The 274,696-nt window shown below is 46.8% G+C and overlaps 2 protein-coding genes across 8 annotated transcripts; one reads left to right on the top strand and one right to left on the bottom strand.

Moving 5' to 3' along the window:
* The first annotated feature begins 23,608 nt into the window (after nucleotides 1–23,608).
* TBXA2R (thromboxane A2 receptor) lies at nucleotides 23,609–191,527 on the top strand. Of its 7 annotated transcripts, none has more exons than XM_085637838.1 (4): nucleotides 49,382–49,466; nucleotides 118,045–118,136; nucleotides 169,896–170,945; nucleotides 190,094–191,527. In XM_085637838.1, exons 3-4 carry the CDS (start codon nucleotides 170,094–170,096, stop codon nucleotides 190,361–190,363), a joined length of 1,122 nt encoding a protein of 373 aa, XP_085493964.1. In that variant the 5' UTR covers nucleotides 49,382–49,466; nucleotides 118,045–118,136; nucleotides 169,896–170,093; the 3' UTR covers nucleotides 190,364–191,527. The 7 variants fall into 7 exon arrangements, with proteins under 7 accessions (XP_085493966.1, XP_085493965.1, XP_085493969.1 ...); XM_085637841.1 differs by lacking the exon at nucleotides 49,382–49,466 and adding an exon at nucleotides 113,098–113,116; XM_085637840.1 differs by lacking the exons at nucleotides 49,382–49,466; nucleotides 118,045–118,136 and adding an exon at nucleotides 23,609–23,835.
* A 14,373-nt stretch (nucleotides 191,528–205,900) lies between these two features.
* Nucleotides 205,901–263,702, bottom strand: GIPC3 (GIPC PDZ domain containing family member 3). The gene is made up of 6 exons (XM_085637511.1): nucleotides 263,278–263,702; nucleotides 231,684–231,869; nucleotides 228,220–228,400; nucleotides 210,085–210,197; nucleotides 208,292–208,373; nucleotides 205,901–207,230 (listed from the first exon to the last, which is right to left on the bottom strand). The coding sequence occupies exons 1-6, from the start codon at nucleotides 263,569–263,571 to the stop codon at nucleotides 207,082–207,084; spliced, it is 1,005 nt and encodes a 334-aa protein (XP_085493637.1). The 5' UTR covers nucleotides 263,572–263,702; the 3' UTR covers nucleotides 205,901–207,081.
* Between the last annotated feature and the right edge of the window lie 10,994 nt (nucleotides 263,703–274,696).

The following is a 274,696-nucleotide window of genomic DNA, read 5'->3' on the forward strand; positions in this document are numbered from 1 at the left end:
TGCTACTAAAAATGAAAACATGGCATTACGGGGAAAAAAACATAGGGAATCCTTTTGGGTCTGGCTAAGGGGGTGACCCAGCATAAACCTATGGTTCTCTGTTTTTCTGCCTGGGATTGTCATGTTCACCCTTTCTGACACCCCTGCTGTCTCCGGAAGGCAATGCTAACTTGGCAGACCTTTTCACTGTTTTGTTTTCTCGGAAGACAGATCACCACATCGGAAAAAACAAAACGAATATTCCCATATACACAGGGGGTGGGGATCAGTGACGGACTTTTCCTGTTTGGGACTGTGTCCGCCACCAGGGCTTCCCTGATAGCAGCATTTCCCGCATTCCCAATGAGGTGGGTGATGAAAGCGGTAAGCCGGCAGAACAGGCTCCAATATAGCTTTAGAGCCCACATACCAGACTCTACTGACCATTAAAAGCCAGCGTCAAAGGCTCTAATAAGACTATTGGAACATTGCGTCCCTAGAGGGCAAAATGTTCTAATTTGTAAAACAAAGGACTTACGGAGCCCGAGGGGGTTGTAATCCCCTTGGGCTCCGTGAGGCCTTTGTTCGCTGCAACAGCTGTGAACAAACATTGGAATGTTGATGCTCCGGGCTTCTACCACCAATCAGAAGCCCTGAACACTCAATTGTCTTCAATGGAACGCTCAACATTCCAGTGTTCTAATATTCGGAAGATGTCTTGTTACTGCCAATCGCTAAATCAGTTTCAAAGTCATGGTTGAAATCATACGAGCCAGTGAGGGAACATGATAATAGATGGTAGATGGGTGAGCCAGATTGGGTCGTGAAACAATAAAAAAATGAGGCAACAATGTTCGGAAAGCATTGTGTTTTAAACAAGATGCTACTAGGAACCGGGTAGCCCAGGATATATGCTTTACTAGCCTGAAAGCTAGCCAGTTAACAGTGTTTCGGGTCAGGTGCAGTAACATGTATTTGTAAAGCACACGTTCACCCAGAAGGATATCTTGGAGCTGAACAGATGTTTATTGCCACCCAACAGAATTTATTTTATCGACCTCAGAAGGATGAAAGGCTCAGTGGACCCACCGGGATGTGAAACGTGACCAAGAGGTCAAACACAGGCCTCGACAGTGAACGCATTAGTCCACTAAGACACCAGAACTGGCCAATTAGGAGCAAAGGTATGAGCCAACAGCTAGCCACAGGACTTGCTCCAAAAAAAGAGTATTATTTTTTGCAGAGTTTTATATAGCACAAACTTGACCCGAATCGGGTATCAGAGCGCTTTACATAGTACCAGTTACATTACATGAGGACACACATTTTTTGGTTAGTCACGGGGAGATTAAGTGATTTGCCCAGAATCACAGGATGTTCAGGGTCATTGCCGAGACTCGAACCCAGTTCCCCAGACTCGAGGTCGACCGCCCTAGCCGTTAGGCCAACTCCTCTCCCGAATGTAGAGCTCAGGACTAAGGCCTAGCGCTTACCTACTAAGAAAGACCGAACCAACAAAATCTATAAAACTAAAACAAGGGGCGCTTGACACTGTCCCCAATGTGAGGTTCTAGGGATGCCAGTTTCGAGGGTGCATCCAGGGTTTTTAATTTAGTATGATGTTGTTAGAGCTTTAGTAAGTAGGGGTGCAGTAGAAGGAGCAGACTCCAGAGATGAGCAGCCAGGAAAAAACTCCAAGTGTTTAATAACACACGTCTCCTAGCTGTCTCTCAGGTTCAGCTGTCATCCTTCCAGTGCCTCCCACCAGCATTCTAAATGAGCTCACAGTGGAACATTCTAAATGGACAATGAAGAGAGGGGGGAAAGGGAAGGAGGAAAATAAAGTGGACGAGTCTAAGTTACAACAAGTGGAAGGGAGCAGTTTGAGTATTTGCGATCAAGGGCAAAAACAATCAGCTTCTTTTTATTTTCACTGAGCTGCAGAGAAATAGATGCCATCTTGACCTGAAATGAGAATACGCAGTGCTGCTGGCCCTCAAAAAACCTAGGGGTCAGCACTAACTTTAAGTAATTCCATCAGTCATGAAAGCAGCCCTATTTTGCAGCCCCCAGGGAATACCCGTTTGCCAATTTGTATTGTCATGCCCTGGTTTCTCTCTAAAAAAACATAAATTACCAAGCAGGAGCACCAGTTCACCAAAATCATTGGAACAAGACCTACGTCAAGAGTTTCAAACCAGAGCCAAACGCCTGCCTTCTGTGTGACTTTACTTCCTGCGTATTAATTAGAATGTAAAATTAAAGCGCTTTCTCCCAACTTTGATACCTGCCGCGCCTAGATCTGGATAAGACTAACTAGCTGACTCCATGTCACAACTTTTCCAATTCTGGGTTTTGATTTAACATATCAGAGCATTCTGGGAGTTGTAGTCTTGCTTCATTTTAATTGAGCCAGTTGGAGTAACACACCTGATAACAGTGATATGTAAAAGTAAAGTCCAGGAATGGAGAAGAGATATGTAGCCACATGGTCACCCTAGCCAGCATCCTTTTTTAACTTTATTTGTTAGCAGCAGTATCATTTTGAACACAAACAGTGTACGTAGCACCTCTATTGGCTCGTAGACCAGTAACAGTGATATGGCTATCTAAGTTTTGACAAGTGGATGTTGTTGTACCGATGAGTTGCACCATGACCTTGCATCTTTGCACCAGGTCCTTTCAAGGTCACTGAGCCACTGCTTGAAACTGGCCCTCCATCTCATGTCATCTAAAGAAAGCTCAACAAAATGTTGCTACAAAATGCTCAGTGTAAGAGGCATAAACTTGTAGATGACAGACCGCATGAACAAACCTTCTAAAACTTCACCTACCCAGAACTGTTAAGGAATTTGCTTTCGCCAAAGCCATGGTGCACAGTCACTGCACAGTTCCTACTCTAGGTCTTAACAACAAACTTTTGAAATTTCTCTTAGTGTATTGCCTCTAGGAATTCTCAAGTGCTCCAAAGCTGTTTTGTGATATTTTGCTACACATTAAATGTAATAAATACTTGTCCTGTACCAGATTAGAATATGACATCCGACCCTAGCTTAGGTCTGTAATCCAAGACCTGTTTTTTAAAATAAAATTATATATGCTATACATAGATTGGGTTCTTTGTCTTTATTCGGCCATAATGTGACCATAAAAGACACAAACATACATAAATACATAATAAAAATCTAAAATTAAACTTTACGTTATAAAATTCCTTGAAGACAATAAATAACAGATAATAAAATACAGACATGAAAGTAACAAAATGTTCATCGAGTTACGCCAACGCACGGCACATTAAAACAAATCCTTCCACTGCTTAGCAACCTGCCGGCTCAGACATGATGCGGAAAAAAATATAAGCCGGTCTGTATTGTCGTATGCCCATAGACTTTAAGAATAGGTAATAAGTAACTGCGCCTAAAAGGCTCATAATAGCAGCAAAGAAGATATAGTGCGCCCGTGTCTGCAGAGAAGAGTTGTCACATGGGCATACTAATACACTTTTTAGATCACACTGGCTTGGCGGAAAAGAAGATAGCTTCGAATTGAGCCTGCCCGAAACTTGGTTAACAAGGAGCGTTCCCAGAAATTTCTTAGCAAGGAGAAGTGAGGCTCAGGGCCGTCACTAGGTATTGTGGATCGTTCCAAAACTCTTTGCTCCCTCGTAACCAAAGCACATCTTATAAATAGCTCCTTAATCTTACTCCTCTCATCCTAACCCAGGTTTTTGGGAGCAGAAAACAGATCAGGCCTGCCTAAATCCTCGGCGGTACACTTTCTATAACCCAACCATGGGATCTTAAGCCCATTATCAGGGTTTAAATAATCTAAGATCACCTCTCGATGAAGGGACGTGTGTTGATTGTTCCAGACCGCAGCTTTGATATGGTCTTCTACGTATGATAAACCCAGTTCTTCATAAATTAAAAATTGTGAGCTGCTTATGCTAAGACCCGATAATGTTCTACAAAAACGATGCTCCTCCTGTTGGAGTTTTGAGCAGTCCCGATATCCCCATGTGGCTGCACAATAGGTCAACCCTAGCAAACACTTAAATAGGTAGACCTCCAACAGGGACAGTATTGGCTTACTTCCTGTGGGAAGCTGGCTCTGTATATACTATACCAAAGTGAGGTATAGTGTGCAGAGTCCAGTGGATCCCCAGAGGTATAGCAGAGGCTAAATTAAATAATCACCAACAGCTCTCTTTGTGGTAGCGTGGTCGAGGAGTTAGGCTTTGCGGGAGGTGTGTTAAGCATTTATTGTATTCACTCAATCAAGGACTGATTACACACACTCAGAGACTGATTCCAGACCAATTAGGTAAGTATAAAACAGGTATACTTATGTTTTATTTCAAGAACTAAGCAGAACTTGGCACAGGTAGGTAAAATATACTTTCAAAGGCCAGGCTTTACACAGATATGCAATTGTAGTTGAACATGGAATCATTACAGGTTTGTATTTGCTTTTAAAACAGTTCAGAATACATAGCAATTATTTTGGATTACTTTTTAGTTATTTTTCAGTTACTTTGTCTACTTGGGGTGATATGTTATGTTATGTTATGTTATGTTAAAATAAACTTATATAGCGCACAGCTACTCTAAAAGAGTGTCCCGGCGCTTTCCACAGGCGGCTCCGTGTGTAATAACATAACAAGAAAAGAAAACTAATACTGAAAAGAAGAAAAAGAAAGAACCCCGCAAAGAAAACAGTTAAACATTAAAAAGCCAAGTCTTCAGGCTCTTCCTGAATTGAAGCAGATTCGAGGTGCTGCGTAGCGCCAATGGCAGAGAGTTCCACAACTGGGGTGCCTTAAAGCTGAAGGAACGGCCCCCAGTCCGCGCCTTCCGCACACGTGGCACCACGGCAGTAAAAAGAGATTCGGACCGCAGTGAGCGGGCAGGACGATAGAAGTTCAGTCTACGCCGTAGGTACCCAGCCCCTGAGCCAAACAAGGCTTTATGCATCAACGTAAGGGATTTGAACATAATCCGCTTACGGATAGGCAGCCAATGAAGCCTTTGCAACAGCCCAGAGGCTCGTGACCGCCTATGCAGGCCAAAGATGGCACGGGCAGCAGAGTTTTGTGCCACCTGCAGGCGTTGGACCAGGTAGTCCGGGAGGCCAAGAAAGAGGGCATTGGCATAGTCGAGCCGGGACCCGATGAGCGCCTGCACTGTAATCCGCCTATGCTCCGCAGAAAGCAGTGGAAGAAACTTGCGGAGCATCTTCAGAATACCAAAGCAGGTTCCGGCCAGACCCAAGATGTGCGCTCTCAATGATAACTTATTATCAAGTTTGACGCCAAGATTTTTAGCGACCGCAGATGATTGTATCGGAGGGCTCATTTCAGATGGCCACCATTGCCGCCACTCAGGGTCGGTGACACAGCCGAAAAATAGGACCTCCGACTTACTGGAGTTGGCCTTCAGGTTGTTATGATGGAACCAATCGAATACCCTGCCCAAACAACCCCGAATACTCTCTCCATCAAATGGTTGGTCTTTACCACAAGTGAAGAGGAGTTGCGTGTCGTCGGCGTAGGACACGATCTGGGCCCCGAAAGCCTCCACCGCCGCCGCCAAGGGGGACATAAAGATGTTAAACAGTGATGGGCTCAACACAGAGCCCTGTGGAACCCCAACCCCCAGAGGCGGCATCTCGGCGGAGCTCTGGGAGACCCAGATCGTCTGGCGGCGGCCTTCCAGGAAAGACGTAAACCATTTGAGCACCGTCCCCCTAATGCCGATGTCGTGGAGCCTAGCGAGGAGCGCCGCATGGGGGACGGTATCAAAGGCCGCCGACAGGTCCAACATGACTAACATGGCCTTGCCACCAACATCCAAGGTCTCTCTGATAATCTCGGAGACCTCCAACAATGCCGTTTCCGTACTGAAGTTGGGACGGAAGCCGGATTGGGAAGGATGGAGCAGATGGTTAGACTCAAGAAAGCTCGACAAGACGCCATGAACATGTTTCTCGGTAATCTTGGCCAGAGCCGGGAGAAGTGAAATTGGCCTATAATTGGCCAAAACCTCGGCATCAAGGCCCGGCTTTTTCAAGAGGGGGATCACCATCGCCCTCTTCCAGGTGGAAGGCACCCTTCCCTCCCTCAGGGAGGCATTGAGGATGGGGTTAACCAGGGGATTCACCACCGCCGCCATCCCGGCCAGAAATTTGGCAGGGCATGGGTCAAGTGGCGAGCCAGATTTAAGGCTGGAAAGCAGCGCCCGTGATGCCTCGCAGGTGACTGCTGGAAAATCTGTCAACACTGCGGTAGGCAAGGGCGGTAGCTCACGTTCCGCTCCGGGGCCACATCCACCATCCTCAGCGCTTTCCGAGAAGGAGGCCTGAATTGCCTTGATCTTATTAGTGAAAAAGCTGGCGAGATTACACGCCCACGCCTCCGATGGCACTGGTGGAGCTGGGTAGGAACTGGGGGTCGTGAACTCCTTCACCACCGTGAAGATCTCCTTGCAGGAGTTCGCCGCCACCTCAATCCTCTTAGCAAGGTATTCTTTTTTGGCATGTAAGATGTCCCGATGATAGGCCTTAATAGCCGCCCTGTAGGCGAGTTTGTCCACCTCGTTGTACTGAAGGCGCCAGGCCCGCTCAGCAACCTTGCATTGGCTGCGGGCCAGCCGCAGCGCCTCAGTGAACCACGGCGCAGATTGCCGTACAGCCGTGGGCCGAGGGGCTGACAGTGGGGCAAGATCGTCAAGCCTTTCAGTCAGCCATGACTGCAAAGCCTCCGTGTCTCTTTCCAGATCACCTGAGAGCTCACAGGGATGTTCCGCGAGCGCCTGCTCCAGCAAATCAGGTGTCACTCTATGGAGCACTCTCGAGGCCGATCTAGGTAGCATGGGGGCGATGTTATCCGGCCGCCCATTCTCACACACAGAGAACCTGATCAGCCTATGATCCGTCCAGAGCACAGACAGAGTCTCTACATCGGCAAGCGGAACTGAAGAAAAGACTTGATCGAGGGTATGCCCTCTCTCATGCGTAGGACCTGACACGCACGGTAATAGACCCAGAGGAGATGTAATGTCCAGCAGTTTGATAGTGTCCGGGTCGCTTATGACATCTAGATGGAAGTTGAAATCGCCCGCCACTACACAGTGCTGTGTCGTGAGCGCCAGTTCGGAAATTGCTATCTGCAAATCCTCCAAGAAGGAGCCCATCGGGCCTGGTGACCTATAGACCAACAGCCCCTTAAATGCTTGGATCGAGGACAGTCTGAGTGTAAAAGCAATGGACTCCGACCCCCCAATAGGATTAAGAGGGAGAACAGAGCAGGAAACATTCTTCCTCACCACCACAGCTACACCACCCCCCCTGCCTTTCTCTCTATCCTGCCGAAAGATGTTATAGGCTGGGGGAATAGCGGAAAAGATATCCGGATTCGACGCTTCACCCAGCCAGGTTTCGGTTAGGAGAAGACACAGGGGGTTTTCCCTCACGAGGAGATCATAAAGATGCAAGGCATGACATCCCAGCGACCTCGTATTCAGGAGCAGACATAGGTGCCTAACCCGAGCCTCTACGGGCCTGCCGACATTAACCACAGTCCACGTGGGCGTCCAGCCACAGGCTGGACAGCGGTGCTTACCCTTAATGCGACCCGGAAAAACCGAGCGACAGGAGCAAGAATGAGTCTGCATGGCGCGCAGCACCGGAGAAGTATAGGTGATCATCCTCCCCCTCAACTGCCCGAGCCGCAGTCCACCGTCGCCCCGGCGCCTCCGGGACGCTGACGGGCGCAGACGGGCAGGACTCCGGCACGACTCAGGCTAAGCGAGGGCGTCCACCTGCGCGTCACGCTGCGCGTGGAGGAGCGACTTTAAGTAGACTCTCCAGTGAGTCCTTGGCGCGCGAGTCCGCTTAAAGATGGCGGCCGCCGCCGAATCCCGATCCCCAAACCAAGATGGCGTGCCTAGCTGTCACACTGTGGATCTTACATAATACAGGTAAGTACGACAAAACAAAGTTACTTTGATTTTCATACAAAAGTCAGTTCAACACTTAGAACATTTTTTGAGAAAAAATCCTAACATGAGTTCCTATGGAAGGAATGAGTGTTATCGGTATGCAGGTAAGTAAGCGACCTGCAAGAATAGCTTCTTGGGGTTTGCGGGTAAGTAAACTACCTGCAAGAATAGCCTCTTGGGGTTAGAGCCAAGGTCCCCCAAGGGTCAAGAAGGCACTCAAATCACACCACTAGCTGCACCAGGGCGGCCGGGTGCAAAGTGCAGGGGCCCAATGTTAGCCATGGCTAGGGTGCCGTCGGTTAGGGTCTGCTTACGAGCAGGCCACTCGTTTGTGGAAGCAAAGCTCTGGGGGTTACAATAAGCATTGCAGAGGCCAACTACGGAGTCACATATCAGGGGTTGCTTTTATTCATTGCAGGTTGGCTTGGTTGGTATTATACCAATTCAAAGCTGTAATATTGTGCCTGGAGTGGTAAAAAACTTTGGTTATTTTACAGCTGGGCTTGGACAGCACTGTGCTAGTCCTTGGCTTAAAACCTTTGCTGTATAAATGGCAGAAGTCTTTGTCCCTTTCTATCTTGGCGTGGATGGCACTGTGCTAATCCTATGCTTAAAGACTTTGATAGAAAAGCAGACATTTGAGGTGAGCAGATCTAGAGTGTCGCTGGTGTTGAGAGTGCTCTGCACAGGAGATGCTTTCCACCTAAACTCAAGAACTACCCAGAGTTCTCTGCTTCTTTTTTGCATAATTTATGTGTCACTCTATGCCTGAAAGGGTATTGTGTGTGTGTGTGTGTGTGTGTGTGTATATATAGATATATATATATATATATATATATATATATATACATACATACATTACCTACTGGCGGTCGCCAGTAGGTAGTTATAGTTAGGACCAAGTTTCCATAGGAAGAGCATTTTTTGTTTTGCTTATAACTTTGGCGTTGTTTGATGAATCTTCATGAAATTTTCCAAATTAATTTTTTGTTCATATCAGCTCCTATGTGGGAAGTTTGGGGATGATTCGTCAAGGGGGGGGGGTCGAGAAAAAAGGGGGGTACCAAAACGTGTTTTCTCCACATTAATTTCCAAAGGAAACTTTAGACAAGGCTACAGGTCGAACGGGTGAACGGAATTACCCCAAATTTGGCAGGGAGAAGGGTCTTGGTCTAGAAAGCACGCTTTTGTTTATTTGGTGTAAATCCATTCAGTAGTTTTGGAGACATATCGAAATTTACAGATATCGATATTTGGGAATTCTGCCATCTGATTGGCTGAGGCGTTAAGAGCAAGAGCTTGCTGCTTCTTGGTTGTGAACGCTGCGAGCGGTTGCAACTAGGAAGTGTTGGCAGCCATTTTGTGATTCCATTGAAGCAAGTAAGGGGGAAAAAGGTCGAAAAGAGTAGGAAACAGGAGGATAGGAGCACTGTAACCTCTGTGGGGGAGTGCGAAGCGAAGTAGTCACACCTACCGGTCTCAAAGTGCGGTGTTGCTCAGAGTGACATGGTGCTGAGATGAGATGGTGCTACAGTCGGGTATGAAACCTAGAGCCTAAACCGGGAGGTCATTGCTGTAAAGTGATGTGCTCTGGTGTTTGTAGGATACCTGTGGAAGTAGTGTTACTAGGCGTTTATACCATACAGGGAGTGGGAAGCGAACTACTGAGCTCTACCGTGCGTTTATACTATACCGGAAGTGGGAAGCGAAGTACTACGCCTACCGGTGTGAAGACTCCGGGATCAAACCGAGCTGATTGTTGTAAAGTGATGGGTTGTGGGCGTTGTAGCATACTGGCCGCTGTAGTATAACTGTAAGTAGTGTAAGTATGCATTTATACTATACAGGGAGTGGAAAGCGAACTACTCACCCCTACTGGTCTGAAGACTCGGGGATTAAACCGTGAGCTCATTGCTGTAAAGTGATGTGCTATGTGCGCTGTAGCATACCTGTGAAAGTAGCGTTAGTTTGCGTTTATACAATACAGAGAGTGGGAAGCGAACTACTCACCCCTACCGGTCTCAAGACTCGTAGATGAAACCATGGGCTCATTGCTGTAAAGTAATGTGCTCTGTGTACTATTTCAATGTAAGTCGTAGTACAATGTTAGTATGTAATGATACTATAATGTAAGTATGTAATGTTAGAATGTAGGGCTGTCATGAGCGGAATCTTGGGGAGTTTGTACACGGTGCTGGAGAAGACGAATGCCTTGGTGTCTGGTCCTGTTGGGGGCTGTTTAAGCTGTCTTCATTTCCTGCAATAAATCTACTTATCGGATCCACTGCTGTCTTCCGGTTCGCTACATAAATTTGCCGATGAGCTGGAGAAGGTGAAAAGAAGGCAGCACTCACCGCTTTCTTGCGTTGTGCTGACGACCCGTTTTCTTGGTGAATCTGTTTCTACTCATCCCAGGGTCGTCGGCTGATCGAACTATGTGATCCTACCTCTGGTAGGATTTATATTTTTTGATTTTGAGCTTCCTCTGCCTATTCACTACACTCTGGTTGCTGTACCACACGTGTGCAAGTAGTGTTAGTATGCGTTTATACTAATTCTGTAGTTATGCATTAAACAAAGCATCATGGTCCCATGGAGCGCCACTTCCCAGGCGCAGGTCATACAATGTCCCAGGGTGTGCAAGCGCGGGACATTTATGTTTGCTATTACAGGACGGGAGCATTGCTTGCACCCTGTGATAGTAAATTCTTGTTTGCCTCGTTTAAGCGAGAGGAGGAAAACATCGTATCGTTTCAATAAAGCGGAACCGGATGGTAAGAATGGAGAAAAAAAAATGAAGCGGGGTCTCACCCGTTCATTTAAATGAGCACACTGGTGGGTAATGTTCCGGGGCCAATCCTATTATTATATTGCGGGGTCTCTGCAGCACTGGGGAACTTAATCACACATGTAAATTAGGCGCTGGAGGGCACAGAGACGTTTTGCAGACTAGGGGATCGACACCTCCCCGGGTATTGTTTATGAATTGTTCGGGGGGGGGGCTTCGAGGCCAACTCAAGACCAGGGATCGGCAACCACCGGGGCTTTATTTAAATATGCATGGTGGGCCTCGCCAGTCCTTGGAGCCTCGGTGGCCCTAGGCAGTGCCTTATTGGTTCTGTAATCACACGGGCAGTACTCATGGTGTTATAAAGTGATACACTCGTAGAACTCTTGCCGTTGTAGAATTACCCAGGCTTCATTTATGTAGTAGTCTGTTGGTTTATATTTGGTAGGTGCACCGGAAAATTAAACAAAATTTCCCTTATAACACAAATAAATGGAAATGGAACTTTATTAGAACAACAGGAAAACATGAACGAAGTGGGTGGGACTCCTCCGGAAGCAGCGTACAAAACCTGCAAGACAAAAAGAAACACAAGTATGTGCGCCATGTCTAAGAGAAAAAGAAAGGTAGTGAGAATGAACGGAGGAAAGTGAGAATGGAACAGAGAGGGAGTGGGTGGAAGAAAGAAGGGGAGGGAGAGTGAAAAGAACAGAGGGAGGAGGAGACACAGCGCCGGCCTACTGCACCCAGCCCTCACTGTTCACCTCCCGTCACCCGTGTGTCTGGGACGCTGGAGTCCTCGAGAAAGAGTGCGGTCCAGCAAGCCCTTAAAATGAAACCGAGATATGAATGAGGCCAGAGATTACATTATTATCTATGGCAACATCGCTTGCTTGCACCTGTGCACCCAGGCTGCTGCACCCCAGCCCCTGCACTGTGCTCAATTGCAGCTCCTGCGTGCCGAGGCTTGACTGCTCACCTGCCACAACCGGTGTGTCCAAGGACGTGCCGGTGCGAGCTCCAACTCCGGGGTGCCGCTATCAGGGTGGCCCAGCAGGTCTCCGGTCGGGGATGGTGTCTTGATACCACGGTGGAAGGCGTCAGAATGCCCAGGGCATCATCACGGGGTGAGCACCCGCTCCGCCGATTTTGGCTCCACTAACTCAGTGTCTGAAAAGGGAAAAAAAATATAATGTTGGAAACGTCTTGAGGTAAAAGAAGGTTTCTTTCAACGTTAATAGAGAACACCAGTTGAGTGCATCCTTCCTTCTTGAAGTACGATCTACCAACTGTTAGTGGTAATCGTGGTTCAAAGAGGAGTTGGAGTGCACGAGAATACACAAGGGTAAATAATAATGTTATGCCAACGTTCACATACAAAGGAACAGAGCGCATGCTAGAAGTATAATGTGCATGTGTAATGCAGTGGCGCAAGCCTGTGTGCATGTACACTTAGTAATCAGCTCACTACAGTGCCCCAAAAGCTAACGCCATGTGGCTGTAGGGCAGCGCTGCCCGCTGGCTCAGGCCTACAGAACGGTCCAGCAGGTCCTTAAAATGAGACAGAGATATAACTGAATGAGGTCAGAGATCACATCGGTACGCACGGTAACATTGGTTGTTCGCACATTTGCACACAGGCTGATGCACCCCACCCCTCCCGCAGCACTGCGCTCAACACGTGTCTGTAGGGCAGCGCTGCCCGCTGGCTCAGGCCTACAGTACGGTCCAGCAGGTCCTTAAAATGAGACAGACATGTGACTGAATGAGGTCAGAGAACACATTATTAAGCAGGGCAATATCGCTTGTTTGTACCTGCGCACCCAGGCTGATGCACCCCACCCCTCCCGCAGAATCGTGTTCAATTGCACCCCCGTGCCCCCAGGCCCCACTGCTCACCTGCTGTCATTGTTGTGTGTCCAAACACGACGGGCAGCAGTGTTCACAATTCAGGTGCAGTGTTAATTGCGATGAGGTGTATGACTCATGGATCCCTTTTTTTTATTGTGCATTGTGATATGCGAAGGTGGATGTGGCCATATCACCTGAGGCAGTGTAGAAGAACTGGGACATGTGGCGTCGTCGTTATCCTATTTATACGTACGCAAAGTGGGCTGGACTTGCGTACGCCAGGCGAGCGTAGGGGTGTGAATAATAGTTCCGGGGACGTGGCCGTTGTTCAGTTCCTGCCTGGCCAGGAAGTGTACTTATGTGTGTTTCTGTTGCAGTTTTGACGTCGCAGAATGCGCAATTTACATTAATGTAGCATGTACCGGGAGGGCGGCAACTATCGCTAATGAGATGCTGTTCGAAAACATGGAATGGCCAACATCACATGTCGTTGTCAAGGTTGTGGATATGCGCAGACACTCATGTGAATGGTGTGCGGTTTTATTGATAGAGTTGCTATCGTGAAGTGCACACATGTGAATGTGCTCGAATGGAGGGAGGATCAGCAGTGAGTCTACATCATAAATAGTGATAACGTTCATTATAGTTAAGCAATGCATGCCAAACGTGAATCTGAAAGTCTCTCATATGACACACTACCATACTGGTAAAGCCTGACAACAGAGAATACAGCAATACAAATGTACACATTACTGTTTACTGTTTGTCACATGTGATCTAGAATGTGCACTCTGCCCGTGGCTGATGATACCCCTTCAGGACAGCAATAGCCAGGCCGAAAGGCAGCACAATAATGTACACACACACACCAGGGGCATCGTGTAACACACATTTGATTTTTGATGTAACGTTTGAGATGCATGGTGATCACACGTGGAAGGCTAATGTACAGACCATGAATATTGATCAAGATGATCGTTGAATGTTGTGTGTAGTAGAAGATATGTGTACACAGCAAAAAAAAGTTTCAAAAAAGCTCTCTAAGCAGAAGGGGTGTGTCTCATCAAACGCTGTAGAGAGAATGACTAAAATGGGTGGGGTCCTCCAACTGTTACAATGGGAAATGTTATGAACTAATCAAATACTTCGCGCATCGAGGGTGCAAGGAGGCCGCACCCGACAAGATTTTGAGAAAATATATTTATCATAAAATAAATTTATTATAGTTAGAAATATATAAATGTTTAAAATATTTTAGATTATCACTTGCTCTCATATACAGTTTAAAGTTATTTAGATATAGTTTTGAGACATAAAAAAACGAGGGAATGGCGTACCCGGCGTGACACCATACGTCTGTGACATAACACAGGGCCTGGCAGCGTGCACTTGCCGCATACGCAATGTGCAGCAGGCGTGACCCCATACGTACATGACGTAACGCGTGGCTTGGTATTGCGTACCCGTCGGATACCTATGTAGCAGCTGGAGCGAACTCATACGTATATGAAGTTACGCGGGCCGCGGAGCCACTAATCCGTCGGATACGAAATGTGCCCCCTTTACGAGTTTAGCAATATGGCAGATAGGATTCGCGTGGTGATGGAGCTTGGTACACTACCGGTACGGGAGTGCAGTTTTCTCCCCCCCGGAAAAAAAAAAGAAAAATATATATATCTATATATATATATATATATATATATATATATTCACTGAAAAAAACATAGGTTTCACACATGTTATAGTTAGCGGAAATTTTACTGATAAAAAACCAATGAAATTCCCCCGTTATAGTTAGTGCAGGCAACTATAACTCACGCGACCGCAATCCTCTGCTGATGCTAATACTGTATTTAGACACTTATTTGCCCATGTCTTCTTCCATACATTTTTAGCTATACATATATTACAAATATTTTTTTTTCATAAAGACACATATGTCATCAGCAGAAGATTGCGGTCGCGTGAGTTATAGTTGCCTGCACTAACTATAACGGGGGAATTTCATTGGTTTTTTATCAGTAAAATTTCCGCTAACTATAACATGTGTGAAACCTATGGTTTTTTCAGTGAATTTGCAAGGTTTTTTAAATGCTAATTCCTAACTATAACGTGTGTGAAACCTATGGTTTTTTCAGTGAATTTGTACGGTTTTTTAAATGCTAAGTTACTTTACGCCATTCGTGGCGTGCGCGCCCACTTAACGCAGTTCGTTCCGTGCGCGCACAGTGCGCTTCGCGCACCGTGCGCGCACAGTGAGCACGCGGTGCGCTTCGCACACCGCGCGCCCACTTTACGCAGTTAGTGCCGTGCACGCACGGTGGGCACGCGGTGCGCTACGCGCACCGCGTGCCCACGTTACACTAGATGGGCCATGTACGCACGATGCGCTTCGCGCACCGTGCGCACATGGAGGACATATGATGCACTTCGTTTTGAAAGGTAATATTTTAATTTTTCGTATATTTTATAAGCCATGCACAAATGGTGCCCTTCGGGCACCATTTGCTCACGGGGTGGAGAGAGTGTGAATAATTTTTTTTTTTTTTTTATATTTTAGTTTATCTCATCTGTAATAAGCCATGCACAATTGGTGGCCTGCGGGCACCAATTGCACACGGGGTGGAGAGAGTGTGGATAATTTTTTATTTTTTTTTATTTTTTACCGTACGCGTACGATAAGCGTAATCGGCGAAATTACCGAAAAAATAAAAAATCCGTTTTTGGCCTTGGGGGATCTTTGGGGACTCCCTCAACATGGCTATGTGCGTGGGAGCTGTCTAAATAGCCCCTTTACATGTTTTTGGGATTTATATTTTAAAAATCACTTTCAGTGCGAGAGAGAAAATGGCGGCCGCCGCTTCCTGGTTTCGGCCGATTCGAATGTTTACTAAGATCTAAGAGCCAATCAGAATCGCGCTCGCGCACGCCACCGTACGCGTACGGTAAGCGTACCGTAAGCGCACCGTAAGCTGGCTCAGATATATATATTGATTTAAAGGCTATTTTCTCAAAATCTACTAAACAGATTTACACCAAACCTACAAAAGGCACTTCCTTGACCTGAGGACTACCTCTCTGCCAAATTTCTAGTAATTCTGTTCAGCCGTTCGGGCTGTAGCCCTGTCTAAAGGTCCTATGGAAAAATGCATGGGAAAAACGCGTTTTGGGACCCCCCTTTTATCTCAGCCCCTGCTTGACGAATCCCCCCGAGACTTTCAGGGTAGGAGCGGAGTGTAGCACCCCACCTATTTTGAAAAATTCGCGAGGATTCGTCGACCGGTGCCAAAGTTATTCAAAATAGAATGTTGCGGATTTCCTATGGAAACGTGGTCCTAACTATAACTACCTACTGGCGACCGCCAGTAGGTAATATATATATATATATATATATTCACTGAAAAAACCATAGGTTTCACACATGTTATAGTTAGCTGGACATTTTACTGATAAAAAACCAATGAAATTCCCCCGTTATAGTTACTGTAGGCAACTATAACTCACGCGACCGCAATCCTCTGCTGATGCTAATACTGTATTTAGACACTTATTTGCCCATATCTTCTTCCATTAAATTTTAGCTATACATATATTACAAATATTTTTTTTTCATAAAGACACATATGTCATCAGCAGAGGATTACGGTCGCGTGAGTTATAGTTGCCTACAGTAACTATAACGGGGGAATTTCATTGGTTTTTTATCAGTAAAATGTCCAGCTAACTATAACATGTGTGAAACCTATGGTTTTTTCAGTGAATTAGCAAGGTTTTTTAAATGCTATTTCCTAACTATAACGTGTGTGAAACCTATGGTTTTTTCAGTGAATTTGTACGGTTTTTTAAATGCTAAGTTACTTTACGCCATTTGTGGCGTGCGCGCCCACTTAACGCAGTTCGTTCCGTGCACGGTTTTTATCAACTTTAATAAGCCCTGTACATTTGGTGGCCTTCGGCCACCAAAAGCACAGGGGGTGAGGTCAATGTGGATAGTGTTTTTTTTATTTCGATTTTATAATTTCATGTTGCCAAAATTACGTTTTTTTTCTCTATTAATAAGCCCTGCACATTTGGTGGCCTGCGGCCACCAAAAGCACAGGGGGTGGGGTAAGTGTGGATAGTGTTTTTTTTATTTTTATTTTTTTACCGTAAGCGTACGGTAAGCTTACGGTAAGCGTACGGTAAGCGTACGGTAAGCGTACCCCGCGAAATTGCCGAAAAAAAAATAAAACCGTTTTTGCTCTTGGGGGATGTTTGGGGACTCCCTCAACATGACTATGTGGGAGGGAGTTGTCAAAACAGCCCCGTAACATGTTTTTGGCCATCATGTTTGATAAACAACACTCAGTGCGAGAGACAAAATGGCGGACGCCGCTTCCTGGTTTCGGCCGATTCGAATGTTTACTAAGATCTAAGAGCCAATCAGAATCGCGCTCGCGCACGCCACCGTAAGCTTACGGTAAGCGTACGGTAAGCGTACGGTAAGCGTACCGTAAGCGGGCTCAGATATATATATTGATTTAAAGGCTATTTTCTCAGAATCTACTGAACAGATTTACACCAAACCTACAAAAGGCACTTCCTTGACCTAGGGACTACCTCTCTGCCAAATTTCTAGTAATTCTGTTCAGCCGTTCGGGCTGTAGCTCGTTCTAAAGGTCCTATGGAAAAATGCATGGGAAAAACGCGTTTTGGGACCCCCCTTTTATCTCAGCCCCCGCTTGACGAATCCCCCTGAGACTTTCAGGGTAGGAGCGGAGCGTAGCGCCCCACCTATTTTGAGAAATTCGCGAGGATTCGTCGACCGGCGCCAAAGTTATTCAAAATAGAATGTTGAGGTTTTCCTATGGAAACGTGGTCCTAACTATAACTACCTACTGGCGACCGCCAGTAGGTAATATATATATATATATATACATACATATATATACATATTTTTGGGGGAAGATATAAAACATTACTTAATTTTTAAAGTGAAAAAAAAAGAAGTATAATAGAGTTCCAAAACATTACAAAAAAAAATTGAAAAAATATAGGTTTTCTAAACATTAAAATATGAAATTAACATTTAAAAAACCTTCGAAATGCACTGAAAAAACCATAGGTTTTACAGACGTTATAGTTAGGAATTAGCATTTAAAAAACCTTTGAAATTCACAAAGAAAAAATAGGTTTCATGGACGTTGTAGTTAGTTGGACATTTGACTCATATAAAACCAGAGAAATTCGCCTGTTATAGTTAGTTGAGCTAACTATAACTCGCGCGTCCGCAATGCACTGCTGATGATGTCACATATTACATCACTCATGACATGGTCAGTGACATCTCTGATGACATCTCTAATGACATCACTGATGACATCACTGATGACATAATCCACGTGATAATCTGATGCACATACTGATGCCCTAATATAAACTTTGATACACCCATTCTAAAATGCAGACTACAATTTTTGAAACTATACACACAATACCATATACTACATACCACTCACTGTTTCCTAGGTCTACACAAACATCCAGTCACTTATACATGTAGTTACTCATCAATACAGTAGTACAATATGCACTCATACATCTATCTGTACATGCAGTCACACTCTTCCGCTCATCCATAGAGTTAGTCACACACCTAGTCAGTAATACAAAGAATCAATCACATATCCATTTACTCATGTATACAGTTATACACACCAAGTCCGTTATTTATAGACGCACCATATCACTTATTTATAGAGATATTGACACATATTTACTGTCTTATACAATTAGTGATACAAGCAGACACTCATTTATACACGAACTCTTCAAATAACTTACTCTCATGTATAGTCATTTATATACTCCAACACTCACATATAGTGCCTTAAAACATATGTAGTTAGTCACACGTATACCACTGAGACATTCATTCACTCACCAACACACCCATACACACAGTAACTCATCCATACAGCCCTTCCCAGATGTGCTTTTGAATCCATACAACCAGTGAATCACCCACTCAGACATCTATGCACAGAGTCATACACCCCCCCCCACCCACCCATACAGACACCCAGGGACACATACTGATACTCAGACAACAAATCAGTGTAGTCACTAATCCACGCATTCAGTAAGATATGTTCAATCACTCACTTATACAGTCAGTCACGCATCTACTAAATAATCCCTTCAGGCACTTGTAAATGCATTCATTCTTCAATACACCTTGGCATAGATATATATGAAAAATGTTTAAACTTTACAGAAACATACATTCACGGGATGATGTCATCAGTGATGTCATCAGTGATGTCATTTGAGATGTCATCAGTGATGTCACTGACCATATCATGAGTGATGTAATGTGTGACATCATCAGCAGTACATTGCGGGCGCGCGAGTTATAGTTAGCTCAACTAACTATAACCAGCAAATTTCTCTGGTTTTATATGAGTCAAATGTCCAACTAACTATAACGTCCCTGAAAGCTATGTTTTTTTTGTGAATTTCAAAGGTTTTTTAAATGCTAATTCCTAACTATAACGTCTGTAAAACCTATGGCTTTTTCAGTGAATATATATATATATATATATATATATATTTTTTTTTATAACATTGACGAAGCCGCGAGGCGAAACGCGTCTGTTGGGGGGGTGAGGGGTCTGCATTAAAGCACTTTGCAAGGGATACCAGTGTGCTCTCCTTATTCAGCGCCGTGGAAATTATGCTGAAAGTGTTAAAAAAATATATATATATATATATTATATATATACGTATTTCACTGAAAAAACACAAAGGTTACAGGGATATTCTAGTTAGGAGATAGAATTTAAAACATCTTAAAAATTCGCTAGTTAGGTTCAGATTTTACACACACAAAACCATAGCAGTTCAGCAGTTACAGTTATACTTATCTCAAGAAACTATAACTCGTGCACTAAGGCAACTATAATTCACACCCCCGCCATGCACAGTTGTCTCTTTAATAATTTTATAGCAAGTGTTGCAGTGATATTATCAATGATGTCATGGAAGATTTCATGGGTGATGTAATATGTAATTAGCAGTGCATGGGGAGGACACGGGTTGTAATTACCTTAGGGCATTGGGCCATGCATGGTGGGGAGTTAACCGCAGTGGCCTGGCCAATGTCCTACCTTGAAAGTTAGCCAACGCAGTAGGGGGCACTCAGCCCCCCTCTCCCCGGGCTGATTTCAGCCCAGGGGACCCCATCACTCGATCCTGCCACATTTGTTTTAGGGGAGTTACGTGGCCCCCCCCTCCCTGGGCCATATTTGACACTGGGGACCCCATTCCACGGGGCCCATCGCTTAAATTATGGGGGAAGGAGTCATGCAACCCACCCTCCCCAGGCCAATTTTGGACCCCGGGACCCCATCTCCTGGGGCCTGGCCATATTATAAATGGGGAGGGGGCACTCAGCCCTGCTCCCCAGGCCGATTTTTGGCCCCTGGCACCCTACCTCCCGGGTCCACGGAGAGCAAACACAAGTTTGCCAATGTGGATAGGAAAAGCGCTAAATCCTGGGGTAGGCACCGTGAGACATAGCTGGAGCTGGCCCTCGGGCATGTGGTCCTCAGGGCCATTAATGGCTCATAGTGGAGGGGCTGAGAGGCCTCCCTCCCATTTGTGTGTACAGCCAGGGGTTGGGTTTCCTGGGGCCGAAAACGCTGAGGTAGGGGGGCTGATTGCTCTCCCCTTTTTTCACAGCCAGGCCTCAGGGGGATGCTGGCCCCAGAGTCAAATTAAGCCCAGGAGGGGGGGTGCATGCTCCCCTCTTTTCATATGACTCAGCCCCGGGAGGGGGTTCCTGGGACCGAAATCGGCCTGGGAAGGAGGGATGCATGCCCCCATTCCCCTTCTATTACACGGATGAGTCCCGGGGGATGGGTCCTCGGGCCCCCCTCCCTTTACAGTACATGGCGAGCCCAAGGGGATTGGGTACCCAGGGCCATAATTGGTCTAGGGAGAGAGGCCCTATGCCCCCCGTCCCTGTTATAAAATATATTATATATTCCCCCACCCAGGGGGCCAACAAAAGGAGGTGTGTTTTTTTTGCCCCGCAAATACCCTGCAAGAAATAAAAACATTTTGGGCCTCCGGCGGGGTCCCTGTGTGACCCCGCCACCAGGCCTAGGAGGTCAGGGTATTTCTACCCTATCCCTTGTCTTATTTTATAAATCTTTTTCTTGGCACTCCATGGAGTTCAACTTTCAAGATGGCTGCCAAAACTTCCTGGTTGAAGTGCTGGCAGCCAATCAGATCTCATTTTGATATCTGTCGGATCTGCAGAAGATTTTTGTCCCTAGATATCAATAAATCTTTTTTCTTTAATAACTCTAAAACTTCTGAACGGATTTACACCAAATTACAAAAAGAGATCTTTCTGGGCCAAGATCTAGCTTTCTGCCAAAGTTGGTGTAATTCCGTTCAGCGGCTGGGGCCATAGTCTTCTTCAAAATCTCTATGGGAAATTGCATGGGGAAAACACGTTTTGGGCCCCCCCCTTTTTCTCGGCTTCCGCTTGACGAATCACCCTGAAACTTTACAGACTGTAGCTGAAGTGATTGGCGTACTACTTTTGAAAATTTCGTGAAGATTCGTCAAACAGCGCCAAAGTTATTAGCAAAACAAAAAACACTTTGTCTATGGAAACTAGGTCCTAACTATAACTATTTACTGGCGGCCGCCAGTAAGTGATATATACATATATATCAGTATATATATCTTAGCTTTTAAACAGTGTTTGTTTTCATACAATGTGTGCCTTCATAAAAACATTCACGAAGAAAATAAGCATGGTGTTCTGGGACTTGTAGTTTTGCTATCCCTAGTATTAGTGCATGCTCACATATCCCAGAATGCACTGACTGACTAGGCAACTGTTTGAAACCCAACACAAAATAACTTGAAGTTTATGAAAGCCTCACTTTTATATTGAAGGTGGGACCTTTTAAACATAATAATAAGGCATGAGTGTCATCTTCTCTAGTAACTGCATGATATTCCGTCGTCAGTCAACCACACTGAGCATTCTGGGATTTGTAGTTTGACTTCCCCATTAGAAATACAGGCCCACACATTGCTCTACGTTTATGGATCTTAGGTGAAACATAAGGGCTCAGGGAGACACCTTCAGGACACACAGTACAATGATAACCTGACTACCGGTCACTACAGACACGGGAGATCTTGATGGATACTAGGGGTGGGCGGAATTTGCGTAGTCGCGCTACGCAAAGCTCTGCGACACGATAAAAACTCTCCGCGAGCACGCAGAAATTCAGCGAACATGCGGAATTGCTTGTTCGCGATGCTTTTTTCCTGTTCGCGAATGCTGTTTGCGTGCTCGGGAGGAAATATCTCATGAACACGCATTTTGAGAACGCGAACAAGCAAAAAATTCCGCGAAGCCGTGGAACGCTGAATTTTGGGCAATTCCGCGTTCGCCGCGGAACGCGAAATTACCCAAATTCCGCAAGCGGAACGGAATTTACCGCCCAGGCCTAATGGATACAAGGATGTTGTTCCAGATCCTGGGTGCATAGGCAGGAAAGGCCTGTCTCGGTCCTACATTTCTTAGTCTGATTGTGTCCTGGCTGCAGGTGTGAGGAAGTCCACCAAAGATGGTTCCCTCCTCTGCAAGATGCAGCCTATGGCATTGCACAAGCTGCATCTGGCTTTTATTTTGTAATTAACCAGAGAACAAGAACGGTGGGAGGTGCACGACGTCAAAACTATAGTTTAGCGTAATGGCAGGACGGTGGACCAACGCAGAGCAGAAAGCCTGGGGGCAAGTTTCTAATCAGAGGTGAAATACCTGCAGACGGAGTTTATATATTTCAACCAGAATTGTATGCGGACCTGCTGAATTCTTAGGAGGCGGTTTCCTCAGAGTCGGGGACTCTCTATACCATATAGAGGTATATCCCCATGGAATAGCACGTCTTTGGAAAAGTAGTGTGTGTTTACATTGTACAGAGCCTGTTGTATTATATTTATGGTCACAGATGGCTCTCAACCACTAAACAAAACTATGAATTCAGCGCCCTGATGAAGGATGGTTTAAAGTACATGGTACCTCCGAAACGTGCGTCAGCGCACTTTCTGTGTTTATGTAATCTGTGTGTAAATTGTAATATTGTATGTATGTTTTTTTTTAAGTTTAATGTTATATTGTTCTGTTTTTTACACTATAAGGTTGTTTTTTTGTGTGTCACTTTTGGAGACATGTACAGATTATGTATGGTTTCTCATTTAGATCATTTGGGGCTCTTTTGTAATGTATGTACTTCGTCAATAATTGTTTAGTGATATATGTATTATGTGAATGTACATTTGTGATACTATTTTTATAAAATGAAAAATATATTTTGATAATAAATGGAGTAAACTGCATTTCTGTGGGACAGCGTTTATTCTGGAAACATTACCGAATTGTAAAATGTAAATAGGGGAAAAATTCTGTTTATTGATGTGTATACCTCTACAGACTGAATGTGCACACACCGTTACAATGTGTGAGCGCCTTGCTGCTCAAAGCACAGCACAAGTGCCCTTTGAAGATGGGTTACTGCATCTTGCTGCAACGAGCTCGTGACACAAAGAATGATGCTTTCACCACTCGCCTGTGTTTCTCCTGCACCAAGAGCATGGCATAAAAGGTGCAGTGAAAGGTTAGACCTCTGGTCTTTGCCAGTGCTTGTTTTAAAATGCCTCTTATCTCCCGGACACAGCAGCTCCCGGGAGGAGGTCGGCGGTTTCTCGCGCACTTCCTAAGGCCGCCCTGGAGCCTGCTCATCCCGGGGGAGGGGGGGGGGGGCACTCCTTACTCTAGGGGGCTCATTCCCGCCCTCTGGCTTAAGTTGTACCCCACTCTGAGGGGGCTCGCACCGAGCCTGACTCAGGCTCCCGGTGCGTTTTTGCAATGCCCGCTTGTCTCGTGGCTGATGGGGAAAGGGGCGCAGTACAGAAGGTCCCGGGGAAGCAGACTTATTCACAGACCGCCCCCTCTCTCTCACGCACAGACACACACACTCGCAGACAAACACAGACTATATATACACACTGCCACCAGGCAGCAAGGCACAGAGCTGCAGTGTTTCACAAGCAGCGAGCGCCGGCCCTCCTCGCAGCCCTGCCCCGCCTGTCCTCACGGAGAGGGACCCCTGGGGATGTGAGCAGTGCACCGACCAGGGAAGGAAGGTACTGGCTCCTCCTTTTAACACACGTGCATCTTTCATACTGCGGTCGTGCATGTCTGACGGGTGGTCTGCTGTCTGCGCCTTCGGAATCCAGAACAGAGAGTGGAGGAATGGGCTGGAGGGAGTGGCTGGGGGTGGGGGAGAGAGACGAGAGAGAGAGAGGAGTGTCATGAATACAGATGCATATCAGGGTAGCAGTTTAGTGGCTGTGTCTCTGAGTTTACGACGGGATCTTCCTCGGTGCTGGTCTCCTTAATTTATCGCCTACACTCTGTGTGATCTTGGACTCATCTCCCACAAAATCGTTGTTTGTTGAATGGAGCTGGCAGCTCAGGTAGGTGCAGCACTCTCTCCCTTCTCCTGGTTTTTGGGCGAGTGTCCTCTCGCTTTTTCATCAGCTAGTAATCAGCACGAACTCTGTCATTTTCGACCTTTTGTGTAAAATATGCTTTTTATACATCATTGTATTTAGCATTGCCTGCACTTTTGAATCCAACTGTATAGTTACACTCTTCGGAGGCTACCTTACACGGTAGCATATGGATGAGTTGACTGATGTCTGAAGATGGTCACGCTTCATAGTTACAGCGCCTAAACTCAGAGGTTTCCAGGTGCTTGCTTGTCACCATCTGGGTCTGTTAAGAGCTCTATGGAAGACCTTTCCGGAATGTGATGGGCTTTTGTTTGGTGTGAGGTTCTACTTGGCCTTAGGGTTATGTGAGGGTCTGCTTAGGGTTATGTGAGGGTCTGCTTAGGGTTATGTGAGGGTCTGCTTAGGGTTATGTGTGGGGGTCTGCTTAGGTTTATGTGAGGGTTTGCTTAGGTTTATGTGAGGGTTTGCTTAGGTTTATGTGAGGGTTTGCTTAGGTTTATGTGAGGGTCTGCTTAGGGTTATGTGAGGGTCTGCTTGGGTTATGTGTGGGGGTCTGCTTAGGTTTATGTGAGGGTTTGCTTAGGTTTATGTGAGGGTTTGCTTAGGTTTATGCAAGGGTCTGCTCATGGTTATGCGAGGGTCTGCTCATTGTTATGTGAGGGTCTGCTCATGGTTATGAGAGGGTCTGCTCATGGTTATGAGAGGGTCTGCTCATGGTTATGAGAGGGTCTGCTCATGGTTATGAGAGGGTCTGCTCATGGTTATGAGAGGGTCTGCTCATGGTTATGAGAGGGTCTGCTCATGGTTATGTGAGGGTCTGCTCATGGTTATGAGAGGGTCTGCTCATGGTTATGAGAGGGTCTACTCATAGTTATGAGAGGGTCTACTCAGTTATGAGAGGGCCTGCTCAGGGCTATGCGAGGGGCTGCTTAGTATTATGTGAGGGTCTGCTTAGGGTTATGTGAGGGTCTGCTTGGGTTATGTGTGGGGGTCTGCTTAGGTTTATGTGAGGGTTTGCTTAGGTTTATGTGAGGGTTTGCTTAGGTTTATGTGAGGGTTTGCTTAGGTTTATGTGAGGGTCTGCTTAGGGTTATGTGAGGGTCTGCTTGGGTTATGTGTGGGGGTCTGCTTAGGTTTATGTGAGGGTTTGCTTAGGTTTATGTGAGGGTTTGCTTAGGTTTATGCGAGGGGCTGCTCATGGTTATGCGAGGGTCTGCTCATGGTTATGCGAGGGTCTGCTCATTGTTATGTGAGGGTCTGCTTATGGTTATGAGAGGGTCTGCTCATGGTTATGCGAGGGTCTGCTCATGGTTATGCGAGGGTCTGCTCATTGTTATGTGAGGGTCTGCTCATTGTTATGTGAGGGTCTGCTCATGGTTATGAGAGGGTCTACTCATAGTTATGAGAGGGTCTACTCAGTTATGAGAGGGCCTGCTCAGGGCTATGCGAGGGGCTGCTTAGTATTATGTGAGGGTCTGCTTAGGGTTATGTGAGGGTCTATTCATGTATGTGTGAGTTGAGCTACGTGGTGGGTCTCTTCTGGGCTCAGTGAGGGTCTGCTAAGGTATGTGGGAGTTTGACGGGCTATGCAAGGGTCTTTTTGGGGCTATATAAGAGGGTCTGGTCTAGGCTCCATAAAGGTCTCTGGAGGTACGTGTGACCGTCTATTGAGTATTTGAGGGTCTGTTGGCAGTTGTATGATGGTCAGTCCTGGGCTTTGTGAGGTTTCTTGAGTTCTGTGGGTTAGTCTTTTGGGGGCCACGCAAGGGTCTACTCTTGTCATCTGTTATGCTTGGGTCTGTTGAGTTGCACCAGAGTTTGTTCTCGACTGTTCTAGTGTCTTGACTTTTTTTTGTTTCACGAGTCAATTGCTTCTTCCAGACCACATAATGTCTTGTAAAACACACTCCGTAGGATCACTCAGTCGATTAAACAAGGCTGCAGCAAGGTGCCGGACACTTGTTTCAACTACTCATGAGCAATCGTACCAGGAATAGCCCATTGATCGCCAAGAACTTGGTATTCCTCAGTACAGCTACGGAGTGTGTTTGACAAGATATCCCGTGGCCCTGAAGAAGCAACGGGCTTCAGAAACATTTATTGGCCAAGTATATTTTTACAGAAGAAATAAATAATACAAACTTTGAGGCTTAAACTTCAAAATAAGAAAAAAAAGGCCTCCTGCTTCTCTTTTCTGACTTTATTGATTTAGGTATATCAGTATGGGCTGATTTATATCAACCGAGGGAGCATATATGCCGGTGTATAATGTGCATACATCCCTTTCCTTGTGTTGAAAACACTAGGACTGAATGTCCAACAAACTCCTGAAATGGCACATAAAATAAAAAACAATCCAACCCACTTTAGAAGACGAGGCGCATTCTTCATGAAAATATAAACAAAATGACGCCTCCTACTCACAGCTATTCACATTTCCAATTTAAAGTTTGAGGTTTGATTTGTATAGCCTCAACACACTTGAGCTGTGAATAACAACGAAAAACAAAATGCAAGACAAAGTTTAGTTTACATATCGACTTCTTGCCAAAAGTCTTAATAAACATTCAGCACCTAAAACATTGAAACTTCTATAAACCTCGGGGCTCGATTCACAAAGGTTTTGCAATGAGTAGGTGCAGTACTTTTGGCTTACTCCTTCATTTCAGTAGTAAAGTAAGGAGTTTTACAAGAGTGAGTCACAAGAAAATCTTTTTTTAAAACGGGTCCACTTTTTACAAAGAGGTAGTTTCTGTTCTTTAAATAAATGAATCGTAAAGTGCCAGAATTATGTCATTGCAAAACTTTTATTTAATCTTTTAATGCCAATCACTAGGGATCCGGTGCTTTATACTAGGAGTTTAGCTATCGCCATCTACTCAACACGTTTTTTAGGACGAATTGGGTGCAACTCCGTTTCCGTACAAATCTGTATTCTGGTGGCGTGTGCAATAGTACATTATTTTACGTATAAGGGTCTGTCTGTCTGTCCATTTTGGGGGAGCAATGGAAACATTAGGGAAAATGTGTGTCTGATTATTGAGATTTGGGGTAAATATCGAGCTTAATTTTCATAAATGAATGAATTAATTCTGTTTAGGAGTCCACAGTTTTTCCTTAGGGGCACAATAACAGCACTTCTGAATGCCAGGGTTGGCGAAAAGCAAGGCTGCCTGGTCTTGATTCCACCTCCTGCCTCCTTCTTTCAACCCTCCACTTCTCGCCTCTTTATCTCACGAACACCAAGGCTGCCTGGTCTCCATTCCACATCACTCCTCTTTCCTCCATCACCCTACACTTCTCGCCTCTTTATCTCACGAACACCGAGGCTGCCTGGTCTCCATTCCACATCACTCCTCTTTCCCCCATCACCCCCACACTTTCTTCCTTTATTACTCTCATGCAGGTTCTTTTTCCTCCCCGATTTCTCAGTTTGTCACTGTTTACCCATTTTTCTCTTCCCTGGTGTGTCCCATTCTGCTTTCTCTGGGTCCAAAGCAGATGATAAAAATTAAATCACAGTGGCCACAAAATATGAGACGGTTCCCTCCACATGCAACCACCGGCCCAAATTAAGGACTGGGTACATATTGAGTAATCTGCTGATCAGTTTTTCACCTCTAGCATCTCACCATCGTTTATCTGGGAATAGGCTATGTCGCCCTTGTATTTAGACATCCATTTTTGATCCATACATTTGATATATTCTCTTAAAGTTAGACTCCTTTTATGTTGGCCTTGACATGTAAGTTTTATGATCTGCCGCCTAGACACAGAAAAAGTTAGGGAGCAAACAATGTTTCTTCTGTCAAGCACAGAGGAAAGGCTCCTTTGATGCTTAAAAGTCGTCAAAATATTCCAGGCGATTGCCGAATACCGAATATTGAAATTATTCACTACTCTCCATTTACTGACTGATATATGAAGGAATGAATTAACTTTTAATCGGGCCAACAAATTCCGAAAGGGTGTCCTTGTGCAGGAAGAGCTAAGCCAGATGAAACAGCGGAGGAGGGCACTAGATGCTGATCAGGCCGGTTTTAACCAATTCCCTTAAGTGTGATTGGCTGTGAGGCAACGGAAGGGCAGGCAGTGCCATAGTTTTGGGGTGATGACAGAGAATGACCCGCCATAACATGAGGATATGAATAAAGCGCCTTAAAAGGGCCCTCCATTGAATGATGTCACAGTACATCTCAAAACCCAAGATTACGTCATCCAACAAAGGAACATTCTAGAATGCCTATTGTTGGCGACTGTTAGAGATGCAGCACTGGGAGAAGAGAACGTTATATTCCCGATGTCCCCGTGAAAGGCGATGTCCATCGTGAGCGGGAGACAATCCAGTTTGGTCAAGTGAGAAGAAATGGGACAAAACCTGGATGGCCACTGGACAGGCCAAGCTACGTGGTGTTAAAAAAATTGAGAGCAAGGGCAGAAGAAGCTGAAGGAGACCCAGGTAAAGGGAGTTGACTTGGTCTAAGGGGGTAGATACTGCAGCTTGAGCCACCTACCCCCTGGTGATCAGTGTGACAGAGGAGAATAATCCCATGGAAGGGTTTGAGATGTCAGAAACAAGTAAAGACTACCTGACTAAACAGAAGAACCACATACAAATCAGGATCTTTCAGAATGCAAAGGCTGGGGACCTTGGAAGCTGCTGGGGGTGGTCGCCCAAAGCTGGTGGCCACCAGGTAGAAGTCCATGGCATGGGGTTCACCAAGTATCAAGACCTGCTTACTGTTAGAGTTCAGGTCCAGAGAGCTGTTCTTCCTCCAGCTGAAGATGGTAGTTCAAGTTTGGGTGGTTATTCACTAAGGGTCGCGCGGGTGCTGGTACAGCACTCTGCAAAGTAGGCTGGTTTTTAAAATGGCTTGCCGATGCTTTGCGCCATGCAAGCACTGGCACAAAACCTAAGTAAGCAGGGACGCATATGTGTCACCTACAGCTCCAAGCTGTCATTCGAATGCCCACGGAAAGGGCTAGTCTTTTAATGTGGCTCCTGATACTTGGGATTAACCTGATTCTAGGCACTCCCAATTTTGGCAGCCGAGGGTCTGAGACAAACGGATTTCAAGCAATGTGTCCAGGATCACACAAACACGATAAGAATTTCCCCTTTGGATCACATCTCCTGCAGTATGTAGAACTGTCAGATCCTGCACACATCACAATCTAAAATAAACAAGCACTGAATGGAGAAGGCAAGCAAAGAAAGTGCAGTTTACAGGTTCTGTTAAAAGCTTTAGTGTCTAGTGGTTAAGAACAAAGGAGGAAGGGGGGAATCTAAACGTTGGTAAATCTGAAATTCGAGTGTGTGCAGGAGGGTTAAACTCAGTAAAAAAAAGACCAATAGTAATGCCAAACAGATGCATATGTGACATTTATATAGCAGCAGGGTAATACTTTGACACACTCCTTTTTTATAAAGGTTTTTTCAAAATATGACGTGTTAGCCAGCATCCGAGTAGGAATAGCTATGTGGCTATTGAAAAGGTGGCAATAGAAAACCTAAGACAGTGTATAAAAAGTCGACTCCCGTCCCCCCCACACATGCCGTCATAGGATAACGTCATGCTTATCACAATTTTGGTGTCTGCTGTTTCCTCCTGTTTTTTCCAGCAATGTGTTCCCAGCTGGACTCCATGGTGTCAGGGGTCTGGGAGCAGAGGCATGCACTATTATTAATTTTTTAGGTATCGCCTGACCCAGCGCATGCGCTGGTCTGGCGAGACTTATTGAGAGGGCTCCAAAAAGTGCTACCAGGCCAGCCTAGAGCTACCGTGCATGTGCGCGGGCGCGCGCGCTGCGCTTTACCGCGATTACTTTCACTTTCGCGGCCGCCATAGCCAATAGGTCTCGCTTTTGGGACCTTATAAGTATTTAGTTATGCAACTGTTGCATGGCTAAACACTTATAAGGCCCCAAAGGCGAGACCTATTGGCTATGCCAATGCTTGTTTTTATCCTAACCTGGCTGGCATTTTAATTTTTATATTACATCTACTTTTCTATTTTAACCTTTGAAATCCTTTTCTGTGTGTTAAAATGGACACTGGTTCATTGGCTTCTCTCGGTTCTGGTGTTTTCAAACTCACCACCGAGGGCCTTTCTTTGGGAGTTTGTCATGTATTCAAGATGTGGCTGTTTTACACATGAATTAAATATAAGTGATGCCTGAGGTAGGGATGGGGGGGGGGGGGGGGGGGGGGGAGTGCTACTGAGTTAAGATGTATAAACCTGGAGAGAAAGAGCTCGAGTCCCAAAGACTTTGCTGTGACTTACTGTTGTAGTGCAGCTGCTTTACTCCTGGAATTTACAAGTAAGCCAGGATTACTACGGAAGTAAGTCACATCTACTAATTGAAAAAACTCTGTTAATCGGGTCACGTATTTCGTAGTGCACAGTAAATTGCAGGTCTGGGTGGGTCTGGTGGTGTTTATTGTTAAGAATGCTGTCTGTATTTGTGTTTCTAAATTATTAATAACGAGCTGGTTTTCTTACCCTGCCTCCTGTTTTGTAGCAAGTGTACCAGGGGCCCTGCTGCAAACATGGAAACTGCACCTTCTGGCCTTGGTTGGGTACTATATTTGGGGTGCAGGAGGCCTCACACCCCTCTGCCCCGGTGCCACTGCACCTGCTGCACCAATGAAAGCCACATCTGCTTGCCTTTCACTCTCCCATTTCCTGACTTCTGGGTCAGTGTATATGGTAGCCTCCCTGCAGGCAGGGGCTTAGCCTACATTGTGCAGCAGGTGCAGTGGCACCAGGGCCCAGAGGGGCCAACTGAACATGGGTTATTTCTGTATTTTACAATCCAAACAGTAGCCAGGGGAGGCTGTTTCCTTCTTTGCACGAGGGCCCAGGAGAAGGGGAGTACCCTACTGTCTGCAGGGGAGTGCAGGGAATGGAAATGCATCAATGCATGGTATCCCTTGTCTCGCGATAGTAAGGCATGTCCTTGTGGCTCTCCTGTTGCCTTACCAGGTGTGCCACTGTATCCCTGCCCCCATCCTTAAATAATGGTATCAACTGAGACATAGGCCTGCTGTGAAAATGCTCAAGTTCTGTTCCTCTTCCGGGTGAGGAAGGTGTCTTTTCTAATAAGGTTAATAAAGTCCATACTGAACCCAACTTTTCATGAAGAAAGTAACATGAACAACAGAAAAAACATACATGTACCACAGAGGAGGGCTAGCCATGTAAAAAGACCCCTTCCATCAGCCTCCCCCTAGAAGTGATATATGGGGGTGCTTTCCTAGTATTGAGGCGGCCCCAGATCGTGCCTTTAAAAGCCTGCACTGGTTAGACTCTTCACAAGAGACTGAGACACGTGGAGGCCATAGCGCCCATCTCTTCGAGGCACTTTACACGCATCCACAGGGCAGCGCAAACGTGCCTTCTCTTCTGGATGGTTTGTTCTTTTAGTCTGGTGTTGTTTCTATGCTTAGCTCAGGTTGAGTCACACGATCTTCTCGAGTCTCTGCCACCACAATGAGTCGGCAGTTTCCCCTGTTTTCCCTAAACTTTGTAGACTACTTTGTATTACTTTTTTAAAATTCGTTTTAAAAACGTCTTTCCACGTCTTAACTCTTATAAACCCTGCTTCCTTTATTTATTGCCGCATCACGTCCTTCCGATTAGACCCTTTCTGTCCTCGTGGTTGAAGCAAGGAAGGGAGAATTTAGTGACACTGTAGGAAATTCAGTGATCAGAGAGGCGAGAGGTAACACTCTCCTACACAAGCTCCAAGCCATCCAGAACACCGCAGACAGACTCGTCCTCGGAACCCCACGGCATGAACACGACCCAACACCTACGAGACCTCCATTGGCTCCCCGTCGAGAAGAGAGTAACCTTCAAACTACTCACCCACGCCTACAAATCCCTCCACAGCATCAGACCCAAATACCTCAACGGGAGAGTCTCCTTCCACTTACCCTAAAGGAACCCCCGCTCCACCGACCTCTCCCTGGCAGAGACCCAACGCATCCGCAGAAACAGAGCAGGTGGAAGAGCCTTCTCCTACGTCGCGACCAAGGCCTGGAACAAGCTCCCAGTCAATATCAGATGCTCGCCTACCCTGCACACCTTCAGGAAGAACCTCAAGACCTGGCTCTACGACTGATCCGGAGCTGCATCCCCCTCGCCCCCCCTCCACCCCCCCAGAGCCTTGACACCCTCATGGGTGAGTAGCGCGCTTTATAAAACCCTGATTGATTGATTCCAACTATTACCTCTTTCTCCCATCACCCCACACCTCCTTTCTCTTTATCTCAAGAATACCGAGGCTGCCTGGTCTTGAGTCCACCTCATGCCTCTTTCTTCCAACCCTTAAACTTCCCGTCTCATTATCTCATGTATACCGAGGCTGCCCGGTCTTGATTACACCTCATGCCTCTTTCTTCCACCTCCTACACTTCCTGTTTCTTTATCTGATGAATACGGAGGCTGCTTGGTCTTGATTCTACCTCAAATTTCTTTCAAAATGTATGTATTTGTATCTTAAAGAAAATAAATGTTCAACAAGAACATCACACAATTTTCAATTGCACGTTCTTACCATCTCGACTCAATTCATTCTTATGCATTAATAGTTCCAAATGGTCTTCCTCGATTAGAAGTAAATACGTCCCGCTGCCACTTGTAAGAGCCACCAGAGGTAACACTAAAAACGATTCAAGAGTTTAAGAAAACAATGAGATACTCAGTGCAGAGAATATGAATCCAAACTTCTAAAATATATATATTTTCACCCTAGATGCTTAATGAAACTTGTTAATAATTAATTGTCTATTTATACAGAAGATTAGATGGATGTATATTATGAGTAATTGTAAAAATGGGTTGGTTAATGTATTTAATAAGGTGAGCCTATGATGAGATATCGTAATAACTTATTGCTCCCCTTTAGTTGGACGAGTGGGCCAAATCACTGTAACACAATACAACACAACATAGAACACAATTCTTCTTAAACAGAATGGTGCATTATGTTACAGTGATTTGTGGTGGTGAGGTGCATTAGGATTTGTCGCAGTGTATTATTGTGATTTCTATTTTGTATATTCCATTGTCTTTTGTATATTGTCTTGTGTTGTTTGATCATACAGTGTGTCATGGACTTATTTCTAAATACTGTCTCCCCCTCTTCCGCTCCCGTTCCCTCCATGACCCGCCTCCCAGCAGCTGGTCTGCCTGCTTTCTGGTCTGTGGTTCTCGCTTCCACATCTGGTCATAGTGTTGCCACATTCTTCCCCTAAAAGTCTTTTCAGATCAATAATATGTTTTGTCGGCAGGTGCAGGGCCGGACTGGCTGTAGCGGGCACCAGGCGTTTCCCTGGTGGGCCGCCAGGGTGGGGGCCGGTTTTAGACCCCTGGGGACCGTATATAAGGCCCCTGCAACAAAAGTGTCACAAAGCTTTCTACCAGCACCCCCTCATGGGCCGCCAAACTCTTTGCTAGGGCCGGTTTCGGTACCCAGTCCTGCCCTGGGCATGTGCCCGGTTGCAGGGTCCAAATACAGAAACTACGTTCAAAAACATTTAGGCGGGAGTGACGAGGATTAGGCGGTACAAAAGGGGGTGGTGATGGACGGAGCATCAGAACCAATCAAACACTCACACCCAGTCAACAGATCTGGGTTTGCTCCATCACCGTTCTTTAGCCCACTCTGCCACCCCAGTTCAGACATGGCCATATGCAAATCAGTCTGACCCTGTGCCTCATGGGAACAGTCCAGCCCGAACTGCCAAGCCATGTCTTCCCTGGACCGGAAACAAGCTTCCTAGGACCGGTTTCTGGCATTTCAGCCGTCTTCAGCCAGGCTTGCTTGAATCCAGTGGCAAAGTGAGCAAGGGACTCACGTCTGAGCATACCCTGCCAACTTATGGCGAACAAAGCGGTACAAAGGATTAGGGCCAGGGTTGCCCACTTTCAGGAACTATTCATGGGACATTTTCACAATTTTGGACATTTTGACGGACAAGTGGAAAGGTTTAACCATTTGAAATGCAAAAAAGACCAACGCAGGGAACAGAGGAGCGTTGAACGTTCTCCTAAAGTGATGACTCGGGCATCATCAGGCCTGGCGGTGACACGGAGAAAACCCTCTTGGTAGAGTGAAGGTGGAGGTGAATGGCAAGGCGGCCATGGTCAACGTGGGGGTGCGAGAGAAGCAGGGTGTTGGGTGCTTTCTTGGAAACGCCCACCGCCACATGCCTCACCCCCCACAACACTCAAAAACCAGGGGGTGGGGCTAACTTTTTTGGGCACTACCATGTAAAGTATCCGAGCAGTAAAAAAGTGAGCAAACCCAGTTTGTGCATTTTTACAGCTAACATTAAAGGGCATGGAAGCAAACCCCATTACACCCGAATTAAAGCTCTGCACCGGGCAAACAACTGCAAACTGATCCCGCAGTGTTTTGCTCCATTGGCCATCATTAAAAGTAGGGAGAAATATTTTCGCTTGATGCAAAAGCACTTTCTTTTCCGTTATCAGCAAAAATAAGGCAAACCACTTTATTCCTTTTTAATTCGTTTTAATCCCAAAATATTCTTTGTGCTGTTTTTTGTTTAAACCCTATGACACTTGTAAGATGGCTCATCCGTATTGTATGCGTCATGTATTGTTACAGTCATTTCACAATTCGTTTCCTCTTTCTTAACCTGTTGCAAAAATCTTGTTCTAATATGGACGCGAGTTAAATATGTTTACTCTTTGCAAGCAGCCAATAGGGTGGGAGCTTGGTGCCACAGCCAGAAGGGGCATTTACCGTTCGATTTGTTTATTGCACTTTTTTTTTTTTTTTTTTAAGTGTGTGATTTTGGTCACCAATGGGGTGATCTTTCTTCCGAGGATTGGCGATGGTTCTCGAGGAGACCGAACCCTTGTGTTACTGATTTATTTTTTTTACACCCAGATTTTATTGGTTTTCAAAAGCATCATCTTCAATCATAAGTCTTACCCACTTTCTATCTAGTACATGTTATTGGCAATCCTGGTGTATTTATTTAACACTTAGTCCCAACAAAACTATCAACCCTTGTGTTCCTGATGGCTCCTAAATATATGTGATGATAAAAGGAAAGGCTTGTTTAGAACAATTAAAACTGTCCTGGGTGAAAATCCCAGTTGACTAATTGCAACTGGTTAACCAAGAAAAATACGATGGGTGAAAATGTTTACTCAGCCTTAACCGCTGAGAGTTTGCCTAAAGACAATCCATTCCATAATTTTTTTTTTAGCTTTTTCTCTGCCATACACAAGTGTCCAAAACAAATGCAGATTAATTTTAACTCTGTCTTAAAAGGAGCGACCTTATCAGAACTGCGAGGCCATGATCCAGCCCAACAGGACCACAAACATCCCTTGATGTCTTTTGACATTTTAGAAATTATTTCTAGAAGAACCAGTGATTGGCACCTGGGGTTTTGTGCTTTCATTGACCTGCAACGAAGATATTCCAGTTACAACTTGAATCTTATTATTGATGTCTGTAGATGGAGATTTGTTACAGTTAGTGATTTATTGGTCTGCTTGACATATAGTTCAGTGCCCAAACAGTAATTTCCAATAACTGTACGGCCACTCTGGACTAGCGGTTCACCGGACTACCCCAGTAGAGGTTGGTGGTGGAGACCTCCTACCGCCCTGAATGGGATGTCTATTCAGCCTTGAGAACACTCATTCTATCCACTGATCCTCTGCTACGGAGCAGTGCCAGACTGACCTACCCACATGTCTCCTAGCCAGCGTAACGGAAACTAGCACCAGTTAAAGTGCCATCAGAATAACAAGCTAAATGCGAAGTAGTGTTGGTGGATTGCATGTGCACAGAAATACAGCAAGACCCTTATATTGTGGGTCTGTGGAGGCCGTCCTGCAAGAAGAAAGATGTGTGTGGTGTAGATGGGATTGGATATCTTGACGTACTGCAGCCAATTTGTAGGACTTATTTTTGATTTGCCGGATGCTGGGGTTCACCAAAAGATTTGCAACACTTACGGTTTCCCCTCTGAATTTAAAGGTGGGGAACAACAGAATTTAAGAAGGTAGATTCTAAGCTGGCTCCGCCTTCAGAAATCCTTGTCTTGACTTCAGGACATAGTGAAGGTCTAACCGCCGTATTTCACTTTCACTACATTTGCCATTCCAGGATCACCATTCAAGTATGGAAATAAATGTATGGCCCCCAACATGAAGGGAGAAAATTCTCTGCACATCACGGCCATTTATTTTTCTTTTTTTTTTAAATAAACAAGATGCTATCGTGGGAAAGTTCTCTGCAGTGGCTAATTTGTAAATAAAAAAATAAATAAATAAATAATATATATATATATTCTCAGGAGCTCCAGCCCATTTCTCCTGTAAAGCTACCTAAAACAGAGACAACTACTAACCAGGAAGTTGGGAGAGGCTGTGGCCTAATGGCCAGAGCTGCCAACTTCAGAGTTCGGCATCCAGGTTTGAGTCTCGGCATCGGCTCAACATCCTGTGATTCAGGGGAAATCATTTGATCTCCCCGTGCCTACCAAAAAGGAGTGTGTCCTTAACTGGTGCTCATGAAACTATAGCGCCGGTGTTGATGGTTAAGTGAGGTGCTGAGCACCGGAGGCGTCTGGCTCCTACTAAGCGCTGGTTCTCTGACTCCATAGAAAGCACTGCTTCATTGACTGCAATGTTGGCGTAATGCACCCTGTCTGTCATGGATCTTCAAGTAAGGCGAGCTGTCCTTCACCAAGGGAGTTGAGGCTACCAGCATCTCAAGGACCACCTGCATCTGTGCTACTTTACCTCCAAGCAGCTGAGCAGAGCCTTGCCCTGCAGCCCACGGGCAGTACCAGCGGCCGCTTCACCAGCAGAGAGTCAGGCCAGTTTGCTGGGAGGAGAATGAGAGAAGTGGTCTAAACTCCACTGTTGAAGATACTTTCAGGTGTTTGGAGAGAGTGTCGAAAGCAGCTCAGCAGTGGTGCTTTACATACATGCAGTGCATGAGTTTAGCCCGTGGTTGCAGGTGAAGCCCACAAGCCCTTTTTTGGGGGGGAACCGTAACCTATTTTTCCCAGTGCTTAATTTGTAAAATATGAAGTGCAGGTCCTCAAAGTATTTTTAGGAGGCCACACCCACTTCCCTAGGCTCCACCCACTTCCACCAGTGGCTCCACACATTTACTGTAGTTGTGCCAACCACATCCTCAACTGACACTGCTGACTACTTGGGAGGTAATTTTCTTCTCTGGATTATGGCCTGGGAGGCCCAGGCTACTCACTTCACCTTTACTCCCCATCTCCTCTTCACCCTTTTTGTTTTGCAGATTATTATAATGGTTTACATGAGCACCAGTTACGTTACACTAGGACACATTCAATTGCTTGATAGTCATGGGCGGATGATGTGATTTGCCCAGAATCACAGGATGTTGAGCCGACCCAGAGACTCGAAGCTGGACCTGGTTCCCACATTCCAAAGTGGGCAGATGTGACCATTATGCCACATCCTCTTCCCTTGACATGAAATCAGCAATGCTCCTTTCTATCCCCCAGCACTACCACAGTGTACATTACAATGCATTCTAAGTTTTGGTCTCACGCTCTTTCCAGTTTCTGACTGGACGTCCCAGAGCCCTTCTCAGGTGCACTCATCTCTCTTGATCATATAAGAAGCGACTGAAATCCCCTGGCACGACTATTCTGCAATTACCACACTGGACAGTGTTGTTAGGCCATAACAACGGCACACAACCTAAACAACAAATACCATACAATGTATCAGAACTGCACAACAAAAACAGAAGCGGATGAAAAATGCCTCTCTGCCACTATTAGACATAGACGGTACACTGGCCCTTTCTAGAGTCCAGTTAATTAGAGATGCACTTGTGCAAATACCATGTCAAAAACAAAATGTTCCTTACCTCTTGACAGGTTTCATTTTGTAATTTTGTGTGTGTTTCCTATCATAACATTAATTGCTGTTTTTGAGTGCAAATTTTAGGGCAGTCACGCATTGCAATCCTAAGGCCAATCGATGGAAAAACGCACAGCCAACTTTTTAGGGTCATTAAAGATATTTTTGCTGCATGAGCTTCTGCAGATGTTAAGCTTTTAAACATTTCTGCTGACATGATTAACCACCAGAAAGATTCTGTACCGCCTGACCTTGTCTGAAAAGTTGAAGTGGTTTCTCAAGGCAGACTCTTAAATTTAGATGGCACATGCAATATTTTAAGAACTCCTGTTTTAAAGTCAGCTAGCAGTGTCAAAGGGCGGCAGTGGAGCAAAGGGCTCCGTTACCTCTTCAGGTCTAATATTTAAACTGTGTTAAACAATTGAGAAAATAAAACATATACACAAGCAGCCTTGTAGGGTGGTGAGGACACAGAGAGGAAAAATCAACTAGGAAGCCAGACATGCTCTGCAATAAGTATCTCCCAGGAGTTATCAGCCCATCCCAACACCACACAGATCTTGCATACATTCTGACATTTTCCTAAGCTACCCAAGATGTTCTGTTTTTGTCTCATACCAAGCCGATCTGTTGTATTTAATCGCCATCTACTCCATGAACTTGTTCAGCATCTGTGCAGCATGTCTGGCTGGCACCATAGTTTAAACACTTAAAGATGAAAAACGCGGTGCTATTGTCCAGTGCCCACAATAATTAGGAAATATCACCTCAAACAAGAGACGTGGAGTGGGAAAGTATCAAGCACGCTGCCATGATAAGGGATAAACCCTCATGGGTCAGCTGAGTCAAGGGGTGTAACGTCGCCTTCTTTAGGAGAAGTGTTTTAAAAGAAGGCTGCCCTGTATTCTCCCAGGCCTATGTACAGTGCCTTTTACAGTATACATAGTGTGAGCAGCTATTGTCACATTCCGGCATTGCCTTTCTTACTCATCTGTGTTCCATCCTTTAAGAGTTCAGACACAGACCATTGGTAACATGCTGACGCTGACTAGGTTTAAATCACCTACAAAATCATCCTTAAATCATACCATTTATAGGAGACTTCACCATTTTGGTATTGTACAGTCTGCTTAAAAATTGGTTAAACAGCTTGGTTTTACGGATAATTTGCTGGGCATATAAAAGCAAAATATTGGTTGCATATTGTTTCAAAGTAGAATTGACAGTTGTAGCACTGCGGGTTGTGTTGGCACCAGGAGCCGAAGTGTTTAGCCAAGGAACTAAAGTCAAGAAGATATATGATTTCTCGTTCCACTTCACTTTAAACATTGTTTACTTAGCCGTTTGATGTTACTAAATGTCTCTGTTTGCTTTATATTTCTGGATAGCTAATGTGCCGCGCGGTGCAGCACCGGTGCCATGCTGGCTCTTAGCAAAACTGAAAAAAATACGTAAAAGTTTTTACTGACTTTCAGCAGCAACTTGTACATATGTATATGCCACGCAGACCCTCGAATCTTAAGCCATTAAGCACATCGCTATGGACGGTGATTGCTTTGCAGTTTTGAGAATCGTTTTAATGTCATGAACCTTGCCAGCACAGAGGTGCCCTCCTCTAAGGCAGTGTTCATTGACTTTACCATGGAATGTATAAAATGTTCTGAAAGGGGAGTGCGAGAGAGTTGGCCTTTGTCACCTTGATAACTTGTATGAAGCCCCGTGTGTTTGTTTTCATTTATATTTTTTCCGTTGCGGACATCTCCCTGCGCGTGCCTGCCCGGAACAAGCACCTTTGCACCCCCTCTGTTTTGGTAAATAATGGCTGGTGTGATTATAAAATCATGCATGGGGTCCGGTCCAAAACCATCGTGCTTTTCTTTTAAACGAACAGGAGCTGGAAAATAGTTTGTAATCTCTTGGCTCCAAAAAACATAGCTTAGCTTTAACATATTGTTCAAGTGATATCTCTGACCACATTTTTGTTATGTAGACGGCCTGACGCCTCTACTTTTTGTTACCTACACCTCTTGAGGTGAAGTGTTTTGCCAAAGATCACACGGCTCAAGCAAGGGCGAATGCTGGAATTGGAATTCGGGTCCCCGGTGACACGATCAATAATTTAGACGCTATCACATAAATGCCACCTCCCTAAGTCTCCCGCATTGCTTATGTATAAACTGGTATAATGCAGTGATGGGAGTGCAACATTTCACTGGACGTGGATGCTTTCCAGATTATTCTGGAAAATATTGCGTTTTGCCTCTCTGAAAATCTATGTAAAATCAGTTTGAATAACCGATTGCTCCTGCTTCATGGTGTAGACATGCGCTGCTTCCTGTCACCTCGCCGTGCCCTCCCTGCCCTGAAACCTCAGCACTCGCCATCAGTAGCAGCTGAATCTCGTACCACAGGCTGCAGCGTAAGAAAGCAGCACCAGGCTTGGGGAGGTTCAGCTCGGAGGCCCGCCAGTGCGGGAGCAATCAGTAACAGAGGATGCCAGCGATGTGGAGTGCTGCATGGCGGGGCCATGCTGCTCTCAGTGACGAGACACACAGAGCCCAGGGGCCCCTCAGCTACCCAGAGAAGCAGCCAACTGCTCTGCCTCAACCCTTTGCTTATTACAGTACAGTGGTTGCTGCAGGGGCTTGTAAAGGCAGTCCTATGGCACCGTGGCTGGAGAGGGCCGGAGCCACTGTATTTTTAATATTTTCATATGTTCCCTCCATAAAACAAAATACACGTGTGCCGCTATTCAAGTGAATGCAAAAAGAACTATTGATGGACAGAATGCAGAACAATGTCATACATTCACCCCAGTACAGAGATCTGGGCCTAAATCCATCATTTTTTTGCTCACCACGCCATTCCAGTTTGGACCCAGCCATATGCAAATCAGTCCTGACCCCGGGCCCAATGGGAACAGTCCAGCCCGAACTGCCAGGCCAGGTCCTCCCTGGACTGGAAACAAGCATCCTAGGACCGGTTTCGGGGTTTCACCCCTCTTCAGCTAGGATAGCTTGATTCCAGTGGCATAGAGAGCACGGGACTCACGTCTGAGCATACCCGTCCCACTCGGGGTGACAAATGCAAAAAGAACTATTGATGGACAGAATGCAGAACAATGTCATACATTCACCCCAGTACAGAGATCTGGGCCTAAATCCATCATTTTTTTGCTCACCATGCCATTCCATTTTGGACCCAGCCATATGCAAATCAGTCCTGACCCTGGGCCCACTGGGAACAGTCCAGCCCGAACTGCCAGGCCAGGTCCTCCCTGGACTGGAAACAAGCATCCTAGGACCGGTTTCGGGGTTTCACCCCTCTTCAGCCAGGATAGCTTGATTCCAGTGGCATAGAGAGCACGGGACTCACGTCTGAGCATACCCGTCCCATTCGGGGTGACAAATGCAAAAAGAACTATTGATGGACAGAATGCAGAACAATGTCATACATTCACCCCAGTACAGAGATCTGGGCCTCAATCCATCGTTTTTTTGCTCACCATGTCATTCCAGTTTGGACCCAGCCATATGGGGTGGCGTAGTGGGCAAAAGAACGATGGATTTAACCCAGATCTCTTGACTGGGGGAGAATGTCTGCATTGTCAGCATTCCGTCCATCATTTGTTTGTTGTAACGCTTTTCGCCCTAAGTGGGATGGATATGCTCAGACGTGGGTCCCGTGCTCACTACGCCACTGGAGTAAAGCTATCCTGGCTGATGACGGCTGATAGCCAGAAACCGGTCCTAGGATGCTTGATTTCGGTCCAGGGAAGACATGGCTTGACAGTTCGGGCTGGACTGTTCCCATGAGGCACAGGGTCAAGACTGATTTGCATATGGCCATGTCTGAACTGGGGTGGCGTAGTGGGCAAAAGAACGATGGATTTAACCCAGATCTCTTCACTGGGGGAGAATGTCTGCATTGTCAGCATTCCGCCCATCATTTGTTTGTTGTAACGCTATTCAAGTGAAGTCAGAACAATGGCAGGGGCAGGAAGCGGAAGCGGAGAGGCGGTTAGAGTGTGGGGGGGAGGTGCCGGTTCGAGAAGGCTGATCTTCCCTGGAGGGAGTGGAGGCTGCGCTGCTTCTTTTAGGCAGGAGGGACAGGACGTGAGTACAGGCGGAGAGAACGATGTATGTTGCATTAGGCAGGAGCATGGACAGGCACTGCTTCCCCGTGTGCTCTCGGGCAGTCCCTCCCCAGAGAGGCGGAATGTGCCTTATAATAAGGCATGCGTCCATGCGGCATCCACTTTGAAATATTTGAAGGCGTTCACCGGGAAGACCTGTGTGAATTTGAATGAGTCAATATTGAGTGTAGACCCGGCCCTGAGAAATATGTGCCGGTGCTAAGCACCGGAAAGCACCGGCACAAATTAAGCACTGATTTTTCCTCATCAGACATTGACCGAGAGCAAGAGAGAGAAAAACATGGAAGGAGAAAGGTGCAGGAAGGGAAAGATTGTCTAACAGTGGCAAATATTGAAAGCAGAGTTGAAAAAAAGAGCCTGAATCGGTGAGATAAATGGTCAGTGAGTGTCTAGGGGTGGAATAATGAGGCATAAGGTGGAATTGCACCTATGCATCCCTGGTATTCGGTACCCCGGATATATGATAGTGCCAGGGGCTGGATTCTCACAACTACAATGTGCCAAAGCACTTACTCTTTTACAAATTAAACACAGTTTATAGGTGAACATTTAGAAAATGTCTTGATAATAGGGCTTTTTTTCTGTGACGATACATACACTTAACTTGGCAATGATGTTTTATGTAATTTGGTAGATAAGGCCAGTGGTGACGTGGCAGGGTTTTTACTCTGGTTGCAACATCTGTAACGCGGACCTATCCTAGCGCTCTGAGCACTGCCCAACCAGAGAGAACAGCCACCTGGCACAATGGGCAGCCCCTGCCAATATGGGCACCATTGATTACCCCTGACCAACAGGCTCGTTATGAATAGTGCTCTGGTATATTTGTGCCACCCCCTGGCAGGCTGGCATATGGAGAATCATGTTATTAGCAGCACCCACGAATACTTGAGAAAGAACGCATCTTTGAAGGACCCTGGTGCACAATGGCTAACCGCTGGCATATAATAGCAGTAATTCTGACGAAGTTCTGTTTGCCTGTGCGGAAAAAAGTTGATGTCTATTAACAGGCACAAGGACAGCGAAGGGCATTAAAACTCACCTTTTTTTCTCCTGCCAGAGCATTCTGAATGTGATTTTTGCCAGTGGGATCATGGTTTCAGGTTGACACAGTCACTACTGGTACTGGACAAGTACATTTCTCACCAGCATATGATTTGATGCTAAAGATATCTATTGCTCCTGGATTCTGAGGAAGATTCTGAAGTATTAAAATATTTCCTAAGTACACTTTCAGAGCTGCATGTATGAATACTAGGCCTGGGCGAAGTTTGTAGAGTTTTACTCGATAGAACACCGCAAAGTGCCAGAAAAACTCTGCCGTGCTCCGCAGAGTTCCGCCAGTGGCACAGTCCGTTAAGTTGCGCTGTTTGCACTGATTTTTAGCGCCGGGAGTTTGTCCCGCACTGTAAAATCCGCGAGAACTGCACTACACGTCATGCCAGAGGATGCTGCTGCTTTCTGCCACTCGGGTAGACATTCTACTCAAACTGCAGCTTCCTCAGCGCGAGCGGCCTGCCGCAACTGCCCGCGTTGAGAAATCTCACCAGGAGGAGGTCTAGCGCGCGGTTTGTTCTCGTGAGAGCTTGTAAACTCAACGTTGGTGAGCTGCTCGAGAAAAAAAACTCCGCTCCGTGTCACTTCGTGGACTTTTTTGGAACTCTGCGCTCCGCACGAAGCGCAGATTGGCCAAGCGTCCACAAACTCACCCGGCAGAGCGCAATTCTTCACCCACCCGTAATGAATACTACTCTAAAATTCACTGTTTGAGTCCATATTTTACTTGCAAAATGAACACATCTGGCCGGCAGCAAAGGGTCAAACTGCTGGCTACTCCTACCTCTTTGAGGCATGAGGGGCTGGTATGATATTTCTCCCTAGGACTACGTCTGGATTTCTTGTGCCCTGCTCAGATGCGTACAGGCAAAGCCATTAAGAGACTGGCCAAGTGGCAGCTGCACCAGGAATTGCAGGGTTCCTTGTCCCACAGAAAAACAGTAGTCCAAAGCCTTGATTATGTCTAGGTTGGACTATGCTAATGCTTTACACCTAGGAATTCCAAACTATTTACTGGGTCGTCTGCAGGTTGTCCAACATGTGGCCGCCAGAGCTACTTTTCTGGTAGGACCCAGGACCCACATGACGACTCTTTTAGAAGCATTGCACTGGCTTCCAGTGAAGAACAGGATTATTTTTAAGTCTCTTGTGTTGGCCTTTAAGGCTTTGCGTAACAGTGGGGCCCAGTATATTAGGAAAATAATTACTCCTTACATCCCGGCCAGGACTCTGAGATCTTCAACTCAACACCTGTTGCTGATACCTAGGTTTTTCTGGACTAGGAAGGGAGGTCGCTCCTTACAGGTGGTGGTGGGACAGCTATGGAATACTCTCCCTCTTGCTCTCAGACAGGAACAGGAGCTTTTCAATTTTAGACGCCAGCTTAAGACCTGGCTGTTTCAGCAGTAACGGGGGCTTGTGAGGTCCAGCATGTACACCGTCTCTTTTCCGAGGGGGTCTTTCAGCACCGGGACACTCCTCCGAGTAGCCGTGCGCTCTATAAATCCCCCATTAACATTAACATGGACTGACCACTTAAGCACACAAAACCTCCTACGAGTGCAAAATTCAGTGGTTTGGGTGTGACATCAAGTCTTTAGTTAAGCGACACGGTGACCAGACCTAAGGAATCTCAGTGTCCCTCCATCATGAAATAGATTAAATTCAAGGATGTGGCACTGTGTAGGGTCTACAGGAGGCGAGACAACCCATTTAATTGGGTGGATACATTGAGTCAAATTCTCAAAACAGCATTAATATTGAGACAAAATGAAAAGAGCAAATTTTGCTTGTAGCGTGTGCAAAATGTGAAAAATAGGTGTTTTTTCCCCCCACTCATGACAGCAAGCCCATGCCGTGAGATGTTTTCATAGTCGCCCTTGGAGAAATATGTTTACAACAAACATGAAGATGTAGGAAAGCAGAGTAGTGTTCGCTTGCGCCTCTTTTAGAAAAGGTGAAAAAAAATGAAACTTTCAAAGATTGCTTCTCAATCATAAATGTCTTATTTCTGGAAAAAACAACCAAACATGTTTCCAATTTATTTGAATCCCTGGCATTCTAAATATATCAATTTCTTCAAATTGAATTAGCGACGGACTAGTAAACTGGATTGTAAATTATAACCCAGAAAAGTCTGTCATTCTTTTGGATTTAAAAAGCATTCTCTGTCATGTTATTGCCCCATTTCCAGGATTGGCGAATTAAGACAGCCCATTAAGATCAATTTAACTTTTATATGCTCTTAAAGTCATTGCTATATGGTGTTACTTACATAGGGTACTTGTGTATTCAATAAACTGCTTTATAAGAGAAAGTTCTGTATGTTCTGTTTTTGCTTTACAGGCACACGAGCTAGAACATTTCAAATTATTTTTCCATAAAGGGATTATTTAAATTCTGGTGGCTAATAGTGTATCCATTTAAAGAGGGATCGGTGTGTTACTCAGCAGACTATGGAATTCACAAACTAAATCTTAGAGTTAACATCATTCTTAAACTGACACGAAATCAAACACACTTGGATGAACTTTAGGTGGAATAAGTTGGAAACGTCACAGTTTGCAACTAGTTCTGTCTGAAGTTCACGCACTAAATTGGAGAAATTCAGACTTAAATGTGTAAACTTCATGCGCCTCATCGGTGTGGAGCAAACTGTGATTGTTTGTTTATGTGCAGCTGTGGAGCAAACTGTGTGCGTGTTTATGACCGGTCTCTGGGCGCGGATAAGTGAGAAAGATGGGGTTAATACTGGAGCCCCAACGAGGGGGCACCTGAGGAGAGGGCCGGCGCAACATAAGCCCATTGGCCAGTGCAAGTACCATGGGTCCTAATGATGCCGGTTCAGGTGGTTTAGTGGACTAATGCGTCCACTGTATGGGGCTGTGTTCGACCTCCTGGTCACAAGATCAAATCCCAGAGGGGCCACTGAGCCTTTCATCCTTCTGAAGTCGATAAAATGACTACCATTGAGCTGGGTAACAATTATCTCTTATTGTGTGCAAAGATATCCTTGGGTGAACGTGCGCTTTACAAATACATGTTATGTTTAATATTTAAATCAAGAAATCTTTCCCGTCACCCAGTTGGGCAGTAAAAGAAGGCTGTAATTGGGGCACAGTGGGTACACCCCACTCCTGCCCCCCGTGCCACTGCGCCTGCTAAACTAATGGCAGCTACGCCCTTGCGTAAACCCGTCCTCTACAAGTTAAGGCCTTTTTCTTCCTCCTCCTCTCGTCCTCTCACGTGTTTTTAGGTCTCACCTAGCGACGCAGCACATGCGAGATCTACTGTCGTCGGTTTTGTGTTCGGAAGGGGGACTGGAGCTGTGCACGCGCCCGGACTGGCGATGTGCACGTGTACGGCTCCATCGGCTCCAGATCATCTTGGACCGGAGATGTGCACGCGCCTGGACGGGAAACAGCTTTCTGGTAGCAGGCTGTAACATCTCATGCCACTTTTACTTTGCCAGAGCGTGGCGCTTTGGTTTGTATTTCTGGCTTCTAAATGCGAGTTACTACTTTACCATGACGCATTTACTATCCATATGGGAGTTCTTGAGTTTTTTGCCTGCTTTTGCATTAGCAAACTGTAGCGTCTCCATGGCGTGTTTAGTTTTACAAGCCTCGGAGTTTCATTTTCTCCCTGTATTTTCCCAAACAGTGACAGCACACGGTCATGGGAAGTACTGACATGCTCAAAGGGAGAGGAGACATGCTCGGTGTCGGTGAAACACCGACGCACTCTGGGACCGAGACTCTGTTCTTTCTGCCACAGGGCATGCCAGTGCCATGGAGATACAGACGCACACTGAGGCAAGTAGCACTGAAATGCACGCGGAGACAGAGGGACAGTGACAGTCAATGGCACAAGGAAGCACCAATACGCTCACTGGAGAAGGGAGACCCTTAAGCATAGTTTCACAGGGAGACACTGGAACAAGACTAACAAGGCAAGGGGACAGGAGAAGAGTGTGCACAGTGGCAGGAAGACACTGACGCACACTAAGACAGGAAACACTGAAACGCACACTGGCAAACGACACTGTGATAGAAGACGCTGGCAATGCAATGGTGCAGACAGTGGCCCTGCAGTGTGATCAGGCAATATTAACATGCACACTGGTACACGAGACTAGGACAGCATACAGGAATAGAGACACTACTGGCAGCACACTGTGGCAGGGATTATGACAGCGCACTGTGTCATGCACACTGAGAAAGGACGCACACAGAGAAAGGACGCGCTGACAGCAATCTGGCAAAGACACGATCATGTGCACTGGGCCAGGAGGATCTCTGTAGCGGTAACACATTTCACTGATGACACGTTTGCAAGACCCAACTCCCATACAGAGTCTTCGGGATATCCAGCATGCAGCGGACTACAACCTGCATCCCAGAAATACTCAGCGGCCTGCTGGGAAATGCAGGGCTATAAATAATTGCTTAAGCAGAAAGGCTCACCATCATCGCCATGCTAAGATACGGAAGAAGCCATTAGCCCCTCCTTGCACACAAACATAAAAATAAAAACAAGATTATATTTACGAAGTAATCTCAAGATCTCCGTGTCCGCACGTGTTTAAACACTTAGACAAAAAAAACTAGATTTGCTCGACCTGCATTTATTTGCCCGATATTTGATCATTTTCGACCTACGTGAAAGGAAGCGCCCCAGGCATCAGAATCGCTTTCCAATACATTTGTCTTTTGGAAATGCTAATATCTTTGGCTTCATGAGTTCTGTACCACGTGTTTAACCTTAATCAGAAAAATATGGTTTCTGCTTAAAAATAACGCAGTTATGTAGCTCTTTCTGGGATCAGAAATGCAAACTTGAGAAGTGGGGGAAAATGTGACAGGCACCAAGATCAAAACAAGCATTTGCAATGCAATAGGTCTCGCATTTGTTAAAGTTAGAGCGGTTGCTGTTGAAAATGTTTTTTACCTTTGTTTTTTTATTTGCAGTGGAATTCTTATATTTGCATAGCACTATTGCCAATGGTACAAAAAAGCTAAAGTAAAAAACATTGTCATTTTCAACACCAACAGCTCTAACTTTAACAAATGCGAGACCTATTGCTTTGCAAATGCTTGTTTTAACTTCAGTTTGTGATTGTCAATTGTCGTAATGGAATTTTTTTCGCAGACGGTTCCTTGAAAGTTGATGCTCATAACGGAAAAAGTACGAGTATTTTTTTTTCTTTCGCATCTGTCATACTCAAAATCAAACACAGTCGCTGTTTTTTGCTCCCACGCGTGGTTCTTGTTTAAGACCGTCTTGGCGCGCTGTGAGTAGAGAAGGAATGCAGATGTAGGCACAGCTGTCTGAGAGGAGTGACGTCAAATGTGGGCATCAAGGCTGAGAGAGAAGGGGAACCGACACAGCTGAAGAGGAAAGTAAAATTGGGAGGGGCCGTGGGAACAGATTATTATTCATGCCCGTCTACATTATTAGGCTTTAGTAGACAACTCAGCAAATATTGAGAAACAAAGCGCCTCAGGGCACTTACCCCAAGGAAGGCACTAGTATGTGAGCACTGAAACGTAAAGTGCCCCACAACGGTGCCATTTACTCAAACTGTCAGCCAGTGCAACATAATAAGCCTTCTCCTCTCTCTGAACTGCCATGCCCATTCATTCCTTGGCCTCTCTGCTGAGACTGCCAAGAGGCCATACACGTGAGCCAATTATTTCACGGCAGAACGGCCAGTCATGGCGAACAGAGCACCTTGACGCCGAGATTCCCGGAACCGTAAAGGGCTCTCTGGAATTAAAGGTTCTACTGGACCATGTGAATGGCATAAGTTCCCTACACAAATGTTGGTTAATATAACACAACGTTACAGTAACTCTGTACAAACTTGCTGTTATTTTTTTCTCTACAAGCATCCATTTTGCAGGGGTTTTCCCTACGCAATAAACACTAACCTGTCTGTGGGCAGTAGGCCCACCGGGTCAACTGGGGTCACGGCCTTCCTCCGCTGGTGGAGGACCGCCCACCGAACGTTGAGATCCGCGCGGGGCACGCTGGGGCCTCTGTGTCGTCAGTGCAGCTCTGGAAGGTACCGACCTCTGCCCTGCGGCACCATGTCTGTTGCACCTTCTCAAGCCGGACAAAGTCCCAAAGTGGAAGTTTGTTATTATTTTTATTATTAACTATTATTATTGCTGTCATTATAATACCGATAATAACGCGGCACATTATTTTTTTACTATTATTGTTGCTGTTATAATAATAACCGATAATAATGATGCAAACAATAATTATTATACAGATAGTATTGTCCTGAATTATTACTATTAATAATAATAACGATTCTTGTTGTTTTTATTAATGCTCATTTTAATGGGGTGAGTTATTCTTTTTAATATCATCATGCACTTTGGGTTTTTCATGCTCCGGACGTCGCCTACAACTGGGCGCCAGCGCACCATTTTTGTAGCTCTGCGCAGCCCTTTAGCAAACTGAAAAGACAATCTCCACAACGCATCCATTTGTTGACTGGAAGACTGGCTTTGGACCCACGGGGTCCCGGCAACGAGGAGTCTCCTCACCTTGCAGGTGACGTGTGCGTGAGGCTTGTGCATTCTGGGACTTGTAGTCGTGCTTTTCCAGTTTGAAGTAGTCACATACCTCATGGGACCGCCTAGTGGCTGTGTGCCCGCCCTCTCTGCTCTCTCTTTCCTTTGGGCTATGCGGGGGGTAGGTGTGGTGGTATCAGGTATGCACCCAGTGAAGGGGGCGAGTACTGGGCTCACCGACCCCGTCGTATACCACTTCCCCCGAGGGATGGGAAACGTACTGGGCTCAAGGCCTGCCCTTACCCTCAGCTGGCAGGACGAGGCCTTTTTAAGGCAGGCGCCATTCCCAGCACTGGGAACTCACAACACTACATTCCTGGCATTCCCGGGGCTGGCATCCCTGCAGCTCTTCAAGGGCCCGGCAGCAGCGATGGAGCTGAGGGCACAGGCAACCGTCTGAAAACTTCAAACTCCCCCGGCAAATGACTGAAACCGCTCTGCCCGGAGCAGGCCGCATGAACGCTGCATATATGTCAAATGGTCATATGGCATGGGGTGCATTTCAGACAGTCTAGGACTTTCAGTGATGAGCGCTGAGCATGATGGGACTGTTAGACTCATGAATCTAATGAGAAAATTCAAACTACGATTCCCAGCATGCTTGGTGCTGTTGGCTGAAAATCACCCTCATGACATGGGGCGGGGGGGCATGTGACAGCTGTGAAACGTGTAAGGTGTCTTTTATTGGCCGGTGGAAACACACATAAAAGAACACACAAAACATAGAGTGACCTGATAGTGCCGTGTCACTTAGACACCACTTATATATTCATACCGTACACAGTGCATCATTTACATTTAAATCCTTACATATCAGTGCATTCTGGGAGTTGGAGTCTTGGTTCATTTTATTTTAGCCCTCTGGACCAACACACCTGATAACAATGATATGTAAACGCAAAGTCGACGACTGGAAAAGGGGATCTGGTGGCATGGGGTCACATGGCCACCCTAACAAAACAACATTTGTGACCTAGTAGTTCTTGTTTCTAGGGGAGGGAGGGCCTCCGACCCCCTCACCGCGATGCAGTAGGTAGCAAGGCTGCCACTGGCCCTGGTGCAAGCAAGAAAATGGCATCTTTGACCGCTGTTGCGGTAGTAAGTACAGCAATTATCAGGTTTCAATGGGCCTTCTGGGCCCCTGTGCCACTGCTCCTGCTGCACTTTCGCCTCTAGCAGCAGAGGGCAGTTTGCCAATGACGCAGATTTCCTGAGGGGTAGGTAGGGCTTGTGGACGGTCGGTCACGTGTCAAAGTCAGGCTCCTCTGGTATGAAAAAGAACTAGCTATAATGACCCTTAGACACCTAAAGCGCCTTGAGGGCAGGTGTTATTTCATTCTCTTGGCAGTCGTCAGATTTGGAAGTACCATGTTAAAAAAAAAAAAAAAGCTGTAGTCGGTGCTTAATTTGTAAAAGAATGAGTACTGGTTCCCTAAACTCTACTCAGCATAGCCCGTTCCGGAGCAGTTCAATGCCAGTGAGGCCGAATACCAAAGCTGGGTAGTTTTCAATTCACCCCAGGCCTCTTTAACCCACTACCAGATACTCCGTCTCCCGCCCCCCTTGATGTCACTCTAGCAGGTTCCTGCTTTCTCCTTTTTGATAATTTTTTCTGTCTTTCTCTTCCTCCATCTTTTCACTTTGAGTGTTTTTCCCTCTCTTGCTACAGGTAAATGTCTGAAGCAGACAAATAAATGCCGGCCTACAGAAATAAGTGCCAGCAACCACCGGCTCAAATTAAGCACTAGCCTTAATGCATAATGTGCCATTAATATTACAAAATACAAACGCTGCTTCTCTGTCACAGCAGAAAGCAGTTTTAGAAACTCACCTTAGTTGATCCAAACATCGACATAGTTCTCTATCGCTCCGTTTGCAGGAACCCAATTTGCCTCCACAAAATCCGATCCTATAGCGTTGAATGAATTTTAAAAAATGTGGTACTTGTCACTGACGAGGTTCATGGTGCCTGGACAATGTGCAGTGAATGCTTCCGTGTATGTGCGTGTGGTAACTAGGCCTGAGCAAAATTTCGATTGTGTCGATGTAATTTGCATACTTTTGGGAATGATCTGACATTTTTAGATTATGACATGTTCTGGAGCTATGCCACCGTTCATGTCAAAATTATATCACAGGAGGACAGGATGTCGCTTGAACATGAAATACCTTGAAAAAATAGGTGACGAGGCGTTTCGCAAAACAGGAACAGTTTGTTTAATTAAACAGTGCAGCTCAAAGATCATCCACCGTCATGGGGTCTGAGGACTGTCTCAATTTACAATCGGTCTAACATGAGTTTTTATACTGTTCATTGAATGCAATAAAATAGTTCATGCGATCCTTTTTTGGTAAGAAATGTGAACCTCTGTCTGTGGAGTCATAGATTAATCTATCAGATGAGGATCCAGGTGGGCCTCGACCTTGCATGGACACAATGCGGCCAGTGGGCAACGTGTCCAGATGTCCGGCATGGGGAGCGCTTGATCACTGCGTGCACTGTGTGTGCTGTATTCTGATTGGCTGTGTGTTCCTAACTTCATGTGACATCTGACTTTATGGTGTTTTGGGAATGCGCACATCCCTCGGGCCATGTGTTCTTTACTGCGGCCTATCTCCCTGGACCATTGTGGTGTCACTGCGCCTATCTGTGGGTTTGATCTGGGATTTCCTGTTGAGGCGTTTGTCTGCTGGCTACCTGCCACCCCACCTGTGACATGTCCATCAGTGACCTCGGGCTTGGGCCTCAGAGACTTCCTGACTACATATTTCTGAGTCAGGGTTGACAGCGAGTTCACAATGAGCAAATTCCTCAATAAAGATGTCATTTTGTTTTTATACACAAATGTATCGTCGTTCATACTGAAATCGACTTTTTCCAATATTAAAAGGGACAATGCAGGCAACCGGAATGTGAACGCCTATTATGTGCAGCAATTGTATTTTTCACGCTACTTTTTTAGCGCAAAATGCATCCTCGCGTCATAAATTGATGCAATGATACATTTTTTGCTAAAATATATAACGATTGATGTTTGTTGGACCTGCATTTCGCATAATTACATGTAATTTTCCTGAAATTTCTTGGTAACTATGCAAAAGCAAATTAAGCAAATTTCGCACACCCCTAGTGTTAACATGCATAGCTGGACCACTTCACGGGCATGGTGAAGGCCTTATTCAGCAGCTCACTTTCAACGGGCTGAGGTGGCAGGGGAACCATCTCCGCCGTCCCGGCTAAGGCAAGGTCTGCCAAATTTACAGTTTCTGGCCAGAGTTCAAAGATTTAGAAAAATCTCTTGTGCGGGGTGTTTTTACAGTTTTTATGTCCAATTCCGAAATGCTATGGCAGAACCGGACATGAAATAGATGATGGATTGGAGTGGTAGGAGCTACCCGAATTAGGGCGGGTCATCCTATGTCACTCCCACCAACGGCTTTACCGTACAGCGGTTCTCTAGGGACGTAGCCAGTGGTTGCTCAGTCAGTGAGTACCATTGCGATACAATAGGTGGGTGGACAGACAGCAGCCAGATTTTGGCCGCTGTCCCGACACAGCCCACATCTATATGAGCCATCAGTTTCCATTTATTGGGAAATAGTTTACAAGGCCTTAAAAAGTGACCAGATGTTCTACATTTGAATTCTCACATGTGTAACAATATGAGCTTTTGCAATTGAGACAAAATCATTATAATGTTTTTTAGTGGGCGGTCCTTTCTTATTGACTGTATTTTGACATGCTGCTTGAATCTTGTCTCTGGGGACACATTACCTCATAGTTCTTGAGGTTAAGACGTCCGCAAAATTAGGCATGCTACTGCCATGAAGATTATCTAAGCGATAGTGCGCCCACAACCCAAAGTACATCTCTGCGGCTTGCCTGACTCGCGAGCTTCAATTTCACTTTACTTACACATGTCTGTTTAACGTGTGGTTACAAGCTGTCTTACTGCCCCAACAGTCAACATCTGGACCAAGAAATGTAATTGAGCCCATGAGAAGAGTGGGGCTAATTACCATCTGCAGGCCAGAAGGTACCCCTGCAAGATTTTATTTCAATGTAGTTTTACATTAGTCTAAATACTCTGTCAAAGCAGCTTGTGACAGTGAGACAAGAAGGGTGCAAAGGGGGTACTTTCATTTTGAAGACATAAGAGAAAGAAGGAAGCAAGTTAATAAAATAGACAACACATTGTTGAAGTATGGAGCAAGTTTGTAAAGTGGGGGGGCAGTTAGTAAAGGAGGGTTTTTAGTTATGGAAGTGGGGGGTTAGTGACTAAGGTGGGGGGCCATTTGATTGAAGAGGGATCCAGTTAGTAAAACAGAGAGAGAAGTGGTGATATTTGGCAGAGTAGGAACCTAGTTATTAGAATACACAGATAGTTTGTGAGTTTGGGGGTCAGTGGGTAATATAGAGGCTCATTTACTAGTTGGGAGATTTGGATATCAGTTCATAAAGTAGAGAGCAAGTTTGCAAAATAGGGGGCTGATTGGTAAAGTAGGGCCCAATTCGTCCAATAGGGAGCCAGTTGCTAAATGATGAAGCTAGTTTGTGAAGCAAGGAGCCCTTATTTGAACATAGTGCCAAGACAATAGTAAGTCGGAGACAGCCATGGCAATAGTAAACTACGGTCATATATAATACTGTATATCGGAGGCACTTTTTTACTCGAGATTTGTAAGGTTGGGGATGCTGGTGTACTCTAGAGTCCGTGGGAGAGTCTTGTTTGTCAGGTGAGTAACTGAGAAGCCGTGGAGGTAAGCTCGAGTTATGTGAGTAAAAGAGAGACCGCAGAGGTATGTTACAAGCATGTATGTACTGAAGGGATTGTGTGAGGATATTAGAGGTACACCAGTGCCCTAGACGCTATGGAAGTGTGATGTGGGCAGATGGATAACCGAGAAGCTGTGCAGGTTTGCTAGACTAATGCGTGTAAATGAGAAACTGTGGAGGTATATTGGGGCCTACACACCCAAGATGCTGAGTAAAGATGTTGGAGGTTTGTGAGTTCTAGAGAGACCGCAGAAGGGTGCTGGATGTGTGTGGGTACTTGTGAGACTGTGGAGGGGGTCTAGAGATGTGTGAGTACTCTAGGTACTCTGGAAGAGTGATGGAGGTGCGCGAGTACTCTAGGGCTGTGGAACGGTGCTTGGGCAGTGTGAGTACTCTAGGGATTGTGGAAGGGTGCTGGAAGTGCATGAGTACTGTTGAGGCTGTCTAATTGTGCTGGAGGTTCGTAAGTACTGTAGAGACAGCGGAAGGGTCCTTGGTTTGGATAGTTTGGATTACTCTTGACCTCCCAGGTCGGAATTATAACCGGTTTTTAGGTTAAGAATACCATAATTTATCATGTGACAGCTCTGAAGAAGTCAGGGGTTAATACCCTAACGACGAAACGCGTGTTGGCTGGACCTTGTGTTGTTATTTTGAATAAAGACAAAGAAAACTCATCGAGAGACATTACTTACCTCCATCTATTCCACTACGTTTGGCGAACTTTTGCATAACTTGAATGCGTGTGCACAGGAATTGACATTTACATTTTGGACTTTCGGGTCCCATCTTTGGGGGTTTAGGGGTTTCCCCTCACCTGTGGCACCGCAATAATTATTTCTATTGATTTACATTACGATTTTTGGTGAGCGCCATCACTTCTTGTGTGAATGAATCGACGAAGAGGAAGGTTTGATATATTTTTTTTTAAATCACTTGCCTGCTCCGCTGCTTCGCTCCAGCTGTCGGCAAACCTCATTGCTCCTGCTCCTCCTCCAGAAGCAGATGGGTCCGGATGCACAGGCTCCCCACCCAATCCAGATGCTACTCTCATATCATGAGAGCAGTGTCTGGTTTGGTCTGAGCGGCCTTGGTTGCCGCGAAGACTGCACCTGGGAGCCTGTGGTCTTTCTCCAACCCAGGTGTGGTACATAGCTGGGTTGGAGAAGCATAAGTGAGCATGTTTGTTTGGTCGGCGTTAGACGGCCAGCCAAACTGACATGCGCACTTACAAGTGCACAGTACTCCTACCTGCGATTGCCCAGCCCGCCCCCTCCTGTCGCATATAAGCAGCCCAGACAGAAATAAATGAATCAATAATTACAATGTGTTATTTTCATTTTATTTATCTTCTGACAGCAGGGCGATGCTCCTCCACCATTACAGAGGAGTCACCCCTGCTCAGTGGCGTAGCTAGGACTTTTGCCGCCAGTGGCGGTCCCAGCCTTTGCCTCCCGTGGTGACCTCAAGAGCGGTGGTGTGGTGCTTGCGTTACAGCAAACAAATGATGGACGGAATGCTGACAATGCAGACCTTCTCCCCCAGTCAAAAGATCTGGGTTAAATCCATCGTTCTTTTGCCCACTACGCCACTTCAGTTTGGACCCAGCCATATGCAAATCAGACTTGACCCTGTGCCCCATGGGAACAGTCCAGACCGAACTGCCAGGCCAGGTCTGGCAACCGAATCCTTCCTTTGCCACCCCGAGCGGCTGCAGGTAAGAGCGGGGGAGAGGCCGCCGCCCCCAAATCTTGTGCCGCCCGGGGCGAACCGCACCCCCCACTATGCCACTGCCCGTGCTAGAGACTGTGGAAGGGTGCTGGAGTACTGTAGAGGCTGTGGAAAAGTGCTGGAGATGTGTGAGTACTCCAGTGACTGTGGAAGTGTGCTGTGAGTACTTGAGTACTCTTTAGACTGTGGAGGAGAGCTGAGGCATGTGAGTACTCTGAGACTTTAGAGGGGTGCTGGAGGTGCGTGAGTACTCTAGAAAGGGCCGGCTCTAGGGTGGTGTGATCGGTGCTGCTGCACCGGGCACTGACTTGGGGTGGGGGTGTCATTTTTGCAAGTATATTATCATTTAAATGCACCTGCTGCCGTGTTCCTGGCCTCCAGCAATTTTCAGACATCAATTAAAATGTCAAGATAACTCTCGTGAAAAGAGACCGGAGGTTTGTCTAGTGGAAGTTTTGACTCGTCCTAAGGTAGCACAGAGGGTTAAAATGCCTCCTGCTAAGAACGTGTACCATGAAGATAACAAACTGCATATATTGTAAATGAGTCAGTGTGTTACTGCTTCTGTCAGAGAGCTCCTTTTGTTACTTGTTTATAAGTCAAAATCCTAATATAGAACATTGAGCTATTAACTGTCATCAAAGAGCTGCGTGCAAACTGCAAGGTGCGTGTTAGAGCTGTATTTTTTTTGTCCAGTCTTTCATCATCCTAATCTAGCCAAAAGGATTCATTTGGGTAGAAAACAATTCTTATTATTAAAGAGAACCCCTAACAATGATGTTATGTTTTAAATTCTGAATTTGGGCTTTTCCAGAATAAGGACTCAAACTATATTGCCTACCAGTACCGAAAACATGTCACTCCTACACTGCACCTTATGGTGTTGTTTAATGTAACATTTCCTATACACAGGGAAGAGTTGTGGCGCCGCGGCCAGGGCGACTGACTCCGGAATCTGGGGATCACGGTTCGATCCCCGGCGCCGGATTAGCCCAGCACCATGTGACTCTGGGCAATAGCTTGCTTAATCTTCCCGACGGCCCCCAGCGCCTAGAGACTCTTCCTGGTGATTGTTCGCGCTTTACAAACGTGGATTATTATTATACACTGATTTACACACATATAATTGGCTCTGTGTTTGTGGTGTAAAGTGCTCTGACACCTTACACTGGTATGAGTGGTGCTATAAAACTAAATGAATCTGAGAGAGTGGTTATGGAGACTTGAGGGGCACTGTTAAAGGGTGCTAGTGAGGGGATCCATGGCAGAGGTGGTCATAGGGGGGGCGCCAACAAACATTGTCACACAGGGCGCCAGCAGTGTGAAAGCCGGCCCTGACTCTAGAGACTGTGGAAGGGTGCTGTGGGCAGATAACTGAGAGGCTGTGGAGGTATGCTTGAGACATGGGAGTAGATGTTGATATATGTACCCAGACGCTGTGTAAAGACGTTGGAGGAATGTAAGTTCTCCAGGGATTGTGGAAAGGAGTTGTAGGTAGGTGAGTAACTAAAGGATAGAAGACGGAGGAAAAGGCAGGAATGTGGGGTAGGGGCGGGAGAGAAAGAGGCAGAAAGCAAGGGAGAGAGAGAGGACAGTGTTGGGTGGCAACGCCTGCCAGAGAAGATGGCAGAGCCCCAGTGCCCGGGGGTATTAACACAACACTTGGTTCCTCCTCAGGCCCACACAGTGTTTTCTAACTGTGCACCCCACAGAGAGCCTTCTCTCAAAGGTGTTAGCCACAGACAGAAGGTGAGTGAAAGACCCTTTCTTGAGCATGGCTCCGTCCAGGCTGGCATAAATCCGTGTCAGGGCACTCAATCAACAGAGGTTAGTTTATAACAGGGAAAACCCCAGCTAAATGCCAATTAATTAATTCGGGTACCGTGTGCGGGCATGTGCAGAGCGCAGACGCCTCTTCCAGGCAGACACAGGTTTGAGGTGGGTTACGAAGGGGGAAAGGTGGTGAAGAGCCCTCCTGGCACGCTGTGCCAGCTCTCAGTGCCGATATGGTGCACAGGAGCGTGCCAACTACTGGGGCAGAGGCCGCATGCCCAAAACTCATGGCAGCACAGCCTCCTGTGCTCAGTGCTGAAAATGGGGGGGAAACATTTTCTCCAAGGCGAGGTGACAAAAGGGGGTGGAATCATCAGCGGCTGGCTAATAAATGTCAGAGAAGGGAAGTCCTGCCTATGCATTAAATTAAAAAAAAAAAAAAATCTCTGCGCCGAATAGATTACCGGTAGAGGTAAATGTGACAATAAAGCTGGCAGTGGGCGCAGCGGGTGTCAGGCTGTGGTGTTTGTCAGGGGCAAACCTGATACTTAAAAAGTGGCCCATATTTGCAAATAGTGGCAGTTTTGAACTTGTAAAGGCATGTTGTGTTGATGTTTTGCCAGGTTTGGAAGACTACATGTATTTGTGCTTGCTGCTGGCAAAGTTTGTGGTAACGTCAGGGAAATTAACAGTAAAACCGACCCACCAGACCCTAAAACAGGCCCACAGACAGACAAAACAAGCATTGACAATGCCAATAGGTCTGGCTTTAAATGCATTGCTGTATGATAATGTGAAGTATTACAAGTAAATAGCATGGAAGTGGATATGTATTTGTGAGGAAGCAAAGAACTGTAAAATATTATTGATGTAGGTCAAAGGGTCAGGTGACAGTTGCATTGTCAAGCCAGACCTAAAAATCCATGTAGATTAATGGCCGCCTTCCTCACGTGTGTGCTGCTGCCAGAGAAAAACAATATAAATGATCTTGTTATCTAAGACAATTTAATAGCATCCCAATGTCTCGTGTGTGCTCCTGATAAATAGACATAATGACCACAGCTGGTGGAGGGCGGGCACTTTTTGGGGGAAGCAGAAAACTTCTGCCCAATCAAAGCAAGTGCTCCTGGTTCCCAACCTGTGGGCGGAGCCAAAGTCCCTCTCTAGTGCTGCGCAAATAACTCTATGGTGACAGCTGTGCTGTCAAGCCAGAAAATAAAAACCACACCTACACCCTGCCCTGTCAGACCAGCCCATCTGGCACTGCCACATTGCCCTACAGGCAGGGCCACTGGAATTATGTGGGAGAGGAGGACCAAGTTATACAGAAGCGTTGACCAAATTATGTAGCATAAGGCTGCATATTTTGTGATAGCATCACTTCATTATTTTGTCATTTTTACACTTCTTAACACTGTCAGTGCATACGTTTCTTATTATTACTAGCGTGTGATGGTGGCTGTAGTGAATATTGTATTGAGGGCTTGGTAGATATCGGTGACCGTGGTGAGCTTGGGTGTGTGGGTGCTGATAGAATAGTGATGGTTGTCACAAGAAGAGAGGTTAAGGGGCAGAGGTGCAATGGATTATGGGATCTCTTCTCCTCCCTGCACCCTGTGCCCAATGTTCAACTCACCCCACTCTTGCTTTCCCAACGTGAAACATTTTGAAGAATGTGTCTTGTCTGTTCTTCATTAGACTCCGAGATTACTCGCACGCTTGGCAGAGGGGCTTCTGGAACATTCTTTCATGAGTGTGTGATGATGAGCCATACGGCTGGCCTGCGATATATTATCAGCGGGCCGCATATGGACCATAGGTCTATAGCAGGGTCACTGGAATGAAGCGGGAATGGAGGAACAAATGATCCTCTAGGAAAAGGCAAATTATGCGGCATAATGTGACACATTTTGTGGCAGCATTACTTCACTATTTTGACATTTGTACAATGTTATCACTGTCTGGGCAGAAATCGCGCGACAGTAGTATCAGTTTAGCACCTAAATGCAGCAATTGGCAAAAGAAAGGCGGCCGCTGCGGCGCGATAAATGGCAAATGACTGAGCAGCAAAATATATTGCAGTGATTATCATAACTTTTGATGAATTTGAGCTTTTTATGAAAATCTGCACATTATACAGAAGATGATGGGTTATGTGGCAAGTGCGGCATATCTATAATTATGCGGAAAACGCGTACAACACCACTGCTGTAGAATAGCAAATTTCCAATAGCCTTGTCAATAGGGACATCTGGGCTTAGCTAGACCTGGACTACATGTCTGTGGCGGGTGGGAGAAATTCTTTATAGAGATTTGCTTAGCTTTTAAATTTAACTTTTGGGTTACTTTGTGTGGTTCGTCGTTATGAAGGGCGAAGCACTAGTTCCACTTTTTCGTGTCCTATGAAAAACCTGGACCAAGGATTCCAAAACTTTACAGGCAACGTTCAATGAAGAATTTTAGTAATAGACCTTTCAAGACGATGGCTGTATTTATTTATGTGCATTTTATGCCTGGTATTTATTTCATGTGCACGTGGTTCTGAAGAAGCAAGCCTCAGAGAACCCAACTGGACGATACACATTTCATCCACTTCAAGAGGATCTACCTGAGACCCTATTGCTGAAATGTGCACTTGTGGTCAGCAGATTTCACACTTCCATATGCAGCTGGCACTCACCCCACTGAGTTGTCTTGCTGGCTTGCAGGTAGCTGAGGAACAGACACATCTTGATTGGAGGAGCTGCAAAGACACCTCTATCTTTTGAGCTGGAGATGGAAACGTGGGTCAGTCCTTACCATGGCATGCTTGGTCCAGGAGGCTCTACATGATTACCATGTTCTTGCTTTGCATGTATGTTTCATTAAGTGGTCACAGATGAATGAAGGAGGTAGAAGTGGCCATACTTACATTAACAACCTCCTGGGGTGCGCACAACATGCTTGATGCGTCCTCTTCCCTACAGTTATTCCCGCAGCCCTAGAAACATTAAAAAAAATATTCAACAACCAAGAACTCCCTATGGTGCAGTGTGCTACCTGTCCACTAATGCACTTAGCTCCTCATTGCAGACATATAGCGCTATATCAATGAAACCACAATACAGTGCATTCATTGAAACCTCAATCATGCAGATACTTTTGCTTTTGAAGATGGACTTCCGGTGAGCCGGCAGCATGTCTTTACGGTGGTCGATCTCAGCTGACAAGTGGCATCCAAGGTGCGTCACACGCATGCTGCCCCAGTGGTGTCTTCATCTCCATTGGGCGCTATCAGAACAGTCACTTACAATTAATCACTGTGGCTGAAAAGACTCTCATAACAGAGATATTGGCTGGAAACCTCCGTAAGTTGCGTTGTATTATCAATCTTTGACGACTGTCTCGATTGTGGTAAGATTCTGAGGGTTTCGGTAGATCAAACTCATTGGCTGGCCTCTTCATTTCTGAGCATGATCGAAGAAATGTCAACAGATTGAATGATTAATTGAACGTTTCACTTATTTTTGGCTTTCCCGCTATTGTACTGCGATGAAGACTGACGCTAAGCAACCTACCTGTCCAATAAAACCAGATAAGGACTTCCTGGATGAGGAATTTCTCCCAAATGGCGCCATCTATGGTCAGGAGTAAGTGGTGCAATCTTCCTCATTGAAGGGAAGTTGTGCTCATGGTGAGGGTCTGCAGTCCACTAATGAGACCTTTTTCAATCGACTGCAGTCTCGCAGACGACCAGTCGTCATGACCGGTAGACATGGATAAGAGATGAACAGATTTTAAGGCAAAGTGTGGGTTCTTCCAATGTATTCACCTACTCTTTATGTTGGCCAACATCCTGGATCTTGCAGAAGCATTTCTTAAAGTCTTTAGAAACTCTTCCAATCTGATGAATACGTAATTTGTCTGATTACTCTACTGCTGGGTGAAACTTAAAAGGTTGTCCTTCGAAGCGCTCTCACACACAACTTAGGGGGGAGAAGCGCTATAGAAACACTAATTATATAGTAACCATCTTCCTTGACCAAAGAGACAGACTGAACCTTGTTGACCCGCTTCCATCGCCTAAAAACATATATGAGCCACTATTCATACCCAAGCAGTCTCTTATAAGGGCTGTTTCCTTTGACTATGTGTCCATAGACACAAGCGCACCCTTGCCCATTAAAAGGCTGTGCCACTCATGAGAAGTTTCCATGGCCCAGGGACAAAGGTGTAACTTTGCCCTTCAAAGGCAGTCTCATGGTTGTGTACCAAAATATAAATGTTATGAATTTTAACCTGCTCTTATTGTCAGGCTCATCAGAACCACACCTGGCTATAAAGCCTCGGACTGGCCAGGTCTCTATGGTCTTGGGCTGCCAGAGGTACGAGCGACCCCTTCCGGTAGCCACGATGCTGTTGACGCTAGAAAGAGCCTAAGCGGATAGTGCCTTCCAGAAAAATCCCCCGTTTGGAGGGAAAAAAACTACTTGGTAAAAAAAAACTCGAGAAGCTGGACCTGCAGGCGAAGGCAGCTGGAATACAGGCAGATGCAGAAGGAAGCGTAGACCCCACGACAGGACTGACAAAGTGTTGTGACACAAGGGCAAGGTAGTTCTGATCTCTTTTTATACGCAAAACCCAGGAAATTGCATCAGGAAAAAGAAAACCATGGTTGATTGGGAAAAGACCATAGGGGAACTAAGGATGGCCACCATTTAGGATAGTGTGTCTATACTTCCTTACCAAGGAATTCTGAGAGGAAGAAACACCAAGAATATGGAGTTGCTTATGGCACCTCTTTGCAGCAAGTTCCCCAGGATCAGTATGGCGGCGCCAAGGACAACGCCTGTGGCCGTGAGTTAAACAGAAAGGATGAGCACGGTGGCTTGCTGGACTTCCCTACATCTTCACCGCAGTAGAAGCTCTGCGTGTCGCAGCCGCCGGAGCCAGAGTTTGAAGCCGGTGTCGGGCGCAACCAAGGCACTACACTTATATCCACTGAACTATATAATTTCTAACCTATTGTCAAAGTAGTGTCATTGGAAAGTGTGGATTTACTACTGTAGCCCGACACCTGGTTACCTTCACAGTGTGTTGTTAAGTGCAGGTGTTTATGAACACCACACTATTTTGGTACAACTCCCTCCTTTATGAAACACCCACATGACCCATCAACACAATAGGAACTTTAGTTCCTGATGCCTTCACCCATAAACACAGATAGGTCCTTCCTCATTGGAAGGTCAGTCCGTAGTAGCTGGAGGGCGGCCTCACTCATGGCAAGCGTCCACGAAACGTGAACACAGAGAGAACTATGTCCTCTAGCTTCAGAGTTGACCAGAGTCCGTGACCCATCAGCTCAGATGGAACTTTATTCAAAGGCAGGTTCTCATGGTGTCCATCCCTGGTCCCCCAGGGGCACAGATGGAGCTTCACTCAGCACAGGGAAGCCTCACAGCTGACAGTACTGCATGACCTGTAGACACAGGTCTAACCTTATGCTTGTGATGAGTCATGTGCTTTCCTGACCCCATGGCCCATGGACAACGCTGGAAATGTACTGATTACAACGAAGACTCTCAGATGACCAGCTCCATGACCAATGAAACTCCGCTCACTTGAAGACCGCTTGACTTATGTCAGGTATCAATGCCCAACGCACTGCTCTGCTTGACTCATGATGAGCCCCCATGCCCCTCTCACTCTAGGACCATGTGACTCATGGTGAGCCCCCATGCCCCACTCACTGGTGGGCCGTCTGACTCATGATGAGCCCCCATGCTCCACTCACTCTAGGACCATGTGACTCATGATGAGCCCCCATGCTCCACTCACTGGTGGGCCGCCTGACTCATGATGAGCCCCCATGCCCCACTCACTCTAGGGCTGTCTGACTTATGACTAGTCAACATGCCACACTCACTAGAGGACCATCTGACTCATGATGAGTCGCCGTGCCCCATTTACTGGAGGGCTGCCTGACTCATGATGAGCTCCCATCCCCCGCTCACTCTAGGACTGTGAGACTCATGATTAGCCCCCAAGCCCCACTCACTGGTGGGCCGTTTGACTCATGATGAGCCCCCATGCTCCACTTACTGGTGGGCCGCCTGACTCATGATGAGCCCCCATGCCCCGCTCACTCTAGGGCCGTCTGACTCATGACTAGTCAACATGCCACACTCACTGGAGGGCCGTCTGACTCATGATGAGCCCCCATGCCCCGCTCACTGGAGGGCCGTATGACTCATGATGAGCCCCCACTCCTAACTCATTGGTGAGCAACCTGACACATGATTTGAGGTAGAGATAGAACCTTGCCCATTGGAGGACACCCCCACATTGACAGACCCCTCTAGAGCATAGACACACATAGACTCCTAATGAGTTATTAACACAGTAATCAACATAGATGAAGTCTTACGTGTTGTTGGGCAGTCTGACTCTTCCCCAGGCTTCACTGTCACTTTGACTGCAGATAATCTTCTTGCATGTAAAGCCTCAACGACTCCAAAGGCTTTCACTGAGTGTCAAGTCATCAACACAAAGGCTTTCACTGAGTGTCAAGTCATCAACACAAAGGCTTTCACTGAGTGTCAAGTCATCAACACAAAGGCTTTCACTGAGTGTCAAGTCATCAACACAAAGGCTTTCACTGAGTGTCAAGTCATCAACACAAAGGCTTTCACTGAGTGTCAAGTCATCAACACAAAGGCTTTCACTGAGTGTCAAGTCATCAACAGTCTTACAGTCTATGATTTTTGGAATGAACATATCGATTCTTGACACACGAAACATGCAGTCTACACAGTTCTATTTTTTCTAGAAGTCCAAAGATACTTCTTAGTCTCCAGCTTTCACTACTAGTGGCGGCCGCCACAAAACTAAAGTGGGGGGTAGGGGTGGGTGGGATGAGGGATTAGGGAAATAATATATATATTTTTTAAACGTACTTGTGCTGCCACCAATGCTGATGCTGCCGGCCGTCTCGGTGCTTTTTTCCTTCCAGCAGTCCCTGGGGCACAAAGCACAGACTCCCCACCCAATCCAAATGCTGCTCTCATGCTATACCAAGCGTGAGAGCAGCATGGGAATTAGCCTGAGCAGGCTGGTCTGATACTCGTTCAGGTAAAGGGAGCCTGCAGCTTTTCTCCAACCCAGTTGCAAACAATGTTGGTTTGGAGAAACCTAAGTGCACATGTCTGTTTGGCTGGTCTAAGACAGCCAGCCAAACCGACACCTGCACTTTACAGTGCCCATCACATCGCCTCCCTGCCATGGCCCGGCCTCACACTGCCCAAGACTCTCTGGCTCAGTCAGTCAGCGGAAAATAAAATTATAATATTTTATTATAATTTTTTTTTTCTGACTGCCTCTGAACAGTGGGGCAATGCTCCTCCGCCATTACTGAGGAGCCGCCCCTGTTCTCTAGCCAGCTGCACGAATACTCCTGTTCATCTCTCCCAAGATTATTAATAAATTGTTTCTGATTTTGCCCTCTCACTCTTGCTGGAAATGTGTTTCATTTAGTTAATGCAATGAACTTTCTTATATATCGTGCCATAGTTCTCACCTCCGCCTAAACTTTCTTGCTTACACTAGAAAACGCTGACATATCAATATCTCAGCAACATCTACCCCTCCCTCCTCCTCACTCTACAGATGTAGGCCCTGGCTTCTCTCTCTTGCGAAGATTTATGGAGCAAACCGTGCGCCATCTTGTCAGTTTTCCTGAAGGCTCTCTCCAGTGTATCTGTTCGCTTAGATGATTTGTCCTCTAGAAGGTGACACAACACCCCAGGTGAAGCTTCAGCAATGAGTTACACTTGATAACATCACCCCAAAAGGCTCAATGCACTTCCAGTTTTTAAAAACTTTGAGGTTATTGGAAGAGATAAGGCCAAGCTCACTCCATCATCCCAGCTCCTGTCTTGCACCGCACCCCAGTGTTTTCTGCTGCAAAACCATGAATTTGTACTTAGGTCCTTTCAATTTTACTTGGCATTCCCAAAGTAGTCCTCGTGTTCGCTTAAACAGCCCCATATTTCCACGACACTACTGCAGAAATTGGTGTCAACGCAAGGACTTCATAATGTCCATTGGTGATGCATATCCACTTCTAGGTGGACATACACCACCATCTTAGCCTGTGAACTATGGGAAAGGAAGGAGTGTCTATGTAGGTGGAATGTATCCCATGGCCATCCTTAGCTGTTCTGCAAACGCTGAACTGTTCCCAGGCTGTGACAACGATGGCGCTTGACGGCGGTGGCAGCATACTGCCAGACTCCAGCATGTCAACGGCACTCATTATAAGCAAATGCAGTTGTAAAGTTATCCTAAAATTCCAGTTAAAAAATAAATTTTACCTGACTGCCTAAGGCCGAGAACAGTGTAAAAGTCACATTTTGACCACAAGTTGAATTTGAATTAATCATTTCAACGAGTATTTCCGTGATGTTGGCTTCAAGCGGTATTCGGTTCTCTTTGTTGAATTTCCAAAGTTAGTTTGTGGTTACTCTGCGCCGCGAAGACATCATTTAGAGTCGCGCTTTTCCACTACACCTCCTTATTCTGGCCCAGGGAAGTCATACATTAATATCCACTTTCTTCTAGGGGTTGCCTCCGTGGTTGGGCCTGGGCCAGCCCTTCGAGGGGAGTTATGGGTAATGCGGCCATGTGTCCCCACTCTCAAGGACTCTCTGTACTTTTGAACCGCTCTCCTGTGTCCCGTGGGGATCGGTGGGCATGCATTTCACACATGGGAGCAGGCAGCGTCTACAGTGGCGGCTTCTCCGCTAAGGCGGAGGGGCGTCGACCCACTGCTGCTGTGCAGCCGTAAAAGAAAGGAATCATAAAATGAGCGTACCTTCATGTTATTATCATTTTATTCTTCCCTGTGCGGCAGCATGAGGGTGGGGCTGCTCTGTTTTTTTTTTGTTTGTTTTTTTACAATTATACCTCCTAACCCCTGGCCTCACCACCCCAGATCCGTGCTGGCCGCCACTGGTGCCTGATCTATTTTGTCATACAAGACCCACACTCGGCTGCTGTTTGACACTGAGGCCCAGGCTTGCATACATTTCAAATCCTCTTGTTAGGGTGATATCCGTCCTGTTCTTCTCCCCCACGTCATAACTGTCCTCTTTAGCTCACGGAGCTGATAAAAAGAGCTATTCTGTAATCGGATTCGTTTCTCTGGCTGCAAATTTCACTGCCAGAGCAGGAAACAAATCTAAGGTAGGCACTGTCAAGCCCCTGGATGAAAGTGAAAACAAGCATTGGCAAAGTCACAGTGCCGGCTACACTTTTTTTTTTTTTTTTTAACCCTGCTGGGTGACAAAATGAAAGAAAAGCTGTTATTTCCTGTTAATGCATGATGAGTAAAGAATACATTGTGTGATACTCTCGAATGTTGGGACTGCCCGAAAGCAGTCAAGATACGCAAAAGCACAACTTAAATTACATGTGTAAATTACTCACAAGTGTAAGTTACCTTTGTGAATAGCCCTGGATATTTACACTCATTTCAGATCACACTATCTTATTTGGCTAAGGCCACGTTATCTCTCCCAGTACCTTCTATTCTTGCTGTCTTGTTCCCCCCTCCTCCTTCTGCATCCTCCTCCTCTCTGCTGTGCTCCCTTAGAGCCTTGAAGCAGGCTTACTGCGGAGTTATCACTATGCATGGGGCCACCGTGATATGGCTGTTTATTTGCATATGGAACCCTTGCGCCTGTCTGCCCTACGGCTGCGCGTGGAGATGCAGTATCCGTCGCACGTGCTCACACTGCTTTATAAATATATCACCAAAATGATGACGTGTATATAGATCACCTCTGACCCAGCCCTCTTAAGAAGCAGGACGGTTTCCAGGAATGCTGCGGCGGCGAACAAAGCCGGCTTCCATATTTGGCGCTGTAATTCAAAGGAAGTTTGACAGCCTCTTATCGGAGGCGCACACATGGGCCGGCAGCCACGTAGACTACACAGGCGTGAGGCACAGAGACACAGGCAAGAAGAGAGGAAGCACAGACACACGGCCAGGCTCACAGACACACGGCCAGGCTCACAGACACACGGACAGGCTCACAGAAACACAGACCCACCCAGAGAGATTAGAGGTGGGCCAGCCTCTTAAAGCTCCGGCCAGACTCTGGCTCAGCCCGAGGTCTTCTTGACCCCCAGAAGCCACACCAGCCAAGCTTTAATGTGGCTTCTGAATGACACTCATATGCTACAATCATGAGTGAAGAACTAAAAGCAAAGCAGGAACGTTTGGTGCTAAAAAAAGACAGAAGGAGGTAGTCCTCTAGTAGATGAATTGCACAATGTGAAACCAAAAAGACCTGGGACCAATCCTGGCTTCCCTGCTAGACCAAACTGTGTGATCCTAGGCAAGTATTTTATTTTATAGAGCTTCCTTTTTCTTTGTTATTATATGTGAGAGTGCCCGCGTTCAAGTGTGTGCTGGAAAAATAATATGTGTTAAGGTGAAATGCTTCTGCATGATAAGGAAAGACCTTTTTTAAGTTTAAAGAGACTGTCGTATTTTCACTGATGTTTGCTGCATGATTTAGATGGCAACTATTTTCAGGGCTTGGCTCGTGGCTTAGAGCCCAGCCAAGCTCTTGTTTCGGCTCTGCTCTGCTAATCTGTTGGCTCGTCCACCTCTAAGAGAGATACACACGGAAGCATAGTCCACGATGAACCACACAAAGATGCATAGACACACACAATCAGGCATAGAAAAACACACACACACACACACACACCCTCTCTGTCTCTCCAGGGGAAGGAAGCACTATATAAACTCAAGAATATAATCCATGTCACATAGAAACATACATTAGCATGTGTGATGGGAAGTGGTGCATGTGACACGTGGCCCTTTAATGCTTTAACTTGAGCGGCAGGCGTCTACCCATGGCTGGTCATCAGTGGGCTGTCCATGGACGGATCATGCCTGTGAGAAGTTGGCCTGGTATATGCTGCCCACTAGTGATAGTGGGCACCTTGCACCAGTCCAAACAACCCTTATTGATGATTAGGTTAAAGACAACCTTTATTGAAAGCTATCCTAGTGGTAGCTATGGAGAGCAGCCTTCAGGCTAAGTCTTGAAGGAATGTAAAGCAGCTTGGTTTACCAGATTATAACCTCCTGAATGACCAAATGAAAGGAGACCACACAAGGTATATATATAAAATATATGTATTTATTACTAAACCACTCCTACTAGTCTCTTTATGAGGCTAGAGGTCAAAGCACACAAGTGCAAGCATTTAATCAACAGTAAATAGCACAGTAAACGATAGGCCCCAGGGGGAGACCAAACCATATACTAAGTAAGTGGTATAAGAACCACGACTCGACTAGACACAAGGCCTAGAGCCTGTAGAATCGCTGGGACCCCAAGGAACCACCCAAGGTAGTGACACAGGGGACCCAAGGAGGACGTGTGCAGTGTGAGAACACAGCCGCGGGACTCCGTTAGCTTATATGGGGAAAGTCGCAGTTGGAAATTTAAAGTTTAAGGACACTTAGGAGAGGACTTTCAGCAAACCCCTTTAGACTTAAGGGTTTCTAGGGCCCACACCCATGGGAGCACCGGAGTACTCGAGTTACCTCACCCAGGGAAGCCGGGTGCATAGGTGTCAAATGGTGTCGGGTTGCGTCGTCGTTTGCAATGGCGAACTGCTGAAAAGTGCTGCTGCCGGGAAGAGGAGAAGTGTCTGAAGAGATCCAAGCCTGGATCGAAGATGTGGAGAACCTTAAAGCAGAGGGGACAGAGTCTGGGTCACTAGCCAGTGACCAGGGGCACGATAGACGAATGCCCACCGATGTCGGGTGTTTCAGGTGAAGCTTGACTCTTCAGCCACGAGGACCAGGAGGCATCGAGGACAACCAGGAGATCGATTTGAGCTGTCCCATGAAGGATGTCGAGTGCTGCAGCATCGGTGCCTGGATTGGACACAACAAGCCTTGGCAACAGCAACCCGCACAGGAAAAGAAGAAATGCTTCGGTGCGGACCAGCAAGGTCTGAGGGACTCCCCCAGCAAGGAGGAGTGAGGGCACATCTGGAGCAACCAGGGAAGCCCAAGGAAAGTCAGTTACCTTCACAGGGACCCAATAGTCGACGGACCAGGGATCGCGAAGGGACCTCAAGAGGAATCACAAAATGGCGGCCCACGGGTCACTCGGAGTGGGTAGGCCAACAATCTTCAGTGGATTCTCTGCTCGGGTCTGGGCTACAAATAACCCAATGTGCAGCCTCAGGGGATGTCGAGAAGCTGATGCACTTGCAAATGTGCAGGATGTCCAGGGGTTCCTGTTCCACGGTACCCACGAGGGCCACGGGTCTCAGCTTTGCTGGGGACTCGGTTCAGCTTCTGGGAAGTCTGGAAATCTACCTCTGGTGTTGCAAAGTCTTCGGCGTCCGGTGGGAGCTTTGGAGATGCAGACCGGACAGATGCTTCTTTGGTGCCTGCCAAGCAGGGGAGTAACTCCTTTACTCCAAGGGAGATTCTTCAGTCATCTGGCGTTGAGCAGATCGTCGAAGGTCCAGGATTCAGTTGCAGAGTTTCGTTCAGGAATGTCTAAAGTTCTGGTTACAGAGGTTTCTTCTTTATACCCAAGGAAGGGGTTGGATCAACTCAGGGGACCCACCTATGGGGGGGTTTAGAAAGAGGGGTGGCTACACCCATTTCCTTTGTCCAGTTTTGCACCAGAGCAGGGGCTGGTAGCCCCTGCAACCGGTTTGAACTGGACTATGCACAGGGACACCTAATGTGCCACCAGTGCAGGACTTCAAAGCACTCTCAGAGTGCACCCACTCAGCCCCAATACACTAAAGCCTGTCTGGGAGGTGATGACACCTCCCTGTGACAGGAAACCTATTGTCCAGGCCTCCCCTGCCGGAGTTTCGGTCAGCATCAGGAGGCCAGACTTGTGTCTGTGGCTGCAGCATTCATTTTGTGATGCCAGGGTTCTTTTAAGCTGGTACCGGGTATACCGGTGCTGTCATGTGTCTCCCTCTAGAAGGGTGGGATCATCACCAGTTACTGGTGTGGGGTTATGATTCCAAGGTGTTTGACACCAAACACGACATGTTTCCGTGCAGCCAGTCCAAAGTTAGCATTTACCGTTTAGTTATAATGCACTTAAGAGTAAATGGTCAGGCTGTATCACAAGTTCAATATCAGATGGGAATGGATCACTTGACCTGAGTAACCAGGGTTTTGCAATATCCGTGCAGTGTACCGATAAAAAACCCTCATTCACGTATACAAGTCCGAACGGCAGTATAACTTGATTCTCCGCCCTGCTCTTAAAAACGTGACAGCATCATCATAGGGTTAGTTTTTTGTATGCTTCCTCCATCCGGAGGTATACCACTGGTTATTGCACTAGTGAGCAGAGAAAAATGAAAGTGTGTCGTGAGGTGGGTCTCAAAAAAGTGATTTGAAAAAACTCGTAGACCCAGATTTTTATATTTAATAAGTCTGGGTTCGAGAGTCATTAAAAACTATGTAGTGTGTGGGAAGATTGGTTAGTGATCTAACGCACTGTAAGTGTCCATAAAAAAGGTCGACATGTTTCAGTCCTTGTGGTTACCTTCGTGGGTCAAATGGGCTTTCTTCAGGACCTAAAAAGAAGAAAAGGTGGTGGAGACCGTATTTATTTGGGTCTCTATTATTCAGGGTGTGTTGACCCGATTCTCAAGTGGTCAGATAGTACCCCTTGAGTCCTAAATTACAGACTCCAACGGGCTATTTTGCAGTGTACAGCGACTTGTGCTGACGCTTCCTCTGGTTGCCTGGATCATCATCACGTTTTTAAGAGCAGGGCGGAGAATAAAGATATACCGCCGTTCGGACTTGTATACGTGAATGAGGGTTTTTTATCGGTACACTGCACGGATATTGCAAAACCCTGGTTACTCGGGTCAAGTGATCCATTCCCATCTGATATTGAACTTACGATTAAGGAAGCTGAATGGAACACAGCTCCTTCTTTCTCCCCCACCCTTTGATTTAATACAGGCTGTATCACAGACAACCCCGGAGAATAGATTCCGAAGGCTGCAGAGGGGCTCTGCTCATGCATGTCCATCCTCTCACACATGACCCAGCACCCTGCCTTCAGGTCTGATAAGGCCTGCCATAAGGGTGACTGATAGGTTTCTATGTGCAGTGATAGGTGAGATATAGTGAACCTATATCTCAGTAAGGGGTGCATGCGCCACTTTACCCAGGCTGCAGTTGCAGACCTGTGGTGTCATTTTGGAGGGCTTCCCAGGGGTGGCATAATACATGCTGCAGCCCCTGGTAGACCTTTGGGGCACCTAAGCTCTGGGTACATAGTATACCATATACTAGGGACTTATAAGGGCACCTCAGAATCCAATCTGTTGTGTACCTAAGGTACTAGGATTCCATTTAGAGAGGAAGCATCTAGCTTGGGGTCCTGAATAGCAGGGTCCCAGCCAGACTAAAGTTGAAAAACAGTGAAACACCAGCAAAAAGTGGAGATAACCATAAGAAGCAGTGCCTGTATCTCAAGAGTGGTGTTGTGCATGGTGTTGGGTTTTGTCTGTTGTTAATTAATGAATGGCTAATTGTGACCTGCTGACCAAACCCGTGTGAGGGTGAGGAAATTTTAGGGTTGTCTGTGAGGGGTGTCTTGCAGCGGGATAGTAGACTGTTTGAGCGGCTAACCCAGGTCAGCTGTGTCAGTCCGCCTGCTTAGGGTCCTTGTGGTCCGGGTGCTGTCCTGTACTTCCTTGTTAGAGGAATGTTTGTGTTTCAGTGTTTGATTGTGTTTCTGATAATGTATACATTTAATCTGACAGGCTGCTGGTTTGGTGGTCTGTGATATCCTAAAGTAAGCACAGAAACCCCTGTGGACAAGCAAACAAGGAAGACATATACACATGACACATATAAACACGTGTGACTAGATCATATTTCAAAGTTAACTCTGTTGCTCATGCTAACCTGCTAATATTCGTTAATGATCTGTGAGTGGTGCTTAATTTGTGCCGGTGTTTCGGGTGCGGGCACTCCTTTATGGGAACTTGTATTTCATGATCAGACTTTGACCCAAAGTAAGAGAGAGAAAGGCAGAAAAGGGAGAAAGGAGGAGATAAAACAATGACAATTTTTGAAAGATAAAACTATGACAATTGGTGGAAGGAGTGATGTAATAGACCCCTGAAGAGAGAGATAAAGAGGCAGGAAGTGTATGGTGGAGGGGAAAGGTATGAGGTGGAGTAATGACTATGGAGCCTTGTTTTCTATGGGACAAAGAGACAGGAAGTGTAGGGCGGTGGAAGAAAGAGGCCTGAAGTGGAATCAAGACCAGGCAGCCTCCGTATTTAAGAGATAAAGGGCCATATGTAGGTAACTTACCGATTCATAAATACCGAATTTTACCGATTCGGTATGTATGACTCGGTAAATAGTATGTAGGTAAATGGTAATTATTACCGATTCGGTAAATATCGGTATTTATGAATCGGTATTTTACCGATTTCTTAAAATTCCGATTCGGTAAATACCGAATCCAGAAATCAGCCACCTACATCTCAAGTGCCTCAATACCGGTCGGTAATGGGATATTTACCGATTTTCGGCCGTTACCGACCGGTATTGAGGTACCTACATATGGCCCTAAGATACAGGAAGTGTAGGGTGGAGGAAGACAGAGGAATGGGGTGGAGATATGACTAGGCAGCAACTCCGGAATTCTGTAGAGCTCTTAACAAGGATTGGCTATCCATTCATCCATCCATCCATCCACCCAAATCTATCTGTCTATCTGTCTATCACAGACACACACACACACACATATATATATATATATATGTATGTTTTTCATTTTTTCACCAATTAAGCACTTCTAGCATGTATATAATAGGCCTGTTATTGGATTTCCTAGAAAGGTAAACTCTCGGGTCTCCCAGAGCTGGTAAATTACCATTCACAGGTCTTTCCCTCTGTCCGTCTTTCAAGAACACCCCGCCTTTGTTTCCAGCTAATAGCAATCTATTAAAAACTTTCCGGGAGCTCCTGGCATGATGTTCATTACTACAAACACACAAATAAATGTATAATTAGATTCAGACTCCTTTGGGGCTGTGCCCTGCCTCTATTTCTCACAGAGGTCAATGTATGCCCGCTATGAGCTCTCTCTAAAATTTGCGGTGAAGAAATCTGTCTGCACAGAAAAATGTATTTTAAGATCCCAAGGGGGCCAGCATTTGACTTTACTAAGAGTGCTCACTACTTAATTTTTTATTACAGGCAGGATGGATGGCACCTTCCTGTAAATAGATTGTGAGTAGGGCACAGATCCATAGATGTGAAGGCTTTATAAGTGGATGACCAGAAAAGGGTGGCAGGGCTGGGGAAGTGTCAGGCATATGTCAGCCATGTTCATTGCAATTCAAGTACTTTATTCGGTTTTAGAAACAAATCATAAAGGCATACAGATAAAAACAATAACAATTTCGATCATAGACACTAGTAATCATAAAATATATACAATTTAGTTCATCTTGAAATACAAGTCCGAATAAAGTGCTTTATTACATACAAAATAAAACATCTCATAAAACAGTTCACTTAAACTGTATTAAAACAGGGTAAGGTCAAATAATTCATCCTAATTTCCTGTGTTTCATGACACAGGCAATAAATCTATATGCAGTTATACAAACTTGCTCAGTCTGGAGCAATTGTAGATCCCCTAAAGCCTCTTTGCACGTACAGTTTAGGATCAGAATTCTTTGTTCTTTATAAAGCTCTCTAAAAAACACACATGTGCATTTGAGTTTGGGGCGTAACTGAATTGCACGGAGCTAACTAATCTTTCTTAGTAAAAACATGAGAAGGGTAAGACGCCAAAAAGTGGGCCAGACCGAGTCTAAACCTTAAACAAAGAAGTCTCTGGTGACGGGGCACCTCCAGCAGATATGGCTCGATGCTAGATGTAGTGCACAAAGGAAAATACATCCTCACCATACCCTTCTTCTGCTTACGGTCCCACCTCCTTTCGGCCACCAGATGCAGTCACTCCCTTTTTACCAGTAATCTGGTCCGGCGGTCGATGGACATCAGATCAGTAAACAACTCTATCCTACCTATTGATCGTAACTCGTTTTTCACAATGTTCAGCCACTTGATCACGTGCGCCTCTGATGAATGTAAACAATCCTTGATTGCGGACTGTGTCAGTGCTACCGCGGATCTGGATCAAACGAAGAGGAGCAAAGTAACATAGGTGCCATCATTACTTTGTCCCCCAAATACTGCAATCCTAGTTCCTCGTGCATTATTGACGAGAGAATGCTGCTAGGGAGGGACAAAAACCTGCGCACATTTTTTTTTCTCGCTAATCTGTAACGGTGAATAGTCTGCTATCTCCAATAAACCAGCACCAAAAGTGTCTATTGCTGCGGGCCTAGTCTTGCAGGTGGTGAGTGCTACATCCAAAGGCATAGACCCAAGTTCAGAGCCAAATTTAACTAGGCGAAGCAGCGCATGCGCTGGAACGCAGGCGAGACCTAAAAAGGGACGCAGGAGCCTGCCCAAACTGTGTAATCCTTACACTTTTCAAGAGCACCCATGTACTTCGGCTATCAAATGAAACTCCCAAGTATGAAAAAGTGGGAACATATTTAAGCACGGTATCACCGATACGAAATAGATTTAGCCTACTTCGTGGATGCCCACAAACCATAGCATACGATTTGGTTTTATTTGTTGAAAGCCCTAAATCAGACATAAACCCCAAAAAACAGTCTAGTAGTTTCTGGGGTTCCCACCCTCTGCGGGCCATAAGCACACAATCGCCAGCGTGCATAAGGACAGGTAGCTGTAGTGCCCCTATCCTGGGGGCGTCTGCTTCCACTTTTGTCAGGTATTTCTCTGTCTCATTATTATCAAAGCTAAAAAGGAAAGGAGCCAACACGCAACCTTGCCTAACTCCATTTCTAATCTTTATGTTTTTATTTTATTTTTTATTTTTATGTAAAAAAATTATCACAACATTGCCATACACGTAAAATTTCATAAACATATAAAATCTTAGTTGATTATACATTATTGATGGTTATCCTGAAAATTACAGTTTTTACCAATATCAATTGAATACATGTTAATATTAAGCGATCTGCAATAGATTTTCAAAACTGTAATCGACTTAAGCGCTCTAAAAATGTGAGGAACATAAAAGAAAATACGTATTCCTTGCTTCTACTGGTATGAAATTGCTGGGCATTAAAATATCGGTTCTTAAGCCAATAGAGAGTATTTAAAGTGCTGTAGTACAAGAATATACGTAAATGAATATATAGGCCTCGCTACAGGTAGAGCAGAAAATACTGTACATTAAATATCAGCTCAAAACCACTTAAAAGCATTTAAGTGCCAAGGCATCTTGATCATCTAATTCTTGGGTCATTAAAGTGCCACAGTGCTGCAAAAATCATCCAGGGTATCCCGTGACTCATGCTGTGCCCGGGGAGATCAAACAGCATTTAAGTAGTTTCCCATGTAGCGTCAGGAATTTCAACAGTTTACAGTTGATCTGGGGGTCCGAGGGATCAAGGCCCTTCATTATGGCCATCTGACAAGTTTGGATCCCCGTTCATTAAATAATCTTTATGTAAGAGGTGCGCTCCCCCATGCCAGCCATGTCTCTTTGCAGGAGTCAAAAGGTTTGTTTTCTTGTACATTTGCGTCAATGTCCTAAATGCTGAACTGAGTATGTACTCACACCCTTCTCGGTTGCTCTCTCTCTCTCTCTTTCTCTATCTATCTATATATATATATATATATATATATATATATATATATATATATATATACGCGTCATGGCGGATTGTTGGCAATAAACACATTGCACCAGAGATCATCTTTTCCAACACAGGGAACGGAATGAGCCGAGAATTTTGCAGGAAAATCCAATCAATTGCAACAATCCTTAAACAAGGAAGATGACGCCATGTGCGTTTTAAACTATGTTTTATTGGTCAAACCGCCATGGGACGCATTTCGGCTGATCCCAGCCTTGCTCACCAATATATATCCTTCGGTCCCAGTAGCAACTTAGCATAATTGCCTTTATTCATATATTGTGCATGATATGTTATGTTATGTGCATTAGTTTAACATACTCTGGTCATTTGTAATGTCCCAAAGCACCTTCAAGATCTGCACGCTCTGTATAGTATTGCACAGTATTACATTGCCACATTGCTTGGCGCCTCCTGCCCCTGATGAGGCGGAGAACTGCTTTGATTTGCACCTGTATCAGGGCGCCCTCACGGAGGGTGTGATTGCAATGGTGTTGGGTGTAGTAATGCCTTATTTGGAAGGTGTTGGTTGAGGTTTGCGAGGTTCAGAGATATACTGCAAACAGTTGATGTGAGCATCACATGCCTTACATTATTTGCGGCATCATTACGTGTGCACCGGTGTCCTGTGCAATAATGATCTCACATGATAAAATCCGACACTGAGGCATTCATATGTTGTCGTGCGCAATAATTATCGCCTAATGCAAATTTTATATGCAAATGGGGCATAACCTGATGAGCTTACCACACCAAAATCTGCATTTATGTGTATTTTCCAGGCATGTTTCTCTCTGTGAATTTTGGCAGGTTTGACTGTAACAGAAGCTACTGCACATATCAGGATTATACAGGGTATAAGGAGTGCGTGAGGACAGGCACAGGTGTGAATATTTGTGCATTGTTTACATGGTTCATGTCCAAATCTTGTGGTTAAAGTGTTGGAAAGAGCCATGTTCTCAATCCTTCATTGCACCGGGCCCTTGTTGGCACAGAGGTTGAGATGCAAGGCTCGGTGCACTGGACGGAGAAGGAAGTCCGTCTTTTGTGTCTTGAGGCACACACAGTACCAGATCCAGACTTTTTTTTTATTGTGTGGAGTTTTATATAGCGCAAACTAGACCCGGAGGTATCGGAACGCTTTACATGAGCACCAGTTACGTTACAGACGGACACATTCATTCAGACTTCCGTGCAGGGGTCTAGCTTGACACTAGTCATTGAGCTTTCGTTGAAGGAATCATGGTCGGTGAGCAAAGCCCTTTGCTTTAAAAGGGAATGGTTTACCACTGGGACCCGGGGTGGGGCGTGACATGGGTCTTTATTGGAAGGGTCAGTAGATGCCTCAAGACCTGGCTCTTCGAACAGTAGCAGCACCCCCCTACCCCCAGCGCCTTGAGACCCTCACGGGTAAGTAGTGCGCTTTACAAGTGATTTGATTGTTTGATTGATTGATTGATTGATTGATGCCTGGCGGACACATGTTGTGTTCCCTGTAGTTTCCAAAGTATTACTAGGCGTGCTCCATGCTCCAAGTCTCATGTGCCCTCTCCTTCCTCTCCCGGTCTCGCCCACTCCATTGTCTCCTCCATCACCCATGTGCTCTCACACAGTCACACTCCTCATGGCCAGTGTATTGTCTCACCCTTATCCTTGCTGGGACCAGTGTAATCTCAAAGGCTTAACCTTTTCCTGGTTTGTTATCTCTTACACATTTCCTCTTAGTTTGTGTCCTCACAATCACTTAGTAAGTCTGTGTTGTCTTCTAGTACCCATTTAACCTATTTTCATCCCACCCATTTATCATCCGTGCACTATTTGTTCTCGTACAATCTCCTGTTGATGGTTTGTGTCATCTCGCTCGATTATCCAGCCTGCCATCTGTGTCCTTTCACCCATTTGTCCACTGCTCCATTTCACACTGTCTGTGATCAGTGCAATTTCACAGTTTTCCTATCTGTGATCAGGATAATTTCACACAGTTTTCCTCTCTGTAATCCGTGCAATCACAGACAGTTTTTCTCTCTGTAGATTTTGTCATCTCACACAGTTACACTCTCTACTTGACAGCGTACCTCACTTACCCTCTTCTCTCAAAAAAGTATTCTTTCTGATGTATTTTGTCACAAACTTGTATATCTTCTCAACGGCTTATGTCATCTCATAAAGTTATCCCTTCCTCTGTTTCTTCCTTAAACAAAATCCTCTTTATGGCTTATGGTATTTCAAAAACGGATCCTCTTGGTAGACTGTGCCATCTCACCCAGGTTTCCCCACTACAGCTTGTGTTTTTTCGCACTCGTACCCTCTCTACAGCTTGCGCCATCGCAGACATAAATTCTCTATATAACATATGTTATTTCACCCAGCTGTATTGACTGTGGATTAACCAGCTCACGGTTACCTCTCTGTGACTTATGCCAATTCACTCATTTGCCAACTCTGTGACGTGTTATTTCACCCAGTTAATCTCTGTATGGTTTGGCTGTCCACCGTAAGTGTGTACATGATGTGGACTTTAATCGTGTCAAGTGTTGCAGCACACAAAGCTTAGACTTTTATACCATCTGGAACCTTTAGCCTTGTACACCACAGAGCATCTGCAATCTCCCCACGCGACCACATGTAAACAAGTGTTACGCAAGTGCCAACCCTTCTGCTACCTCACCACAATGCTCCAATCAACTCACGCCAACCCTTCTACCACTCCACAGTACTCCAAAACCCTCAATTTCAGGCAAACCTGAATACTGAGCTTCAAACACACAACACTCTCTTTCAGAATTGGGAAATGGTGCAATTTATTCTAATTGAAATAGCTACTCTACACACACAATTTGTGATTGTTATTGTTCATAATTTTTTACTATTAGATGAGCCGAGGGTATAGTTAGGAACGTGTCCTTCCTTCGGAATCACACTGTCTAATTCTGATTGGCCACTGTCCCACGGATCTGCAAGACCTCTGCTTATGGAAGATCCTTCCTCTCTGCGAGGACCTGGATCTCCCGGCCTCTACATCTCAGGCAATCACCATCGCTGCCTCAATTCAGGAAGGACCTCAAGAACTGGCTCTTTGACTGAAGCTGCAGACCCCCCTCTCCCCACCCTCTACTCCCCCCCCACCCAGCACCTTGAAAACCTAACGGGTGATTAGCTGCGCTATGCAAGAACCCTGATTGATTGAATGTTAACAGTGCTGGAAGTTAGGTTAGCGGGAGTCCTTTTGAAGGGATACGGAAGACCAAGGATATTGCTTTTCGTTTCCTACACTTCTTATTGTATCATTTCTTTTAACGTCCGAATTCTTTAAGTAAGAACTGGTTGAAAAAGAATGAATTAGGTTTAAATTACGAACACACATTTTATGGGCCTGATCCGCCCCGAGTATGGGAACTCCCCCACGACTGCGGGCCTCCACCCCCAGTGCTGAGGCCCTTTGTAAAGCAGGCCCTATGCGTTGATTAAGGCCCATTGGACTCACGTAGCCTCTGTCTCTGGTTCACTAACTCTCGGAATGTCTTTTCATATGGAATGTCCCTGGCGGGTAAGCTCTAACAACATTTCTTCTCTATGGTTTCAAAGCCCTTGCAGTCTCTTCCTGTAGGGCAAACAGCATCTGGTGGAAACTGCCCCTGCTTGGGGTAAGAAGACCTTACACTATCTCCTATGTTAGATTTCAAAGCAGCTGCGGTCCCTTCCTCCCTGTAGCCATTGACATCTCACAAGAATGGCACCTCTTGCAGATTCTTCCTCTCTATGGTCAAAGGCATCTCACATGATTCTTTTTTATCTCATCTATAAACCCTCCCGCCATCCTCTGTCTATGGTTTGAAAGCTCCTACAGTCTCCAAACTCAATGGCATCTTATGTGATCCTTTCTTCTACGGTCCATAATCCCTCCGTGCATCTCCTGAGTGTGGAGTTACATTTCTTACAGTCTCCTCCTCACTACAGTCTTTGACGTCTCAGGTGATCCTTTCTTGTTGAGTCTATAACCCCTCCCAAAATACCCACCCTATGAAACCCCTCCCAGGCGTGTGAGTACACCCCTTCAATCTTGGCCACACAATGCATCATACTCCCTTTCAAACCAATCAAGGGACAGCAGTTTATGGTGCTTACTGGTTGGTCATTCGAGACCCATGTTTGTTTATTGCCAATCGCATTTATCGATCAACACATTGTCCTCTATTTCTGGCTAACAGCACTAACCCTGCGCGATAGTCCCTTTTTGCAGGTGTCTCGGGTTCTGCGGGTTCCAGGCTTCCCTTGCTACCGACCTTGTGGGCAGCCCTCAGACATGGCCCGGGCTGCAAGTGCCGTTCCGCTTCCCTGGACCCTTGCTGACCACTCGCCTGCTCCCAGCGCCCCTGCCATGCGACATCCCAAGGACGCTGTCTGAGTAACTCATCTATTCTGGCGGTCATTGTGTGCTGTCGCCTGCTCCCCGTGTCACGTGCAGCATCCCAAGGACACTCTTTGGGGCAGCTTTCCACCTAGATCACTCCTTCCTCTGGGTCTCTTTTTGTGCTGCCCCCACCTCATCCTTATCCTCTGTCCCTACGGCTGCGACTATCGCATTCTTTTGGTGTGAGTGAGCGTGTTCAAAGGCCCGTGCCCTCTTTTGACCTCCTTGATCGCCCTGCCCTCCTTCTTTCCACTGGGCCATTCGTGTTTTTCAAAAGGCGCGCCACAATCGTTGCGCGTCTTTTTCCGTGGGCTTTGCCGGTAGCGCTTCCAGTGTTCCTGCCGCCAGTACGGGTTCCCTGCGGACCCCTATCTGGTCCACCAAGATTATACCTTCTATGCTCTACAACCCCTCCCGCCACCTCCTCTCTATGATTTTAAAACTTTTGAACTATTTTCTTATCTATGGTCATTGACGTCACACATGAACGTTTCTTTTGTGGCCTGTGACCACTCCCACCATCAAAAGCTCTCTTCGTCTCTATGGTCCCGCCATCTCCTCTCTATGGTTTTAGAGTTCCCGCCCGCCTTTCCTCTCTATGATGTTTCACGCAGCGTTCCCTTTCTGGTCCCCTATGTAATATTCCACGGTCTAGTTGTTTGCAGGCCGTCACACAGCATCCGCGGGCCAGGCGTGGCCTGTGGGGTCACAAATAAAAGGAGCCGCCCGCTCGGGGCGAGGTCTCCAATCCGAGTGCTGCCGTGGGCTGAGTCTGTGCGCTGGCTCCGCGCGGCACGGCCTACCGCGTAGCACCCCCAAGGCCCGAACACGGGCACTTTACGCTGGCGACGAGGGTGGGGGCTCAGGAACGCTCACGCACCAGCAACCGTGCACCGGCAGGGCAACAAAGACGGTGAAAAGAAGAAAAAAAAAACGGAACTCCGGCAATAAGCGAGCGCGCACGTGCGCCGGCCCGAACAGAGCGCCCCAGGCAGTGCTGTACCGCCGGACCTCCTCTCAGCCACGCGGTGAGTGCTCTCCGCTCGTAACCACAAGGGGCCAGCCAGCCTGCACACCACAGGAGCTACAGACACGCACAGGGCCAGAAGTGCATCCTGAAGCAGCGTGCCTCTGCTAAACGGGGCCTCAGACTCAATTAGAAGAAAGGAAAAAAAAAAAAACAATAACACAAAGAGGATAATAAATCAATAAACACAAGGGGACAAGGCAGGAAAGGCACCAGACCTGTAGATAAGCACAGGCCATAACACGGTGATCATCACTGCCAAGCGGGACAGGCCCAAAAAGACAGGAAATAGCCACAAGACTGCTGAGCAAGAGGGGCCCTACGCACACAGGAGGCACGCCATTTAATACAACAAACAATCAAGGGAGGGACACCCCACCTACCCCACAGGAACAAAGCAGCCACCTGCACTCGGCGCAATGGGCGATAACGACCAAGGGGGTGCACAGGGCCCAGGGGCCGCACCAGGTCAAGCCGCAGCACCCGCTCACGCCCCATTCCAGCACGCGGCGTCGCGAGTCTTACCCCCATTCAGTGAACTGGAAGACCCCGTGACGGCGTAGCCCAGATGGAAGATCTGGATAGAACGGCTCAACAACTATTTCATCGTGACCAGGGAAACCGATAACGCCATAAAAAGGTCTCTGCTCCTGCACTACGCAGGAGATGAGATATTCAAGCTGTTCAAACACTTGCCCAACACAGGAGCGGCAGCTGATTACGACGCGGCGGTGGCCGCCCTTGATGCCCATTTTGATCCACAGCTGAACCCAGACTTTGAACGGTTTTAACTGCGCCAAGCCCGGCAGAGAGAGGGGGAGTCGATGGACGTATTTTATGCCCGGTTGCGTGAGCTCGCCAGCACGACCACAGAGGACGACCAGCCAAAGGAGATACGGGCACAACTAATACAGGGGTGTCGAGACAAGACGCTCAGAGGGCTCATCCTGCGCCAACCGAAGATCGCACTCGAGGATATGCTAGTACTGGCGAGGTCACACGACTTGTCGGCGGCCAGAGCAAACGAGATGGACCAGGCGCTCACCAAACCCCCGGAACGTTCCGAAAACATCAAAACAGAACGGGCAGACGCTCTTCGAGCCAAACCAAGAGGAGACTCGTTTAGAAGCCAAAAACCAGAAGGAACCAAGCCAAGGTGTGGATATTGTGGGCATGAACCGCATGTCTCAAAAGACTGCCCCGCGCAAGGGAAAACATACACCAACTGCGGGATACTGAACCATTTCTCCTCCGTATGCCGGAGACGCACTGGAGGCTGCGAATTTCGAAACCGAAGACTTCCGACAAAGGCAGTATGGCACCTGTCAGTAACAGACGTGAGGCCGCCAGAAGACTCGAAGAGGAAAGGGAGGAAATACCAGGAGACGAGTGAAGAATCATCGGACGATGATGAAGGTGAAGCATACCTAATCTCGTTCGCACGAGAACTCAAGTTACGCCGCAGCCGACATGCGTAGTCCACGTGGCAGGAACAGAAGTGCAAGCAGTCATCGACACAGGTGCCACCGTAAACGTCATGGGCCTGCAACAGTATCGACGGTTAAAACCCCGTCCTCCAGTGAAGCCATCTAAAACCAGAATTTACGCATATGGGGCCGACACCTCTTCCGTTGAAAGGAAAAATCACAGTCCCCGTCAAGGCAGATGACTTAGAAGGAACGGCGACAATACATGTCATTGACAGAGAAGCAGACACCCTACTAAGCAGCCATACCGCAGAAGACCTGGGTCTGTTCTCATTCGCACGAAGAATACAGACCCACCAGATAGAAGAACTGCTCAAACAATTCCCGGAACTATTTCAAGGGCTCGGACGCATCAGGTGTTACCCAGTCAAACTACATATTGATATGGCAGTCGTCCCAGTCGCCTTGGGGCACAGGACGGTCCCCTTCCACTTACGGCCGCTAGTGGAAAAGGAGCTAGAGACCCTGGAAAGACAGGGCGTCATTGAAAAAGTATCAGGCCCAACGCCCTGGGTGTCACCGATGGTCATCGCGGAGAAGCCGAAACAGCCGGGAGCGATACGCCTCTGTATTGACATGAGGTTACCGAACAAAGCCATACGAATGGAGCACCACATCATGCGAACAATGGATGATATAATCGCGGATGTGAACGGATCAAAGTGGTTCTCGAAAATCGACCTAAACGCAGGATACCACCAGCTCCCGTTGTCCAAGGAAAGTCGCTATATCACTACGTTCAGCACCCATCTAGGTCTACGAAGGTATAAGAGACTAAATTTCGGAATATCGTCAGCAGCAGAAGTGTTCCAAAATACGATAAGAGAAATGCTGTCCGGATTGCCCGGCGTGCTAAACGTAAGTGATGACATTCTCATCAACTCGGCGACGGCCGCAGAGCACTACAAACAATTCCACACTGACACGCCTCAAAGACCACGGGGCAACCTTACACAAGGACAAATGTCAGTTCTTCCAGCCATCACTAAAATTCTTCGGGTATGTGTTCAACCAAGAGGGCATCCAAGTGGACCCGAGGAAGTCACAATCCATCAAGGACGCACCTGCGCCGACGACCCCAACGGAAGTACGCAGTTTTCTAGGTATGGCAACGTACTGTGGGAAGATTCATTCCAGGGCTAGCCACGAGGGTGGAACCCCTACGAGCCCTCACAAAGTCGGACGCGTAGTGGCAGTGGGGACAGGAAGAGGCGTTCCAAGGCATAAAGGATGCCCTTCTAGGGGAAGCCACACTTGCGTACTTTCACCCAGCCAAACGAACAGAAGTACTCGTGGACGCCAGCCCCGTCGGGCTAGGCGCCGTACTAGCCCAGGAACATGAACCAGGACGATGGGCAGCGTTGTCATTCGCCAGCAAGTCCCTCACACCTACCGAAACCAGGTACGTGCAGATTGAGCAAGAAGCGCTAGCTATCAAATGGGCCTGCAACCATTTCCACCTGTACCTCAAGGGACAACCATTCACAATGGTCACAGACCACCAACCACTCGTGCCACTCTTCAAGGGGATGGCGCCTCATCCTCCGCCGTGGATCGAGAGATGGGCAGTCCAGCTGGAACCATATGAGATGGAAGTCGTGTACCGGCTGGGGGCCAAGAACCCCGCCGACTTCCTGTTCAGACAACCGGTCCCAGCCGCAACACACGAAGACACCGAGGAGGTGGAGCAGTACGTACACTTAGTATCCACAGCGGCCTGTCCCCTGAACATGACCCTGGATTACATTAAAGAGGCGGCCACCACCGATGTATACCACAAGACCCTAAAAGCGGTTCAGGAGGGATCGTGGACAAACTATCTGCGGCAAGCCAATTCCTGGAGTCCGGAAGAGCGAGAATACACCGGGAAGATGTGGCACATACGCCATGAACTCAGCGCCACCAGCGACGGGATCCTGCTCCGAGGAACAAGGCTAGTAATACCACAATCCCTGAGACACAAAGCGACACAACTAGCCGACGGGGGCACCAGGGAATCACGAAAATGAAGGCCAGGATGCGAGAGAAAGTCCGGTTCCCCGAGCTGGAAAGCATGGTGGAAGAATATGTCCGACGATGCCCGCTGTGCCAGTTGACCGGCAGTTTGGAAAAACACGCACCGGTGATCACTGAAGATGCTAGCACCGTCCCGTGGTCACGAGTAAGCATAGACTTTGGTAGCTTCCCCGGAGGACAACACACACTGGTGTTAGTGGATGAGTTCTCGAAGTACCCCGTAGTAGAACTGGTGGCTTCAACGGCGTTGCCCAAATAGAACCCATCCGAGAGAAAGTGTTTGCCATGTTTGGGTTCCCCCATGAAATCCGTAGTGACAACGGACCTCCCTTTCAGGGAGCTGAGTTTGCCATGTTTCTAAGCCAGAGAGGAATACATCACCGACGGATAACCCCCCAGTGGCCACAAGCCAACGGCGATGTGGAGCGTTTTATGCGCACGCTAAACAAGGTGTTCCGCATCGCAGGCGTAGAACAAGCGGACCCAGAGAAACGACTTCACAAATTTTTGCGGGAGTACCGAAGCTCACCACACTGCACCACACAAAGGAGCCCGTGGGCACTGATGTTCCATGGCCCACGACGAGACCTACTCCCCACGTGCCCAGGGTGGTCACCACCACCAATAGAGACCGAGGACGTGCAAGCCAGGAGAGCCCGCCGGAACCAACGAGCAAGCCTCTACCGCCGGGCTACGCCAAGGACACTTCGCACAGGGGCTACCGTCCTCCTGAAGGACCGCCGCCCCGGAGGAAAATTTAGAACAAACTATGAGCCCGGGCCCTGGACAGTCACCGCAAACCTGGGGACCATGATAACTGCCCAAAAGGGAGGTGAGGAAGTGTGCAGGAATGTGTCCTGGTTCAAAGAAGTGCCCCCAGGACACCCCGAGAGACTCACGGATGGGCCCACGAGTAGCGCCCCTGCACAGACGCCCGAAACCACTGAGGCCACTGCTGGGCCGTTATCCAACTCCACTCCAGAGAGCGGTCTTCCCACCGGTCCGCGACTGCGAGGCTCTCCGCAAAGGTATTGCCTGAGGCCCAATCCTCGCCCCAGCCAGCGGCTGAAGGACTTTGCCTGCTGAAGACATCCAGAGACTGACAACGGAGGGCACGCAAGTACTACCACCCCGGTGGTTTGAACTGTCTGAACTGTTGTGAGTTGATGTTGTTGTTTTAGTTGACCGATTTGGATAGGGATGTAATATTCCACGGTCTAGTTGTTAGCAGGCCGTCACACAGCATCCGCGGGCCAGGCGTGGCCTGCGGGGTCACAAATAAAAGGAGCCGTCCGCTTGGGGGTGAGGTCTCAAATCCGAGTGCTGCCGTGGGCTGAGTCTGTGCGCTGGCTCTGCGCGGCGCGGCCTACCGCGTAGCACCCCCAAGGCCCGAACACGGGCACTTTACACCCTACTCTCGCAAGGCCACAACCCCCCCTCACAAGATAAACACCACCCTTCTCATAGTTCCACCTGGCTGGCACTCGTGCACGCAGGCCGTCCTTTTTGCCAGGATTATAGATTCCTTCACTCGTTGCACTTTCCAAACAATTCCATATTTTTTTTTTTTTACTTTATGATCAAACGTGGTGAGTCTGATTTAGCGCCGCAGATGTTATTGACCATCTGCCAGTCATATGCCGCATAAAAGCTTGCCATATAAATCCTGGCTGTCCTTTCCTTGAACACTGCGTCTGAGCGACGGCCCAGCTGTGTATAATAAGGGATTAGACTGACTGCATTCCAGCTGTTGGCCCATAACTTACACACGAGTGAATCTTCCGGACGGGGTAAGAGGGGATGGGGTAAGAGGGGATGGGGCGGGATGAAAGGCCGATACTGACTCCCCTTCGAGAGAGAAATAGAGAGACCCCCTTTACATAAACAACCCTCAGAAATGACTTCAAAGCCGGTCTGGGCTGGAATTAATTCCCTGCAGACAGCATCCTGTTAATGGAAGAAGCGCCTTCACCGGCTCCGAGCACTCAGCCTCCTCTCCAGCAGGCCCTACGGAGTCAGAGCCCCAGCGGGGCCCTGACGGAACCTGCATGGCGGGAAGCTCGTCGTGCAAGTGGGAGTTCACTATTAGAGGGCACTAATGAGTGGACAGGGCCGGGGTACAGCAGCATTACAAGCGTATACACTAATGTATGCAGCCAGGGTACACCAGTATTACACGGGTATACACGAATGTACGGAGCCAGCCAGGATACACCAGTATTATACGGGTATACACTAATGTGTGGAGCCAGGATACAGCAGTATTGCACAGATATACACTAATGTGTGGAGCCAGCCAGGATACACCAGTATTACACGGGTATACACTAATGTGTGCCGCCGGGGCACACCAGTATTACACGGGTATACACTAATGTGTGCAGCCAGGATACAGCAGTATTACTACATTGGTATACACAAATGTGTACAGCCAGGGTACAGCAGTATTACACAGGTATACACGAATGTGTGGAGCCAGCCAGGATACATCAGTATTATACGGGTATACACTAATGTGGGGAGCCAGGATACAGCAGTATTGCACAGATATACACTAATGTGTGGAGCCAGCCAGGATAAACCAGTATTATACGGGTATACACTAATGTGTGGAGCCAGGATACAGCAGTATTATACAGATATACAATAATGTGTGGAGATAGCCAGGATACACCAGTATTATATGGGTATACACTAATGTGTGGAGCCAGGATACAGCAGTATTGCACAGATCTACACTAATGTGTGGAGCCAGCCAGGATACACCAGTATTATACGGGTATACACTAATGTGTGGAGCCAGGATACAGCAGTATTGCACAGATATACACTAATGTGTGGAGCCAGGATACAGCAGTATTGCACAGATATACACTAATGTGTGGAGCCAGCCAGGATACACCAGTATTATACGGGTATACACTAATGTGTGGAGCCAGGATACAGCAGTATTACACAGATATACACTAATGTATGGAGCCAGGATACACCAGTATTGCACAGATCTACACTAATGTGTGGAGCCAGCCAGGATACACCAGTATTATACGGGTATACACTAATGTGTGGAGCCAGGATACAACAGTATTACACAGATATACACTAATGTGTGGAGCCAGGATACAGCAGTATTACACAGATATACACTTATGTGTGGAGCCAGGATACAGCAGTATTACACAGATATACACTAATGTGTGCAGCCAGGGTACACCAGTATTACATGGGTATACACGAATGTACGGGGCCAGGCAGGGTACAGCAGCATTACACGGGTATACACTAATGTGTGCAGCCAGGGTACACCAGTATTACATGGATATACACTAATGTACGGGGCCAGCCAGGGTTCATCAGTATTACATGGGTATACACTAATGTGTGCAGCCTGGATACAGCAGTATTACTACATTGGTATACACTAATGTGTACAGTCAGGGTACAGCAGTATTACACGGGTATGCACTAATGTGTGCAGCCAGGGTACAGCAGTATTCCAGGGATATACACTAATGAGTGCAGCCATGGTACCACAGTATTAAACGGGTATACACTAATGTGTGCAGCCAGGGTACCACAGTATTACACGGGTATACACTAATGTGTGCAGCCAGCCAGGTTATAGAAATATTACAAAGGTATACACTAATGTGTTGGCCCAGCCAAGGTACAGCAGTTTTTCAAGGGATTACACTAATGTACAGCGCCAGCAAGGGTACAGCAGTATTACATGGGTATACACTGGTATGTGGAGCCAACCAGGGTACAGCGGTATTACAAAGTCATGCAATAATGTGTAGAGCCAGCTAAGGTTCAGCGGTATTAAATAGATGTACGGTGGAGCCATCCACTCATCAGTGCATATCTAAATAATACGGCCGTATTATACAGGTATATAATAATCACAGGTGTTTATTGTTACCGAACTCAACAAATGCTGTTGCGCAGTCATAGGTGCAGATGACGTGTAGGTGTGGCTTCAGAATTTATGGGCCATGAATTTATTGACGTTATAACACCATATTATCAGGTTACGGTTTAGGGTGAATTAAGCGTGGGCGGATTTGGCGATGGGAGGAGGAGGTGGGGGGGGGGGGGAGGAGGGTTTGCCGTAGTGCGTTAGAAAAAACTATTTTATTACAGCTGGTGTTAATTTTATTGCCTACGAAAAGTTTGGTGTTAATAGGATTATTTTGAGGGCTGTTAGAAGATGGGGAAGATACGTGCCATGCTTAACTATGTTAATCAGAGCTTCGCTTTCATTGTCTCTTTCGGGCACAGTCTTATCTTAATAATTCATCATTTGATCACAATTTTACTTTATCAGTCGTCATTGTGGGAACTTTCAGACAGTTTTCATATCTATCAACCCCTGTTCATGTTCACTCGCACTCTGTTTTTTGGAATTCTACATTAGTGAATTGTCATGTCACAGAAAATAAAAAAATAACTCAATTTTCGGAAGAGAATCCAACGGAGTGTACAGGAAGAATTTAGGAAAAATAATTTAAGCAGCTTCATTTCAAGAAGAGGCTGTAAGATGTTTGAAATGAGGCTGTAAATTGGCGTGAGGCGAGGGTTTAGATGACAGACAGGACCTTTTTAAAAAAAAAAGGTAAACTCACACTTTAGTGTAAGTTTACGATTTTTTTCTATTTACAAAACAAATTTTACGCACTCGTCGCGGAGACCTGTTTTATTTTTTTATGTGCGGAGTGTCCGCCACAAGAGGGGAGAATCCGCAGGCGTAAAGATACTACTCGTAAAAGTAGTTCGGGAATTCCCGAAAATTTGTAAACCTACAGTAAAGTCGAATTTAACCTTTGTGAACCGAGCCCACAGCGCAGAGCCAGAGGAAGGATCCTTGCTGTGATGATAGAGAGGCGGGAGGAAGGGGTGCTGGCAGGAGCTGATTAGAAAGGAAGGGGACAGAGGGAGGCAGAGATGAAGGCGGTGAGATAAGGGTGAAGCCCAGGGACCACCCTTGGACTGTGGAAAGGGTCTGAATCAGATGTGATGAGTGGGCAGCGATGAGTGAGAGCCGTGGGAAGAACGGGAGCCGTAAGGTAAAGCAGAACTGAACCTTTTTTTAGAACTAAAGCGGCTATATGATGTCTGATGTCTACTGAGAGCAGAATTTTGGAATAAGTTGTAAAGTTGTAATCCTGTTGTACCTTTTTGCATACTCTGACATGCCTTTGTGAATTCGGCCCAAAACAACTAAAATGAGAGTAAAATTGAAATATTCTGGAAAAAATCATACACAATTTTTGCAAATACAAAGGACTGTGCCCTCTTTGCATTTTCACTAATAGTGAATTGGACGTTTCGGGGCAGATTCACAAAGGCGCGTAAGAGCGCGTAATGTACTCCAGTAGTACTAATTCCTGTATTAAAAAATCAATTTGTGATGGACCCCAGAGTATTTGTATCTGTTTTCAAGCAATTCAAGATAAACATTCATTGCACCCGATGCATTTACAAAGGAACGTAACATGTTACTAATGTTATTTTTATTATTAGTAGTAGCAGCAGTAGTAGTAGCAGTAGTAGTAGTAGAATTATCATCATCATCACTGCGATTAATAATAGTAAACGCTAATAAAGCTGATAACAGCAGCAGTAATCTGCTGATATATTATAGGCCGTAAAACTGTTCCGAAGTGCCAGCGTGCTGGTTCCAGATGTTCAATGCGTCCCTTTAGCTGTAGTGCACCATGGAGATACTTAGGCTGTGCTATTGACAGATGTGCGCTGCAGCCCAACCCAAACCACTGTCCCAGCCTTTTCCAATGTTCTATCTTCCATCCCGCTTATTGCGCTCTAGGGTTGACCAGCTCCGTCGAGGAGATTTGCATCCAGCACTGTTTCGTTCAACACCCTTCGAGTTGCACTCATACATTTACCAAATTTGTCCAGCTCTGAGGGCACTGTGCAGGACAAGAGCCTGGAGACTGCCTCTGCGCATGTCCTAATCCCATGCCTGATGAACATCAGTTTTAACAGCTTCTGGCGATGTTGGAGTAAAGCGGGACAGCAGCAGATGAGACGTTCCATGGACTCTACTCTATAGTTACACATCCTGCATTTAACAATGCAAGGATTTCCAGCACGGATTTAATTCCTTTATAAGCTGTAACACTATCCGAGCCCATTGGATCTCTTTCATGCATTTCTTTCCGATAGTGTTATTCAAATCTGGCTGAATGATGCTTGCGTCGATTGACTTTAATAGGCCGACAGCCCTCCAATGGCCTTGTATCTAGACATATCTTCTTCTCTTGATAACTGGTAGTTTTGTTTGTTTAACACCTTCTTTATTGCTACGTACTTTACTTCCACTAGGGACCAACTTGCTAGAGGTAGATAAAGTTTTGCAACAGCGCCAAGAAAGTACTTTGGCCAGGGGTTGGTCCCCCTTCAAATATTATTTGGAGTTCCTCCTTTAGTGAACCTTTCTGGGCATTCAGTACCTTATACCAGTATTTCACCTGGGTGCTCACGCAGTCGTATTTTTGTTGCACCAGGCTGAACTATACCTGGATCAGGCCATTACGTGTGAATGTGGGGAGGCCAAAAAGTCTTTTTTAACACCGGCAATGCGCTTTTTCCATTATCGTTGCCATCTTCCCTGGGAATGCTCGCTATACATACCCTGCAACCGCTAGCAGTTTGGCTTTTGTGACTTTTCTTATCGGTGCCGTAGTAGGGCTATGTAGTTTGCCCTGTAATTTACACAATGCATAGATGGTAGCTTGTCTTTTAGCCTTTGTCTTTGACTGGTGCATAGTTGCTTTTACAGTGTCATTTAGCCATGCCCCCAAATTGTTATATGATCTTACAGTGTCTATGTTCTTTCTGCCCAGCCTCCACCTTAGAAGAGCTTTTTTCACTTGATTTACAAAGACCACAACTTTGGTTTTGCTGGTGTTCGCGATAAGCTCAATCGCCTCATTATAGGTGTTCAGGGTATCCAACTCTGGTGTGATCGAAAACCACCAGGCCGTCAGCATACTGGAGCACTTGCAGTCGGTGCGGCCCAGTTTTTGGAGTAAGCAGGGTTGCACCTTGTAGGGCTTTCGCTAGGTCAGTTGTGTATAAGTTGAAAAGCGTTGGGGCTAATCCGCAGCCCTGTTTAGGCCACGGTCAGTGAAGAGCTTATGTGAAACCGTATTCCCTGCCAGTTTAATTCTCACCCAGGTGTTGCTGTACAAGGGGATAATAGCCTTCAGAAGGCTGTCTGGGATCGTCCAACTTTTCAGTTTGTTCCATAACTTGCTTCGAGGCACGCCATCAAAAGCTGCCAAGTAATCCACAAGAAGCCAAAAACTGGCAGGTTGTTTTTGGAATTTGCCTGCTGTGCTAGATAAGATAATGCCTCTATATTATCTATAGTCGAGCAGCCTTTTTGGAATCCGGTTTGGTAGAAAGGTAAAATTCCATTGTTCTCAATCCAATACGTTAGCTCCTGCAACAGGGTGATGGCATACGCTTTGCCTTCGATATCGAACAGGGCGATGAGCCCGTAGTTTTTTGGATCAGTTTTTTCACCCTTAAAAATTGGTTTCAACAATGAGCCTGGCCAGGAGTCCGGTCCGTCCCCTAAGATTCTGTATTCTGTATACAAAGTGGATAAGCTCTCCGCCCAAAGTTTGAACAATCCACCGGGTAGGCCATTGGGCCCTGGGGACCGTCCCTTCTTATCTTTTTTATGACCCTTATGGCATCCTTGGGTTCCTGCGCTTTGCCACGCTCGTTCAACGGGGCCTTTTCTTAAAATGCTGCACCTTCTGGCCATGAGAGCTTCCTGCTGCCTTGTAGCCCTGGTTTAGTTGTATATAGTTCCGCAGTAGGGGCTAACCAGACTTCCGCCATCACCGAGTTTCGCCTGTCCGTTTTTACGTTCTCTAGCTTGAGTACCTACTCCCAGAATTGCTTCTGTTTGTTGTTTTTACACAGGTCAAGCACTCTAATCCATTCCTTTTCAATCTTTATTTGGTTCTGCTTCCATACAAGGCATTTATGATCCAGGTAGGCTTGTTTGTAAGTGCTCTCTGCCTCAGTGGTCTCAGTTTTATTAGATAAAACCTTTTGGAACGTCTTAGAGTCCAGAAGATGAGCTGGAGCCTCACAGATCTGTACGGGTGCTATCCCTCAAGCTTCTGCTTTATTTCCAATTTCGTTCGGGTTCGCAGGAGTCTTGTGTGTTGCCTTCCTGACTCCTCTTAGCTCTTCTATCCAGGTACCCCAATTCTGAATGGATGGAGTGGGGGCGCTTTACTTCTCATACATCATAGTTCCAACTTCTAAGTCTCCCATTTTGCTGTGCTGGATGGATTCCATTTGATCCCCCTTAATGATTTATAATCCTCCGTCCCTCCTGTATGGTTTATAACCTCTAGTTCCTCTTGTATGGTTTATAACCTCCCGTTCTTCTCGATATTCGCTTTGGAGGTTAAATCCAAATATAGCATGGCTTGATCACTTGCCTCATGTTTTTCCTCATAAAGGCGCCGCTCCTAGACTGAAATATAGCGCCTTGGCGTGAAAACATGTGCTTAGAGCTCTTGCACTGTAAATGATGGATGTGAGATGTTCTTGTCTTTCAAGTAATGAGTGTCTGTGTCCTGTGTCCCGCTCATGGTTGAGCTTGGGACATTGAGGTAGACAGTCCTAGGTCGCTGTACATCCTTACCTGAGGTGGTCGGTCCTATGTGTCATAACATGCTTGTTGTTTGGGCCCTTTAGGCAATATGTGCTCATGTCCCTGTACCCCTTGTTCTGAGGATTATGAGGTAGCAGGGATTAGATCTCTGAACCTCCTTTTTCCATTAAATATGAGGTAGAAGGTTTGAGGTCCCTGCACCCCTTGTTCCATAGAATGTGAGGTAGAAGGGTCAGATCTTTGCACCTCCTTGTTCCATGGAATATGAGGTAGAAGGTTTCAAGTCCCTGCATCTCCTTGTTGCATGGAATATGAGGTAGAAGGGGTTAGATCTCTGAACCTCCTTTTACCATAAAATATGAGGTAGAAGGGTTCAGATCCATGCACTTCCTTGTTCCATGGAATATGAGGTAGAAGGTTTCAGGTCCCCTGGATCTCCTTGTTCCACGGAATATGAGGCAGAAGGTTCAGGTTAATTTATACCCCGATGAGCCGACTGCCATACTGTTTGGCGACGAGGCCGCCCTCATTAGAAAATATGGCCATGATGCCTCCTTTTTTGCCGGAGCTATCATGGCTGGAGCCACTTTGGTTAAAACACAGATGGTCAGCTGACCAGCGATGCAATGTCGACAAGGCAGACAAGTTTATTCTTTTTATATTGCAGAAAACAAACCCTCCAAGGCGGGTTTTATCTTAAAAAAAGGAGTTATCCCCTGTAGAGGAGGCTGAAGTGTGTTTGTTTCTGTCATGAAGGTCCCAAGAAGGAAAAAAAGGTGGACATTGGATGGTCAGCCCTATAGAAGGTAGGCCTTACAACGCTAGGTCCACCTTGGAGCCAGTTGCAGGTAGGGTTTTGCCAAGATCGTAAATTGTGTCATCTGTGCTTTTGGGAAAACCACACCATCCCGCCTCTAAATGAGGCGAAAATGTAAAAGGCTGGCAGATGGGACTGTCACAAATTGTTGGTGGCTACCCCATTATCTCCAATCTTCAAATGATGCACACAATCTTATCCTAATACCGAGTCCTTGCTTGGAAGAGCAGCAGGGAAGACTCACTTGGAAGATTCGAATGAATAACCAGCATTTGCAATTTAATAGGTCTCACATTTACGAGAGTTTGAGCTATTGACATTGTAAATGACAATGCCTTTTCTCTATGTGTTGTCTTTAGAACAGATAAATAAAAAGCATTGTCATTTACAATGCCAATAGCTTAAATTCTTGCACATGCAAGACATATGGCATTGCAAAAGCGTTTCGGCGCCCGTACTATACATTTTTAAAGAAAGGCGCTAGGAAAATAGTGCTCGGAGGCTGTAATTAAAGCCTACCAAGTAAGAACACATGTAACAGGGGGTGTCGCCATGAGGGGTTACAAAATGAGACAAGGCAGTACTAAGGAGGGACTACTAGGCCTATTGACCAATGAACAGCCACAGTTTACAGTGGACAATGAAACAAGCCAATGAAAAATATAGGCGGAGAGTGGGCGAAGCTTCAAGTCCCTACCTGAATACAGCATGCCTCGCAGAGCAGCGCAAGCGCTACCCAGCTCAACCTAAAAAAATAAAACACTAGGGATTTTAGCAAACGGGTTAACCTGGAAGGAGAAGGAAACACACCTGCTGTTGTTAAACCTGAAGAACCCCCTGAGGAAGGGCAGTTTCTAGCACAATACTGACTGATGAAGGAGGCAAAACCTTCACCCCTCCTGAGGCACAGCCGGGAGATAGCCTTTGCGTATTTGCACATTCTGTTTTTTTTAAAAATACCTGTAACTTTTTTTGCTATACTTGACCAGTATCTGCCTTCCTGGTTCCCCTGCTTGAAAGCATCCCCAGCAGCTGACCTAGCGCTGAGAAGGAGAGCTCGCGGGAGTCTTGGCAGGCGCCATCGGCCACGCTGAAGCAAGGGACACGCCCCCCTCGAGGCCACGCCCCCTTGTTGCATATAACTGAGCGCTGACTTGCGAGCACGTCAGAATACCTTCACCCCTCCTGAGGCACAGCCGGGAGATGGCCTTTGCGTATTTGCACATTCATTCTTTTTTAAAAATACCTGTAACTTTTTGATGCTATACTTGACCAGTACCTGCCTTCCTGGCTCCCCTGCTTGAAAGCATCCCCAGCAGCTGACCTAGCGCTGAGAGGGAGAGCTCGTGGGAGTCTTGGCAGGCGCCATCGGCCACGCTGAAGCGAGGGACACGCCACCCTCCAGGCCACGCCCCCTCCCTGCCCTATAATAATGTGTATGCACCGGAAGCGCAGCGGACGAGCGCAGCGGGCGCGACGAATGCACGCCAAAGGCGCGCATAAGGCAAGCTCGTCTGCGCTCGTCCGCACAGAGTCAGGGCCTAGGGCCAGTCCCTCTGCCTCCCAGTCCTCGGAACCTATACGCTACAGTGCTGAAACCCTCCACAGTCTCAGGACACCCAACAGCAACTGTAGTCGACACAGCTATCAAGCTGACACCCTGCCGCCTACCTGTCCTAAATGCCACTACTCCTTCAAATCCAAATTAATCACGGAACCGCTACACGACTTCCGTATGTTCTTATTGTACTGCCGCTCTCTCCCCAAACACACGGCTGAAATCGCGCTTCTAATAGAGGAACACACACCAGACATTCTGTTCCTAACAGAAACCTGGTTATCCCCTGAGGCCGATCCAGCGGTCATAGAAGCCCTCCCACCAGGCTTCCAAATCTCCCGCCAAGACTGACTTAAAGGGAGAGGAGGAGGCGTGGCGATAATTCATAAAGAACAACTCCACTGCCGAGTGGTTTCCGAAACCATTACGGACTGTGAAAGTCTTACTTTCAACATTGAATTATCACCCAACAGTTGCCTTTCCGGCACTCTTATCTACCGCCCTCCCGGCCCTCCGAAGCAGTTCCATGTCAGTCTACCATTTAGCGTGGCTGAACGTCTTATTATCACATCCAATTTCATCCTGCTAGGTGACTTTATTTTCATTTCGAGTCATCTTCAGACCACATAGCCTTGACCTTAGCAGAGGATCTAGCAGCTCTGTAACTCTCCCAACGGGTCACCTCTGCCACCCACGTGAAGGGCCATTTGCTGGACCCGGTCTTCAGCAACTGCCCTGGCCTTCTTACCAGTCCACCTATTCCCCTGGACGGATCATTTCCTGATCCCCATTAACTGGACTGCGTTAAAAACCCCTGAACCAACACCTACCACTAGACTCACGAGAGCTTGGTCCCACCTAGCAGTTGACAAGTGGTCCAGCAAACTTACTGAGAATCCACCTATGATTAATGACAACCCCGTCCTAGCTAACCAGGCCTATGTCAACTGGATCACTCAATCCCTTGATGTTGTTCTGCCCAAAAAGAAAATCACGCTCAAACGTTCCCACAAAACTGCCCCGTGGTATACGGAGACTCTTAGAGACAAGAAACGACTCTGCAGGAAATCGGAAAGACGCTGGCGATCTGACTATTCTATAGACAATAAAACCCTCTATCGAGAAGCCATCAGTGAATATAAAACACTGATAAAAGCGGCACAAGCCTCATATTTCTCCACGAAAATCCTGCTTGCTAAATCTAAACCCAAGGAAATTTTCCAAATCATTAAAAAACTAACCAAACAGCCCCCTAGCCTGCAGGCGGACAAGTCCACTACCCACTGCAATAATATCGTTGAATTTTTTCATCAGAAAATAAGCTCTTATCTACTCTGCCTTTCCCCCGAAAAACCCTACCCCCTCAACCCCCTCTCTCCTTCCCGCTACCGCCCCCCCCCCCCCCAGTAAACAGCCACCCACGTTGACTCACTTCCTCCCTCTGGATCTCGCCACTCTTGAACCCTTAGCACGAAAATTAAAATCCGGATCCCCTGATGACCCTGCCCCACCAGACATAATAATGGCAGCTTCGCAGACCACCCTACCTATTATTAGGGAGGTCTTAAATGCCTCCATCTCTTCTGGCACGGTCCCGACCGTATGGAAGCAGGCTATGGTCAGAGCCTTATTAAAAAAGCCTAATTTGGACTCTACCAATCTGAGCAACTTTCGCCCCATTTCCCTGCTCCCATGGGCAAGCAAGATCCTGGAGAAATATATAAATCTACAACTTATAAACTTCCTGGAAGATCACCACCTATTGGACCCCACCCAGACGGGCTTTAGACCAAAACATGGGACCGAGACCGCCCTCCTCACGGTCACCGAGGAAGCCAGAAAAATCCTGGATCAAGGAGGATCAGTGGCAGTGATCCTCCTTGATCTCAGCGCGGCCTTTGACACGGTCAGCCATGACATTCTGCTGCACTGCATATCCCAGGCTGGGATTAAGGATAAAGCCTGGTCTTGGTTCCAGTCCTTCTTAGAGGATAGATCTTTTCGTGTGTTCGAAGGCGAGTCTGTGTCCACCAGCAGACCTTTGAAGTGCGGAGTCCCCCAGGGCTCTTCTCTGAGCCCTGCACTCTTCAATCTGTACATGAGGCCACTGGCTGATGTCGTCCGTCCATTTGGGATTAAGATCATCTCCTATGCGGACGACACTCAGCTGATGGTCTCCATGACGCAGGCAGCTAATCCACCTGCTCGGGGCGGGCTCAGAGAGTGCCTGGAGGAAGTGAAGACCTGGATGTCCCTATCGTGCTTAAAATTGAATGGGGACAAAACTGAGCTTATGCTTCTAGGCCCCTCGGATCTTAGTCTCTCCGCCTCCCTGTGGCCGCCTAGTTTGGGATCCCCCCCAACTCCCAAAAACAGTATCAAGAGTCTCGGAGTCTGGCTGGACAGATCTCTGTCCTTTAATGTACAATCCACAAAACTCTCAGCCACTTGTTTTGGCATCATGAGGATGTTCAAGAAAATCCTCCCTCTCCTCCCCCTGGAAGCTAAACAAGCGGCCGTACAAGGTCTAATTCAGTCACGCCTTGATTTTAATAACGCACTTTATCTTGGTGCTCCTGATTCCACTCTGAGAAGGCTTCAGACAGTCCAGAACTGCGCAGCACGCATCTTACTCGACCTTCCCCGCAGACAGTCAGTGAGGTCCGGACTGGTATCCCTTCACTGGCTACCGGTGCGCCAGAGAGTTATGTTTAAAGCTATGTGCATAGCTCACCAGGCTTTCTGGAACACTGGCCGCAGGATTACGCGGGACCTAATTACCCACTACACGCCCAGCAGAAGCCTACGCTCTAGTCAGACTTTCCTTGCATTGGCCCCCAGAATTAAAAGAGCCAGATCCCGAGGTAGAACATTCTCCCATAATGCTGCCAGAGCCTGGAACATTTTTTCAAGATCAGAATATCCAAGATGGCTGCCAAATAGAACCAGAAAAATGAAATCTCAGGTCCCGCATACATTCAGAAGTGGGAAGAAATTGTACGTCTTCTGGGAGGTCTCAGTCAAGCCGCAGTCAGGAATCGTTCCCACAAACCTTCAGTGGTTGGAGGGCAACCGAAATCTGGAACCACGGCTTATCAAGAATTAATTGTTTCTCATACAAAGCATCAAAAAGTAAACAATGCCAGTGAAGATTGAGGTCACCCATTGATAAAAGGGGCATTATTTCCTTTAAAATACACAATTCTTCTATTGCTGCCTGGTTATTGCAACTCTTAATCACATTTAATGTATGCCATTTGGACACACAGATTTCATTTTTTGATGTATAGCATACATCTTTCATATCTTGTGGATTCAGTCTATTTACAATGAGCCTTTCTGACCCAGTCCTGAATGGAGAGCAAGGCCTTCTTCACTTTCGACTCAGCTCGCCCATGTCCAGCCTATGCTTCCTGACCCAGACAGATTTCAAACGCATCTTCTCAGAACCACCGGAGGCCTTTGGCACCGGCTCCGGACCACAGCTGGAGACCATCCTGTCCAGTGACCTCACACTGCTTGACTTCAAAGCAAACTATTTCAGGAATATTAATACCCTCTAATGAGTTGCATGCTGTGTGGAGGAATGTAGGCTCCACCTCGGCTTTTTAATCAGTGGCGTATGTTGGTGGTGGTGATGGTGGGGGGCTCTCCTCGACTTCTGCATGTCGCCCCCTATTCCCCCTCTACAGCACTAGAACAGCGCCTTCCTCTTAGGTTCGTGTTCCACCTGGGTAACAGCTTTTTAACTTACTTATAGTATTTATTTCGGTTCTTCATATAGCACCTTAAAGCCCTGACAGGGGCTGTCAATGTGCTTTACAAAATTACAAAGAATAACAATGAAGAAGCAAATATAGGTCATCAAGCAGAAAATTAAAAGCAACAGGAGGGAGCGATATCTTTGAAAGGTTCAGTAGACCAGGAAAGATAAGTGGATGGGGGTCACGAATGGTCTTTTTGAAAGTAAGGCTTGAGGTTACTTTTGGGGGTGAGACTGTGGTGGCCTGCTGGCTGTGCACCAGAAGAACCTTCCCAATCCATGGTGCATTGCCAGAGTATGATTGTGTGAGTGGAAGACTTCGATAGCCAGCTTAATCAGAGCTTGGCTTCTTAATGCTCTGTTTGACCCAGAAAGCTGAGGTTTTGTGATGAGTATTCAGGTTTGTTCACAAGAATCTCCATGCAGGTGAGGCTTGGAGGCTTATACTCTTATGACGAGCCCTAGAGGGCGCAATTGTGCTATTTCCTGTTCGGTAGCATTTAGATTTCTGATATCTGCAAATCCAAATGTATCAAAGTCTTTAAGAAAATAGAATTTCCTATTTATCCTTAGAATTTCTTAGAATGTCTTAGACATCATTGCTGCAGATGTGGTTCCAAGATTAATGAATTATGTAAATAAGGCCACGCCCCAACCCGCCTCCACTCCAGTGCGGCCTCTAAAGTTCGCGGTACCAGGATGGCGAAGTGGGAGGACTTGTCTTTCTTATGTGACTACGCACCCATGGGAATGGCCCCACGTCTCGGCTTATGCAGGCTATTTGCCCCCTGATTCTGGTGGTGCCCTAGGCGACAGCCTAGTATTGCCTTGCCTGAGAACGGACGGTCTTCCCAATGTATCCCAAGGGAAGGAAGCTTTCTTATTTACCATATTGCGGGTCAGAGGGTAATTTAATTTAATTTAAATTAATTTAAATGGGACTCCATTTCATTTGCATGTGACCCTACCAAGAGGCCAAATGAGTTATTCAATTCTGGTTTCCCTTCAAAGAAGATGGTTTACTCATTGGCTAGGGAATAAATCGGCAGACGTTCTAATCCCAGCTTCACAACATGTCCAAATCGTGTGCTCTTAGATAAATAATTTATTTGCCTCTGCCTCAATTTCCTGTAAGAGTAAACACTCTAAGTGCTAACAACAGTCTAATCACCAGTAAACGATAAATAAAGTATGAGGATATATATTTAAGAAAAACATGGTTAATTTATTGAATGCCTTAAATGGGACGGACCAGTGCTGTGTTGCCCGTGGCAACACAGAAATTCCAAATTGTGCACTATACACGTAAAGTCTACCTAGAAATGGAGGCGTACTACATGTTTTCTCTTTTTGTTTCTTATAATTTTGCAAGATTATATTTAGGTCTGGCGTTAGTATATGCCATATACTAGCATATAGGGCTTTCAGCTAGCCCTATTTATCCATCGGTCTGTTGTTGTGTCATTCACATTTTAAGTCAACCTACTGCAGCATACGGAATGGGGCAACGGGTCAGCCCAGTGCAGCCATTGGCTAGCTTTCCCTTGAGTGATGGCATTCTGCTCTTTCATAAGGAGCTCATCCGCACGCAAAGTATTTCACTTCAGTGGCAGGGACTTCAATGGCATGCATGCTTTTTGAGACAAACATTTTTTGTCTGTTGCTTTTAGCAATATTTTTTGTTTATGCTGACAAGGGCCCCGGAGGTCTCGTAACAATAAAGGTTTGAAAAAATCATGTCAAAATAAGCAAGCATTGATAAAAGGCTGTCAGCCAACACCAGAGATACTGGTGTTGACAATGCTTGTTTCTTTTTACACTGCAGCCCACCTGATAACCGTCATTTTCCATTTGGCAGGACCCCAAACTTTTTCACAAGTCGCTTACTGCTATTTACGACTTCTGCCAACACGTTTCGCAACATACATCGGCTGCTTCCTCAGGGCACTCAGTGCACTACAAATATAGTTTTCAGCTCTATTTATGGTAGTTACAAAGTGTACGGCTGGCTTTATTCTCAGGTTACATCAACCGGTCTGCAATTATTTCCTCGGATTCCAATTGACAAATCACTTTTTCATCAAACTGTTCTCAAATAATTGGCAAAATGGCCCACCCTATGGCTTCAGTACAACTAGTCTGTTAAATCTTGTATTTAGTATTTCTTGACACTCTCCTGAAGAGCCTCACCGCACACTCTACCAAGCCATAAACATAAATAATTACTGAATCATTAAAAAGGCAAATATTTACTAAAGAACTAGCTTACCGGGAAAAGCAGAAAAAAAACTGAGAACTTTTTCCGCACTGTTAACAGCTCAGTTTGTATTTTGGGGTTTCAACCACTGATCGGAGATGGTAAAAATGTAAAAAAAATTAAATCTGGGATAACAGAATTTGAATTTCACTGTTAAAATGATTTGTTTTCTATATTTATTTTTAAATGTGACTCCTCTTTCTGTACACATTTTTGCTTGACATTGTTATGAATAAGTGCACACGGGGACTTCTTTCTCCCAGTACTTGCTCCCTCCTCCTCAGTTGAGCACATTCCTGAATTGTGCAAATATTTTCTGCGCCACAGGCAAAATAATTTTTTTGCCAGTTACCTCCTCCCACCCCCCAAAAAAAGGCATATTTGCAGCTCCTAGTTGGAAGCGGTTGCAAGATACAGGAGGTGCTATAAGGTGATGACTTTAATTTGCTTGACGGTAACACAGACTGTGGCTATAAAGATATATACATCTTGCTGAATAGCGTGCGACTGCTATACCACGGAGAGCCGCTCAGTAGTAACAAAAAATGTCTCCAATTTTTCTGAAAGTTGTTCTAAATGTTCTATTAGGAGACTCTCCTCTTGGGGGGGAATCCAATGGTGGAATTTCCTTCACAGTGCTCTGCCTGTACTTCAGACAAGTACAGATGAACAATACCTATAACAGCTCCACCAGCAGATTTACCACGAAAAAAGCATCCTCAAATGGAGGATTCATCTCTGACTCTGAAAAATGAGTGGATTTTCCGTTGCCACCCATTAGTGTACAGCAGTGCCAAGGAGAAGCGGCATATCTTCCCCATTAACATAATAGTATGGCAGATAGCACAATTCCACTTGAGTTTAGGAGCTTTTTTAGGTCGAGCCTGGGTAGCGCTTGCGCTGCTCTTCGAGGTATGCTGTATTCAGGTAGGGATTTGAAGCTCCGCCCATATTTCTCATTGGCTTGTGTCATTGTCTACTGTAATCTGTGGCTGTTCATTGGTCAATAGGCTTAATAGTCCTCCCTTACTACCGCCTTGTCTCATTTTGTAACCTCCCATGGCGATACCCCCTGTTACGTGTGTTGTTACTCGGTTGGCTTTAGTTACAGCCTCTGAGCACTATTTTCTCAAGTAGATTTGTCCTGCCTGCTGTTTGAGGCAGGAGACGCTCTCTCCTAACGCTTTTTAAAATTTTTATAGCACGGGTGCCAAACGCATTTGCAATGCAATAGGTCTCGCATTTGCGAGAATTTAAGCTATTGGCATTGGTAAATGACAAGGCCTTTTATTTATCTGTTTTAAAAACCACATATAAATAAAAGGCATTATCATTACAATGCCAAAAGCTCAAACTCTCGTAAATACGAGACCTATTGCATTGCAAATGCTTGCTGATAAAGTGGTGTCAGCCTCCTGAGAAGTGCTAGGAATAGACCGTTAACATTCAACAGATCTGCTGATAAGTGCTCATACTAACCCATTAAAATGAAAGCAATCCTAGTGAGAAGTGCCAATAGTGTTCTGTTGATAGTACAGCAGCTACACTGATAAATGCTGCTACTGTCACATGCATGAAATACAGAGAAGCTGTCATGTGAAGTGCTGCTGCTGTCCAGCCAGAAGTAAAGTATCTCTGTTGAGAAGGGCTGGTACCGACCCATCAAAAATATAGTGTTCTTGTTAAGAAGTGCTGCTACTGGCCCATCAAAGAAATATTATGTCTACTGAGAAATGCTGGTGATGATACATCAGAAGTATAGTGTCCTTGTTAAGAAGTTCTGGTACTGACCCATAAAAAGTGAAGCATGTTTGTTGGTTAAGTGCTGCTAGTGACAGATCAAAAGTATAGTATCCTAGTTGAGAAGTGCAGGTACACACCCATTAAAAGTGAAGCATCTTTGTTGAGAAGTGCTGGTGGTGACCCATCAAACACGCCATCTCTGTCGGGAAGTGTGGCACTGACTCGTCAAAGGTATAGCATCTGTGCTGAGAAGTGCTGGTTTTGACTGATGGAAAGCACAGCATCTGTGTTGATAAGTGCTAGTACTGATTCATCTCAAGTACAGCATTTGTGCTGGTAGTCACCCATACAAAGTGTAGCATATCCATTGACATTTTTTGGTACTGACCTATCCAGGTTATAGCATCTCGGCTGAGCAGAGATGCTAGTGACACTTCACAACAATATAGCATGTGTATTGAGAAGTGCTGTTACTTTCATGTTAAAAAATATTGTGACCCCACAAAGACTTGCCAGTACTGTCATGGGTTGGTACTGTGAAGTGACAAGTACATCCCCCCTTCAGTGAGGTGCTGACGCAGTCGTAGTTTAAGTGCAGTAGCTCTTCTGAAAAAGGCTGGTACAGGCTAATTAAACATATTGCAGCCCTACAGGGCAGTGCCTACTTTCCGATTAAAATTGGGCAGCCGTGCTGAGAAATGCACGTGCTGTCCCATTAAAACTGCTGCCTTGTTACGAAACTCCATTACAAGTGCCAACCATTGCTTAAAAATATATCACAACCTTGTGTATGAGCTCGGACCGCCAAAATAACTAGATCAAAGAATTCCCTGAATCCGCACTTGGCTTTATCTGTGGTACTAAAGGGCAGAATAGTTTGTCTGTGTTGCACTGCATCTGTCTTTGTTTTATGTTCACCTCCAGGAGCTGCACGCAGCAGGGCGGGACTGAAAATCAAAAGCAGCCCTGCTCAGGCAAAAAATGTTCAAACCTGCTCTCCTCACCTTCTCTCTCTACCACAACCTCCACTGTCCCGGCTGAAGTAGGTAAAAGGGCCAACAGCTGCCATGTTTCATGCAACCACTCAGCAAACTTTTATATTTTTCAAAAAACAAACTTCCAATGGCCAGTCTGACCCTGACACATGATGCTAATATCTCTACATCCATGTGAGTCATTGCTGGTTCTTAGGTAGCAGTTTATGTGCGGGGGCATTATATAATATTTAATGTAGATATCTGGTATTGTCAATGATATAGTGATGAGGGAAGGAAGAAGTAACTTGTGGCAGATTTCAATTATCTTGGAATCCACACCTTCTGTCATGCCCAGAATACACACTTTTTTTCTTTCCAATCTGTCTTCAATTTCTGACATCTCGGTTCCCTACCCTGTAATTTCTGCTTTTAAAGTTGCTTACTATGACTCAGGATTCATCATAGTTATAAAGTAGAATTGCAGACTGCTATACTTCAGTAACACTTTTTCAAAATGGTGTCATCCTTTTAATGGAATAAGGCCAGACACTTGGTTAATGCATCTATTTTATCTTCTGCTACTTTGTGAACATGAGATATATGATGTTTTGTCCCTGCCGCACTGTTTTTTAGCTTTTTGTTTCCAGAGCAGGACATTTCTTGTTGAGACGCAGATCATATGAGGGCATAAAATAAGGCACACTGGTACATGGGTATGAAGATGTCTAATGTTCTGCAGTTAGTTTTTATTTTCTAGCCATTTCTCGGGGACAAGTATTCTTGAGGCTGGTGATGCGACCTTATACGCTCACACAAGAAAGGTAGAAAAAATGTTATGCTGCAGAATTTTGTTACAATTGACTAATGCCTTAGATCCGTGATAGGTTTCTGAAAAAGGCCGTCTACAGTCATCGATATTTCTGTGCCCATGGACTACTAACATGAGAAGCCAAAGGCACGCCATAGTTTCGTAGTATGTAATTCGAATACCAATTAGCCCCAGACAGGCTCATTAGAGGTATTTTGCACTAAGCCCCTGCAGTCAGCAGCATTTTTTAACTATGGCCTTCTATTGTCCTCCGTGCCAACCAAAGGGTATGGACCTCAGATCCATAATCCCTGATTTGAAAACCGATCTCCATGACTATTAACTGGCATTTAACTTGAACAGCTGGACCACATACCAGAACAACAGGCATCAATCGGATGGTCCAGAGCCAGGGTTTGCAATATTGCCACACTGCAGGATACAGCCTTCATCTTGCTCCTCAGAGAAAGGCCAACATTCCTATCTGCCTTAGAGTGCATAGAAATGTAAATCATTCCCAGAGCCAGTGCTGGGTTTTCATTTCAGAAAGACACAGACCATGATTGTCTGTGGCGGACTCATCACCTGATACTGAACAGACATAAGTGGCTTATTTAAAGGTAGGGTTCCCGCAATCTAGTGGATGGAAGAGGTCATAACCTCCCACCATATTTATGAAATAGTTATTTTCATAGTGTAAACACATACACTCACCTACAGCGCCGGGCCAGTGAGGGTTTGAGGAACATGTCATGAAAAACAACCATCCTCTTATTCCTCCAATCCTGAGCCCTTCCTGGCACCCAGATCACACTTGTAGTTCTTAGGAAGACCATTTTCACACTTGTAGTTCTTAGGAAGACCATTTTCTGATGTTAACTCCCATATCTTACACTGTTCTGAACTGCCCATAGATTCCTCTTACGTTGTCAGCTCCCTATAACCTTAAGGAATGTAGGAATTAGAAATGCGCCACGCCCAACGTATTTAGAGATCGTAAGTTTGCTACGCAGCTGCTATGATTTTTATGTGGCCACTCAGTAAACTTTTTTATTTTCGACGACAAACTCCCAAAGCGGAAAACATGCAAAACACTATTGACGCTCTGGAGTTCATTTTTCATTTTTTCTGTTCAGGACCCCAACACTTTTCCTGGTGGTCTATCAAAGGTTTCCCACCCTAAAAATGGCGGATGGTCGTACATTGATGGCACTTTGTCTGTTCGGCCACCCGTGTAAGGGCTCTACTGTGGGAGCTAGCACTGACACGACCCACAGAAACGTGACAGTCCAGCAAGGTCTAAATAGTGCGCGTAGACTGTCAGTTCTTCGGACAGGTAACTAGGAACTCTGCGAAGTTGGTGGCAGAGTAACCTGTCCGTCTAACTCTAATTGCGCACCTATGTTCTTTAGGCAGAATGGGTATGCAAGGGCAGTTGCAACTCCCGGGGTACTGGAAAGTCCAAATTCCATTCCCTCACTGTAGATTGTATGTTATGATCGCACCTTTTGAATGTGTCTCATTTCAGAACATTTGAATTATCTTCTCCCACCAGAGATTAGAGCAATTAATTCGGCCAGAGAGGTAGCATAAAACACACTAAACAGGGGACAGGAGATTGAGCCTTTCCCGACTCTCCAAAGAAAACACTAAACCTCACAATTAAGGAAGGACTATAAGGGTTCCAGCCTTTAAGGGGCTAGATCCAAGAACACAAACTATGAGAAAGAGGAAAAGAGGATCAAATGAATGATGTGTTCCCGGGCAATTCATAAATTTGTTAATACTGCCCTCAACCACCAATGGTGGCATGCTTCATCATTGGGCTGCTTCAAACACCAGGGCGCAGACCAACGCTCCTGGTGGAGCAGAGTTTTTTTGACCAAATGTGTTCTCTCAAGGGATCCTTCAAACAAAAAGTGATTAAAATTGTCTAAGTGGGTACCTCCATTGTCTTTATTAATGGCCCCACCTGGCTGGACTAATAAATGATTAAAAGCGGGTATACCAGAGTGTCTATGTCTCTAATACCCAGTAGTATATCAACATGTTTCGGCCTGTTCAATTGCCTATATAGGTCACGCGGCCTTCATCAGGATACAGATCCCTTTACTTTGATTCTTCCTAATTAATCATACATGGAAGAAAACATATCGCAATACTCTCCCTTTGTAGACACACTCGGAGGCATACCCAAGTTTTCATTGGAAAATCTCCAAATACGTCACCCTATTGTCAAACTTTTACCAAAGTGTGACGTTTCCACACACGTCCTCTCTGCGTCCTCCGAGAGGTAGCACTCCTGTCACTACAACCAATATGGAGTGCCTTTTGTTGAAGCATAAAACAAATACAAGCGCACCAATACAGGAATCTCTTGGCTTTCTTCTCTGTCCAAAACACCTGCATGACCAACTACTAAAGGTCAGTGGTACTGCAGCAACGTTTCTGTCTAAAGTAGCTGTGGGACCATCTAGGAATTGTTTTACACTAGGTAAATCTGTGTGGACATCTAGCAATGGTCAGTGGTACTACTGCCTTATTGCTCTCTATAAAGCTCTAGTGACATCTAGCAGTGGCCAGTGGTACTACTCATGTTACTCTATTTACAACTGTGGGGACATCTAGCTGTAGTCGGTGGTACTGCTGCTTGTTGCTCTATGTACAACTGCAGGGACATCTAGCAGTGCTAAGTGGTACTGCTGCTTGGATTTTATTTACAACTGCAGGGATACCTATCAGTGCCCAGTGGTACTGCTGCCTTACTCTATTTACAACTGCAGGGGTACCTAGCAGCGGTCAGTGGTACTGCTGCCTTCTTATTCTATTTACAACTGCAGGGACACCTAGCAGTGGTCAGTGGTACTGCTGCTTGCTGCTCTATTTACATATGTGGCTACATTAAGTGATAGTCACCGGTTCTGCCGCCCAGCTTCTTGGCCAAAGTGACTGTAACTATTTGTCTCTGTAAAATCTTTGTGACATCTACTCTTTCATTTCATGACCACTTTGTGTGAGCAAACTTATTTCAATGCCCACCTTCAGTGCAGACTTTTATCTACATTACCCTTGTAAAACATTCATTTTCAACTAAAATATTTTTTATATATGTAATGATTTTGGTGATAAAAGCGTTATTTCACACATAAGTGATGGCTCCAAATTGGCTTGGAGTGCAGCAGCACTTGATGGTCTGAGTTTGATGGGTACAACTTAAGTCTTGATGAGTCACCTTCCTTCTGCATGTATGCCTTTGGTGTACGTATGTATCTGTGTGTTTTATTGCTTTACTGCTGCTGTGATGCACTGCCCTGTGTTTCACCCTATACCTGTCTATCTGTGTCCTCTGCCTCTAGTCTCTGGCTCATCCCAAACCTCGTCCTACTGCTGTGGTCTCGTAGGTGGCCCTATCCAGACTCATCCCTCCCCTGTCAATCAATCAATCAATCAGGGGGTTTGTAAGTGCACTACTCACCCGCAAGGGTCTCAAGGTGCTGAGGAGGGCGGGGAAGAGGGGTCCGCTGGTCTGTTAGCCGAAGAGTCAGTTCTTGAATGCCTCCCTGAAGGAGTTCAGGGAGGGGGCGCGTCTGATGTCTGCCTTGAGCTCGTTCCTGGTCTTGGCTGCAATGTGAGAGAATGATCTCCTGCCGGCTCTGGCTCTCTGGATGCGTGGGATTTCAGCTAGTGGGAGGCTGGAGGATCGGAGGTTTCTTTTTGGTACGTGGAAGTTGATTCTGTCGTTGAGGTATTTGGGTCCGGTGTTGTGTAGGCATTTGTAGGCATGGGTGAGGATTTTGAAAGTGACCCTTTCTCCACGGGGGGGGGGGGGCAGTGGAGCCTTCATAGATGTTGGCTTATGTGTTCGTGTCGGTGGATGTCCAGGACGAGTCTGGCAGCGGGGTTCTGTATCGTCTGGTGTCTGTGGAGTAGGGACTTGTTTATGCCGGCGTAGAGTGCGTATCCATAGTCTAGTCTGCTGATAATGAGTGCGTGGGTGACTGTCTTCCTTACCTCGGTGGGGATGCATTTGAAGGTCTTGCGGAGGATGCGGAGGGTGTTGAAGCAGCTGGAGGTGATGGTGTTGATCTGTCGGGACATGGTGAGAGATGAGCCCAGTACGATGCAGAGGTTTTTGGCGTGGTCTGAGGGGTTCGGTGGGCTTCCGAGGGCGACTGGCCACCAGGTGTTGTCCCATGCTGAAGGGGCGGTTCCAAGGACGAGGACTTCTGTCTTCTCGGCGTTGAGCTTCAAGCAGCTCCTTGCATCACCCCAGACCTCATTTTGCTACAAGGATCTCCCAAACAGCCCTTTCTAGATTCTTCCTTCGTGTGTCCCGTCTTTGAATTATACGAGACCTCTTTTTACTACTGGGATCTCCCCTGGTCCATTTCTGGAGCCTCTTCCTTCCTCCATCTCTCTTTTGCTCATCCCAGGCGTCCTCCTGCTACTGTGGTCTCCTGGTGAACACTTTCTGGACTCTTCCCTCTTCTGTCCCTCCATTGACCTTATCAGTCCGGCTGGCTGACACATGTCCACCACTACAATTGATTCATGTTTCCCTGTGCTGATTCACCACTGGTCCTTTTTGAGTTCCGGAGTAGTGTGCTACTCACCGAAAAGTGCTTTGACGCCTCGTCAGGGTATTAAGCGCTATATAAATACAATTACAATACTTGCTGAAATTTCGTTTTATTTTAGGCTTGCACACTCGAGCGCAATGTCCCTTAATATGAATTGTGTTCTTGGGAATATATACAATATATTCACTTAGAAAACGTTACAGAGAGGAATGATAAGGTGAAACGTCTGTAAAAGCCCCAAAAATCCCCAGATAAAGTATGAGTGTAAGACAAAGTCTCTCCTCTTTTGTCACCTGCACTGTGGGAGGATCTGGTAGACCCCATGGACCAGACACCCTTGTAGAGATGAACCGAGCTTGCTTTCCTCACGCAGCGTTAGATATGCCTGTTGAGTCGAGCAGCGACGAAGGTTCTGGCATCATCGTGTTCGCGGCTGCCTTGACTAGCGACTCTGGATCGGTTCCATGTGCCAGTTCCGCTTGGCAACTAGTTCACATCTTTCCAAAAGGCTCCATGTAGGTCATATTTTGCCAAGGGCCCTTGCGATCAGTGCCAACGTGCAATGAAACAGAAGCATTTTGAATCCCTATTTTGTAAATTGTTTGACACCACTGTTATAAGAAATGACCATAAATGTTAGAATCCTGATCTGATTTTTTAGCTTTATTAACAAGTGAGAAAATATGGTTAGAAAAGAAACATATTGCCATGTTTGACTATTTTATGTTTTACGCTTTCCCGACCAGCCACATTTATTGTCAATAAAAAAGAATCCAGAAAACGATGTCTTCTTCTGTATATATCCAGGGACTTTAGTCCTTCTTTGATTTCGAGTGTTTATTAACTCCAAACTGGAATGCACTGCCTCTCTCTAACTTTCCCAAAGAATAAAGCTCTTACTCTCAGCATTTGAGATGTATCAGTCCAAGGGATGAGGGCTTTCTGTCAGTCTTCAATGTGAATGAACAGAGTGCTGAAATATGTCCTCAGTGCATCACAACGCGACAGCTTTAAAAATGGATCGTAATATTCATTAACCACTCTCGTGTGAGATCTGCGATGATTTGGACTCTGACTCAGTCGACTTAGCGCTTCGTGCAACTGATGGTGTTAGACGAAATACTCATTTTAATATTTGTACATATAAATGTTCTGTGTTAAACACACTGAATAAAATTGTGAGATTAATTACAAATATTATTTTAAATTGTCGCCTAAATATATCTAATTCATTTCTGCAGATGTTTGGCCAAGTCCTTGATGTATAAATTCACTGATAAATGCATACATTAAAGGCGAGCAATGGAACGCCCATATTGAAGTAATTCTTGTAAAAAGTGACTGTTTAGAACTGCAAAGTTGCAACAGTTTTCCTAAACAAATTCAGCTAAGTTTTCTTCAAAAGTTTGTACGTTTCACAACGTTTACAAAAGTAACTTTACTCACTTTTAGCAGTAGAATTATTTTACAATTGTTTTGACCATAACCTTGTTTAGCAAGAATTGTCACCCTTGAATGAAGTTTTGCAAAGTTTACAAAACTATGCAACTTTAAGAAAGTGGAACATTTATAACATCTAAAAACTTTACCCACTTATAACATAAATGATGTATTAACTTGTTTAGCATTTGTTGATATTTGTATTAAACACTTGCTACCGCAGGTTTGACGTTAGTAGCTCTATGAATACCAGGAGTTACTCCTGTCTACCTTTGAGTGAGTTAATTTGTCAATCAGTGAGTGATTCTTCAACTCTACCCTGCGTATCCAGTTTCTAGATTGGACTGACCTTAAATGGTATGTTTCATATGTCTCAGTAGGTTCCACCTCTCTATATACTGCAGAAGCCTAGATGCTGGTGTGAATATTTAAATGATTCTCCTGCCTAACCACCAACCATGTTGCTAGAAACCAAAGCTCGTTGACCACGAAATAAGAATGTCAAATCACGCGGAGCTGATGGCTTGGTAAATATCAACCATAACCCACTTTCCTCTTTTCGCTTTAGCTAATTAAGTTACTTAGCTCAAGTATTTTTTCTTTTTCTTTTTCTGAATCAATATTTAAGGGATGTCATCTTTCGTTATTTCATTTCTAATAAGTAAATAAAAGTATGCAAATGAAACTGAATATATCTGTATTTTGGCTGATGGTAGGCTGAATACATTTTAGAGGGTTTTGCAACACTCCTAGTGAGATAAATCTATACCAATGGCACGTTCTCCTTCAATGTCCTCAGAGTTTCAGCTGTCTCTTTTCTCCATAGTAACATCTCCTAGACTGTCTGTCGAGACTGATTGGCCATACACTAAACAGTTATGAATGTAGAACTCACAGGCAACAAAAACTCAAAATGGCCGCCATTGCGCTGCCGCCTATATCTTGTGCAATCCCAATGACAGCACGGCGTAAAGTCCTTTGTCTGAACTCTCATTGTGCTTACAATATTTTATGTCTTTGGACAGTTGTTTGGCTGCTTTAAGCGGTCTGCAATGACTTAATAATATATCTAGCCAGCGCAATGTGCTGAAGGCGCCAGCGGGAGAAATATTACCGTGATGTGAGTGCTGGCGGAGCGACAGGGGTTTGGCTTTGTCTGCTGCATAGTTGGATAAAGTGAGGACCTGGAAAAGAGATTGTGTGAGGTGCAGGGGGGAGGGGGGACAGGTAACAGGACCAGACTGAACAAATTAGACTATTTCCATTCCAGCAACACAAGTTCAATTTGGAACTCCCCCTCTCTTATTATAGTCTTAGGAAGAGCAACCGACCTTAGAAAAAAGCCATGAGCTTGCTTGCTGACATCACTATGGTTCTGAGGCGGGACTTCCTTCCTGGAATGACTACGTCCGGCTCCATGTTGTAGAAGCTGCCCGTCTGTCCATCAACATGATCTGTAGGTTACTGTGAATGTGTCATTTTGGACATTTTACAACTTGCTTTTACTCACTGGCAGTGCAGAGAGTTAAGGACATATTCCAGTTTGTAGGAGCAACTGAGGCGCTCTTTTTATGACGTCGCTATTGCTGCCACCAGTTGATTGGGGCACATTTTTACTCAGAAATATTAAACTCCATGCCAAGATCTTCGCCATTCCGACTTACTTCCCTCCAGTGTCCTCCTGACCCCAAGAAAGACCTCATATTTTGCAAGTCTGGTCACTCACCATGGGGTGGGCTAGTTTTTGACCCCTGATTAAAACTTGATGACCGAGAATTGAAAGTAAACTGGGTAAAAGTTAATGCGTGTATATTGCAGAATTCTTTTTGTATATTTTGCCTGGCTGATTGCCACCGGATTTAACCAGTGGTAGCTGCAGGAGCAAAATGCGGCCTTGTGCCATTTGAGTGCAGCTCGCCACAGATGCTCGTGTTAAAAGGGGTAAAAATGCTGTTCACATCCCTTTTAGCGCCAGTATCGGCTTCTAGGTAACCACATTGGTGCCTTCAGCAGCAGTACTTGGAGTCCTTAGGTATGTATCCAAGGTGAATATAACTCGCCATGCACTGCTAATTGCCCCTCATAATAAGACATCACTCATAACATCTTCTATGACATCATTGATAATATCACTGCAACGTTTGTAATGAAATTATTGATAATAAAACAGTATGTTGGGGGGGTGAGTTATAGTTACCTCAGAGCACGAGTTCTGGTTACATGAGATAGCTATATTTGGTGTATTTATGTGGGTCTCTGAGTTTAAAATATTACATTGTCACTGAAAATTTTACCTAACTGTAATGTTTCTTTAACCTTTGTTTTTGTCAGGTAATATACATACATAATCATATTTGTGGCGGTAGGTAAAGTAAACCTACAAATGCTTTTATGACTTTTTGGTAATCGAGATTCTGGGATATTTTTGAAGCATTAGTTTTCAAACTAGATAGTCAGGTACCACACTAGTGAGACAGCAGTGCCATCGTGTGGTAAAGTACAGGTAGAGCAAGAGCATCCTTCATACACACATAGGACATGTATAGGAAGGGCAGATACAGTGCAAGCGTCACTGAGACACACACATCAAGTATAGTGCAGACAGCAGCAGTACAGGAAGCTTCCCTTTTACACAGCAGAGGTTCATCACGGGCAACAGCACTGTGTGCTTCCCGCTCACACCAAGAGTCTCCTTCTGAGGGCCTCCATTATCCGTAGGGGGCCAATAATGGAAGTTAACAGCCCCATTAGGATTGCAAGTTTTCAAGTTTTATCTGAGGACTCCCACTGCTGCAAGGAACCAAAATTTCAGAGTGAAACTCTGAGAAAAACACGTGGGAATCATTAGATTACTGCATGCAACACCCCCAAAATGAGTCATGAAGGCTATTTCAACCCAGTCCCGCCCCCGAAGTTATCAAAGGCTCTAGTAGTGGTCATACCTCCGGGAGGGTGGGGCCAGGGATGGAGGTGTCTGCCTGACATCCGCCTGACTTGTAACTCCTCCTGCAGCGGGTCGATCAAGGGCTGCAGCAGTGCTGCCCCCCCCCCCCCTCCCCAGACGCTTAACTGGTGCAAAGTGAGCAGTTTCCTCAAAGCACAAAGAACTAACAGGTTCTGCATGGACCGAAACATGCTTATGTTCCATTATGCACAATGTCCAGGATCAGCACAAAAGTGTGCAAGCTTTGCTTCCACACAGGAGAAGAACAGCACAAACAACTCACATAAAACAAACAATAGTGCAGTAAACACTTGTGTGTCCTTTCTTCATGCAAACAGAACAGGCAGGCAGCACCGGTGCAAGGATCTACCATATACAGAATAAATATAGAACACGCAACAATAGATTCCGCATTCGTAGGGCATATCTAACCCAAGGGGGTAAGGTTCTGTACCAGTATCTCTAAGGGCTCCTGTGCATGGCTTGTGTCTTATGCACGCAATATTAAAAGCTTTTCTGTCTTGTGTTGGGAGCCAGCCGAGGTTCATCAGGGCTGGTGTGATATGTTCCAAGTATTCCACTCCTGTGATAGGACTTGCAGCCGCGCGGAGGGTGCCCATCAGAGGTGCCAGCTCAAGTTTCAGAAACCCTGTCAGAGAGGCATTTCCATGGACCAGTCTTCATACAACCAACCATTTAATTAGGTTTTTGATGGTTTCCATTAGTAAAAAGGTGGTTTATCCCTCTCAGACTTTTGCCCAGGTATTGCATGATGTATGTCATGTGCGCTTGAAGGTTCACTTTTTTGTCAAATAAAAAGCCAGCAGATATCATACAATCTTGTGAGCTTGAGTTTACAGTCCAATGTGATGAGAGACTCTCAACAAGATTGGCTAAGTATCGAGCTCTGTGGTTGGTGGGGAGATTAATAAGAACGTAGGGCTTGATTTAGAGTGTTGTGGACAGGTATTCGGTCTCAAACATTGCAGATATCGTGACCACCACATTACAAGTGCATTGTATCCTAATGCACTTGTATTAAAGCCGATGGAATATCCTTCACGCTTGTGATGGGAGTGCCCATCTGCCAAACTATAAATCATCCCCCCAGACTTTTGGGAGTTTAGTTTCAGGTGGCGAAAGGCCATCGAGGACTGTATGTCTTCTAATGCTTGACCTATTCGAGGGACGTCCTCTGGCATTGTCACTTTGAGACACCGTTGTGTGTCACGCGAAGACAGATGTGAGGAACTGCGTGAGTTTTTCGATAATCAGGAGCAGGTGAGAGATTGTTTCTGAAGACCGAAGAGAGAAGTGGAGAACATTGAACCTCAAGTAATCCCCTGTTCTATAGGAAAAGGTCAGATAGAGACATGGCAAGTTTTATGTCTAGCAAGTGGACCTCAAAGTGGGAGAAGAATCATCTCAAAAGGGTTCAATTTATCCCCATTTTCTCTTTGAGGACACTCAAGAGTGTGCAGCGGTTGATTAGTGGGTTATTGTCTTCAGTGTAGTGGTCGAGTTAGGAGGCTCCATAGCTTTTGCATGCCTTCGATAGGAATAGTCAATTGAAGATTGGACGGAAGCTGATGATGTCTGGGGATCTCACATGGTTTCATTACCAGTGGGATAATCGGGCCAGTTTAGGGGGGGGGGGCTGGAATTTTGCCTTGCTGGAAGAATGTATTATTTAGGTTAGAACCAGTATAGGATGTGAGTGCGCATCTCTTCCAATATTGAGGTAGAGCTCAGGTCGTTGAAATAAGAAGATGGCCTCATTTTTGATATCTTATGGGATACATTTTTGTGATTTGGTGGATTCACCCAATCAAAAAAACTGGAAAACAGAACATTCGCACCCACAGTATCGTGATACAAGAATATCGAGACAATCAATATCGAATATAAGTGCATATAGGGAAGTATAGCGTTGCCACCCCCTAACTCCACATCTATGTACCTTGAAGATTAATATACCACACAGGTACATATATATGGACTTAGGTATAGAAAATCTAGACTTACTCACATCTCAATTTTTTTTCATTATTTCTTTCTAGATATTTAGCCCCATCGATATTCTGGGTTAAATTTTCCGGGTTCACACCAGTCAAAAAGAATTTTAGACCCAGTTAGGCTCTAAAGCGGGCAGCTTGGCTTCAAAGATATTATTCTTATTTTTTTCATTCTTTCAGTACACAGTGCTTTCAGGTTTGTCATTGATGGGGTTCTTTCCATTGCTCTGAGTGTTTTTTTTGTATAGTCATTTAGTTGTTCGGTCTACCATTGTCCTGATCTCTGTTTCTGCTCTTTTTTATTTGTGTGGCTGCCTCGTCCATTAAATTCTTTAAGATTTTGTAACAGTTTTTACTTAAATTAGAAACTTTTAGCTTTTTGATGGGAGGTGGTAGTTCATTCCTGGTAGTTGGTAGTTTGTACCTGCTATTAGCGATGTCTATATGTTTAGTGTCTCTGAATCACTTCTTTCTTATTTGTTGCCTGTTTGTATAGACTTGACCGAGAAGAGGGAGAAAGGAGTCAGAACATAGTCTGACCAATCAGAAATCATCCTTCAAGCCCAGCTTCTTCATAAAGTACCAGATGTGAGTGGCCTCTCCGAGTCTTGTTTACTCTCTGCTCCTGCTATTATTGCCTTCATGGCCACTCAGACAACGGGTAGCAAAGGGTAGTCCGGGGTAGCAGGTGCTACGCCTGGATGTCCCCAATTGAATTCCTTTCTAAGTCTCCACAGAGCCTCTTTCGTGCCGGGTGTGTAAATCAAACAAGCTGACTTCTCAGGCCTCCGCATGCAGTGTTATTACTCATAGGTCCGACCCAGGCGTCTTGTAAAATTAGAAGAAGCTGCGGCTGATGCCGAACTGAACATTTGTAGGTCAGAGATCACACGAGGTGTCAGCCTGTTCCTTCATGCGCTGTCCCTTCACCAGTCTCATCTATAAACACAGCACACTTTAAATTCATGTCAGGAGTCTGTGGCCCACGCTTGCATTAGGGCTTTCTTCTGCGGTTTGCTCTAGCGCCAAAGACAGACCAGTCGGTTGAGCGCCTGCTGCTGACATCTAAATGTGGTCCACTTGAAATTGTAACCGAACCTCGTTCTTTTTTAAATGTATGTTTTTTTTTTTTGTTTTTTTTAAAGGGGGCTACAGAACCAAAGTTTACACACAGCAGGATAACATAGGATTTACCAGGCGGTATTAATCCGTAGCCCAGAAGGACTATTCCGATGTAAATAAGCAATGAAGTAATTCACCATAAAGAAAATAAAACCACATCTAAACTTCTTGCAATGGAAATTATATAGCCATGCCCAAACTAGTTCCCCGAAGAGGCCTATCCATTACAAGATGGCACCTTTCAAAAAAGGAGCAGTGACACAACTGCAGATGATGGGGCCCGGTGTCACAATAATGCTCAAAAACCCAAGGTGACATCATTAAACAAAGGAACATACTACAATGTTTATTGTTGGTGGCTATTAGTGACGCAAGACTGGGCAAAGTAAACCTTTCACTGGATGCCCACTTTAAAAGGCTTCTGTTGTCAATGATGTCATAATACTTCTTAAACAAAACCAGGCACCAAACAAAGGGACATTCTGGAATTCTGATTGTGATTTTGTCTCTTGTAGGAAGAACTAGACCACATCATGTAAAGGAGCATTCTGGAACCCTAATTATTGGACAATGTGCTAGAGTTAAATTGGTAAAAGAGAACCAGATGTCATCAAAGACACGGACATTCTGGCGCCCTGTTGGTTGGAGATGCGGGACTGGGCACAGAGATCCAGGCTCACCAAAGGGAGGGACCCTCTGTCTGAGATGCGGGACTGGGCACAGAGAACCAGGCTCACCAAAGGAAGGGACTCTCTGTCTGAGATGCGGGACCAGGCACAGAGAACCAGGCTCACCAAAGGGAGGGACCCTCTGTCGAAGACGCAGGATCGGGCACCGAGAACCAGGCTCACCAGAGGGAGGGACCCTCTGTCTGAGATGCGGTACTGGGCACAGAGAACCAGGCTCACCAAAGGGAGGGACCCTCTGTCTGAGATGCGGGACTGGGCACAGAGAACCAGGCTCACCAAAGGGAGGGACCCTCTGTCTGAGATGCGGGACTGGGGACAGAGAACCAGGCTCACCAAAGGGAGGGACTCTGTCTGAGATGCAGGACTGGGCACAGAGAACCAGGCTCACCAAAGGGAGGGACTCTGTCGAAGACGCGGGACTGGGCATAGAGAACCAGGCTCAACAAAGGGAGTGACCCTCTGTCTGAGATGCGGGACTGGGCACAGAGAACCAGGCTCACCAAAGGGAGGGACCCTCTGTCGAAGACGCGGGACTGGGCATAGAGAACCAGGCTTACCAAAGGGAGGGACCCTCTGTCTGAGATGCGGGACTGGGCACAGAGAACCAGGCTCACCAAAGGGAGGGACCCTTAGTCTGAGATGCGGTACCGGGCACAGAGAACCAGGCTCACCGAAGGGAGGGACCCTCTGTCTGAGACTCGGGACCGGGCACAGAGAACCAGGCTCACCAAAGGAAGGGACCCTCTGTCTGAGATGCGGCATTGGGTCAAGAGAACTGGATCATAAGGCAAGGCACGAAGGCTAGCAGGGGTGTAGTTAGGGTGTCCAGGGCCCCAGTGCAAAGAAGGTATCAGTAGGTCCTTCAGACCTCTTAGCCCCGGTGTCACTGCACCTGCCGCACTTATGGAAGCTTAGCTCCTGGAGACTAGCATTATGTTTAAAGCACTATTTCCCCTGCCCTCACCAGTAGCAAGGAAGTACTCATGGCCCCCTGAGCATGCCATTGAAATGCTCAGATAAAAGGTGTCCCCCATTGCCTTTATTTCTTGCTGCTCTGCAGCAGGTTTTTAGGTCTCGGCTAGCGAAGGCTGCGCTTGCGCAGTCTCGCTTGCGAGAGATAATGACTTGCAGAAGAGGGGCGTCACTCTGAACAGGCCCCGTCCTTTTCGGATTCGGGGGCTTGTTTTTTGCAACTTTTCTAATTATCTCCTCCAGCCAATGGCAAGAGGAGAGAAAAGAAAAACACGGCCCCGAATCCGAATCCGCCGCTGCCTTTCTCCGAGGCATTTCTGCTTCGCCTCGGAGAAAGGCAGTGGTGTGCTTGTTAGCTCGTGGTAACAGTGCACAGCTCAGAGTCACCCACCACACTGGGAAAGCCTCAGAGCTTTGTAAATAGTGATGCGTTACGCTTCCATTGAAGCCCGGCCTGCAGTGTACACATGGTTGTGCAAGGTGCCATTGTCTGCGAGCACCAGTGTTTATGCTCACTCTACGAGTGGCAACTTATCTCTCAAACGCCAATTAGACTGGATGGATGGACTCGTTGTTTGAGGAAGCAGATACCACTAAACTCAAAATGTTATCGACTGTGGGATAAGTTGGGGGGGGGGGGTTGATACGAAGGCTGGATCACTTGAAGCCTGATGGATATCTAACAACTTCAAATGGTGAATATCCACCCACCTGTCGGTCGGCGGCTCCATCGGCTCTCCCGGTCGCCCTTCGGCGAAATCTAGAGCTCTTTTGGTGTCTTTCTTTTGGAAGAACTTTAGGGAGAGGCGGCTCTTCTTGGCGGGACTTCCGCTCTTGGGAAGGGGAGGCGCACTGCTGGCAACGCTGGGGGGAACCACTCCAGGCATGATGTTTCAAAAGAACACAAACAGAGCTCACAAACCAGATATGAACGATCGGGGTCGGCTCAGAGGCCGCAGGTGGCGGAGCGCAGGCGGGCAGCGCGAGCTACCATTTCACGAGCTAACTCAGAGTCTCCCGGGGTTGTCAGAATTCGCACATCTGCCTCTTTTCTTCGAAGAAGTATTTAACAGACAGATTACGAACCCAGAGAGGTTTAACAGAGTTCCATAAACAAGGGTACTGCAGTTCACTAAATTCGAAGCAAGTCCAAAAACTGCCGCTCTACTCAGTACCCGCCAATTTCGGTTTCTCAAAAGGGATGTGTAGACATAAAAGAAGGACCAAATGACAGTAACGTCCCAGTCCATTTCCGTATACTTCAGAGCGCACCCAAAAGCTTTAGCGGAATAGAAATGTTTGAATTCTGAAATTGGATGAATTGAACCGCCACAAAGAACATTTTTATTTAATACCCACACAAAGTTGAAAATAGTCAATATTTTCTTATAGTACTAGTTGACTATTACTCATTGCTAAAACTAATACATTTTAATAGGAAGTGCTGTGTTTTTTAAGGAAATAAAACCGCACTTTCTTTCATTCAAATTGAATCAAGGCAAAGCGTGTTTCACTTTTGACATCCAGTGAACGTTGGATAATATGGAAATTCCAACATGGCGATTAGGTGCAAGCCAAACAATTTGAGACCGAGCAACGTCGTCCTTCTTCCGTGGGCGATGAGCGAAATACCGAGCCTCTGACTCACGGAAGATTGGTTTAATCAATAGACTGAAACGGGACTAAAGAGAATCCGCAATGTGTGTGTGTTATTTTTTTAATGAAATGAATATGGTAGGTATATAAACGAGAAATGTTTGCTAATACTACCTATCAACATTAAAATTGGATATAAGAACTTCAAAGGGCTTTGTCCTTTGATGTTTTTTTCTTTAATCGTATAAACTAATACTAATATAGAAAACCTGTAAAATCAAAATGGCTACCATAATTACAAACACTGCCCGTGTAGCTAGTGGTGGAAGTGGGGGCGGGGGGCTGGGGAAGTAGGGGAACTATGGGCGGAGCATCAGGAGGCGGGAATAACAGAGGCCCCCATTGCCTACCTGTTGTGATGCTTGCATTTTAATATCCTTGGCAGAAAGGGCATGATGCTGAGGGTGTGTGGGACCTTTGGAGCTTTCACTGTGTGTATGTGGCTCTGTGTATGTGTGTGTGGCTCTGTGTGTGTGTGGCTGTGTATGTGTGGCTCTGTGTGTGTGTGGGTGGGTGGCTCTGTGGGTGGCTCTATTTGTGTGTGGGTTGCTCTATGTGAGTGGCTCTGTATGTGTGGGTGGCTGTGTGTGGGTGGCTTTGTGTGTGTGGCTCTGTGTGTGGGTGCAAATGCAATAAGTCTCGCATTGGAGAGTGATTACGCTATTGACATTGTAAATAACAATGCAGTTTCTTCTAATGTTGTTTTAAAAACAAAAACATAAACAAGAATAATGTCATGAACAATGCCAACAGCTCTAACTTTAACAATGCCGAGACCATTGCATTGTAAATGCTTGTTACTTCTCCGTGAGAATGTCTGACGCGGGCCATCAGTTTTTTTGTAAAATAATGTGTGAGTCTGAGATCTTTGGGCTGGTCAACAGAGTTTATGCGACGGGTGGGAAAGAGTTTTCCTTTGGAGCTCAGTAGTGTAACGGTTTTGACAGACGTCTCCTGTTTTTATTGCATAAATTAGCTTGAGACTTCTATTGGGGGCACGTGGTTACTCCCCCCCCCTTGCAATAAGACAAGAAGACTGGTGGGTAAAAATTAGCTAAGCAACAGAGGTGAATAACTCACTCAAGGCTCAAGCCAGTGGCCCGGCTCTGGCTCAGATTAATGTCTTCATGGACCCTCGAGCCCAAAATAAACCGAGCTTTTAAGTGTCTTCTACCTGCCATCCACGCCCTAACCTCATGCGCCAATAATTATGGGCATTAACCTTTTATGTAAAACCGGAGGGATAAAGAGATGCCCATCTAGTGGCTGATTCGCTAGAAAATGAAATCCGCAAACCTGGCATCACTCCAGGCTTCCTCTTATGAGCGAAATTGTGTGATCTGCGGCAAATATTATATTTCACCTTGCCTTTCTTTTTCTAAGTTGCTTACAAAAGTATCTTGAAATATGTGACTTCAGGGTGTTCGTGGTACAAAAACCTTTTTAGTTTTATTTAGTGGAGTATAATTTTGCTCCATGTATAGTAAGAATCTAGGTCACATATAGGTGCACATGACAACTGACTTGCATCTTCGTTCACTTGTGGCATCGTGGTCAAAGTGAGGGGGCATGTATGATTCTAAGTTCATGTTTAAAAACTGTAAATTTTAGTACATTCTTCCAATGCTGTGATGTAATCTGATCTACCAAGGTGAAATGCTTCCGCATTTTTAGAACATACACTTTTAAAAATTGTGCTGAGATTTTATAATATTTTTACATCATAGCTGTTGCTTCATTTACATATTGAACATTCTTAAGGCTCGGTTCGTGCGTGAGCTGTTAGAGCCAGGGCCGACCTTTGTTTCTGCTCTGGCCCGGCTCTCCCTGCTAATTTGCCAGCTGGCCCACCTCTACTTAGCAACACGTTCACCCGTCACCAACACCAACAGATGCTACTTGTAGGCACCAAAAAAAACTCCGACCTACAGGACAGGAGGAGTAAAGCTGTTGCTTAGATGCTGATGTGAGCATTGGGGTAGGGAGGAGCTGACATAGGGGAAGGGTGATACTTGGGCAGAGATAACGGTCCAAACAGATATGAACACTCGGCAGGGAGACACAGACACTAAATGTAAATAAATGTAAATTTGATACTTGTATAGCGCACTACTCACCCGCAAGGGTCTCAAGGCGCTTGTACGAATACCGCTGTGGAACCAATCCTGGCTTTCCCTGTGAGGCGTCCACTCCTGGGCACCCCCAAGGTGGAGGTCAGGCATCCTTAGAGTTGTGCGGGCCGTTGTGGAGATTAAGCAAGCTATTGCCCAGAGTTGCAGAGTGGGACTCCATGATTGGAATAGGCACCGAGGCGAGAATTATCAGGTCCGTGGAATTTTTTTGAGCCCAAGACCCACCGAGGTGGGGAATTGAACCCTGGTCCCGGGCTTGACCTCTGCATCAGGGTCTGCTGCTCTAATCATTGAGCCACACTAGAACAGGTTAGACAGATGTTTTGACAGGTGATCACAAGTGCAGAGACAAGGAGACTTGGACAGGAGCACAGGCACACTGGAAGCAAGAAAGACAGGTGCAATGATACAGAGACTGTACAGATCTTTAGACACTCTAAATAAACTTCTTCGCTGCCTTAATGGTTATTTTCTTTGTGATTATTATTCATATTCTGTGCACTAGGGTTTTAGTTGTAAAAAATATATTTTAAAATATGTATTGCGATCTCTAGTGATCCTTAGGTATATTATTCATTCATAAAAGAGGATCTGGCGTTCCACTAACTGACCCTGTCAAGTCTCCTAGTACTGATCGTTACCTGAAACCCATTTTTACAAACATTGCTCAGTGGGTTGAGTATGGGTTGCAGTCCCAACTGTTTTTTCTGATTCGGGTTGGCACATTGACTGAGTCCTTAGTGCCAGGGGGTCTAGAAAATCAAAACCTGTGGCTCTAGAAAGATCTAGAGAACGTGGCACGTGGACAGAGAGACACTACTTAAACGGTGGCTCAGAGAGATGAAAGATGAGAAACACAGTATTTACACAACCCAGACAACTCTTACAAGTCATCGGAGAATGTAATGCTTCACAAATACCAACTAATACCAACACTGTTGCATTTCTGAAAGTTGTTTTTTATTTTATTTATTTATTTTATGCGCTATTATGTAGCGCGGACTTTACCCGTAGGTGTCAGAGCGCTTCACAATAATGTTGTGTCTGCCATCGTCAACAACGGGTCCCACACGCACTAAAGCCTGGATTGGTATAGATGACAGACCCTGGCACTGGATATGCCTCTCTATGGGTACACCACACCCGTGGTGGGTCCGTGGGAAGCATTTTGAAATATAAACCATCACTCTGTGCTTCCTGTCTCCTGATGTTCAGAGAGAGCCCAAACCAGCCTCTGACATCTCTCTCTGAGGACTGCTGGCTAGACGACAAGTCCCCAGGGCACTCCGGCTGAAATCATTTTTCCACATGCTTTTTCAATAAATAAATAGTAAAATATATAATATCTTGTAAAAGCGCCTGTTTGTTGCGGTGAGCCATGGGGTGCTGTAACTATTGTGACTGGCCAACAAGAATTTCTAAAGTTACTTTAATAGTGGAACGACCCACGGAAGGCTCTAGGCATCATTCGAGGGTACCAGTTAATGTGTCCCTCAGTCAACCAATCCGCGACAAAACCCCCGCGCAAAACCCTCAGTAGGACGCAAAAGATGAGAGTAAAAATAAGACAAAGTCAATAACTGAGTAGGGCACGAGAACCATGTCACAGGTCTGCACATTTTGTGCAAACGAATCCAGTGATAGGGCACTTCAGCTTGGAACAGTACCTTGGGCAAACTAGGTACCACAGGGGAGCAGCCCAGTTCTGTCTGCAGTAGAGTGAGGTGTAAAGTGAGATCCGCAGCACGTGAAGTGCAGAAGGACACGCACTCCTCCATCTAAATCCCTGCATGTCTGGGAGTTAGGGGAAGTTTTAGCAGTCTCTTTTTAGGCCTTGCTTTTGGGTCCTACTGCTGGCAATTGTTATGGGGCAGTAATAGTGGGGTTTGCGACTGAGCCTCAGCTACGGTACGCAGCCATTACCATGCAGTCTTTACCACGCAGCGCCTTTACTACGCATGCCTTTACCATGCAATCGCTCTCTCTGTCTTATCGCTCTCTAGAGTGTCAAGGAAGGGTGGACAGCTAAGGCTGAAGGCTTGGGTAGTGCTCTCTCACTCTGCCTGTCTGTCTCTCTCTCTAACTCCTTCACTCTTTCTGCACTTCATAATCTCACCCTGTGTATTCCTGAATGTTTGACTCTAGACATACTCTCGCTCTAGGAAACGCTCTCACTCACAAAGCACAGTTCTCTGCTGCCCCCCAGAGGCAAGACAAATACACTGTAGGCTGCCGTTGCATGCACTGACCGATACAAGAGAAGGCCTATGGCATGCCTCAGAGAGCATGACACATCGACATCAAGAGAGCACATTAGAGGTTTCCCTGTGTGCACACACACGCACTCACATACACACACACACACACACACACACACAGACACACACACACACACACGCCCCCGATTCTCTATTACTTTAATTCACACTTCAAAAAACAATATGTCAGGAAGCAGGAGCTTGTAGTTCAATAATTTTGCTGGCCAATTGATTTTGCCTTTTTTGTGTTCTTTTGCAAAACTCCACGAACATAGATCCATAGAAGACAGTTTCTTGTACTGACTCTAACAGAGCAATGAATAACCAACAGGTTTGGGACTTCTTCAGCGTCCCTGTAACTGCCTTGTATACCATAAAGAGCCTAGGACTCAAACTTTGTTGTGAACTGAACACCACAGCTAAATGACTCTCCACTGAGGCCTCATTGACTTTTCTGACCAATCAGAGAGCTGGATCTTCCTGCCGTGGTCACAGGGACGCCTCCTGAGGTTAGTATCCTTCTCATGCCCTCCATGTTCTTTCCCAGAATGCACTGCTGGCCTGGACCTGCTCCCAGAATCTAATCAGGGGATTATTGAATTTGTGATGCTTGTTTAAGAACTGCATCATCTAATTCCTTTGGAGCAAATATAAACTGCGGGAGTGCCCCCCAGGCCTGTAAGTGATGTTAATGGCGCGCAGCAACAAACGGAGTACACCCCTCTCTGGCGCAGGGCAAAGTCTCTGATCTCAAACTTTCCTGGCCAGCGGCAGAGCACACTTGTGTGGCCAGGCTTGATACTAATGTTGTTTTCAAAGGTCTCCATGGCATGGAGAATCCTCAATAACCATTTGGGTTTGCAAAATGTGTTTTTGCTCACACAAATGCATTTCACCACTATCGCAAGTAACTTTTCTTCGCTTGGCTATATCTTGCACAGAAAAGAGATGAGAGATAGTGGCAAGAGACCGGTTTGGGGAGAGAAATGTCTGTTTCGAGGAGAAGTTGGCGTAGTCTGTGAAATTTCTATTTGGACCACTCTCCGGCGCACAAAATTCACATAATATTAATAATAATCCACATTTTGTAAAGCGCGAACAATCACCCGTAAGGGTCTCTAGGCGCTGGGGGCCATCGGGAAGATTAAGCAAGCTATTGCCCAGAGTCACATGGTGCTGAGCTAATCTGTTGCCGGCGCCGGGGATCGAACCGTGATCGCCAGATTCCGGAGTCAGTCGCCCTGGCCGCGGCGCCACACCTCTTCCCCGCATAAAACGTTTAGTTTTGTGAATGGGGAAAATTGAGCACATTTCCTGTAATGCGAAATTCAGGTATTAGGTGATATTATTCTGGCGTAATATTAAGAAAATTGCACAGGGATTGCTTAACATAGCATAACATAACATAGCATAGCATAGCATAACATAACCACATTTAATGGGATTGTGGGATATAAGTTTATTTTTGCGCCATCTGTGGCCTTAACCAGCTCTAGAGGTTTCCTTCCTGTTGTATGGTTGAGGGACTAGTAGCCATCTTGAGTTATCTTCCGGTGAGGGTTGGAGTCATTGCCTCCTCATGCATGTGACATGATGCCCGTCTCGCATGTCCGAGACGTGTTGCCACCTCATACACTACCCTAGTCCTGGTCTGGTGATGCCTTAAGTTAGTAGAACATTATTAGTCCTTCTCTTATTTCCAATGAGAATAGAAATAAAAAATTCACAAAGAAGTGATCCGTCGTAAATCCATTGTATTGCAGCCCATCTTCTATTTACAAGGACAATAATGGAAATATAAGGACCAATATTGCTTTCTAACCCGGCTGGGGTGCGTGCTGCCGGGCCGGCTGTTGCTACAGCAGGCGACGGGAAGCTGGCAGAGGTGATCAAAGTGGCGTTGCACCTGCAAGTAATGGCTCCCCTACTGCTCATACCCCCTCCTCAGAAAAGTTTGGGACCAGCCCTTGCATCTGTACAAATTAAGCCCTGTTTCAAGGCCTTCTTTTGGTATGGAAGGGCAGCATTTGTCAACTATTTAACTTGTGGACCCCCATTGAATCGGTACTGGAAGTCGGTGACCCTGCCTAAACAATTTCTACAACTTAAACCGCAAAACGTACACAAAAATTCAGAAGCAAGTGCACACCAAACCACTACACAAATTATTAAATATTTTATTTCATTCACAAACTAATAAAAACCTGCAAATATCATAATTTTAGTTAAGGGTTTAAATCTGTTTTATTGGTTTTTAGTAAATAGAAACGGTACATTACAGCCCACCTACAACCATCAGCCGGTGGTAGTTGCATAAAAGCTAAGAGGTGAGGTATGTAGCATTGAAGAAAGAGCAGAATGGGATAGAAAGAAGCGTTGGGGGTAGGGATTAGGGGAGATGTGTGGGGGAGCATCCCTGATGAGAGCGTCAGTTGTGAGGGCATTAATATTTAATGGTCTGCAGTGTCGGTTGGAGAGGTCAAGCGCAATAACTGAAGATACTGTGGGCACGTTAACTCACGGAACTCATCGGCTATTTATTGCATGCAGGGTTGCCACATTTTATCAAAGCGGGGGAGTTGTTGCATAGTGATGGTGGCCAGTCACATCGAGTCGGGTAGGGAGCCTCCCGTATCAAATGAATTGAATAACCGTGTGAGGATCGGCCCCAGTTGAGGAGCGAAACATTTATAAAATTCTGCGCCATAGCACCCAGTGCCTTATAAGGTTGCAATTTATTTATCGGATTGAGAACCTCCTGAGTCGTAATGTCCCCCTCCAAAGCTGTAAAAGTAGGGGCATCCACCTCAGGGGGAACACTCGGGTCAGGTAGGTCGCTACATGGGAATCCTGTAGTGGTTCGGCGGAGAAGAAGACCTTATAGAAGGTCCCAAATGCATTCGCGATATCCTCGCCTGAATGGAATTTGCTGCCGTCTGTCTCCTGCACCTTCGATATCCTGTGATCCACAGTCTGGGGCCAGAGACGATGCACAAGCATACGTCCTGCTTTGTTGCTCACAGCATAATACTTCTGATGTCGTTTTAACAACGCATAGTCTGCCCTTCCCATGTCTGTGGTCTGCAATTGTTTACGGGTGACTGTCAGTTGGTGACGGATCGCTACTGAGCTCATCCAAGATTGGGCGGCTTCCAATTCTTTAATCTGCATTTCCAGTATGCAGCATTTGTCCCGCCGCTCCCTATTGTATCCCGAAGTGATCTCAATAAAGTGCCCTCTGAGGACAACTTTTAACGTTTCCCACAGAGTGGAGATGTTGGTGTCGGGTGTGTTGTTAAGCTCTAGAAATGAGGTTAGGAGTAGGGCTGTCAGTGTCTTCGCATGGATGTTGTTGTAGGTGAGAAGTTTAGCGTTAAGTCGCCAGCAGAAGGGGATGGTCGCCCGTCGGCTTGGACGAAATCGCATATAGCTAGGAGAGTGGTCAGAAATGGGGGCCACTCCAATATCTGCAGAGAGCGTGTTGCGTGATACTCCTATGGGTGCAAGGAAGTAGTCAATGTGTGTATATGTCTGATGGACTGCTAAGAAAAACGTGTAATCTGCTTCCGTAGGAAGGCTATGTCTCCACATGTCTGTCAACCATGAGTCAGCCAGCCAGTGTCTGGTGCCAAAAGATAGTCCCCCCCCATCTCGTGCCATTGGCATAGTCGACGTGTCTTTCTCTGTCTCCATAAGGATGTTGAAGTCACCCCCAACCACTAATTCCTTGTCCAGTGAGGTCAACAGGTGCCCCAATGTGTCCTTAAAGAAGGCCTCCTGCTTCTGGTTTGGCGCATAGACGGTGGCTTTCGTGTATCGAACCCCCTGTAAGGAGACGTGTAGTGCTAACAGTCGACCTGGGATATCTAAAAAGACCCGTTCCACCCTTTCCGCGAAGTGAGTGGCAAGGAGTGTTTCCACTCCTGCCTTCTTGGTAGACCCAGATGAGAAGTACTGCCGGCCAAACCACTGAGCGGGAATTCTGCGCCAGTCACTCTGAAGTAGGGGTGCTTCTTGGCGCATATACATATATCACATTTTGAATCTTTAAGAAGGGAGAGGACTGCCAATTGCTTAGCTGGGGCATTAAGACCTCGGACATTGAGACTAAGCAAGGACACTACCATTGACGCCCAAGTGTTGTTTATTCCATGCTCCCAGTCGCAGCGGGTGCCCACGCACCCTCCCAGGGGTAAAACTGTGGAAGAGGCATAGGAGGATGGATTGGGAAGCCAGAGAAAGAGTGATAGAAGAAACAATAAGTAGATATTGAAACTAGTAACTTCCCAAGTGGAGAAGTGATCAAAATACAAATATTGGGGTCCATGTCACAGGCATCTTCCAGCTCAGGTCGATGTCCTCATAGGGGAGCTCGGCCAGACAAGCCACTCAATTAGAGTCGAGGCGGCTTAAGCTAAATCATCCTTCCCGACCAGTAAACCAGAAATCAAACGGGACCTAGGGATCAATGGGGAGTTGTTTCCTGGCAGACCTATTGTTCAGTGGTTGGGCTCACTCGGTTCCTGTCTCACTGCAGTTGCCAGAGCAGACGCGATCGTTCCTCGTGGCTATCTGCCCCAGTGGGCATGCTCATCAGTTTCTTCCTCCTTCGGCATGAGCGTCACGTACTGCAGCCTCCACCCACAGGCTGGTGATCCGACATGCGCAGACTGCCGCAGTTTTGGCATGTCTGGCAAGCTCTGGGCATCTTCAAGTGTGCGTATCAACCGGACTTACTCTCACCATACAAATTCAAGTCGAAAGGGGTGACTCCATTTGTAACTAATCTCTTGAGTCAGCAGGAAGACTGTAAGTGGCTTGAGAGCCCAGTAACGCTGTAGTGTGATTGGGGAAATATCTTGATAAAGCCATAGTTGAAGGCCTTCAAATTCGATAATTTTCAACTCCCTTGCAGCTGCCGTAATAACCACTTTCTGCCGATAGTAGTGTAGGCAAGTAAGGATATCTTCAGGTTGTCCTGGCTTGTCTGCCGGCCCGATGTGTACGGTCGAGGATGATCTCCTGATCGTGTAGGGAGGGTGCTACGTGCTTGAAATGTCTGATTATGAAATCCTCCAGGCTGTCGGCGACGGCCTGTAGTGGGACACCCTTAACACGTATATTGGAGGGTCGGGATCTATTCTCCAAGTCTTCTATCTGGTATCGGAATTCTAGGTTCTGGTCTCGGAGCTCCAGTAATTCCTGATGGTGTCCGTCCAGCTCCTCCTCTCTGACATCCTGATTTTGTTCCATCGTTGTCACACTCTGGTCTATAGCGTCGACGTCCTGTCGAATCCCTGTAATATCTGCTGTGATGTCCCTCTTGAGGCTTGCAAAGTCATCCTGGAGAGAGCTGATTAGCTGCTCCAGGAAGGTTTTGGTGATAGGAGACTTATCCTTGTTAGTTTCTCCGTCCTGGGGGAGTTCAGAAGTTACACCTGATCCCCCACCCTCCGGTGTCATCTCAGACTTTTTCGCTGTCGTTTTAGTAAACATGTCTTTGACGGTGGGGTCTTTCTTCGACATGCTGTGGGAAGACATCACAGCAGAAGGTGGGTCACTCTGTGAATCTCACCACACGTAGTGCCCTGAGAGAGGGGACTGCTGCACTCTCTTTATGTGCCCCGTCCCCGGGTACACCGAATGGTCTCAGAAGTCACGGGAGGTCCGAGTCATGCATTGGGTCCCTCTAAACCTTGCACCTCTCTCTCTGTGAAGGGTGATCGGTAATTGTCCCAGGTTAAGAGGTAAGCTGGGGGCTAGGGAGGTAAGAGAGGCAGGAGAGGGCAGGTTCGTTCGAGGTGGGCCGGCCCATTTCCTTTAGAAAGAAGGCGACAAGCAGCAACCCTCACCTCAAGGTGTATGTGGTGGCTAGATCTTCAGGCCTACTTAGTGTGTGATGCTATCCAGTGCCTCTCCCACAGTGTTATGATGATGTTTCTGAGGATCTCCAGTTCAAGTATCAGCTGACCTCCAATGCTTCAGTCCACACAGGTCCAGAGCCACCCAAGTGGGGAACCCAGGGTCCAGGCATCTAGCTGCCGCTCACCAGCAGGGGAGAGCGCACCACTGTGACGGGACGGCCCACAAGGTGTGTGCCGCAGCAGGTCATTAGTGGCAGCCCTCTTCCCTGATCTTTCGAACAAAGGCTAGGGCTATCGTGCTTGTATTCTGACTACTGCGTGGTCTAGGACTTAGCCCCTGCCCCAGAGCGAGCCTGTGTCTCCGCCCCCGGTCGTCGTACCGGGGGTGTGTGGCCTACAAGGCAGCCCGTTCACAGCATCCAAGTTAAGTCCCCCCACGGCCGATGCGTGGGCCCCGGAGTGTAGGTGGGCCGGGGCTTGGTCCTTGCCCGACAGAGCAATCGTGCCCAGAAGGGAACAAGAGAGGAAAAAAGGAGAAAAAGTCAGGGCCCTGGGGACACGGCCCTCAATTCTAAGATTTTACACACCCACGGGGATTTGTGGGCCTTTCCATTTATCTCTGCAGCACACATACCGCAACCTCACTGCATGGTCTCCCCGTAGGCTGTCACTAGCGATCCACCACAGCCCTCCCGCCCCATTGGCACCCGGCAGCAAAGACTCACCAGTGGTGGGGACGAAGCGTGGGTATGAGCCTCGATCACTGCCTGTCAGTTGATGCGGCTCCCGTGAATTGGACCGGTTCCCCTGAGCCCGCACTGCCGGCCCCACGAGCGGGGCCTCCGCCTTCCCAGAGAGCCCGGGTCGGGGAGTCAGTCGCCTGTCCTCCACTGGCCCCAGGAGTCCACTCCGCTTGCTGCCACTGACAACCCATGGGTGGATGGGGGTTGATGCCTGTCTCAGGGCACCTCTTGCTCCACTATTGCACTGCAGGGCCTGCCGGTCCTGCGGAGCTCCACGAAAGACGTCCTACGTGGTCGCCATCATGGACCCCCATAATTTAAATTTTAATGGGAACGTTGGAGCTTTTCAAAATTTACTGTTATTTCTAAAAAAGGAAGTGATATGCTAGACTCCAGCAAATAACTTTGTCTTTTTGTCATTGCATACCAGTCCTTTAATTGATGTCGCCAATTGCTCGCTGCTCCTGTCAGTGAAGATAGCCTCCAATTTCAAATGGCTTCACATTTACAGAGTTTTAAAATTTGTAGTTTTGCTTTTTTTCTGTATGTATACTTTATTAAACTGCTAATATTATTTAATTTTATAAGCAGTCATGGGCAGGGCCGGACTGGGAACCAAAACCAGTCCTGGCAAAGTGCTCGGCCGGCCCCCTGGGGGTTGGGGGTGCCGACGAGTTGTTTGCCAGGGCCGGTTTCAGACGATTTAGTTACAGGGGCCGATATTGCAGCTATGCTGCAAAAACGACCCTGTAACAAAAACGCCCTCCAGTGGCCCAAAATCGGCCCCCAAACTGGCGGCCCACCGGGGAAACGCCCGGTGCCTGCTACGGCCAGTCCGGCCCTGGTCGTGGGCCCTCCAAGTAGGCGCTGCATAGCTACAGGGGTCCTCGGACCACTGGTTAATTACCACTGTTGTAGGGTAATTATTTGACCGCAGTCAAGATGTCAGTATTGCCAAGGATTTAGAGTTCGCATAGTAAAAAATAAATGATAATAAAATCTGTAGAACAACAGTTACGAATACAGGACCTGCTGGACCACCATTTCTAGTGCATTTTACGGCGCTTCATTGCTACCGGAGTTTTGTTTGTGGTAAGTTAAGTGAAGTAATATGTGTGTTAAGGGGAAGCCATTATTTAATACACTTCACGCATAGCCCCATTACCAACAGTTTGCAAATGTAAACAGCAGCAGTTTGTAAGCTCGTTAAACGGGTCGTTAAATGGGCCATCTGGTGCCTGATGTCACAAGAGGTCTCAAAACCCAAGCTTATAACAAAAGAACATTCTGGAATGCCTAGTATTTCTGATTGTTGGCAATGCAGGCCTTTTTTTTCCTTTACACCCGATGAACCCTTCAAGTGAAGTTGCTCAGTGCTTAATTTTGGGGGAAAAGGGGCAGCGGCACAAAGTTTTTCTTAGGAACCTTCCCCGGCGCTGTGCAAGTTAGATAATGCTGTATACCAAGGTTGCCTAGTCTTGATTCCACCTCATAGCTCTTTTTTTCACCCCCTACATTTCCTGTCCCTTTGTCTCATGAATACCAAGGCTGCCTATTCTTGATTCTACCTCATGCCTCTTTTTTGCTCCACCCTACACCACCTGTCTCTCTTGATTCCACCCCATGCCTCTTTCTTCCACCACCCTACACTTCCTGTCTCTTTATCTCATGAATACTTCGGCTGCCTTGTCTTGATTCCACCCCAAGCCACTTTATTCCACTACCCCACACTTACTGTCTCTTTTTTTCCCTTTTGCTGGTTCTTTTTCATTCCTGCAGCCCCCTTTGTCACTCTTCTTCTCACCTCCATGTTTTTCCTTTTCCTGTTTTTCTCTCTATTGCTTTGGGTAAAAGTCTGAAAATGAAAAATAAGTCCTGGTTCCCAAAATATGAGCCGGTGGCCAGCGCCCACACCCACCAACAGTTGCCAAAAGCATCACTGTACAAGCATTTTGCTATTACACGCCTGAACATCTCCTCGTCCAATGCTGCAGGGGAGGCCGGTCACCTCAGAACGCCCTCTGACCACCATGTTGCTAACAAAACCTATTTATCAGAACACTACCAACTGAGCTGCCTTTTGGTGTGTGATTAATCTGCGTTATTAGTACACACTCTAGCGGTACTCATTTTATCGACTTCAGACAGATGACAGCTTGTCAGAATTTGAATATATCATTTCTGAGACTAAGGGCGGGCCTCAAACTGGATCAACTTTGTACAAAATGATCACACAAATGCTACTATTGTTTACTGGTACATACAATCCATGACCTACATGTTCGTGTTTTAACAGTGGTGTGGTGCCCTTTATTTCTGGTCACAGGAAAGGATGTCACAGCTAAACATTGTTGGCATGGGCAAGGGAATCAAACACAGAGCCTAATTCTAAACATATCTGTCATAGCGATGTCTTGCATGAAAGGTGAAACAACCATTCCAGAGGGTTTCAATATTGAAAGATTGGACCGAGCAGATAAAAAAGGCGGGGAAATTGCGATAGTCTGCGGCATATCTGTTAACTCAATCTTCCAGCCCATCTTTCATCTACAATGCTAGGCACTCAGATTCAATGTGAAATTGAGCAATGCACATTCATTTCAGGAACTTCTTATGTATCAACCATCAGGCCCCAGGGGTAATTTTATCCAGAAAATTCAGGACTATACAAAATCCTGTATTGTTTTTCCAAATTTTACGTTTTTGGGAGATTTTGACTTTCACTTAGAACTTACAAACAACCCGGACACCAATAATGTAGCGGACAATTTCAGCCGCTTCAGCCGTTCACAGATTATAAATGAAACCACTCATCTAGCCAGCCATACTCTTGATGGTGTATTTTCTAACAACCATAACCCGAGTTTGGTTAAGGTTTTGCCGATAGTATGGTGTGATCGTAAGGCCATCTTTCTCTGACTTAATGTTTCCCCCGACAAGGGCCCAGACGTAAGTGTATCCAGAACCTTCAACTACAGACCATGGAAAAAATCTTAACTTTGAAGAGTTAAAAGATATTCTCTCAAACTCAATGCCAGTGCTACACAACAATGTAGAGATTGCTGCAGATAATTACACCCAATGGTTGGGCTCGGCAGTCCTCAAACTGGTGCCAGAAAAACTAATCAAGTGCCACAGAAACAACACAACGCCCCGTGGTATTCACATGAGTTAAAAATCATCAAAACAGAAATGTAGACTGCAAGAGCGCAGATGGAGGAAAGAGTACAGCCCAGAAGAAAAAATAAGTATAAAAGGATCTTTACTGATTATAAGGCTCTAATCATTGCTGCTAAGTCCAAATACATCACGGAAAAGATAGATTCAGCTAAAGCCACCACCTGAGAACTATTCAAGACAGTGAAGGCCTCTTGCAACTTTAGTAATGGCAGCACATTTAGCCCCGACCAATCATTCTGCAATCAACTTGCAGATTTCTTTCAAACCAAAGTTAATACTATCTTCCAAGTTTTTAAGCAAAATCAGACACCCTCCTGTGCAGGAGATGCTCCGGCCGCCGCAGATGGCCTAGACACCCAACTATCCCTCAAAAGCCCTGATGATACAAATTTTGAAAAATTGAGTCCACTCTCTAAAGAAAAGGTGATCAAATTCATCATCTCCACCAAATCTGGGGCCCCCGCAGACCCATGTCCTGCCTAGGGCTGTTATAAGATCTCTAGTTTACTAGCAGGGCCGCTTACAGATTTATTTAACAAAATATTGACCATGGGACAGTTCCCTGGTATTTAGAAAAAAGCCTCTTTTTACCGCTGGCAAAAAAAACCCCTCACTGGACCAAAATGATGGTACAAGCATTGGCATAGCCAATAGGTCTTGCTTTTGGGACCTTATAAGTGATTAGCCATGCAACACTTCATGTTGTTTAATGAAGGATATTGTGCTGGATAACTAAACACTTATAAGGTCCCAAAGGCGAGAGCTATTGGCTATGCATTGGGGGGCCTTATAAGTGTTTAGGTAGAGCTATTGACTTTGCCAATGTTTCTAACCTGTGTTGTAGAGAAGTGTGTCTGCTGTGCAGCATGCTGAGAAGTTGTAATTAAAAAGTGTAAGAAGCACTGAGTGATGCTGTGGTGTCGTTGAGTGATGCTGTGCTGGCCCTGAGTTATGCAGCGGTGGTGTTGAGTGATGCTCTGCTGGCCTTGAGCGATGCTGTGCTGGCCCTGAGTGATGCTGTGGAGGCGCTGACTGATGCAGTGGTGCTACAGAGTGATGCTGTGATAGCGCATAGTGATGCTGTGATAGCGCATAGTGATGCTGTGGTGGCGCATAGTGATGCTGTGGTGTTCCTGAGTGATGCTGTGGTGTTCCTGAGTGATGCTGTGGTGTTCCTGAGTGATGCTGTGGTGTTCCTGAGTGATGCTGTGGTGTTCCTGAGTGATGCTGTGGTGTTCCTGAGTGATGCTGTGGTGGTGCTGAGTGATGCTGTGGTGGTGCTGAGTGATGCTGTGGTGAAGGTGAGTGATCCTGTGGTGGCCCTGAGTGATACTGTGGTGGTGCATAGTGATGATGTGGTGGTGCTGACTGATGCTGTGGTAGTCCTGAGTGATGCTGTGCTGGTCCTGAGTGATGCTGTGCTGGTCCTGAGTGATACTGTGATGGCCCTTAGTGATGCTGTGGTGGTGCTGAATGATGCCGTGGTGATGCTGATTGATGCTGTCGCGCTGCAGAGTGATGCTGTGGTAGCGCATAGTGATGCTGTGGTGGCCCTTAGTGATGCTGTGGTGGTGCTGACTGATGCTGTGGTTATGCAGATTGATGCTGTGGCACTGCAGAGTGATGCTGTGGTAGTGCATAGTGATGCTGTGGTGGTACTGAGTAATGCTGTGGTGTTCCAGAAAAAACATTTGGGTGGGAAAGGACTGGTTTCTTTCATTCCCACATGCAACTTCGATATATGGACAACATCTAGAAATTCCACTCCAAAACGTTTAAATGGACTGGGGTACAGAACATTTGGGCGCAAACATTCGCCAGAATCGATTGAGTGCAGTCCAGGAATGCAGCCCTTTGTCTCCCCATGGAAGTCATTTGGAGTATTGTTCCCAGTATTTCCAATGATATGGTGTGACGTATCCAAGGGTGCTGCCACCAGCCAGGCTGTTCTCAAGGACCTTATTCGAGAGGATGCCTTGCTGGCTGAGACTCGGAATATAATCATTATATAGGTACCTGAATGACTGGTAACAAGCATTATACAAGGGAAGACAACTATGCATAGGGCTCACAACAACAAACACTCCGTAAGCCCCCTAACCATGCGAGTATGATAAAAATTCAATGTACACGTATTGGTAATAGCGTGTGTAAAGACCACAATAGCACCCCTGTAGTCTGTGCACAGTAAGAGATGGTTGAGTTATTCGCATGCTAGGGCTTATATTTAAAGCCCGAAAACAGTCTCCCATTAACAAAAGTGCAACCAATCACCGCTCTCAAGGGAGCAATGTGCTTGGGCACGTGTCTTAGCAGCCTGTGCGGCAAAGCTAGTGGCAGCGGTATGAGCTGTGGGCCCGCCATATTGGAATGGCGAAAATGTAGTGAGAAAATACAGGGCGAGAGGCGGCCGTGTAGATGAAACGACGGAGGAGATATCACCAACCGTGTGGGATGACGTAAAAGAAAAATTAGAAAAGTGCATCCCCAAGGGGCATGTTAATCTGCCCTTGCCTTCGAGTAGAAAGGAAACCTGATTATCACAAAAGGTCCTATTACTGCAGCATATCATAAGCCATACATGCAGCATGAGAGAAGGAGAATTAAAAAAAATAAAACACAAAAAAATAGAGTGGCAAGCAAACTCACCGGCTGCTACACTTATAAAATACTGCATGTGTAAAGTGACAACGTGTGTGCAATAGCCGCAGCGGGACCGCCATAATCTAGTGGCAGGTATGCAAGAGGAGGGTGGCCCAAAAATTCACCAATTATGCCAAAACACACAATCCTGTCATATAAGGGGACTACAAAGAGAGTATTAACGTCCCCGTGTGATACTGTAATAAGTCCCTGACCACCCGATGAGTCTCTGGTCATGTTACAACAATTAAACAGGCATTGGCCGTGCGGCCATGAAAGTGACGCTGTCGCGCGGCAAACCTATTGTGTAGTTTCATATAATTACATTATGTGATATTGACACACCAGGGCGCAGATAAGGAAAGTGAGGCAGTCGGAGGCAGCGAGAGACATGGTTAGAAAGACAGACGGAAGTAACATAGAGAGGCGTCGAGATACAGAGTTGGAGGAGCGAGAGACGGAGGTGAGGGGAGAGAGACAACGAGAGACAGAGTTAAAAACGCAGAGAAAACGCAGAGGCACTGAGAGACAGTTGGAGGCGAGACACGCTCTGTGGTGGGGGAGGTGGAGGGACATTGAAGCAAGGCGCGCGTGCTTGGCCGAGCGAGAGGAAAGCCATATGGCACCTCTGCTTGTGCCTGTGCACGTAACCGCACACTGTATGCCACACAAAGCTGTGGTCATACTTTTAAAACTCCACTCCTAAATGTCTCGCAGCGCATGCGCTGGCTCAGGCGAGACCTAAAAAACTAAAGGCCTACATCGTGCCTTCCTTTTCTGGCGAAAATATTAGATAAAGCTATGAATTACGAAATTGTATCATTTCTAGAAGCAAATCGGGTCCTTGACGCCTCACAGTACAGTTTTAGAGCAAACCGGGGTACCGAATCGACCCTGGTAGAAGCCACCGAAAAATTGAGAATGGTAGTGAACAAGGGCGGAAAGGCGTCATTGATTCTACTAGATCTATCTGCCGCCTTTGACGTGGTCCACCACTCACTCCTTAATGGGCTTCATTTTCTAGGCTTTGACAAGTCAGCACTGGCCCTGCTGAGCTAATTCTTACATGACAGACAACAGACCATGGAGCTGGGAGACTCCATCTCGGACCCTTTCTCTCCACCCTGTGGGGTGCCTCAGGGGTCCTTCCACAGCCACACGCTTTTCAATGTCTAGGTTATTCCTCTGATAAAGCTTATTCGCAGTTACGGCTTTGCTGTTTTTTCCAACGCTGATGACACACAAATTGTGGTGTCCATATCATCTGACGTTGAAAAGGAAGCAATAAACTACTGCTGCTGCATGTCTCACACGGCCAAGCGGATGCAGGAAAACTGCCTGAAGCTAAACTCAAAAATAAAAGTGAGGTTCTGCTCTTTGGGATTCACACGTGTTTTTGGAACACGTCATGGTGGCCATCCGATCTTGGCCACCTTTCCTGTTTCTGTTCAAAAAGCCGGAAATGTGGGTGCCATTTTTTATACCAAATTTTGTTTCTCTGAGCAAATTAACCAAACACCATCGTCCTGCTTTTTCCTGCTTAGGGCGCTAAAGAAGATTTTCCCTTTCATTCCGGCGGAGCTACAAGAATCAGCGACACTAGCACTCGCCATCTCAAGGGTAGACTACTGCAATGCCCTGTTCCTTGGTACACAAAAGCACCTGGTGAAAAGACTCCAATCCCTGCAAAATGAAGCTGCCAGATTGATTTTGAAAGTCCCCAAAAGTTCCCCTAAACTGGCTTCCAGTGCGGAATAGGATCAGGTTTAAGGCACTGTGTCTGGTTCACCAGGCCTTGCACCGGACCGGGCCAGAATATTTTCTCATGTCACTCCCCTAATCGGATCTTCCGATCCAGTTCAGCCAGATTGGCAATTGTTCCCAGAATAAATAAAGCTAGATGGGGCGGGAGAACCTTTTCCTTCGGCGCAGGTGAACTCTGGAACTCCTTGCCTTTAACTTTGAGATCTCAGTCCAATCTGCTGCAGTTTAGGAAACGGTGAAAAACCTGACTTTTCACTGAATTAATTAGGTAAGCTCTATGATTAAATTTTTCTCTACTGACTGCTGCTGTCTGACCATCAGTGCTAAGACACCTTTGGGCAATTTATAAAACAAATTTACATTACATTACATTTGGTCTGGAAAAATTAGTTTTGCAGTTGGGGTGCTCCCCATCCCCCAAATAGAAACTGTCATTTTCAAGCATTTTGATGCAATATGTTTTAACGAAGTGGCATGGTCGGTCCTTGCAGAGATCTGAGTAATGGAGGGTTCAAGATGATATTTCAGGAAGGAATAGTGACTGGGATGGGCCCGCCATATAGGGATTCAGGAAAAACTCCTTGATGGATAGGGGACTGGTGGCTGCTTCTAGGGCTGCACGAGCTGACAGCTTTTCAGCCCACAAATCATTAAAAGCAGACCTGAGGGATTCACAACCAATTTTTTAAGGTACATTTTCCATGACAATGAAATACTGCTCGTAGGTACCACAGAGTGGATGGCTCAGTGAGCTAATGAATTCAACGCAGGGTTCTGTGTTTTAACCACATGGTCACAGTTAGTAACCCTAGGTTGCCTGTTCAGACTTTAAAGCTTCAAGATCGATATATTCAATGCCTAGATTTTTGTAAAAATACATGTTATAGCGCCAAGAAACTATCTGGTGAACGTGCACTTTGTAAAAGACACATCATGTTTCTGTGGAAGACCCTAAAGCAGAGCATCCTGTGAGGGCTTCTGGCAATATATTTGGAGAATGTTGTGTAACATGGAGTGTTAATCCACATTTAAACAAAAGAAACCTAATGTGAGGGCCTGACTCGCTTCCTGAGCTAATTGCGTGCAAGATACAACGTGTTTGAGCTTCCAGTCCAGGCCTGAGTCCGCAGCATAGATGCTGCAGGAAAAGGACAGGGTGGACACCTTTCCATCATCAGGCTGCAGGACTCCTTACGCCAGAGGTCTTAACCTGTGGTCCGAGGACCCCCGGGGCCTACAATGCCTACTCAGGGGTTGCACTGTTTTACAAAAACATTTTCTATATTTGATTGTGAATTACACGAATGTATGACGTTACAACGCATGCCTTTACAACGCAGTTTTTACATCGCAACATCCTTTACAACACATTCCATTACATCACATGCCACTACATCGCATTTTTAGAAACTACACTTACAACCCATTCCATTACATCGCATAATACCTTTCCATTACAACACATACCATAACATTGCATTTAAGGTAAGTGTTGTATAGTATAGGTGTAAAAATTACTATTCTAACTCCAGGGGGTGCAACAGTAGGGTAAGTGTTGGATAGTATAGGGGTAAATATTCTAACTCCAGGGACTGCAACAGTAGGGTGAGTGTTGGATAGTGTAGGGGTACTATGCATTGTAATGGTACTATGCATTGTAATGGTATGCGTTGTAATGAAATGCGATGTAATGACTGCGGTGTAGTGACATGCGATGTAAGGACTGTTTTGTAGTGACATGCGTTGTAATGACATGCGTTGTAGTGACATGCAATGTAGCGACTGCGTTGTAGTGACATGCGTTTTAAAGGATGTTGCGATGTAATGACTGCGTTGTAAAGGTAGTGCGATGTAATGACTGTGTTGTAAAGGTTGTTCCCCGAATTACACAAAGTTTTTCAATGTTTGAGCTTTTGCTTGGTTATTCTTGTTTTTGTATTTTTTTTGTATTGTTTTGAGGTCCAAATCATAGAAATTGCTTAGGCTGGTGGTCCCCAACTTTCAAAAATGACTGAGTGTGGGTCCCCAGATTCCATTAATGATTTAGTGGGGTCCACAGAAGTCAAAGGGTTAAGAACCGCTGCTTTACATCGTAGAGACAATTGAAGCCCGCAGATCTGGTTTTTGGGTGGGTTGGCAAGAGTTGCTGTGTACATTTTCGGGTTTTCATTCCACAGCCCTCACCTCGACTTAAAGACACTTGTTACTTTGAAACACAAAACTTTCACAACATTGAGTACGTGGGGTGTGATCACTGCGCTGTACTGTGTCTGAGTTGCAATCCCTCCGAGCACACTAGAGTAAGTCTCCACTGCTCGCCCTCACTACTCTTCAGAAGTCAAGACTACCAAGGGAGTAGTCTGGTTAGTAGGAATTGTTTTCGGGCTACTGAAGATATCTACTTTGTCAGTCAGTCAAAAAAGCTTTATTATCGGTTAAAAACCATAAAAGCGAAGGATACATAATTACATAAGACAACCAATTGCTCACCAGTGAGCAGCAATACAAAGTGTACATGATTAAACAATACACCTAGAACAATAAATAGTAATTATAATAAAAACAGATAAAAACATCTACTTTATTTAGGTGAGTTGTTAAGCGCTGCAGACCACCACAGAAGCCTCTCAGTGCTCTGATTTGCTCTCAGCTATAGGTGGGTCTGTAAAAATGTATATTGACATTAGACCTAAACCAGGTGGCGGCTCAACACGTGGTACGTAGAGGGTTCTAGCCGGAAGGTGACCCAGTAAATTGGTGGAGACTAGTTTTAGTTGTCTAACCAGCCGGATCAAACTTGGAAGGAACAATGTGGACATGAACCATATGATTTTTTTTTTTTTTTTTGAATAGGTGAGTTTTTAGCAGTCTTCTGAATCTGGTAATGGTTACTGGCAAGACAGTCTGGGTAGATGGTGCGTAAGGATTTCTAGAAGTTGCGGTAAGTTGTGAAGTGAGTGTAGGCAACGCGGGGCCAGTGCAGATCACTTTGGATGGGAGGGATGTGCTCAGTGTTTCAATGACTGGTTATTAGGGGCTGCAGGAGTGTGCAAGGCTGCCATCAGAGGGGTAGAGTCTGTTACACGCCAGACATTTCACGGGGAGTTCCTCGCATGAGCCTAGCCAGGGGCCCAGCTTGCCTCGGACAGCCAAATCTAAGCAGGCACGAATTCCCTCGTGGCTCCTGAAACAAAACATTTTCTAGAACACTTAAACCCATAGTATGAGTTGGTATAAATGTATGTCATGTGGAATTATTCCGAGGTTATTCAAAAATGTTAAATAAAACAAAAAAAACAGTTGTCACTATCTGTGTATTTTATTTGTAATGGAGGGTGGCTTTCAACGTCCACAGTTATAGAAATAAAATCAAAACTACAAGTCCCAGAATGCTAAGTGCTCTTGTTTAAAAGCCGGCGCGGCTGAAGGTGCCATACTACGTGGATCCACTTGGTAGCTACTTTGATCACTTACTTTTACTACTAACACCTGAAGTAATTGTATATACTAATTAAGGGTTGATGTAATGGTTCTTAGTTTCTAGGCAGGTCGGACACTTCAACAAGTTTTATTTCACTGAACGGATTATCTGCACATTAAGATCTGACTAAGCTCCAAATCTACCAGGACTTTTGCTTTACCAGAGACCTGTTAAATAGTAACCAGTGAGGTTAAGAGATGGTGCTTCCCATCTGCCTTGTGATGGGGTGGGGAGCAGAAGGGAAGGCGGATGCTGACTGGGACACCACAGATTCCCCGTGAAGTTAATGCTGGTGCACAGAAGGACTGTAGTAGGGAATATCAAATCCCAAATCCCAATGGGACGGAACGTCATTACCACAATATCAAGGGACAAACCAACGAAAGGTAAGTGCACAGAGAGAGGTAACGATTTACTGTACTCAACATCTATGTACCTTGAAGATGTATATCACCAAGGTACATATGGGGTGGGCGGAACTTGCGAAATTGACTTTCGCAAATTATCGTGAAATTGCGCAAAATCTCCGCGACCACGCGGAACTTTCGTGAAGATGCGGAGATTGCTTTTCCCGCCTGTTCGCAATGTGTTTTTGCGTGCTCTCAGGGAAATATATCTCGAACTTGCCCATGTGGCCACTAATGGGCGCGGCCATCTTGCTCGCGATGCTTATTTCCTGTTCCAGGTCGAATGACGTGTTCGCGATCGCAATGACGTGTTCGCGATCGCAAACTCTCGCGGGATAGCGCGACCGGCTACCAACAATCCATCTCGTGGCACACGCAAACGGATAGGAAAACTCATCGGCGTACGCAGGGACCCACTAAGTCGCGACCGCGCGAGCAAGAACGCATTTTTAAAGCGCGAACAAGAAAAATACTTCCGTTTCGTGGCAGATTGCGAAAGTTTTGACATTTTCGCGCTCTCCGTGGAACACGAAAATGTCAAAATATCGCAAATTCTGCGAGCGGAACGAAATTTACCGCCCAGGCCTAACATATATCTGGGGTTAGGTATAGAAAATGTATAGAAACTTACCATTTGATACTTTGTCCTTTGATATTATGGTGACAATATTCTGTCCCGTCAATATTTGGGATTTGATATATCCAGCCTACGCTGTAAAGAAGGGTTCCTCTGGCTGAGACTCCCTACTGCCTGTCCCTATAAACCAGCCTTTACCTTCTAATGGCCAGCCCTGCCCTCCTGCACGGATGAGGCTGTGAGGAGGAAGGCAGAGCGAGGGCGTGAGGGAGGCAGATTAACCTGGCTCGGCCCAAGAATCAATAGCACCTCGGGCCAAGCCAGAGCCAGACATCTGGCACAAGTCAGGCTCGGCTTTTCACTGGCTTACTCAGCGGACCTCAGGGCATGGCATTCCCTCTGTCCGTGTGGTAGAGCAAATAGACTCAATTCAGCAAAAGTTGGTTAAAAAAATAATGTGTTTTTGTTCTGACAGAAGCTGACCAGGGAATATGCCTTTCATCTGTTCTTGGTTTCATGGCTCTTAAAGAAGAGTTTGAAGTTCATGAGACAGTTCTGTTGGAAACTCTTTGATAAAATACTTAAAACTCCAAGGCTGCCTCTGGGCTCTCTGCCCAAAACTTTTGTTGCCTTCCTTCCAATAACTTGAAGAAAGCTGACCCTGAAATCAGCAGTCTTCTGGAGCGAGACATAATTGAACAAGTGGAAGGTACCACTCTCGGGGTGTCCCCAAGAGTTGCCAAACCCATAAGACCTTCAGAAGGGACACATGAGTGTCTGCATTGACATGCGTCAGCCAAATCCGGCCTTACAGAGGGGAACGACATCTTGAATCCCACATTCAAGACTTAAATCATAGCTCGAATGGGGCACAGTTCGTCCCCAAACTGGACCTCAACGAAGGATATCCTCATATAAGGGTTGAACAATGGTCTTGTTACATTACCAAGTTTGTAATTGACAAGGCGTAGTCAGAACACGCTCCTCAGCATTGCTGTGACTTCACCGGCGTAAGTCTTTTCAGAGGAGGAAAAAAAGGTGATCTGGGAGGGGTTCTGCCAACTTTTTAAACTTCATAGACAACATCCTGATATTTGGGAAAACAATGGAAGAACATTATTACACAATAGCAGAGGTTTGTAGTGTTCAGAATGATGTTGGTCTAACATTCAACAAAGACAAGTGGGAGTTGCGTAAACCATCACTCGAGTTTAATGATCCCATGGTTGTGCGGGAAGATATGCAAAAGGAAGGCTGACGCTTTGGGTCCAGCGCGTGAGAATGTATCATCGCTACTCTTGACTCAGAGTATGACGAATTATGGTGCGAGTATGTTCAACATGGTTTCCTTCATCAGGGCACCAATGTGGGAGCTGCCTAAGAAAGGTCACCGTACCACCCGTCTCTAAACTGTCAAGACACACGTGATGCAGTTCCCTAGTGAGTCGACGCATGGCTCTAAGTACGGTTGGTTTGTTATTATTGATGCTCCCAGTTTCCCATATTTATTTACTGATTTTTACAGATAAACACAGGCAGAGAACCATCCCTTTATCTTCAAATATGAAAAACTGTAAATATATATTTTTGAGTGGGTCTCCATTCTGTCACTCATAACGGCCTGGCCAGCACTGTGCCTGTTAAGAGGCAAGCAAGTAAAAAATATACATGGGGGCGAGGTCTCCAAATGAAGGCTGATTTTAACATGACATACATAGAAAAATTACTACACAAAAAAGGTCTGTTCTTTCTCATATCCACAGTTCAACAACATCCTGTATCATTATTCGCACTTCTTTAAGATGGCTGGCAGAGAACATGAAACAATGCGATTGGCGTCAACGTTTCGACCCTTTTATGAAGGATACTTTCTTCCTGGTCTTCAAGTGATTCTGAGTTACATCCAAAAGCAAAGTCTTCCTGTGGTGCGTGAATGCCCAAAGTATTTTTCCTCATAATTGCTGCTATATTTAATACAGCCTTCGTGTTAAGATTCAGAAAGAGAACCCCAGTGGGGTCTCCCCTTGTTGAATTTTGGAATAGTGGACTCCATCCGGGCTTGGAGGAGTTATTTTCCCTTGAATCACACAGCGTTTAGGCTGTCTACATACCTCTAGTCCTGAGGAAGACCCGCTGTGATGTCTAACTACTAACACATACACATAGGGTGGATATGAGATAGTATATTTTTTTTAAATCATTTTTAGGTCTCACCTGACCCAGCGCATGCGCTGGTCTGGCGAGACTTATTTAGAGGGCTCCAAAAAGTGCTACCAGGCCAGCCTAGACCTACAGTGCATGTGCACGGGCGCGCGCGCCGCGCTTTACCGCGATAACTCTCACTTGCACAGGGTGGTAATGCACTCGCAGAGGGTGGTAATTTGCGAGTGTTTTGCGATCGCAATTGTGGTCACAAAACATTCACACCTAGCATTGCGGACGCAATTAGGAAGGGAACGCCCCTTCCTAATTGCGACTCACAATTCCTAAATAGCGAGTCGCAAATAAATTACGACTCGCTATTTAGGAATTGAACATGGCCAACAGCGATTTTGCATGCGCAAACGGGTTCGCAAACCCGTTTGTGCATGCAAACTCACGTCGTACAACTGGCCCTTAGTCGTACCCGGCACTACCCCAGTCTTTCAGAGACACCCGCCTGCCCCAAAATGTACATTTCCTCTTATAGGATTGGGTCCGCCTCTTTGAGGAGTTAAAGATCAGACTAAAAACAGAAGAGCCAGCATTGTCAAAGCCAATAGGTTAGTGCTTGCCTTTTGACTCCTGACTAAACCCTTGAAAGACCCTGCTGCACTTTAAAAGAATAGAAAATGTTTTTTTCTGTATGTGCTACATCTGTAAAATAAATGATTTATTGTGTGATTTTGAAGTATAAAATAGTACCTCTTGCATTGCAAAGCAAGCATTCCATAGGAGGCGAAATGTCACACCAAACATCCGTTAGCAAGAAAAATAGTCCTTTGGCTGGAGCCAAAAATCTGCGCATAAAGAATTGGTAACAATAGGTCCTGCTACACGCGCTATCAAACCGGACTTAAAAATTGTGCCGGGGATCAAATGAGACATGTGCTTTGGCGAACATGGGAGTGTCCGGGTTTGTCACAGATAGTCCCACTGGGAGGCCAGGCGGGAATTGGATTGGAAGCTCTCACGGCGATGCCACGGGGCAGCAAGCTTCCCGTCTCCTCCCCACCGAGCACGGACGGGTCCAGGGCTCCGAGACCACCGCCATGCAGGTAAGACCCCCATGGCATGCCGGGCCCAGGCGGTGGGTCTGTTTACTTGGGCAGTGCGGACAGGTCTGAGCACACAGACCTCGATCTGCGGGCACCGAGAGGCGCTTTGTGGCTGGCACCTTTGAAACTTTAGACTGAGTTTTGGCCCATTAACACAAATCTGGTGCCGCCCTCGCGCCCTGGTACAGACGGGCTTCGTGAACGAGCCGAGTAGACGCACATACTTTATAATAGGCTGGAAATAGGTTGTTTGGTTGAAAAACACCAGGGAAATAGACCACTGAGATCTTGGGGCCACCTGTGAGCACAGTGACGTGGCAGGGGGCTTTAAACAGACCCCTGCCTTGCTGTCAACATTCCAGTGACGTAATACATTGCCTCTGTGCTTAAGCGGCATGTGAGAGGGAGAAAGCTTTGATCATCGACGGGTGTGTGGGGGAGGGGTGGAAGGAGGGAAGGTGGGGGAGGCTCCCCTGCCCCACTGGAGACTGGGCCGGGCCTGCCATCCCAGGCTGGTATTACACGAGTGTCGGCATAATAGGCTTTACAGGATACTATAGGTGGCCACACAAGGACATCAGACAGCTACTAATGGTCTAAATAATAAACGTGCCCCTAGGGTAAAGGGAGCGCGTAAATTTCAAAATATAATTTTGCCTTGGGCTCTGAAAAATCAATGCACTGGAGCTGCTGCCATTTTGCATCAGGCAGGGAATATGCGCAGAAAGAGGGCCATTGCACTGGGTGGTGCACAGAATACTATTAAGACCGGGCATACTTGAAGTAAACAGAGCCAGTCCGCCAGAAAGCTGCACTGACGTCAGTTGCATCCCAGTGGCCAGGCCTAAGGGCTGAAATGCATCGGGGGTCCGCTGTGCTCCCGTGGAAGAAGCAGGCCCAGCAGGTGGGAGTTTCTGTTGGAGCTGAGCCAAGACTCGTTCTCAAGAGTATATTCCCAATCTGTTAATGCAAAATGAGCTGAAACACCATGGAATGGAATGCAGTGATTAGAAGTGATTCAAGAGTTTCCACTTCTTGCTGGATCAGCTTAGTAAGTTGGGACGTTCAGATGCAGCTTTCCGGCCCTAGCCCACCCTCGGCCTAGCCCCAGGTCAGACTAACCCTGGCTTAGCCTGTCTCTACCCCAGCCTAGCCGCACGCCAGGGCACCCCCCGCTTAGCACACCCAAGGTCAGGCCGCCGTTGGCTGAGGCTGGTCCAACCTCTGGCTAAACAACAAGATGAGTCCACCACCAGCTCTCGTGACCCATCCCCTCCATCCTCATCTCCAAAACCTGGCTCGCCTCAGTCTGGTGACTCAGAGCCCAACCCTTCCGTCCTTAGACCAGGCACCAGAGATACAGCTCGGACCCTCTGCTGCCAGGGTTCATAGCACAGCTCTTTCTCCCTCTTCACCCCCATACCTGGGATACAACACCCCCACCCGCCCAGCCTGGGTCTCTGGTCCTCATCAGTGCCAGGGATGTTCAGACCTCGGAAGGTTTTCCGAAAGTGCCCATCTGTTGCCCCAGCAGCATCTTAGACACATGTTTGAAGATAAAGAGAGAGACACCATCCGAACAGAGAGCATCTGGAGGCCAGGCCTGTGGCTGAGAAGCCGGGCCATCTGGAACAGAGTCAGGGAGTCTGGCACCCAGGCCCTGAGAGAGAGACAGCACCACATCCACACGCACACAAGAGAGGGGCACAACTTATTTTAATAAACACTCGTGTACCAATAGGCTTGTTCAGCGGCGAGGCTGGCGCGCGAGGCCTCAGACGTCACTGCAAGTTAGGGGTGGTTTGCTGGGCCCGGCACCTTTCTGAGAGTCTGTGACAAATATTGTCCAAGGTCGTGGCTTGTTTACTGTCTTCGAAGGATAAAGTCCTGGCATAAAGGGGAGGGAAATCGCAGGATCTGTGTTCTCGTATATGGGTGCCAACTTTTGGTAAATAGCAGGGTGGAGGTGTTGGTCCTTCTTCAGTGTCGTTCTTCCCATGAACACAGATGAAGCAACTTTATCTGGAGGGGCCAGGAGTGAATATGCAAATGAGGTCATGGCCGTGCCCCCTTTTTTCAGCTTATTTATTTCGCTGAACAATTAATTATGACACTTTACTTCAGATTTACTATTAGTTTAGATTGGCTTTCAATTAATTTGGGTGTAGTTTAGAAGACTGAATAAATGTTTTTTTTTTCCTGCGGACGGCAAAACCAATAAGCATTTGCGAATTAATAGGTCTCGCATTTTGGGAGCTATTGGCATTGTAAATGACAATGTCTTATAGTTATGTGTTGTTTTTAAAACAGATAAATAAAAGGCATTGTCATTTTCAATGTCGGTAGCTTAAAGTCTCGCGAATGTGAGACTTAATGCATTGTAAATGTGTGCTATAAAAACGGAAAAAAGCGTTAGGAGAGAGCGTATTAAAGCTATTTGAAAAATCCTGCTTGAAGGCTGTAATTAAAGCCTAACGAGCAACAACACACGTAACAGGAGGTGTCACCATAGGAGGTCACAAAATGAGACAAGGCGGTATTAAGGAGGGACTACTAAGCCTCTTAACCAATGAACAGCCACAGTTAACAATGGACAATGACACAAGCCAATGAAAAATATGGGCGGAGCTTCAAGTACCTAACTCAATACAGCATGCCTTGCTGAGCAACACATGCACTGCCCAGGCTCGACCTAAAAAGCTCCTATGGGCGAGTCAGCCGCAGAAAGGGAGGAAGGCAACTGAGATTGACATGAAAGTCATCCAATCATGAGCAAGGATTGTCTCTGTGGAGTGTGGTATACAGTCCTGTTTCCCGACAGACAACTGGAGCTGTCTGTAGTGAGCAAAATATTTTGAGTACGCTTGTGTAAAATGTTTAATTAAGCGAGCACTCGGATAAATGTTTGAAATGGCGTCCTTTGAAGCGATATGTGTTCCCCTGGAAGGTTAAACATGCTAATCCATCCATCCATTTAACACATTCACAAGTTCTTTCAGAAAGCAGGCGATGCTTGGCAATAGTGAGCAGGGCCCGGAAGTTGAAGGGTTTCCTTTTGGCTTTACCTTCCTGAGCAGTCCTGCCGTCGGTTCACTCCTCTTCGGCTTACAATAGAGGGAACACCAGCACTGCCCCCCTACACTGCTGGCAATTCAAGACAAATTTACCAAGTATCTTACATGACTGTTTCTTGGGGCCCTGTCCCCTGGGCTGCTGCATCATAGACGCCTGTGAGCACAGGGCATGTTCGTCGGCCTTAAATGTCACCGCCCTACCCTTGACGGAAGTTGGCCAACTCCAATGAGGTGCCAATCGCACAGACTTCTCCCTGCAGGGACCCCCTTCTGCCTCCTGTGCCTCTTACTTCTGACAACACTGCACAACTCACACCACCCATCTGATGTTTGTCTGAATCAGCCCTGATGAGCGGTCCAGAGATGGATAAACCACTTCCGGGTTTAGAGGTCAAGAACCTAAACCGTTAAATTGTGATTAAATCTGAAGATCTCGAAAGCCAAATAACCATCGACCCCCTCACCCCCCGGGGGTGCAAAGGCCCTCTCTTCGCTTCGTATGTTCTTACAGTGATTGCAGCAGAACAACTGTTTTTCATCATTTTATGTCTTGTAAAAGATCGCGTTGCCCCTTCAGCGGCGGAAGAAATCAAACATCTTGTGCTAAGTAAACAAAGTGATGTGAAACAGATGATGCTCGAGCGATGATGATGGTCACTGGTTTCTTAAATTACCAGTTACTAATCTTTTCCATAATTTGTACAATTAACTTCCTACTGTTGCATGTTCCTCCCGTGTAGTTGTCCCTTGCAACATGTCCCAGTTTGCAGCTGCCAGGCCGGTACTAACGATTTCTGGCTATTCGTGAGTTTTTGGCTGAGCCCATGATTATCTGGTGACGAGGGGGTTACACCAATGCCTCCCTATAGCGAGCACTGAAGAGAATGTAGCAAACCAACTGCTTGGGGAGTGTTGGTGGGTGTTTGTAGCAGTGTCAACAAGTGCTGTACAGAGAGGCAGGCAGTGTGCCTCTGGAAGCCCCTGCAGTGCTGCACAGTGAGGCAGGCAGTGTGCCTCTGGAAGCCCCCGCAGTGCTGTACAGAGAGGCAGGCAGAGTGAATCTGAAAGCCCCCGCAGTGCTGTACAGAGAGGCAGGCAGTGTACCTCTGAAAGCCCCCGCAGTGCTGTACAGAGAGGCAGGCAGTGTGAATCTGAAAGCCCCCGCAGTGCTGTACAGAGAGGCAGGCAGTGTGAATCTGAAAGCCCCCGCAGTGCTGTACAGAGAGGCAGGCAGTGTGAATCTGAAAGCCCCCGCAGTGCTGTACAGAGAGGCAGGCAGTGTGAATCTGAAAGCCCCTGCAGTGCTGCACAGTGAGGCAGGCAGTGTGCCTCTGGAAGCCCCTGCAGTGCTGTACAGAGAGGCAGGCAGTGTGAATCTGAAAGCCCCCGCAGTGCTGTACAGAGAGGCAGGCAGTGTGAATCTGAAAGCCCCCGCAGTGCTGTACAGAGAGGCAGACAGTGTGAATCTGAAAGCCCCCGCAGTGCTGTACAGAGAGGCAGGCAGTGTGAATCTGAAAGCCCCCGCAGTGCTGTACAGAGAGGCAGGCAGCAGGCCCCTGAAAGCCCCTGCAGTGCTGTACAGAGAGGCAGGCAGTGTGCCTCTGAAAGCCCCTGCAGTGCTGCACAGAGAGGCAGGCAGTGTGAATCTGAAAGCCCCCGCAGTGCTGTACAGAGAGGCAGGCAGTGTGAATCTGAAAGCCCCCGCAGTGCTGTACAGAGAGGCAGGCAGTGTGAATCTGAAAGCCCCCGCAGTGCTGTACAGAGAGGCAGGCAGTGTGAATCTGAAAGCCTCTGCAGTGCTGTACAGAGAGGTAGGCAGTGTGAATCTGAAAGCCTCTGCAGTGCTGTACAGAGAGGCAGGCAGTGTGCCTCTGGAAGCCCCTGCAGTGCTGTACAGAGAGGCAGGCAGTGTGAATCTGAAAGCCCCTGCAGTGCTGTACAGTGAGGCAGGCAGTGTGAATCTGAAAGCCTCTGCAGTGCTGTACAGAGAGGCAGGCAGTGTGCCTCTGGAAGCCCCTGCAGTGCTGTACAGAGAGGCAGGCAGTGTGAATCTGAAAGCCCCTGCAGTGCTGTACAGTGAGGCAGGCAGTGTGAATCTGAAAGCCTCTGCAGTGCTGTACAGAGAGGCAGGCAGTGTGAATCTGAAAGCCTCTGCAGTGCTGTACAGAGAGGCAGGCAGTGTGCCTCTGGAAGCCCCTGCAGTGCTGTACAGAGAGGCAGGCAGTGTGAATCTGAAAGCCCCTGCAGTGCTGTACAGTGAGGCAGGCAGTGTGAATCTGAAAGCCTCTGCAGTGCTGTACAGAGAGGCAGGCAGTGTGCCTCTGGAAGCCCCTGCAGTGCTGTACAGAGAGGCAGGCAGTGTGAATCTGAAAGCCCCTGCAGTGCTGTACAGTGAGGCAGGCAGTGTGAATCTGAAAGCCTCTGCAGTGCTGTACAGAGAGGCAGGCAGTGTGAATCTGAAAGCCTCTGCAGTGCTGTACAGAGAGGCAGGCAGTGTGAATCTGAAAGCCCCCGCAGTGCTGTACAGAGAGGCAGGCAGTGTGAATCTGAAAGCCCCTGCAGTGCTGTACAGTGAGGCAGGCAGTGTGAATCTGAAAGCCCCTGCAGTGCTGTACAGTGAGGCAGGCAGTGTGAATCTGAAAGCCTCTGCAGTGCTGTACAGAGAGGCAGGCAGTGTGCCTCTGGAAGCCCCTGCAGTGCTGTACAGAGAGGCAGGCAGTGTGAATCTGAAAGCCCCTGCAGTGCTGTACAGTGAGGCAGGCAGTGTGAATCTGAAAGCCTCTGCAGTGCTGTACAGAGAGGCAGGCAGTGTGAATCTGAAAGCCTCTGCAGTGCTGTACAGAGAGGTAGGCAGTGTGCCTCTGGAAGCCCCTGCAGTGCTGTACAGAGAGGCAGGCAGCGTGCCTCTGGAAGCCCCTGCAGTGCTGCACAGAGAGGCAGGCAGTGTGCCTCTGGAAGCCCCTGCAGTGCTGTACAGAGAGGCAGGCAGCGTGCCTCTGGAAGCCCCTGCAGTGCTGTACAGAGAGGCAGGCAGCGTGCCTCTGGAAGCCCCTCCAGTGCTGTACAGAGAGGCAGGCAGTGTGAATCTGAGAGTCCTCGCTCTGAATTGCTCCGTGATTGGCAGAGAGGCTGCATCTATCCTTTTCAAGCCTCTTAAGCCCCGGCTTGAGCTGTACTTTAGCTGCCACTCCCCTGCATGGCTGCCATTCTCTTTTAATGGTCTTTACAATCCCCTCTTTCCATGGGCACCTCTTGTCTTGCAGAAGAATGGTGGCCGTCTTCATGCAGTGGTGTCAATACAGAGGTTTCGGGTGAGTGGTTGCAATGCCCCGGATGTGGTGGTTTTGCCCATACAGTGGTTCAGGTGAGTGGCTGCAGTCCCTAGTGAGTGGCAGTGGTTCTGTGCAGTGGTTCAGAGCACGGCGTGCATGCATTGCTGCACAAGAGCTGCTTTAGTGGCCGTGCACTGCTCGTAAGATTGTTAGAAGTGTCTATACAATGCTGCATAGGAGTGGCGGTATTTTCACTGCAATGCTACCAAGAATGTGGGGTTGCCAATGCAGTGCTGCAGTTAAGTGGCAGTTTGGACTATACAGTGCTCATAAGACTAATGGGACGGTCCGTTAAGTGCTGCAGAGGAGTGGTGGTTGTATTTTATCGTAGTAAGCATTTTTATAGAGCTTCCCTACTTCTTGCTGAGGCCCCAAAGCACTGCCCAGTTTGTCTACATTTACTACATGTGCAGTGCATGAGTGGGAGAAGGGTGTTGACGGATGTATCAATCAGTAATGTTGTGTTTTGATGTTGTGCGTGAGCAGCAGTTAATTTGTAAACAAAATAAGTGCTGGGGCTCTCATTAGGAGGCAGCTTGCACCAGCCCGTTTCTCCTGATAGTGCTGCCTAAAACAGAACCGACTACTGACCATGAAAGCGGGGGAATGATGTGGCGTAATGGCCGGAGCTGCCGACTTCGGCGCTGGGGAATAAGGTTCGAGTCTTGGCTTTGGCTGTGATTCTGGGCTAATCACTTAATCTCTCCGTACCTACCATAAACGAATGTGTCCTTAACTGGTGCTCATGAAAAGCACCGGTGTTGATGATTAAGTGCCGGTGCTGAGCACTAGAAACCACCGGCTCAAATTAAGCATTGTGCGTGAGGCTTGGAGAGTGCACTCCAGGCTTGGAAGAGTGGCGTCTTACACACTAAGAAGCAAGCAAAGGAGAGATCAAAGACTGTTTCTTACTTCGCTTACACAAAACTATCCAACGTTTAGACGAAGAGCCAGTGCAGCATGATCCTGGGAATATTCAGGAATTTCCTGCTCTCATGAATTCTAGGTGTTGGTGGATAATCATTTTTAGGTCTGGCCTGACAGTGCAGCTTTATGCAACTCCACTGCTAACAATTACTTTAAATAGAAACAGAGTGGCTTTGACTCCACCCAGAAGGGCGTATTTCTGTCTTGCTTCATGCTATTGGCTGCTTGCTCTTTATTCCTACTCCTATGGAATGCTTTCAATATAATCCACAAGGGACTATTTTAAAATTTCAAACATACACTACATCACCACCAGCTACTCTTTACCCCACATATGCATTGTACACAGAAAGCAATCATTTTTGTTTGTATTCTCACAGCAGCAGGCATTTTTATATGTTTAAATCAGGACTCAACATGCAGGCCAGTCCTCTTGTCTTTGCCTGTGCTTGTTTGCTTTGGGAGTATATTCCACGGTTTGCATGTCTGTACTGAGAAGGAACGTCCATCTGTTCAGTCTTTGTATAATGGGGACTTTTCAGGAGTGGACCAATTCTCTATTTGAGTCTTTATTTGGGCTGCACAGTCTGAATTTAGATTCCAGGGAGGCGGGTCTTGTCCCATGGACCACCGGGTCTGCAAAGCAGATGGCTCTGAGGGACGTTCTTCTTGAATGTGCTGACCAGTGGAGACCTTTTCTAAAGAGCTAAAGTTAAAATGACCCCCATCTACTCAGGTTCACTGCTAGCCTGTCTGAGGCACTCTGGATTTGTTAAAGTTGCCAAGAAATTGTGTAAAGTGAGAAACGCAGCGCTCATTGGCATAAACTAAGCTTGACAGCGCTAGAGTTTTTAATCCCTGTATCAAGTTAGAAAGGCCCAAGTAAGGGAAGGTATGGCACAGCAATCGAAGTGTGTAAATGAGTGTCTTGTCACTTTATTGACCAGGTTTTTTGTGGGGGTTTGAAATCCAGTCGATGTGGTTGCGCGTAGGTCATGAATGCAGTGCTTAGTATGGAAAACAAATATAGGCGCCGGGGCACAAAGTATTACTCCCTGGTCCACTACAGGTGGCACAATTCATAGCACTTTAAAATGCAGGTTTGAGTTCAAGTTTTACCGTTTTTGAAGAACACACTAAATAGTTTAATGCTTCCCTAATGAACGTTGCTTAAAAATGCACACACAATGCCACCATGTAGTGGTTTCTCTTAAATATGTGATGGTGTTTACAGATAAGTGCTGGTGCTGAGCACCTGAGCACCTGAAAACACCCGCACAAATTAAGCACTGTATGTGCCAGCATCACCTGCACAAATTAAGCACTGTATGTGCCAGCATCCGCAAAAGAGTATGTCTGTCCTAGAGGAGTTAAGCCTAAAATGATTCTTTAGCATCCATTGTTCCACCGTCAGTAGACGTTTGCAGAAGGATGGTCGTTCCAGCTTTAAGGCGTTCTGAGTGTTATCCGCAGAGTGGTAGGAAGTGAGCTTGGAGGCGTTCATAAGATCTGAAAGAGGAAATAGGTACCTACTGAACAGGAGGAGGACATTGTATGCTTTGTGAGATACCCACGCTACAGGTGAACGGTGAAGAAGTGAACAGACGTAATGTGACTTTTGGGATCTGTCATCGTGGTAGGGTTTTTTGGGGTGAAGAACTGTGTCGTCCGTTTGTCCTATGGTGCTTGGGCTGGTAGTTGGTGAGCTGCAGTGTCAAACGCCGATGACAGGTCAGGTAGGAGAAGTCCAGAGATGCATTCGCGTCAACAGAGTTCTTGAGTTCCTCCTAGATGGAGATAACGCTGAGTCCGTTCAGATCTGGCGCGCTCTCGCTGGTTGAAAGTAGTTTATTTTGTGTGACTAAGCCTGGGATCTGAGATTCTAAGAGGCTGGCTTTGAAAATGTTTGGGGGCCGGGGGTTGCTGGGCGCATGCCAAGTTTATATCTTTGATTTGGCATTTGGGTTCTTTTTTTGTTAGCTGGTTGGAAGAGCAGGGTTTAGGCTGTGTGGTGAGATGGGTTAAGTGAAGCTGGAAGTTGTTGTGCTTGCATTTCAGAGAACCTGAGATTCAAGGTTACCGGCTCTTTTGATGAAGTGCAGGCTGGGTTACAGGTTTTGAAGACCTCTTTGGTTGGGCAAGTAACATGAGAAATTGTTTGAGAATAAGTTTATTATTGAGTTTTTGTGTAGGTTTTTTGCATTCAGTGTTGCCCTTGAAGCTGCTTTTTAAAACGGAGGTTGTTTCCTCCATTGCACAATAGAAAAGTGTTTTTGTTTTCCATGCACTGTTCATCCGTGTGCCTGTGGCCTCCATGCAGTGCAGCTGCGGAGCAGTGACTGTCGTTCACATGCAGTGTCCACCTGTGTGTTTGTGGTCTCCATACTGTGAAGGTGCAGAGCAGTGACTGTAGTTCACATGCACTGTTCATCTGTGTTCTCCCTGTAGTGCAGCTGCAAAGCAGTGACTGTAGTTCACATGCACTGTTTATCCCTGTGTCTGGGATCTCCATGCAGTGCAGCTGCAGAGCAGTGACTGTAGTTCACATGCACTGTTCATCTGTGTTCTCAATGCCGTGTAGCTGCAGAGCAGTGACTGTAGCTCACATGCACTGTTCATTCATGTGTCTGTGGTCTCCATGCAGTGCAGCTGCAGATCAGTGACTGTAGGTCGCATGCACTGTTCATCTGTGTTCTCCATGCAGTGTAGCTGCAGAGCAGTGACTGTAGTTCACATGCACTGTTTATCTGTGCTCTCCATGCAGTGCAGCTGCAGAGCAGTGACTGTAGCTCACATGCACTGTTCATCCGTGTGTCTGTGGTCTCCATGCAGTGCAGCTTCAGATCAGTGACTGTAGTTCACATGCACTGTTCATTCGTGTTCCCCATGCAGTGCAGTTGCAGAGCAGTGACTGTAGTTCACATGCACTGTTCATCCGTGTGTTTGTGGTCTCCATGCAGTGCAGCTGCAGAGCAGTGACTGTAGTTCACATGCACTGTTCATCTGTGTTCTCCATGTAGTGTAGCTGCAGAGCAGTGACTGTAGTTCACATGCACTGTTCATCCGTGTGTCTGTGGTCTTCATGCAGTGCTACTGCAGAGGAGTGACTGTAGTTCACATGCACTGTTCATGTGTGTTCTCCATGCAGTGTAGATGCAGAGCAGTGACTTTAGTTCACATGCACTGTTCATGTGTGTTCTCCATGCAGTGTAGCTGCAGATCAGTGACTGTAGTTCACATGCACTGTTTATCCGTTTCTGTGTTCACCCTGCAGTGCAGCTGCAGAGCAGTGACTGTAGCTCACATGCACTGTTCATCCGTGTGTCTGTGGCCTCCATGCAGTGCAGCCGCAGAGCAGTGACTGTAGTTCACATGCACTGTTCTCTTCCAGGGGTATCCTCATCAAAGTCATAAGCACTGAATATTCCCGCCCATGTGCGGGGACCCCGGAATCAATAAAATTATATATGAAGAAGATATATATACAGCTCTGTATATGTATAAACATATATTATTTTTTCCCAAGCAAATGCAGCCCCCATAGAAGGCTAGACAATGTAGACACAAATATCCAATAATGCACCATAGGTATAATAATACACCTAAAATTTTTTTTTTTTTTAATGAGGTAAAAAACTCATGATAAAGAAAAGAGAACACTGTGCAAAACACAGATCCACAAAACATTGTTAGCCTGCAGCCTGCATTGCAATACAATACCATAGAGACTAAAAAGCCTTGTACAGGTAAAAACTGGTACCGTGCCTTTAAGGCAGCCCTGACTCCAATATCCCATCATGCCTCAGGGGTGACAGTTGGGTCAGTTGTTCTTTCCGGCTCCTTCAGTCAGGACCTTGGAATTCAGCTCTCTTCATTGTTGACTTTCCAGTCAAGAATTGTTACTTTTATAGTAATTTTTTGGCTTCCTCTTGTTAAATTCTGTTGGGGAAGCGTATCCCTGCGTTTTCTGACTAGATTTAACATCTTTTTCTGTCAGAAAAATGCCTTCTTTATTCATGCCGTGTCCATCCTGTGGCAAAAAGAAGGCCTCTTCAGACACACACGATGTGTGTATCGCCTGTCTACCGGATTCTCACTCTCCTGCATCCTGTCGTCACTGCAAGGACCATTCAAAGAGGACTTTGAAGGAGAGAGAGAGAGAATTGGGATTGATGGCCTTTCGGAGCGGTCGACGTCGAAGCAGCTGGTCTCTGTCTGTTCTCCATCGGCGTCGGGCTCGGCGTCGAAGACTCCAGCGGCGGGATCGTCGCTGAGAGGTGAGGAGTCCAGGGGGAGCCATGCTTCCAAAAGAAAGTCCACGTCGACGCTCGATCCGGCGGCAAAGCGCATTTGTTCGTCGTCAGCAACTTCGACGTCAAGAAAACATCCTTCGGCGTCAAAGGAGACTCATCACCGATCGACGTCAAGAAAACATCGTTCGACGTCAAAGGATAGACATCGCTCAACGTCGAAAGCGACAACAAGAGAAAAGTCAACGTCGCATGAAGAGCGCAGGCGTTCGTCGTCGAAATCTACATTGACGTCAAGGCAAAGATCGTTGTCAAAAGATCCGGGAAGATCTTCGATGTCGAGACCTGATTCGCCGTCAAGAGAAAGTGCTGCCGACGTCGAGACAAAGATCATCATCGGAACATTCGACGTCGAGGCGGGTGCCTCCGTCGTCTAAGGTCTCCAAATCTTCGGAGAAGATAGTGACGTCGAGGCGAGATTCCCCGTTGGGTTCTAGGCCTCTGTCCAGGGCAAGTCCTCCGTCGATGACCAGGCTCTCGACGTCGAGGCAGGACACATCGCCGGTTATCCACTCGCCGTTGAAGTCCAGATCTCCGGTGATAGGCCTATCACCGTCAAGACGGTCCTCCGCGGTGGGATACCAGGAAACGTCACACATTCGTCTGACTTTCAGGCCAGTATCGAGACGCAAATCTCCTCATAGACTGGTATATACCACATCGGAGCACGACTCATCTCGTCCGATTTCGATTTCACCTTCAGCCTCTGAAGGCTCGATCAAGATCCGGATCACCGGAGGTGTTGGGTCTCTCTCCAGCTCCTCCAGTGGAGCATACGTCTCAAGACGAGGAACATACTCTGCCTCAGAGCCCCATCAGGGAAATACCTCAGAACACTTCAATGATTCAGGCAGTTAATGATTCCTTAACAAGATTAAGGACTCTGGATCAACCATCACGACCAGCAAGATCCCATTCTCGAGGAAGAGAATTCCAAAGGCGCTCACGCTCGCCCAGAAGGCGATCCAGGTCCACCTCTCATAGAAGAGAGACAATCAGATCGGGGAGAAGGCGGCGGAGGTCCCCCTCCTCCTCCTTGTCAAGCCGTTCGTCCAGAAGGGATTACTCACCCACACTCTCAGATACTCCACCATCTAGAGTATCGCCAGTGGACGACATCACCACCTTCCAAGATGTGTTGTGCAGAGGAGCGATAAAATTGAACATTCCCATGCCTGTTCAAGAAACCACCTCCTCTGTCATCTTCGAGACCCTTCATGAGCGAGCGGTGTTTCGTCCACTGTTGCCTTTAGTCCCTGGGTTGCTTAAACCGGTAATGGATATCTTCCTCACGCCAGCGACTATCAAATCTGCGCCGGCACGGATTCTTAAAAAATATCGTCCGGCCCCTGAGGATCCTCTATTTCTCAAGGCGGACCCTCCACCGGACTCTGTAATCACGGCTGCTGCCAGAAAAACTCATTCAGTGGTCTCGTCATCCACAGTGCCGCCGGATAAGGAAAGTAAATCACAAGACTCCTGGGGGAGAAGAGTATGTGGCTCGGCTGCCTCTAGTCTGAAAGTGGCCAGTGCCTCAGCGCTTCTGGGGCGCTACGACAGATCACTATGGGACTCCCTTCAGAGATTTATAGAAAAAGTACCTTCCGAAGACAGAAAGGACTTTGAGGAGATCTTGCACGAGGGCAGCCTAGTTTCAAACCAGGTGATAAGCGCAGCAGCGGATGGAGCAACGTTGGCAGCACACTTGTATGCTCATGGGATTTCCGCCAGAAGATCCTCTTGGCTAAGGCTGACGGCTCTGAAACCTGAAGCACAGGCAAGAATTCTGAATCTGCCTTTCTAGGGTAGTGTGCTTTTCGGTTCTCATGCGGACGACGAAATGGCTCGAATGAAGTCAGAACTCGAGACCATGAAAGCCGTGGGGCTAGAGAAACGGAAAGAATTCCGTCGCCGTAGGGGAACCGACGGGCATAGCTACCAACAGAGGGTTCAAACCCCTCACTGGCAGAAAAATCAAGACCAACAAGGGCAGAAGAAGCAACAATTTCAGTCCCGCAGATCATCCAGGGGACGTGGAAATAACCGCCAGGCCGGCAGTGGAAACAAGGCTCAAGGAAAGCAATGAGAAACTGCTTCCTCCAATGCCGTCCACCGCTCCGGTGGGAGGAAGTATTGCAAACCATCTTCCAGAGTGGCAATCCATCACAAAGGACAAGTGGGTTCTAAATATACTGCGACATGGATACTCGCTTCGTTTCCGGAGTCCCCCTACCTCGATCCACCCTGTACAATCAGCTCAACACCTCAAGATGCTAAGAGAAGAAGTGGCGACCCTTCTGCTCAAATCAGCAATAGAAAGAGTTCCCAGGGCGCAGAGAGGGAGAGGAGTCTACTCCAGATATTTTCTAATTCAAAAAAGAAATACAAAAGCAGAGTTCAGACCCATCTTGGACTTACGGATACTCAACAAGCATATCAAAAGAGAAAAGGTTTGCATGCTTGCGCTTCACCAAATATATCCTCATCTCCGGCGAGGCGATTGGATGTGCTCGCTGGATCTGCAAGACGCGTACTTTCATGTTCCCATCGTACAAAGTCATCGGAAATTTCTAAGGTTCGTAGTGGGGACCTCTCACTATCAGTTCAAGGTTCTACCATTTGGCCTGAAATCGGCCCCTCGAGTATTTACAAAATGCATGGCAGTAGTAGCGGCTACACTGAGGCGCGCAGGAGTCTTCGTCTATCCCTATCTAGACGATTGGCTGATAAAAGGTCCATCGCCTCAGAGTGTACATTCACAGCTGGCACGCTGCCTGAATTTGTGTCACAGATTGGGTCTCAGGGTGAACTTCAAGAAATCCACCTTCACACCAACCCAAAGGATACACTACCTCGGTGCAACTATAGACTCCGCAGTAGGAAAAGTGTTTCCTTCGGAGGAGAGACGGTTATCCCTTATCCACAAAGGCAAGCAGATTATCACCAACAATCTGTCTACAGCACGACAGATATCGTGTCTGCTAGGGGCCATGGCATCTTGCATATTCCTGGTGCCCAATGCCAGATTGAGGATGCATCCTCTCCAACAAGATCTGGAGGACAAATGGGACCAAAGGAATTCACTGTGGGAGGAAACAGTCTGTCTTTCCTCAGCGGCCAGGCAGTCAATCAAGTGGTGGTTGAATCCACTCAATCTACAGGTGGGAATTCCCTTTCATCAAGAACCCACATCTCAGACGTTGATCACCGACGCATCCCTGCAGGGTTGGGGTGCACATTTGGGATCCTTGCAGACCCAAGGACTGTGGTCCAGCAGCGAACGGTTGTACCACATCAACATGCTAGAACTCAGGGCAGTCCACCTAGCCCTCAAAGCGTTCCCACCCGCAATCAGGACGAGTTCCATTCTAGTAAAAACGGACAATACCACCACAATGTACTACCTGAACAAACAGGGGGGTACTCGATCCAGGACGCTCTCGCTGGAGGCTCAGTCCCTGTGGCACTGGAGCCTAGCAAGGAACATTTCGATAAAGGTGGTGCACCTGCCATGAGAGCTCAACGTAAAAGCGGACTTGCTCAGTCGTCATTTTCAAGATCCAGACGACTAGGTACTCAACAACGAGGTGCTAGACGACATCTTCAAGGAGTGGGGACGTCCGCAAATAGACCTCTTCGCGGACGAAAACAACGCGAAATGCCGAGGCTTCGCCTCAAGATACCATCGGCCAGGATCCATAGGGAATGCCCTTTTGATCGATTGGTCAATGACATTTGTGTACGCCTTTCCGCCTCTCCCACTGATCCCCAAAGTGGTGACCAAACTGCAACACTCGTCTGCCAAGATGATCCTCATAGCACCGGACTGGCCGAGGCAGTGGTGGTACACGGATCTCCTCCATATGTCGATCCGACCTCACAAGCGTCTGCCGTGCAGACCGGACTTGTTAACCAAGATGCAGGGGAAGATTTACCATCCCAGTCTTTCCTCGCTGAGCTTAACAGCATGGCTCCTGAAGTCCTCCAGTATGGCCATTTAAACCTTCCCCAGGAGTGTATGACCATACTGAAGGAAGCTAGGAGGCCTTCTACAAGACACTCTTATTTCTGTAAGTGGAAGAGGTTTTATGAATGGTGTATTCAACATCAGTTTAACCCTACAAAATGTCAAGAGGAAGTGATTTTGCCTTATCTTCTTCACTTAGCCAGGGTGGGGTTGAAATGTTCATCCATTAAAGTTCACCTAGCGCCCATTACAGCATAGAGGCGCTCCCCATCGCAGCAGTCATTCTTTAAGCTGCAGGTGGTGAAGGATTTTATGCAGGGGCCCAAAAAGGTTTACCCCCCCAGTAAGGCCTCCCTCACCTTCTTGGGAGCTGAACTTGGTTCTTTCAAAGCTTATGAGTTCACCTTTCGAGCCCATACATAAAGCTCCTTTACAGCACCTTACGTGGAAAACCGCTTTTTTGATAGCTATCACTTCAGCACGTAGGGTGAGTGAAATACAGGCCCTCTGTTCTAAAGAACCCTACACGATTTTTCACCTGAATAGGGTAGTGATGAGAACTCATCCATCTTTTTTACCAAAGGTGTTGTCAGATTTTCATGTTAATCAGACTATCTCCTTACCTACCTTTTTTCCCAACCCCTCATCGCCAGCGGAGAGGGCGTTGCACTCTTTAGATGTTAAGCGGGTTCTAAAGTTCTACCTAGATAGGACTAAGGCTGTCAGGAAATCTGACCAATTGTTTGTAAACTATGGTGCTGTCCGCACAGGTTTTGCTGCATCTAAGCATTCCATCGCTAGGTGGATTGTGTCAGCCATTAAATTGGCTTATCAGCTGGCGCAGAAGCCACTGGCCGCTCGACCTAAAGCGCACTCCACAAGAGGGAAGGCGGCTACTGCTGCTTTTCTCAATAATGTCCCACTCTCCGAGATCTGCAAAGCAGCCACTTGGAGATCTGTCCACACATTTACGAGGCATTATTGTCAGGACTCGGACACCAGAGCAGACACTCAAGTAGGACAAGCTTCCTTGAGGAATCTGTTCAATAACTGAATTTTTCAATGGCTTTATTCCATGTATAGTGCAGTTCTCATTTGCCTGCAGGTGGAAGGTGGGCTTGCTATTCTATTCAGTGCTTATGACTATTGATGAGGATCCCCTGGAAGAAAAGGATGAGTTAATTACCTGTAATCCTAGTTCTCTTCCAGGGGTATCCTCATCAAAGTCATAAGCAACCCACCCACCTCCACAGGCAAATATGAGGAGTGGATTATATATCATGGAGGAAGTATATCTTTGTGTTTAGGACTACGGTCCCGCAAAGAACAACTGACCCAACTGTCACCCCTGGGGCATGATGGGATATTGGAGTCAGGGCTGCCTTAAAGGCACGGTGCCAGTTTTTACCTGTACAAGGCTTTTTAGTCTCTCTGGTATTGTATTGCAATGCAGCCTGCAGGCTGACAATGTTTTGTGGATCTGTGTTTTGCACAGTGTTCTCTTTTCTTTATCATGAGTTTTTTTACCTCATTAAAAAAAAAAAAAATATGGTACATTATTGGATATTTGTGTCTACATTGTCTAGCCTTCTATGGGGGCTGCATTTGCTTGGGGAAAATAATATATGTTTATACATATACAGAGCTGTATATATATATGTTCTTCATATATAATTTTATTGTTTCCGGGGTCCCCGCACATGGGCGGGAATATTCAGTGCTTATGACTTTGATGAGAATACCCCTGGAAGAGAACTAGGATTACAGGTAAGTAACTTATCCTTCATGTGTGTTCTCCGTGCAGTGCAGCTGCAGATCAGTGACTGTAGCTCACATGCACTGTTCATCCGTGTGTCTGTGGTCTCCATGCAGTGCAGCTGCAAAGCAGTGACTGTAGTTCACATGCACTGTTCATGCGTGTTCTCAATGCAGTGCCTCTGCAGAGCAGTGACTGTAGTTCACATGCACTGTTCATCTGTGTTCTCTACATATAGTGTAGCTGCAGAGCAGTAACTTTAGTTCACATGCACTGTTCATGTGTGTTCTCCGTGCAGTGTAGCTGCAGATCAGTGACTGTAGTTAACATGCACTGTTCATGTGTGTTCTCCTTGCAGTGTAGCTGCAGCTCAGTGGCTGTAGTTCACATGCACTGTTCATCTGTGTTCTCCCTGCAGTGCAGCTGCAGAGCAGTGACTGTAGCTCACAGGCACTGTTCATCCGTGTGTCTGTGGTCTCCATGCAGTGCAGCTGCAGAGCAGTGACTGTAGTTCACATGCACTGTTCATCCGTGTGTCTGTGGTCTCCATGCACTGCAGCTGCAAAGCAGTGACTTTAGTGTACATGCACTGTTTATAGGTGGGCCAGATGTCTGCTTGCAATATTGCAGAGGACAGCATTTAATGCCCTTGCACTGTTGAATGCTTGGCTGAGGTTTCCACGTGGTGCTGATTGAAGTGACAGCAGGGCCTTTGCAGTGCAACTGCACAGGAGCGACTTTAGTGCGCATCCAGTGCATATAGGCGGTCCTGTTGTGAACATGCAGTGTTGAAGACGAGTGGTTTCAATGCCCCTGCAGTGTTCCTATGTGTGGCTGAAGTGTCAATGTAGTTCGGATTGGAGGGGCAGCAGGACCTGTGCAGTGCTTCATGTTGTGACTGCCCCTGTAGTGCAGCAGTGAAGCACTGTTAATGTTCTTGCAGGAAGATGCAGTGGCGTGCTGATGTATCTGCAGTGTTGCAGACAAGCTCTCTTTACTTTGCTCTAGTATTGTAAAGAAGTGCTGATGCTGCCATGTAGTGCTCACGAGGTGTGCTAGCATTTCTGCCTAGAAGCGCTTGGTACTCCCCATCAATAATTTCAGAGACCCTTTGTTCCTGTCGCTGCAGTGCTGTAAAAAACACAAAGCGTTGGTGCGGTCCTGACTGTACTGCAGAAGCTTGAGGGCCCCCATAGCGCTGCTTAGAAGTGCTGTTAAATTAGTAATTTTACAGTGAGACTGACCCATACATTGGTAAAGCCCCCTCAGTATTCCATAGACGTGCTTGCAATGTCTCACCTGTGCATCAGAGAAATGCTAGTGCCGTCACTGCAGTGCTGCAGAGGTGCAGTGGTACAATCCTAGCAGGCATGCAGTGAAACCGAGAAGTGGCAGTCTGTTTCTGTAGTGCAGTAGAGGTGCAGTGGTGCCATTCAGGCAGTGATGCATGGATATAGAGAAGTCCTGGGACGGTCTCTGTATTGCAGCAGAGGTGCAGTGTTACAATCCTAGCAGGCATGCAGTGAAGCAGAAAGTGCCAGTTCAGTTTCTGTAGTGCAGTAGAGGTGCAGTGGTGCCATTCAGGCAGTGATGCATGGATGTAGAGAAGTCCTGGGACGGTCTCTGTATTGCAGCAGAGGTGCAGTGTTACAATCCTAGCAGGCATGCAGTGAAGCAGAACGTGCCAGTTCAGTTTCTGTAGTGCAGTAGAGGTGCTGTCCAGGCAGTGATGCAGGGATGTAGAGAAGTCCTGGGACGGTCTCTGTATTGCAGCAGAGGTGCAGTGTTACAATCCTAGCAGGCATGCAGTGAAGCAGAAAGTGCCATTTCAGTTTCTGTAGTGCAGTAGAGGTGCAGTGGTGCCATTCAGGCAGTGATGCATGGATGTAGAGAAGTGCTGGGACGGTCTCTGTATTGCAGCAGAGGTGCAGTGTTACAATCCTAGCAGGCATGCAGTGAAGCAGAAAGTGCCAGTTCAGTTTCTGTAGTGCAGTAGAGGTGCTGTCCAGGCAGTGATGCAGGGATGTAGAGAAGTGCTGGGACGGTCTCTGTATTGCAGCAGAGGTGCAGTGTTACAATCCTAAAATGCAAAAACAACAATTGATGGACAGAATGCAGAACAATGTCATACATTCACCCCAGTACAGAGATCTGGGCCTAAATCCATCGTTTTTTTGCTCACCATGCCATTCCAGTTTGAACCCAGCCATATGCAAATCAGTCTTGACCCTGCGCCCAATGGGAACAGTCCAGCCCGAACTGCCAAGCCAGGTCCTCCCTGGACTGGAAACAAGCATCCTAGGACCGGTTTCGGGCTTTCAGCCCTAGTCAGCCAGGATAGCTTGATTCCAGTGGCATGGAGAGCACGGGACTCACGTCTGAGCATACCCTTCCCACTCGGGTGACAAATGCAAAAACATGTTTGCCATAAGTTGGCAGGGTATGCTCAGACGCGAGTCCCTTGCTCACTTTGCCACTGGATTCAAGCAAGCCTGGCTGAAGACGGTTGAAATGCCAGAAACCAGTCCTAGGAAGCTTGTTTCCGGTCCAGGGAAGGCATGGCTTGGCAGTTCGGGCTGGACTGTTCCCATGAGGCACAGGGTCAGACTGATTTGCATATGGCCATGTCTGAACTGGGGTGGCAGAGTGGGCTAAAGAACGGTGATGGATCAAACCCAGATCTGTTGACTGGGTGTGAGTGTTTGATTGGTTTGGATGCTCCGTCCATCACCCCCCCTTTTGTACTGCTGTGTTACAATCCTAGCAGGCATGCAGTGAAGCAGAGAAGTGCCAGATCAGTTTCTGTAGTGCAGTAGAGGTGCTATCCAGGCAGTGATGCAGAGATGTAGAGAAGTGCTGGGACGGTCTCTGTAGTGCAGCAGAGATGCAGAGGTACAATCCTAGCAGGCATGCAGTGAAACCGAGAAGTGCCAATTCTGTTTCTGTAGTGCAGTAGAGGTGCAGTGGTGCTATCCAGGCAGTGATGCAGGGATGTAGAGAAGTGCTGGGACGGTCTCTGCACTGCAGCAGAGGTGCAGTGTTACAATCCTAGCAGGCATGCAGTGAAGCAGAGAAGTGCCAGTTCTGTTTCTGTAGTGCAGTAGAGGTGTAGGGTGTTATCCAGGCAGTGATGCAGAGATGTAGAGAGAAGTGCTGGGACGATCACTGCAGTGCAGCAGAGGTGCAGTGTTACAATGCTAGCAGGCATGCAGTGAAGAGAAGGAGTGCTGGCACTGTCTGTGGTGCTGAGAACTGTGGGGGGATGTGCTATTATCTATGCAGGGAAATGTTGACAATACTCCTCGGAGAGGTTCGTATAATATTAGTGCTGCAGAGAAGCGTGGTAATGCCATCGTAGCGCTATGCAGAAGCCACTGCAATGGAAACTATGCCCTGCCTAAAACCCATAAAAAGCTCACCAGATGACTGTATATCACCAAGGATTCAATGCTTGATCATGGGGTTTATTTAAGAAACTAATGCATTCTGGGAATTGTAGTACTACTTCACTTCAGCTGATGCCATTGAATTTACACACTTGAAAACAATAATTTGTAAAAGAAAAAACAGTGTCCTTTGTGACATGGAGTTATCTGGCGACCTTAGTGCAGATGCACCTGAAGAGAATTTGTGGTCTAGTCTCCTTGAAGGTACAGTGAGGATGAGTGCGATTGTTTTCAGCCGGGCCTCTTTAAAAGTCGCCACAGTCCTTAAGAGAAATGTATACATCTTCCTGCGTGCTTGCCCAAGAGTTGCTAGTGTTGTGCATTCCACACATAATCAGCAATGCAATGCATTGAAGTATCATATATTTTACCCCCAAGTAGTGCTTTAGAGGCATCCCACTCTGCTTCTGTAAAATTCCTGCAACGCTGCGTTTTAGGGCTGACGCTGCCCATATCTGTACCTGCATTCCTGGCCCAATGGCTCCTCCTGGTGCTGAAAGCAAAGGGGAGCTTCTAAATAAGAGAAACCGCAGGTATTTACAAGCTTCTTAGCCCAAAAGTATCTGTTCCGACTGCAGCTGGCCCGGCTCCATGCCTCAACAGCTCTGTAAATATTCCAGGCAGCAGAAAGACACAAACCCAAATGTCTGTTATTCCAAAACTGTCCAAGGCAAGATGAAAACCAGTTTGACAGTGTTTATTGAAATTAGCGACAGGCTGACGCATGGCTGCTCTAGTAATTTCCAAGGGAAACCGCTAACAACAGGCTCTTGTTCTCTCTCTTTTTAAGGACTGAGGCTGAGATGAGCAGAAACCCTGATTGTTCTGAAGCTGGAAGTGCCAAGCTGAGGTGCAGAAGATCTGGGGCCGCTTGGCATGTGACGACTCCCTCCGTGTGCACCTGAGGGCTACCTGTGAAGACCACCATGGCACCCCCTTGCACGAATATTTAAAGTTTCGCCCACCGACAGCCTTTCCTGAACGAAAGATGTGCCTGGAGGATGGGGTGGGGGGCTCTTCCTGCCCCATGGTTGAGATGGACCTGTCCAATGAAACCTCGGCTCTCGAGCTGGGCTTCTGCTTCCGGTACGTCAACATGAGCATCACTGGGGGAGATAAAAAGATGATCGCCTCCCAGTGGTTCTCCACCATCTTCAGCGTCATCGGCATGTCCTCCAACCTCTTCGCCTTCTGCGTCCTGATCTCTGCCAGTCGTAAGACGCACAGCCGCGCCCGGTCCTCGTTCCTCATCTTCCTCTGCGGCCTGGTGGTGACGGACTTCTCCGGCCTGCTCGTGACAGGCTGCATCGTGGCTTCCTACCACTACACCAAGTTCAACTGGACGGAGGTCGACCCCGATTGCTACCTCTGCAACTTCATGGGCTTTTCCATGGTCTTCTTCGGCCAGTGCCCGCTCATCCTTGGCGCTACCATGGCTTCGGAGCGTTTCTTTGGCATCAACCGGCCCTTCTCCCGCGCAAGCAACGTGTCCAAGCGGCGTGCCTGGTGCGTGGTAGTCTCCGTCTGGACTTTGGCGGCCTTCCTGGGGCTGCTTCCCATTCTGGGGCTGGGGAACTACACAGTGCAATACCCCAAGTCCTGGTGCTTCCTCACCCTGTTGCATGACTGGAGGAACATTTCCTTCGGCCTGCTCTTTGCCCTACTGGGCATCTTCTCCGTGGGCCTCTCCTTCATCCTGAACACCATCAGCGTGGTGACGCTCTGCCGGGTCTACCATGACAGCGAGTCACGTCAGCGACGCCGGGACAGCGAGGTGGAGATGATGGTGCAGCTGGTCGGCATCATGATCATCGCCAGTGTGTGCTGGCTCCCCCTTCTGGTGAGTATGGAAGCAGACAGCCTGTAGATGCGCAGGAGAGTACGATAGAAACGCAAGAGAGCTCAGAAGATGCGCAGGATAGCACAGAAGATGCGCGGCAGAGCACAGTAGATGCGCAGGACACCACTATAGATGCGCAGGAGAGCACAGACGATGCACAGAAGAGAAAATAAAGTTCAAAAGGCGACAGACTAGAGTTAACATTGCAGGCGTTTAAGTTAATTTGTATATATATTCTAGTGAAGTTATTGAAACTTTTACATTTAACAGATGTCACAATAGTATCAATAGCACAATTATTGCTTGACGAAAATATGATGGCCTAAAAATTGTTTACATAATTATCACTTCTTGGGGTGCAGATGACCAACCATGCAATATATGTGTGTGTGTGTGTGTATATATATATATATCATATATACATATTCATATATATATATATATATTACCTACTGGCGGTCGCCAGTAGGTAGTTATAGTTAGGACCACGTTTCCATAGGAAATCCGCAACATTCTATTTTGAATAACTTTGGCGCCGGTCGACGAATCCTCGCGAATTTTTCAAAATAGGTGGGGCGCTACGCTCCGCTCCTACCCTGAAAGTCTCGGGGGGATTCGTCAAGCGGGGGCTGAGATAAAAGGGGGGTCCCAAAACGCGTTTTTCCCATGCATTTTTCCATAGGACCTTTAGACAGGGCTACAGCCCGAACGGCTGAACAGAATTACTTGAAATTTGGCAGAGAGGTAGTCCTCAGGTCAAGGAAGTGCCTTTTGTAGGTTTGGTGTAAATCTGTTCAGTAGATTCTGAGAAAATAGCCTTTAAATCAATATATATATCTGAGCCAGCTTACGGTGCGCTTACGGTACGCTTACCGTACGCGTACGGTGGCGTGCGCGAGCGCGATTCTGATTGGCTCTTAGATCTTAGTAAACATTCGAATCGGCCGAAACCAGGAAGCGGCGGCCGCCATTTTCTCTCTCGCACTGAGAGTGATGATGAAAATACAAAGCACAAAAACATGTAAAGGGGCTGTTTAGACAGCTCCCACACACATAGCCATGTTGAGGGAGTCCCCAAAGATCCCCCAAGGCCAAAAACGGAATTTTTTTTTTTTCGCTAATTTCGCCGATTACGCTTACCGTACGCGTACGGTAAAAAATGATATAAAAAAAAAAATTATCCACACTCTCCCCACCCTGTGTGCAATTGGTGGCCGAAGGGCACCATTTGTGCATGGCTTATAAAAGATGAGATAAACTATAATATTTTAAAAAAAAAAAAATAAAAAAAAAAATTATCCACACTCTGTCCACCCCGTGTGCAAATGGTGCCCGAAGGGCACCATTTGTGCATGGCTTATAAAAATTACGAAAAATTAAAATATTACCTTTCAAAACGAAGTGCATCATATGTCCTCCATGTGCGCACGGTGCGTGAAGCGCATCGTGCGTACATGGCCCATCTAGCGTAACGTGGGCACGCGGTGCGCGTAGCGCACCGCGTGCCCACCGTGCGTGCACGGCACTAACTGCGTGCTTACTGTGCGTGCTTACTGTGCGCGCACGGTGCGCGCACGGAACGAACTGCGTTAAGTGGGCGCGCACGCCACGAATGGCGTAAAGTAACTTAGCATTTAAAAAAACGTACAAATTCACTGAAAAAACCATAGGTTTCACACACGTTATAGTTAGGAATTAGCATTTAAAAAACCTTGCAAATTCACTGAAAAAACCATAGGTTTCACACATGTTATAGTTAGCGGAAATTTTACTGATAAAAAACCAATGAAATTCCCCCGTTATAGTTAGTGCAGGCAACTATAACTCACGCGACCGCAATCTTCTGCTGATGACATATGTGTCTTTATGAAAAAAAAATATTTGTAATATATGTATAGCTAAAAATGTATGGAAGAAGACATGGGCAAATAAGTGTCTAAATACAGTATTAGCATCAGCAGAAGATTGCGGTCGCGTGAGTTATAGTTGCCTGCACTAACTATAACGGGGGAATTTCATTGGTTGTTTATCAGTAAAATTTCCGCTAACTATAACATGTGTGAAACCTATGGTTTTTTCAGTGAATATATATATATATATACACACACACACGTACATATATATACATATATATACACACACACACATATACATATATATACACACACACACATATATATATATATATATTCACTGTAAAAACCATAGGTTTCAGGGGTGTTATAGTTAGCTGGATTTTTCATTTGTACAAAACCATTGAAATTCCCCCGTTATAGTTAGTTCAGCTAACTATAACTCGCGCGCCCACAATGCACTGCTGATGACGTCACATATTACATCACTCATGACATGGTCAGTGACATCACTCATGACATCACTGATGACATCTCAAATGACATCACTGATGACATCATCCAGTGAATGTGTGTTTTTCTGAAAATTAAATATGTTTTATATATGTATATCTCAAGGTCGATGGAAGAATAAATGGGTATATAAGTGTCTAAATGGATGATTTGTTTTTGAAAAATTGATTGTGTAACTGACTAATTAAGTGTATCATAGTGAATACATGGCTTAGTGAGTAATGTTTAAATATGTAAATATCTGTATCAGTCTCTCACTTTGTGTATAAGTGGCTGCATGGGTTGGTGAGTAGCTACATGGGTGTCTATATAGGTTATTAGTTGGTTTTTTGAGTATCAGTCTGAGTGTCTGCATGGTTCGGTGGGGGGTATTACGTAGTGCATAGGTGCATGAATGAGTGACTCACTCTTTGTATGTGTTGAAGACAGCATGTGTGCAGGACTGTATGGGTGGATGAGTGTGTATGGGTGTGTTAGTAAGTGAATGACTGTCTCAATAGTGTCTTTATGAGTAACTACATATGTTTTAAACTAGTATATGTGACTATTGGTGTATATAAGTGAGTATGTGTGAGAGATTGAAAGAGTTCCTGTATGAATAAGTATGTCTTTCTATAAGTGATTGTTTAAAAGACTAAGTATGTGTAAGTTTCCGTAGAAGTAAGTGTGGTGGTGTGTGTATAACTGTATATGCAAGTAAATGTATGTTTGATTCTTTATTAGCATGAGTGACTATGTGTGTGAGTAACTCTATGGATGAGTGGCATTGTGTAACAGGATATATAGGTGTATGAGTACATATGATGAGTGAGTACATGTATGAGTGACTGTATAGGACTGTTGGTGAATGAGTGGATGTGCATGTGGATCTTAGAATTACTGAAGAGGTTGTTGTAACTGGTATTGGTATGTCCATTGTTTTGAAAATTGTAGTCTCTATTTTTGAATGTGTGTATCAAAGGTTATATTAGGGTGAGAGGAGGTCTGCCACTCTATCACAAGGATGATGTCATCAGTTATGTCATCAGTGATGTCATTTGAGATGTCATCAGTGATGTCATGAGTAATGTCACTGACCATGTCATGAGTGATGTAATATGTGACGTCATCAGCAGTGCATTGCGGGCGCGCGAGTTATAGTTAGCTGAACTAACTATAACGGGGGAATTTCAATGGTTTTGTACAAATGAAAAGTCCAGCTAACTATAACACCCCTGAAACCTATGGTTTTTTCAGTGAATTTCAAAGGTTTTTTAAATGCTAATTTCTAACTATGCCTACAGAGATAGGACATGTGAAGAAAGAAGAAAAAATGCACAGAAAGAAAAAAAAGAAGTGCAGAAAGAAGCAACAGAAGTCCTCAAAGACGAAGAAAAGTGCAGGAAGAAGGTTAACGTGCAGAAAGTACAAAAAGAAGAGCAGAAAGAAGCCTTGTTGCAAAATCATCCTGTACCCTCAACTTTTTCAGACGGATACTGGTGGTAACTGAGTCTGACTAACCAGTCATAGAGCCAGTGCTATGTTAAAAGACACTTAGAATACAGTGAAAACACTTACATACACTAGGGAACACTATGCGTTGGGGTCCCCCTGTGATTAGCATGACCTCCTCTGTAAGCTCCTAGTATATAATCGGGCAGGGGGATTAAAACTACCTCTTAAAACAGGCCACAGGGCGTTTTTGCACACGTTAACTCAGGCCCCGTCCCCTCCCTTCACCACTGTGTAAACACGCCCTGTGTCCGTTTTTAGTTGGGAGATTAAGTTCATTTGAATCCTGAGGGTCCCTAGGGTCCAACTAGCCCACTAGGTACCTCCAGTAAGTGCCACAGAGCTGCGTTGCAGAGAGGTGTAAAAAGTGGCACGGCCTGGACCACCTCTCTGCAATGCAGCTCAGTGGCGCTTACTGGAAGCACTTGGTGGGCTAGTTAGCCCCCAGGGGCCCTCAGTATTGAAGGGAAATTATATCCCCAATTTAAAACGTGCCATAGTGCGTGTTTGCACACGTCACCTCAGGCCTCGTCCCCTCCCTTCACCACTGTGTAAACGCGCCCTGTGGCTGTTCTAAGTTGAGAGATTAAGTCCCCTTGAATCCTAAGGGTCCCTAGGGTCAAACTAGACCACCTCCAGTAAGCGCCACAGAGCTGCGTTGCAGAGAGGTGTAAAAAGGGGCTTGGCCTCAGAACACCTGTCTGCAGCGCAGCTCCCTGGAGCATACTGAAGATGCCTGTTGGGCTAGTTGGCCCTCAGGGACCCTCAGTATTGAAGAGAAATTAATTCCCCAACTTACAACTCGCCAGGGGGCGCGTTTGCAGAGTGCTGCAAGGAGGGGGCGTGGCCTCCGGCACGATGCCAGTCTTTTATTCATTTTAATTTTTTAAGAAGGAGGGCTGTGTGGTTCCCCTTCTTATTCTAATTTATTGGCCCTGATGACCCCATCCCCCAGGACCTGTCTCCTAACTATATTTTTTTGACCCCAATCCCCAGGGCCGGCCACTGTTTTTTATTATTTTTAAAAAATATATATTTATAGACACACCTAGGACATGCTGGACAAACCGTACGTACCTATCACCATGACGATTTGAGTGATATTCATTAAAAGGCGACTATGCATACAATGAATCCACGTGGAATGTATTTACACCACTAGTGAAGCTCTGACATGTCTGATGCCCTACCGTGCCTAATCCCGGTAGACACCCTTGTCGTTTATTTATACAAACATGGGTAGCTATTGACGGGCACATTTAATACACATGCACACCAAGCCATTTAAAGGGGATTCGACAAAAATTCGACCAAAACTATGCAAGAAATCCCCCTCACAGTTAATAAAACACACATCCACTGCCGGATGTGTAATACTTTTTATTTTACTCTCTGGAAAGGGGACGAACATCACTTGAGAGTCACAGCGCGCTCCTGGCAGAGCCCAATGCTGTGTTACACCCACCATTGCCTGCTGAGTGCCACAAACCTCTGTGTTGTATTCCACTAGCTAGTGCATATGCTATGACACTCTCTAGCCCATGTGCACTGTAACACCACCCCGTGAATATGTCATGCCACACTTGTCTTCGCACGGGTTATATTGCCCCATCTAACGTGCCTTCCTCGATGCCTATGTTATAACGCACAGTGCTATGCCATACATATTACAATCTGGGATCCATATCTTTGTCACAGTGCATATGCAACGTTACACTCCCCAGCACATATTTTATATTACAACTTTAGAGACTAGCTAGGTTACACAACACTGCCCTGTGCATATTACACTCCAAGGCGCATATCGCATAGCACGCGCTAGTGCCTGTGCTATCTCGCGCTCTCCAATGTATCTGTCATTGCGCACAATGTATTGCATATTATATTTCATGCCCGGTTCATCTTATATCACACTTTTTGGTGCATAGTTTATACCATACACTATATCTAGTTTTCATTTTCAATCGTGCTCTCAGGACTATGTTCTATATAACACTGTGTTCACCTACCCTTTTCACGGGCATTACATTTTGCGATAGGGGTGGAGGGTCAGAGGGTGTTTCTGCCAAGTGAGCCTGGAGTCACAGTCACAAACATCCTCTTCTTCCTGAATAAAAGTGAGATTATGCTGCATACTTGTTCATATTTTAAGTAGTTCGCACAGACACACGTTTTAAAAACAATAATGTTCCTAATACCCGCCTTCTCTGAACAGTTAGCTTGCTGCCCCATCCCCCTCCTCCCTATCCTCTGTTGTGTGAATCCATGGACTAGCCTCCTCCCTCCTGCCATGCATGGTCTGATGTGCTGCCACTGCCCTCAATTTAGTATGATGTACCAGTCCACTCCTCCTGCCCTCCATTGCCCAATTCTATGCCCCATCATTGACCTCCTGCTTAAAATCTGTGCTTAGCTTGCTGCCCCTATTCTCCTTCCCCCTACCCTCCGATGTCTTTGTGCATGCCCCTGCTCCATCATTTTTGCCCACCATGTTCCATGGACCTGCCACTCCTATCTACTCTGAGTGTTCTGTTGAGCTGCCACTCCCCTCCCACCTGCCTAGCATTGTCAGATGACTGTAACCTGTCCCTGCCACCTCCACCCTGCCTGTCCACATGCCATGCCCCTATCCTCTTCCTCCTGTCCTACATGGTCCATTTTACTGCCACACCCTTCTGCCCTCCCTGGTCTATTGTGCTGCAACTGCTCCTCCTGCCTGCCCCGTGCGGTCTGTTGTGAGGCCCCTTCCCCTGAACTTTCTTGTCTGTGCACAGGTCCTGACCCTCCCTTCTATCATCCATCGTCCTTTGTGCATGCCCCTGCACCCTCCTTCTTGCCCATCATAGCCATTGTGCTGCCACTAACCCTCCCACTTGCCATGCATGGTCTTCTGTGCTGCCATGGCCCCTCCCACCTTCCCTGTGTGGTCAGTTAGCTGCCCCTGACCCCCTCCCACCTTCCCTTCATGGTCTGTGTGTATGCCATCACAGTCTCACTGTTGCTCTTCATGGTGTGTCTTGCTTCTAGTGCCCATCCTGCCTGACCTCCATGGCTATCTTGCTGCTCCTGCCCTGCCCCCTTGCCCCCAGCCCTCTGTTTACATGTGCAGACCCCTACTCCCTCCCTCCTGGCTTGTCTGTTCCATTGTAATGCCCCTGATCTGTCCCTCCTGCCCTTTATGGTCTGTTATTCTGCAGCTTTCTCTCCTGTCTGTCCATTATGGTCAGCTAGCTACCACTGCCTCTTGCCCCTCTGTTCTCTGTTGTCCATGTGCATGGTCCTGTCCCCTCCCTCTTGCTTTCTATGGATGGTTGTGCTGCACTCCCGTCCCGCATGCCCTGTGTGGTGTATTGTGCTGCTGCAAACCCTGATGCCTGCCCTGCAGGGTCAGTTTGGTGCACCTCTCCATGTCCCTCCTGTCCTCTGTTATCCAAGTCCATGTCCCTACCCCATTTCCTTCCATGATCCAATGTACCATACTTGCGAACATTTTGAACTTGGTAAGAGGGAGATTTTGAAAAAAAACTGGGGTATTGATTTTCCCCTTTGAGTTATATTGAAAAAGAGGAGATTGTAGACAGGAGACAGATCAAATAAAGCCCATTTGAGCTTAAAAACATTGGACGTTTCCTGGCTGAAACGGGTCTGTTGGCATGTATGGTTGTACTACCATTGCCTCTTCCTTCTGCCCACAATGGTCTATTACATTGCCACAGCCTCTCTTGCAAGCCCTGTATTGTTGGTTTGTTGCCCCTGCCCCCCTTTCCACTGCCCTCCATAGTCTGTTGTGCCGCCACGGCCCTTCCTGCCTGCTCAGTGTGGTTAAATTGTTGCCTTTGCACCCTCCTACCTGCCTTAAATTTTCAGAGTCCGTGCCCCTGGCCTCTGCCTCTCAACAGTATCCTAATGAACAACTAGATTGCTAACATTCTATATTTATTACAAAAGTGTGGAACGCCTGACGTCATCTTGATGTAATCAAAACTGTAATACCTAGAGCATTTCCTTTAGAAATTACATATATGAGAGGGTCTTATTGGCATCAAAATTATGGTTAGTGCTCTAAAAGACTAAAATAAGGACATATTTTCTGAGTTTTCAAATAGCGACAAAGCACTTTTAAATTATTTGTTATCTTTATGTTTTTTTATCCAGTTGACCACTTGATTAAATGTTGCACTTAGGGGAGAGGATGTGGTGTTACTTCCAGAACTGCAGACTTTGCAACTGGGGAACCAGGTTGGAGTTTCTGCTTCAGCTCGACATTCTGTGATTCTGGTCAAATCACTTAGTCTCCCCATGTCTACAACCAAAATGAATTTGTTCTTGTGTGATGTAACCAATGCTCATGTAAAGCACTCCAATACCTGACAAGTCTGCACTATATAACACTGCAAAAACACAAAATAATAAGTGTTTTGCACACTTCTGTCATTGGGCTATATTTGGGCTACATCTGGGTGATTTTGGGCTACATTTGGGCTCTTTTGTCTCCGGTGGCCATCTTGGGAGATTTATTTGTTATGAAGTTTCCAAATTTCTTCATGTACTGCAGTCTCCTGAGTAGGAAATGCTTTCAGTTTTTTACTTTGATTACATCATGAAGGTATTCAGATATGTCACACATTTGCCATAAATTCTGAATGTTAGCACTCTAGTTGCTCATTAGATCACTGTAGTAAAACTACTGTTCACCATGGAAGTCTGCTCCTGGTATTAAAAGTGCATGTTTCAGTCTGCATGTCAGAATTTTTTAATGAAATAGAAGAGGATTTGAGAAGTCACTCAAAATGTGCCCTCATTTTCTTTCTTCAGCATTAATCATAATTTCTATAGCAAAATGAACCCCCTCATTGTGTTCCTTTTTAAATTAAATGTTTTAAGTGTTACCAGTTTATTCCAATCAAGATGGCTTCAGGTGTGCCATACTTTTGTCATACTGAAGACAGTAAGCGCTCTAGTTGTTTTTAAGAACACTCTGGGACATTCTGTCATTGGGCTATACTTGGGCTACATCTGGGTGATATTTGGGCTACATTTGGGCTCTTTTGTCTCTGGTGGCCATCTTGGGAGACTTATTTGTTATGAAGTTTCCTAATTTCCTCATTTACTGCAGTCTCCTCAGTAGGAAATACTTTCAGTTTTTTACTTTGATTCCATCAAGAAGGCATTCAGATGTGTCACACATTTGCCATAAATTCAGAATGTTAGCACTCTTTTTGCTCATTAGATCACAGTAGTAAAGCTACTGCTCACCAGGGAAAACTGCTGCTGGTATTGAAAGTGCATGTTTCAGTCTGCATGTCAGAATTTTTTAATGAAATAGAAGAGGATTTGAGAAGTCACTCAAAATGTGCCCTAATTTTTCTTTCTGCAGCACTAATCATACTTTTTATGGAAAAATGAACCCCCTCATTGTGTTCCTTTTTAAATAAAATGTTTTAAGAGTTACCACTTTAACCCAAGCAAAATGGCTTCAGGTGTGCCATACGTTTATCATAAGTAGGACTGTTAGCGCTCTAGTTGTTCTTTGGAACACTCTGGGAAGCTGCAGTAGAACTCAAAGGAATCAACTGACAGTCTCTGCCCTTGTTGGATGTACATGTTTTACTGAGAATGTCAGACTTCATTCTCACATGACTGAGAAAGATAATGTGAATTTACAGAAAATGAGCTCTCAGTTTAGCTTATAGATCACCTTCCAAACCTCTGTGGGAAAAGCATGAGAAAATATTTTTCTCTCAATCATGATATCCCAGCAGAAGGCTTTTTCACATGGTGAAATCACCTTAGAACATACCACAATTCCTAAAATGAGTATGGTACCATCAACAAATGATTTATAATGTAACTAAAGTCTTAAAACCTTCTATTAACTGCAATGCTTTTTAATGAGGTGCTATCATGTATATTGGTCCCAAGATGGCTGCCAACACTTCTTGGATGAAGTGCTGACAGCCAATCAGATCTCAGGATGAGATGTGTGGTTAGGCTCCGCCCACATATATATATGATTTTACTTTTGATTTTCTCAGGAACTACTGAACAGATTGACACCAGACCTGCAAAAGGCACATCCCTGAGCTGAGGACTACCTCTCTGCCAAATTTCAAGTAATTCTGTTCAGCCGTTCGGGCTGTACCTTGGACTAAAGGTCCCTATGGAAAATTGCATGGGGAAAACGCGTTTTGGGACCCCCCTTTTTTCTCAGCCCCTGCTTGACGAATCCCCCCGAGACTTTCAGGGTAGGAGCGGAGCGGAGCGCCCCACCTATTTTGAAAATTTCGCGAGGATTCGTCAACCGGCGCCAAAGTTATTCCAAATAGAATGTTGCGGATTTCCTATGGAAACAAGGTCCTAACTATAACTATCTACTGGCGACCGCCAGTAGATAATATATATATATATATATATATATATATATATATATATATATATATATATATGGATATACACACACATTAGGCTACTATATTCCGGTACCATATATGTACGACAAAAAAAACATTCACAAAGTACCACTACCTAGCTATGACATCATGTGCCAGTCCAGTGAGACATCCCTCGGTTTCCTGTCACTGAGTTTAGCTATAGGTTACCGTTGTGGCATGTGGATGTCTGCAAAGAAAGCTTATGAGAAGTGGCAAGATTAAGACATAAAGGGCATATTGGAGACCAGCCTGCCAACCGGCTTTAGATGTTAGAAAAATAATGAGATACTGGGATGGCAGAGAATGGAAGACTGGCAGAAAAAAGAAAGGTATGAGGGAAAAGAACACGGGGAAATCCTAAGACAATGAATGAGGAGCGAGATGGTAAAAGAGGCAGAAAGAGGTGGATGTGGTAGTACGCGAAGCCAAGAGGATAAAGACAACAAACAAGTCCCTGGCAATGTCAGTAGGTTTGGCTTTGATCTACCAACACACATAAACACAGGCATTCATAAATACAGTTTGTATGCATTGTATGTGCAAATATTGTTTATCACATTAAAGCTTGCGCTACAGGCTTTGCTAGTGCTGTGAAAAAGTAGCAAAAATGTTTTCTGTGTAGATGCAGGTAGGAGAATAAGAACTGAATGTGACAAACAGCATAGAGGAGTTAATTTTGAAGATTTAGAATAGTTCCTCACGCTTTGTGATGGAAGCACTTCCAGGAAGGTGGCAGGAAACATCGCCAGCTGATAGCTGGAGGTCAAGAAAGTAACAACTGTCTGGGTGGAGCTAATCCAAAGCCCACTCTATACATATTTTAAAGAAATGGTACAAATGTCACCCAGACAGCTTGTGCTGTCAAGCCAGACTTAACAAAGGAACATTACATTATGCAGAAAGACCAATATTACGAAAATTACTTCCACTGCTGATCTAAAAATGTCCTTCCAGCTCTTAAGAGAGGTAAGCCTCTTTGTGTTGCTCGGCACCACTAAAGGCATTGGAATGACGTCCCTGATATGACCCAGTAACTCCTCCGTAGAGTTACCGATACAAGGAACATTGATAACTGCATGGAGGGAGGTGCAGAAAGTAATAACAGTGATCACAAGTGCGACCGTGGGGGGCCCTTAGAAAGGATCAATTATTGGGAGAATCAGTAATTCAGTTCCTGATTTTTTTTCTTCCAGGATTTTGCCCTTAGACTCCCCCCCCCCCCCCCCCCCCCACACACACACACACATTCAGCAGGCAGAGTTCCCAGGGCTCAGGGATGGGTAGATGTAAGGTGTAGTAAGTGGTGAGAAGAGGTTTGAAGGGTAGCGTTAAAGGTAATAAGGGGTTTTAAGGGTTACAGAGGGGTAGGGTAAGGGGAAGTAAGGAGTTTTTAGGGTTCAGGGAAGAGCATCGTTAAAGGGTAGTAGAATTTTTTAGAGTACATGTTAGCTTAAGGTTAAGAGGTATTAAGGCATGTTTATGGTGTAGGGATGGGTAACCTTAAGGGGTAGTAAGGGCTTTTAGAGTTCATAGGTGATAGCAATATGCAGTACTAAAGTATATTTAGGGTTCAAGGAAGGGTAGTCTTATGGGAAAGTGTAAGGCGTTCTTTGGATTCCAGGGTAGGTTACGTAAAGGGGTAGTAATGGTTTTAAAGTCACGAGAAGAGTAGCGTTAGGGGATAGTAAGGTTTCCAGGTTCAGAGAAGGGTAGTTCAAAGAGTTTTTAGGTTTAGGTATGGGTAGATATAACGAGTAGTAAAGGGGTTTTAAGCTTCAGGGATGGATATCGTTAACGGGTAGGAAGGGGCTTGGAGGGTAGCGATAACGGATAGCAAGGACTCCTTATGGACTTTAGGGTTCAGGGAAAGGTAGCATTAAGCTAGTAGTACAGTGAAGGGCAGGGAAGCGCAGAGTTAAGGGGTTTTTAGGGTGTGGGGAAATGTTGCGTTAAGGGGTAGCGAAGAGTTTTTAGGGGTCAGGGAAGGGTAGAGTTAGGGGGTAGTGGGATTTTTAGGGTTGAGGAAGGGCAATTTAAGATGACAGTATACTGAACAAATAATCTAATTTCATATATACAAATATTAAATATGAAATAAACGTAATGTAGTAATTATATAATACTTACAAACTTACCTGTAAAGTAAAGGCATCTCATTGTAAAAAACTCTCAATTTACTTATGGACAAATGTAGAGGGAGGCAGAAGCAAAATGAGCCAAGGTGCTAAAAAGCCTCTAAATTAATATATTATCAGCCCATACAGCTTTAAACGAGGAATTAGAAATGTAAAAAAACTATTTTCTCAAGGAGCGCATCCGAAGGTACCGCTGAAGTTGATGAAGGAAAGAGAAAGGGCTGAGACTGCAATGCAGCAACGCAGTCCCCCTGACTGTCCCCCTCCCATCTGTGCTGCTCTCAGAGAACAACAGTGGCATGTATGTGATATAAGGGGCTTTAAGTCAAGCTCCTGTCCTAACACAATAGCTTGACTTGATAACTAGCCCTGGCTCACCCAGCTTGATAAATACATGATCACAGCTGTTTGGAGGGCGAGCACTCTTTCTGTGGAAGCACACAGTTTTGGCCAAAATTAACAGCTGCACTCGGGTGAATGTATTTTGAATTTGAATTAGAATGTAATGTATAAAGTGCGAAACTCATGCCCGAGGACGTCTTGGCGCTATAGAAAACTGGTGTAGGTGCATATCAGTTGGCAGGAAAGCTCTCTTACAGGACTGCCTCATGTACATCTGGTGGCAGCCACAATCCCTCTCTGTAGTACTCCTGAAAACTCTTTTTTTTTTTTTTTTTTATCACATCAGGAGTGTCAACACAGGTACTGTCAAGCCAGCACTATGAACTTGAAGAGGGTTCTGAGAGAGAAAATGATGGGAGAACAAATATAGATATGTAGGAACATATGAAAGGTTTAGAGAGAAAGAGGGAAATAATAGAGATAGGAAAGAGTTAAAGCCAAATGAAGAAGAGAAAGGGAGAAGTTTGTGTTTGTGGTTTGAGGAGCGAGTCACATCTGTTTTCTATTTCTTGTGAAATATGCAGTGATAGGTTTACACATGACAATGCAGCTTTACTGCTCCTCCACACAGCTGCTTTCTGTTGTTAGAACTGGCACAGGAGAGCTTTTTCCGGTTTTTTTGCAGTGTTTTTTGCCCCCGAGTTCCTCCTGAGTGCACTTCTAGCATCAGATACAAACAGGTCGTTGTGCGCGGTTCTCCGGGGAGAGGGGCCGCCACCAATTAGCTGCAGACCCGATGGACTCTGCTAAAATGTCTAATATTTCTTCTATTTGTTAATAATAAACCTCTCTTCCATAATAATATTAATAATCCATATTTTTAAAGCGCGAACAATCACCCGTAAGGGTCTCTAGGCGCTGGGGGCCGTCCGGAAGATTAAGCAAGCTATTGCCCAGAGTCACATGGTGCTGGGCTAATCTGCCGCCGGCGCCGGGGATCGAACCGTGATCCCCAGACTCCGGAGTCAGTCGACCTGGCCACTGTGCCACACCTCTTCCCCCATGAAGTCTATGTGTGCATGTGTCCATATGAGCTTTCAAAGCCAACCCTCTCAGAAACTTTTTTGGGGCCATGGCAAACATGTTTTGCACGGCCCCTCTCTAGTTTGTATTCAAAGGAGCTTCTCATAATTTCTTAAAAGAATATTCATTGAAGGAGGAAAAAACTGTATGTGGCGCCACCTAGTGGCGTGGCCGAGGAACAGGTCCGGTTTCAGGAACATGGGTCCCAAAAGAGGCAAAGAGCCCTGGCTTGGGTCAACCCTGCCTTTCCGACAAGCGCACTATGGCAGACTATTGCTGGTTCTACTGTAGTGTGCCTGTAAAATCACCAGCTATTCATATCCCAGCTCCATAGCTATCATTACCCTACTTTCTAGTAGTGTTCTATCACCGCAGTGAGCGGGGCAAGCCCTAGTAACAGCACCAAGGGCGAACAAGGTCATAGCTGACCAGTCCTTAAGCCATTGACAGGTACAGGGGCAGAGACGCTGCACGGGTTCTGTACCCTTTGCTTTGGCAGGAATTTTGGTGAGGACAAGGGGTCTTAATAGGATCCAAACGAAGGATCTAGGGTTCACGACCTGTAAAGAGGCGGCCCCCAGAGTCTGCAAGCTAGCAATGACCCGGAAGCTGAAACAGGAAGAGTATGACAGTATGTAGCAACTTATTTTCCATAAATCGTGCTGCAACTCAGTTGCCTCTGAGGCTACTTGACTTTCTGCCTATACTACCCTAGCAGGAATATTCGATGGTCTCTTCTTGAGTCAACCTGTCTATTGCGGTAATGCTTTTCCCAATCTTCCGTGGGTGATCAGCGGTCAGGCCAGAAAACATCTCTCTTGTTCATATGGATTCTTCTCTCATGAGTAGGTCAGATGTGGCACTCACACTCCTCATCTCTTACCGGAAGAGCCTCCATTGTCCAGAATCTTTTATGAATTGTTTAGTTTTTTTTTTTTTTTTTTTTATCCAGACCGCATATGCGTCAGTCAAGAATGCTAACGTGTATTGGAAGCTCATTACGGCTTTCCAGCACTCATGGCAGTGCTATTCCAGGAAAATTTCATATAAGGATTGGAATGGCGATCCGTTGTTTATGTCTCTTCGAGATGTGCCAACATTTGAGATCTTCTCCAACAGGGATTTCGAAATTGACTAATCTGCCGGAGAGAAGCCAATTTTATCCACTGGAAATTGGAAAAATCTTAACCTAAAAGAAAAAAACAAATAAGTTAACCGTGTGGTAGACTGGCAGAATACCTGGGGGGGGGGGGGATGTACCATATTTCCTCTCTCTCGTTTCTATAGGCTTTTGTTTTGGATTTTGAGAAAATATGATGGAAACATATTTTAGGACTAAAATATAAGTATGGAACCTCACTACATGATTCATTTATTGTAATATAACTTCCACACCAATGCATCCTTAGGCAAAACTATTTAACATATTATATAGTGGTACAAAAGGGAGGGACAAATATGATCTTTATGACTGAATTCGGAGACATTTAATCTGTTCAAATCTGTAATTCCCCTGCCCCTAGCTAATAGATGAAATGTAGTTTTATTCCGAAAAATGAGCATTGAATCTGGTCATGGGTTTTGTTCACACAAAGAGTGGGGGTGGACAATGAAAGGTCATTCAAAGGTTGAATAAACAAAAACAGATGTGAACATTTTCAAAAGTATTTTTAAAAATCAATGACAAAGACCAGGGTAAAAATCCTGCAATAGAACCGTTTGGCGCAGTGATTTGGTGGTGAGGGGGAGAGCAGGCAGCAACATAAAGTTATAGAGGAGGTAAAGGGTGTCTATGTGTGTGAGAGAGTAACAGTGAGAGATAGTGATAGAAAGAGGATCAAGGGAGAGAAAGAGACAGAGGGATGGAGTGAGGAAAGAGTAGAAGAGATTCAGAAAAAGAAGTAGTGAGAGGGCACGGGAGAAAGATGGGATGCTAAAAAGAGAAGACCGGTATTGAGCAGGGCCGGACTGGCCATAGCGGGCATCTGGCATTTCCCCAGGGGGCTGGAGGCGTGGGGGGCGGTTTTGCAGCAGTGGCGGCCAGTTTGCAGCGGTGATGCAATATCGGCCTTCAGTAACAAAAGCAGAAGGGCTTCACACTTGCAGGCCTGCTTTGGGTTCCTAGTCCAGCCCTGAAGTTGAGAGCTCGATGACGAACGGAGAGTGGAAAAGAGGGAGAGAGAGAAAGTTTGGGAGAAGCAGACAGACTGGCTTAGAGAGAAAGAGATTGAGAGTGAGTGAGTGAGACAGAACGAGATAATGTGAAATTAGAGAGTCTAAAAGACAGCAAGGGAGAGCATGACAGAAAGAGAGGCCAAGAGTAGGAGGCGGAGCAGAGAGAGACAGTGAGAGATTAATAAAGTGAGAGTAAGTGCAAAAGAGAGACAAACCGTGGAAGTTAGAGAGTGGCAAAAAGATAGAGGGAGGGAGCATGAGAGAAAGAGACACTGAAAGCGAGGATAACGAGTGAGAGCAAGGAAAGAGAACAAAATATACAATGAAAGCAACTGATGGTGAGAAACATAGATGAGGGAATAGAACAGAGCTAAAATGTAGGTCTGAGCGAGTAGAGAACAGACTAAGTGAGAGATATTTACAGAGACGCACCTAGCACAGGAAGCTAGTGAGGGCTCTAGGTAGAGACGTCTGGAGCAGGATGAGCTGTCTCCATTGCAGGTTTTCAATATGCCACAACAGCTACATTTTACACAGTGCACCTATATACCTATGAATAACATTATTTAAGCGCCGCAAGGCCATTCATTTATTTAAAATAACTCCGGATTCAATGGGAAGTAAGATTGAGAGGCTGAGTCGGATTAGCCTTGAATTCTTGATTGAGGAATTTACTGGACTCAAACCCGTGATTAATTTGTCAACAAAATAGGTGCCAGGGCCCTCATCCGGAGGTCACCGAGGCGTACACCGCCCATTGCCCCTGTTAGTGCAGCCAGTGCCAGTAACAACACAACTATTAACTATCACACTCCTGCAGGTGTGACAATTCAGACTATTGCAAGCCCCCGGAGCTATAAGAACAGCTTGGGCAGTGTGTATTGGTCGTTTTTAATGTATATTGAACTAATAAACAGCTGTTGTTCTCATCTCCAAATTAGACAAACAGCGCCACCATGTGGCAGAAGACACGGTCATAAGTGACGGTGTTGACAATTAACTGCCAGTGCTGAGCACCGAAAACCACCAGTTCAAATTAAGCACTAACTCAAACCTTTTATCATCCTTACGTAAAAAAATAAAGGGAATGACTTCACAACTTTCTCCTTTCTTTGTCCTGGTCGCATCACATCCTGATGGTTCACTGAGTTTTGGGAAGTGTACACAGGAGAAATTCCCTCCACAGGTCTAATGTATTGTGGTGTTGCAGCCAGCGCCTAGATGACCCCGGCTAACCACTGTCATCTGTTCAGCTTCCAGTTGCTGTTAGAGGAGAGTTGGTGGGCCTAGGAGTGTCTTGTCAATTTCTAGATATAATTTCACTAGGATAATTTGTTTTTAAGATTTCATATTTTTCCACATGATAGTCTCAAATTTATTTTCTGTATTTTTCCTATACACTGAGGGAAAAGGCTGTTGTATTGGTGGACGTAAGGAATTTTGGGAATGATCAGTTGTGTGATGTCACCAGCAAAGTAATGTGTGCCAATGTGTAAAGCGGTCACATTCTAGTTGGAGTGAGTTGGTAGTTGGTCCGGTGCTAGGGCGGCCGGTTCTGGTGCCTGTTCAGAATAAACTAAAGCGCTCTGCAGTGTCAGCCATCTTTCACTTGATTTGGAAACACAAGTCACAAACACTCCTATATTGAATTAACTTTTTCTACAATTTAAGCATTTGAGCACAGTACCGTAGGAAGGACGCCAGGGGCTCTGGTGCAAGTAAGAAAAATGGCCACTTTGACTGCTGCTGGGGTAGTAAAATATAGCAATTATAAGGGTTTAAAGGCCTTTGGTGCCACTGCACCTGCTGCACCAATGATTGCTATGCCTCTGCTTAAGCATTGGCTTTTATTATACTTCCAGACTCATCCCTTCAAAATCAGAGTTTCAAACCGTGCCTGGGACTCCACATACAATTTGTAACATGAATAGAGGAGAAAGGATTTTAAACACATGATCCTGGCGGACGATGAGAAGTTACCGGAGGAGTCCGAGCAGCTTAATTGGGGATGGAGAGGAGGGGACTAGCTTGTTGGCTATCAATGCCCTCCTTGAATCATGAGGAAACAGGATCAAATCCCGGCTTCGGACCAATATCCTGTGATTCTGGGCAACTTATTAAATCTTTCTATATTGGATTTTATGGTAATATTTCTACAGCTCTTACTACCCGTATGTGGGGCGCCGAAGCGCTTGCCTACATGGGTAGCACGCTACACTGCGTAGGGTGTGTGGGCGAAAGGGTGTTGTCTGTGATTTGATACTGTGTGGAAATGTTTCTATGTTGTGCGTGAGGACCACCGAGGTGCAGTTATCATGTTATGGGACGCAGCGTGTAGCAGTGGGCTGGGCGAGAAGTGTGAGAGACAGGCAGGCAGTTTATGGTTTTCAGTATAACTGGTAGATTTGAGCATTTCTTTAGGCCCTTTTATTGTATTTCTTATTTTCATCGTCCACTTAGCGGGTTACTGCACCAAGTTGTCCATGCGGATATATTTTGATTAAGGTTTATGGCCCTAAAAAGGCAGAGGTGAAAGGCGGAAATGTTGGGGAGATCGGCTGGGATGGACTTGTTAATATCACCCAACACCTGAAAAGCCTAAAAAGAGATAAAATGTGCAAGTTAAGCTGATTCTGTAGTAAAGCGCTCCAATGCCCGTGGGTAGGTTGTATTGTAATTGCATTTATATAGCGCTTACTACCCCTGACGAGGCGACAAAGCGCTTTTTCGGCAAGTAGCACGCTACTCCGGAACCCATAGAGGATTAGTTTGGAATTAGTATAGTGAAAATATGAAAGTAATTTGAGTGGTGGACGTGTTAGTCAGTTATTTAGATTGAGAATGATAGTGGCGGGATAGAGAAGGGAAAAAGGTGTGCATTTATATAGCGCTTGCTACCCCTGATGGGGGGGTTAAAGTGCTTTTTTCGGCGAGCAGCACGCTACTCGAGAACCCATACAGTGTTAGTGGTGAATAAGTATAGTGAAATATGAAAGTAATTTGAATGGTGGACATGTTAGTCAGTTATTTGGATTGAAAAGGATGGGGATTGTTCAAAGGTACGTCCTATTAAAAAAAAAAAAAAAAGTATATAAACGAATTAACATCTCCAATTTCCCCCGCAGATCTTCATTGCACAGACCCTGCTCCAAGGCCCGATCCCAGACCTGTTCGACAAGGAGATCCCGCGCGAGACGGAGAAGATGCTGCTGATCTACCTGCGGGTCGCGACCTGGAACCAGATCCTCGACCCCTGGGTCTACATCCTGTTCCGGAGGGCCGTGCTGAAGAGACTCTACCCCAGCCTGCGGTCGCGGCCGTCCATCGCCTCGCTCTACCCCACCATGACCGCGTCTCTGCGGCAGAAGTACACGCAGGAGTCCGTCATCACCTAGGGGGCGCCCCACTTGGAAGGGGGTGTCAGGGGTGCCCTGGCTCGCAAATGTGCAATGCATATGTGCTCAGATTCGCAACGGAAATACTTCATAGCGCCTGTGCGTGCAGCGTCAGGCACTTACAGCCGGTCCACTGATGTCTGTCGGCCACATTTTTGTGTGATTCATGTGGATTTTTACATTTCTGTTGGACAAGCGAGGTGAACATGAAGGACAGGTTGTTCGCTCACGATGACTCCCCACCAAGTGCTTAGAACTATACTGAGGAGCTTTCCAGGTGGAAAGCAGTTCGAACAGTGTGTGTGCTCTTGTGCAAAGGAAGAGATGGTCTGACCGTGTCTGGAAGGCCATTAGGGCAGGGGCGGAGTCAGACACTTGCCAGGCGAATCCCTGGTGCCTTGTATCAGCCCTCCCCTCTTCCCGCACATGCCATGCAGTCATCGCCGGAAGCTTGGTGGAGAAAGGGCCCTAAGGGCCCCAGTGGCAGACTCTGTGTTCAAGTCTGAGGTCGCTCTCCTTTTATCTCTCTGTGTTTCTCTCTTTCTGACTGCCACTCTCTTTTTCTTGTCTATCTCCACTTTTGTTTCTCTTTTTGCCCCTCTATCTTTTTGTATCTTTCTTGCCCCTCCACTCTCCCCCTCGCTTTCTTTCTCTCGCTCTTGCCCCTCTCACTATTTTCTCTAACTCTCTCTCGCCTTTTCTATCACTCACAATCTTTTTCTTGCCATCTCTTCTCCATTCTCTCTTTCTATACCTCTTGACCTCTCCTTTCTCACAGACTCTTTCGCACTTTCATTCTACCTATTTTACTCCCTCTTCTCCCTGTCTCTTGTTTCTCTCTTCTCCGTCTCTTGTTTCTCTCTTCTCCTTCCTCTTTGTTCCTTCTACTTCACTGTCTTGCTCCCTTTCTCTGTTTCTCTCTCACCGTCTCTTCTCTCTTTCTTTTAATCTTTCCCCCTCTTGGACTCTTTTTCTCTCCTTGATTTATCTTTATCATGCCACCTCTTCTCTATCTCATGCTCTCGAATTATCTCTCTATTGCTCTCTCTCGCTCAATCTCCCCCTTTAATTCTCTCATTCTCTCTTGCCCCCATCCGTTTTCTGCTTGTACCATATTTTTTAAATTATATTAAACAATGTTGTAATAAATCTCATCGTCCGGCACCATGTGGTATTGCCTGGTGTTTTCTAGCCATGTTTCGAGTTGGTGGCCAATATTCTGGTGTCTTGGCCGGCATAACTAGGTTCTTGTGTTCGCCCGCAACCTTGCCTGGCAGTGGGACCTAAAACCAGCACTTACCACCCAGGGCGTGTAGGGGGCCAGGCAATGCCTCATTGAAAAGGGAAATATCTATGGAATTATGCGGTTCTGCAGCTCTGACATTTTCCACATAGTTATGGATTTGCCACATAATCCATCATCTGCTACACAATTTGCAGATTTCACACCAAAAAAATATTGCTCGCTCGCACGGATCTAAAGTTACAAAACATGGTTTCTAGCAATGACAGACCATTTGCAAAGGTCTGCTGTTGCTGGCTGTAATTAGATTTTTTCCCAGAAAGTGCTGCCGTATGCTGCATGAGGCATAGATACAGCGACAGAGTTATAAGGTGTGGAGCCTGACGGACAACTTATAATTTTATGTTTTTTTAAACCATGCCCCGAAAAAATGGTAACAATGTTGGGGGTAAATAAACTCTGGCTTATGGTCACATATAGACTGTATTTTGAAATATAGTACAGGGTTAAGACAGTAAAATAACAAGATAACTCTGGAGGTTATTGCATTTGGAGATATCCGTGTGCAGTCTAGTTAAAGGTAGGGATGGGTGGAATGTGCGTAGTCGCACTACGCAAAGCTCTGCGAAACGGTAAAAAATCTCTGCGAGCACGCAAAAGTTCCGCGAACACGCGGAATTGCTTGTTTTGCCCGTTCAAGATGCTTTTTCCTGTTTGCAAACGCTGTTTGCGTGCACGGGAGAAATATCTTGCGAACACGCATTTTGAAAGCACGAACAAGCAAAAAAATTTGGGCAATTCAGCGTTCTCGGTGTAACGCAAAAATACCCAAATTCCGCAAGCGGAACGGAATTTACCACCCAGGCCTAGTTAAAGGTGTGACTCATCATGAGATAGCATGGATGGTTAATGTGCCTGCTGCAAAGCACAGCGTGTAACATGCAAATTTCAGGTTTGTGCCTAATGCAGATAGGCTGATGGACCGCTGCTATTGTTTCCTTGTATTATCTGCAAGCCACAAGTTACAATTCTTGAGCTACAGCGTTTTTGAGTTATGAACCAGCATCAAGGAGCTTTAAGCAAACTGCAAGGCATAGGCTTGGAACTTTTTTATTCTCAAACATTGTTTATTCTGATAAAAGTTTCATTTTGGGTAGTAATTTGAATTTAAAAGCATTTGTTAAGCGCACGTATACCATGCGGTTTCATGGCGCTTTAAGTGATGCAGTAGCGGTCGGCAGAAGGGCTAGACAGTATAAGCTTGCTCAAATAACAGGGTTTTAAGGTCTTTCCGAAACTGTGTGTATGACGGAGAAGATCGGAGAGCAGGAGGGAGAGAATTCCAGAAAAGTGGGGCGAGAACAGCAAATTTCGCTCGGCCAGATTTCTTTTTCTTGAAACGAGGAATGATGAGGAAAGCCCTATGGGCAGAGCGGAGTTCACGACCTGGGAGGTACGGTTTTATGGCGGCGCAAATGAACTCGGGGGCTGTACCTGATCTAGCCTGAAAGGTAAGGCAACCCAGTTTAAAAAGGGCACGCTCCCTCACCGGGAGCCAATGCAAAGCTTTAAGCAGGGGAGTGGCACGATGGTATTTGGGTAAGCCATAGATCAAACGAGCCGCTTGATTCTGAATGAGCTGCAAACGATGGAACGCATATGCTGGAGCTCCATTGTAAATGATGTTACCATAGTCAACTCTCGACAGTACCATGGCCAGCACAATGATTTTTAAAGCAGGAAGGGAAAAAAAGCGGGATACTTTCCTAATTAGTCTTAAAGAAAAGAAACAAGCAGAAACTAATAAGTGCATCAGTGTAAGTGCAATTCAAATGGTTATTACTAGTGTAAGTGCTCTTATAGACATACATTCTTAGAGTGCACATATACCTCTCCACTATAGTTAACTATACTTAAGTTTTTTTTAAAGTGCGACGCTGAACGTCTTTGTGATAGCACTGTCATCAGGCTTTCAGCACTAGCTAGCTCCCGGCCAGCAAGAGCACCTCAAACAAAAGTAGGGTTGATGGCTCTCTAAAGGGGCTAGCTAGTGAAACAAGCATTTACAATGCAATGGTCTCGGCATTGTTAAAGTTAGAGCTATTGGCATTGCTCATGACATTATTTTTGTTTATGTTTTTGTTTTTAAAACATTTAAAGAAACAGCATTGTTATTTACAATGTCAATAGCTTAATCACTCTCAAATTCGAGACCTATTGCATTTGCACCCACACACAGAGCCACACACACAAAGCCACCCACCCACACAGAGCCACACACACACACACACACACACACACACACACACACAGACACACACACACACACGCACACGCAGTAGCCCACTGACCTATTTACGTTATGTGCACTTTGTGATCTGCATGGTACATGTTCTTTGCAGCAGGCATTTTCACCCTATGTGCTACCTTTCCAGGAGTCAAAACTTCCACTAGACAAAACTCCGATCTCTCTCTAGGAAGAACATTAAACACCAGAGTCATCATGACATTTTTATTGTTGCCGAAAATTGCTGGAGGCCAGGAAGGAGGCAGCAAGCGCTTTTAAAACACTCATAGGGGAATGCAAAATTTAGCAAACCATGTGAAATGCAAGCACGAACAACATTGTTACCTTAACGCTTTTACACTCACTATTCAGAAATCAGTGAGTGCTTTTGTCTGAAAGGGGCCTTGAATGGTCCCATTTCAATGTCCATTGCTGATATCCTTACAAAACGTTAGCAGTATGGTAAAAAGACCACATCCCTGGACGCAGAGCCGCAGTACACATTTTGTTTTCCAATCCACACTTTGCAGTACCTCCAGGATTGGTGCACTAGTTGCAAGCCCAGGGAAAACAAAGACAAGAAAACAAAAATAGCGCTTCACTGGCAAACTCTGTAAAAGTGGCGCTAATGTGTTTGGGTGTGAATAAAATCAATCTGGCCAGTTTGCTACCACCCTGTCTTACTTTATTTAGTTATTTTTCATATTTTTAACCTTTTATTCCAGATGCTGCACCTTAGAATTAAAATACGACCTTTCCAGCAAAAATGATTTTCTTTTTTGGATCCATTTCACAGGGGAGCAAATACAAGAAAGTAGAGGAAAGAGAGTGAGAACCCCATCTTGAAGTCAAGGTTTTCAGTAAGAGAAGAACTGCTAGACAGAAAGAGAGGGAAGAATGAAAGAGTGGGGGTGGGGGGCAGCTGAAGCATTGTCGCACAGGGCGCCACCAGCACTAAAGCCGGCCCTGTGTGCATCGAAGGCGCTGTACAAACCGTCAGATCCCCTTAACAAGTGCGGAATGAAGGAGGGAAGCCCTACCGCATGATCCAGTAGAACATAGCTGAAGTGCACGCGCCTCTTCTCCTACTGCAATGCCCTGTGCACCAGTAAAATCGAGTACAACTATACAAATGCACGCTCCCCTTCGCCCACTGCAATGCCCCGTGACGAGCCCCTTCACCCACTGCAATGCTCAGTGTACCAGTAGAATATAACAAGGGGGAGTGCGCCCCTTCGTTCGCTGCAATACCCCGTGCACCAGTAGATATAACAAAAGTACAGGCGCCACTTCGCCCACTGCAATGTTCTCCTGCACCAGTAGAATAAAACACAAGTGTACCACCCCTTGAACCACTGCAGAGCCATGCACCAGTAGATATAACACAAGTGCACGCGCCCCTTCGCCCACTGCAGTGCGCTCATTCCCTGGTCTGCTTCTCAAGGCCCCTTGTTAGGCGGCAGTTAATCTGATGCAGAGTTAGCGCTGGAGAATGTGCGGGGCTACAACGCGAGGGGGTGGTATTAATACCTGTTGCCAAGTCAGGGCGTGGAGTAGAAGTCACTGCTGGAGAGCGGTGAGGAGGAGGGGAAAAGAGTGGGGGGGGCAGCTGAAGCAGCAGAGCAGAAGCGGACACTGTATTTTTCTTCTCTAATTAAGAAGGAAAAGACAGAGTCATGTTACTTATCTGCCACCCGTCCTCTAGCGCCAGGAAACGCCGAGCCTTATTTAAAGGCGATGGTGATTTCTTGCGTCCAGGGACGCATTTTCAAAATAAATGAAGGCTGAAGTTGTGGCGAGTTTAGTCTGGAGCGGGCGACCAAGGGGGCGGTTTAGTCTGCGTGTCAGCAGAGGAGAAGGGCAGAGATCAGTCTTTGGAGGGAAAGCAGCAGAGCAGGCGTGGTTGGGAGCTGCAGTGAAGAGGTGGGCACAGGAAGAGTATCGCTGAACGGAACAGCTACAGCAGGGGCACCGGACCTGCAGCAGCAGAGAGCGAGGTTCCATCCTCCAAAGATAAGCCTTGCAGCAAGGAAGAGGCGACCCCAAGTCCCGCTCCGTTCCGAGCACGCACAAAATGGCCGACCCTTCCTATCTTAAAAAAAAAAAAAAACGCCCACCACTTGTAAAAGGGGCGGGGCTTAAAAAAGAGAGACACGAAAAAACACGCCCCCGAATCCGAAAAAGACGGGGCTTGTTTCGAGAGACAAAGCTCTTCTCCAATGGCTGACCAGCATTTAAGAGGCCAGCCAATGGAGAAGAGGGGCGGGTTCAAGCCCCACTACTACAAAACGTTAAATCTTGTGAGCGAGGCTGCGCAAGCGCAGCCTTCGCTAGCCGAGACCTAAAAAAGCACTGGCAATGACAACTGATCTTGATTACAAATGAAAGCACCCCTTCACTCATTTGTGTGTTTAGGCTCTCAATAGGTCATAACAGATGCATTCTTTCACTCAACCTTGCACTCATGCATCGACCCACAAACGTATTATTGCATTGACCCACTTACACAACCACAGAAAAACAAAAACACATAATATGCAAAACAAATTCAATTAATAAAAGTCTTTTTTTTTTTAAAAGGAAAGCGTTCTGCCGGCTAAACGTGGCAAGTATATATTTGGAATAACAAATAAAACTAAATATAACAGTGGGCAGCCATCTTGCATGGTATTATATATAGTGCATCATTGTGGGTTGTGGGTAAGTGGGCTGCCTAACTGCTGCAGGCCATAGGCTGTCGTGGATGGAAGCAGTGTGTAAATGATACTCCTACAAAGCGGTGGCAGAAGAGAACAAGCGTATGACCTTATCTGTGTATATCTATCTATCTATGCATGTATGTATGTGTGTATGAGAGAGAGTGACTACCCTCACCCACTATGCTAATCTGTAAAATGCCAAATAACACAAACCATGTTTGCAGGCTGTAAAGTTGTGCAATAACAATCATTCACCAGTAAAGGCCTTAACATATAGGTTTCATAATGAATAACCCAGGTTTATGTGCAAACATTTCATAATAAAAATATCAGACCAATGGCATCTGATAATAACTTTTGCCAACTAACCGAAAAGGCCGATAACCATTATCATTGGTTTGCCACCATAACCAACCGAGGCCTGCGGTATGGTGCATGAGCTACCTTAAAAGACAACCATCAGAACCACAGGGGCATATCAGCAAGGCGAGGCGATAGAATTATTGCTGCTTTTGCGGCCGTTTTCGGCCGAAAAGCAGCAATAATTTTATTGCCTAATTAGCAAGGTCACGCAAACGCGTAAAACCTTGCATTAACGCACTAATTCCTAACGCCCAGCTTTGCATCTCTAATGAGATGCAAAGTGGGCCTTCCTGACCTGACATGACGGGAGAAATGTCGCTAACCGACATTTCTCCTATCATCAAGCCCCACGCTATGAAGCATAGCGGCAAGAAAAGTAGTGATAACCCCTGTTATCGCTACTTTCCTTACGCCTGCTTCAGGACTGACTTAGCCTTGATATCGTATGGAAGGTGGATAACATGGCTAAGTTTGTGAGGCCCTTTCAACAAGCTAACGGCACATTTCGTGAGATTATTGCTGGGTTTCCAGCGATAATCGCACGTTAGGCAGTTAGCGCGAGGATTTTTATCGCTTTTGAGATAAGCGTTGCTAATAGCACGCTATCTCAGCGATTAAAAATCCACGCTAGCCGGCGATAAATATCCTAGCGCTAAGTGCGCTTGGCGATAAATATCGCCGGTTGTTGCTGATATGCCCCACAGTCAAAAGCTTACATATATTACAAAATTAAAGTTGCAAAAAGAATATAAATTCCCGCCTAAAATGGCCAACATATACAATCAGAGTGCCAGTTTTCCATCTTCGCAGTTCGATGGGTCACCAACACCAAAACCCTTTCCTACTGCAGTAATTTGTGAGACACTATATAATGAAGCAGCTGCCTACTGCCTTTGGCACAGCGTAATAACGATCTACGCTTAAAAGCCTGCTTCCTTTAACACACGTTTTACACATTAAGTCAGGCCAACAGGCTTTGTCATAACTTTTCATAATACACAGATCAAACCTATGAAACCGGACATAACGTTTCTCAGTGAACAAAGCTGCAGGGGCGTTTGTCATTGGCTGGTCACTATAACCAACGCACGCCTACTGAACTGAGTATAAACTGGCAGCCATCAGGCACAAAGCTATAAAATACAAAAAAGTACCATATTACAGCGGGTGGAGTGAAAGCCCCACTCAGAGTTTCATGGGCCCGAGTGCAAGGAAGTAAATGGACCTCTGGGGCACTGAACTGCGAAATAAAGCAATAATCACGTTTCTGTGGGCCTCTTGGGCCTCTGTGCCCCGGTGCTATTGCACCTGCTGAACCAATGGAAGCTACACCTCGGGCCCAATGCTCAATAGTACTTCTGAAAGGCCTTTTTCTGTAGCTCACATAAGGGCAGTTAACTCCAGCCGTGGTCCGTGCAGGTAACAGCTGTGGGGCAGTCGTGCCGTGTAAGGGGGGATTTCGAGGGACGATGCTGAGAGAAAATTAAATAAATAAATAATTTTCCCTCTGCATCGTCCCTCGAAATCCCTTACACGGCCCCACCGCTGTTACCTGCACGGACCGCGGCTGGTTGACTCCTGCAGTGGCAAGCCAGACTTAAAACGGTTCTCTTTCCTCAGTCCTGACTCTCTGAAAATGACCGACATTGGCCATGCCTGAACCGAGTGTTTGGTTCGTCTGCTGGGGTTTTGACATTTATTGTGACGTCATTCACCGAATGGCCCCTTTAATTAAGGCACGTGTGGTTGGAACCAGCAGGAACTGAAAACAAGACAACTCCCTCACACCTTGCAAGTTGGCAAATGCCACCAGGACAAGACACAGTCGGAGTATTTCTCTGCTGCTCGTCCAAAACCCGGATCGATAATGGCGGCCAGCTCCAGGATTCGACGTGACCTTCATTTTTTCCCCCGGCGGTACCATCTAAATCAGAGACCCCCCTTGTTTCTTTCCTTGTGTCTGACAACCCTCACGTCTTTATACAAGGAGGTTGACGTGATCAGTGGCAACCTGTCCAGACGGAGATGGATGTTGAACGGCGGTACTCAGGCTCCCTCTGCTGGCTAAAATTAGGAATGAACATGCACTAATTGCATCGTGAGTTTGGGAAATGCTTTTAAAAAGCACAACCTGGAACACAAGCGGGGGCGCCTTTTCAGTGGCGGCCCCTCCGCTAAGGCGGTGGAGCGTTGCCCCACTGCTTTGAAGCCCAAAAGAAAGGGGGAAAAAAAATTACAGTAACGTAATGTTATCATTTTATCTTGTCCTCCTGCTGCAGCAGCTTGCGTGAGGGGGCAGAGCTACAGAGCAGGGGAGGAGTGGTAGAACCAGGGCTTTAAGTGGGCCGGGTCTCACCAGTTCTAAGCACCAGCAGCTTTTTAAAGGGGGCCTCGAAACGGGTCTCTATCAGGCTCTGTTTTGTGCTCTGGCACATGCGGTCTGTGTTTTTTCCGGACTGCAGTGACAGCTGCATCCATGTGCGCTGCTCACACTGCTCACTTCTCACTAGTGGAGAAGTTACGTCATGACGTCATGCCAGGTGAGCGTTGTAGGGGAAGGGAAATCCTTTAAAGAGTCATTTTCTCTCTGGATTTCCCTTCTCTTTTTGAAACTCAGGAGCAGCAACATTGTCGTGGTGTCACCAGGGCTTTAAGTGGAAGCTTTTGCAATATTATATACAAGCCATAGTTGCAGCTTATTTATGTTATGCAACTAACAACCATTGACAAAGCCAATAGTCCTGACTTCTTGTAGGTATGATGTTACTTGTGTATATCTGGATGCAAAGACAGAAACAGCAAAATACAAGTTGGGTGGCACACTATGCTAAGCACAGATTTTTAGCTTAGGTGTTTTTAAGCCACGTCCTTGATTACATTGGCCACACCCATTTGAGAGACCCCCTAGTTTTTTCATCCCACTTAAAGCCCTGAGTAGAACACTCCTAAGTGCGCAATGACTGTGTGGCCAGCCCTCTCAGGCCGCTCAAAATAGTCATACACACTTTCCATGTTCACTGTGCAGGCTGCATTACACGCTGCATGGAGAACATGCCCACCCTTACAGCCCCTGGCTGAGCGCTGTGTCACGGCACTTAGACCAATCACAATGCTGCATTGCAGCGTTGTGATTGGCTGCGGGGAGCGTGGTAGCCTTGGTGCTTCCTGCTTCCAGTTTCCCCCAAGAAGCCAGGAAGAGGACGCAGGAGAGGCAGCAGCTGCCGGCCAGCCGACCTGCCCGGATACAAGTAGTTTTTTTTTCTTTAATCCAACCTCCCACACACCCCTGCCCCCCCCCCCCCCACCCATTCCACTGCTGCTTCCAGGTAGCAGCAGCGACTGATTTTAATGAACCACATAGTGGGCACCAATCAATGTGAGTTTGTAAGTATGCTTACATTTCAAATTAATGGGCCACTAAACTTATATTTCCATCAACACAGAAAAGGTTCTGGTAAAAATAACATTTATTATAGAGGAGCTGTGACGTCATAATTAATGGATGGTGCCACAGCCAGGTTGAAAGGCAGGTCACAGAGCATATTTACAGCTGCCGGTTAAACTACGAAACCAAGAACTTCTGTTTCCTTTTTACGATATGTTTTTCTAAAATAATTCTTTCAATTTATATACTAAGCGGATTATAATATCGTTTTGCAGCTAATTGCTTTTTGTTATTCCCAATTATGCAGTACAAATCTCACCTTCATTCTTCATGTCTACTGTTGCTTTCATATGAAAGAGCAGGACACCATGGGTGTAAGCTATGATGGTGTGGCCATGTATTAAAAGGAAAAAATTGTCCTCTGTCATATGTTAGCGGGAGGCTTCTTGACAGGAAAGTGTTGAAATAAAGATCTGAACAGAGTTTTGTAGCTGTCTAAGTGTGCATGGTGTTTAGTGAATAGTTGATATCCCATTGACAGAAAAATATTGGAAAACTGGAAAAAACCTTCTCCAAGTTTAAAACTGGCTCGTCTATTGCAAAAGCAAAAAATAAAACAATGCTTGACGTAAAGGCTGTCAGGTTTGCTGCTGTAAGAAGACCAAGTTTCGAGGGTTCAAGCAGTCTGGCCTATACATAGCATGTGTGTGTGTGGTTCTGTGCGTGTTCACCCTTTGGGAACACCCAGCAGCACCTTTGTCTTTAGACTGTGGCGTGAGCACGGATTTAAATGGGAAGGCACTGTCAAGGACAGAATACCTGCACTTTTTTAGTTTGAAAGGGAGAGTAACAGCACTTCCCAGCACTTTTGCCATCAATACGTTTAATGGGTACCCCTCGGCACTTCTGCAGTGCGCTTAACGGGAGAGTACCGCATTCCTCAGCAGAGGTTCAAATTGTATTAATGTGACAGTACCCCCACTTCTCAGCAGGGGTGCAGTACTTTCAATGGGAGAGTACCAGCTCTTCTCTGAAGCAAAGAGGTACTCTGAGATAGTGAGCAAAGACTCCTTTGTATTTCCATTTCAAAAACTGAATGTGAGGCGGAGGAGCATCAAAGTGTTTCACACTCAGTGAAAGAAACAAACCACTCGAAAGTTACCACTGACTGCAGTGAGAGTAACGAGTGTAAGGAACAAAGCACTCGAAAGCTAACAATGACTTCAGTGAGAGTAACAAAATAGGGTGTAAGGAACAGACCACTCAAATGTTACCACTGACTGTATTGAGAGTAACGAAAGAGTGTAAGGAACAAACCACTCGAAAGTTACCACTGACTGCAGTGAGACAACATAGAGTGTAAGGAACACACCACTCGAAAGTTACCACTGACTGCATTGAGAGTAACAAAAGAGTGTAAGGAACAAACCACTCGAAAGTTACCACTGACTGCAGTGAGACAACATAGAGTGTAAGGAACAAACCACTCGAAAGTTACCACTGACTGCATTGAGAGTAACAAAAGAGTGTAAGGAACAAACCACTCGAAAGTTACCACTGACTGCAGTGAGAGTAACGAAAGAGTGTAAGGAACAAACCACTCGAAAGTTACCACTGACTGCATTGAGAGTAACGACAGAGTGTAAGGAACAAACCACTCGAAAGTTACCACTGACTGCAGTGAGAGTAACAAGAGTGTAAGGAACAAAGCACTCGAAAGCTAACAATGACTTCAGTGAGAGTAACAAAATAGGGTGTAAGGAACAGACCACTCAAATGTTACCACTGACTGTATTGAGAGTAACGAAAGAGTGTAAGGAACAAACCACTCGAAAGTTACCACTGACTGCAGTGAGACAACATAGAGTGTAAGGAACACACCACTCGAAAGTTACCACTGACTGCATTGAGAGTAACAAAAGAGTGTAAGGAACAAACCACTCAAAAGTTACCACTGACTGCAGTGAGACAACATAGAGTGTAAGGAACAAACCACTCAAAAGTTACCACTGACTGCATTGAGAGTAACAAAAGAGTGTAAGGAACAAACCACTCGAAAGTTACCACTGACTGCAGTGAGAGTAACGAAAGAGTGTAAGGAACAAACCACTCGAAAGTTACCACTGACTGCATTGAGAGTAACGACAGAGTGTAAGGAACAAACCACTCGAAAGTTACCACTGACTGCAGTGAGAGTAACAAAAGAGCCATTTTACAATAAATAAAGGGCATTTGATTTAAAATGAGTCCCACGTTTAGCAGACCAACAGAAAAGGAAAGACTTGTTGAAATACGGTAACTGAAATCTTTGCTAACTTTCAGGAAAGTCTAACAAAGTTGCTAGTAATAAATAATTATATACATTTATTTTCTGTGAGGTTGGCAACATCTTGACCTTCCTGCTGTGGTGCTGTGGCTCTTCACATCTTGTGAGTTTTTTCTACAAAAACAATACATAAGCATGGGCACATGTTCGACTTTTTATTTCAAAAACATCTGCACACACAACAATGTGTCTCTTAACACTGCACTGTCTCACAGACGCCTCATGCGGATAGAAAAACAAAGTTCAAACTTGATTCACTGGAAATAAAGTTTTCTCTTCAGCGCAGTCAATAAAGGAGGTTTTCAAAATGTCAGCACGCAACTCTTCCTTTCCTAGAAGGCTTTTGTGCTCAACCCTACTTCGCATTTGAACTTGACTGAGCAGCTCAAAACCTCTAATTTATCGATTTACTTCTTGCGCTTTCTCCAATTTACACGGTTTTCCGTGCAGATGCCTTTCCCGTAACCAGCCCCGTATTATGCATACAATGTTATTACATTACCTTGCATGAGGCATCAGATGTACTTTTAACGCAAACCGTCCATTAGTCATTAGATTGAATCATAAAACCGAGTCGTCTAATAGGCATCGGGTGGCATTATAATTTCTTGATGTACATGCAGAATTGGATATTGTTACAATATCTAGTTGGCCATTAGGAACTAGGTACCATTATTAAATTAACGTTTCTTCCATGGACAGTGCATGATTAAGAAATCTGGTTTGCTATTGGGCACTGCGTGCCATTTTAGTATCAAGCACACATTAGTTAATGGGCATCATTAAAACCCAGTTTTTTTATTAGGCGTTGGCCAATATTATTAAATAAAGTCTTCCATTAAATAATTACACACATTACAAAGTCATATCCCCCATTAGGCATTGAGCATCATTGTGGAATCAATTTCTCCATTAGGCTTTGAATATCTTTAGAACATCAAATTCCTTACAAGCCATTATATAATCTTAAGAAACAGCTCCATCCATTAGACATTGGATATCTTTAACCAATTCCGCTTTTAGAAATTGGGTGTAGTTATAAAATCAAATCTTCCATTAGGTTTTGGGCACATCAAACACTCTTATTTTAAATTTCATTCTAGTAAGACATTCAGGAGATACATTGTATAACGAGTCCTTCAGTCATAATCTATTAAACTGACTTTCGGATTAAGGTCCCGGAACAACTCCTTGGAAACAGGGCCGGACTGCCTACCGGGCGTTTTGGCATGCTGCCGAGCTGGGGGCTGATGTCACTGCGGTGGGGGCTAATTTTGTTGATGGAGACCTGCATGTGCTTTGAAATAAACAAAGCGAAACGAATTTCGTTCATCACACGCAGGTCCCCATAAACTAAATCGGCCCCCAGCTCGGCAGCAGACCAAAATGCCCGGTAGGCAGTCCGGCCCTGCTTGGAAATAAGAACACATTGTTAAGAATACATTGTTACAGCAGCACCCTCCGCAATGTCAAAGATGTGGAATGCGACCGCCAGGGTGGCGGTCGCATCCTAATTGGCGGTGCGGGACCGCCGCACCACTGGCGGCCGGTCCCTGCACCGTTAGGGTGGCTCATCCTAATGGGGCCCATTGTCTCTGGGAGGTAATAGACTCCAAAACCGGTAAACCAGGTTGTAATGGAAGAGTAAAGATTTTAATACTACACCGTCTTAAATCCAAAGGAGACGCTTGCCAGTTTAGTTTATCAAGCATGCAGTGAAAACAAACAACAGACTTCATACTACACATTTACCAATGTGACAAAACTAGCACAATCTTGTCACCTCAAAGTCTAAAAGCGATATTAAAAAACTCGTATCATTATTTCTATCCTTTTTAATGATGCTGTCACTGTAATTGAATTATCTCGTGTACAAATGGATGAAGCTGGAAGAAAGACTACTTTTATACATGGTTATTAAATTAATCTGTACAATCTTCAGCATGCGGTTGCTTCTTTGCAACATTACCTGGTGTTTCCAACAGACTTTGCTCCTACACTCCATTTGGCATTTAAACGATACAATAGGAAAGATAATATAAAAGCGGGAAATTTGTTACAGAGTTTATCAATTTCGACTCGAATTTGAAGTTAGTGTCCTAATTGCGGACATGTTTCTGTCTTTGATGGTCACAAGAAAATGAAGACCTCTATTGGATACTAAGGTGCTTGTTACGAATGGCCTCGTAATTCCAATGGCAATTAGACAAGCATACGCCCCACCAGAATTGTAACTTTTTTCTTTCACCTAGAATTAGTGGCTGCAGAAAGAAGCTGAAAACTCTGAATGAAAGGCAGTATTAAAATAAGACATTTGATGGGGTATTGGTCCCAGAATTACCAATACCCCGAGGAATTTCTAATTTCATAATGTACTTGTAGGGTTCAACCTTTAATGGGTTGGATTTTCCCACCCTTGGGGTTACTAGCGTTCCCGGTATCGGAAACTGAAGAACTACACTAAACATGTCAAATCTTTAGGCTCTTATGCTTATTTCTCTAATCCTAGCAAGGCCAAGTTATTATTTCTCTGGTTTATGCATGCTAAAAAATGAACCACTGCGTTGGGTGCTTAAAGGTATATTCATAAGTGTCTGTGTGTACATTTTGCCTAGCGATTTTGTTTTTGCCCACAGTGCATTTCTAAAAAGTATGAGGGTATGTGTGTCTGTGAGAGAGTCTGCCCGCACATGTGTTTTCTATTGTTAGAAGTAATGTTTATCCAACATATAGTTAGCTGCAGCTGATGTACCTTGGGTGGTGGTGTTCTGATGCACAATACCTTCTAAAATGCCTTGGTTCTCCTGCTGAGAGGAACCTGCAATGTCCTCTCTAGTCCCACCCCTTTGAGGTGTCCCTTTCTCTTCTCTCGAATGCCTTGCATTCTGCAATGCTGAAACTTTCCCTTTGTTTATGTGCTGATTGCTGGTCCCATGCAGGGCTGAGGTTGAATCTTCACATCTCCTGGTAAAGTACCACTTTACTGCCATTGTGACTGCACTGGGTCATATGTGATGCTCACAGAGACTGTTTGTGTCCTAGGTAACTACTTGTGTGTTACCAGGTAACTTACATTGGTAGTTTCCCAGTCGATAGTTATACATGGTTCTTAAATGAAGAAAATGAAGGCAGTATTCTTCTAAAAAAAAAAAAAATTGTTTGTGCCCAACAGGGACTTGTAGTACCTGACGCACACACATGCTCTAGGGATATGAATGACACAACACGCAAGGCCAAGAGGCAGATATCTGATACAGATTTATTTCTGTTACTAGGAAACATTTAAGTTACTATGGAATCCAGGTCCAAACAGAGTCAGCAGCCTCCACCCATGGAAGTGATTGGTGTTTGTTCCTGAGATTAAAGCATTAAGGACCTTCCCTCAGCAGAGGCGACTGACTTGGTGTGGGCAATAGGGGCGTTTCTATCGAAGGAGATGGCAGTGTGAGCTTTGGGAAGGGAACACGAGTGGTAGACTTTCTACGACTTGTAAGTCAAGCACAGGCAAGCTGTTGGCATAAGATGGCGTAATCTTAAAACGAAAATGAAGGCAAGGAGCCCCTGACACAGGAGCAAGAGGGACTAACTTTAGAGAAAGAACAGAGTGTGCTGTTATGGGATTGGGTCAAAGGGCCAACACTTCAGGATGTTGCTTTTTTTTATGGTGGATTCGTCTATGTAACAAATTCAGCATTTGAAGGACCACCAAGGACTGTAGAATTCTGCTTACTTGGTGATGTCTGATTTTCTTGACCAAATTCCGCATCCCCAACAAACAGCAGGAGTTCTAGAATATACCTTTATTTCATGGTGTGTAGTTATTTTTTTCTTAAACTCACACAACCTACTTTAAAAGGGATTTCAGACTGTACCCTCGTTTCATAGTAGCAGCTACTCTTTACCCAAACCAGCATTATCATCAAAAAACCATCAAGAACCAGGATTCTAGAGTGTGCATTTGCGTTGTGGTGTCTAGTTTTCTTTCCCACGTGCGCCCATCAATTACAATCACAAACAATCAGGATTCCATAATGTTCATTTGCTTGAAGGTGTCCGGTTCTCTTTATCCAAACTCCCTTCATCAGTAATCCGCAATGAGTCTTGAATGCCCCTTTCCTTGACGACATCTGATTGGGTGAATATGACCGACAGAGACATCATGACATCATTCAGTTGTGGCTCGGGGTATTGAGGATAAGGCAGAGGTGTCTCAATCAATCAATCAGTCGATTTGTATAGCACAGCTAATCACCCGAGAGGGTATCCAGGCACTAGAGAGCAGGATGATGTTTAGGAGTGAGAAGGATGTCAATAGGGTTTTGGGGACATGCCAAGGTGAGTCTTTTTGGGAAAAGGATAGATGGGCGGCTGGACTATGTGAAAGTGGAAGCTGGTGGCCCCACTTCCTCTATTTCTCATCGCTCGCTCTTTGCCTCGTGAATCGCCCTCCAGACTTCAACCACAAACTCCTCCGGGAAAGCAAACTCTCCAAAGATGGCGTCCAGACCGTGGACAAAGTCCTCCGGGCACTGTTTGTCCTTTGCTGTCTCCACCATAGTTGAGGCTGGAAGCGGATCAAAAAAGAGTAGATAACAGACGAATTGGAAGACTTTTTTAATTTCACAGATTCCCTATTTGTACCCTGCCTCTCATCTTCCAGGTCAGTCTCCCTTTCTCTGTCTCTCTCTCGGTCGAACTTTCTTTTTCAATCATATTTCTCTGTATGTTTCTTCCTTACTCTCTTCATGGCTGCCTGTTTCTATCAGTCTCTCCCACTTATCGCCATCCACCTCCTTTTCCCACACTCTCACAGACTGACATATGTCTGCTTCACATCCTAACAATGCTAGAGTTTACAGCCCACCATACCTTCTATCCAATGCATGTGTTACCGCATATCCATACAAGCGTTCCTTTGCATGCATACAGCGCGTCCAATACCTATTTTGCAACTTATCATAAGCACGCTTACAGGGCGTCCAACACCTACTTTACAACCTATCTTCTGCATCCTCAGAGCCCACCCGATGCAGTCTTACTGGACCACCATTGCCTACTTCTCAAACTTTTCTATGCATGTTTACAGCGGATTAAATGAAGCCTTGAAACCAATAAACTGCTTATTTTACAACCTGTACTATGCATGCTTACAGCCAATCAAATGCTGCCTTACAATACATTATCTGCATCCTTAACAACTTTACCTATGCATGCATACAGCACACCAAATGTATACTTTACAAACCCTTCTGTCCAAGCTTGCAGACTACCCATTGTATGGATCACAGCTGACGGTGGAATCACAACTCATCCAATATATTCTTTCTGGACCACCTATTACATGTGTTACAGTTCATCCCTTGTAGGATTCACAACTAATCAAATGCATGCTTAACAGCCATTCCATGTGCTCATTAAAGCCCATCATACATATGCTTTGCAGCCCATTCAGTATGTGCATCAGGCCCATCAAAAGCCATACATGCTTCAGACCCCGACACCTAAAGAAGCGATGCTTCCCAGCCCACGCAATGCATGCCTTGCAGCTCACGCTATACACGCGCCTTTGTTTAGCGCATGTTTTACAGCGGATGATGCTAGATCGCCACCCCCCATAAGCCTCACCCAGCTCCACGTCCCGAATGCCCATGTAACTCTCCAGCAGATCATCCACCTTCTTCGAGGCTTCCTCCTCAAATTCGCTGGGCTGCAAGGGAAAGTCACTTGGTTACAATGGTGTATCACAGCAGTGCTTAATTTGTAAACAATGAAGTTACTGGGCCGAAGGCACTTCGCAGGTGTCCACTGCAGCCTGCACCACCAACAAACCTGCCAATGTCAGTGCCAGTATTACTTATGTGCTATTTTTTATCATTTTTCAATAAACACTGCATTGATAGAGTCAGCTGAATATAGGCACACAGCGCCATCATGTGGTGTAATCCTATAATTACTTTTCTGTCTTAAGAAAGAAGTCCTGATGCTGAGCTCTGGAAAACACTGGCACAAATTGAGCACTGCATCACAGTAGAAATGAAAGAAGCACTCCTTTCAATCAAATGACTGCTTTGCATGTCAAATCAGCCATTTCGGAATAGCAAAGTAAGAAGTACTTTCACAGAGGGAGTAATAAACTTGTAATTTTAATCAGGAAAAATAAAAACATCAATAGGGTTGGGGAGTGCTGTAGCACCCGGTGCCCTCTCCACCCGTCCCCCATTACAATCAAGTACCAGTTACATTGTCTTGGATTATCCAAGAAAGAAAATATCTGAAGTCCTTAAACCTTCCTTTATTTTCAGTCAACAGAACAATGCTTAAATTGTGCTGGTGGTTTTACGGTGATGGGCACAGGAGTTCATTTTAATGGATCAGGGGCTATTGTTCATCATCAGAATTTGACACAGAGTAAGATGGAGAGAGAGAAAAAAGGGTGCTATAAGGTAGAAGGAGTTTGGAGTAAAAGAGTAAGAACGCTTGAAAGCAGGTAAGAAAAAAACAAGAGATAAAGAGACGGGAAGTGTAGGGGTGGAAGAAAGAAACATCATGAGGTGGAACAAGACCAGGCAGCCTCAGTATTCATGCGATAAAGAGACAGGAAGTGTAGGGTGGTGGAAGAAAGAAGCATGAGGTGGAATCAAGACCAGGCAGCCTCAGTATTCATGCGATAAAGAGACAGGAAATGTCGGGGGTGGAAGAAAACGGCGTGAGGTGGAACAAGACCAGGCAGCCTCGGTATTCATGAGGTGGAATCAAGAGGCGGATGCTTTGGTATTCAGCATCCTCGGCATTTGGCAGAACCGACCGCAGGGTTCTAAGAAAACCTTTGTGATACGGCACTTGTTTTTTTTGTTACACTATGCTATAGATTTTAGTCGCATATCCCTCTGAATATTGGAGAGAACAATTGGACTTGATGCTGCTGCTATCCAGGTTCTGAAAGGAGAATATACTTGATTCAGAGCTTCTAGAGACAGTTTCCAAACACAACTGGGTTAATTAGAATAAAAGATGTGCAGCTGTTATTGCTCAATTGGTTTGCCTGTAGTTGTGTGTTCTGTTGGACTCAATACAATGTACGTTTGGATAAAGTTTTGTTCTATATCCCGATAAATCAAATTCATTATTATTAAATTATCTGCTAAAGGTCTAGAGTTGTGTTTCTTAAGGAACTATATTTCCTAAATTATTGGGAACTATTTTGTTTCTATATATATGTGCATTGAAATTGCATGATTGCAAGAGAAAATGATACATAGTATGCAGCATTAATCATAACATAATGTGCAGCATAATTTTCTATTTCTTGCCATGCAATCTAGTTTTTCCATTGATACACAATCACAGTGACGCAGCCTGAAAATATTTTTGCATCAAGTAGATCTCTCACTTTATTCAAAGACTAAAACGTAATTTACCGCTTCCTCCACGGTGGCTGCGCCCTTCGTTCGCAGGCGCAGTGTTTCTCGGCCGCTCACCACCTTTCCTTCACTAGGGGTCTTATTGGTTTTGCTCCTCTGACCGATCATGTCTACAACACAGAGGGAGAATGTGTTAGCAATTGTGGTGGCGATGAACAGCACAAAAAGTAAAATTAGTCTGCCCAAATTCCATCTATCAACTTCCAAATAGCCCCCCTGCAAAAATTATATTATACGCTCCAGAACAAAAGCCAGCACTCGCGGGGCAAGTTGCGAAGAAGACTTTATTCAATATTTAACAACAACAAACGCGTTTCGGCATTCGCGCCCTCGTTGGTGTATATATAATGAGGTCAAATAGTGCATTTTACAGTACACAGTTTACATTTTCAAACAGGTTTCCTAAAAAAGGAACCCAATAAACATTCGAGGCAAGTCTGCCTGTTCTCAGGGGAGTTCGGGTTTAGGCACAAAACAATCTTTAAAAAAAACGTGGTGGTGCATTTTGCAGCACAATGTATATGTAAATTGGTTAAAAAGCCACTGTTTTTACAGGCAGATCAAATAATCTTGGTGTCCAGTTTGGAATGACCTTCCATCATTCTTCAAGGTGAACAGAGCATCTTCCTTCACTTTTATCTTCCGCTACCTTTCACTTTTTCATTCTGCGATTTCATGTGGTTCCAAGTTTCATGTGATGACTGAAAATCTATTAGGATGTGGCAGAGATGGAAAAAGAAAAGCTAAATATATATCACAACTGAAGGCTGTAGGCAGCAGAACTATCCCTCAAGCTAAGCAGATCACACAACCTGATTCAGAGTTTGACGAATGGGGGACACTGTCACAAACGAGACGGAGTATCCGATTTCCTGTATTACAAGTGCGTTATATACGTAGTAACACGTACCACATCCACCAAACATCTAAGGGCCCAATTACGAACTTGGCGGAGGGGAATACTCCGCCACAAACCTGATGGATATCCTGTCCACCATATTACAATACCATTATATTCTATGGAGATCAGGCGCGCAACACCCATTGGACTCAAAGGGCTTCAGCCCCCCCCCCGTCGTGTGCGGCAGCCCGAAATGAGACACCTTCCCGGGCAAAAAAGCAGCCGCACCCGAGCACTTCACAGGTCTTTAAAAGACCATTTGCATGTTAATGAGGCCTTGCTGTTGTTTCACCCCTTCTAAGAGCCCCTGCAGCTCCACTCTGCCAATTGCTTAAAGTTCAGCCCCCCCCGAAATTTTTGCTCAGCCCCCCCGGAAATTTGGCTCTAGTTGCGCCTCTGATGGAGATCGTAATACGGCAGACGGGATATCCGTCACGTTTGTGATGGAGTTTTCCTTCCGCCGGGATCTAAATAAAGCCCAAAGTCAGGGTCTCGGGCGCTAAAGCCACCCCTGAGGTTACAGAGACATTAGAAGTTCTGAGAGCAAGCATCTCTCTCATTGCACTATTGTTACAGGCTGAGGGCCCATACAGCAGCAGCAATGACAAAACCATAAATGGATGCATCAATATGGATGATGCAAAATTATTATAGGACTCATAAAATAAAAACTATGGGAGCAAGTACCCTCTGGCATCAAGCAGCAAAGGCCTCCAACTCAGCATTACCAAACCAATATGGACTTTTAATATGCCATGAAAAACAATTTACACAGTTTGGCCTCAGATGCTGACTTTTCTTTCTGGCTAACTTAACTAATTTTCTTCACACACCAGCTTGGCCTTTTCTGAAACTACTCACATTTTGCTCTCAAGTACCAGTTTTTTATTTTTATTTTGGGCAAATTTACTCAGTTCCCCCACTCAAAAGACTGTCATGGTTTGTAAATACCTCTTTCTTTATCAACAAATATAAGAGTAGGGTTTTAGGTACATACCAGAGTTTGGTACTCATACCAGCTCACCTTTTTGCACACGCCCCGGAGCCAATGGTTGACATGATCAGAGTTTACTATTTGTGCCAGTTATCTCAATCAGATGCCAGAGGTCTATACTATACACCAGGGATAGCCACAACAAATTAGGAATGCTGCCTTTATGCTAGGCATGCCCATGGCTAGCAAAGGATTGCGACCATAAGCCACAAGTGACCACCATTATGCCAGAGCCATCAATATACCTGGGAAAGCCAACACTATGCCTGGTAAGGATCCCATTATGATAATAATACCCATGACATGCCAAGGTCACCATAATGCCATGAATGTCTTTAACATGCAAGGGATGGCTACCACTGTGCCTTCGAGGACCCACATATTGTCACAGATATGCACAATATGCCACGGATGTCCACAGGGTGCCAGGTCGCCATTGGCCAATGATGGACACAGCTATGCCCGAGTAAACTGATCATGTGCCTGTGATGGCTTTCATTAATCCAGGTTAACCCTGTCCTACGGCTAATGTCAAGTACAACCATCACGGATCATTACCACAAGTATGGCCAGGCATCGTCACCATGGCTCAAGGATCACAACATGCCAAAAATGTCCACCTTCTTCTGGGTCTATCATTATTCCAGAGATGAGCTCCATTCCACTGGCGTTAAGCACCACACGGATTTACAACATTATGACCATCAGGTTCCTGGAATGAGCCCTCAACAGACAGAGAGACAATCACCCATGCAGACACACATAGACACTTCCTTGTGAATTCACACAAACATGTGTTCGGATTCAATCAGAGGTCTGGGATTTTTCACACCCAGGGCCATGGAAACAAAGTTAGGTAGAGGGTCAGTGCTATCACCCCTTCTCCACCCTCTTCTTCTGCACACACATCTGGCTTTTTCGTGCACATGTGGAGGGGGAAGCAGGGACCTTGAGGGCTGTACTTTCCATGTCTCTCTGGAGTAATTGATGGACCCCTTTAGACCAAAGTTTTTCGCCTGTGCGGTCAGTACGCAATTCATCCTCTGGTAAAATGGCGATGTGCGTTCATCTCAGGAGCAATTTACTGCCAGCATCTGGCAGGTTCCATCCTAGATGAGTCAACTCTTTTATTCTGCATGCTGGAAAGCAAAAGGGCTTCATGTTTGGCATCTCTGCTTTATTGACTCCTGAACGGCGGCCTGTTGTTTCAAGCCTTCTTCCTGCACCAGCTCAATGTTCATAGATTCAGAGGGGACATTTTTGTCACTGAGCTACTTTTTTAGGTTCACACAAACACATTGAACTCTATCTGATCACCATTGGAAAAGTCCTTCAATATCTGCCCTCTTCCTGCAGGACATCTTTGTTGCAGGTTCTAATAAACTCTAGATGACATCCCTGCATCTCACCGGCCTCCCTCGCTCTCGGACTTTAAGACTTCAGTTGGTTCAGCCTACTAAAGCTGCTGATTTTGGGCATGATTAGGTAGTCCTCCATCTCATTCCATCTGGCTCAGCTTCACTGTCTAATGTTCTTTAAATGCAACCTTTTTAAGGCTCTGTGTCTGCGTCACAAAGCTATTTTTGCCCTAATTCTGGAAACTACATGTCTGAACTCTTCTCTCTGCACAATCCATCACATGCTCTTGATTTTAGCTCTCTTTGTTTCGTGTCTTTTCTTAGATACAGAACGGTCAGAGTGGGCAGTCGCTCTTTTTCCGTGATGACAGCTAAAGCTTGGAACTCCCTGCCCCTTCAGCTTCATGCAGAAAACAACTTATTCAATTTCACAAGCACTTGAAAACACATCTTTTTCAATCTCTGTAAAGGACAATCTTTCTCCTTTCATTTCAAGTGAACTCCAGGACACCCCTTTTAGGGGTAACCGTGAGCTTCACAAATCTCAAATGAGTCAATCATTGAATGAGTTCCTCTGGGGGTCATTTGATATCTTCACACACTGGTACATCACTGACTACTTTCTTACAAATATGACCATGGGTAAGTTGTTGGAGAGGCACCATGTGGGCTGAGTTGTAAGTGAGTAATTGTTGGAAATGGCCCTTTTTGCAGGGTTATCCCCAAACCTTTTGCTTTTTCCCCTGACCTATTTGTGTTGGTTTTAGGACTCTGGGCACTTTACCACTGCTAATCAGTGCTAAAGTGCATGTGCTCTCTGTGTAAATTGTGTTATGGATTGGTGTTTCCATGATTGGATATTTGATTTACGTGTTAGTCCCTAGCAAAGTGCACTGAGTGTGCCAGGGCCAGTAAATCAAATGCTACTAGTGGGCCTGAGGCACTGATTGTGGCACCCATGCAAGTAGCCCTGAAAAGGTAACTCAGAACAGCCATTGCAGAATATGCATGCAGTTTGTAACTGCCATGTCGACTTGGCCAGTGCACACACTTGCCAGTCCCCAACCTTCCCTTCTCTACATGTTAGCCACCCCTAAGGTAGGCCCAAGGTACCCTTGTGGGCAGGGTGCAGTGCATGTGAAAGTTAAGACATGCCCTGGTGTGTGTGGCATGTCCTGATCGTGAATTACAGCCCATTTCGTTTTTCAATATTGCAAGGCTACATGTTCCCCATAGAACAGAATGGGAAGTTTGTTTGTAACATCTTATAAACATAACTGGCCCTGAGAACTAGGTGGAAAAATAATGTTTAGAATGCCTGAACTCAGAATCTAAAGATGCATCTTTTTTTTACATTCTGTTTTTGAAAATACCACTTTTAGAAAGTAGGTATTTTCTTGCTCAGTCATCCAGTGTGCCTCTGCTGGAATGTGGATTGCCTCTCTGGGTTTTGGTGACAGAAGGCTGGGGAGCAGGAGTGGCTCCAGATAGTCTAGGTAGGGTCAGGAAAGGGCTGAATAGACCTGGGCTGCAATGGGGGAAGGGGGAGGAAATGTACTTGCACTTCAAAGAGCCTGATTTGCCTCTGACAATGCTGTCTCCACCTCCTGCCAGGAAATCACACCAGAGAAGGCAGAACTGGTTCTGGCTCGGCACAGACACTCTCTGCCTAAGAGATCAAAGGATTTTGGGATATAAATATTGGGGCCCAGACCCCTGAACTTTAGAACTCTTTTGGATCAAGAAGACTGCCCAAGAATAAGAGCTGGAGAAGCAGTGAGGGTGAACTACCACTTTGCTGTGTGCTTTGCTGTGTTGGCCTGCTGTGGCTGCTTCTGTCTTGGGCAGTGAAAGGACTGGACTGAACTTGCTGCAAACTACTTTGTGAGTTTCTCCAAGAGCTTGAGGTAGAGCTTGTCCCCTGTTCAAGAAGTCTCAGGAACATCAAAGACTTCAAGCTCTTCTGCCCGCAGCACTGGGGACTGTGTGTTTTGTGCTGTGACAGAGGAAAAGCAACTCGACTACGCCGCTGCTGACTCCGTGTCCTGACGGCACTGCAGAGTGCATCGCATCGACGCGGCACCACAACCCTAGTCTCACTGACGACGCCTGCTGATGCCGCCACCGAGCCGCTGCTCGCACCGTGACCTGTGGGCACCGCACTCCGTACCGCCTTGCTTCACAACGACGCCTTGGCACCGCAGAGGGCACCACTGCAATGCCGCACCGCAACCCTGGTCTCACCGACGCCACCTGCTGATGCCGCCACCGAGCCGTTGCTCGCACTGCGACCTGTCGGCACTGCACTCCACACCACCTCGCTTCACGACGATGCCGTATCCTTGACGATGCCGTTACATGCCGAAATCGACGCCGCTGTTTGCACCGCGGTTCAAGGGCACCGCTCGTAAAGTTACAATTTGCATCACCTTCATCCTGCACCGCAGCCTTGGCCTGCCGGTGCCATCGACTCCAGTTCGTCAGCCGACGACAGCGCTTCAGCAATGACTACGCCGCTGCCTGCACCGTGACCTGCCAGCACCGTGACGAGCGCTGCCTTCATCTCGCACCGCGACCCTGGTGTCACTGACAAAGCCATCTGATGCCGCCACCGAGCCGCTGCTCGCACCACGATCTGAGGGCACCGCACCGCTGCACTTCGCACCGCAGCACACGACGCCTGCCGACGCCTGCTGACGCCAGCGCTCCTGACTCCTACAGAGAGGAGATTGACCTGTAACGCGTGTGACTTCGAGGGCCCCCGACGACTCCTGCACCGACCTCCAGAACCGACACCTGCGGACGCCGTGTTTCCGGAAGCTCAACGAAAGGTCATTGACGCCCTGCATTTCTAAAAGGTACTGTTTGCGGGTCTTCCCGACACCATAGCTGGCCCGCGACGCTGCGATCAGCCAGAACTGTTTGTATTTGTTTGCTCACGATGCCGTGATAGCCCTGGACGGAGCTACCGACATCAAGGAACTATTTTTAAAGCATATTTTGATAAGTGAAGATTTTGAAGTACTGTATTGTGGATTTTTATCGTTTTTAGTCTTGTCTTAAATATATAAAAATATTGGATATTGTTCTAAACTGGTGTGGTGTCCTTTTGTAGTGCTTACACTGTGTTACTGTTGGTTATGTGCAAATACTTTACACACTGTCTCTAAGATAAGCCTGACTGCTCGTGCCAAGCTACCAAGGGGGTGAGCTGGGGTTATTTTAGGAATGTAACTCCCTCATCCTGACTAGAGTGGTGGTTTCTGCCGGGCTTTGGCACATGCCCTAGCCTGCCAAAAATCCCATTTCTAACAGTTGTGTACAGTGGATGAGTTTGTATGGACATAAGGATTGCTTGCGTTGAGTTCTAATGCAACTACAAAAATAGACTGGGGGTCTAAGAGGAAGCACAATAGGTGATGTGTATGCTGGTAGAAGGATAACTGTTCTTTTGTCCCTGGCAAACCGAGCTGAGCAAGATTTCCATCAAATTATATCGTTGTGATAGAGCTAAAGTGTCAAGCTCTGTAGATCAGTGTTATCACGTGGTAATCTGCCACCTCCATGAGGGTAACCTTTAGATCATAAGGATTCCCTCTGTGGCGAGCTCATACGCTCTTCGTGAATGCCATTCCCAACCAAGGCAAACAATTGATGCCACAGCGTGTTGAAGAAAAATAGAAAAAACTGTGAAAAAACTATGTGATGCAGTGCAGTGAGATTTAAAAAGGTTATGTGAAAAGACGTAAAGCGTTTTGACAATATCTCTTTCCTCACACCTAGTAAAAACAAAGGGAGTTAACCAGAGTCTCCGCTACTGACTCATAGCAGAAAACACCATGACTCCTACTTCATGGTCAACATGTTTCAGCCCAAATGGAAATGATCCAGGCTTTCTTCAGGACCAAATCGCAGCTACTGCACATTAACCAAAAAACTTCTTATATCAAGACACTGTAATAAGAAGAACCATACAACCTCGCTTGATGCGAAACCTTCATTTACAGGATGCAATCATCACCTACAGAAAAATAAATCAATTATCATACTTTGTGCTTTCAGAGATGAGACCTACAGGCATAATGGTATGCCCAATATGGCTCTAATATTTCGCTTACCCTGCATGGTCAAGGCCCAAACCTCACCTCCCTGGAACCTTCCTCGGGTAAAGATGAGGCCCCGCTCTACAGAAAAAAGAGGGGAGAAAAAAGGGGGGCTCTTCAACAATCAAATAAACCAAAAAGAAACCCTGTCTGAAGTACAGAGTCCTAACAAATCAATTTGTGCGTATCAATCGCACTGAACTACCTTTCCGCTCTTAAAACAGAAAAAAAGTCAAAGGTCAAGAAATTGTAAAAATCATTTCTCGCAGAAAATACTAAATCACTTGTATGAAACAGAGACACAGGCGCAGGCACACATTACTATGTGCATACTGCCCTTCTCTTAATTTCCATGGATATAATGTTAGTGTCTTATGGCTATATATCCTCAATAGCCCACTATCAAAATTCAATTATTAATTGAGATAGACTCAATACCCCCAAGGTGTTCACGCCATTACACCACCCTGGATAATGATTATAGATGCCCTTCAATGTATTTTTAGACTCACTACCCACTCGTGTGGCTAAAGACAAGTGGGCCAACAGTCAAAGCAGGCGTGATGTGAGTTAAACCACAGTAAGAATAGATCGCTGTTTCAAAAAAGAAGGGGAGAGAACGCCTTTTTGTTAGAAAGCAGCCTTAACGTTGTGTCAACCGGGAAGGTTATAACGTGAAATCACGGCATGAGTAAGCGAATGTACAGTCTCACCTATCTGGGGCTACTACAACGCTATACTCAGGGACCCAGTCTCGGGGGTTATAGTCCTTAGCGATAGATAACTTTGTTTACCGCTATCAAGTTATTAATCATCAGTCACACACTAACCTGTCCGTCGGTACCTCTGTGTATCACCGAGTTCTGGGAAGGAGGCACCGGAGTTACAACTTCCTCGGATTTAAATACATCCTGTTATCGTGGGTGTATTTCCGGTTTTGAAAACCGCGCGCTTAATCAAAGACGGCGTCACACCGCTGGACTACAAATTGACGTCACGCGTAACCCTTCTGTAGTTCAAAGCAGGGTTCAAACGTAATACTACAAATTGACGTCACGCGTGAATATTTTGTAGTTCAAAAATAGAGGATAGTCCGACCTGCGGAGTCCAAGCTCCCTGATGCAAATTAACACTCCGTATTAAATCTCACTAAAGCCAATTAACACTACGTGTGAGAGGAGGGTTATAGTAGTAGTTAGAGCAGTAGTTAGATTGAGGTAATTAGCCAAACGTCCCTGTTGATCTTATTGTATTGGCCAAGGCTACGAGCGGTATACAACTAAGAATGGGGTGATCATTCTCTTCTTATTTGCAACATGCATGGTGTGTGCACTCAAAAAAGTGATGTTCCCATATATACCTCATCATAGGCATACGCTTAACCGGCTCTCTTGTCCATAGGCATATATTGTTAAAATGTACCTATGTATTCCATCATGTGTTCAAATATCGTGATAATCATGTGAGGACCAGGATATACATATGATGGCCAAGATACAGCAACAGGTGTTTTTCAGAAGCCACATAGCAACAAAAGCCAAAACCATACCCACAAATATCCAAACCAACGAGTATATGGTGTTATGAAACATTTGGGGAACTTATACCAGATTAAAGACTAACCCAGGGAATGTCATCATTGAGACCCAGAGTGTCACTATGCAATTTATATACCCATTTTTGCTCTTTAATGAATAGATATCTGGAGATATCACTGACAGATAAGGGTATATTGGGTTTTTCAAGCACAGTCCATTTGAAATCTTCTGGTCCGTGATGTTCATTGAAATGTCTCATGAGTTTTGTGGTGAGCTTCTTGCATCTGAATGTACTTTTGTGCTCTAGCATTCGTGCCTTAACTTTTCGAGTAGTCATCCCGACATAGTTTATCCGGCACGGGCAAGTGATCAAATAGATCAGATTGCTGCTGTTACAATTAGTAAATTGATATTGAACCCATGGTTTATTAGTTCCTATATCAATTGTTGTTGAATGCGAGGTCTGTGGACAGATAGAACATTCGCCACAAGGATGGTGACCCGTGGCTGCCGGTAACTCATGAGACATTTCAATGAACATCACGGACCAGAAGATTTCAAATGGACTGTGCTTGAAAAACCCAATATACCCTTATCTGTCAGTGATATCTCCAGATATCTATTCATTAAAGAGCAAAAATGGGTATATAAATTGCATAGTGACACTCTGGGTCTCAATGATGACATTCCCTGGGTTAGTCTTTAATCTGGTATAAGTTCCCCAAATGTTTCATAACACCATATACTCGTTGGTTTGGATATTTGTGGGTATGGTTTTGACTTTTGTTGCTATGTGGCTTCTGAAAAACACCTGTTGCTGTATCTTGGCCATCATATGTATATCCTGGTCCTCACATGATTATCACGATATTTGAACACATGATGGAATATATAGGTACATTTTAACAATATATGCCTATGGACAAGAGAGCCGGTTAAGCGTATGCCTATGATGAGGTATATATGGGAACATCACTTTTTTGAGTGCACACACCATGCATGTTGCAAATAAGAAGAGAATGATCACCCCATTCTTAGTTGTATACCGCTCGTAGCCTTGGCCAATACAATAAGATCAACAGGGACGTTTGGCTAATTACCTCAATCTAACTACTGCTCTAACTACTACTATAACCCTCCTCTCACATGTAGTGTTAATTGGCTTTAGTGAGATTTAATACGGAGTGTTAATTTGCATCAGGGAGCTTGGACTCCGCAGGTCGGACTATCCTTTATTTTTGAACTACAAAATATTCACGCGTGACTTCAATTTGTAGTATTACGTTTGAACCCTGCTTTGAACTATAGAAGGGTTACGCGTGACGTCAATTTGTAGTCCAGCGGTGTGACGCCGTCTTTGATTAAGCGCGCGTTTTTCAAAACCGGAAATACACCCACGATAACAGGATGTATTTAAATCCGAGGAAGTTGTAACTCCGGTGCCTCCTTCCCAGAACTCGGTGATACACAGAGGTACCGACGGACAGGTTAGTGTGTGACTGATGATTAATAACTTGATAGCGGTAAACAAAGTTATCTATCGCTAAGGACTATAACCCCCGAGACTGGGTCCCTGAGTATAGCGTTGTAGTAGCCCCAGATAGGTGAGAGTGTACATTCGCTTACTCATGCCGTGATTTCACGTTATAACCTTCCCGGTTGACACAACGTTAAGGCTGCTTTCTAACAAAAAGGCGTTCTCTCCCCTTCTTTTTTGAAACAGCGATCTATTCTTACTGTGGTTTAACTCACATCACGCCTGCTTTGACTGTTGGCCCACTTGTCTTTAGCCACACGAGTGGGTAGTGAGTCTAAAAATACATTGAAGGGCATCTATAATCATTATCCAGGGTGGTGTAATGGCGTGAACACCTTGGGGGTATTGAGTCTATCTCAATTAATAATTGAATTTTGATAGTGGGCTATTGAGGATATATAGCCATAAGACACTAACATTATATCCATGGAAATTAAGAGAAGGGCAGTATGCACATAGTAATGTGTGCCTGCGCCTGTGTCTCTGTTTCATACAAGTGATTTAGTATTTTCTGCGAGAAATGATTTTTACAATTTCTTGACCTTTGACTGGTTTTTTCTGTTTTAAGAGCGGAAAGGTAGTTCAGTGCGATTGATACGCACAAATTGATTTGTTAGGACTCTGTACTTCAGACAGGGTTTCTTTTTGGTTTATTTGATTGTTGAAGAGCCCCCCTTTTTTCTCCCCTCTTTTTTCTGTAGAGCGGGGCCTCATCTTTACCCGAGGAAGGCTCCAGGGAGGTGAGGTTTGGGCCTTGACCATGCAGGGTAAGCGAAATATTAGAGCCATATTGGGCATACCATTATGCCTGTAGGTCTCATCTCTGAAAGCACAAAGTATGATAATTGATTTATTTTTCTGTAGGTGATGATTGCATCCTGTAAATGAAGGTTTCGCATCAAGCGAGGTTGTATGGTTCTTCTTATTACAGTGTCTTGATATAAGAAGTTTTTTGGTTAATGTGCAGTAGCTGCGATTTGGTCCTGAAGAAAGCCTGGATCATTTCCATTTGGGCTGAAACATGTTGACCATGAAGTAGGAGTCATGGTGTTTTCTGCTATGAGTCAGTAGCGGAGACTCTGGTTAACTCCCTTTGTTTTTACTAGGTGTGAGGAAAGAGATATTGTCAAAACGCTTTACGTCTTTTCACATAACCTTTTTAAATCTCACTGCACTGCATCACATAGTTTTTTCACAGTTTTTTCTATTTTTCTTCAACACGCTGTGGCATCAATTGTTTGCCTTGGTTGGGAATGGCATTCACGAAGAGCGTATGAGCTCGCCACAGAGGGAATCCTTATGATCTAAAGGTTACCCTCATGGAGGTGGCAGATTACCACGTGATAACACTGATCTACAGAGCTTGACTCTTTAGCTCTATCACAACGATATAATTTGATGGAAATCTTGCTCAGCTCGGTTTGCCAGGGACAAAAGAACAGTTATCCTTCTACCAGCATACACATCACCTATTGTGCTTCCTCTTAGAACCCCAGTCTATTTTTGTAGTTGCATTAGTTTACAATAGGGGATTTGGACTTGGGCAGGTCTTTAAATTATTTTTCCCTTAGACCCTTCTCTCACCTGTTGTTTTGATGCGTTGAGTTCTAGACAAGCTCCGCACGGGATGAGGTGACGTAGAAGCACAGCGGCTAAAGATCTTACTTGAAAGTTTCCTTTCATGCACTGGCCTCACAGACACAATCTTAAATTAGTTCACTTCCAATCTTTCTGGCTGAAAACCAGATTCTGTAGAGGGAAACCTCCAGGTCTCTGCCAATTCCTGTTTCTCTCCAGTGTCACAAAGCTCTATTCTCACTCCCATGGCGTTGAGTCACTGGGATCAGAAGTCAATCAAAAAGACATTGCTATCCAGTAATACGCCGACGACAGTCACGACACGATGCAGTCAGACAGTATTCCAGTCCTTCCTGACACCAAAGCCATTCTTCACACAGCATCTCTACTAATCACCAATCGACAAAAGGTCAAATGCATGTACCCTGCATTAAAAGAACTGCTTTAGTTCCCTCTCCCTACCACAATCTTTTTTCCAAGTCTGTGATGTGATTCAGGAGGGCAGGATTCTCCAAAGTCATGCCAGATTTTTAAGATAACTGCCTTTATCTAAAAATCTGGCATGGCCCTCAAACACCGACTTTAGAGAACCCTGCGGTAGGACATCAACCGCAGTATCACAAATTATCATGTGCATAATCGCAAAACGTCAGGATGTGTATGCACTATTAGCATCCTTTCCCTGAGCAAGCCAGAAATAAAAAAAAAATGCTCACAAATATACAAGTGAACCAGTTTTCTCTGCATATGAAGCAACCTCCCTTCCGCCTTTCACTATATCTTTCCTTGGGGCAATGTAGGAAGGGTGTACAAGCCCACCTCTTCGCAATCTTCCACCCAACGTTAGTGGCATCCCTTCCAGTGCCCACATCTGGCCACTAAGATACAGTGTTTCTGAACCTGCCCTGGAGCATAGCTTCCATTGGTGCAGCGGCACCGGGGCCCAGAGGAGCCTAATGAACCCGATTATTGCTATATTTCATATGGAGGCACGTCAGTAATACTCACACCTCCATTGCTGATAGATGGTGCATGGCCAGGGGCATAGCTTCCAATGGTGCAGCAGGTGCAGTGGCACCAGGGGCCCTGAGGCACCAATTAAACCCTGATATTTGCTATGCTTTAGTACTCCAACAGTAGTCAAAGGGGCTATTTTTCTTGCTTGCACGTGGGCCCATGACGCCCTTGCTAGGCTAGAACCTACCAGTATTTGTACTCACTTATTGTTCTAAGGACCTTTGTAAACATACTCACAGGCCTCGTAGCCTCACAAGTTGACTGTGCTGCATGCCTCCTGTTGCAATTTGCGTTATGTTTAGACTTTATAAAAACCAAATAAAATATAATTAAAAAAACAAAGTAGTAAGACAATGAATGAGTTAAAAAAAAAAACTAGCATGCAGTTGAATTACAGAGACACTCTAATGTAGAAACATGATCTACAAATCTCTGCTACGAGATTCCACTGAGACGTTTAGTCCTAATTTAACTATTGATGAACCGAACTACAAGATCCAGAATGCACAGTATTTCAGTGTTTTTCTTTTCTACAAAATAATGCATATTGCTTTCCATAATGTGTTGCATTGTAGGTTGTGTCTCTGGTATTTCGAAAAGTCTGCCTCCTAAAAGTCGTGGTACACCTATGCGAGCGCGCCCCCTCCTTCGTAGCGCTGCCCATGCCCCAGCTGTGCCCGGGCCACTGGGAACTAGGACGAGGCCCGGGGCTCTGACACGGCTGTTTACTCGACGTCCCGAGCTCTGGCCGTGTTTCCGAGAGAGTTGCAGCATCCCCCCTGGGGTTAGCACAGTCACGTCAGGCTCGGAAGTGGGTGGAGGGCCCGGGCGCCGCGTGCGTCACTTTGGCGTGGCGCGCGGCCAGGAAGCCTGCAGAGCAGACATTCACACTGCAAAGAGGCTTCATCGGCCCACCACGCGAGAAGACAGGAAGGATGGAGGGGTCAAAGGGCACCGGAAGCCGGTCCCTTTCGAACTGCCCACACCATATCCAAGGAAATCTAGCAATGTGATGACTTATGCTGAGCCGGACTTTGCTGAGATACCGCCCTGGGCGTGGGCGGAGAGAAATGTGGCGCCCTTACTGATGGTAGTGAATTAAATGAGGCAGCAGGGGGTCCCTTTTGTGTTCACTGGGCAGTTCCTGGATGAGTAGAAACTGGCCCCTGAACAAACATCCCAGAGGGTCTAAATCCCCGATAGCTCAGCTGCCTCACACAATGATGGTTTTATGGATGTGTGCCAGCAGGAGTCAGAGGGTGAAGGGAGGGCAAGGAAATGGGCTAAAGGGGTGTTAAAAACACCCCCCCCCCATGATAATGAAGGACTAAAACCACTTTACAGAGGCAAATCAGACAGAAACGAGCAGGCAGGGACAAGGCTGGGGCAAGATGAGAAAAGCGCGGTTGTTGGCATAACCTTAATACACTTCATACTTACAACGCTCCGTGCACCCCTCAGAATACTGGCGCCCTGGGCCCAGCTCGCCCAAGCCAAAGACCGGGTCTGGACTTATGGCACATTTATAGGGTTACCAGATGACTCCATGTCGCCGGCCGGGACCCCAGTTTTCAAGGCCTGAGCTTTCCTTTTAACAATAATTACTTTCAGTTGTGTTAATGCACTGAGCTGCCCTGCCAAATGCCACGCGTTGCCGGTTAGGCTAACGCATATTCGTGCTGTCCGCATCACCGCACTCAAATGCTAGGTCATGAATTATCAGCAAGCTAGCTCCTAGGTGGAGGTTAATTTCTTAGCAGCCTGTGTAGTTTGAGCCGGGCCCAGGTTGCGGAGATTCGCTGTGCTATGGAGATTCAAGCCTGGGTCCGGCAGTTGTTAACTTTATTGCAATTGCAACTTTAACATTGTTTTGATTGCGCCGTCGTCCAGCACTGTTTTCGCGTTCCGGTCCCAGTGCTACAGCCGGCGTCAAGAGTACAGAGGGCTGCGAGCCTGTGTACTGTGACCTGGCACCCGTTCTGAGGGAGGCCAGTCCTGAGTCCCTGCCTCAGCTTGCAACGGGGACCGGCTGACGGGAAGACTCTCCCTGGCTTGCTTTAGAGGAGAGCGGCATTGGCAGCACACAGGCCGCGAGGCTGGCTCAGGTTGGACAAGTTTGGAACGAAGGGACTGATTTACATCTCGGCGGATGGGTTACTCCGTCACAGCGGGGATAGATATCCCGTTCACCGAAATATAAATACCATTATCTCTTACGTGATAGATATTTCTGCAGATGGAGTAATCTATTTGCAGACATCTAAATCAGGCCGTAACTTCCTTAGCACAGGTCCGTCCAGCACTGGGGCCAGTTTCTTTTTAAACACCCCACCTGCAGAACTTTTACAGGTAAAAGCATGCACCGTTACACCCTGGCAATGTGTCAAGAAAGTAAGGCTTAAATAAACGGGCAAGATAATGGCGCTCATTTTATGTTGAGGCAATTGCAGTAAGTCTGACCTGAACTAATCAGAAAGCTAAGAGAAAAAACAGATTGTGACTTTGCAGTATAAAAGTAATAGGACTAGCATATTCAGGGGCATTGTGATTTAGACGATGATATTAGAGTAGAGCTTTTGTTAAATGTGTGCTTCAAAACTAATCAGATGAGCAATAAAAAAATGTTCTTTTAACATTCAAGTCTTTTTTTTCCAATTAGCAACCTACTTACTGAGCACTTGGTTTTGCTCGAGAGAAAGTGTCACTCGAAGTGTCACACATTCGCAGTAGAATGTCACTCATAAGTACAGTGAATTGATGGAAACGTCACACATAAGCAATCTGAAAACTTGACAGCTATGAATGAGGTGAATGGAATCAAGCAAATTATTTTCCCATACAGAATACTGCGAGTTGTTAAATTAAATCAAAAACCCGGTAAAGGAAAATCGGTGTCCCGAAGACACAGATATGCGCATCCATGGTCAGTTGTAGATATTTTAAGCTAAGAACGCTGCTTTGCAATGAAAGATGGTTGGACAAATGAATGCGTGTGGCAAGGTGCAGGGTCTGTTTTCCCTGTATCATCTCATGGTACATGGTGCAGCTGTGGTGGTGCAACACATGGAGGTCCGGGACAAATAGAGCTGGATAGAGAATCAAGACGTGCGGTGCGGAGACAGGGTCGAGCCTCCACAGCGGGAGAGGATAGAGCTCTGGAGATGGGGTGTGGGTTCTCCAATTCATAGTCATGGGATCGTGTAATGTGGGGAGGAGGGGCAGTAATATTAAGGGGCGATGAGAGTGGTGATAGCAGAAGCGTAACGCAGACCCTTGTAGACCCTGTGACGCTAGGAGGTCTCGCCCTCCAGGGGGCCCCAAGGCCTTTGAATAGCTGCGAGATATGAGGGTCTATGGGTCTCCACACCACATTCTGCTGGGGGCCTCATCAATTTCCTTATTACTTATGCTCACTCTCTCATATAGGTAATCATTTACCTCCCACCCACGCATCCACTCTGTCAATCACTCTACCTGATGCTGACCACACACTCCTCCTCAGCCCCTGACAACTGCTCCTTCCACGTCACATTCTCACCCACCCCATCTCTCTGTAACGAGAAAAGACCCAGAGCCAATACACCACATCACGCAGACCCCCACCCGTTTCACACAGCCCTCTAAGAAACTTCGCCTTTCCCACAATCCAGTTACAAAACCTACCACCCACTCGTCCACAAACCATGCAGCAAACACACAAGCACACTCCACAAATTGTGCAAAATACCAAAGAGTCCTCCTTAATTCTCTCTGACCTCAAGGTCAACATTCCAAGAATACGAACAGATGGAAGCCACTAGACATCCTGTGAGGGCAGGATAGAATCCCGATAAAAAACCTTTGTAATATAAACACCATCCCTGCCAATTTTTCGCCCCATCAAAGACTGAAGTCATATCTGCTGTGAACCATGCCATCGACCTTCCCACCCGGCATAGAAAAAAGGAAACTATCACCCAAAAAATACCCTCATATTGGTTGATTATCAGCAGCCGCAATGACATGGGCCAGGCCTATGACTCACAGATAATCCAGCCAATAGCCCATCCATCCATCATGAAGCATTAAGACATATCCAAAATGAACCAGACGTATCCAAAATGAAAATCAAGCCCATCTCCTACCCATCAGGACACCGAGAAAAATCAAGAGACCTTCTCTTCCACCAACAATACAAGTAAGTCAATAGACACATTGCCCCACCATCGCCCATGACTATAACGGGACGGAAGAACAGAATGTTGCTAATTATGCAAAAAGTGACCCTTATTCACCAGACAACTAGCTCTTGAACAGAATCAATCGAGAAAATACCAAAAATACTTTTTCATCAACACAAGATCTATAAACAAAAGTAACCATTAAGTGCATGGTGTTTCCATGGCTGGTCAATCATAGCCGAAACCTGGCGAGCTAATGATACAGCTCCATTGTGCATGGACCAAAAACACCAGGACGTCCGTGATATTACTCCAGACAGGTAGAGTACCACGATGCTACGCTACTGGCTGTTGCGCCTTAATACAAATTCCTGATAACATAAAATAACATATGCAATCCAGCAACCTAACATTTACACAGCTGCTCCACTGGTCAGCAGTCTTCCCCTGCTGCCCCCCATTCATTTTAAAAGCCAAGGTTATTATCAGAAGAGGGAGGCGGCCATCTTTTTTTCATTCATGAAGGTGAAACAGCACCCTATTGGCCAATCTTTTGGAACACAGCCACTGCAGTGTGGTATTTTGATTTGACTACTAAGGCTGGTGGCTGACTACTAATAGCACCTTGCCGGTGAAGTCACAAATAAGGTTGGAACTAGTAAATGCTGTATATTGCTCAGAGACCAGGAATCAGTAGTCGCCCCATTGGCTGAAGGCTAGTAAGCACTTTGCATGTTGCTTCTAATAACAATACCAGTTTATGCAGGTGTCAGAGCCACACAATGATGAGAGGTTCCTGTCACTGCATAAGTAGCCGGTCTACGTTTTGTAGAACATTGTGCACTGGTCGTAATCGTATTTAGGGTGAGCATCACTTCATTGCTTCATGGGTTAGTTTGCCTATATATAAGTTTCAATATATACACACACATCATTTATGACTCACCAAAGGCCCTCTTGGGTTGCACCAAGCGCAGGGTGAAGGTTTCCGACTTGGGCAGTTCTCTCAACATCCTGGCCACCTCGTAGTGCCGGCAGCCTACGATGGTCTGGTCATTAATGGCCTCAATGTTGTCGCCCACGCTCACGGTTGAGAGATGGTCAATGATGCTCCCTTCCTTTATTCTCTGGTGGGGAAGGAGGTGAAACAAGAGGAGTCACTGAACATAGAGATACTTGTAATCCTCAAAGTACTAGCTCGTGCGAACGCCGCAACTCGCTTACACGGGAGCACTCTCCCTTAGACAGAATGGTATTATAACTTCAAGCACCTCGGACTTCCCACACTATAGTGGTGCTGCATAAGATACAACACTCAAGGAAAATCCTACTTCTTTTTGTAATTATTTGCACACATTACCAGAAGACTAGCCCTGATGAAGTCTGCTGCAAAATTGCCAGCAATAGACGAAACACATGTTGGCGAGTGCAAATGGATTAATGGATGTCTAATAAAGAACATATGTTGAAACCACGACCTCAACGCTGAGTTCTGGCGTGCTCGGAGAATCCAGTCTGAATCCCGTCTATTGGCATGTATGCATTATGCCAGAGCCCTCAGAAAAAGAGAGAACAAAAGACACTGAAACAAAGTTGGCAGGTAACGAGAGAGTTACCTAGGAATTTCCTAAGTCGAATGTTAAATTCAGTATCCATCACCAAGGAGCAAGAGAATAAGATGCTCAAAAAGGCAGGTCTTGAACAAGGATGAGCCACAAAGGCCTCTCGATACCATCCATCATCGCAGTGTCCTGGACGAGGTGGAGTTAGATGAGGTGAAGACAAAGACAAGCACAGACAGAGCTAGAACATCCAAAGGACCACAGACTCTCCTGCAACAGTGGCCAAAGAAGAGCAAGATGTTATGGAAACAATGCTTGAAGCTCAGACATGAACTCCCACCTGGGGCTACCAAACATATGCGAAAACCTGAAAAGAGACTGCATTTCGCGTCATACCACCCTGATCAAAGAGGGAGAGCAAGAGATAGAAAATATAGGATGGCAGAAGAAATAGGCATGAGGTGGAATCAAGATCAGGCAGCCTCGGAGTTCATGAGACAGGAAGTGCAGGGTGAAGGAAGAAAGAGGCATGAGATAGAAGACCAGGCAGCCTCTGTATTTATTGGTTTAAGACAGGAATTGTAGGGCGGTGGAAGGAAGAGGCATGAGGTGGAATCAAGATTAGTCAGCCTTGGGGTTCATGAGATCAAGAGACAGGAAGTGTAGAGGTTGAAGAAAGAGGCGTGAGGTGGAATCAAGGCTAGGCAGCCTCGGTATTTGCGAGATAAAGAGACAGGAAGTGTAGGAGGTGGAAGAAAGAGGCATGAGTTGGAATCAAGATTAAGGTACCAACCTCCGTAAATTGCAACCCTGGCAGCGGGCTCCTGAGAAAGGTTTTCAGCTCCTTAAACACCGCCCAGCCGTAAAACCTAACCATCTCCTAAGAAGGCCTAGCACAGTTTGGGTAAACTTGATGGAAAATAGAAATTATAGCAAACAATCTAAACAAGAATTGGCATAGCCAATAGGTCTCGCCTTTGGGACCTTATAAGTGTTTAGCTATGCAACAGTTGCATAACAAAATACTTATAAGGTCCCAAAAGCGAGACCTATTGGCTATGCAAAGCGGCCCTGCGGCCGCGAAAGTGAAACTGATCGCGATCAAACATCAAAGCGGCCCGCACACATGCACTGTAGCTCTAGGCTGGCCTGGTACACTTTTTGGAGCCCTCTCAATAAGTCTCGCCAGACCAGCGCATGCGCTGGGTCAGGCGAGACCTAAAAAGGCAAGCGGGGGCATGGCTTCTCCAGTTACAACCCCTCACCTCCTGGTGTGCAGCAGCTCCATTTGTGGGGTGGCGGAGCCCGACTGAGTCTAGCTATACAGGCAGGGGAGTTGACCGCAGCCCCATCGGTATATCCCTTTCTCCACCTACTTTAAAATAAACTGGTCCTGTGGGGTCTCCTGCTGTCCCAGGCTTTACATAAATGACTTCAAAGTGCTGATCATTCGGTCTCCCTGTCTTGTCTTTGAAGCAGAGGCCTCCATAAGCAGGAATATAAGGGAATGGATGTAGCCTTCCACAGAACAGGGATGCAAGGGAATGGATACGACCAACTGCAAGGGAGGAATGTAATGGAATGAATGTAGTCCTACACAGAACAGGAATGTAAGGTGATTGATCTGACCCTCAACAGGACAGAAAGGAGGGGCAATGGATGTAACCCTCCACATGATGGGATCTAAGGCAATGCATGTGGTCCTCTACAGGACAGAACTGTAAGTAATGGATGTGGAGCAGTGGCTGCTTTAAAATATATACATCCCATTTGGAAATGCATAGGAATGTATCAGCAGAGCAGGCAGTGGTTCCCTGGACCACTGATTTCTCCCGCCGAGGTCACTTGACGCGATTTCCAAAGGGAAACCTGCCCAACGTTATCTCCTTTCTGAATCGGGTTACACCATCTTTGAGGAATCTGTAACTTTTCAATGTTTCATAGAAACATGTCATCCTTATCTGCAAATAGGTGAAGAAGCCACTTTCACCCCCTTCCTAATTGTGACTTGCACTGGGTTTAGTTCATAGCAAAAAAAGCCATTTTGTGATTGAAAATTCTGTGGTTTTAGGAGCTACAGAATTTGCAAACGCAAAATACTTTTGTACACCTGGCCCTAGGAGCCCTCTGAGCTGGTAGGAGGACGATAGGGAAGGGACATGTTCTGCTCCCAGTGGCTAGAGACACCCTGGACTTCCAGATCATGGGGATGGTCTAAAACTTTAGAAAAGGTGAAGAGATACCTATGCTGCCCACAATACAAGCGCTGTAGGTGGGCACAGAGCAGTGCTTAGTTTGAGCTGGTGGTTTTCAGTGCTCAGCACCGGCACTTAACTGTCAGCACCAGCTCTAGTGACAGCCCACCACATGGTGGTGCTGTCTGTCCAATTTTTAGAGATGAGCGCAACAACCTTGTTTATTAAGTCAATATATATTAAAAATGAATAATACCTGCCACTCACATCATTATTTTAACATTGGGGACTTGGAATAGTCTGAACTGTCCGATGGTTAGTAGTTGTGCTGGTACTGTCATTGGCAGTGTTGGCAGGGGCGATGGGTGGTGCAGCTGGCAGGGCCCTGGCACTGACTTGTTGTACAAACTAAGAACTGTAAATCTGATAGAGGAACCTAGAATTATGGAACCTGATAGTGAGATACTAAAGAGAAAAGAGAAGGGCCAACCATCCTACCCTCCGACATCACCCACTTAGAAGGACGTCTCCTCGCAGCACTAGAGGTTGGTGCGCCTGGACAACCGGCAGGACCTGACTGTAGTGCCAGAACTAGGACAGAGGCCGGTAGTGAGGCCATGAACATCTTCTGTGAGGCCTCCACATGTATCTACCTTGATGAAGGCGTACCCTGCCCCATTGTCCGTGATGGTCAGCCCCAGCGCGTCCTCGGTCTTGGTAATTTCCACCTCCTTGGTCTCCCCTCGGACGTGGGCGAAGATGAAGTCCTCCAGCCCGATCTGGCCACCCAACAGCTTCTGCATGTCCACCTTGTGAGTATTCAGGGTGCAGAACAGGATCTGTGAGAGGGAAGAGACAGGCTTGGTTCAGGTGGACATCGCACTGGTGCCAACCATCTGCTAACATCTTGTGCCAGCACCCCGACACATCTCACCACTGCCCTGCCGCTCCCTCTGCAACCTCAGGATTAGAAGGAATACAGCGCTTTACAAATCTCTGTTAACATAACACAACACAACATATCCACAGGAGTATCAGACAGTGTATAGCAATCAGTGGCATAACACCAAGTATGCTCCCCCACAGAAAGTGGCGAGGGGGTCCTGGGACTGCCACACCTCACAGATATTCATGAATGGGTGCCCCATGAAGACTGGGGGAGCTAAAAGGAAAAATGTTAGGTCCCATATGCCAACCACTACCTGCACCAGTTTCTGCAATCCAATGCCAGGAACACTGGGGAAGCTGGTAAGCACCACAAGCCTTCCAGGAGCACCCCCTGCAATCCAGTGATGGAACCCCAAAAGTATCTGAGAGGCACTAACTACTAACCAACAGCACCCCCTGAAAACAAGGTGCTAGAACCACAGGTATAGCAGGAAAAGCACCCAGACCTACCAGCAGCACTCAGTGCAAAGAGGTACTACGTGGAAGTACCAGAATATGCAATAGTGCACTAAATCCTACCAACAGCACCCTCTGCAGTCTAGTACTGGACTTCGAGTACCTGACACTGCACTAACCACCCACAGCAACCAATGAAATCTCAGTGCATCTGACAATGCACCTTGTCCAAACTGCAGCATCCCCTGTAATAATACTCAAACCTTGGTGGGTACCTGACAATTTGCTGCAGTCCTATCAGCAGTGCCCTCAGATACCCATTAGTGGAGACACAACCGTATGCAGCAATGTGCCCACTCCTGCCAGCTGCACCCGTTGCAACCCAGGACAGGAAGGAAATACTGGGGCATCTGACAATGGGCCACAGCATTCACTGCAAACTCAGTGCTAGAATCCACGGGGTATCTGCCAATGCACCTTATTTATCAAAACTGCAGCAGGTGCAGTAACACTGGGTGCAGAGGTGTGAGGGGCCTTTGGACCCCAGCACTGCCTTTTACCATTTTCCATGCACACAAACCTTAGCTGCAGTGAGTCCTGCAATCCTTGACTGCGACCCCAGGAGTTTCTCCAATGCACCCCAAGGTTTGCCTGTAGCACAGGAGGCCTTAATGCCTTAATGCCTCCTGAATATGCAGATAAATGTCAGATTATTAACTTCAACAGAGCCTCACAGGTTAGCGGCCATCTTGCGGCCGGGCTCTCTAGCACCCCGAATGCACATGATCCTTATCTGCAGGTGTATCCGACAACGCACCCCAATCCACACCTTCAGAAACTCAGTGCTGCAACCCTAAGGGTAACTGTCTCTGAATGCACCCGATGCTTACAGGCAGCACCTTGCAATCCCTGTAGTAGGACCCCAGTACTACTAGGAGTACCGGCTGTGCTCCCTGCACTGGAACCTCATGACTCTGACATTGGGCCCCATCCTTATCTGCGACTATATCAAATTCCAGTACAGTAACTTCGGGTCAACTCACGGTGTACCCCGGTGTTTCCGCAAACTTTAAAAGTAGAACACAAGGTCAACCCTACCTGAAACATCACCAGTATCTGAAAATACAGCACAGTTTTTATCTAGAGCACTGCACACAGCCCCAGTAATGGAGCCCCTGGTTTATCCAACTGTGCAGAAGACTCCTGACCTCCTGCACTCCCTGGCCATGCAGGTCAGATGCCCAAGAGCACACAGTGATGCATCCTTAGACACACAATACTGTGTCATGCTGGTGCAGGAACACATGATCATCGGACAATGCTACTGCATCCTTGCTATACTGTGCTACAGACACACACACGGCTGTACTTAGTACCATCTGTACAAGGAACACCTTACATGACTGGTAGAACCACAAATACTTCTCCTAAGCCATCTCACTCCCAACCCCGCCTGACTTATATAGGAGACATTTGGGGGCAAGGGCAAAGATGGTAATTACTCCTTGCCCCCACTTTCCAAGGAACCCCTGGAAAAGTGATCTTTCTCTCTTTATGTCTCCTCTGTTTATTTATGTTTATCCCCACCACACTATCTACCTTTTCCACTCATCCTTTCTGCATCTAGTGTCATCTTTAGGATTTTGCAAGACATATTTCAGCAGTTTGACCCAATTTCTGAAATTTAAGTTTAAATCAATATTGTTTGGCATCATGCAGGCTTGAGTTAGCAGAAAATGTATAATAAAATTCAATGATTTCCCTACAGGTGGCCTGAAAATGACACTGTGGAGCAGGGGCAAAATCTACATGCCGTGGCCATCTGTCTTCTGCAGCACTCTGACCCAACTTGTACAATTCCTCGACTTTGTGGGAAGCCCTGTCAGCCCTTTTATAGCCTGAGACGAACACAAGTGTTTTCACTTTCACAGTAGAGCTTGGGGTTATTCCTCATTGTTAGAGACATGTTGACCCGATTCAAAAACCACTAGACCCATGCCTCAAGCCCTTCTGTTTCCAGAGATAGCCTGGCTTCAAGGTACCACTGGACTCCAACGATAAACACCAGTTACCTCTGGGAATCCAGAATGTGTGCCGGGCCCTATGGCCACCCCTTGCCGACAAATTCTAAAATTTGAATTTGGGACTTGTTCTTTGGCATTCCGAAACCATCCCTTTCAAGGGTGGAACTTAGGGGTATGCGAAATTCACACAATTTGCTTTAAGTAATAATGTGAAAGCCCAGGAAAAATATGTGACATTATGCGTAATTACACAAAATGCTAATCCGTCATTAAAACTGTATTTTCCGCATAATATTCGTCCATGTGTCAATTTGTGATGCGAGCACGCATTTTGGGCTAAACAAATTGTGGAAAAAGCACAACGGCTGCGAGCAAAGCCACTAGAATTCTGGTTGTTCGCATTGTTCGTGCACACCTGCGCCATGAATCTGCCATGAACAGAGGCGTAATTATGCATATAGCGCAATGGCCTCATTTCCGGAATTTTGTGCAAATTATGTCGGTGTAATTTAAATTTGCCTGGTCCTAGTGGAAATCTCAACGCTCTTGGGTGGTTGGGCTTTGAGTGTTTAACACATTGTTATGTTTTGCGCCATTTCAGACGACAACCATCTGCCTGTGGGCTAACCCATTGTTGGGGCTATAGACTGCACACATGTGCAGATTGTAATACCCAAGGCACAAGAGGATTAAAAATACTTTCAAAGCTCGTGGTGTCCTGCTCCGGCAAGTCACCTGGACCCACTCATGAAACAAGATGCACTGACATGCCAGGGCAACATGAGGGCAACCTGTATTCTCTTAATGATTGCTTTCTGGCCACAGCCTCATTGGCACGCGTCTAATCGCATCACACTGCCCTAGGTTATGATAAAAGCCCAGCTTCCAATGGCGAATCTGATGATGACGTCAGTGTGGCAACTCACACCTGCAGCTAAGAACAAGTTAAAGAGCTCATGCTGTAGTCAGTCTGCATTGTTCAGTATTATAAGAACACACATGACATAGCATGGCCAAGCGTGCCCATGACTAGTGAAAAGGTTGTATAATGGCCTTCACATGCCTATGGTTACACTACTGCACACCCCTTCAGAGGGGCAGGTACCCACACTTCTTCCAGTGGGTGTTGAACTACATTGGTGTCCGATACCTCTTCATATTTCTTGGGACCACGTGTGCAAGCGTCACACAAAGCAAGGAAAAGATGAACTTGCCGCAGAAGCCGGAATCAGCAGCAAACTCTTTCCAAGTCAAAGTCATGAAATTAAGTAATCTCCACCGGTGCCTCGTGCTTGCACGTCTGCACACTTGTGATGAGTGTGCTGGTGATCAATCCACTTCATGGTGATGGGTGAGTTTGCACAAACCATGGATGCACCAACAAGCGTGTTAGCTTTACTACTATTTGGGTGATGTGGATGGAAGCTAAGTGACACAGGCATGTCTACCTGTCTGTGTTTACGGGTGGTCCTCTTCCTTCCTTTTTGGCTGCGGGCACCAGTGGCTGGCTGGTTCCTTGCTTCCGCCATCGGAATGGGTGCGCGAGGCACTGTCCAATGATAGCCCAGATGGCACAGAGTTTGACTTGGAACTTCCTTGATGGGCATCGAACTGCGATATGCTCTTGCCTCTCTAGAACAAGTTAGGTCCCATCACCACTGCTTGGTTGACTCCAGCAGTTGCTTTCTTTTCCAGCAGATGATTCAATGTTCATCAATTTGCTCATATTAGTGCCGCATGCTTGGGAACTGGTGGCCACGGTGATGGGTAATCACGCGATGTGTCTACACGGCTCATTACCTGGGTAATCGGCAAGTCATGCTTCCTGCATTAGGTCACCTGCCCGGTTCTGAATCGCCTCCCAGATGTTGCTCCAGATGCAAAAGCTGGTGAATGGCTGGCACGGAGCCGCATAAACTTTGCATATTCCCTCTGGTATGGTGCCTCCCTCAGGAGTAGAAGGGGTGGTGGAAGTTTGGATGGCAGACATAGAGGTAGGACGTATCTGCCTGGCCAGGAGCCAACGATAAACACAGAAAAATTGAACATGTTGCAAATCCTTCAGGTGATCGGTCTGCGATTAGTGTCGCCCTAGTCTGCCGTTATACAATAAGCAAAGTTTCTAAGGCAAAAATAAGGTATGAACTTCAGAGCTGCACTTCAAATGCAGTATAAGACTATTATTAACAGGAGTCTAAGTGTGATCAGCCCTGGGTTTCTGTGATGGCCTCAATCACTCCTATAAGTTCCAGAACCCGTCCCCGTGTCACCACAATTCCCACCTAAGGCTATTTTAGAATAAAAAAATAACAAACATCCCCCAGCTGGTGGTGGTGGGGGGGGGGCAGTCCGTCTGGGCTCCCTTAGGAATCTCTGACCCTCAAGGCTGGGCCCAGGAATAAATTTACACTGGATTTTAGCCATTCGAGTTCCTCTGTTCGTGAACTGCCAAAGCAGGTCACAAAGAGCGCAATGGACGACAGGAGAGATAGAAGGGCCCACAACGAGCCAAGGCGTAGTTTTCATTCAAAAACACTTTTGGAACTTAAAAGTATGTTAATTTTCACGGATGTACACCAAACCAAACAAATGGTTTAAGTTTGACACAGACTTACCTTTAGGCTCAGTTTAAGATACTACTGTCCAAGTTTTAATGTAGTGGACGGGTCAAAAATCAGTCTTGACCTTTAATAGAAAGTATTATTTTGGGACTCCACTTATCTTTACGTTTACCAACCCTTCTCCCCCTCCCCTCCCTGACAGATAAACATAAAATTTTAAAGGATTTTTCTATTTTTGGAAAAGTTTTGTGCACATTTCACAAATGGGGCCAAAGTTATAGGCAAACCAAAAACTGCGTATACAGTGTAAAGAGCCTCTTAACCATAAGTATTAACCACTGTTTGGTGTTAGTACAAATATATATATATTTTTTAACGACTATAGCTAACACCTTGTACATTCGAAAAAAGGGAATAAACTTTTGAAGATAATGTGGTGGGGGAAAGGGGCAAGGGGGTTGTCAGGCCGAGCACCCGGTAAACACTGACTGTCCCTATCCCGATAATATCCGGGAAAAGACTACGTTTCCCATGAGGCACAGCGCGAGGCGCATTTCACGTAACGCGCATGCGTGCGCCAAACCTTTATCCGTGAGCCCGGAAGTACTGACAGGCGCTGGTTATTCCATTGCTGTAAGCAGTCCCGGCGTTCCGTGTGACGTTCAGACCCGACGGCCAGCTTCTGAGACTCCCGCTTCCAAGCTGTGAGTAATTCTGGTAGAGCCGTTCCCGACCCCGAGTCGGTGTCTTTCTGGTTCGCTCCTCTGTTGGAGAGACTGTTGCTACGTCTCGTGCAGAGGAGCGCTAAAGTATACTTGGGTGCCATTTCCAACCTGGAGTTGGTGTTTTCCTTGTTCGCTCCTCTGTTGGAGAGACTGTTGCCACGTCTCGTGCAGAGGAGCGCTAAAGCTTCGTGTGCCATTTTCCAACCCGGAGTTGGTGCTTCCCTTGTTCGCTCCTCTGTTGGAGAGACTGTTGCCACGTCTCGTGCAGAGGAGCGCTAAAGCTTCTTGTGCCATTTTCCAACCCGGAGTTGGTGTGTTCCTTGTTCGCTCCTCTGTTGGAGAGACTGTTGCCACGTCTCGTGCAGAGGAGCGCTAAAGCTTCTTGTGCCATTTTCCAACCCGGAGTTGGTGCTTTCCCTGTTCGCTCCTCTGTTGGGGAGACTCCAAGGAGGAGCCTCGTGCAGAGGAGCGCTAAAGCGTCGGTCGTTGGGTGCATAATTTGTTCCTCTGTTGGAGAGACGGTTGCCACGTCTCGTGCAGAGGAACGCCAAAGATTACCATCTTTTCGCCCAGTTACCAAGCCAGCCTCTTCAGTCCGTTCAGCTGCTGGAGGGCCCACTGGGAGAGAAACACCACACCCACCGGCAGTAAGACTCCCTCACGGGAGACATTGCTTCCCTGTATTGTTTGTTTCTGACATGTCGGGGTATAGATGAGATTGGGGCTTTGGTACGCTTTACGTAGGAGACAAACCCCGCTCACGCCACTATTTGCTTGACTAACTCCCCTGTTGAGGAAAGACAATAATTCTCGCAGAGAGTAGACAAGTATCATTACTTCGTTTAACAGGAGGGAAAGCACACCGTGAACAACCCCGCCACAACTGTCCTGTTTGTTCTCTTTTCTTTTCAGGTATGGGTGGGGCGGAACCCTATAGAGTATCCCTCAGATAACCACTGTATGCCCACGAGAATTGGTATCACTACATATATATTGATTGTGTGCTTTCTCTTTGCAGATCTCTTTCCCCGCAGTCCCTACCCTTTCCTTCCCTCGCTTGACCACTTCACTAGTCCGCGCTATTTTATATTCCGGACTTGGGGAGGTCAAGAGGTGGACCCCATTCAGCATCAGCACAGCTCCGAGGAGACCAGGAACGCGGAACGTGACAGAATAACCGGCCCACGAGTTCGTTTCTTCCCGGTTGTGCTGGTGTCAGAATGGCCACCCTGGAGGATGTCATGGCCGCTTTGGCTTTTGTGCAGGCCGAGCTTACGGCCTCACGTACTGAGAACGCCGCTCTCCAAGACAGAGTAGAGAGGATGCAAAGAAATCCCTTTGATGCAGGGGGTCCCTCACGCCATACCCCAGTTCCTGTAGTAGTTGAGATGCCCACACAAATTCCGTTGGCCTCTCCTGAACGGTTTTATGGGGACAACAGAAAGGTGCAAGTATTCATAACCCAGGCCCTACTTCACTTTAACTGTAAACCCCGGTTATTCGCCACAAATCACGCGAGAGTGGCCTTCGTGATATCCTATCTGGCCGGAGAAGCGGCGCAGTGGGCAGTGCCACTGGTAAGAAGAGATGACCCTTTGCTGTACGACTGGGACGCGTTCAGAACTGAATTTGAGAAAACCTTTGACAGAAGGACCGAGTCCTTCGCTGCGGACAGAGACTTATTGGAACTTCGCCAGGGAAGTACCGATTTGATTACATACCTAAATCACTTTCGGCGGTTGGTGGCAGAGACCGACTGGCCTGAATCCAAACAAGCTGCCCTTTTCTATCAGGGACTGAAGGATGAGCTGAAAGACGTCCTTGCCCAGATCGACCCGCAACCCTCCACGTGCTCCGCTCTCATTGAGTTGACCTTACGACTGGACCATCGCCTCAAAGAACGGAAAGGAGACCACAGGCGAAAGGATAGAACTCCGTTACAACATGATCGTGGTCCTTCCACGGACTCTTCGGGTAGCAGACCCGAACCTATGGAAATCGGAGCCGTTCGAGCGTCTCTCACCCTGAGCGAGAAGGACCAGAGAAGGAAGCAAGGCCTCTGTCTCTATTGCGGCAAGAAGGGGCACTTCCTACGCGATTGTCCAGTGCGACCTAGGTATGGACGCTCCCGACCGGGACAAATGGCCGCAGTCACTACCGACAAGGACACGGAAAACATCAAAGCTTGAAGGCACAAGAAGGGGAGCCATCAAGCAAGTATCTGATCCCTTCCATTAACAGCCATGACATAGTAGAGATAAAACATTTCTACATTGAGTTAGACATCCAGGTGGAAAACCTAATAAAGCATACAAAGGCCATGGTCGATTCTGGCGCCACTGGGTGTTTTATTGATTACAAAGAAGCCCAACGACTACAGCTGCATCTCATCCAGAAAACAACTCCTGAAAAAGTATATGCCGTGGACGGCAAAGAATTAGAGTCAGGCCCTATCAGTTACGTTACCAGAGAATACGAAATTGTCTATGGAGGGTATCACCACGAGCTGTTGTCCTTCCAAGTGATTCATGCCCCGCACTATGGAGTGATCCTTGGTCTCCCCTGGCTGCAGAAACACGAACCTACCATACAGTGGTCCAACCAGACGTTCACCTTGCAGTCCCGCTTCTGTCAGAACAGGTGCAACCGGTCCACCACACGACCCTCAAAGACGTTAGCCACTGGTTTTCATGTGGCCACAGCGGCAGAAAAGGATGTGACGCTGCCGGAGTGCTACACGAAACACGCGGAAGTGTTCAGTGACAGTAAGGCGGAAGAACTCCCCTCACACCGGGACTACGACTGCCGGATCGATTTGGTTCCGGGCCCTGAGATTCCGTGCGGTAGAATCTATGCCCTCACCACTCCCGAAAACCTCCATCTCCGGGAATATCTGGACAAATACTTACAATTGGGGTTTATCCGTCCTTCCAGATCACCAGCGGTATCCCCCCTTTTTTTTATACCCAAGGCTAACGGGGATTTTGCGATGTTGCATTGATTATAGAGCCTTGAATGCCATCACTGTCAAAAACCAATACCCGTTGCCCTTGATTCCAGTTCTACTAGAACAAGTGAAGACAGCGGTGGTAAATACCAAATTGGACCTATGAGGGGCGTATCATCTGGTTCGCATGAGAGAAGGCGATGAATGGAATACGGCCTTTAAGACGCGGTATGGGCTATTCGAGTACTTGGTCATGCCCTTCGGGCTGTGTAATGCCCCAGCCGCGTTTCAGTTTTTCCTGAACGACGTTCTGCGACCATTCTTGGATCGATTTGTTGTTGTCTACATCGACGACATTCTGGTGTATTCAGCTACCGAAGAAGAACACCGAGACCATGTGGGAAAAGTATTACAGGCACTTCAGGACCACCAACTCTACTGCAAAATATCCAAATGTGAGTTCCACGTGACCACTGTGGAGTTCTTGGGCGTAATGCTCACCCCATCGGGTCAGGTTATGGCGGAAAGGAAAGTTAAAGCGATCCTCGACTGGCCACAGCCTCGGAATGTGAAGGAAATCCAGAGTTTCCTGGGTTTCGCCAACTTCTATAGAAGATTTATCTCTAACTTCTCGGATAAGGTAACGCCTCTCACCAGACTCACTCGAAAAAAGGTTCCCTTTTTCTGGTCTTCTGACGCCCAAGGGGCTTTTGAGCAGCTCAAACGAGCCTTTACGTCTGCCCCTGTGTTGGCCCATGCCCGTCCAGAGATACCCTTCATCGTGGAAGCGGATGCTTCAGAAGTGGCGGTGGGAGCGGTACTTTCTCAGAGGAACGAGGAAACCAGTCACCTCCACCCGATCGCTTTCATGTCCAGAAAGCTCAATTCTGCAGAGCAGAACTACACGATAAGGATGTCTCTGACAAAAGCAGTAACCCACTGACCTATTTACATTATGTGCACCTTGTGATCTGCATGGTACATGTTCTTTGCAGCAGGCACATTAACCCTCTGCGCAACCTTTCCATGAGTCAAAACTTCCAATAGAGAAAACTCTGATCTCTCTCTAGGAAGAACATGAATAGCTGGAATTATCATGACATTTTTATTGTTGCTGAAAATTTCTGGTAGCCAGGAAGAAGGCAGCAAGCACTTTTAAAACAGTAATATACTTACAAACACGACACCCCCAGTCAAATTCAGAAGCAGGTGTGGTCACACCAGTGGCACTGCCCTAGAGCAGGCCCTTCGCAAGGGTCCTGTGACCTCAGTGACAGAGTCACTGTTGCTCTAGGGTGTGCTGCTTCATAGGCCTGCCAGCAAGACTGGAGGAGAACTTCAATATGGACTGGGGTAGACAGGCTTTCAAGGTTAACCCACACTTGCCACCGCTAAGGTCCACCTGCTAGTGCTATGACACCAGGGCTTCTAAGGTCTTGCGGGGCCTTCTAGGGTCTAGCATGGGAATGTGCGCCTTCAGGAGAGTGGACTGGTCATGAGGGCTGAACCTAGTTCCCCAGTTGCAAATCCGGCAGCTCTGACCATAGTGGCACATACTCTCCCCCACTGTACACCATCCTGCCCCAGTAAGAGAAACTCGCACTGCCTTCAACTACAACCCAAATTTTCCCTGCTATAAATCCCTGGATGTGAGTCAATTCAAATTATGCACCAGGCAGGAGTAATATGCTGCCTAAAAAAAAAAAAATAGTAACAACATCCTGGAAAAAGCAAACACTCATAGGGAATGCAAGATTAAGTAAAGCATGTGAAATGTAAGCAGGAACAACATGGTTACTTAACTCTTTTACACTCACTATTCAGAAATCAGTGAGTGCTTTTGCCTGAAAAGTTAAGGGGCCCGGAAGGGACCCATTTCAATGTCCATTGCTTACATCCTTACAAAACGTAAGCAGTATGGTTTAAAAAGACCACACCCGTGAACACAGAGCCGCGGTACACATTTTGGGGCAGATTTACAAGCCCCTTGCGACACTTTTGCGTCACCGTTGCGTCACGTTTTGTGACGCAGCGGCAGCATAAATAAAGTGCCACGTTGAGGACCATTTACAACATGACGATTCTAGGGAGATGCTTCACATTGTAAATCCCTGCGTCACAATATACCTGCATCCGGTATAATGTATGCAGGGTGGGCATTCCCATACAAAAAAGCCTCGTAGAAGTGACGCAGTGAAATCTACAAGACTTCACTAAGCCACTTCTAGGACGCCACTGCGTCAAAACCGTACACCTGCTTGGAGCAGTGTATTGGGAATAGGCCTCTCCGTGCATTGCTGGAGTTGGGTCGTGCTTGCGACATGACTCCAGCAATGCGTGACTTTTGTGGCAACAGATGCGTCAGAATTTCTGACGCATCTGTCAGTCCTTGAGGGATGGTGCACCGTATTGTAAATACGGCGCATCTATGGTGGCGCAAGGGTTTTGCATGGAGGCGTATGGAAACTGACGCATCACTACAGATGCGTCAGTTTCTTGTAAATCTGCCCCTCAGTTTTCCAATCCACCCATCAATCAGGTATTGCAATACCTCCAGGACTGGTGCATTTCCCCGCCCCGGGAAAACAATGCTGTTCAAAGAAAGACGAGAAAACAAATGCAGCGCATCACTGGCAAACTCTGTATAGTGACGCTAACGTGTTTGGGTGTGAATAAAACCAATCTAGCCACTTTGCAACCACTCTATCTTGCTTTATTTAGTTATTTATTTTTCATATTTTGAACCTTTTATCCCAGAGGCTGTGCTTTAGAATAAAGAAATGTCAGAAAAAGACATTTGTAGCAAAAGTGTTTTTCTTTTTTGGATCCATTTCACTGGGGAACAAATAAATGAAAGGAAGACATAGAATGTGAGTACCGCTGCTTGAAGTCACGGTTTTCAGTAAATGAGTAGGCGCTAGACAGAACGAGAGGGAATAAGAGAAAGAAAGAGAGGGGGGGCAGCTGCCAGCGGCAGAGCAGAAGTGGACACTGTCCTTGTCATCTTAGGGCAAGAAGGAAAAAAACAGAGTCCTTTTCCTTCTCTGCCCAACCGCCTGTCCCCGAATGGCCACGAACTCTGACCCTTATCTGTAGGCCTTGACTATTTCCGCAGTCCTGGGACGCATGTTTAAAAATAAACAAGCATTGGCATAGCCAATAGGTCTCGCCTTTGGGGCCTTATAAGTATTTAGTTATGCAGCACAATAGCCTTGGTGCAACAACACCAACTGTTGCATGGCTAAACACTTACAAGGTCCCAAAGGCGAGACCTATTGGCTATGCCAATGCTTGAATTGAATTGAATGTTGGAAATAGAGTTATTGCATCAGTGCACAATTTCATATGAGCCGTGGTGTGTGTATCCTGTACGTGCCCACCCTCGGCAGAGGTCTTTTAAGAAAGCCGGGCAAGCGAGCGACACCGTGCCAGGCCTACTGGTTGTTTAGAGGTAGCCATCTATTCGCATACCTCTTCATTCTGATGTGCGTCTGACACGGACCCAGCCCACTGGCATTTAAAAAGAAGGGAACCGGGCACTGCCGGCAGTGGTACTTCTGAGAGAGAGCATTAGGGCAGTTGTAAAGGCAGTGACGTTTTTGGCAGGGGTAGTAATAGCAGGGGTGCGTGCATACTGGTGCAGGTGGCAGTCGCACTGCTGAGGGAGACTGGAATGGTGGACAGTAAGGACAGCGGTACTGGCAGTGACTCCTGACAGCGTTGTAGTAGCGGTGGCAGCAGTTCTGCTGAGAAAGATCGCAGGACAGCGTTACGGGCAGTGACGCTTTTGGCAGCAAGAGCAGTGAGAGCGATGATTGCAGCGCTGGCGGCGACGCTGCTGGCAGTGATGGGGATGACTGTGGTGCCAATAATGGCACTGGCATCCAGTGAGACTGGCAAAGGGTGGGGTGAGGTGGGGGAGGTGCTCACGTGGGCTGCTGTGGGAAAATGAAGCCCTCGGCCCCCAGCGCGCACAGGGACAGCAACAGGACCATGGCCGGCAGCGAATGTGGCGTGCCTGTGACTATTGGCTGAAGTTCTCCAGCGATTTGCACAGGGAGGGAGTGTCTCTGGCGTCACATCAGGGGCTAAATGACTGCAGGTTTAGTGTGACTGAACTGCCAAGGGAATGAGAGGACGGTGCGCACCGGAGAAGTAATAAAAACATGCATTGGCCGCGATATGTGGTGAGGGAGGGGGAGAAGCGCGAGTGGTGCACGCGCGGCGGCAAAAGGGAAAGCTGCTGCGCGTGTAAGGGTTGAAAGCCAGATGACGCTGTAATGCACGCGCCCTCGCACATGCACTCAAGCTCTGGGCTCATGGCAGCATTTTCTCAAACCCCCTTACTAAAAGTCTTGAGAACAGCGCATGCGCGCTGGCTCAGCAAGACCTAAAAAGTAGGGGAACGGACTCAATTGAATTAAAGAAGTAGAGGCAGACCGTTCGTACTGATCCCGCCCACTTTGACCACTGGGTATGGGGCATCAGAGCACAGAAAGTGCTGTGAGTTCGGCTTACGTCTTATTGGATGCAATGGGGCAGGGCTCAGTTAACCGGAAGTAAACAATGGCAGGTTTACTTCAATCCTTTTGGCAATAAGAGCTGTAAACAAGGTGACAGGGTGCCAGTCATGGGGTTACTAACTGCATGCGCATGTTTCATGACAAATGGTCCTCCGGTACAGGTTATGGAGGCACGTCAGTTCCATTGCTGACAGATGGTGCATGGCCAGGGGCGTAGCTTCCATTGGTGCAGCAGGTGCAGTGGCACCCGGACCCAGTGGAGCCTACTAAACCCTGATTATTGCTATATTTCATATGGGGGCACATCAGTAACACTCCCCCCTCCATTTCTGACAGACTGTGCATGGCAAGGGCGTAGCTTTCACTGGTGCAGTAGGTACAGTAGCACCGGGACCCAGAGGCCCGAGGGGCCCACTGAACCCTGATTATTGGTATATTTTACAGTTCAAACGGTGCCCAGGCGGACCATTTCCTCCCTGGCACTAGGGCCCAGAAAACAATGGCTATGTCGGTGTGGGTGGCGCTAGAGTGAAGTTGTCCTTTATTTATTTCTATGTCCCTCTGGAACAGAGAAGTCCGAGGAACGCACAAGTACTGGAGTTGAGAACTCATAGTGTGTTCAGTAAATGGTGTAAATGAGGTGATCCTGAAGACGGATTTCACCTACACGCACTTCTTGGCAACCAGAAGGCTGCCATTATAATCATATTGGCTAAGATAATCATCCTTTATATGTTGATAGCCTAGTATTGATGACCTGGGTAAAAGTGATACACTTTATGAGAGTTCTTAGAAGTCACGAGACAGCACACAACACGTGAGCACCACATGAGAGGAGGAGCCACAGCCCGGTAATCTCTGTGTTGGGGGTGTAGCAGTGGCCTGGACCACTGCGGATGTGGCTATAAAATCAGTTCACCTCCTTATGAGCTGGGGGGTGGGGGGAGGAGGGAGAGAAGAGAGAAGAGAGAGAGAGAAAGAGAGCGAGAAAGAAAGAGAGAGAGAGAGAGAGAGAGAGAGAGAGATTTTTGGTTAGGTGAGCTGTATGCTTATGGGTGCAGTAGCTGGCGGCGGACAAGCTGTCTATGCAGAGGAGCTGCACAGCTGCCTGTTGAACTTTGCACTGAGAAGCTGGACCTGGTCAGAAATAAGCAGGAACAAGCATTTGCAATGCAAAAGGTCTGGTATTTGCCAGAGTTTAAGCTATTGGCATCGCAAATGACAATGCCTTTTATTTATCTGCATTGTCATTTATAATGTCAATAGCTCAAGCTCTTGCAAATGCGAGACTTATTTCACTTCAAAGAAGCGGCTGCCATTGTCCCGGGCTGCTTGAAAAGTGAAAGCACGTATGGCCCTCTGAATTTTGCAGGAACGCATGTCGTGCCTGCAGTAGGAGAAACTCATTAAATAAAATAGTGCTTACAGACTAAATACTACGTACCATGTAACTACAGAAGTAAAAGGGTCAGTCCTCATGGGAGGTTACAAATGAAGACAAGGCGGTACTCAGGAGGGACTAGCAAGCCAATTAAAGAATCAGAAGCCAGCATTTACATAGGACAATGACACAAGCCAATGAAAAATATGGGCGGAGCTTCAAGTCTATAATCGAATACAGCATGCCTCGCAGAGCAGCACATGCGCTGCCCAGGCTCGACCTAAAAAAGCAGGAAGCACCAGTGGCCTGCAGAGCTGTGTCTGGAAAGGCAGCGGTGGCCTGAAGAGCTGTATCTGGAGAAGCAGCAGTGACCTTCAGAGCTGTGTCTGCAGAAGCAGCAGTGGCCTGCAGAGCTGTGCCTGGACTGGAGAAGCAGCAGTGACCCGCAGAGCTGTGTCTGGAGAAGCAGCAGTGACCCGCAGAGCTGTGTCTGGAGAAGCAGCAGTGACCCGCAGAGCTGTGTCTGGAGAAGCAGCAGTGACCCGCAGAACTGTGTCTGGAGAAGCAGCAGTGACCCGCAGAACTGTGTCTGGAGAAGCAGCAGTGACCCGCAGAACTGTGTCTGGAGAAGCAGCAGTGACCCGCAGAACTGTGTCTGGAGAAGCAGCAGTGACCCGCAGAGCTGTGTTTGGAGAAGCAGCCGTGACCTGCAGAGATGTGTCTAAATAAGCAGCCGTGACCTGCAGAGTTGTGTCTGGATAAGCAGCCGTGACCTGCAGAGATGTGTCTGGAGAAGCAGCCGTGACCTGCAGAGATGTGTCTGGAGAAGCAGCCGTGGCCTGCAGAGCTGTGTCTGGAGAAGCAGCAGTGACCCGCTGAGCTGTGTCTGGAGAAGCAGCAGTGACCCGCAGAGCTGTGTCTCGAGAAGCTGCAGAGACCTGCAGAGCTGTGTCTGGAGAAGCAGCCGTGACCTGCAGAGCTGTGTCTGGAGAAGCAGCCGTGACCTGCAGAGCTGTGTCTGGAGAAGCAGCAGTGACCCGCAGAGCTGTGTTTGGAGAAGCAGCCGTGGCCTGCAGAGATGTGTCTGGAGAAGCAGCAGTGACCCGCAGAGCTGTGTCTCGAGAAGCAGCAGAGACCTGCAGAGCTGTGTCTGGAGAAGCAGCCGTGGCCTGCAGAGCTGTGTCTGGAGAAGCAGCCGTGGCCTGCAGAGCTGTGTCTGTAGAAGCAGTCGTGGCCTGCAGAACTGTGTCTGGAGAAGCAGCCGTGACCTGCAGAGCTGTGTCTGGAGAAGCAGCCTTGACCCGCAGAGCTGTGTCTGGAGAAGCAGCCTTGACCCGCAGAGCTGTGTCTGGAGAAGCAGCCGTGACCCGCAGAGCTGTGTCTGGAGAAGCATCCGTGGCCTGCAGAGCTGTGTCTGGAGAAGCAGCAGTGACCTGCAGAGCTGTGTCTGGAGAAGCAGCAGTGACCTGCAGAGCTGTGTCTGGAGAAGCAGCAGAGACCTGCAGAGCTGTGTCTGGAGAAGCAGCCGTGACCTGCAGAGCTGTGTCTGGAGAAGCAGTTGTGGCCTGCAGAGCTGTGTCTGGAGAAGCAGTCGTGGCCTGCAGAGCTGTGTCTGGAGAAGCAGTCGTGGCCTGCAGAGCTGTGTCTGGAGAAGCAGCCGTGGCCTGCAGAGCTGTGTCTGGAGAAGCAGCAGTGACCCGCTGAGCTGTGTCTGGAGAAGCAGCAGTGACCCGCAGAGCTGTGTCTCGAGAAGCTGCAGAGACCTGCAGAGCTGTGTCTGGAGAAGCAGCCGTGACCTGCAGAGCTGTGTCTAGAGAAGCAGCCGTGACCTGCAGAGCTGTGTCTGGAGAAGCAGCAGTGACCCGCAGAGCTGTGTTTGGAGAAGCAGCCGTGGCCTGCAGAGATGTGTCTGGAGAAGCAGCAGTGACCCGCAGAGCTGTGTCTCGAGAAGCAGCAGAGACCTGCAGAGCTGTGTCTGGAGAAGCAGCCGTGACCTGCAGAGCTGTGTCTGGAGAAGCAGCCGTGGCCTGCAGAGCTGTGTCTGTAGAAGCAGTCGTGGCCTGCAGAACTGTGTCTGGAGAAGCAGCCGTGACCTGCAGAGCTGTGTCTGGAGAAGCAGCCTTGACCCGCAGAGCTGTGTCTGGAGAAGCAGCCTTGACCCGCAGAGCTGTGTCTGGAGAAGCAGCCGTGACCCGCAGAGCTGTGTCTGGAGAAGCATCCGTGGCCTGCAGAGCTGTGTCTGGAGAAGCAGCAGTGACCTGCAGAGCTGTGTCTGGAGAAGCAGCAGTGACCTGCAGAGCTGTGTCTGGAGAAGCAGCAGAGACCTGCAGAGCTGTGTCTGGAGAAGCAGCCGTGACCTGCAGAGCTGTGTCTGGAGAAGCAGTTGTGGCCTGCAGAGCTGTGTCTGGAGAAGCAGTCGTGGCCTGCAGAGCTGTGTCTGGAGAAGCAGTCGTGGCCTGCAGAGCTGTGTCTGGAGAAGCAGTCGTGGCCTGCAGAGCTGTGTCTGGAGAAGTAGCCGTGACCTGCAGAGCTGTGTCTGGAGAAGCAGCCGTAACCTGCAGAGCTGTGTCTGGATAACCAGCAGTGACCCGCAGAGCTGTGTCTCGAGAAGCAGCAGAGACCTGCAGAGCTGTGTCTGGAGAAGCAGCCGTGACCTGCAGAGCTGTGTCTGGATAAGCAGCAGTGACCCGCAGAGCTGCATTTGGAGAAGCAGCCGTGGCCTGCAGAGCTGTGTCTGGATAAGCAGCAGTGACCCGCAGAGCTGTGTTTCGAGAAGCAGCCGTGGCCTGCAGAGCTGTGTTTGGATAAGCAGCAGTGACCCGCAGAGCTGTGTCTCGAAAAGCAGCAGAGACCTGCAGAGCTGTGTCTGGAGAAGCAGTCGTGGCCTGCAGAGCTGTGTCTGGAGAAGCAGTCGTGGCCTGCAGAGCTGTGTCTGGAGAAGTAGCCGTGACCTGCAGAGCTGTGTCTGAAGAAGCAGCCATAACCTGCAGAGCTGTGTCTGGATAAGCAGCAGTGACCCGCAGAGCTGCATTTGGAGAAGCAGCCGTGGCCTGCAGAGCTGTGTCTGGATAAGCAGCAGTGACCCGCAGAGCTGTGTCTCGAGAAGCAGCAGAGACCTGCAGAGCTGTGTCTGGAGAAGCAGTCGTGGCCTGCAGAGCTGTGTCTGGAGAAGCAGCCGTGACCTGCAGAGCCGTGTCTGGAGAAGCAGCCGTGACCTGCAGAGCTGTGTCTGGAGAAGCAGCAGTGACCCGCAGAGCTGTGTCTGGAGAAGCAGCAGTGACCCGCAGAGCTGTGTCTGGAGAAGCAGTCGTGGCCTGCAGAGCTGTGTCTGGAGAAGCAGTCGTGACCTGCAGAGCTGTGTCTGGAGAAGCAGCAGTGACCCGCAGAGCTGTGTCTGGAGAAGCAGCAGTGACCCGCAGAGCTGTGTCTGGAGAAGCAGCCGTGACCTGCAGAGCTGTGTCTGGAGAAGCAGCAGTGACCTGCAGAGCTGTGTCTGGAGAAGCAGCCGTGACCTGCAGAGCTGTGTCTGGAGAAGCAGCCGTGACCTGCAGAGCTGTGTCTGGAGAAGCAGTCGTGGCCTGCAGAGCTGTGTCTGGAGAAGCAGCCGTGACCTGCAGAGCTGTGTCTGGAGAAGCAGCAGTGACCCGCAGAGCTGTGTCTGGAGAAGCAGCAGTGACCTGCAGAGCGGTGTCTGGAGAAGCAGCCGTGACCTGCAGAGCTGTGTCTGGAGAAGCAGCAGTGACCTGCAGAGCTGTGTCTGGAGAAGCAGCAGAGACCTGCAGAGCTGTCTCTGGAGAAGCAGCCTTGACCCGCAGAGCTGTGTCTGGAGAAGCAGCCTTGACCCGCAGAGCTGTGTCTGGAGAAGCAGCCGTGACCCACAGAGCTGTGTCTGGAGAAGCATCCGTGGCCTGCAGAGCTGTGTCTGGAGAAGCATCCGTGGCCTGCAGAGCTGTGTATGGAGAAGCAGCAGAGACCTGCAGAGCTGTGTCTGGAGAAGCAGCAGAGACCTGCAGAGCTGTGTCTGGAGAAGCAGTCGTGGCCTGCAGAGCTGTGTCTGGAGAAGTAGCCGTGACCTGCAGAGCTGTATCTGGAGAAGCAGCCGTAACCTGCAGAGCTGTGTCTGGATAAGCAGCAGTCACCCGCAGAGCTGCATTTGGAGAAGCAGCCGTGGCCTGCAGAGCTGTGTCTGGATAACCAGCAGTGACCCGCAGAGCTGTGTTTCGAGAAGCAGCAGAGACCTGCAGAGCTGTGTCTGGAGAAGCAGCCGTGACCTGCAGAGCTGTGTCTGGAGAAGCAGTCGTGGTCTGCAGAGCTGTGTCTGGAGAAGCAGTCGTGACCAGCAGAGCTGTGTCTGGAGAAGCAGCAGTGACCCACAGAGCTATGTCTGGAGAAGCAGTCGTGGCCTGCAGAGCTGTGTCTGGAGAAGCAGCCGTGACCTGCAGAGCTGTGTCTGGAGAAGCAGCCGTGACCTGCAGAGCTGTGTCTGGAGAAGCAGCCGTGACCTGCAGAGCTGTGTCTAGAGAAGCAGCCGTGACCTGCAGAGCTGTGTCTGGAGAAGCAGTCGTGGCCTGCAGAGCGGTGTCTGGAGAAGCAGTCGTGACCTGCAGAGCTGTGTCTGGAGAAGCAGTCGTGGCCTGCAGAGCTGTGTCTGGAGAAGCAGTCGTGGCCTGCAGAGCTGTGTCTGGAGAAGTAGCCGTGACCTGCAGAGCTGTGTCTGAAGAAGCAGCCATAACCTGCAGAGCTGTGTCTGGATAAGCAGCAGTGACCCGCAGAGCTGCATTTGGAGAAGCAGCCGTGGCCTGCAGAGCTGTGTCTGGATAAGCAGCAGTGACCCGCAGAGCTGTGTCTCGAGAAGCAGCAGAGACCTGCAGAGCTGTGTCTGGAGAAGCAGTCGTGGCCTGCAGAGCTGTGTCTGGAGAAGCAGCCGTGACCTGCAGAGCCGTGTCTGGAGAAGCAGCCGTGACCTGCAGAGCTGTGTCTGGAGAAGCAGCAGTGACCCGCAGAGCTGTGTCTGGAGAAGCAGCAGTGACCCGCAGAGCTGTGTCTGGAGAAGCAGTCGTGGCCTGCAGAGCTGTGTCTGGAGAAGCAGTCGTGACCTGCAGAGCTGTGTCTGGAGAAGCAGCAGTGACCCGCAGAGCTGTGTCTGGAGAAGCAGCAGTGACCCGCAGAGCTGTGTCTGGAGAAGCAGCCGTGACCTGCAGAGCTGTGTCTGGAGAAGCAGCCGTGACCTGCAGAGCTGTGTCTGGAGAAGCAGCCGTGACCTGCAGAGCTGTTGTGAGAAGTTGGCCTGGTATATGATGCTCACTAGTTAAAGTGATCACCTTGTACCATGCCAAGCAACCCTTATGGTGTGGTTGTAAGTCAACCTTTTTGGACTAGCTGCCCTAGTGGTAGCGTAGGCTAAGCAGTCTTTGAGGCTAAACTCGTGAAGCGTGTTAAGCCAGCTGTTTTACCAAATGCAACCCCCTTTTATACCAATGAAAGGACACCACACAGATATATATTCAAAATATATATGTATTTATTTATCAAAGTAACCCCTAGTCTCTTTATGAGCACAGGAGCACAAATCGTCAAACAAGATTATCACAGAATACACAGAAGTTGCACTTTATATGGATAGGCCCTGGTGGCCACTCGAACCATATACTAAAATAGTGGTATAAGTACCACGAACAGAAAAGGGAAAAGGCCTAGGGCCTCTAGAATCGCTGGGCCTACAAGGAGCTAACGTCAGTTAGTGACCAGGAGGTCCACGGGTGGCGTGTGCAGAGCAAATAGTCACACGCGGGCTCCCATAGGTTTCAATGGGTGCGTAAAAAGTACAAAGTTACTGCAAAAGGAATCTTCCGGATGACCTAGGAACTTAAGATTTGGAACACAGGCACTAGAGATGTAATACTACACTTGGGCACAGGTGTGCCAGCTTTACCTCACCCACAGGAAGCGGGTGCATAGGCCTCGAAGTGCGTCGGGTTTCTTCTATCTGTTCCGTGGGGCCTGTAGACAAAAGTGCTGCAGGCGGTCGGTCGGGAAGAGATGCAGTGGATCCAAGAGTGGATCGGAGATGTTGAAGACCTGTAAGCAGAGGGGACAGTGTTCACAGTCACTAGCCAGTGACCAGCGTGGCACCAGGTGGGTACCAGGCGATGTCGGGTGCAAACAGGTGATGAGGGGTAGCTTGTCTCCGCAGCCACGTGGTCCCTGAAGGTCGACGACGTCCAGGAGTCGGCTCACGAGCTGTCCCACGCAGGCTCTCGCTGTCGGCGGTGTCGGCGACTTGATCGAAGCAAACAAGCCTTGGCAAAAGCAATTGTAGAAGGATTCGGAAATCAGCTGTTGGTTCTGACCAGCAAGGTCAGAGGGATTGCTCCTTTGGAGGAGAGCAAGGGCCAGTCTGGAGCAACCAGACCAGCGGTGTTTGTCGTAGATTTCGTCGCCAAGATGGCCACTAGCCAGCGGGCCAGCAACCGGTTAGGCGCGTCGAGTGGCAAAATGCAGAAGGGCCCCACGCAGATCGTGGAGATGCTGGAGGGCTCACCTTTGGTGCAGATGCTGCTCGAGGGTTGGGCTTCTCAGGACCCAAAGCACAACTTGGAGGGAGCCTCGGTTGTTGCACTTGTCAGCTTGTCGTAGTCGTTCCAAGATGGCTGGCTCCACGGGTCTCGGTGCCTCCACGGGTCTCTTCTTTGCAGGGACTGTGGATCGGGCGGTGAGAGGTCTGGAGGTCCAGGTCTTGTCAGTCTCTGGGCTCGGGCTCCGGCGGGAGGCGGCGGCAAAGCAGACGGTGATTCGCTGGATGGTGCTTGCGTTAGCAAGGTGGTCACTCCCTGACCACAGGGGAGATTTTCTTCAGTCTTCTGTGCAGCAGAATGTCGAAGTTCCCGTCTTCTTCTTAGTTTCAAGTTGATTCCAGGATGTCTGAAGTCTTAGGACACAGCTCCTACCTTTATTCGGATTCTAGGGGCCGGACTACCTGCTAGGTCCCTCCCTATGGGTGGGACCAGGAAGGGGGGTGGTTACACCCCCAATCCTTTGTCCAGCTCGCCCCAGGCCCGGGACTGGTGTGCCCCAGGACCGGTTTGAACTGGCATATGCACCGAGGCTCCTTGTGAGCCACAGGCATGTCTGGTTTCTTTCAAGCCCTACCTGACCAATACACAAAATCCTGTCTGGGGTGGTGCACGCACCTCCCCTGGCAGGAAACCCTTTGTCCACACCTCCCAAGCTGGAAGGACTCCCAGCAGCAGGAGGGCAGACTTGTGTCTGTGGTGGCAGCATCCATTTTGTGGAGCTGAGGCTATGTCTGATTTTACCCGGGTTTCAGGCACTGTACATGTCGTGTCCCTCTAGAAGGGTGGAATGCTAACCCCGTCGCCAGAATTGGCGAGGGGTTAGTATTCCAATTCGTATGACACCTTACTCGACATGTTTTGATAAAGCCAAACCAAAGATAGCATTTAACCGCGAGGTTCATAATGCACTTAAGAGTATATGGTATGACGATATCTGGAAACAGTAGAAGGAAGTTGTTCCGACCACTGCAGACAGGCTCAGCTCATGCCAGAGCACCATCTCACATGGAACCAAGCACTCTGCCTTCAGGATTGTTAAGGCCTGCCATAGGAGTGACTTATAGGTTACCAGGTGTCCCATTTAAGTTTAGGTATAGGTATACTACACCTAAGTAAGAGGTGATTACACCAACTTACCCCAGCTGAGTGATCAGCCAGTTGTGTCAGATTGTTAGGCCAAGCCTGGGGTGGCATAATACATGCTTCAGCCCCTGGCAGGCCTTGGATACACCAATGCCCTGGGTACCTAGTGTACACTGGTACAGGGGCTGACAGGGTGATCCAACCAATTGGGTATGTACCTAGGGTACATGGAGTCCATTTTACAGAGAGAGCAGATAGCCTGAGAGCCTGAATGGCAGGATCTCAGGCCAACTAAGTCGAAAAACCAGCTAGACACTAGGCAAAAATTTGGGGGTAACCATAGTCAGATATCCACCTTCCTACACAACCCCCCCCCAAACGAAGGGAGATAAGGCTGACCTTGACCAGGTAAGCCTATATTGCCCAAGTGGCCATATAAGGAGGAACCAGCACTGGCATGGTTACCCCCTGTCTCATGGTCCACTAAGCAATCCCTCACCCTAAGGGTATCAGAGGGTCTCCACCATAGGGAATCTCTACCTGTGGTGTGTCTTGGCAAAGTAAAAGGCTGGTGTTGAGATGGAGTACTGAAGTGAGTGTCCTCAAAGTGAGGCCTCAGCTTCCTCCAATCATCCTCCACCATGGATGCCTTTCTTTCTTTAACTGAGTTGCACTGTGCTCTCAGGGTCAGCCTCTGGCTACCTAAAGCTGGAGGCTGGGTCCCTTTTGTGGGCTTACTGGAGGGACAGGTCAGGTTTGGGGCCCTAAGGTCCCATGTTTGCCTGTGCCCAACAGAATCCCCCTGGGGGAGGTCCCTAACTACCTGTAAAGGAGATCCCTCAGGAATGTTTTTACCCATCACCTGACTAGGGCTACTAGCCAGGCAATCCTCATTCTTTTGATGGGGGGGTTCTTGTGGACAGGGGCCCTCTGGGGGTCCACTGGCCTCCCTGACCTCTGCAGCCCTGGGCTGACTGAGGCAGGGTAGAGAGAGGCAGGCTACCTGCACCAGACTGGATCCCACCTTGGAAGGGGCCACTGACATCAGAGGCTCTGCCAGGCCAGGCCTGGCTACCTCTGGGGCAGTTCCTTCACAAGGGGTGAGGTCAGATCCCTGAGGAGGCTGACCTTTTCCTAATGTCTGGGGAGAGGGAGACTTTTCTTCCTCCCCACTACTCTCAGTTTGTGTGGAGTGATCCATTGTTTCAGGCTTCACTACACCTATGTCAGTCTGAGTATAGGCTGAGACCATTACAGCCTTGCCAACCTTTTCAGGGGGGCACTCAGTTTGTGTTTGAGCTGTGACTGTCACAGCCCTGCCAGTCCCTACAGGGAAGTCTGTCTGTGCCTGGGCTGTGGCTACCACTGCCCTTCCAACCTTTTCAGGGAGGAAATCTATTTGGACAGGGGTTGTGAATGGCACAACCCCCCTACCCTTTTGTGAAAGGCCTACCATTTTAGAATGGGTGTCTTGTTCAACTCCAGCCCAAGCTGAGAGTTCTAAGTCATTCCCCAGTAAGCAGTCTACAGGCAAGGTTGGGGACACTGCTACCCTTTTAGGGCCAGTGACCCCTCCCCAGCTGAGACATACCTCTGCCATGGGATGACTGTTCTGTTTGCCATCAATGTTAGTCACCTGGTAGGAGAAACCGGGCAAAAGCTGCTCAGAGGGAACTAGCCAATGGGCCACCATTGTGATGCTAGCCCCAGTGTCTCTGTAGGCCTCAGCTTTTGTACCATTGATGTAGGGCTCCTGTCTGTACCTACCCAAAGTGTTGGGACAGGCAGTGAAGTTGGCAAACCCCATGCCACCATCACAGACAAGAGTGGTTGCTGTAGGGGAATTGGCTAAGCCAGGGTCCCCCTGTGTTCCCCAAGTAAACCCACCCAGATTTCTGGGGGCACTCCCACCACCTGGGGGATTACTGCTGACAGTAATAGGTGGTGTGACAGGAGTAATTGGAGGAACAGTTTTGTTTTTAGCCCTTGGGCAACCGCTGTCAGTTTTCCAATGCCCAGGAGTTTTACACTCATGGCAGTAGGGCTTTTTAGCTGTGGTAGAGGAGGGAGCTTGGGACCCACCACCCTGTGTGGAGTTTTGGGGCCCTGAGGAAGGTTTCTCTTTTTCTTTATCCCCACCCTTCTCTTGAGGCTTGGTGGTATCTTTCTTTTGGTCACCACCCTGGTTTTTAGGCCTGATCCTGGTCCTGACCCATTTATCTGCCCTCTTTCCCAATTCTTGGGGAGAGGTCAAATCTGAGTCTACCAGGTGTTGATGGAGAAGCTGGTTTTGACAATTACTTAAAATCTGCTCTCTCATCATCAAATTGTACAATCCTGTATAATCAGACACCTTACTTCCCAGCAACCAACCCTCCAAAGCCTTAGTGGCACATTCCACATATTCAGACCAGTCCTGAGTCTGTGTCTTCTGGGTGTCTCTGAACATTAACCTGTACTGTTCAGTGGTTAAGCCTAACCCATCAACTAGGACACTCTTCAGGACTCTGTAATTTCTGACATCCTCTTCTCTAACAGTGAGGAGTCTATCTCTGCCTCTCCCCTCAAAGGAGAGCCATAAGATTGCTGCCCACTGGTCTTCAGGAACCTGCTGCACTTTGCAGGCTCTCTCAAGAGCAGTCATCCATTTGTGGATGTCATCCCCACTTTTGTAGGGGGGCACAATCTTGGACAGGTTCCTATTGTCAAAGACCCTATCTTTGTCCCTAGGGACATTGCTGCCACCAGTGGGTATAGACCCACTCTCTCTAGGCTGCCTAGCCTTGTTCAGTTTTTCTTCCATCAGGGCTACTTCTAGCTCCTGCTTCCTGATCCTCAGCTGAGCCTCTTGCATCTTGGCCTCATGTTCCCTCCTCTGAGGGGTGGTCATCCTTCTCCTGGAGTGACCTTGAGAGCCTCTAGAGCCATGGGAAGCATTGGAGTCACCTGAGCGATTCCTTTGCCTTCCAAGCCCTGTGTTAAGTCCACTGGGGAGATCCAGTGGGTTGAACCCACTGTCAGTCCCCAATAGCCTTGGTTTAGCTGGGCCAAGTATAATACTTGGCACTGGGCTAGTTCTCCCTTCATCCTCACTACTGTCAGTATCCTTTTCACTCTCATCCTCTGTGGTAGGCATCCCATCTAAGGGGTGACTATTGGGAAGGGGTACTTCAGTGGCATCTTTAGAAGGGGGGCCTCCTGTTCCTGTCCCTAAGGGGGCTAACTGGGAAGCTTTCTTGAGTGCTCTCTGATTCTCATCATTCTGTAAGAGCTCTCTGAGCTCAGCAGAGTTTGGGTTCTTGGGCTGTTTAAGGCCTCTAAGAGTTGCCAAATGCCTGAGCTCATTCTGATTAAGGGTAGCAAAGCTGGATGGTGCCCTCTGGGGGTCACTCTCAACAGAGATGGGTACAGTGGACCCCTCTGCCCCGGCCATTGCTCTTAAGTGTGGGTGGATGTGTTGCAATCTACCTACACTTGGGTTTACCTACTAAACCTATCTAGTAGTTGTAGTCAGGGTGTGCTACTCCCTTTGCTCTACAACAACTAAGTTCAGTAGAACTTATGTATATCTAATCTTGTTTTATATGTACCTACAGGTACCTATGTGATCTTTCAATTGGTAACCAAGAGATTACAATGGTAAAACACAGCAAGCTCAAATCCCACCGCTGCCACCAATGTGAGAAGTTGGCCTGGTATATGATGCTCACTAGTTAAAGTGATCACCTTGTACCATGCCAAGCAACCCTTATGGTGTGGTTGTAAGTCAACCTTTTTGGACTAGCTGCCCTAGTGGTAGCGTAGGCTAAGCAGTCTTTGAGGCTAAACTCGTGAAGCGTGTTAAGCCAGCTGTTTTACCAAATGCAACCCCCTTTTATACCAATGAAAGGACACCACACAGATATATATTCAAAATATATATGTATTTATTTATCAAAGTAACCCCTAGTCTCTTTATGAGCACAGGAGCACAAATCGTCAAACAAGATTATCACAGAATACACAGAAGTTGCACTTTATATGGATAGGCCCTGGTGGCCACTCGAACCATATACTAAAATAGTGGTATAAGTACCACGAACAGAAAAGGGAAAAGGCCTAGGGCCTCTAGAATCGCTGGGCCTACAAGGAGCTAACGTCAGTTAGTGACCAGGAGGTCCACGGGTGGCGTGTGCAGAGCAAATAGTCACACGCGGGCTCCCATAGGTTTCAATGGGTGCGTAAAAAGTACAAAGTTACTGCAAAAGGAATCTTCCGGATGACCTAGGAACTTAAGATTTGGAACACAGGCACTAGAGATGTAATACTACACTTGGGCACAGGTGTGCCAGCTTTACCTCACCCACAGGAAGCGGGTGCATAGGCCTCGAAGTGCGTCGGGTTTCTTCTATCTGTTCCGTGGGGCCTGTAGACAAAAGTGCTGCAGGCGGTCGGTCGGGAAGAGATGCAGTGGATCCAAGAGTGGATCGGAGATGTTGAAGACCTGTAAGCAGAGGGGACAGTGTTCACAGTCACTAGCCAGTGACCAGCGTGGCACCAGGTGGGTACCAGGCGATGTCGGGTGCAAACAGGTGATGAGGGGTAGCTTGTCTCCGCAGCCACGTGGTCCCTGAAGGTCGACGACGTCCAGGAGTCGGCTCACGAGCTGTCCCACGCAGGCTCTCGCTGTCGGCGGTGTCGGCGACTTGATCGAAGCAAACAAGCCTTGGCAAAAGCAATTGTAGAAGGATTCGGAAATCAGCTGTTGGTTCTGACCAGCAAGGTCAGAGGGATTGCTCCTTTGGAGGGGAGCAAGGGCCAGTCTGGAGCAATCAGACCAGCGGTGTTTGTCGTAGATTTCGTCGCCAAGATGGCCACTAGCCAGCGGGCCAGCAACCGGTTAGGCGCGTCGAGTGGCAAAATGCAGAAGGGCCCCACGCAGATCGTGGAGATGCTGGAGGGCTCACCTTTGGTGCAGATGCTGCTCGAGGGTTGGGCTTCTCAGGACCCAAAGCACAACTTGGAGGGAGCCTCGGTTGTTGCACTTGTCAGCTTGTCGTAGTCGTTCCAAGATGGCTGGCTCCACGGGTCTCGGTGCCTCCACGGGTCTCTTCTTTGCAGGGACTGTGGATCGGGCGGTGAGAGGTCTGGAGGTCCAGGTCTTGTCAGTCTCTGGGCTCGGGCTCCGGCGGGAGGCGGCGGCAAAGCAGACGGTGATTCGCTGGATGGTGCTTGCGTTAGCAAGGTGGTCACTCCCTGACCACAGGGGAGATTTTCTTCAGTCTTCTGTGCAGCAGAATGTCGAAGTTCCCGTCTTCTTCTTAGTTTCAAGTTGATTCCAGGATGTCTGAAGTCTTAGGACACAGCTCCTACCTTTATTCGGATTCTAGGGGCCGGACTACCTGCTAGGTCCCTCCCTATGGGTGGGACCAGGAAGGGGGGTGGTTACACCCCCAATCCTTTGTCCAGCTCGCCCCAGGCCCGGGACTGGTGTGCCCCAGGACCGGTTTGAACTGGCATATGCACCGAGGCTCCTTGTGAGCCACAGGCATGTCTGGTTTCTTTCAAGCCCTACCTGACCAATACACAAAATCCTGTCTGGGGTGGTGCACGCACCTCCCCTGGCAGGAAACCCTTTGTCCACACCTCCCAAGCTGGAAGGACTCCCAGCAGCAGGAGGGCAGACTTGTGTCTGTGGTGGCAGCATCCATTTTGTGGAGCTGAGGCTATGTCTGATTTTACCCGGGTTTCAGGCACTGTACATGTCGTGTCCCTCTAGAAGGGTGGAATGCTAACCCCGTCGCCAGAATTGGCGAGGGGTTAGTATTCCAATTCGTATGACACCTTACTCGACATGTTTTGATAAAGCCAAACCAAAGATAGCATTTAACCGCGAGGTTCATAATGCACTTAAGAGTATATGGTATGACGATATCTGGAAACAGTAGAAGGAAGTTGTTCCGACCACTGCAGACAGGCTCAGCTCATGCCAGAGCACCATCTCACATGGAACCAAGCACTCTGCCTTCAGGATTGTTAAGGCCTGCCATAGGAGTGACTTATAGGTTACCAGGTGTCCCATTTAAGTTTAGGTATAGGTATACTACACCTAAGTAAGAGGTGATTACACCAACTTACCCCAGCTGAGTGATCAGCCAGTTGTGTCAGATTGTTAGGCCAAGCCTGGGGTGGCATAATACATGCTTCAGCCCCTGGCAGGCCTTGGATACACCAATGCCCTGGGTACCTAGTGTACACTGGTACAGGGGCTGACAGGGTGATCCAACCAATTGGGTATGTACCTAGGGTACATGGAGTCCATTTTACAGAGAGAGCAGATAGCCTGAGAGCCTGAATGGCAGGATCTCAGGCCAACTAAGTCGAAAAACCAGCTAGACACTAGGCAAAAATTTGGGGGTAACCATAGTCAGATATCCACCTTCCTACAGCTGTGTCTGGAGAAGCAGCCGTGACCTGCAGAGCTGTGTCTGGAGAAGCAGTCGTGGCCTGCAGAGCTGTGTCTGGAGAAGCAGCCGTGACCTGCAGAGCTGTGTCTGGAGAAGCAGCAGTGACCCGCAGAGCTGTGTCTGGAGAAGCAGCCGTGACCTGCAGAGCTGTGTCTGGAGAAGCAGCCGTGACCTGCAGAGCTGTGTCTGGAGAAGCAGCCGTGACCTGCAGAGCTGTGTCTGGAGAAGCAGCAGTGACCCGCAGAGCTGTGTCTGGAGAAGCAGTCGTGGCCTGCAGATCTGTGTCTGGATAAGCAGCAGTGACCCGCAGAGCTGTGTCTGGAGAAGCAGTCGTGGCCTGCAGAGCTGTGTCTGGAGAAGCAGCAGTGACCCGCAGGGCTAGCTCTCGAGAAGCAGCAGATACCTGCAGAGCTGTGTCTGGAGAAGCAGTCGTGGCCTGCAGAGCTGTGTCTGGAGAAGCAGCCGTGGCCTGCAGAGCTGGGGATGGATAACCAGAAGTGACCCGCAGAGCTGTGTCTCGAGAAGCAGCAGAGACCTGCAGAGCTGTGTCTGGAGAAGCAGTCGTGGCCTGCAGAGCTGTGTCTGGAGAAGCAGCCATGACCTGCAGAGCTGTGTCTGGAGAAGCAGTTGTGGCCTGCAGAGCTGTGTCTGGAGAAGCAGTCGTGGCCTGCAGAGCTGTGTCTGGAGAAGCAGCAGTGACCTGCAGAGCTGTGTCTGGAGAAGCAGTTGTGGCCTGCAGAGCTGTGTCTGGAGAAGCAGTCGTGGCCTGGTGGAGCTGTGCGGAGAGAAGCAGCGGTGGCCTGATGCAGCTGTGTATGAGTAGCAGCGTTCGCCCCGTGGAGCTGTGCGCAGAGAAGCAGCAGTGGTGGAGCAGTGCGCGGAGAAGCAGCGGTGCCCTGGTGGAGCAGTGCGCGGAGAAGCAGCGGTGCCCTGGTGGAGCAGTGCGCAGAGAAGCAGTTGTTTCCTGGTGGAGCTGTGCGCAGTTAAGCAGCAGTGGCCTGGTGCAGCTGCACATCTCTCATGGAAATATTTCTTTAGCTTCTAAATTCCTTGTACCGCTAGCACCATTGGTGGCTCCGCCGCTAGTGCCTGGCCTATTCTCCCTGTGCTTCTTGGCGCTCTTGGGTCTCAGAGAACTAAAGGCTTGGAGTAACAAAATTGCATGTGCAAGAGTGGCGCCTATGCACAGTCAGTGCCTGCCGCGCCGGCATGCTGCCTGCATAAGGGCGGGGCATTCGAGGCGCTGATTTTTGCCCCCGGCTACCAATGCACAGACATTCATTATATCCTGGTGTCAGAGCTGTGCCCTGACTGGCATCCAAAGGGGTTCCAGCCGGACACAGCACCCCCCGACTCGGCAGCCCATCAGGGGAAGCAAATACGCAAACGTGCCTGTTCCGATGCTATGTATGTTGGCGTATGCAAATAGAACACTAATCGCCATTAGCATAGTGCACAATACCACACGACTTGTGTTTGACATTCAATAAATAGTGTTTATTACCAAACTCAACGGTCTAAACCAGGAAAAACGGCTCGTTTAGATAAAACCCGCAGCGATGCAAATGTGTGCCTTAGATCAATGTATGTTTCGCAGGCTGTAAGGATTACTGCAGCAAATGCATTAACCCACTGAGAAACCCCGCAAGGCAGGCGCGCAACACCCATTGGACTCAAAGGGCTTCAGCCCCCCCCCCCCCTCGTGTGTGGCAGCCCGGGATGAGACAGCCTCCCGGCGCACACACTGCCGCACCCGAGCACTTCACAGGTCTTTAAAAGACCATTTCCATGTTAATGAGGCCTCGCTGTTGTTTCACCCCTTCTAAGAGCCCCTGCAGCTCCACTCTGCCTATGGCTTAAAAGACTCAGCCCCCCCCTTGAAATTTTTTCTTAGCCCCCCCCCCCCCCCCCGAAATTTGTCGCTAGTTGCGCCTCTGCCGCAAGGACACAGCCATTCATATCCCTGTCGGCAGCAGTGCACTGCAGCGCGCGCTGGAACCCTTTAAGTTACTTTACTACCATTTATAATAAACCTTTGGCGAACAGATTAAACATAGATGTCCGCGCTAAGAGTATTAACCACCAGATCTACCTTACAATTTTCATACATTTATACACTTAAAGTACACCTGTTGATTTCTGCTTCAGGTGCCTTAACCCATAGCGCTATCTCAAAAGGCACCTTCTTTTTGAATAATGAAGTAAGTCGAAGATCAGCTGTGTTGTTCTCCAATATACATCATCACATTGTTCTGTTACTCTCGGAGAGGTTGACCATACATAATTACTACTATATAAAGCCTTTAGTAAGTGGTATTAGAAGTAAGGGGTATTTGAACCAAATACATGTACTTAAGTCAGACACACACAATACACGCACATGATATCCTGAACTTTCCTTTTCCCAAATCACTTTTTTCCAGAGTAACCTTCCAAATAGTTCAGTTCAACTAAACGAAGACTACAACTCCCAGAATGCACGGCTGTGGTGAATGAAAGCCTAGGACTGGAAATAAGCCGTCTCGTGACATGTGGTAACCCTATCTCGAGCGGTCACTGACGAGTCTGGAAATGACCCAGCCCGCAGTGTTCACTATACAGAAAACTCACTTTTTCACTCTCACTCACACTCACTCACCTCGGTGGGAGAGATGGCGAAGACCTCCGCTATTTTGGCATAGAGCTCCTTGACGTTGGTGAAGCCCTCGATTTTGCAGGTGGGGCTGCCGTGGGCCAGCTGGGTGTGGAAGACGAGGCGGGGGCGGACGCGGGGCTGGGCAGGTGCGGGTGCGGGCCCCGCGGCGGCTTGCACGGGGCCCGGGGCCTCGGTGCTCGGGGCCCCAGCCTTCGGCTCCTGGGCTGCTCCGTTTTCCATCAGCTTCGCCGGCGGCTGCTTTCCCCGACTGTCCTTCCTGCCTGATCTGCGCAGCATCCTGTGTTTGTCCGGGTGGGGGCTGGGGGGGGGGCAGGACGTGGGAACGACGGAGGTGGCAGGGTCCGGACGGGGATCTGTTGAATTATAGATGCCGGCTCTCCCTCGCTCTCTCACCGTCGGACGGGAGGGGTAACCGGATCCTGGGTGAGGCGCACAGGACAGGTAACCCTAGCCAGGAGCTCAGGTGTTGCTCAGCTGCGCCCTCACCCAGGCCAGGTGTGGCACCTGTGAGCTGGCATGCCTGGGTGGAGGTGGTTCTCTGGGGACAGCAGTAAGAGGGGGTGCTTGAAGTCAGTGGGGCCTAGTGACCCCAGTGGCCTAGCCAGTGCGTCCCGGGCAGGCCTGGGTGGAATTTCGAATACGCAGGAGTAATCGGCGTAATTTGACCAATTCCGCGTTACGCTTGGACGCAGGATTACTGGTAATTATGGGATTACTCTTGGTCGCGTGAATAACTAATTTGAACGGGGAATTTACAGGAGAGCACATTTAGCTAGCACGAGTGGCTGCTAGTGCTTGCTATCCGTGCACTGTTACATTTAGCGCTATTTCTTAGCACAAACTACATCCTTGCATCCATTTTGGACATGAGGCGGCATTTTCGCACCCAAAAACAGGGCTAAACGCTGAATTACGCCTTGCAGGGTTCTGCGTAATCTCGCGCAATTATCTGGTAAATCCGCGTGATTGCGCAACACGGAATTACGCGAGTTACACCCACTCCTAGTCATGCGCCTTAGTGGAAGGGAGAAAGTGGGACCCCTGGCTGCAGTTTGAATTAAAAAATGCAGCACTAATCAGGGTTCAACGGGCTCCTGTGCTACTGCACCTGCTGCACCAATGGAAGCTACACAGCTGACTGACACCCGTCAATGCCAGCATCTTCCGCTCTATTGTCGGGACCGGTAATACGACACCCAGAGGTGTTGTGACAAACCAGCCGCGGAGATGGCCTGCCTGATGACAGTCAAGCAGTCACCTGGTTGACGCACCCACAGATAAAGTAGACGCGCCCTGGATATATGTCTGGGGCAAGCGTCCAGCTACAGATTCTCAGGGACAGCCTGTCAGCTGCCAAAAATGGTATAGGGTTTCTTGGGATGTTACAAAAAGTCAGATTTTTGCTGCAGAGAACTCCACGGATTAAATAGATTTGCATATAATATCCGCCTCTGTGTCTTTAATAAAATCTTGATTTTCTCTGCATAGTTGAGGAAAGGCTTCATAGCCTAAAGACACAAATAAGAGTTGTCGGCATTACACAGCTCAGTGATGACCATATTATCGACTCCAGAAGGATGAAAAGCAAAGTCAAATCTTCTGGACGTTGAAAATGTCGACATCGAACATGCCCCTAAACATCTGCATCAGAAATGAAACTGCCCAATAGCCCTGAATGTGACAGCCAAATGCAATGGACAAGCTGAGCGCATGACAGTTCCAGCTGTCACACAACCATACAAATGCCCCAGCATTCTGATCGGTGTGTGAAGGGTCGCCCTCCATGAGCCTAATTGGGTAACATCAAGCTAGGGGTGCTAGGGATCTTTGAGGTGAAATGTCACCGTCCGAAGAAAATTGTTCAAAGCGAGTAACACAAGTGACTCAGGGGCATATTATCAAGCACGGCGTTAAAATTATCGCCGCTTTAGCGGCAGAAAACTGCCGCTAAAGCGGCGATAATGGGCTTGATAATATGCCCGTGAGAATTCCAATAGAAGCCCATGTTGACACCAGAACATAATTTTAACGTCGTTTCTTGATAATGTGCCCCTCAATATTCTAATTCAAGAAAGTTTCTAAGATGAACGTTCACGCGCTAGCATGTGATTGGCTTGCTCCAAATTTGCTGCACCACCAACCAATCAAACATCCCGACTTACAGAATATCCGTGAAGTGAAAGTGGACTCTCTGGTGCAGGGATACTCAAAGTATGGCCCATGGGCCGCTTACGGCCCTCGACCTTCACATGCGGCTGTTTGGGGAACAGCAGCACTGTGCTTACTTAAGAGGGCACTAACTTTTAGAAAGATGGTAAATAAACGGGCAAGCGTTTATTTACAAGATAACTGAAGTAAAATAACAGAAGTAAAAAAAGAAGTATCCTGCACCAATTACATTTCGGCACACATTCATTTTTAAGACATCTTGCAACAACGTGTTTAAAAATGACAGTCTCTTTAAAATTCAAAAAGTATTTTCATTCACATGCAGAAGCGTTTCACCTTAGTACATAAGATTGTATCACTACATTCAGAAGTATTTTTCAAAAGTAATAGTTTTTTAAAAATGGAGATAGAAACATTCATGCCTCCTTCCACCTTGACAACATAGCCAATAGTGAACTAAGAGGCAAGTCAGTTGTCCGGTCGAACCCTCTGGGTGGCTTGGGTTCCTATTATACATGGATAACATTATAGTGTATTAAATGAAAGACATTGAGAGGTTTTGTACCGAGCATATCCGGAACACGGATATTTCAAGGTGCTCTTACATGTGAAATGAAGAAAAAACGAGGAAAAGTGAAGTAAAACAAATGCCTAGGATCACACAATATGGTCAAGTGGGGAAGCCGGGATTGTTCGTAGGTTTTTTGTTTCACATTGTCCAGTTCTATTTCATTCCAATTCAATAATGAAGTTACTTCTTTTTTTATACTTGACTTTCCCGAGACAGTGATAGCAAGGAGAGAAGGTTGGTAAAGGGATAGCGAGTCAGATACTGTTTAGCGCAGTATCGTCCAATCTATGACCCTTCTAGAGACTAGGAAGATTGATGTACGAGTTACTTACCTTCGGTAACGATGTATCTGGTAGAGACGTTGTCTAGCCGCAGATTCCTTAACTTAGAATATCCCCAGGCATCACACTGGATCCGGAAAAAACTTTGCAGCAGCACCTCTGCGCGCCAGGGGAACGGCGCCACACGACCCCGCCCTGACGCCCACATACGTGACGTTAGCGAGGTCATACAAGTCCCTCCCGGCACGCTGACCTCAGTTTCCTTCTTTTCCGCGTGCAACGCCTGTTTTCAGGCCTTGTCGACGCTTCGCGTCGGAAACAGTGTGCGATGGCTTCAGGCTTTAAAACTTGTAATTCCTGTTCGCTACAAATGTCCGCGACGGACCCGCATCTTATGTGTATGTGGTGTCTGGGCGAGCACCATGACTCCACAGACTGCGAAGCGTGCAAACACCTGAAGCCAGAGGATAGTATGGTCTGAATCCCTCAAAATAACTCCGTGACTCACTGACCACACTATGTAAAGGCTTTGCTTCCCCAACGCCCACCTTATCCCTAACTTGCAAAGCTCGACTCTCATCCTGCTGGCATCAATGTGGCCCTCGGGCACAACCCAGACCATATTTTGTGGCCCCTGGGAAAATGTTTGCGAGTACCCATTCTCCAGTGCACGGATTCAATTCGCATTACACCATCAAACGATGGACCTAGTATTGTACAGTAAGGCAAAGTCACCCTCCAACATGCCATTGTGAAAACTGAGAAAGACCCTTAGACAATAGGTCCAGCACTGAGGTTCTGGGAGGTCAAAGGTCATGTGGCCACCTATTTAGGCAACAGTCCCGCCCTTGCGCTCCAGAATCCTTGAGTTTTAAACTTAATCAAAAGATGAAAAAAAAGAGAACTTTTTTTTTTTTTAAACCAGTTACTTGTTCTATGTGTTAAGTATTTCACATTTGACTTTGCGTTCTTTGGTGACTGTGTTACGAACACAAGTTAAACATTAGGGAACATATATGAGGGAGATTTAGTAAATTGTGGGGACTTAATGATCCAATTAAACGTTACTGAAGAGGACGACGTTTAAATTGGAGCAAGTTTTTGCTTAAAAATGAGTTTCCTGCCGAAGTTGGGTGTCACTGCATTCATGGTGCTATATCCTATATGCTACTATCTTGCGAGCTACTTAAATGAAATATTTTCAAGGAACAGTATTAGTTGCTAAAATTAAGCGTTTAATTTCCGGTCGTCTTCAGTAAAATCCCCTCAAAATAGGGACGGAGTTTGCCAGCCAACATGTACGAAACCTAAGGGTAGAGCAAACTTTTCAAAGAATGGCGGGAAACCCCCACAGTTCCCCAGCTCGGAGGGCCGGCGCGGGTGCCTTGGGCCTGGCCTCTTGCGCCGCATGTTTCCCCGGTCCAGAGGGGCCATCTCCAGGCGCGTGGCCGCATTACCTCCTCGTCCAGTCTTCCTCGCCACAGTAATCACAAATGAGCCTCAGGCTCCACACAGAACTCCAAGTAAAATTAAAAGAGCAGCGCTCTAGTCTCCCCTCCCTCCTCCAATACGGCCCCCAGTGTCTTCAGCCAATCCCATAAAGGGATACAGAACCAACACCACGACCTGTTCTTTTTTTCTGCACTTCTCCGAGTGCTGTGTTGCCTGTGTTGACCGGTGGTGTCATCAGGTGAGTGGGGCTGGGTTCCTGCTTCAGCGGTCCCGTTATGCCCTTGGGTATTTAGTTTGGGGGTAGTAGTGTGTTTTTACTCGATAGTTTGTTTAATATGTTGTATTTGTACCTCCTGCTACTGCCTTTGAAGCCGCCTGTCCTGCTTTAGCGGACTTTCAGTGGCGTTCATCTTGTTTTTTACCTGTGTCGTACGGTGACACTGACGATCCCTCGTGGTCTGTTTCGTTTCCCGGCCGCGCGTCCTGCTCAGCGGACTTAGCGCGGCCGGATGCATTTGATCTGGGGGCCCGAGGCTCCCGGTATCGTTATTACCTGCTATTAATGCCGCGTGTGCGTGCTGTGGGGGCGGGTAGCTCCCGTAGGCATTTCTTTGCCTGCTTCTTAGTTGGAGTTTCTTGTTGTTCAATTCTGTCTCGGACCTCGCTTGCACGGTATGTGGACATGCGCGCGGCTGTTTCTCCTCCCTTTATGGTTGGTTTGTCTGCTTACAGGTTCTGGCTGGTTTGGTTACCTAGCAACCCCGGGGCCTTTTAAGCCAGGCGTGTTGTCTTCTCCTATGCCTGTGTTCTCTTCCTGCGTTCACTGGTGTGTTGATATTATGGAGAGTGGTTCTGTTCCTGATTCTGCTCCTGGGGCTTCTGGTTCTGGTATCCAGATCCCGTCTATGGAAGTGTTACAGCAGCTGATCAATTCTGCTGTAGCTGCTGCTATGCAAAGTCAGACGCCTGTTCCTCCTGCGAAGCGGGCTAAGGTGGATGTAGCTGTGGCTGCTGATTCTGACATTGAGGAGGATGTTGATGTCAGAGGTCGTTTTGTGCAGGGTGCCGACCTGAAGGAGGTGCTGGGTCACATTAGAGAGAACTTGGTGTTTCCTGCTTCTGTTGTTCCTCTGGATGACGATCTCTTTGCACAATACCAGCGTCCTGCGCCTGATTCTTTGCCTTTACACTCTTCGGTCTTGAAGGTCCTGGAGAATGAATGGAAAGATGTGGACAGAGGCTCCTTTCCACGCTTTTTGAGTAAACGGTACCCGCTGCAGGACTTTGATGTGAAATTCCCTTCTTCGGTGAAGGTTGATTCGTTGTTGGCCAGCATGGTGTCTCATGGAACTGTAGTGTCTGAGGATTCTTCTCCTGCTGACCCGGTTGACCGTAAAGTGGATGGTGCGGTGAGACGCACTTTTGCGGCTGCAAATTTCTCTATCAGGGCGGCTGCCTATGCGTCTTACGCTATACAATCCTTGCTGAAGGATTTTCAGTCTCTGTCTGAATTGATGGACCAGGGGGAGGATGTTTCTTCTACCCTGGCGATGATGGAGCAACAAGTTCGGTTGCTTTCGGATGTCTCCTTTGACTCTTTAGGTGCTGCGGCTTCCGCAGCTGGGTCTTCGGTGGCTGCGAGGCGACAGTTGTGGCTTCGTTCGTGGAAGGCTGATGCTGCGCAGAAAAATCTCCTGATGAAGATTCCTTTTTCTGGGGTTAAACTTTTTGGGTCACTTATGGATGACATGGTTAAGAAGACGGCGGAGGACCGTAAGCTACTGGCTCCTGAGAGGGCGGGTCACTTCCGTTCCTTTGGTTCTCAGAGGGCTTTTGGCCCTTCTCGGAGGGGTCGAGCTGGTCAGCCCTTTCGTGGGAGGGGGCGTGGCCGGGGTGCTCCTTCCTTTGGAAAAATCCGGTTCTCCGGTTCCTCTTCCTCCTCCACTCCTGCACCGAAGTCGTGACTGGATCGCTCCTGGTATGGGTCCGGTTGGGGGTCGCCTCAGTTTCTTCCTGGAATCTTGGAGACTGTCTGTATCGGACAAATGGGTGCTGCAGGTGGTTTCAGAGGGTTTGCGGATTGGATTTATCCGAAATCCCCCAGACTATTTCAGGGCTACTCCTTGTCCCAGAGATCCTGTAAGGAGATTGGCGCTTTTGGAAGGCATCGACTCCCTGGTGGTAAAGGGTGCGGTGATTCCCGTTCCCATCGATCAGTTGGGGTTGGGTGTGTATTCCATCCTATTCCTGGTGTTGAAGCGCACTGGAGATCTTCGCCCTGTGATGGACCTGAAGTGGGTGAATACTTACATCCCTCACCGAAAGTTCAAGATGGTTTCCCTTCAGTTGATCCTTCCTCTGATATCTCAGGGCGACTTCCTTGCGTCGATAGACTTGAGGGATGCTTATCTCCATGTCCCTGTTCATCCGGATTCTCAGAAGTTTCTCCGGTTTTGCGTGATGGGTCAGCATTACCAATTCCAGGTAATGCCATTTGGACTCTGCTCTGCTCCCAGGGTCTTTACTAAGGTTCTGGCTCCTCTTATTGGCCTTTTGCATGGGGAGGGCATTAGTGTGTTTCCTTATCTGGACGACATTTTAATTTCTGCTTCTTCTCTTCCCAAGGCGGAGTTGCATGTCAAGAGGGTGTGCCATGTCCTGGAACGTCATGGGTTCCTAGTGAATGTACTGAAGTCCTCCCTGGTTCCTACACAGGAATTGACTTTCATTGGGGCTCTGTTCAGGACTCAGTTGGGTATGGTGTTCCTTCCTCCTCCCAGGATTCTGTCCCTGATGTCTGCTGTTCGTGCCCTGTTGGTGGGACATTCTCATCCTGTGAGCCTATGGCTGAGGGTTCAGGGTCTGATGTCGGCATCGTTGTTGACGGTGCCGTGGGCTCGACTACACATGTACCCGGTGGTATCGCACATTTTGTCGCATTGGGACCCCTGTTCCCTAGATATGACTGTTTTGATTCCTCTGTCGGAAGAGGTTCGGGTGGTCCTGAGTTGGTGGTTGGACGAAGGTCACCTGTCCAGAGGCCGCCCATTTCTGATTGTTCCCACCCGCGTGGTCACTACCGATGCCAGCCTGCTGGGGTGGGGTGCTACTCTGGGGGATTCAACGACTCAGGGGGTTTGGCCTCAGTCGGTGTTGTCATGTTCCTCCAACTACAAGGAGCTGAAAGCCGTCCTGCTGGGTTTGTTGGATTTCTCGAATCTGGTTCGGGGTCACCATGTGCAAGTTCGAACGGACAATCAGGTTGTGATGTCATATGTAAACCATCAGGGAGGGTGCAGAGTTCAATCCCTCAGTTGCCTCAGCCGTCGGATTTGTTGTTGGGCGGAGTTGAATCTGGAGTCCCTGTCTGCCATTTATCTTCCTGGCGCGGAGAACACTGTGGCGGATTGTCTGAGCCGGGTGTTTCCCTCCATGGGCTCTTTGTCCCCGACGCCTGTGATTTTCAGGAGGTTGCGACGGATGTTTGGTTGTCAGATTGTCGACCTCTTTGCTTCCCAGGACAATTTCAAGATCCGTTGCTATTGCACAATTATGCCTTGCCGGGATGCTTGGAGGGTGGATGCCCTGTCGTTCCCTTGGCCGAAGGGTCTGTTGTATGCCTTTCCTCCTGTTCCCCTGATTCCGGCGGTCTTGCAGAAGATCAAGAGGGAGGGATCCTTTGTGCTTCTCATTGCTCCGGGTTGGATGCGTCGCCCTTGGTATCCCCTGATGTTGGAATTAGCTGTGTCTCCGGGGTGGGCCTTGCCATTCCGTCCTTACCCTCTGTTGGGTCCTCCTCTTCCTCTGCCTGTGTTCCGGTCCTTGGGTCTGTGGGCCTGGCTCTTGAGAGGGATTCGTTGATGCGAACTGGCTGTTCATTGGCTGTAGCTGGGGTCATTCAGCAATCCAGGAGACCTTCTACTCTTAAATCCTATGCTAAACACTGGGATAATTTTGTTTCTTGGTGTCTGGGTCGCGATCTGTCGGTGGCTTCTTTGGATCCGGCTCGCATTTTGGATTTTTTGAATGATGGTTTTGTGCTAGGCTTGGCCATTTCGACTCTTCGGGCTCAGTGGGCTGCGATTCAGGCGTTCCATGTCCTCCCTTTGATTTCTGTTTCACCATTGGTTGCTAGACTTTTTAAGTCTCTCTCTTTCCAACGCCCCCGTCCTATTATGTGTCCTCCACCTTGGGACCTGCCTTTGGTTTTGCGCTCCTTGCAGTTGGCTCCATTCGAGCCTTTGGAGTCGGTGGAGTTGAAGTTTTTGACACTCAAGGTGGTGTTTCTTGTGGCGATTGCTTCTGCCAGACGTATGGGGGAGCTGGGTGCATTCCTTCGTTCTGCTCCCTTTTTGTTGGTTTTGCCGGACAGGGTGGTGTTGCGCCCTCATCCTACGTTCGTTCCGAAAGTGGGTTCTTATTTTCATAGGTCTTCTGAGGTGGTGCTTCCATGTCTTTGTCCTGATCCTTCCTCGGATGAGGAATCCCTGTTGCACCTCTTGGATGTTCGGCGCGCTTATTGATATATTTGTCGCGCACGTCTTCATTTTGCAAAGTGGACAACTTGTTTGTCAATTATGGTTTGTCACGTCAGGGACTGAAACCCTCCCTCTCGACGATCAGTCGCTGGATTAAGGAGGCCATTTTGTTGGCGTATGCTTCGGTTTCTGATGTTCCCTCCCTTCCTGTTCAGGGGCGTTCCACCCGCTCTGTTGCTGTGTCTTGGGCCTCCTTCAAAGGGGTGTCCATGGAGGATGTTTGCCGGGCTGCTACTTGGTCTTCACCTCATACATTCATGTCCCATTACCGCCTCCAGGTTGGGGGTGGGGGTTCTGTTTCATTTGCATCTTCTGTGTTGACTGCGGGGATGCCTTGAGAGGTTGTCTTTGATTGCTGTACCTCTGTATATTAAATATAGTTTCACTGCACTTTGTTGTGGTCTTTTCCTTACATGAAGCTGATTGCTTTGGTATCGGCTCATTTGTGATTACTGTGGCGAGGAAGACTGGACGAGGAGGTAATGCCCCGATTACTTACCGGTAATCTTCATTACTCCGAGTCCTAGTCTTCCTCGCCACAGTATAGTTTCCCTTCCCTCCCGGCCCTGGTGGTGGCTTCATGTCTGCGGCTTGGTGTGTCAGGTCGTGGTGTTGGTTCTGTATCCCTTTATGGGATTGGCTGAAGACACTGGGGGCCATATTGGAGGAGGGAGGGGAGACTAGAGCGCTGCTCTTTTAATTTTACTTGGAGTTCTGTGTGGAGCCTGAGGCTCATTTGTGATTACTGTGGCGAGGAAGACTAGGACTCGGAGTAATGAAGATTACCGGTAAGTAATCGGGGCATTATTGGTTCAAGTCTGCAGAGCGGCCGCATGGACGCCACACGCGCACACAGGTCTGGCCCTGTAAAAACACACCCGGGTCAAGTTTCGCTGCACGTGAGGTGAGGGATGAACAGAACAACCTCTGTTAGCAGGGGAGACAAAGAGAGTGTCGTCAGGCATGACACTGAATCTGCTGGCCTTGGTGTGTGAGGCCAAGGAGCGTAGGGGTTTGAATACACCGGGCGAAGGCGTCAAAACCTGCACTGGGCCTCTGATGAAAAGTGGGACGCCAAGCGTCGGCGTATTTGGGGGCAGATTTACAAACCCGGCCTTGCGCCACTTTTGCGTCCATTTTTAACATGGGAAAAGTGACGCAAACGTGGTGCAAGGGGCTTGTAAATCTGCCCCTGTCTTTTTCTTTATTAAAACATTTCACAGATTTTCCTTAATAAACGGACCACGAGCGCCATCTACTGTTCATTCCCTGTCAATTTAGGTATATCCTACAGACAGCTTGTAGTTAGTTTTATGTTGTCAAAAGATCCTATCGTGATTCGAACCTAACGGCCTGATTCTAAACTTACACTTATGTGTAAATCTATATTTTTTTGCTTTTCACAAACTACAAGTTAATAGTTAGTTTATGACTACAGAGACCCTGCAGTCGGGGCAGGGGGGTTCCGCACATAAAAAGTCTTATTACAGACATTTTTGCAGATAAATGATGCGTTTATTTTTTTTAATACTAAACAACATCCCAAAACAGTTTCTTTTAGATTGAAATGGGACCTCATATATGAGAAATTGGGGGTCACAGAGATTATTTGCAGAAATATTATGTGAGCTGCTGTTATATTACAATATTGAAAGCGCGTCACTATCCTTGAATATTATATGGAAACACGTAGAATATGGAGCAGTTTGCCTGCACACTCTCAGTGACCTGGCCAAAGAGGGCACTAAAAAGTTAAACCGTATCATAAATTAAAATTTGTTCTGAACAGGCCCCCCCCCCCCCAAAAAAAAACGTGTGGCTCAGGGCCCCCAACATCCTTAAGATGTCCCTGGAGAGACATCGAATATCAGAACTATTTCCAGTGAATAATTAACCCGATATTACGTTGCTTGCATTACCCCTATGCTTCCAAAATTACTTTTATATTTCTGGACCTAAATAAGAAAAAAATACGTTTTACTTAGATCTTGAAAATGTGCTGACTGTTCTGAATAAAGTAAAGCTTGAGGCTCACCACCAGGAATAAAAACTAAAGAAGGACTACTACTATTATCTTTCATATTCATGTGGTCTAATACTAAGAAATGTTAATGGAATTGCCTGTTTGTATTCCATACTCAATTAAAATTATTATTATGTCAAATAGGATTGGCTGGTTATGCTTACCAATGGATAAACATACACACCAGAGACTTTATCCCAATCCTGTAAATTCTACCTTTGTAAAGCACCATTCATTTGAGACAAGACCGAATACTGTTGACTGTGCAGGTGAATTGCCCAGGATTACAAAGGGGGTAGTAGGTCTTAGGAGTTTTAGATCAGGCCTCAAAAGACTTACAAGTTTATTGCTCTGAGACATTCCTTTT

Source organism: Triturus cristatus, chromosome 12, assembly GCF_964204655.1.
Source record: "Triturus cristatus chromosome 12, aTriCri1.1, whole genome shotgun sequence".
Classification (NCBI taxonomy): Eukaryota; Metazoa; Chordata; class Amphibia; order Caudata; family Salamandridae; genus Triturus; species Triturus cristatus.

What these genes read in the sequence shown, in the direction of transcription:
- TBXA2R (XM_085637840.1), top strand. Translation starts at nt 170,094, where the DNA reads ATGTGCCTGGAGGATGGGGTGGGGGGCTCTTCCTGCCCCATGGTTGAG. An exon ending in TGTGCTGGCTCCCCCTTCTG is followed by an intron (nt 170,946 to 190,093) that starts GTGAGTATGGAA and finishes TTTCCCCCGCAG; the next exon opens with ATCTTCATTGCACAGACCCT.
- GIPC3 (XM_085637511.1), bottom strand. Translation starts at nt 263,571, where the DNA reads ATGCTGCGCAGATCAGGCAGGAAGGACAGTCGGGGAAAGCAGCCGCCG. An exon ending in GCAACCCAAGAGGGCCTTTG is followed by an intron (nt 210,198 to 228,219) that starts GTGAGTCATAAA and finishes TCTGTGTTGTAG; the next exon opens with ACATGATCGGTCAGAGGAGC. An exon ending in CAGCCACCGTGGAGGAAGCG is followed by an intron (nt 208,374 to 210,084) that starts GTAAATTACGTT and finishes TTTCCCTTGCAG; the next exon opens with CCCAGCGAATTTGAGGAGGA.